The sequence below is a fragment of the Euleptes europaea genome, chromosome 4, assembly GCF_029931775.1.
Source record: "Euleptes europaea isolate rEulEur1 chromosome 4, rEulEur1.hap1, whole genome shotgun sequence".
Taxonomy (NCBI): domain Eukaryota; kingdom Metazoa; phylum Chordata; class Lepidosauria; order Squamata; family Sphaerodactylidae; genus Euleptes; species Euleptes europaea.
In genome coordinates this window covers 39,192,983-39,453,807 of record NC_079315.1, presented here as the reverse complement: position 1 = coordinate 39,453,807, position 260,825 = coordinate 39,192,983, and the positions used below count along the sequence as shown (strand labels likewise).

The following is a 260,825-nucleotide window of genomic DNA, read 5'->3' as shown; positions in this document are numbered from 1 at the left end:
CAGCCACAATAGGAGAGAGCTGGTTTTGTTTCATCGGAAGCCCTGTTGGCTGCCATCTCTGGTTAAAAGTGATCTGGCCGAGGACTGGTAAAATACTCGCGTGGGGTCATGAAGGGTTGACAGCATAAAGGCATATATTGGCCAGGCTTTAGAATAAGGTAGGCTCTTCTAACGTTGGTTGAGGCCTTATCAGAACCTCTCCCTTCCCCCCACCTTATACTATGAACTGGAAAAGCAATCCTAAACGGGTATACTGAGAATCCAGCTCAGGTTTATTGTTGGGCGTACTCCCAGGAAAATATTAGCATTCACTGTAAAGCATCTAGAAATGCAGCCCTAGCTAGAGCATAGGGCTCACATGCTGAGAAACCGAGGCCAGGGTGAATAGATACACATGAGGCCGAGACTCCTGTACCTTTAAAAAGGAAGAGGGTCTATTGGTAGATGCAGTTTATCATACTGAGTGAGAATAGTCAAAAAGGGCAAGAGTCCAGTAGCACCTTAAAGACTAACAAAAATATTTTCTGGTAGGGTATGAGCTTTCGTGAGCCACAGCTCACTTCAGATACTGAGTGAGAATAGTTACACTTCCTGTAATGCCTTTGTAAGTAGAAAGGATACAGCAATGCTGGCTCCTGTTTTCTGGTAATTCTGTGTGAAAACGTTTATCTACTTTTGTTTTTGTTTAGATTTTATTATTTTTATTTATTTTATTAGGTTTCTATGATTTCCTCATTATGCCAAATTAAAATTTGGGGAATAATTCTTTAATAGGGTGAAATTGGTCCTACATACAACATCACACCACACCCTTTTTCTCTGGCTCATCAGGCCAAATGAGTCAGGAAGATCAACTCAAGGGATCATCTACAACCACAAACTCCCATTTCCCCCTCTTCCTTACCAAACATCACAGCAAAGTCCCCGGCCCTTCCAGAGGAGCACAGCACAGTGAAGGCCTCAGCCAGGCCGAGACCTGCCAGAGAAGCAAAGCCACAGCACCACCCATTGACTTAGCCTTCCCTTTGTTTCAACTGCTGCTGCTGGAAACTCAGTTGGTGTAGAATGCTGCCACTTGGATGTTGATTGGAGTGGGTCCTAGGGACAGCCCACTTTTGTCCCATCTACACTGGCTCCTAATTTGTGTCCATGCACAATTCAAGGGGCCCTTTAAAGCCCTATATGCAGCTGTGGGTCCAAAACCTACCTTTCTCCATGTCAAAGGGCAACTGGTATATGTACCTTTTTCTTATATCTTATAGGTAAGTCATGGAGCATAAATGAGCAGGGGCGTAGATTTTCCAATTTCCCAGGTGGGGGGGCTGGGCAAGAGGCATTGCTATGACATCATAGGGAGGAGCCAGTGACATCACAGGGGGAGGCCATGGGAGATTTAGAGAAGGGCTCCCCAGAAATTTAGGAATGCTTCAACAAATGACCTTCAGACAGCTAAAAGACAACTTTAACTTTTAATTAACAATGCAAACGGTTTATTTACATTTTAAAAACTACAGTAAAATTAAATATTTTCCCTTGCAGTATCCAAAAACATATCTCAATGAAGCTGTAGTCGGGCAGCATCCAAGTCAGCTTTGTAAAAGTTTAGAATGTATGAACTATCATCCTCTCCTATGGCAAACTTTTCAATTTTGTGACACATCTTAAGAAAAGTGATTGTGTAAACTGCTGTAAATATTATCAATGACTTCATAAACGATTCTCCTGTAGAAATCCTTAGGAGATTGAAACTGGTGAGGATCACACCTGGTATCAACACATTGTGCAGGCTTTCTGCACCTAGGAACAGTAGGACTCTCTAAATCTAAGTATTTTGCTGTCATGACTGTCTGTGACCAGAACTGTTCAAAGTTGTTCTGCAGTTGCTTAGTACTGTCCTTTGCAGAAGCAAAACGAAGCTCTGCTTGATGGAACTGTAGATTACTTTTTGAAGAGCTGTGTTTAACGTGTTCAAATGACCAAACACAAGCAGCAGTAACTGTAGCATGAAGTAAGTAGCAAATCTTAACAAGCTTTGTGCATATGCATCTGCTTTTGCCCCAGGATCTCCTCTCTCCTCAGAAGATTCCGTTCTGGCCATAATTAGACAAGGAACAGAGAATAAAACTGCTGCTATCATACTGCCCTTGTACAAATCTGTGGTGAGACCACACCTAGAATACAGTGTACGGTTCTGGTCACCACACCTAAAAAAAGATATTGCAGAGCTTGCAGAAAAGAGCAACCAAAATTATCAAGGGACTAGAGCAACTGCCCTGTGAGAAGTGGTTAAAACGCTCAGGGCTGTTTAGCTTGAAAAGAAGGTGGTTAAGGGGAGACATGATAGAGGTATATAAAATTATTCATAGTATGGAGAGAGAATACTAGAACGTGAGGTCATCTGCTGAAGGGTGAGAGATTCAAAACATAAAAGGAAGTATTTCTTCACACAACACATAGTTAAATTATGGAACACCCTGTCCCAGGATGAGGTGATGGCTGCCAGCTTGGAAGGCTTTAAGAGGGGAGTGGACGTATTCATGGAGGATATGGCTATCCATGACTACTAGTAAAAATGGATACTAGTCATGATGCATACCTATTCTCTCCAGTATCAGAGGAGCATGCCTATTATATTAGGTGCTGCTGTGGAACACTGGCAGGATAATGCTACTGCAGTTGTCTTGTTTGTGGGCTTCCTAGAGGCACCTGGTTGGCCACTGTGTGAACAGATTGCTGCACTTGATGGGCCTTGGTCTGATCCAGCATGGCCTTATGTTCTTTTCTTATGATACATTCTCAAAGAACTGAATCAACTCCCTATAATTTGAAACCACTGACTGTAAGGAAGCTGCTTTTACAGTCCACCTAGTGGGGCAAAAGTGTCTCAATTTATGTTCTCTGCCTGCTGAAGGTGTTTAAACAAAGCAAGACATTTTGGTGAAGTTCTCACAAAGGTGATCATGTCAGGTAACTCACTCAGGAAATTTCTACACCATAGTAACATTTTCTGACACATCATGTATCACTAAGTTCACAACGTGCAAAACCATGAACATTCAGTGCTCTTGGCTCCTCAGCCTTTACAAGAGCCTGTACTCCACTAAGATGTCCAGCAACATTCGATGCTCCATCATAGTATTGGCCATGACATCTGTCAAGAGAAAGATCAAAGCGACAGAGTACATCTTTCAAAATAGAAAAGAGAGTTTTAACAGTGGTGGATTCACTTTCATAAAATCCAAAAAAGTATTCCTCCACAAACATATTGTCTGTAGCAATGCAGAAGCAAAATGAAACCTGTTCTTGTGTGGTGATATCTGTGGTCTCATCAACAATTACACCGTAATAAACAGCTGCTTTAATCTCTCTCACTAGTGTACGTAGAATATTGTGAGCCATGATCTCAAGCATTTAATTCACAATGGTAGGTGAAATCCATTTGTAGTTTGTATGATTCAACCATGATTTCAGCTGTGGAACGTCTGCAGCCCATAGCAGCAACAGCTGTTTCAAGTTTGACTCTTCCTCGTCATGGCTGCATATTGCAATGCCCTGACAGGCAAGGTACCTTACGGATGCTAAAATTATCAGCAATGCCTTTCGAGCATCTCACATTTGCTTTTTCTGGCCTTCTGAAAACTTGCTCTGTATATTTACTCCTGCTTTAATAGAGGCTATAGCATGGACAGCTGCACAGTGCAAGTAATGGGTCTGAAATCTAAACAGTGACTTCTTCCAGTTTGAGAAGCCATTTTGAATAAATGTTTCATGTACATCCTTGTCTCTTGATGCGTTTGGAAGAGGAACATTCATGTCATTTGCTGCTAAGCAACAGATATCACAATATGCTTTTTCCACATCTTGAGAGAGCCATTCATAGGGTATTTTCAAAGTATCTTGGTACTGTCATCCTGGCATTAGGAGCTCTCTTTGAAGAGGGAAGTGTCACAATCCAGAACTGACTGTAGGTCGTTAATAATAATACGTTGGACTGGTTTGAGTTGTGAGCTGTATGTGACCACCAGAGGTGTTCTGTTGTAATTTTCATTGGGTTTGTGTAGTAGAAAGCTGTGCCTGGGTATAATTCTGGCCTTTACAATCATCCTTTTAACCATATCAGCAGGATATTGTAGTTGCAAAAATGCTCGCTGTTGCTCCTTCCAGTGAGTATCTCTGTCTGAGGGGTTGGAACAGATGCAACTATAATGTAGGGTCTGGCTATAGACAAAGGACTGTTTGATATGGTTAGGGTGGTACCTGGAGGCATGTAGATGTGTTTGCTGATCTGTTGGTTTCCAGTATAATGTGGTGCTTGTGTGTCCCTCCTGTATCCGTACTGTGGTGTCCAGGAAGTTTATTTCTTGTTCAGAGAAATGTATAGTTAGATTGATGGTGGGGTTGAAGTTGTTGAAAGCCTGGTGAAATCTTTTGAGGGCTTCTTTGCCATGAGTCCAGACAAAGAAAATGTCATCAGTGGATTGCCAGTGGGTAGGAGTTCAGAAAATGCTGTTCTAGATCCGCCATGAAAATGTTGGCATACTGTGGAGCCATGCGGGTGCCCATGGCTGTGCCACTGATTTGAAGGTATAACTCCTCACCAAACCTGAAGTAGTTGTGGGTGAGAACAAACCAGCAGAGTTCAATGGCAAGATCCTTTGTTTGGGCCATAGGAACAGGTCTTTTAAGGCAATGTATAAATTCTTAATAAACATACAAATACATACTAGCAAACAGGAACAAAGCCCTAAAGAATCATGGAAATTGTAATATGATACAACAGGAAGGTAGGACAGGACTGCGCTTCAGCTGCCATTGTAACTGAGCCCCTCATGTGGGCACTGGTTGCCTGGGGGGGGGCTCAGCCCCCCTGGGCAAGTTCAGGGGGGCTCGAGCCCATCAGGGCCCCCCCAATAGTTTACGCCTATGTAAGTAAGTGGCTATGAACCAATGATAACAAAATCAAACATTTATGCACAGAGGAACTGTATCTCATCAATATCAGCTGATGGGGACAAACAATGGGGAAAGGCCATGACTCTCATGCCCTGCTTGTATCCAGAGATAACTGTCTGATTCCTGCTGGAAACATAATGCTGAACTGTGGCCTTACCCAGCAAGGCAATTCTGATTTGTCTATAAATGTGGTCAGCCGAGATTCAAATCCCTGCTTAGCCAGGAGCCTCAATATCGTTATTCTCTCCCAGTTTAAGTAACCTCTCAGATTTGTTGTAAGGCTGCAGTACTGTTCCTGAGATTGAATGCAGGTGTGATGAAAATATACATTTAATAAATAAGTCTACCTGTTTTCCTACCTGATTATAAAAATAATGATATCAGTCATTCCTGAATGCATATGGTAACTGCTTAAAATTTCTGAGTGACCCCAGGACCATTGGACATACAGACACTGGGTCCCAGCTGCACCCCAGAACAATCTTTGGACCACCTCTCATTACACATCCCCACACTCCAGAGACTGTCTCCTACAAGAAGACACACAGTGGTGCCCAGTCCAAAACTGTTTCTGGCATCACCAGCTTCTTTTTGCCCCTCCCCCTGAAACCTGTACTGCAAACTAGATTTCAATAAGGAAATGGAACAGTTGTATGCCCTGTGCACCGCAAAAGAATGTTTGGACCATGACATATCATATACCCCCACATTCAGGGGACTATGCCCTCCAAGATGCTGCATGCTGGCTCCTGGTCCAAAGTCCGGTTCTTGTGCCAGCTGCTCCCAGGTTTGGTGCCCCCAGGACAAATGCACAAACAGATACTGAGGCTCAGCTGCACCCCAAAACAATCTTTGGACCACCCCAAATTACACATCCCCACATTCCAGAGAATTCATTCTGCAAGAAGACATACAGTGGTGCCCTGTACAAACACCAGTTCTGGCACCACTGGCTTCTTTTTGGGTCCGTTCCCCCTGAAATCTGTATTGCAAAGAAGATTTGAATAAGGAACTGGAACAGTTGTGTACCTTTTGCACCCCAAAAGAAAGTTTGGACCACCACATATCATACACCCCTGCACATAACTGATCACTGGCAAGGAGCTGGCATGCACAGCTATTTTGAATGGCTATTATGTGCCCTCAGTGGGTGTGTGCCTTTGCCCCAAACCTATGCTTCATGCAGGATGGTGCAGTCAGTGTTAATTTCTAGGGGAAAAGCTGGTACAATCAGAGATCAAGCCAGATGTTACTGTGTTACTCAGATAATTCTGCATTCTGATATTCCAGTTCAGGACATTGAAAACAGGTTTTAGAGCTAAGCTATGGCTCAAATTACTTGCTAGGGGCAGCCCTTTGTACTTTTCTGACCTTTGAATTGTTGTTTTTAAAAGAACATCATCACTATTGCTGGTGTCTGTGGGATGACAATCTGAAAAAGAAAACCATTGCTTAGCCTGGGACAATACAGTAAATTGTCTTTCTATTCTACAGATTCAAATGCAAATTAAGTACTGTATAAGTATAATAGAGCTCACTTTACAATTTCCCTGGATGCTTTTCCTGAAGCAATACCCTGCTAATTTGAACTAAATAGTTTTAGAAAAGTCAAAGCTGTTAATCTTGTCATTGTTTTTTTTAATACTTCTGATGCAGCCAGGTTTCCCACACTGATAAATATAGTTGAAGCTAGAAGGCGAACAATTCCCAAGATTGGAATGTAGTTTAAATACTGTGAAGGCCAGGGCTAAATAGAAACTGCAGCTATGAAAGGAGGCTTGGAGGCTGAATTTGGTTCCCAGTTCGTTCCCTATTCCCAGTTCCTTATTCACATTTCCTAGTTCCTGAATGATATTGAGGACAATTTAACAGCTCTGCACCACAAAATAAGGATTAGACCACCACATATCATACTCCCTCACCTTCAAGGGACTGTGCCCTCCAAGAGGGCAAATGCTTGGTCCTGGTCCAAATTCCGGTTCTTGTGCCAGCTGCTCCCAAGTGGGGTGCCCCCAGGACAAAGGCACATACAGACGCTGGGGCCCAGCCGTACCCACAAAACAATCTTTAGACCACCCCATATTACAAATCCCCACATTCCAGAGACTGCCACCTACAAGTAGACATACAGTGGTGCCCGGTCCAAACACTGGTTCTGGCATCACCAACTTCTCTCCCCCCCCCCCGAAATCTGTACTGCAAACTAGATTTGAATAAGGAACTGGAACAGTTGTGTGTCCTCTGCACCCCAAACAGACACTGAGGCTCAGGAGTGCATGCTGGCTCCTGGTCTAAAGTCCGGTTCTTGTGCCAGCTGCTCCCAGGTTTGGTGCCCCCAAGACAAAATTCACATACAGATACTGGGGTGCAGCTCCACCCCAAAACAATCTTTGGACTACCCCAAATTACACATCCCCACACTCCAGAGACTGTCCCCTGCAAGAAGACATGCAGTGGTGCTTAGTCCAAACACCGGTTCTGGCACCACTGGCTTCTTTTTGGTCACCCCCAGAAACCTGTACTGCAAACTAGATTTGAATAAGGAACTAGAACAGTTGCGTGTTTCTGTACCCCAAAATAAAGTTTGGACCACCGCATATTATACACCCCCGTATTCCGGAGTCGGTGCCCTACAAGACAACATGTGCTGCGTCCTGGTCCAAAGCCCGCTTCTTGTGCCAGCTGCTCAAGCCTTTTCAGTTGATCATCCATTCAAGCCAGCTCTTTATGCTTCTGCCTGCAGAGCTGAGATGGGTGGCAATCAGAGATAAAGCCTTTTCAGTTGTGGAGCCTCATCTTTGAAGTGCCCTCCTCCTTGGGGCTTGCTTTGTGCCTGTTTTATTATCTTTCATGTGCCAAAGTCAAAATATTTATCTATACCCAGACCTTTAAATTGAAGGATTGTGCATCTTTTAAAAATGTTGTTTTTATGGCTTTGTTTTAGATTTGTGGGCTGTTTTATTAATACTATTTTATGTCTTTCTGTGCTGCTGAATATTCTTCTTATGTTGTCTTATTTCTCTTGCAATCATGTTGCTTGTTTTATTGCTGGTTCTAATGTTGACGGTTTTTATGCTTTTTTTTTTTAATATTGTTGTAACCATGAGCTGGTCTTTAGAGGAGTAGCACATACATTTTCTAATTACATTTTTAAAATGAATACTTGTAGACGTGAGCCATACAGTCTATAGCAGATGAAGATTTTGTATAGTGATAAAGGGCATCACATTCTGTACTGTAGTTACATTTGTGTGTATATGTGCCATCAAATTACAGCTGATTTATGGTGACCCTGCATGGTTTTCAAGGCAAGAGACTTCATAGGTGGTTTGCCATCACCTGCCTCTAAATGGGCTGAGAGAGTTCTGAAAGAACTATGACTAGCCCAAGGTCACCCAGTAGGCTTTATGTGGAGGAGTGGGGAATCAAACCCAGTTCTCCAGATTAGAGTCCACTGCTCTTAACCACTACACCATGCTGGCTCTTGCTGTAGTTAAATGTCCTAGTGAAATTCAAGTTTGAAATCAGCAAGTACTAGCTTGCTCTGTTGGGTAATTTATATTTAGGGTTCTCTGAATAAGATTTTGGGAGTAACTGCTGTAAATAAGAGACTTCATAAACTTTCTGTCTCCATCCTCCAATTCCATACATGCATTCGTAGGATCATTGACCCAGGAAACAAGATTATACTTAATTATGGAAGCTATCAAAATATGTGATGCTTTGATACTTTCCCAGTTAGAATGGAGGATGTATCATCTTGCAAATCATAGTATTAACTGTTGCTGAATTCAAGACATATATTAATAGCAATGTCATTAGCATGATTGAATGAATGAGAGCTAGTGTGGCATAAAGGACCTGGAATGGGCAGAACCAAAGAACGCTGGGTATCCCTCATCCCAATTTATGTCATTAGAGTTGTTAGGATAAAAGTATACCATATGTACCATCTTGAGCTCTTTGGAGGAGGAGTGAAGTAAAAATGTAATAACTAAACTGTTACATGTGTTCACATGGCAGAAGGGCAAATCTAAACAAACAAGTTGTCATTTTATTATTCAAATACACCCAATTTAGTGAAAGAAAGACACATGGGTTGAAGGCAATTTTAGGAGTCTGGGAATTTTGCAGAATATTAATCCCTGTTGCAGTTTGTCTAATAAATCCTATTGCTTTCATGTTTGTCATTCTCTTTCCTTAATCCTTGTAATTTGAATCCTTTTATATATGCATGGATTTGCAGGGGATGACACCTGAATATACATAGATTAACCTACTTGAATCAGATTTCATAGCTCTGGCAAACCACCCCATAAACAAAGTCTGCCTAGTAAACGTAGGGATGTGACGTCACCCCATGGGTCAGGAATGACCTGGTGCTTGCACCTTTACCTTTTTAACTCTGTTTAGGATAGCACTGTTAATATCAACAAGGATTGCAAAATAACATTTCAGTGTGGGCACTCAGATGTTGAATGTTAATATTTTGCCTGCAATCTAAAATACACTAATCTGGGAATAAGATCCATTTCAGTCGACTGGGATTTACTTCTTAAGTAAATACGCTGAGGATAGGGCTGTTTAGAAAGGTATTAATGAAATTTATACTAGCTAGAAGAAACTGCAAATGTAATCTTATCTCATGCAAATTTGTTTCACTATTATTGCCAGCTCTTTACATTTTGTCTCGGATACTTGGATAGAGCGGCAAAGAAAGCGGGAACGAACAGTTTACGCCCAGTTGATTGCACATGCTCTATTCATGAACTTGAAGTCGAAGAAGGGAGGGCAATTCCTCGATTCTCTGCCCATTTAGAATCTGGCGCGTCACAATCGCCAGTTCTTCCAATGAGAAGCGGTTTTCTAGCGCCGGAAGGAGGGACGAAGCTACGGGGTTGGTTGGGGCGTCTAAGACAGATTCCGAGATGTTACCGGAAGTAGCCGTTGCAAAACCACTCTTTGGAAGTACTGGGAGAGGCTTGGCTTTCCTGTTAATTTCTGGGTCCTAGCGCCTGACTTGTACTGGCTGAGCTGTTTGGATTACTCCTGATGGTGATTTTATATGACCTGATTGCTGTTGCTCTCAATTGTAGGCACGGCGGGAAGGTATGAAGAAGGAATCAACTGGGGGAAGTGACAGGTTTGCTTGAAGAGTGATACTGGTAGATGGAGGTGGCTGGGGCAGTGTAGGTTCTAGAAAGGAAGTTGAAGTCAACTTTGGGGTATGGTGCTCAGGATCTCAGGTCGAAGAAACTCGGTTAATAAAAATAAAAGGGTACGGAATATTAAATCCAGCAAGTGAGATTGTCAGGTAGTGTGTTCGCCCATTTGGAGTTAAAACGTGTGATGTTCTCAACGTCGTCCTGTAACGCTTCTGCTATGTAAGTAGGAACAGCGTTTTAGAACGAGGAAGAAGCATGATAATTTAATACTATTACCTTTTTCTGACAGTTCCCATTTGTATGATGGGCAGAAGTTCTTTAAAGTGTAGTCATTCCTAGCTCAGAGATTCAGAGTGGGAAACTTGGTCTGTTTAATAGCTGCCTACTCTTAACAGTTTACAGGTAAAGGGGGCGTGTCATAAGAAAGCTTGCAATGCTAGCTAAGTGTGACGAAAGCTCGTCTATTGTCATCCCTCCCTAGCGGTTTGAAATGTTTTGTTTCACCGAGCGTGTTTCTTTATCGTTTAGAAAATACATATCTCTCCGACAAATTTGCATGATTGTTGTTGAGTGGATCTTAGATTCCTACTTCCAAACACCATTCAGACTGTAGATTCCTAGTGTATGCCAGCAAGGATTTCAGGTACACACATTCGTATAATTTGATCTCCAGACGGTTTAGTTTCTTTAAAACAGTTGAGTAGGCCACCTAGCAACCAGTCTGAGCATAAAAGGAAAGCTAGCTCTGGTTTACTGTGATTGCAAGCAGTAAGTGATATGGTCCTTTAATCAAGGTGCCTATTGGATGCATGCTAACCACCCCCTTAAACACAATAGTGGGTGAGTGGCATTTATTCTTCAGTAAGTTTATATGCTAATGTTGGTGCTGCTGCTGAATTATGATGATGTTTTATTGTTTGGAGCTCTACAGTTCATAGACTAGAGCTTGAAAACTACATAGCCTGTATTCCTTCCTGGCTTTGAAAGTTTTATTGACTTAAAAATAAAATAAAAATCTAAATTAGCCTACAGAGGTGAATTGTGCAGTAGTTTAATAGCTGAGTGAAAGTTTAGGGTTATAGTTGCTCTATTACTGCTTCATGTGAGTCTCATAGGTGGTGTTACCATGTCAAATAGCAAAACATTTCTATCTTTAAAAGAATCACAAAACACAACATGGTGTTTCAACTCCCTGGAGCATAAAAACATTATTGGAATGCATGTGGTTATAAACAAACTATTGTGATGTTACAGGTAAAGCAATGTCTGCAATACCACCATCACCCTACATTGTGTTCTGACTTCGAATGGGGTATGCTCATTACTTGCGTCAGTATAGTATCACAAAGAATACTGTTTCGGTATTACAATCAGATACAAAGGCATAAATGGTCAGGATCCAAATGCTGCACAGTTTATACCAAATAGAAGAAATATTTTTCTTGAAGATAAATGTCTGATCAAATAGCAAGGGGGGAAAGTTGGCACCAGTGGAATGATGATGAAGAGTCATGGTTTTTTTGTGTAAAAGGTGTTCAATATTACAGTGCTAAAAAAAAGCAAGCCATAACATCCCCCCTCCCCCGGTGATGTGGCTTTGTGGATAGCAAAGATTTTATGATTTGTACCAGGGTTGCAAGCTCATGATGGAAACATTTAGATTACCTTCAGGCTAAGTTGTAGTTTTACAGCTACTAATGAGCCTATTTAATGTTTTAAAATACTCCTTTTGATCTCGGACTTCATTTATTGTAACTTGGAAAAAACCAAAAAATATTTTTATTATGGTAATAGTCTTGGATATTGTGCAGATCCATATTTGGTTCCCATTGTTACCTCATCCTCTTTTCTTTTCCTTTTGCTGTCAAGTCACAGCTGACTTATGACAACCCTGTAGGGTTTTCAAGGCAAGAGATGTTCAGAGGTGGTTTGCCATTGCCTACCACTGTATCCTCTTTTACAAGACACCAAATACTTTTCATCTGTTTCTTTGGTGCTCATTATCTACACATGGGCTTCACTGGTATAGCTTTATTTCAGCGCAGTTCTCTCATTCATGCTCCCAGATTTCAAAGTCCCCTGCCCCCACTTTATTGAAGTTTTAAAAATTTAATTCATTGGTACCCCACCTTTCTCCCCAATGGGGACCCAAAGTGTCTTACAACATTCTTCCCGTTCTCCATTTTGTCCTCACAACAATCCTGTGAGGTAGGTTAGTCTGAGAGGATGTAACTGGCCCAAGGTCAGCCAGCGAACTTCCACGACACGAGTGGGGATCCAAAATCTATTTTATTTAGAATGAACCTGCCTTATTCAAAAGGCTTGGTGTAGTTATATAAAGCAGCTGTCTTCATTAAAGACTTCATGCAGAGTTCTCCTAGTCTAAGCCCATTGATAATAGATTTAGTCTGGAATAATTCTGCATAGAATTGCACCATAAATCTCAAACAAAGAAAAATGGCAGTTAAAGACAATCTGACCAAGTATATACATACCTTACAGTAAATACAGAGACTATGAAGAATCCCTTCTCTCCATTTTTTCCTTGCCCTTTTCACCTACGGTATTCTTCTACCCTTGCTTGCTTCCTGACATTCCAGCCTACTTCCTTGTACCAAACATCCTCAATTTCTCATGGAGAAATTCCACACAGGCCTCAGGTTGCCAAGCTCCAGGTAATGCCTGAAGTCCTCCTGGAATTACACTTGATAGCTAGGTGACAGAGATTAGTTCAAATAGAGGAAATGACAGTTTTGAAAGGTGGACTCTATGGCATCACATCTGTGCACATCCTCCCCTCTCTAGGCACCACTCCCAAATCTTAAGGAATGTCCCAACCTGGAGTTGGCAACCTTGCAACAGGCCACAACCAGAGAGCACTTCTAGGGGTACCAAGGGGAGTTCTTCCCTTGTTGAAACATTCTGAGCTGGATTTGAAAATTTCCATGTTATGGGGATGGACCGACTAGAAAAGATTCAAAATACCCCAGCAAAGTGTGTGGAGCTGGTTCACTTGATTGTGGTCATATACTTCAGTAAGACTTTCTCTGTGTTAAGCGCCGTCAAGTCGCTTCCAACTCATGACAACCCTATGAATCAGTGTCCTCCAAAACATCCTATCGTTAATGGTGTTGCTCAGGTTAGAGCGGTTCCTCAGTGGAACAGGCTTACTGGGGAGGTGGTAAGCTGTCCTTCCCTGGAGGTTTTTAAGCAGAGGCTAGATGGCCATCTGTCAGCAGTGCTGATTCTATGATCTTAAGCAGATCATGAGAGGGAGGGCATCTTGGGCATCTTCTGAGCATGGCGTATGGGTCACTGGGGGTGTGTGGGGGGAGGTAGTTGTGAATTTCATGCATTGTGCAGGGGGTTGGACTAGATGACCCTGGTGGTCCCTTCCAACTCTATGATTCTAGATATTGCAAACTGAGGGCCGCTGCTTCCTTCATAGAGTCAATCCATCTCATATTGGGTCTTCCCCTTTTCCTGCTCTCTTCAACTTTTCCTAGCATTATTGTCTTTTCCAGTGAGTCTGGTCTTCTCATAATGTGACCAAAGTACGATAGTCTCAGTTTAGTCATTTTAGCTTCTGGAAACATTTCAGGCTTGATTTCATCTAGAAACCAATGATTTGTCTTTTTGTGGCAGTCCACAGTATCCATAAAACTCTTCCCCAACACTGAATTGCAAAGGAATCTACTTTCTTCCTGTCAGCTTTCTTCATTGTCCAACTTTCACACCCATACATAGGGAATACTATGGCATGAATTAACTTGATCTTGGTTGCCAGTGACACATACTTACAATTAAGAATCTTTCCTAGCTCCTTCATGGCTGTCCTTCCCCTTCTCAATCGGCTTCTGATTTCTTGGTTGCAGTCTCCACTTTTGGTTGATGATAGAGCCAAGGAATAGAAAGTCTTGAACAATTTCAGTTTCCTCATTGTTTACCTTTAAGCTGAGTAGTTTCCCAGTAATCATTACTTTTGTCGTCTTGATGTTCAGCTGTAGTCCTGCTTTGCACTTTAACTTTCGCCAGTAGTCATTTCAAGTCTAGGCTGTTTTCTGCCAGTAATGTGGTATCGTCAGCATATCTCAAATTATTAATGTTCCTTCCACCGATTTTCACTCCATCTTCATCTAAATCTAATCCAATTTTCCTTATGATATATTCTGCATACAGATTGAAGAGATAGGGAGACAAAATACATCCTTGTCTATTACCTTTGCCAATTGAAAATCATTCTGTTTCTCCATATTCTATCCTAACAGTAGCCTCTTGTCTAGAGTACAGCTTGCGCATCCAATCAGATGCTATGGCACACCCATTTCTTTTAAAACCAGCCATAGCTTTTCATGATCCACACAGTCAAAAGCTTTGTTGTAATCTATCAAGCAGATTTTCTTCTGAAATTTTCTCATATGCTCCAGTAACCAATGTAAAATTGCAACATGACCTCTAGTACCTCTTCCTTTTCTGAATCCAGCTTGAACACCCGACATTTCTCATTCCATACATCATAGTCTTAGATTTTGAGCATCACTTTACTCATGTGAGAAGTTAATACGATAGCCGATAGTTGCTGCAGTATTTGACATCTCCTTTTTTGGGACTTGGAATATAAAATGACTGTTTTCAGCCTATAGGCCGTTGTTTTGTTTTCCATATTTTTTGGCATATTAAGATTTTGATGGACTTCGTTTCTGTGGCTTGGAATAGCTCAACTGATACCCCATCTGCTCCTGGAGATTTGTTTCTCCCAGTTGCTCTCAGTGCAGCTTTCACTTCTTTTTGTAAAACTGTAGGTTCTTCTTCAAAAGATTCGTCTTGGAAGGAATCTGTCATCCTTTCATCTTTTCTGTATAATTCTTCAGTGTATTGTTCCCACCTTTTCTTTATTTTGTCCTGTTTAGTTAATGTATTTCCATGATGATCTTTCAGCATGCCTAACCGTGCTTTAAATTTCCCTTTTATTTCTTGGATCTTTCAGCATGCCTAACCGTGCTTTAAATTTCCCTTTTATTTCTTGGATCTTGTAGAACACATCTCTTGTTTTTCCCTTTTTGTTGTTCTGTTCTATTTTTTAATGCTGGTTATTATAATAGTTCTCTTCGTCTCTACGTGCAATTTGCTGGAATGCTGCATTTAGACTTTTGGTTCTGTTTGTCACCTTTTACCTTTGCTTCTTGTCTATCTTCAGCAATTTTAAGAGCTTCCTCAACTATCCATCAAAGCTTTTCATTTCTTTTGGCTACAGGAATAGTCTTTGTGTGTTTCTTCAGATTTATTTTAATTTTCAATAGTAACAATTTGTGGTCTGTGCCACAATTGGTTCCTGGTCTTGTTCTAGCAGAGAATAGAGCATCTCCATCTTATGCCTCCAATTATGTAATCTATTTGATTTCTATATTGGCTGTCTGGTGATATCCTCGTGTACAATTATCTATTTGGTTACCTGAAATGTGTTTGCAATGAACCAGTTGTCGTCTTCACAGAATTCTATGAGTTGCCCTCCTGCTTCATTTCATGCCCCTAGTCCAGGGGTTCTCAACAAGGGGGGAATTCCCCCCCGGGGGGGTTTTAGGGTTTTGGGGCGAGGAATTGGGAACACTATTCAGCAAAGTGTGATGTCCTGTATATTATGTACAATCTGTAAAATTGTAGTTTGTTTTTAATTTTGAGTTAGCGTGGGAGGGGGGGGATTATATTCTGAACAATGGTGAAAGGGGGGAATGGAGCAAAAAAGGTTGAGAACCACTGCCCTAGCACAAATCTTCAGACAGTATTTGATTCTGCTTTGTTTCCTACCTTTGTGTTCCAGTCACCTATGATTATCAGCACATCTTGTTTAGGTGTGTGATCAATTTCTTCCTGGAGACTTGCATAAAAGCTTTCACTTTCTTCCTCATTAGCATCTGTAGTTGGGGCATAAACTTGAATGATGATTATGTCGATAGGTTTTCCCTGAAGTCTGATATTATTTGGTCAGACTTTGCATTATAGCCTCTGACTGCCTGTGCTCCATCTCGCCTTACTACATAGAGCAACTCTTTTTCTTCTGTTTTTGTCATTCCCCAAGTAAAACACTTTGTAATTTTCTGACTGAAAATGTCCTAATCCAGTCCACTTTAGCGGACTCCCAGGAGTGAGACTTTGCCCGATAGTATTTGGTTCTGGGAAGGCAGACATGAACTGTTTTAATGACTCATTGTAGATGAGTAAATGTGGATGATTTTGTTAATAAGAGAATGTAATTAAAATGGCCACTTAAATGTATGTATTTTAGGTTGTAGTGTGTCCTCAAGATGTGTGGGAACAAGCAATGTTTGTCTTCCTTTTGCTGTAAATGAATATAAATTGTGGAGATCGTTGTTCAGAGAATGTAGACAAAAAAGAAAGAAAATAATTGTCATGACTTCTCCAATCAATTATATGGCTCCTGAAGTTAAAAGGTGAGTTTATCTTTTGTTATTATTTCTTTATTTTATTTGTACACCACCCTCCCCCGGCATGGCTGGCCTTAGGGCGACTTCCAACAACAATACAAATAACATCAACATTAAAGCATTAAATCTTTTTTTTCTGGAATGTGAGCTTATATATTTTGATGCTGATGTATTTAGTAATTTGTGTTCTAGACCATTGTGTTTTATTGGGTTTATTTTAATAAAGTATTAATTAAAAACATTAAAGCATTAAAACATAAACTTTAAAACCATAATTTCTATTCTAAAATTACAAGAAGGTGCCCTAGACTTTGTAACCAGCTCATAAAGTACGCTGTCTTCATCAGAGAAGGGCAGTCCAAAAATATAAAGTTGACAACTAGGGGTGAGCATTTGGTGGGATAAAAGTCGAATAAAATAATAGTATGAAATGAATAAAAGAGACCAGATCTATTTTATTGGACCTATTTATTTCTTACAAAAACTGAGTGGAGCTATATAGACTGGATCTTTTCGTGCCTCCTAATTCTTGCTATGCCCCCCTTAATCTTGTGGCTTTTGGGGGGCACTCTGGAAGGGTATGGGTTGTGATCCAAGAGGCTGCTGCTGAAGGGTAGAATTGATGGACATAATTCACTTCCTCCCCCCATACAAGTAGGACAAGTTTGGTTGGATCCAGAACTATTTTCCCTTTATTGCAATGTGTAGTGGATACTATGATCTTGAAGATAACTTTTCATATTTAATTTACTTTCTATTGTACATTTATCTTTAAAATATATTTTAAAATATTAAAAACAGCACATCTATTAGTTTGAGTCTCTTCCTTATTTACCTGATAAGTTGTACCTGATCCAGATGCAGTTCTGTTCTATTTTTTATCTCCTACTTTGAGATGCCAGCTGAACAGGTAACTAAGAGGTAAGAATTTATAACTGGCCTCTAATAAGTTTTCACTACCAAAAAAACTAGGGTAATTGTGTGTGTTCATTTTACAATAACACTAAATATTACAGTAATTAAACTGTGGTGAGATGTGTGTTCGTCTGTTATCAGGGTGGATAAAAATCAGTGATTTTTAAAAAAATCAGATTTTTTTATTTAAATTGGATTTTTTAAATTTAAATTGGATTTTTAAAAATAAAATGCTTTTGGAGGAAAAATCTATCTAAAGATAGTTTTCCATTTAAGATGCATTATAGTCAAAAGGCTATTCATCAGGAAATAAGGATAAGTTTTTAATTATGTAGCGTGAGGCTTTATATTTATGCAATGTTTAAATTTTTTGGTAAATGAATCCATTAATCCATTCACAATGTCATGCTCTTCCAGAGGTTTCTGTAAGATTATTTGGGGCAGTTTTTCTAACAAGAAGATATTATCACAGATGCTTGACTGGCAAGATCAAAGTAGAGGCTAGGGCATGTCTTGCATCGATCTATCTCTGGCTTAAGTTAAACCTAAAACCTCAAGGCCTAACCCCCTCGATTCTTTTAGATAATTACCACTCTACATGGCTGAAGGCAGTCAGAGGCAAGTTGGCCGAAATGGGCTTTTCCCCTCAATTGGCCCTGTAAATGGGACATGATCAGGCGAGGCAAGCTATAAAACAAAGGATACTGGATATGGAGCGCCAAAAAGATCTAGAGAAGGCACCAACTTTCCTGTCAGCAGAATAGTCCAGATATGTAGCCTCTCCTGCCGTCTACCTCTCCCAATTAGAGATCTTTAGATATAGGAAAGCATTCACCCTTGCCAGATGCCAAGCTTTTTGCTCGGCAGTTGTGGATGGGAGATACTCTATCCTCCAAGGGAACCTTTCTGTATGTCCCTGTGCTTTAAAGGAAATTGAAACAACAGAGCACATTCTACTATGCTGTCCATTATACCAAGAGGTTCGTTCTAAGTTTGTCCATTATATCAAGAGGTTCGTTCTAAGTTTATCTCCCCCTGGCTTAGTCAGCATTCCAGCCACTCAGGTCAGGAGCATACTAAAATGTTCCTTATAGATGAAAATCCACAGGTTATATTAGGAACGGATGAGTTTTGTGCAGCGGCCTGTAGAATTCATCAGATGCTGCTGAGAACACCGGCATGTCAATAATTTTAATGGGTAATTTATAGTTTGCACAGAGTACAAACAACTTTTTTACTATTTGTATTAACCTGTGGGTAGAGCGTAACACTAAGGGTTTTAATGGTAAATTGTGAAGAGCTGTGCTGGTCTATGGTTCCCCTTTTCCAGCTTTCCACCAGCCTGTTTTTCCTCCTCTGCCTGTCCTTCCTGCCAGCCTGCTCCAGCCTAGGCCTACCAACTGTGTCTCTCCTCCTCCCTCCTCCCCTCTGGAAAAAGAAAGGCCAGCCTCGCCAGAGCCAGGGCTGCTGGGAGATATAGCCCCTTTGAAATTCCATTACATTTGTGTGTATAGCCTGAGGTTTATCACAGTATTCTCTCTCTGGAGGAGAAAACCTATAATGGCAGCAGGTCTTAAAGAGACCCAGTTTGGGAATCTTTCAATGAAGTTCCTCTTCCTCGCAATAATTGCAAAATTATCTATGTATTTCCAAATCAGTAATTTTTTTATATAACTGTAAAATTATATAACTGGAAAATTTATCATTCCAAAAATGAAATCTTCATCTGGTTGTGAATATTATTTTACCAGCAAGAATTAGTCTTTCTTTAAAAAAACATGATTTAAATCAAGTCTTACTGACTAGTGATTTAAATCGTGATTTAAATCATTTTGATTCAAATAAAATCCACCCTGTCTGATATACAGTTGTTTTCCCCTTGGCTCTGTTCAGATCAATCAACCTCTTTGTGATTCTCATTAGCTGAAAATATGGCCTGATTCATACTTTAGTGGAAGAAAAAAAGGAGGGGAATAAAACCCAACCTAAAAACAAAAGCTGGGTACCCAAGTTTGGGTGAAAAGAAAATATAAATAAGTCTTTGTATAAATACTGAAAGTATAATTTATTAGAAGCGCTATGTAAAATTTAAAAGCATTACAATAGCACAATTTTAAATTTTACATAGCGCTTCTAATAAATTATACTTTCAGTATTTATACATAGACTTATATATATATATATATATATATATATATATATATATATATATATATATATATATATATATATATATATATATATATATATATATATATATATATATTCTTTTTACCCAACCTTGGGTACCCAGCCGATTCATACATTACCAGCTGTGGCTGTTCCTATGTAGCTCCTAGTAATGTTGATAAAAACTAATCACGTAGGTGGGACCAACTGCATGATTTCTTACTGCAGCAGCAGCCATACCATTGCTGCTAATATAGAAACTGTCCCTATGGAAACAGACAACCCCTTGCTGAAGGTGACTTTAAAGTCTTTTTGAACTGATTCTTACTGCATGGAATGTCAACTCTGACTATTAGGTGACCATGTCTTCCCTCACGATTTCTAAATAGTTAATGGAAAGTGGTGACACTCAACTCACTGCATAGCAGAAGCATCCAGATGACAAGCTGCCTGTGCAGTTAAGATGTCTTTGTATAACTAAGGATGCATTAAAGCAAGGATAGCTGATTGGGATTGTGTGAGCCATATGCGCTTACTAGAGTTTTAATCAAATTGTAGCAAGCCTGGCAATGGGGCTGGGAGGCACACTGGGCCTGGCTGCATTGTCAGCAATGGTGTGTGTGTTGGGTGGGTGGGGGTGGCTGTGTCTGGGAGCTGCAGTGACCCCAGTGATAGCAGCAGCAGTGGGAAGACAGAAGCTTCAGTGCACCTGGCAACAAGATCACGAGGCATGTTGGGCATGGCTGCATTGTTGGTGATGGGAAGGGGTGGCTGGTAGGCGTGGTGGCCCTGGTGATGGCAGCAACAATGGGGGGAGAAGCTGCCCTGCTATTATCCATTTGTAGCCTATGGGATGCCCTGACCTGGATAGCCCAGGCTAGCCTGATCTCGTCAGATCTCAGAAGCTAAGCAGGGTCAGCCCTGGTTAGTATTTGGATGGGAGATCACCAAGAAATACCAGGGTTGCAGTGCAGAGGAAGGCACTGGCATTCCACCTCTGTTAGTCTCTTGCCATGAAAACCCCAAAAAGGGTCGCCATAAGTCGGCTGTGACTTGAAGGCACTTTACACACACACACAGCCTCAGGGATGCATTCTACACCCCCTTGGGGCATCTGTAAGCCCATTGTGGGAGTCCTTAGCAGACCGGGCTGGGATTGACTATCCATTTTCCTGTTCAAGCCAAAATACTCATAGGGAGGTAATGCTGGTGTGCTTATCAGGCTTTATTAAGGTGCTTTATTAAGGTATTTATTAAGGTACTTCCTGCTAAAGTCATCAGGATAGTTACACCACTCACTTTGCTGGTCACTTATTCTGCCCTGCCTTCCAGGCGCCAGCCGACCCTCCTTCATGCCTTGCGCACCTCTGTCCGTATGTGCCGCCCAACTCCTATTTGCGTCTGCTTCTAAATTTTGTTTAAAAATAAAAGCTAAATCAATTTTATAATGGAGCAGTTAGACTGGTAGTGCTAAATTCTATTAGCTCTGCATGTGTTTCAAGGTGATAGTGATGTAAATTACTTCTGGTTATTAAAATATGTATACTTCGGAAATGAATGCTGACATTCAAATCTGGTCATTCAAAGTGAGTGAGTGTGATGTAGTGGATGCTGAATTTAGAGTGGAGAGAACCTGGTTTAAATGCTTACACATTCATGAAGCTCCCTGGGTAACTTTGGGGCAGTGTCTCCCCCCCACCCACCATCCTCATTTATAGGGTTATTGTCAGGATACAAGAGTGGGTGAGGATTTAGTGTGCATTGGCCTGAGTTCTTTAAAAAGGGAATAAACATTAATAAATCTCACAATAATGTTGTGAATATCCAACTACTCAGGTATGATGGTAAATGTTGACATTGGCCTAAGTAGATTGTCAGCATTCAGTTTTGCATGTCAGAAATTTTTCCATTTTCCATTCTGTTTATGGCTATTTCACAAAATTGGTCTGTGAATGATGATGTTCATTCAGTTTTTGGATATTAACTGCAACCCAAACCCAAGCCTTGAGGTTTGATTTCATAAGTAGTAAAATATTTATATTCTCACAGTAGAGAAGTTGAGAGAGTTTTGTTTTTTCCTTGTAAGGCTGCAAAAACTTACTTTTTTAGCAGTGATGAAAATAAAATTTAAGAGGTGGATAAGTGTGGCAGAAGCCTTTTACAATAATATAGTGCACTGGAGATTTCATGGATAATTGTTGCAATTTAAAATAAATGTGACAGACTGTTAAATAGTATTGCTGCATCTTAACCATATTACTTTGGAAAGCTGTGTGGGACTTACCTATACATATTAAGACTGAACTCCTGAAGTTCAAAGCTGATATAATTCTGTTAAAATTATTCTATTTTGAAGCAGGCATGGTAGAAAGGCATCTTTGCCCAACAGCAGAGAACAAAACATGGATACTAAAGAAGATTTGAGAAGGAAACTCCATCAGGCCACGAAAGAAAAACTGGATTTAACTGCTGAACATAACGAAGAGGTAAGTGCTTCATCTTACAGAGCAATCCTGGCAACCGCGGTGGCTGGGGACAGCGCCACCACAGAGGTTTCCTAGCCACCATGGTTGGAAAAGGGGGGTTTAAAAACAAAAAAAGACCTTAAAATGGGTGGAAAGGCCCCATTGCAAACAGTGATGCTGCACCACCAAATGGTGGCATAGCAATGCCATTGCGTTGGGGTGTTCCCAGCACAAATAGGGTTAGGAAGCTGTCTAATGGCAGCTGTGTCCCCCGGAATGCCCCAGGAATGCCTCCTGGGATGCCGGCGCAGGGACTTGTGCTGGGAGAACGTCGATTGGAGGCCATGCCGGCATCCGAGAGCCATGCTGCCGTTGTGATCCAGGGGGGCCAGCATAAGTGGCCCTACGCAGGCATCCATGCCTGTTTGCACAGAGCAAGTAGCACGGACGCCAGCGCAGAGGTCACACTGGCTCCTAAGAGCACTCCCCCCCTTCAGGATTTGCAACCCTGGTATTTCTTGGAAGTCTCCCATTCAAATACTTGCCGGGGTTGACGCTGAGATCTTCTGAGATGTGACCTGGGCTGTCCGGGTCAGGGCTCCATAATTATGTGACTGCATATAAATAGAAAAGGAGAGAAGGAAAGCATATTGTACAACTTAAACCTGATCTATCAAAAATGTTCTGATGAGGCATTTACCCTATATTTTAATAGCATGTTTAAATTTGAATTAATTTGCTTATGCATCACAATTCAATTTTTAATTTTAAAAGTGCTGACAATTTACCTTTTCAATAGTGTGTTCCTTCAAACACTGCCTTCTATCTAAAGTAGCACAAATGGATCTCAGTGAGCAGAATAAGAACTTCATGCCTCCCTTTCCCACTGCAGTCCATTGTACACCAGGGTTCGGCAAACCCCCAGATACAGCACTCTTTGTAGTGTGAGGGGATGGGATTGGTGAAAATCCCTCCCCTTCCTCCAGTGGAAAACAAGGTTATCATCCAAGCCATTGTTGTTAATACCTACAAGAAAAAGCTATCTCACCTATCTGTACGTACAAATTCCTTTCACAGCTATCAAAATACCTAAGTCAGATTGCCAAGTTGCGAGCTGAAGTTGAGAAAGGTGAGGCTGTTAGACAAAGTCTGGAGTATGAGCTTGCTATTGCAAGGAAAGAAGCTGGTCTGAAACGGTGTTCAACAGAAGACAAGTTATGTGAAGCAAACAAACAAACTGAACAGCTTCGAGGTAAGAGTTAAAGCCCAGACTGTGGGAGAACAGAGCCTTTGTGTCATGAGTTTACACAGTACTTTGAACTCACCTTGCTTTTGTTCTTTTTATTTGCTCTTCCTCTCCTTCTAATGAGTTCACACACAACATAATGCACTACCCCAAGTGGACAAAATGACATAGAATTACCAAGTTTTAACTGTGGGCAGTAGATTATAGAGACGATATAGCTGTTGCATTTCAGGCCCTTCCCTGGTCCCTTCACCCATCTTCACCATTTCCCACCTGCTGTTCTGCAAAACTGGCATTTTATTTGATAAAACTATTGAGCAAAGCCATGTTTTCATTCTCCAGAATGTTTTTTCATAGCTTGCTTGTATTCTTTCATGTTTTTCTCAATTTTGTTACCTTCAAAAAAAGGAAGAAAGAAACCCAATGTGATTTCAAGGAGAGAAAAAATCCAAGCTTAAAAACAAGAATGGTGGTGAGATTTCAGTTACCCTATATCTCCAAGATCTGTGTTCCTATTTTTGGAAACAAGGTATCACTTGCAAACTCTTTCAAATCACATTCAACCTTTGATCTACCTTTCTGACACACAACAGCAAAACATCACAAATATAAAGGATAGAGTATTTCTTTCAAACTACCTTTGAATATTGCATACAAAAAGCTTTGCTTGAATTTTACACAAAGGAAAGTTTTAGGCTTCCTAAATCTTATTTTACTATTGTCCAGAGTGATTATAGACCTGAAATATAGCTGTAAAACATTCTTTTGTTGCTTAGGAGCTGTAGATGTTGGAAGTGCTCTCAGTACTGAATCCTGAATTTGTTGCTTCTCTGGTTTCTTCTAGGTTGTGGCTTAATTTGATTGCCTGGTATTGGTGCTTTAATGTCTGCTTCGTGGTATAGTGAGACACTGTCTGAAGGGATCCCTTGTGGGTTTTTGTTGCCTTCATCTGGGTTTATCCTCTTTAGGAATATGTTTGGATTACCTCCCACCCCTGTTTATACTTTATTTTAATCTCTCTTTTTGTTACACATTTTAAAACACTTCAAAATGAAAAGCAAAAAACGGTTGATTTGACTCAGTAACACCTGATAGGAATAGCAAAATGTGGTGAAATGAAATTGAATGCTGAAATGAATTTAATGCCCATTCTTCCAGTACGCAGAGATCCTTCTGGAGCTCTTCACAGTCTGATTTTGTTTTAACCACCCTAAATAATTTGGTGTCATCTGCAAACTTGGCTACTTCACTGTTTAACCCCAACTCCAGGTCATTGATGAACAGGTTGTAAAGCACCAGTCCCAACACAAATCCCTGAGGCACCCCACTGCTCACATCCCGCCATTGTGAGAACTGACCATTGATTCCTACTCTCTGCTTCCTATTTTTCAGCCAGCTCTCAATCCATAAGAGGACTTGTCCTCTTATCCCATGACTATGAAGTTTGCTTAGCAGTCTTTGGTGGGGGACTTTGTCAGAAGCTTTTTGGAAATCCAAATACACAGTATCCACAGGCTCATTCCTGTCCACATGCTTATTGACGCTATCAAAAAACTCTAATAGGCTAGTGAGACAGGACCTACCCTTACAGAAGCCATGTTGGGTTTTGCCCAGCAGACCTTGCCCTTCTATATGCTTGACAATTCTATCTTTAATAATGCTTTCCACTAATTTACCCGGAACAGACGTTAACTGGCCTGTAATTTCCTGGGACCCCCCTTGAACCTTTTTTATAAATGGGTGTTACGTTGGCCATTCTCCAGTCCTCTGGTACAGAGGCTGATCGAAGGGACATATTACATATATTCGTTAGAAGTTCAGCAATTTCCCATCTGAGTTCTTGAAGAACTCTAGGATGAATCTTAGTCCCTGTGACTTGTTAGTTTGCAGTTTGTCTAGACGTTCTAGGACTTCCTGCCTTGTTACCACTATTTGCCTCAGTTCCTCATTTTCCCCTCTCCAAAATCTCTGTTCAGGAGAAGGAATCTGCCCTGTATCTTCAACAGTGAAGACAGATGAGAAGAATTTATTTAGTTTTTCAGCAATCGCTTTATCCTCCCTTAGAGTTCCTTTACTCCCATTTTCATCCAATGGTCCAACCACTTCCCTAGCTCTTTTCCTACTCCTAATATACTTAAATAATTTCTTATTGTTTGTTTTGATGTGTTTAGCAATAAGCTCCTCAAAATATTTTTTTGCATCTCTAATTATCTGCTTGCATTTCCTTTGTCAAGTTTGTGTTTGCTTCTGTTCGCCTCATTTGGGCAAACCTTCCAGTCTCTGAAGGAAGACTTTTTTTCTCTATTTGCTTCCTTCACCTTACCTGTTAGCCATGGTGGTGACCTCTTGGACTTATTACTACCTTTCTTGACCTGCGGTATACAAGCTAGCTGAGCCTCTAGTAATGTGGACTTGAGTAACCCCCAAGCCTTTTCAAGAGATTTAACCCTCTTAACTGTTCTTTTCAACTTCCTCTTTACCAGTTTTCTCATTTTAGAGAAGTTCCCTCTTTTAAAGTCAAAGGTAATTGTATGAGATTTCCCAGTCACTTTCCCACTTACATCTAAATTAAATTTGATGCCATTTGCTCCTCACATATCTGAAGAAGCTTTTCTTGCTGTAGCGAGCCTCCCTGGCCAGCAACAGGTCATTGTGAGCTTTGGCCTCTCTAATGGTTGACCTAAAGTGCCTAGCAACCTGCAGATACTCTTCTTTAGATGTATGTCCTTGCCTCTGTAAGCTCTCTAGAAAGTTCTTTGAGCACTCTCGGGTGCATACCGTCTGACAAGGGACAGTGGTGGACCTACATTTTTGGGGCCCTGAAGCTTGAACTGTTATGGGGCCTCCTTCGCAACCAGCAACAATAGGGCAACATCCAACAAGGTCCAAAGGGCCTTGCTGCCCTTGCAAGGACCTTGAGGCTGAAATGGTGGAGAACAGGGTGTTGGGGTAGAGTCCTTGAAAATGGGCCATACAGTGACAAAATAAAACTACAGAGCTGTTAAGCCGTACACCAATGAAGGATTTGAGGATCCAGCTGCCCAAATGAAGGCTGTGAATAAATTCAGGCGAGCTCAGTGGGCCCTTACAGCTGGGGATTTGAGTGTTGCAAGCGCCGAGAAAATTTTGACCAATTACAGGGACGTTTTCAGGCCATATGAAATGGGTGTTAGAGCATATTCTAAAGTCAATATTAAGTACTTCAACCCATTAGCTTATGATTCTATCACTTAAAATATCCATCAATTAAGTTGAGAAATTCACTCATTAAAAAAAAAGTTGCTTCAGGGGGCCCCTCCGGGATTAGGGGCCCTGAAGCTTAAGCTTCATTAGTTTCACAGTAGATCCGCCTCTGCCGGGGGATTTGTAGTCATCCAGTGCAGCCAGGTGCTTCTCAACTACTTCTCTGCCTTCTTTAGAGGTATGTCCTTGCCATTCTTCACTTGCTGCTTTCCCTTCCATGCTCCTACACCAGCTTGGTGTAGTGGTTAAGAGCGGCGGCCTCTAATCTGGAGAACCGGGTTTGATTTCCAGCTTCTCCGCATGAAGTCTGCTGAGTGACCTCTCAGCACAGTTCTCTCAGAACTCTCTCAGCCCCACCTACCTTTTTTTTTGGGGGGGGGAGGTGATTGTAGACTTCTTTGAGACTCCTTATGGTAGAGAAAAGCGGGATATAAAAACCAACTCTCCTCCTCAGGGATTTGTTTGTTTGTTTTGCTTATGGAGTTGTGTAAAGCACCATGTTCGTGGTGATCTTTATAAATAATGTGTGCATAATCCCGGCTCTCCATTTCTCATATTGTTGTCTGGGACAAAATGTTAGTTGTGTCTCACTTTTTCCTTATTTTACATTGAGGATTTTCTTTTTTTCCAACTGAGTCCTCAAAGTTTGAGCCAACCAGAATCTGCCTGAGCTTTGTCTGGTGGAGACTAACTAATCCCTGTTCTTGGTTTAGATAAAACCAACAACGTGAGTGAAAAGGGGCTCTGCAGGAGGAATATTTTTTGCCTTTTTTTCTCCTCATCACATGAAGATATGCTCACTGCCCACAAAGGACTCCACAACGTTTTAAAATAGGCAGATTAAAACAACAAACAACAAACTCACTGTGGGCTGCAAAATCTTGACACTTGGCAATGGCGGTAGTGTTACTGGGTTGCTGTAGTGAAGACTCAAGGGGGGTTAAGGAGACTTTTCTGGAGATCAATCAGGGGACTCTTGACAAACCTGGTTCTTTCAGGGCACAAACGACTATTTGTGAGCTTATAATTAGTTCAGGATTTGTTTACAAGACTGACATCAGTTTTGGTGTGATAAGTCTTGCACTGCTGTGTCAAAACAAAAACAAATTTAAAAAACCCTCATCTTGCATATTTACTCTATTCTATTTAAAAGATTTCCACCCTCTGCTTCAGCTCATTGAGCTTCTCTCCTGTGAACTTTGTGTGGATTCTTAGTGGTAATAAATCTATAGTACAAGTACAAATAGAAAGAAATCTCCAGTTCCAGAATATAATTCTTCCTTTGTTACTTTTCTGTTATATTGTTATGTAGAAGGGAACAAAAATAACTTCTGCTGGTTTTAATAATGTGTTCATAGTACTTTAAGTTTGATGAGCACATCGCTTTGTTTCTCTTCTCAATAGCGACAATTTCAGCTTTTCAGCAGAAGTTGAATGAGACCGAGAGAGCCTTTCATATTTCTCAGCAGCACTGGGATGACAAACAGCAAAGACTTGTAAATGACATAGCTGAGAAAGACCTTATTATCAAGTCCTGCAATAGTGAATATGAATTACTGTTGAAGGAGAGGACTAAACTGGAAGATATATTGAAGGTATGCCTTTATTCAAGTTGTGCAAGCATTGGGTGAGGAAGCTATGGAAAAATAGCTTGTTATATTAAATTAGTGTCTGTCTTGCTGTAAAACCAATTTGGAACAGGTATAGAATGGTTAAATACTAAAAACAATTTAGTATAAACTCACCAATACTGAGAATATTTATTTCTTATTCTGGGCAGTGTTGTTTGTTGCTACAGTTCTGCAGTCTCCTATCTTTGTAACATATCTTAAACATATCAGAATGGTTCAGATGAAATATTAAACCGTGGTTTGGCATTGCAGAAACTAGCCCCAGAATCACAGACTGCCTCTTCCCATTGCATTACTTCCTCCTTCCCTGTTGTGAGGCAAGCCATCGCTTGTGATTGTATCTGAACACTGTTAGTCTGCAGTTCCAGTTGGAATAGCGAAGCACAAGTAATAATTTACTGGTTAGGGTGTAACAGCCAACTGTGTGGTCTGTCTCAAATCAGGGGAAAAGAGAAGGGATCATAGCATGCAAGGGGAGAAAGGGAAGAGGGAGCGTGTGAGCCCAAGGCACATTTGTTTAATGTGCGGCCCATAGTTTGATGTTGCATGTAAACTGAGTGACTAGTTCTTAAAACCCCTATAATAGTAGAAATACTGTTGAAATCAGGGTGCTGCTGCTGTAAGGACTGATTCCATAACTTGCAAGTTGTTTGAGGAACGTTTCCACAAGTTATGGTGGGAATCTAATGCTATTGATATGCACAGTTCTTTACCAGAACAGCTCAGTGCTTCTTACAAAACACTCCTCCATTAAAATATTGACAAAGTAGACTTGGAACAATGTGGTTGATTCCATCACAAGAATCTTGTTTGGATTTACCCAGGATTGACACGCTTTCTCTACTGCTTCTGCTTTAACACCAGATTATTGGGGCAAACCATCAGATTTGGACACCACATAGTGTTTTGATGCACAAGGTCTTTGAAAGGCTTTGACCATGAGGTAAGGAAGCTCTGTGGAGTCAAGTAGGTCTACCCATAGCTCACTGTATAAGGGACAGAGCTCTTTCTGCAAGTAAGAGGTACCATGTTGTTTCTTGGCTCTTTTATATGCAACATAGGGCATTGGCTTACTTGTGAATAGTTCAGAATGTCTGGATTTAATGCTTATTCATCCATATGGTGAACTGTGCAAACTGGCTGATAACTGTGAAGGAAACTAGACCTTGTGAAACGGCACTTGCTGGCCATAAGAAAAACAGGGTTTTACTGTCCTGTGAATTTCTGCTTAGTAAGTTTAATTTCATGATTTAAACCTGTAGCACTTAACTGTTTTATTAATAAAAGTTAAACTGTATCCATGTCAAGGACACCTTGGAGTACCAGGAAGAACAGAAGAGCATGATAGAATCAGAGATAAGGGAAGTGACAGGAGAGGAGTTTAGGTATCAGTCAGAGAAGTGGAAAGCAGAAAGAAGTGAACTCCACTTTCTGTTGCAGGTATTCTTTTCTCGTGTGTGTTAAGCAGTGAAAAAAGTAGCTGTTGTGTCTATACTATATATGCCTCTGAATAAATGCAATAATTCTTGGATTAGATCCAGTGGTTTATCAGCAGAAGGTACTGGAGATTGTGATCTTTCCCATGTTCCCCTTACCCCAGCAGTTCTTTCTGACTTCAGGAAAGTTTGTTCTAGGGTCACAGAACTCACATGGGCGAATTTCCATTTAGTGATGGGGGAGGCAGGAGTATAGCCAACCTGTGTGGCTATTTGCAAACCTTTGATCAGAAGGGACTTCTAGGAAAAGGGAGGATAACATGAGAAAGATCTATGACCTTATGCCAACAGACTGCAGGATCCAATCCATTATGTTCTTAACTAATTCCAACAAATCTCTCAAGGGCTAAAGAGCATGTTAACTGAAATCTGACACCTTTTGATTTCAAATGGGATTGTAGGTAATGGCTACTATTGTTTTCTTGCATGATCAGCCATCTTTTTCTGCAGAATATTTTCTACACATTTGCCAGCTCCTTGTTGTGTATCTATCAGTGTGGATTTGATATAAATCAAATCGATTTAAATCAATTTGAGGCAAGGGCCTGGGCATCTGCTTTTAGATTTTGTCTGAAGCTAACTTTATCATCCCAGAAACAGGGGGGCTCTTTTTACTGAGGATGGATGCTTTTAGAACAACCTGGCAGAAACTAGTAATCTCTCACCTAGACTGTCTGGGGATCTTCCCTAATGATATTGATTGCCTCAGTCTGACCTCTATTAGAAATTTAATTTTGAAATGCCTCTATGCCTTAAATCAGCTCAGTACCAGAATCCAGGCCCGTAGAGTTTGTTCTTCTATTGGGATTGGCAAATCCAGACTCCAGCCCAGTCTATCTTGACTTCTTGACAGTTCCTAAATACCGATGAGCCGTCATCTTAATTCAGTCCCAACAGCAGAACCTTTTGGCTGCTTTGGGAAGATTCCATTTGCAGATAGCCTTTGTAGCTGTGACACAGGGAGCCTTGACACCTTGCTCCATTGTGTATCAGATTGTCCAAAATTTCATAGGTATAGAACTATATTACATGTCTCTCCCTTTCTAAAGGATCTGGTTAGCATTCCAGCCCATTATAAGCTACTGACCCTTTTGGCTGGAAGCGATCACAGTATCACCCTGGCAGTTGCCAAGTTTTTTCCCCACGTAATCAAATCTAACAGTTACATAGATCTGCGCAACTTGATGCCCTAGTTGTCATAGGAGTATTTATTGTTGTTATTGTTACTCTCTTTTATGTTGTTGTTCTGTTGTTGGAACTGTTTGTGCTTAAGACTGTTGTCACAACAGCAGAGAATAAAAGAAAAATTTAAATCACGATTTAAATCAATAGTCAATAAGACTAGATTTTCACAATTTGAATCACTAGTCACACTTTCTCAGCGTGGTGGGAGCTAGTGTGGTGTAGTGGTTAAGGTTGGTGGAGTCTGATCTGGACAACCGGGTTTGATTCCCCACTCCTCCACATGAGCGGCGGAGGCTAATCTGGTGAACTGGATTTGTTTCCCCACTCCTACACATGAAGCCAGCTGGGTGACCTTGGGCTAGTCACACACTCTCTGATCCACCTACCTCACAGGGTGTCTGTTATGGGGAGGAGAAGGGAAGGTGATTGTAAGCCAGTTTGATTCTTCCTTAAGTGGTAGAAAAAAACCAACTCTTCTTCTTTGTCTAGTCAGTAAGACTATATTTAAAGTATGGTTTTGTACATAAATGGCCCTTCTCATCATGTTGTTTCATATGGGCCACCAGGCCTTGCTTTTCTTTGTTGCAGTGTTTGCATTTTGTACACATGCCTGCCTTACCCATAGGTAGAGGAACTTCATTAAAATATTCCCAAACTGAGTCTCTTTTACAGCTTGCTGCCATTATTGGTTTTCTCCTTCAGGGAGAGAATAATATGATAATCCTCAGACTATACACACAAAGAACCCAAGACTTGTGGAGAATTCTGCACAAAAGGTTTCACTATCTTTTTCACTGCTTCCTCTTCCCTCCTCACACCTAGCTCCTTGTGCAGATCTATTCCACTCCAATCAATCTTCTATTCATTGAACTTCTTGAAACTTAGCACTTAAGAGGTAAGGGGTGGATTCTGTGTACATAGATTTGCTAAAGAGCAATGAGATTAAGGTTTTTTTCTCAACTTTGTAAATTTATTTTATAACATTTTTGCCATGAAGAAGAGGCATGTTATCTCTGCAGACACAAATTAACTGTTTTGAGAACTGCAGAACCAGGCATCTGTCATATCTTATAGATAGAAAAATTTCCCAAAATCTTACAGAAACCTCTTGAAGAACATGACATTGTGAGTGGATTAATGGAATTCATTTACCAAAAAATGTAAACATTGCATCAATATACAGCCTTATGCTACATAAATAAAAACTAATCCTTATTTCGTGATGAATAACCTTGGGACTATAATATATCTTAAATAGAAAACTTATCTTTAGATAGATTTTACCTCAAAAAGCATTTTATTTAAAAATCTGATTTAAATAAAAAAAAATCAGATTTAAATGTTAAAAATCCATTTTTTAATTTAAAAAGATAATTGATCCACCCTGGTATCCATATATATAATTCCCTCCTGCCCGGCTTGGATACCTTCCAGATTCAGGGACTACTGTGTCCAAACATTTATTACATTGAAATGTTTTTGTTTTTTCAGTTGTGTCTTGGTAACTTCCTATGGTGTGAGTGTGAATGCTGATTTTTTTTTTGATAGGCAGTCTTAACTATATATTAAAACAGAACATATGTTCATTGGCAAGTGCCATAGTCTCTTGAATTACACACTGAAAATACTTGCCTTCTGTTGTGCTCTAGCAAATAAAATCACAAGCTTCAGACTGAAGGCTTGGTTTGGGGTCCTTCAATCACTTTCGTAAAAGAATGCTGGCAGCCTTAGTATGAAAACCTGAGTTATGAGATCTTTGGAGTTCAGGCTTGGAATGTTTGTCTGTAACGGGCCACAGAAAACAAATGCAACCATAAACCATTCAAATGGAACAATCCACCTTGATTTTCCTAGCAGATACTGCAGTGTGGTCCTCCCCTGGGGTGCCTGTCTGTCTGATGCACTCTGACTAAAGGACGAGCAGAGGTTTTATAACAATACAACAGCATCATCTTGTGGTTGGCAGAACAGTGTTGCACTGTCATTTTTAAATTTATCTGTGAACAGTCTGGTCTGCAGTCCAGTTAAGCCTACATGCACGGTTTGGCAAACAAAAGTTAGCGTGCTGTAAGTAGGTTAGCAAACATAAGGCAGCAATTAAACTAACGGTGTATACGTATTGTACAAATATGCGGACAGTGTCTTTGTAGATAAAACATTAAGTTGGGTATGAAAATTGAATACCACTTTGTTTACATGCACGGTTTGGCTTTCATTAAAATAGAGGAAATAAAGAATTTCAAACGGTGTTTTATCCCCTTATACCTTTTACTTTTTGATTTCCAATAGATGGTTCTGCTATTGATTTTCCTCATTGTCACACCATTTGTATTCTTTTTAATTTAGGCTATTTAAAAATAAATAAATTTTATTCAAAAAAAATTAAATGAACCAATTTCAAGTACAACAACTTCATATACAGAACTGTACAAAAATCACTAGAATAGGTTCTTACAATCAACAAACTAATGACAAAATCTAGGATTTGAAAATCCCCATTTATACTACCATAAAGAAATGTGTTGTTTTCCTATCAGATTGGTTCCATTCTAAAACTTCAGTGCACAGAAAGAATCCTGTGCATGGCTTCCTAGCCTCCCCACTCCTGGAGAAGCACAAAATGTCCCCCCAAGTGCTGTTCCTGGGGGTTGCAGGGACTTCCAAGAGCAGCATCAAAGGAGGTAGAAGGCTGCTGTAAGAAGGGCGAAATCGGTGAAAATTGCCCCGTCTTGTACGTGGGAAGTCGTTTGATGGGATCCAGCACATGATTAGGTACACAACAAGTACCTAATAATATGATTATCCAACAGGTGGAGTTGGAGAGGGAATCAATCCCTCAGCTCATTCCAGGTTCCTTGGGCTTATTTAGGAGTATGCTATCATCACCAACCCAACAGGTTTGGCAAAAAGCTTGTTTTACATATAAATAAAATCTCTTTGCTTTCACACGTGATTTTTGTTTTGGTAGATGTACATATTTGATATCCTTTCAATTAAACGTCTTTCCATTCAGCACAGCAGCTTCATACAAGAACGATGTGGCACTTTGAATAGTTATTTAACTATCCAACAAGTCTAGAATCAGGAACTGGATTGAAAGGTATTATTAAGTCTAAATTAAAAAGACCTGTCCAGTGTTTTGTTACACAACACATTATACACATGGGCTTTTTGTTCCCGGCCAAAATATCAACCGGATTTCCATTTTTTTCAATTCACCAGTGAGCCCAGCTTTATCTGCTCCCAAAATTCCCAGTATGTTCCAACAAATATGCCTGGCATGTAAACATGTGTGATAAACGTATATTTGGATACCTTTTATTTATGCATTTGTTTACTTACTTATTTTAGCTGTTTCCCCGTAGAACTAATTGTAATATTTAAAACTTTTGCTTTGGCCTCTACATGTAGTTTTGTTTTAAGCACTTTATGTGGTTTGAGCCTCTGAGCCTTTTAGAAGAGATGAAGAGGTTCTTTTACTGTTAGGAATGAGAGTGTGTGCCAACATAGAAACTTCATCTCCTCAGGCTAAAAGTTGAGCCTTTAAGAACTCATCACAACCATCTGCGTATTTTTAAATAGAAGGAAATATTACATCCACTCTAGAAGATGTTTTTATCAAAGATAAAATGAAATGAAGATTTGCCATGAAAGTAAGCTTAAAATTATGTACAAAATTCACGTGTGAAATCAAAGAGATTTTATTTATATGTAAAACAAGCTTTTTGCCAAACCTGTTGGGTTGGTGCTGATAGCATGCTCCTAAATAAGCCCAAGGAACTTGGAATGAGCTGAGGGATTGATTCCCTCTCCAACTCCACCTGTTGGATAATCATATTATTAGGTATTTGTTGTGTACCTAATCATGTGCTGGATCCCATCAAACGACTTCCCATGTGCAAGACGGGGCAATTTTCACCGATTTCGCCCTTCTTACAGCAGCCTTCTACCTCCTTTGATGCTGCTCTTGGAAGTCCCTGCAGCCCCCAGGAACAGCACTTGGGGGGACATTTTGTGCTTCTCCAGGAGTGGGGAGGCTAGGAAGCCACGCACAGGATTCCTTCTGTGCACTGAAGTTTTAGAATGGAACCAATCTGATAGAAAAACAACACATTTTTATTCAATTGTAAGCAATAACATCTTACATACCAAGTACCAATTTTGATTTTATGTTCTAAAAAAACTAAGAGCCCAATGCAGAGAATAGCACCACTTGCTCCATGTGCCCCAACCAATATCAGCAGCTTGGCTGCAGAAATTCTAAGATTCCCATTTGAGCCAAAGTACTTTCAAAATAGGTTTTCACCAAAGTGATTAGGCAGATGGCCTTCCCAAGGGATGCTGAAGACTGGGCACCATGACAGAGAAGGTTCTGACAGCATTTGGACCATCTTAAATAAGAGCAATACGCGGAGGAGTCTCTTCAGGAGAACACAAAGCAGACAATGATGGCAAACATTGAATAACAGCTTGCCAGCAATTTAATGTAAAATTTCAAAAGACACAGTATGCAGCAGATTGCGATATGACTACCCTGCTCAAACCTGCAAAAATATTTATTTGTACAGTTAAAAGTTGACTGGAGGTTTAAAAAACTTTCTTTATGACTTTTCTTTGTTCGCAGCAGAATTGGACAACAAGCTTGGCCAATATACCAAGGCTTTATTTTGGAAAGCCATTTTCTACATCTAACCATTGGGCAATTCCCGTGCTTTTCCACCTGCTGTTTTGGCTGGTATGAGATATCAGCCCAGCCTTACCCAGTGGCTATTTTTAGGAGCACAGTTTTGAAGACCAAATGCCTAACACTTTGATGGTATTTTTGCTAAGTGCCCCTTGTGATGGTCTTGTAAGGAGTAAGCTGTTTGAAGACTTAGTGTAATCTTTCTATTTCTCTGAGCAGAAAGCTGTTTTAGCAAATTGAGTCTCCAGTGAATCTCCATCTAAATCTCTGGATTCGTGTCCTGTTTCTGATGCTCACTGGCCAAGAGTGGATGGTTAAGCTACTGCTTAACCCATAGGATTTACTCATGCAGTTGCATTTTTAATTGTTTTACAGTGAGACCTACAGAGATACAGGATGTGAAAAATGTAGAACAAACCTTGAATATTTAGGGTTGCCAACTTCATGTATCTCAGCAATGCATGTTGGATTATGCATCTGCTGGTGCATCTCATCATAAAGTTATCAAAATAAAGTTATTCCATATGAAAGAACAGTTATATAAATCTTTCCTTAGCTAATGGTGTTATGCAATTTGAGCTTCTGTGGATTCTATACCATAAGATTTTCAAAAATGTATTTCAGCTTAATATAGGACATCCTCCACCATGTACAGTCTGTGCTTGCTGTTGCAAGCTTTGGCTTTGATCCTAAGCAGCACAAGTAGAATTGCGCTTGTAGAAAGCAGCTTTCCGCCCTTCCACTGCAGCCTTCTTAGTCCATCAAAATTGCATTCCTATAGGTCAGTATGCCCTCAGGAACAGTGTAAGGGTCTGTGCTATACTGTACTTCATCTCTCCATCAGGGTTTGACTTCCTCAAAATCTGAAACCCACATTCAGTTTTAAGAACTTTAAATTAAAATTTGGAATACACAGATTCCAGAAATTGGACAGATTCAATTAATTTAAGCAAGTAATCCCTCGCACAAAGAAAATGTATTTTCTCCAAAAAGACAAGGCCAAGCATGTGTTTGTTTGCCTTGCATGTAAGACTTGGGCCAGATTTCTACCTCCCGAGACAATAAGCGTCTAGAGAAAGTTCATACTCAAGTTTGCTTTGAAGATGGAAGTGGGCATGGCTTGGAATTCAAGGGCCCCCACAACCTTTTTCTTGCCTTCTCATGCCCTTGCAGCCCTTCTTATATGTACTCCATCCCAACCTCTTTCCCAGCTTCAACGTTGCCATGTCCTGTGCATGATTAAGCCCACAGCTGTATCCATCAAATTGTACAGGGAGCAAGGAGAACCATGCACTGTCCTCAAGGGCTGTAGGTTGCACCAAGGACAGATAGTGCCTTGCAATCTAGCCTACCAAAATGGCCCCCTGCACGCACCATCCATTAGTAGTAGTGTCAGCATCCACGTGCAAAACATCCATGGTTCTAACTGCTTCAACTGTCCAAAGCTTACACATATCATCTGACCTCCCCACACACACACTTCCTGGCCTGAGCCTGAAGTTCTGTGATTCAGAGTAGAAAACACTACTGCTGATCTAAATCCAAAGTTTTGTAGTCACCATAACAACTGCAGCATCTTGGCTGGCTCCAATGAGAGCCCTAGATGGAGGAGGCTTTTCCCATGAGATATTTGGGCCTCCAGAGAGCTGGCTGATTTGCTATAGCAACCAAAGCCTTAGCCTCATTTGGGAGGCAGCAATTTCCATCAGGCTGAAGTACACCTCCCTGGCCTCAGAGGGCAGATATGAAATTCCTAAGTGCCCTTGTCACCTGGAGCCTGGGATTTGTCTTCCCCTCCCCCTTGTATGGTGATCTTGTTGTTTATTCCTTATGCTGATCCTCTTAGATATAAACTGGTACCCCAAGCAGTTGTAATTTATTTTCCTAGCTGTCTTCAGTTAGTGTGTGTGCACATGAAGGACTTTATACAAAACTCCAGTTTCTAGAAAACTGTGGATCTGATGTGTTACTTTGTTTCAACCTTATTTTAGAATATGGAACAGATAAGAAGCTAGATAGCATTAAGGGACCGGTTACTGCTTTGTGATTATTAGCATAGATAACCCTTGTAATGTAAATGACAGTTACCCAAGCATACTTAATAAGTCTGATTTAAGGGAATTGGCTGTAGTTCTGTAGAGGTACCCTTTTTAGGCACAGATGGAATGTGGGTGGTACTGATTTATGCTTTGGCTGGTATTGCAAATGGAGGCTTTGATTATGTTTTGTAACTTACCTTAGACACAGGATATAAATAAAGTGATATGGGTGATAGATTGATGTGCTGTATATCTGCTGCTCAAGACTTTGTCAAAGCTTGAGATTGCTCTCATGTTGCAATGCCCCTTGATATCCCCCTGACACTAGTAATAGAGATTATTCTGCCCTTTCACCAAGGGGCTCAGGGCAGTGCACATAATTCTTTCCTTCTCCATCTTATCCTCTCAACCCTGTGAGGTAGGTTAGGCAGAGAAAAATACCCAGGTCATGCAATAAGCTTCATGTCAGAGTGGAGATTTGAGCCTGGGTCTTCCAAATCCTAGTCTGATATTCTAACCTCTGCAATACGCTGACTATCTACATGGGGGTCTGAAACAAGTTATTTGAAGTTATTAACTGTTAACTGTGGTTAAACACCCATGATATCATGTGACATACGAACACAGACATTCTGTCTTCTCTGGCACCACCCTCACTGCATTGCAGGCTGGCATACCAAGCTGGGTCTCTTCAGGGAAGGTTAAGGAAAGAAGAAAGGAGATAAAATTAATATTTTGTTTTGTCAAATGGTCACCGGTGATCTGAAACCTGGTTTCATAAACTAATCATGGTTTTGCATTGTGTTTGAACCCAGTATGTGGGTAGTACAGGTAGTACATCTTCATTTTTGCAAGGTCCTGTTGGTTATATCATCTCTGTGGAATGGTTTCTCCCCAACCATACATCTGATGCTTAGTCTTGAGTTTTTGTTGTGACCTCAAGACATCCCTGTTTCCCCCAGATATTTAATTATTTCTCTCTCCTCCCCCCAGATGGTTTTGTGTTATGGGAATTATTGCACCTGCTTTGTTATCTCACCCTCTGATACCTTGTTATCTGATGCTGCTAATACAGAATACTACATGTTTTTTATATTGCCTCTGGCTGTTTTAAAAGATATTCCTACAGCAGTTGTGGGTTTCTAATCAAGTTCCCAAGTTTTTAGGTCGGTGTGGTGCACTTGCTATACTATAAATGCTCTTGAACTTGTGTCCTTTGTGGGGGGTTGCAGTGGGTGTGATATATGATTGTAATCCAAAGTCTCACGTTGTACTATGAAGCGTTTGGGCTTTGCTAAAATGCCTCTATCCTAGTAGTCATGTAACAGCTATAATCTGTGTCTGGTTTGGTATCAACAAATTTGACTTCTTGGTTGAAAAGTTCAACCTTGTAAACAATGTAAGAATTTGCTCCTCATCAGAGCCTAGCTATTTCCTTCATTTATTGTCATTCGGGTCGAGCAATTACTGTAGTTATTGTTTCTTCCCAACCACTGGTGAGCTGCACTAAACTTAGCATAATGTAGGACCCACTCTGGTATTAATTTAATGTTGTTCTTTTGCCATCTTTGGGGTAGGGGGAAGAATCCACTTGCCATTTTAGGTGAAAGTCTGTGCTTGCCTGGCAACTGTAGATTGTTCAGTTCACCACCTCTATGAGTTCTTCCCTCTATGAGGGAAGACATGATAGAGGTCTATAAAATTATGCATGGTTTGGAGAGAGAGGACAGAGAGGTTTTTCTTCCTCTCCCATAATACTAGAACACGGGATCATCTGCTGGAGGGTGAGAGATTCAAAACAGATAAAAGGAAGAATTTTTTCACACAACGCATAGTGAAATTGTGGAACTCCCTGCCCCAGGATGTGGTGATGGCTGCCAGCCTGGAGAGCTTTAAGAGGGGAGTGGACATATTCATGGAGGAGAGGGGTATTCATGGCTATTAGTTAGAATGGTTACTAGTCATGCTGCATACCTATTCTCTCTAGTATCAGAGGAGCATGCCTATTGTTTTGGATGCTGTGGAACACAGGCAGGATGGTGCTGCTGCAGTCGTCTTGTTTGTGGCTTCCTAAAGGCACCTGGTTGGCCACTGTGTGAACAGACTGCTGGACTTGATGGGCCTTGTCTGATCCAGCAGGGCCTTTCTTATGTTCTTACCTTAAATCCCAGAGTGGTGAGAGACATAAATAATCTAAATTTGGGGCATTGTAATTTTGACCTGGTGGAATGTCAGTAAGTCCTTCTGGCATCTGACCAGAGTACTCTCTCAACCAGTTCACCATATTGAATAGATGGTCATTTCACCTGCTGGTGTGTGTGTTTTCATTATGTATTTCTACGCTTGAAGAATATGGTATTTTTAATGTGGGTCAGCCAGAATTCCTGTTGGTTTTGATCTGTTGTAGGGACTAATCACTGTGAGATCAGAAAAGGCTACTTTGGCATCGACAGAGAGATCTTATTTGTTAGCAAGAGGTCAGGATGCCCACACTGGTGAATCAGAAGGATAGTGATGGAATCAGGCCTGTTGTCGTAACAATATGGGCAGTCTACATGAATTCTTTTTAATGGATTGTGGGGGGTTGGCTGTGACCCCACAGTAACCTTTCCTTTAGCTGCCTTGAGTCTAAGAAAGACAGTGAAGGGGTGCTGTGGGAAAAATTTACATTAATAGCTGTAAGTGCCTTTTTAAATACCCTGATTCTGCAGCTGAATTCTTATCAGGCAAATGAGCCAATTATATATATTTTCTCGCCTCACAGAGGAGCTATATACATCTGTGCTAAAACAAGAGCAACATGTTTGAAAATTAATGAGTGAGAAAGCATTGTATTGGATAGTTAAGTTGCGGCAGTAAATACAAGCCCCAAAGAGGTTTTTCTGTACTAGAGTACTACAGGCGCATACTGAGCACGCAGTTGGACTAATAACTAGTGCATTCCATTCCATTTTCCAAATTGATTATAGTAGTTAGCGGTTAGAAACTGCAACAACTTTAGCCTTGTAACAACTTTAGAACACAATCTACTTTTCCAAAGCCAATGTATGTAAAAAGTGTAACAGTACAGTGGTGTTTTTGGTGACTCCTTTCTAAGCCCATTGACTTGAGTAGACTTAGAAGGGTGTAACTACTTTGGGTAGAGAGAATGATTGCGCACGCACAAAAGACTGAACTCTAGTACAGTAATTTACAGTAATTTACAATTGCAGTTGCTTTTGTTGATGCAGCTTCCCTGTGTTCCACAAGGGAGAAAGGCGGCTCATAAATGGCTTAAATAAAATGAACGAATTGTACAGACTTATACATGCCTGGTTCTTCCATCCTTCCTCCCCACCCTTTCTTGCACAGAGCGCAGCAAAAGACCACCAAACTAGCTCTGGTAACCCGTAATGTATGAATGTAGGTGTACTGTTTGGTCTGTAGAAGGAAAACGTTGGTTATTATATATCATGAATAACTGGAGGTAGCTTTCAACTATCATTCCTTCACTGTCTTGATGGCAAAAAGATGTGGCAGGGAGAGACGCAATAATCAGTTTGATGCACATCACAAGCTGGATTTGTGCCGTTTTTATTTAACCATGATTAAGTTGGATGTCTTAATGCAGCATTATGGTGATGTGTACTGATGTTTTCTGCAGTGCCATATTGATATTGGTCCAGCAATACCTTAAAGATGATCAAGCTTTCAAGAGTCAAAGCTCCCTTAGTTTCTGATGAAGGTAGCTTTGACATTCGGAAGCTTATATCCTGGAAATTTTGTTAGTCTTTAAGGTGCTACTGGACTTGAATCTTGCTCTTCTACTGCAGACCAATATAGCTACCCTCCTATGTATTGATATTGTAGGGTATGAATTGCTTAAAAACACCAGAAAGCATGTCCCAAAGAATCACTTTGTTTTGGTGTTCATGCTAATAAACAATAATTATTATTCATTAGGAAAAAACCAATGCAATTCAGAGTGTTCACCAGAAACTGCAGGATCTGGAACTAGAACACAGCAACTGCTCTGAAGTGATAAGGCGGCAGAACAGCGAACTTGAATGGAGTGCTGAACGAGAAACTCAACTTAAAAAAGAACTCAACGTAAGTGCCATCTTGGCCTGCCCTCCTCCATCGATGCTTTGGTGTTGGTGTGTGATAGCTGCCTGCTTTACTGCCACCAAGAGAAGTTGTTGGTGGGAAGGGTGGGTAAAAGCCATAGAAATCTTAAATTAACAACTAAATAGTCAAGATGGTAGTCCAAAAACTAGTCTTTCTAAGGACATCAGCTGCACCTGCTTCCCCAAAACTTCAAGTATATACCTTTATTCAGGGATCTGTGGTTAGTAAGGAGCTGATGTCTCCACATCAGTATGGTTGATTTTTAGGCATGTGTTTCTCTGAAATGAACTATGAAACAAAGAAGGTACTGTGTAAGCAGCTGTCAAGGCAGAAAAATAATGTTGCATTTTACAGACAATTTAAACTTCTACCGCTTTATAGTTTTGCGATGTTAATGAAAAAAACATATAGAATGCACTTTAAGTAAGGGTAACTGTGTTAAAAAAAACAGCTCTACAGGCTGGTTTTAGCCCAGCAATCTGGTAGATACTTAAGCAGCGCCTAAGCAAGCTGTTTTTCTAAGGAAGATTTGTACTGTTCCTGTAGTGCCCTCTGGTGGGTAATACTATGAAATTTTGCTAACTTATTTCAGAAGCTTTGTGCATTACTTCTTATTTTTAAGAATTTTCATCCTGCTTTTCTTACAAGAAAAAACAGCTTGTGAACAATAAAAGCATGGTTGTGTACAATAATAAAGAAAAGTTTCCAATAAAATGCAGCAGAAGCTGGAACAAAATATTGACTTGATTAAATCAGTAAAAGAGAACCTGCTGTAACAAAAAAAGAAAATCTGTGGTGTTTTAAAAAGTAATACCAAATTAGCTTTCGCCTGTACTGAAGGCTACTTCCCCTACAGCTGCTTTCCTCCGTGGTATTTTCATGGATATTTCATGATATTGTTTCTCCACAGGGAAATGCCTGGGGTTCCTCAATGCACAAAGCAGAAGAAGCCTGCTCTTCGTAGCTAGGATTAATGCACAAAGTCCTCAGAAAAAGACACTCCCTTCTCCTGTTCTCACATGTGCAATCTGTGGGTCTAATATTGTTGTTTAAAGGAAGGTTCAAGACGTTAGGTGGGATTTTTGTTTTACAATTTGGATGCTTAAATACAAGCACGCCCTTGCTTATAAACAATGGTTCCAGCCCAGAGGACGTTGGCTATGTTTTAAGTCCCGTGGAAATATGTGAGACTAATTGATTCCAACATGTCTGACTTTCTCTGCACTGGGGCTAGAGAATTTCGAGGGACTGTTCCTCTAATGCTGGGATTACCTTAATATTAATATATGTACAGTAATGTGTAATTAATATAGTATTATTTTAAACAATGTCCTTTTATTATAACTAAACAATCACCTTGTGAATGTTATATGGGATGGATGGAAGTTTACATATTCTTGGGTCCTTTATCTGACCCTTTCCCAGCCTGAACATTTGACACACTTAGAATCATTTATTTATTTATACTGTTTATATGCTGCCACTCTATAGACTTGCTTGAGGCAGCTTACAACTAATAACCACAGAACCATACCATTGGGCTGTGGTACATGTCCAGGGATACATGTGGCCCCATAAATGTGTTTGGCACTCTCTTGTTTTTGGTGAAAGTGCAAAAAGTTAACGAAAAGTTGTCTAGAAACTGGATGGAAACCGTATCTTAATTTATAGAGGAGGAAAAGGAGGAGGAGAGATAGATTTAATATTCTGTTTAAACAAGAATTATTAGTTTCCAAAACTAACTTTTTGTTGCTTTGCAAAAAGTTAAGTAACCCTTATTGAACTGAGTGAGTATTGCTTTACAGTTGTAATAGATTAAGGAGCATAATTCTGTGTGGATGGAAACACCGGGCTTTCTTTAAGACCAGTTCCAAATTGAGTGCATTGCAGTAATCTATGTAAGTGATAGCATTAGATACAGGCCATCATGGTGAGTTGATTTTTAAGTTAATTCTTCTTCTTAGGCAGCTACAGCAAGAGTAAAGAAACTGGAAGAAAATGTTGAAGCAGAAAGAGCAGCACATCTGGAATCAAAATTTAATTCTGAAATAATTCAGGTGAACTAGTGAATTGAACTGACAAATGTATGCCAGGTTAGCATATAACTGGATAATTGTGCGTGTGTTAAGTGCCGTCAAGTCGCAGCCGACTTATGGCCACCCCTTCTGGGGTTTTCATGGCAAGAGACCAACAGAGGTGGTTTGCCAGTGCCTTCCTCTGCACAGCAACCCTGGTATTCCTTGGTGGTCTCCCATCCAAATACTAACCAGTACTGACCCTGCTTAGCTTCTGAGATCTGACGAGATCAGGCTAACCTGGGCCATTAGCACATGCTTAATAGTTTAAGGCCTAATGCTATATTTGAATACATAACAGAGAATAGACTGTAGATTATGCAATAGAAACTTGTGGAATGACAGATATTTGACTGCTGGCCTGTAACAGCTTAGTAAAACCACTTTGTTTGCAAAATGAGTACGCAAAGAGTACCCAAAAGAATACATTAACTTGGTACTTTTGCTGGCATCCCAGTACTAACCTAAGCTGCTGCAGGCACTTAGCATTGTGAACTGACCCAGAATGTCAGCATATACATGCTGCGAGTTGCATTGTTGTAACTGTCTTAACAGTAGTTTCTTACCTTAACCTTAATTCCGAGTCATTTAAATATGATTTAGGCGCAGAGAATAGACGGCAGGGTGGTACCTTTCCCCTTATAGTCTTCAATTTACAGGACAAATTTAGATATTCATACTCCGCTTTTCACACCAATGGGGATCCAAAGCTTACAACATCTTTCTCCCCTTTTCTGTTATCCCCACAAAACCTCTGTGAGATAGGTTAGGCAGAGAAAGAGAGATTGGCCCAAAGTCATCCAATTGGTTTTCACTCAGAGTGATTAATAATCATGGTTAAAGGAAGGCAGAATTTGCACTGAAGAGGTGGTTATTTAGTAGAAGGGAATATGTGATCTCATAGCTGAATTCATACCTACATTGGCAGCCCATTTCTAAAGGAAAGGGTAGATCTGCGGTGGCCAGGAGTGGCGAAGCCACGCTGCTTCCCAGCCCCAGGGGAAAAAACAAGGTTTTTTAAAAAGGGAAAAATAGGGGGACATGTCCCAATGAAAGAAGTGAGGCTGCAGCACCAAAAAAAGGTGGGGCAGCTCCGCTGCTGCTCATGGGAGCATTCCTGCCCCAGGGAATGTCTCCCCCACACTGGCGCAGCCGTTCTCTTCTGGGATTTAGTTCCCAGAGTGGCTATGCTGGTGGCAGGGGAAGCGGAGCTCCGTGGCGTGTTTGCCCCCACACCAGCGTGATAAAGTGGCACCTATGCCAACGTGGGGTCATGCCGGCTCCTAAGGAGATCCCCCTCCTCAGGATTGCTGCCTTAACCGTGGTTTAGTTTACTGTCTGAGCTTACATTAATGATTATCAGTAACCCATGCTGGCTACTGTCCTAATCATGGTAAAGTATTGGCAAAATTAAGTCTATATGGAAATACCGTATGTCCCTGTGTGCCCCTCACAGTTACTGCTAATCTAATATATTAACAGTATTCTTGAAGTTTTGATTATTGGTTTGTTATCACTTCTTGCAGTTAAGAATTCGAGACCTGGAAGGAGCTTTGCAAGTAGAGAAGGCCAGCCAAGCAGAAGCACTTTCTGATTTGGACATTGTCAAAAGCAAGTTCAAAGAAGTAGAAAATGCCTATGAGAAGGAAAAACAAAACGCGCAAGAGAGCTATGAAAAACTTAATTTGTACGTTCTTAATCAGAATCCATATGTCTTTGCTCATTTGGGTATTAGAAAACAAAATAATAGCTCAACCTAGATATTATGTATCATAGAGCGCTATACTGATGTTTATATTCTTTGAGCTGGTAGATGTAGTATACGATATATGAATCAACAGTTAACAGATTTTTTTCCAGTCCATAAATCAATCTTAGAAGTAATCATCATGGTTTAAATACTTAAAATGTGAATGTGCAATACTTGGAGTTGCTTCTTTTTTATTCTCTTGTCCATTAAATCTTTTTTAGCTTGGTAATAGTTTGCTCATTGCAGTATAGTGGGCTAGAATATAGTACACACATACCTTTATTGGCATAATTACAATACTTTAGCCAATGGTTGAAGCAGGATATAAGTACAGGACCCTCTAGGGATTAGTAATAATCCCTATAAATTATGATTTACAAAATATACTAGTTAAAAACAGTTTTAATCTTCAGCACCTCAGCAAGAAATTGAGCTACCATCACCGTTATTTCTGGGATCGAGTCTTTCAAGAGAAATTGACATTTTAGTTAGTTGTTCAAAGATCTTTTGGTAGCTAATAAAGCAGACAATAGTTTTTCTCGCGTACATAGAATGTAGTACTTAAACCGGAGGGGCCAAGGTTAAACTTCCCTGCTGGGTGACCTTGGGGGTCTCTCTTTTTGTCAGCCAAACCTACGTCATAGGGCTGACTTGAGGTGACAATGAATGTTAACTTGAGCTCTTTGGCGATGGGGCAAGGAAAAAGTGTAATGCATAAAACTGAGTACTTATTAATGGTAAGGCATGGAGGGTTTATGAAAGCAATTTAAAAAAATTAGACTTTTAGAGAATTACCATACCAATTTTCTTACCAGCAAAACATTTGAGAATTTGATCTCATTACAAAATAGGCAGGACCAGTAATGTATATGAAAATATTTGATCACCAAATCAAGCATCCTGTATATCCTGGTGTGATAATAGAGAAGGCTTTGGTCAGAGATCCCCTAATTCAAAACTTTAGAGATCGCAGAAGTAGTTGAGATGCTTTTCTTTCAGTGGCCCATTATACTGGTAGAGTTCGGGGACGGCACTTTGCCATTCAAGTTTGCCACAATTTGAGTGTATTTTAATAAAATTTATAGTTCAATGATTATTTTCTTGCAAGATATTCTGATATGGATGAAACTTCTGTGGGCATTAACCCACTGTCTTTTTCAAGCAGTTCTTATGTAATTTAATATAACATTTTATTACCATATTTTGCTTCTGTCCTTTGATGTAATGGCCTTTGTGGTTAGCAATGATCTTAATTTTCTACCCATTTTCACTGTTTTTGTGTCTCCTGATCTGAATTCTTATTGGGAAGCTTCATGTTTTTCTTTGTGTTGAATCTTGCCATTCCCGCTCTGAAGGAAAGGCACCTTGAAGTTTGGGTGATTCACGTCCATTGCTTGGGGAGGCAGGAACTAAATTCTACTTCCTGTCTCCTGGGCGGGAATCGCCCTTAGCTCCCAGTTCTGTTTCTGCCTTGCTGGGGAGAGCATTGTCGTAGACGACCTGCTCGAATTTAGGCTTTTAGCTGCAATAGGCTTTTACCCTGTCCATCTGCCCTCTGTCTATTCTCAACCTCAGCCCATCTCTCCTGTAGTGCTACATTCTGAACCCTTCTTGGTTCCCTTTCTTGGTCCTTCTTTCCCCTCTGACCCTCTGGAGCCTTACCTGGTAGCTAACATGGCTGCTGCAGCAGATAGAGCAACGGACCCCAAAATGGCAGCCATACTATCCTGCACAGGGGAAGAAGAAGAGGATCCCCCCAGGCATTACAGAAAAAATCTCTGTCATTGCGCAGATGCTAGTGAAAAATAAAATGGCAATGTTCAGTTTTGAAAAATAATAGTTTGTATGCTTTTGAGGGCATATGTAAACACCAGAGATAAAGGTGGTAGATCCCCTAAATCCCTGGAAATTATGGTTCTGTTAGGGGCCTAGTGATCCTGAAACAAAATTCTCCAGGTACAAGCTATTTTTAAACAAGATGTGAGTCACTGACACAGTTCATCAGAGCTAACGGTCTTGATTTTCATGGTTACATCTTCACTGGGACTAACTATGGTTAGCTAATCAAACCTTTATCAAGGTGAACAATTTGAAACAATGGCCTGAGGTGAGTTTCAGCCATGGTTTGGGGCAAACTTTATTAGCTATTAACAGTAGCTAGTTGTGATATGGATGTATTGCTAAATTCAGGAAAAAGACAGTGTGATGGCCCCCTGGTCAGAGGCCCCATCTCCCTAGGAATGTACCATGGTGTATTCACATGGTCAAAGATGAGTCATTACTCAAGAGATTCTACAGTTGCCCATTTTATTGATTAGTTCTCCATGCAGCCTGGCTAATAAGTCCTTGATTACCTCCACCTGTTTTCACCCAGGTTCTCAGACTGGCTTCTACTGCTGAGGTCCTTCACCTGGTCTTGGTAGCTCCTAATTCAGGCTACTTCATCTATAGATAGAGTTAATGTTGGCAGTAGCTAGGCCACCCAGGCCTGGCCATTGATAGTTGTGGCCTCTTGGCCAGGAATGCCATTTTGTCCATCCAGGTGAGTCCTGTGTAGAGAATTCTACCCACTGTAGAGAACTCAAGTCTGGCTGGCTACTCTCCTTCCCAGTTCTTAGCAAGTCCCAGCCACGTACTCCCCACCTCCTTCAGCTGGGCCATTTTTATCCTCCTTCTCCTGGACCTGTCCAGTTCCTGCCACCCTGTGCCTACTCCTGATTAAGTCGTTTATCCCAAGGACACCTTTGCCCTTGAGTAGGTCTTTTCTCCTTCGTGAACTGGTCCTGAATGTCCTTGCTCCTGCTATGCCCTCACCAACCCCCAGACCTTCACCTTCTGCTCCTTTACAGTGCTGCTGGCATGCTTAAGGGAGTGTCCATGTTTCACCCCTTCTCCTTTAAGGCTAAGGTACCCTGGGATGTAACAGAGGTAAATTTATTCACAATGGGAAGAGTGAGTGATATGAGGAAGCCCACAAGCTACCACCACATTCCTAATTGCTAAACAATGTTTTAGAGCTTGAGGAGGTTCGATCTGTACCAGACCAAGTACTTCAGGGTTTTTTACTTTCTTCACTTAGGTTTAAGTACAGTATATGCATATATGATTAAAATTAAATTACTATTTGTAGATAATGTATTCTGGCAAGTTATGTATTTTTCGTGTTGTAATCATGTTCAATAACTTCAGTTTGGTTAATCCAAGAAACTTCTGTAGAAACTTCTGGATTAAGTGAATAGTGGTACTCTGTGCAATTTATATAATCTGATTTTTATGCCAAACCCATAAGAAGTTGTACTCTTAAAAGACTGTTAGAGTTGACAGGTTACTATTTCCTCGGGAGTTGTGTGAGGAAATGACACCTCGGTGTCCTGGAGGGACCCTTCCACTGTCCCCTGGCGTTCCGGGCGGTGCTTCGTTGGCCTCAGACAGGTCAGCAGGCTGGGCGTGTGACCAGTCTGCTCCCTTGGGCTGAGAGGTGTCTCAGGAAGCTCCCACCTCTGCAGCCTTCCTCCTCCCTTGCCTCAGTATCTATGCCCTCTTATATAGAGCTGTCAGTCCCGGTAGCCCTGCCCCAGCCCTTCCATTCCCCACCCCCAAACTCCATAAAAGGCCTAACCTGGCCCAGCTGGGTCCTGCCCCCATACGCATGCCTCTGTGGTTAGAGCTTCTGCCCCTTTCTCTCCCCGCCCCTCAGCTGGTGGGTGGGGATGGCGAGCTTCCCCTCAAACTGGGGAACTTTGGCGGCAGGGCCTTCTTTGTCTGGGCCCTGAGTCTGTGGCCCCTCTGACCCCTCCCAGCTCACCCCTTGGGCAGGAAGGGTCTCCTACGCTATGCCACAAGGCCACAGCTCTTTCCCCCTCTCCCCACCTCTCAGCTGTTAGGCGGGGAAAAGGCACAGGGCCGCGGCGTTGGTTTTGCTTTTCTCTGTCGGGCCACGGGAAAGCATTTCCTCCTCCTCGCCTCCACATCTTAGCAGTTGGGCGGGGAACCGGCGCGGCTCAGCATCTTCAGCGTCCTCTCCCTGGGGAGCAACTGGTCAGGATGCTGCCTGAGCCAGATGCCGTTGGCTGCTGTTTCGGGGCTCCCGGAACCCTCTTTGAGCTGGCTTGGGGTAAGTACCGAGGGGGCGGGAGAGGTCCCGAGGCAGGGTGAACGATTGCCACCCCAGGAAAAGTTGTTCATATTTTGTTAAAATTAGAAATTGGTAATGTCTTGCCTTGAAACCACATGTTACAGAATCATATTATTTACAGCAGTTGTCAGAAACTAAATTGTTAGTTGCCAAAATAATGCTTGCAAATTCTGTTCTCTGTTTTCAGACTGGAAAGGGATTACCTCTCGATAAACAAGCAGCTAAAGGAAAAGGTAGAGGAAAAGAATAAAGCAATTACAGAGCTCTCACAGAGACTACAGGATAATGAAAAAAGTTGCAAAGAATTACAGGATGAGCTTCTACTGGTAAGAGAATAGCCCTGAGGCATTTTCTTTATTGGTCCAAAAGATGCTATGTGTGCTGCCAAGAAAATTTTTTTGGGAAGCAGGCAATTATTGGTACTACCCACTTCTACTGCTCTTTTTGCTTGGAGTGAGCTTATACGGGTGGTGTGTAATGGGTGGAGCAGGCAACGGAGTCTCTCATTATTAGTGTTTTGTTGTAGGCATATTCTGGCTGTGGTGACCTTTGCTTCTGTTCACTGTTGTATTGGGCTTTGTATATATAATGATATCATCATAAATGCTAGGGGTGGAGTCTAGATAATGAAAGGGTTGAGAGCTTAATAAACATGATGGGCAATGGTAATATGATACAGGATTTATCTTGAGGGGAGAGAGGGGCATAGATATGTTTCCAGTGGAATGGATGGTTATAGCAAATTATATAGTGTTCTCCCCCTGCCACATTGCCCAACTAAAAATGGATTTAATTCTAATGACTTTTTCTGTACAAGAAAGGTTTAAAACTCCGGTTTGAACTTCTTTGAAATCTTGGACTAATCAACCAGTTAATTTATCTCTGAAATCACTTGCATTACCATGGTTTGTGTTTGTGTATCTTCAACATAGAGTTGCTTTCTTACCATCAAGTCGCTTCCGAATTAACGAATTAATGTCCTCCAAAACATCCTATCGTTAACAGGCTTGCTCCGGTCTTGCAAACTGAGAGCCATGGCTACCTTGATTGAGTAAATCCATCTCATGTTGGGTCTTCTTCTTTTCCTGCTGAATTCAACTTCTCATAATGTGACCAAAGTATGATAGCCTCAGTTTACTCATTTTAGCTTCTAGGGAGAGTTCAGGCTTGATTTGATCTAGAACTTACTTATTTGTCTTTTTGGTGGCCCACGGTATCCATAAAGCTCTCCTCTAACAGAGCATTTCAAATGAGTCAACTTCCTGTCAGCTTTCTTCATTGTCCAACTTACACACCCATATAGTAATGGAGAATATAGTAATATGAATTATCTTGATCACCAGCAACACATCAGTACACTTAAGGATCTTTCTTGCTCTGAGGGAAGGGCATCTTGGAACTGTGGGTGATTCCCATTGCACTCTCAGGGAGGCAGGATCAACTCTTCATTTCCTGTCTCCTGGGCAGGAATTGCCCTGCCTCTACAGGGAGTTTCGGTCTTGCCCCTACAGCAGGGGTGGGGAAACTTTTTCCTGCCAAGGGCCATTTGCACATTTATAACATCATTTGGGGGCAATACCAGGTGTAGATCTCCGAGTGGGGGGGGAGAGGCTAGGGTTGCCAGGTCTCCGGCCACCACCTGGAGGTTGGCAACCCAAGGGGAGGCCATGCAGAGAAAGCCTGGAGGGCTCCCCGGTCCCCCCTCCCAGGCAGGAGGGCAGCCAGTGGTGGGCTTGAGAAAACGAGGCGCCAGGGGGGCGCAGCCTGCAGTCGATCGGCAAGGGAGGAAGGGAGGAAAGGAAGGAAGGAAAACAGAGAAAGAGGAAAAGGGAGAGAGGGAGAAAAAAATGAAAAGAGGGGGAGAAAGAAAAGGACAGAAGGAGACAGACAAAGAAAGAGAGGGAGAGAGAAAAGCCTTTCCCCCTACTCATACACACACCTGCCGGCCCCATGCAACCGGGCCCCAGGCTCCATGCCCTCCCCCAGAGTCCACAAAAGGCCCCCCGAAGCCCAATCAGCTCCTGCGCGCATGCTCTGCCGCCGGGAGCCGCGGGCCTCTTTCCCACCTCTCCCTCTCGCTGCTCAACAGCCGACAGGCAGTGAGAGGGGCTTACAGTGTGCCCCGGCATTCCTGCATGCTGCGGCAATAGGGGGCAGCCTTGGGGAAGGGTCCCTCCCCCTCCTCTCCGACCAACAGCAGTCGGCGAGAGGAGGTCCAAAGGGCGCCACAGCGCCCCTGCAAGCCGCGGCCCCAGGAACACCCTCGGGGAGGGCCCTCCTGCGCCGTGCCTCCGCGGCAAGGCCCCGGAGCTCCCAAGGGCCACAAAAAATGTCCTCAAGGGCTGCATACGGCCCCCGGGCCTGAGGTTCCCCATCCCTGCTCTACAGGAAGAGCAGCTTCACAGCGCGTCTCTGCACTATGTTCTAGGGACTTAGGAAATTTCTTTTCCAGTTCTCTCTTTACCTATTCTAAACTATTCTTACTTTTATCCCCTATTTTTCTCCTGGACTTTACCTTTGCTGCCTTATCTATTTCTCTTGGCATTCTGCCTCTTTCTATTCCTCTTACTACAAGGCAAAAATGGCGACTGGAGAGAAGAGAAATGAGGATGGCTTCCTCTCTGACGAGGACTCAGATCTGGGCCTCGTGCGGTTATCTGACCAGCAGAATACTGAGCCCTCTAACAGCCGCTCCCATGGTCTCTTAGAGGAGCTAGAGAAGGAGGAGGAACTGGAGGCCAGTGCGCCCAAGCGGCTGCAAATTGAGGGGGTGCCCAAAAAAGGGGTGAAAAGAGCCCTCAGTGGCAAGACAGCCCCCGCATCCTCCCCATCGGCTCCTCAAGCAGTTGGAAGTCTGCAGAGCGCAGCAGAGCAAGTCCCAGCAGCTCAATCCTCTTCCTTGGTGGCTGGTAATGTACCTTTCCTCCTTCTGTTGATGCTGTGGATGGATGGCCAGTGATTCAGGCCGACATTATGGCCATAGTGGACTCATGTTCAGTGTTTGGCCTACTAAGACCCCAAGATCCTTTTCACACACACTACTGCTCAGACAGATCTCCTCATCCTATAATTATCCATTTGGTTTTTCCTACCTAAATGCAGAACTTTACATTTATTTTTGTTGAAGTGCATTTTATTAGTTTTAGCCCAATTCTCCAGCCTGTCAAGAATCCTGGCTCTGTCTTCTACCGTATTTGCTACCCCCCCCCCCAATTTAGTATCATTTGCAAATTTAATAAGCATCCCCTCTATTCCTTCATCCAAATAATTTATAAAGATGTTGAACAACACAGGGCCCAGGACAGATCCCTGAGCCATTCCACTAGTCACTTCTCTGCAAGTGGATGAGGAACCATTAACAAGCACTCTTTGGGTGCAATCTGTCACCACCTAACAGTAATAGGATCTAAAAAAAGTGATTCTCAACCTGGGGCCATATGGCCCCCTCGGGGGCCCCCAGGATATTCCAAGGGGGCCAGAGGTGAAAATTGCGTAAATGGGGGGCCACGGTACGAGACTAGGGGGCCATAGAGGGAAGTGAGAAGAAAACAGAGAAGTGACTGAGAAAAGAAAACAAAAGAAATACAATTTGTACCTTCAGTGGTAGGAGCCCCGTGGCGCAGTGTTAAGCTGCAGTACTGCAGTCAAAAGCTCTTCTCACGACCTGAGTTTGATTCTACCCAGCATAAGTTTAAATTTGTTAAAATTTGCTCTCCTAAAGTCCAACCTATATATCTGACTACGTACAGTTTTTCCTTTCCCCAAGATTGTAAATTCCAAGATTACATGGTCACTACTACCCAGGGTGCCTACTACTTTAACCTCATCAACCAGTTCTTTCTTGTGGGTGAGAATCAAGTCTAAGATAGCAGATCCCCTTGTTTCCCTGTCCACTTTTTGGAATAGGAAGTTGTCAGCAAGACAAGTCAGGAATTTATTGGACCTTGCATTTTTAGCAGAGTTGGACTTCCACCAGATATCTGGGTAATTAAAATCTCCCATAACCACTATGTCCCATTTCTTTGAAAACTTTGTAATCTGGTCTAGGAGTGTCTCATCCAAGTCCTCTGCCTGGTTTGGTGGTCGATAGCAGACCCCCACCATAATATCACGATTATTTCTTACACCTTTTATTTTTACCCATAGACTCTCGACTGGACTTCCATGCTCAGATTCATGTATTTCTTCATGCTCAGATTCATGTATACACATCGTTGACATATAATGCTACTCCTCCCCCTTCCTTATCTGTCTATCTCTTTTAAACAAGTTGTACTGTCACGGTCTCTGACATAATTATGGTATTTTGTGTACATGTGCAGAATTAATACCCTGTAGAGCGTGAACACATCATGCAAACTGAACACAAACTGCAGAGGTTTGTGTAATGAAAAGCCTGTGTAATGCAAATGTCCTTAGAACAGGCTGACAGAATTCTCTCAAGGTCAGCTCTTTCAAAGAGCTAACTAACTAACTAACCCTTGTCCTTGAAGGGAGAAGAGCAGACCACCTTTCATTATCTGTCAGAAAGATGTAACTAAAATCACCTTTTCTGACTCAGCTGTCAGCTGAATCTCAAAGGCAGAACAGTTTTGCCCTCCTCAAGGTCTACTGAAGATATCTTAATGTACTGAGAGTGCATTAATAGCTTAAACTTTGCTTTTTATAACTTAAAGGCCTTAAAGATTCCTGCAGTCCTATCAAGGATATGAGTAATATGCTTTCTTGCTTTTTGTAACCTTGCTCAAGGCTATGTGCTACTGACCAGTTGGTCACAAAGTGACAATGTAAACAATAATTGTGTTTTATGAGTTATATAGTTAAATATTGTGCTACAGATTTTTAAGTAGTCTCATTTAATGCGTATTGTCCTAATGAAGAGAATGGTATAAAAATTATGTATATAATGTGATCATGAAACTCAGAAATGAGTTTTATACTTTAAGCAAAATAGACTGAAAGGAAAGGAAGCCCATATATGGTCATGGAGAGCTGAGCAGTTGTAACTATGGCATTACTGCACTGCTTTTGATATCTGATAGAGGGAATAAAAGGTATTCCTCTTGATGGATGAAAATGTTGTCTGAAAGTGGGGATAAAAGATTTCCCTTCACTCTTAATGAGTCTGAAACAGTATAAATACAGCCACAGTACAGCTAGAGAATCAGAACCTTCCAAAAGGCTCTCAGAAAAGGCTGAATGGTATGTATGGCTTAAATACTTTACTCTAGACTTTGTGAATTAGATACTTTGAACTGAATCAGAATAATTTGACTGTTAGATTTTAGAAGTTGGATTTTGAAACTGAATAGTATATAAGACTTGCTTTTACTGCATACATTGTAATACATACATTGTATTTTGACAAGAGTTTTTATAGAAGTGTTAAAGACTTGATAATCTGCATTTATACATATTTTACTTGAAGTATGTCAATAAAAAGACTTGCTTTTTAAAAGTAAGTAAAGTTGTTGAGTCCTGCTTACTCGATGATTGGCTGAATAAGATACCTTCACTTCTCAGTAAGTGATACATTCTAAGAGCCTATCATCTGAACAGCACGACCCGCTTCAGTACCCCTCAATCTTAATATTCCAATCAAGAGTGACATCCCACCAAGTTTCAGTAACGCCTATTAGGTCAAAATCCCCTTCCTGTATTAGGGCTTCGAGTTCTTCCTGCTTGTTTCCCATACTCTGTGCATTAGTATACAGAGATCGGAATCCATGGTTTATGTGCTCTGAGGTTTTCATTTCTGTACTTACCCATGAGTTTGTTTCCTCACATACGTGCTACTCCTTGCAAATCTTTATTGTTCTCATCTCCAGTTATTTTCATCATACTAGGCTTTAAGTTTTTGTCTCGCTCCCCCATAGGATTTAGTTTAAAGCCCTCCTGATCAGGTTTGCAAGGCTGTCACCAAACATTTTTTCCTACCCTTGTGAGGTTCAAACCATCTCCTGATAGAAGAGCTTCTTCTCGAAAGTGTAAGCCATGGTCCAGAAATCCAAACCTTTCTCTATGACACCATCTACACATCCAGTCATTAATTTGTAGTATTCTTCTTTCCCTTCCTAAGCCACTACCTTCAACAGGCAGAACTGATGAAAACACAACCTGCTCCTTACTCTCCTCCTCCTGTTGCCCCCTAAAGAGTGCTTCATGTGTTCTGTCCATGAACTCTTTACCCTCCTTTATAAATGGAGTGTGGACAAGAGTGCCTCAGGTCCTTGTATCTTCTCCTCCAACAGGGCTACCAACTTATACTTGCTGCAAGTGTAATTATTGTTACCTTCTGGTAAGAGTACAAACATACCACAGACCTTGCATGTTACTCCCTAGCCCAGTGGTCGGCAAACCATGCATGTGGCTCTTTGGCCCCTTGAGTACGGCTCTGCCACAAATGACCTTGCCCAGGTCGGTCCCCTCGGTCTGTGCCGGGGCCAGGCGAGTGCGCGGCGCCTCTCCGCCCCACCGTCCCGCCTGCCTCGCCCGGCCCCGACGCCACGAATGCTCCGTCTGACCCTGCCAGCTGCGCCGTCGCCATTGGGGCGGGGGAGAGAACGAGGCAGAGAGCCAGCAGGGCCCCGGCGGTGAGAGGGCCGCCGGCAAGGCGCCGCTCAACCTGTTGGACACTTGCGGGGTGTGCAGGCAGCACATCCAGAGCCGGCAGCCCCGCCTGTTGGCTAATGAGTTTGCCGACCACTGCCCTAGTCGCACTGCTATGATCCATTGCTGAAGTTGTTCAGTGACTTTCCTGCACTTCCCTGATAGCTCCCCTGACAAACTGCCTCTCAAGACTCCCTGCTTGAGAAACAAAAAACACTCAACAGATATAAAATGTAGAAACTTGTCAGCTGCTTACAGGGGCCCCAGGGCAGATGCCCAGGCTAAGAGCCCCAGTGCAAGATCCCATGTGCTCTTGCCCTTCGGCTCATGCCTCTGGCAAGAGGAGCTTTCTTAAATACTCTCAGCCCCACACCTCAACAGGCAACATCAGAGCAATTAACTTCAGCCTCACCTGCCCTTCCTGACTCAGCAACAGCTTTCTCTAAGCTCCTGCTGTGTTGTCCACCAAGGAAGGGGTCCCTTCTAAGGTACCACATCCCATTACCTCAGAGAGATTACCTCCTTCCCCAAGGTCTCCATCATCCGTGACTGGCAGGGAGCTGTCACCTTGGGATTGGGATGCAACTATTTCATCCCTGGAGTCCTTACCCACCCCTCTCTTTGGCTGTCTCAGTTCCTCCAGTTGAGCTACCTTGGTCTCAAGGAAGTGAACTTGCTCCTTGAGAGCCAGGAGCTCCCTGCACCGAGCATACACCTGTGACTTCTATCCAGCAGGCAGATAGTCATACATGTGACACATGCAGTACACTGGATAGCCCCCCAAGCCCTGCTGGCTTTCTAAATAACTGGTATTTTAATTATTTATTTTTGGTGTTTTAGCCCTGGAAATGAAAAGTGTCCTGGCCTTTATACTCTTCACCTTTTCTGTACTGAAGAAGGACCTAGCACCCTGGCTTCCTTGCCTGGCTGCTAACGCATACTGATGCTTACTTGCTTGGATTTCCTGCAGGGCACAGAGATGTACTCTGCCCCAATAACAGGATTCTTTCCCCAGGCACAGGCCCCAGTCTAAGAGCCACAGGGCAAAGAACCCTTGATCTCGCACCTCTGGTGAGGAGGAGCTTTTCCAATGTAAATGCTCCCAGCCCCCAACTCTCTCACACAGCTCCACCCAGCACCAATCAAAACCCCCTTTTTAAAAGGCTACACAAGTAGGTTTCAAGTATCCACTCACCCGCAAACACAGTAACCTCACAGCAACCTCAGGTAATGCTCCCCAGCAGTTATAGGAAAGACAAAACCAATACTCACCTCACCTTGCCAGCACCTCTGCCTCATATCTCAAACTGTTAATACTCCTTACTCCAGTTTTCATTTTACCTTCATCTAAATCAAATCCAGTTTTCCTTATGATATGTTCTGCATAGAGATCAGAGATAAAACACATCCTTGTCTGACACCTTTGCCAACTGGAAACCATGCTGTTTCTCCATATAATGTCCTAACAGTAGCCTCTTGTCTAGAGTATAAACTGTGCATCAGAACAATCAGATATTGTAAATCATTGATTTATTTTTAAACCAACCATAACTTTTCATGATCCACACAGTCAAAAGCTTTGCTATAAACTATGAAACACAAGTTGATTTTCTTCTGAAATTCTCTTGTGTGCTCCTGTAACCAACATTAATTTTCAATATGATCTCTAGTGCCTTGTTTCTTGTTGTCTTTTACCTGGTGAATAGTCTAGAAGACTAGCAGGGGTCCCCACCTTGTTGAGCCTATAGTACTTGTGGAATTTTGAGAGAGGCTAGTGGGCACTAGCACAAAATGGTTGATGCAGTGGCAGGCCTAGTTGCTACATGTTGGGAGGGGGTTGGACTAGATAGCCTGTATGGTCCCTTCCAACTCTATGATTCTATGATCTACCAGCTAAACCCAAGCTTACAGTTCTGGTTACTGATGGTTGAGTATTAGCAAGGACTTGTTGAAGAAGAGGTAGCTAAAGCATAAGGGAAATGTACACATGGCATTCAGGTAGTCATTAGGCTATTAATAGTAGATGGTCTTCCCTTTCACAAAAATTATATTTTTACCCTTGCTATCCTAATGTGAAAATATCCAGTGTCTAAAGTTTGTTAGTGTTTTAACATTTTTGTTTTTACCTGGCCAAATGACTTCCTGGAAAAGGGCTCTGAAAAAAAACTTTAACAATAAGCCAGAAGAAGATTCATTAAGAGTTAAATGCACTTCTCTGTTCTGTGAACCGTCTATGTATCAGAAGTTATGTATTCTTTCCTTATTTTATCTGCTCTAGCTGGTATCAAACCTATCAGTGGTCTCACTCACTGACCATAATTTGGATAATCTCAAAGGAATAGTTACTGTTTAGCTTCTTCTGGACTATTAAGTGTGGAAGCAATTTAAATTCACACATTTTTAAGACCAGAGGGGGACCATTACAATTATCTAGTCTGACCTCCTGTGCACACAGGCCATAGAATTCATCCTAGTTGGATTAAAGCATATCTTTCAGAGAGATTTCTCATTTCAATTTAAAACTCCATGTAGCACTGCATCAAACTACCTTGCTTCTTAAGTGGTTCTGTGTAATTATCCTCAGTACGAGAAAGTTAGATCTCTCTCTTCTTTATTTTTAACTTTTGCCTTCAGATATTAAAACACATTTTATGCTTTGTTTGTGTCATTAAGGACTGGTGTAGAAATAACGTGACCTGTCCATTAACCATGGTTAAGGAATCAAAGCGGGCTGTGGAATTGGGCACTTTCTCCCCTTTTGTGTGGAGTTCCCATATAGGTCTTTTCCACAGTTTAGTATTGTGTTTGCACTGTCATTAGCCATGTGAAGTCTGAGCTTGGGAATTGAAGACTTCCTCATTTGTAACAAATCATAGTTTGTCATTGCATCAAAACCCTTTCACATTCCCATTGTCTTGCACAATCCCCATTACCTAACTATGGTTAAGGAAGAGACTGCATTAAATCTGCACCAGCTCTAAAAATCCATTGAGCCCACAGTCATCCAAATTACTATGTTCAATAGACTGAGGCTCAGGGTATTAAAGATCCTGCTTCATGTGTCGACTTGGAAGTAAGACTCAGGGACTAAAACTGTGTGTGTGTGTTAAGTGCCGTCAAGTCGCTTTCGACTCATGGCGACCCTATGAATTAAAGTCCTCCAAAATGTCCTATCTTTGACAGCCTTGTTCAGATCTTGCAAATTGAAGGCTGTGGCTTCCTTTATTGAGTCAATCCATCTCTTGTTGGGTCTTCCTCTTTTCCTGCTGCCCTCAACGGTTCCTAGCATGACTCTTTTCCAGTGACTCTTGTTGTCTCATGACATGACCAAAATACGACAGCCTCAGTTTAGTCATTTTGGCTTCTAGGGTCAGTTCAGGCTTGATTTAATCTATAACCCACTGATTTGTTTTTTTGGCAGTCCACGGAATCCGTAACACTCTCCTCCAACACCACATTTCAAAGGAATCTATTTTCTTCCTATCAGCTTTCTTCACTGTCCAGCTTTCACACCCATACATAGTAATAGGGAATTTGATGGCATGAAATAATCTAGTCTTGGTGGCCAGTGACACATCCTTACACTTCAAAATATTTTTTAGCTCCTTCATGGCTGCCCTTCCCAGTCTCAATCTCCTTCTAATTTCTTGGCTGCAGTCTCCCTTTTGGTTGATGGTGGAGCCAAGGAATAGGAAGACTTGAACAATTTCAATTTCCTCATTGTCAACCTTAAAGTTGTGTAATTCTCCTGTAGTCATTACTTTTGTTTTCTTGATGTTCAGCTGTAGTCCTGCTTTGGCACTTTCTCTTTTAACTTTCAGCAGTAGTCGTTTCCTTTTATTCTAGTTTGCCTAGAATTAAAATCTCACTGCCATGTCCTATACTACTTCAAGAATGGCACCAAACACGTGAGCATCCTATAGCATGTTTTAAGCCAACTTCCTTGTTTTCTTCTTATAACTGCTCCATTATTTCAATATCCTCTCACATGACTGGCTTAGCATTATCTTAGAATTGATGGAGGTGGAAGACTCTCAAGAAAGAATTCAAGTAGCATAGAAGTTTGGCATAATAATTGCTGTTCTCACTCTGAGGGGGAGGGTGTCTGGAGAGATGGTGATTCCCCTTCCTGTAGTCAGGGTAGGCAGGATCAATTTTTCAACTTCCTGTCCTGATCGGAATCGGCCACTCTCTCCAGTTCTTCTCCTGCCTGGCACAGGGAGGCGGCAGCTGCGGTTGCTCTGAGAAGCAACATGAGGAAGCGCAGTACCCTGACCACACTGCCCACCCACCGCACACTCCTATACCAGGGAGGGAAAGAAGCTGGAGGATAACATACTCCCCAGCACCAACCTCGCTCCTCGGCACCAACAGAAGAGCCATGGCGAACGTGGATACTGGACCCGCTGGATTCCTGAGTCCCGGGGACCATGTAGACAGAATTGTTCCGGTGGTGCAGCAGTAGGCCGCCCAGGGATCCCGTTCCAAACAGCACAACAAGAAGGAGGAGCACAAGAGCTCAGAGGAGCAGCGAAAGACCTCCCAGACCTCCAGTAGCCACAAGAGTGGCTTGATGGAGGGAACAAAGTGGCAGGCGGCCGCACAGCCCTCCCGTGGCCACGAGGACTGAGCAACAGATGAGATCAGGCGGCAGGCGACCGCACTACCCTCCAGTGCCCGTGGTGGCAGCAGCATGGAGGAGAACACTTCCGGGGCCAGCAAGAGGAAGAAAAAGCCGGAGGACGAGTAGAAAGCCACGGAAAAGGCACGGAAAGAGCAGGAAGCCATTGGAGTGGTCCGCTCAGTTCAAGGAGCCACGGAGGGACCGCAGGAGGCACCACCCGAGTCAGCGGCCAGCTTGGACCACACCAGACCCAGTGAGCAAAGCACCTCCAGGCGCAAGGGCCCAGCGGGGAGGCAAGACCAGGACTTACTGGCCCTAATGAGGAGGGCTCTTAGGAAAGAGTTCCCATTCCTGCATGCCTCAGTGCCCTCCCCCCCACATGGGTGGTCCCCCTCAGCGGAACCCAAGCCTCCAGGACAAGCTCATTAGAGGGGGGAGAAGGGCCCAGCACAAGCCACAACTTCCCCCAAAACTAGCCTTCTTCAATGGGTGCAGCCTTGGCACCCAGGGACCTGTCCCAAAGCCCAGACCCCTCACTCTTCTACGAGAGCTCAGATGAAGGAGAGAGAAAGGAGGGCAAGTTCAGTTCGGATGAGGAGCAACTCCCCTCTGAAGACCAACATATGAGGCTATTCCAGGGGGAGGATTACCTCTAACTCCTCACTAAGGCCATTATGGCCCTGGACTTGTCGGAGCCAACAGAGCACGGGGAAGAGGATAAAGGCAGCAATAGGCCCAAGGGCCCCAAGGAGTTTCCCCCTCACAGGCACAGCCCCTCCAAGACTGTGCCATTTCCCAAATTATTTGAAACGGTCCTCAGTAAGGAGTGGTAAAGACCCTTGGCCAAATAACATTTTCCAAAGGGCCTTCAAAAGATGTACCGCCTAGCTCCCCACGCCATGGAGTTGCTACGACTCCCCCTTGTGGACGCCCCCTTAGCTGCTCTCCAGTCCTCAGTACTACTGGCCGAGGATAACATGGGCACACTCAAAGACCCGCTGGACAGGAAATCTACCTAGTGGCAAAGAAGACGCACGAGGCCTTGGCTACATCCCTACAGGTCTCAGCCACAGCAACACTATTTGACAGGGCAGCCATAGTCTGGACCAGGAAGCTGGCTACCCTCATCCCACTAGAGCACCACGGAGCCGCTGAGGGCCTCAATAAAATCTCCAAGGCAGTTACGTTCCTGGCAGATGCCACATTGGACTCTATGTCTCTAAGTGCAAGAGCAATGGCGTCCGACGCAGTTTCCAGGCGGGTGCTGTGGCTACGGGCATGGCAGGTGGATTACAGCTCCAAATCAATCCTGCTGGCATACCCCTTCCAGGGTGGACGATTATTTTGAGACAAGCTGGAGTCTATCCTGGTGGAAACCAGGGACTAGAAGAAAGCCATGCCATGCAGCCTCAGAAAGGACAGCATGAGCTCTTCCTCTGCTTCATCATTCCCGTCCTTTCATTCCTTTCACGCACTACCATGCTCACGCTGCGAGCCTCGACAGCAAGCCTGGCCCAGCGGGAGGGGTGCCCCTAGAGGTGGAACTCATTTCCACAAATCCTGTCAGTACCAGAACCAGAGGCCTGAGAAGACCGGCCGCTTTTCCAAACCCAGCGACAGTGACGCCAACCTGGCCCAGGTGGGGGGACCTCTCCAACTCTTCCATGACCAGTGGGAACAGGCCGGACCAGATCAGTGGGTGCGTCATCTCATCTAAATGGGCTACCTGATAGAGTTTCACCAGACCCCTCCCCAGATCGTTTTGTCCCATTGCCCACCTCAAACAAATGACAAAAGCACAAAAGAACACTGAACGCTATTCAGCACCTTCAAAACATAGCAGCCATCGAGCCAGTCCCTCCGGAGGAGAGGTTCCTCGGAGTCTACTCCATCTTTTTCACCATCCTGAAAAAGAACAGAAACTGGTGCGCCATCTTGGACCTCAAGCTGGTCAACAGGTTTATACAGACAAAGTGCTTTTGCATGGAGACCCTAATATCCAACGTGGAAGCCCTCCAACCAGGGACCTTCATGTCATCCATCAACTTGACAGAGGCATACCTGCACATCCCAGTACAGAAGATTCCTTCGCTTCGCCTACTGAACACAACACTACCAGTTCAAGGCACTCCCGTTCGGATTATCCTCAGCATCTCGAGTCTTCGTCAAGGTCCTCATCACCCTGGTTGCACTCCTCAGGAAGGAATCCAGTTTCACCCCTACTTGGATGACATTCTAGTGAGCGCTCCCACCGCGCAAACAGCTGTCCAACACACCACCAGAGTGACCCAGGTACTGAAACAGCATGGGTACCTCATCAACTATACCAAGAGCTCTCTCAAACCCTTGCAACGAATCCTTCATCTGGGCATGGTCATTGACACCAGAAGAAACACCCTCACCTTGCTCGAGGAAAAAGCTGCCAAAATCTCACAACTGGTCAAACAGATGATCAGGTCCAGGTACACAGACCTGTCCACCTTGGTGCAGCTTCAAGGCATGATGATTGCATGCATAGGGGCAGTGCCTTGGGCTCGGCTACATGCACGACCGCTGCAGTGGTTCCTCAAACCCTTTCAGAACCACATCCAACAGAAGAAGAATCCATGGTTAACCATACCAGGCGCAACCAAAGAAAGTCTGCAGTGGTGGTCCAAGCCCTCCATCCTCAGTGGAGGGCAACCATACGTACACTGTCACATAGTCCAGGTGTTTACAGATGCCAACCTGGACAGGTGGGACGCCACTGTCAACCACCAATTGACCCAGGGGGAATGGACCACTACAGAATGGTGGATACACATCAACCGTCTGGAGCTGCAGGCCATTTACAGAGTGCCTACAACCCTTAGCCACACCATCCAGGGTCACCACATCCTGATCCAGACGGACGTCTAGGCCAAAGCGCACATCAACAAACAGGGTGGTTCCAGGTCCTTGACTCTCCAAAAGGAGGCAGAGCAGATACTCCTCTGGGTAGAGAGGCACCTACGCTCAATCAGGGCAGAACACATATGGGGGCCCCTGAACACCCAGGCCAACTGGCTCAGCCGCCAGAGAGTTGATGAAGGGGAATGGGCCCTGAGCCGAGAAGCATTCACGCTGATGACAGACTACTTCGGGACACTGGTAGTGGAGCTCTTCGCCTCTCTGGCCAACCATCAAACACCATGCTTCTTCACAAGGTCACCGTGGCCAAGGGGCCTGCTGTATGCCTTTCAACCTCTTCCAGTGATCCCCAAGGCCCTCAGGAAGATCCGCCAAGAGAAGGCCATGGTCATTTTCATGGCACTGGACTGGCCTCACAGACCATGGTACCTGACCCTCAGGGAGCTGTCGATCCAGGAGAATCCCCCAGCAGGGGCCGCTCTTTCATCCAGACTCAGGCTGGTGGAGCTTGACCGCCTGGCTCTTGAGAGGCACAGGCTCCTAGACCTAGGGTATGATCCATCCGTCATCACAACTATCCTGTGAAGCTCGCAGGCCATCCACCCATTGCATCTACAATGCCACATGGAAGCTTTCGTGCGCTGGTGTAGGCTGAAGCAGCTGGACCCTCTACACCCCATAGTTGCTGGAGTCCTGCTGTTCCTACAAGATGGGTTACACCAAAATCTCCAACCCGCGATGCTATGCACACATTGTGACCATCGCCTCGATCCACCCAATTCTGGGGGGCCATCAACTCACGAGACATCCCCATGTTGTCTCCTTCCTTAGGGGAGCCACACGGACCCCCCCAGTGGCGCACATATTTCCCACATGGCGCCTCCACGTCGTGTTGTCAGCCCTGACTAGGCCTCCCTATGAACCACTCTGGGAGGCACCACTGAATGTCATGGGCCCTGCCTTGGGAGCTGAGGACTCGGAGGACTCTGAAGCTGAAGTGGAGGAACAGGTTGCCTCTGGGCCCTTAGTACCTCCATTGCAGTCAGTAGCACAGGAGCCTGAAACAACTCAGCAGGAATCACAGGCAGAGAGATGGAACAAGGGCAGACAGAAGCTACTCTTCCCCCAACCCCTGCAGTGGAAGCTGAGAATGGCAGCCCTCCAAGCTCACCTGAACCTGATAGGCGTATCAGGACTTGGCAGCGTGTGGTTCTGCAAGGTAGAAGGAGAAGTGCTCGCTTGGAGAGGCTAAGCAGAAAGAGAACTGGTGCTGAGTCGTTTCAGGATGAAGCCTAGTCTGGAAGTGCACTGACTGATAAAGGCAGTGCAGGCGTGCTTTCACTTTGCGGAAGCAACCGTGCAGTTTCTCTGTGTTCCTGCTACCGCTCATGATTGATCTTTCCGGCCGTTGACTCCTGCCTGCTTTGACGACGCCTCTGACTTTTGACCTTGGTAGATAGCATAATCTTTGTCGCCTGCTCCGAAAGGGGCTAGACACCTCCCGCACGTCTGAGGACTGCGGGCACCGCCCAGCCCTTGGCCTACTCCAGCACACTGCGCATGAAAACAATCTTCCTCACATCCATCACCTCAGCGCGCAGGATGTCAGAGCTTGCAGCACTGTCAGTAAGAGAAGGGCTCTGCGTGTTCCATCTGGACAAGGTGGTCCTATGACCAGATCCCACCTTCGTCCCCAAGGTTAACTCCGCATTCCACAGACAGCAGGAAATCCATCTCCCATCTTTCTGCCCCAAGCCTCAACATTCTAGGGAGGTTGGGTGATGCACCCTTCACATATACCTCGATCGCACACAGCATGTGAGGAGGACAGACTCATTGTTCATTTCCATCTCTGGTCCCAACAAGAGCAAGAGACTGTCCAGCTCAGCCATTAGCCGCATGTTATGCACCTGCATTGAGGAGGTGTACAGGGCCTGCAACGTCCCAGTGCCGAAGGGCATCACTGCACACTCAGTAAGGAGCATGGTGACGTCATCAGCATTCGACAAGCAGGCATTGGTGGAGGAGATCTGCAAGGTGGCCACATGGTCCTTGGTGTCTACATTCGTCAGACACTACCTTCTGAACATCTACTCCTCCGCAGATGCAACCTTCGGCCACAGAGTGCTCCAGCATGTCACAGATGACAGTCAGTCCCACCCTTTGGACATTGGAGCTCTTGGACATCCCATCTCTCCAGAAGCCCTCCCCCTCAGAGTGAGAACAGACCCCTGATTACTTACCGTGAGGGTTCCTTCTACTCTGAGGTAAGGAGGGTGTCTGGGCTCCACCTGGGATGAAGACTGGAGCACGGATGTTTCCATGGTTTGAGCCAGTCACGTTGCAAGGCTGGTCCTTGGCAGCATTCCAATAACTGTCTTCAGGCATAGTTACACTTAACTGAGGTTCACAGGTGGTGTTACTGTCTTTATCTATTACCATTTGGAGTTTGAATGTTTGATGTTATAATTGTTATATTACGTTACATAAAGATGGCATTGGTTCAGTCCTACTCTTCGCATGAGACTTATTTATGGGACCCATGGGGACTCACATTTCCACAGGGTTCTAACTATTACCTTACAGCCATCATCTTGCCGGGGGCCTAGCTTGGAAAGTCTTAGAACTGAAGAGAGCGGGCGATTCCGGTCAGGACAGGAAGTTGAAAAACTGATCCTGCCTACCCTGACTACAGGAAGGGGAAAAACCATCTCTCCAGATGCCCTCCTTACCTCAGAGTAGAAGGAACCCTCACGGTAAGTAATCAGGGGTCCATTTTGGATGTACCATTTGCAGTTTATCTGGATGGTTCCCAGATTGTTGTTTGAACTAGTAGGGATCAGCGCTGGATATTGGCATAATCTCCATCTTTCCCCTAGGCATTACATGTACTGATTCATGCTCACTGTCACTTGAAAAATCTTCCATTTGGAAGCGTGCTAAGCCTTTTCCTGATTAGCTTCTTTCCAAAACAGTCCCCCAGTATGTGAATGCATCCTGGATTCTTTCTTTTTGGGTGCATAATGTGGCTATTAAAAATTGGTTTGGTTTTGTCGGTTCTAAAAGACAGATTCACTCCAGAAACCTTTTTGAGATAGGCCTGTTATCGCACTACTAGCCATTGCATTGTCAGCAAAGGTTTTATACTATCTCTCCAGCTTGTTATATATTTCTTCTTGAAGAACAGAGGCCAGAACACAACACTATCACATAATTATCTAACCAGTATCTAACCAATGAGACAGCATAGATGTTTCAGCAGATGGTTTTTTACCCCCTAGTTTGGCTGAGGTTAGTGTAATGAATGTACCCATTCCAAAGAGAAGTCATGGAAGGGGAACACACATTGATAATTGTCCTTACTCAGCTAACATTTACTCACTGCAAAGAATATATGCCTCAAATTGCTTGATATGGAACAAAAGATCAGGTGTTCCAACCCTTAATTGTGTGTATGTTGTCTTCCTTTTTAATTAGCAACAGGGTGAATACTTTTAAGGATATAAGAATTCTATGACCCTTTACTACGTGGACACCCTGCTGGAACCATTTAGCCCCAATGCTTCAAGAAAATTCCTCAGCAATTTCATTTCAGGAGGGTGACTAATAAAACAATATTTTAGATGAAACCAACTGATAGAATGTTAGAGTTTGATTAGCATGAAAATACTTTGAAAAATACTTCTCAGTCCCCCCTCCAGAATGTAGTGCATATTATACAACTAAAGTTTGCAAATGCACTTTATTCCTTTTGACTTGGACGTTCTTTAAGTGATGAGCCCTCAAAATGCAAGCTATACTTGGTAGAATTTTTTTTTGCTCTTTGCTGTGATCATGATGTTCTCTGGTTGACTAATTTGTATGTATGTGTAGAAAGTGGAAGCTGTAAAAATAATTCTTTGTTCCAATACGAAAAATTAAAAAACCCCAGTGGAACTTCAGTACACTATTATTTTAAAACTCATTTGTTCATGCTGAAGTCATTATTTTATAGTTTTCAAGAAGTGACATAGGGAGGAAAGAGCAGAAATAATGTGATTTTGACACTGGTAACTTGTCTATTTTTGAAAGATTTTTTTTCTTGATTTTTTTATTTGCCTGCCATGTGCAAGTAATAATTTCTTACTTCATTCTAAAGTGATACATTTCCATTGCACATGAAACTGATTAAAGCTACCAGCTTTAATCAACACACAGGCAAGGAAACTGTGATTACAGACTGCAGATTGGGAGCTCTCTTGGGGCCCCTCAAGCACTTGTTAGCTTCTGTAAGAAAAACACCCTTACAGCATGCACCAGGCCTTCTTCCTATTGCCTGTACAGCTAGAAGAAAAAGTGTTAGATAGTGTTGGTCGCTGGGGATTGGTTGGAGTCTGGTGCATTGGGAAAGGGTTACCCTGTGTGAGAGATTTTTGTGTGTTGAGGATTGTAGTATGTGGAAGTGCTTTTAGATTTGGACTTCAGGGTATATACGGGTTCTGTTTTTGAGGAAGTCCAGCTCAGGGAAGAACACTGTGTGACATCTGTGAGGAAGCTAGGGCTGGACTTGGAGATCATGGTATCATATAGGGCAGGGGTGGGGAACGTCAGGCCCGGGGGCCGTTTAAGGCCCGTGAAATCATTTGGTCTGGCCCTTCATGGGTCCTGGCAGATCTCTAGCTCAGAAGGATCAAAGACTGGCGATCCGCCCCCTCCCGTGGACAGGAATAGCCTCTATTCAAGGCAGATGTGAGTTTGTTTTGTCGAGAAAAGGAACCTTTTTTTCCCCTTGCAGAAGAGTCGTTAGCTATGGGGCTGCTAGGACCGCCCAAGAAACGTGTTAACCCTTTCCCACCCGGGCCATGGAGAAACGTATTGGTCGGCTAATTTTAAAGTTGATAATTTTGTATGGCCCGTGAATGATGTTATAAATATCCAAATGGCTCTTGGTGGAAAAAAGGTTCCCCACCCCTGATATAGGGCATGTCATCACTGCGTCATGGGGCAGCCAAGTTCATGAAGAACAAGAAGTTCAGCTGCAAGCTGGATTCAGACCCAAGAAGCAGACCTCCATAGAAGCAGCAGAGGGAAAGTCCTAAGAAAAGATGGTGGGTAGCAGGCAAGATTGTAGCAAGGCAACAGGCAGGAGGGCAGGCAAGTGGATAACAAGAATGGTAGACTATGGAGGGCAGTAGGTTGACAGGGACACAGGCAAGATTACAGTCTGACTTTTGACCCGGCAAGGACCTCAGGACTGACCCAGAAGTGTTTATAGGCAGGCCCAATCAGAATGAACCCACAGGTTGCCTGTGGACTGGAACTATGATGGAGCCTGGGAGGGTCCTTCCTCCAGTACGTCATCTTGAATGGCTCACTGCCTGTGGCATAAGTATACAGATCAGTAAGGTTCCAGTTTAAGTCCTGGTTGGAACAGATTACAGATTGTTTGTACAAAACTGTAGAATGAAATGTACTGAAGCCCATCTTCTGAGGGCTGATTCTTGTTAGTCTATGTGGCAGTCATCTCCGTTAGTGGAACGGAGAGGGGGAAATGCAGCCATGATCACATTTTCCAACAGCCAGAACCATGGACAAGGTTGCTTCATCTTCGGTTTCGTGCAGCCCCACATTTGGGACTGCTCCTGCACGCAGGTCTACCATTGGACAGACTTTTAGCTTCTAGCCACCAGGAGGTGCTCTCCTCCAGAGCCGGAGACGTCTTTCCTGGCCAAACGTCCCGTGCCCTGGGGAGGCACCTCCCCTTTCCCTCAGTTCCTTTTTTGCTGCTGCCATGATCAGACGTGTTTCAGGAGCTTCATTTGTTTTACGTGTGTGGGTAGTTCATCTCGCCAAACCTCATCTATTCTTTGGTTCTTATAGGTTATCCGGGCTGTGTAACCATGGTCTTGGTATTTTACACAGCCCGGATAACCTACAAGAACCAATGAACTCTGACCGTGAAAGCCTTCGACAATATTCTCATCTATTCTATTTGTTGGCCATGCCAAAGCCCCTCTTGAAGAAGTGTGCTGGCTGCAACACTAAGATCCCCCAGTCGGACGAGCACGATAGCTGCGTCCTATGTTTGGGGGAGGCCCACAACATCACGGCCTGCAAGGTATGCCAGAAGTTCACCAAGAAGGCCAGAGATGATAGAGAGGCCCGTCTAAAGGCTGATCTTTGGAAGAGGGCTCTGTCTGTTTCTATGCCCCAGAAACCAACCTCGGTGATCTTGTCTTCGGGTGCTGCTCTGACCCCGGTTTCCTCTGTGGCACCAGCGGCGTCATCAGCTCAGGGCCTGAGCTCTTCGGACCATGGCACCCCCAATCTGTACCCCTATGTAAGGGAACACCACAGGTCTCAACAGCCTCTAAGAGCCATAAGCCCCAAGAGGAGCTGAGGACTCACTTCGAGAGCGCGTCCTCCAAGAAGCTCAAGCAAAATCTAAAGCACCTCAACCCTCCCATTCCGACATCGGTTCCACCGGTTGGTTCTATGAAGCCTCAGAGCCCGACCAGAACTCCCTCCGTGGGGTCGGCCTCCCCCCCCCCCTTCTCTGAGGAAGAGCTGGAGTCTCACCTTGCCAATTTCAGCCCGGGTCCGTTCGAGACGCAGGAACTCCCTCCTTGGCATCAATCATCACCTGATGACAAGGTGACAGACCCAGGTTCCATTTCTCCTACAGAGGACTCCAAGCTGCACATGGAGCAAATGCTTTGTATCTCCCAGGCTTTAGAGCTGGAAGTGGCCACTTCGCATGATAAGCCCCAGTACAAAATACTGACTTGGCTTTTCCCGGACTCACCAGCATTTGTGTCGTTTCCCTTGTTGGAGGGTTTGGCTGACTTGGCTCTTCCAATCTGAAAGAAACCAGCCTCTACACCTGCTTCATCCAAGAAATTTGTGAGCCTATATCGTAACAAGCATGAGACTGCTGATTTTTTGGCTCTGCACCCTCCTCCTCCTTCTATTGTGACCTCAGAGATTCAGGCCAAGCAGAGGTTCGGCCACCACCCCACTCCATCTGACAGAGAGAGTCGTAGAATCGATACCTTGGGCAGAAAGATTTACTCCTCTGCTTCTTTAAATTATAGGATCACTAACTATCAAATCATTATAGCTGGCTACCAGCTTCACTTGTGGGAGAAAATTGCCCCATTGCTGGGCCCATTTACGGAGTAGTCCGCAAGACAGATTCAGATGGAGGCCCTGAAAGTTTCTAAACAAGAGATTGTGGCTGGAAAGCATGCAGCTGAGACCTCTGCTAGAGGGACTGCTATGGCTGTTACCCTCAGGCATCATTCCTGGTTTCACAACATGGGGCTCTCCATCAACATTAGATCCCAAGTTGAGGACCTTCCCTTCGAGGGTTATACACTCTTCTCCACCAATACCACTGAGTTCCTTACGAACATCAAAAAGGACAAGCAAACGGCCAAGTCCTTGGGAGTGTTCCCGCAACAGCAGCAACAGCCTCAGCCTAGAGAGTGTTTTGGGCAGTGCCAGCATGGCTTTGCCACACCTTTCTATCGACAGCACCACCAATACCGGCTGCAGTATCCTCCCAGACACTCGGGATACCAGCCCTCGTTCCAACAACCCTTTAAGAAAACCAAATCCCCCAATAGGCCCAGGTCTCAACAACCCTCTCCAATACCTCCAAGGAAAGTCAGGGGCAGTTTTCATGTTTCTGACAATCCTCTCTATCTGAGGAATCTGTTCAATTTGGGGACCGTTTGGCTAAGTTTGCCCCTGCTTGGGCATCTATCTGTTCAGATGCATGGGTTCTCAGCGTCATTAGTTTTGGTTATGCTTTAAAGTTTAAACGTTTACACATGTGCCCTCCGAGCAAAGGGCCAAAGACAACCCTTTCTCTGAACTCTCCATTCAGTTGGAGGAGCTTCTACAAAAGGGGGCAGTGGAGAGGGTACCTCAGGCAGACCAACACCGGGGTTTTTTTCTCCAGAGTATTTGTAGTGGACAAAAAGGATGGAGGCCATAGGCCCATCTTGGACTTAAGGCAGTTGAATAAATGTTTGGTCGTTAATTGGTTCAGAATGGTTTCTTTACCATTTGTAATGGAACTTCTTCCACCTGGTTCCTGGATGGCCGTCCTGGACTTAAAGGACACATAGTTTCATATTTCAATTAGCAGGGACCATAGAAAATTCCTGCGTTTCAAGCAGGGTACGTTTGTGTTCCAGTATACGATCCTCCCTTTTGGGTTGGCTACTTCCCCTCGAGTTTTTACTAAGTGCATGGCAGTGGTGGTATCCCACCTCCGTACCAAGGGATGTACTATTTTTCCAAACCTGGATGACTGGCTGTTAGTGTAAGCACTTGTCCCGTGGTAATCCCACAGACAGCATCCAGAGACAAAGAGTCCAAAAGAGAGCTGATTTAATGGAAAACATACAGGTATGCAGAGCTTACAGGTACATTGGCACGAATGGCAAATGGGAGCACAGGGTAGGCCTATAAGGGAAAGCATTAGTCACAACAGGTCAAGGCGACCCCCTCTCTACTGAGGAGCCATTCCCACGGGAGATAGCACTGGAACAGGAATTCAGCAGTTAGCAAGTTCGGCCTTGAGAGGCACCTGGTGGAATCGAAACTAAAACAGTCAGAGTCTGACAGGCTGCTTTGAGCTGTGGAAAGCAGGCCTGACAGTTAGCCTCTCAGTCACCAGAGTCTTTGTTGAGTCAGATTGATCTAGTAGTCACCACATGCCTTAAACTGGGACTAGTTATCAATTGGAAAAAATCTAAGCTTATACCCTCCCAGCGAATTCAGTTTGTAGGAGCCATACTGGACTCTGTCAGGACCAAAGCGTTCCTTCCCCCTAACAGGTGCAAACCCCTCCGGGCTGCTGTTAAGACCTTACAATGTAAACGTTTTCAAAGAGCTAAATTTGTCCAAAGAGTTTTGGATCTTATGGCTTCCACCACAGCGGTGGTCCCGTTTGCCCATTTGCATATGAGACCCTTACAGTTCTGGTTCTTAGGCAGATTCAATCCAGATTTGCTCCCAGCCCACCTTCACTTCTCGGTTCCCAGGAGGGTGGTTGGGTCTCTGGACTGGTGGTTGCGTGAGGACTTTCTAGGCAGGGGAGTGCCTTTTGGATGCTGGTCCCCCCAGCACACACTATTGATGCATCATTATTGGGTTTGGGGGCTCATTGTGGGACCCATACCATTCAGGGCCAATGACAAGAAGAAGCCTCGCACCTTCATATTAATGTACTTGAGCTACGTACAATCAGGTTTGCCCTTATCTTGTTTGCAGATATTTTGAGGGGATCTCGGGTCTTAGTCCAGACGGACAATACTACAGCCATGTTCTACCTCACAAGCAGGTTCAAGGGCTCTTTGCTAGGAAGCCATGGTTCTATGGCGGGTAGCTATGAAGCAAGAAATGTCCCTCACGGCCATTCACCTTGCCAGGATAAGGAACATCTTGGCGGATCGCCTAAGTTGGTCCCTCCAGACCAACCACGAATGGTCTCTCAACACAAAAGTTCTCGCACCCATTTTCTGAGTATGGGGGTTTCCCCAGGTGGACCTGTTCACCACGTTCCAAAACAAAAAGGCAGAACAGTTCTGTTCGCTAGCGGGAGGGAATCCCCATTCCCTAGGTGACGCCTTTCAACTATTATGGAAGGGGTGCCTGTTTTACATTTCCCCCCCTTGCTCCTGCTCCAGAGAGTAGTGGGCAAGATAGTTGCCAACAATATGGATTGTATAGTCATTTCCCCTTTTTGGCCCAGGCAGATCTGGTTCATGGAGTTGCTTCACAGATCGCAGGGTGTGTTTCTCCGTTTGCAACAGAGGACAGATTTACTGGCTTGGGAGGGTGTCCTCCATCAGGACATAGAGTGCCTGCACCTGACAGCATGGCGCCTCAGACCGCAAATTTAGGTCTGTCAGATCAGGTCAAGGAGGTCATCCTAAGGGCTAGGAAGCCCTCGACTAGATATTCCTACAGAAACAAGTAGGATAGGTTTCTGAAATGGCTGGAACCCAGGAGGTTGTCCCCCTTCTCCTGCTCTCTCTTGGTGGTCTTGGACTACCTCCATCATTTGGCCCAAGAGGGCCTAGCAGTGACATCGGTCAAGATCCATTTGATCACTATTTCAGCATTTCATGACCCCTTAGAGGGTTCGACCTTGTTTTCTAATCCTGTAGTTACGGTAAGTGTTTTCTGAAGGGGCTAAATAATGTGTACCCCCCGAAACCCAAGTTAGTCCCACAGTGGTCCCTGCCACTGGTTTTGTCCCAACTATTGGGTAACCTTTTTGAACCGTTGTCTAGTTGTGGTATGCAGTCACTTTCCCAAAAAGCCGCATTCTTAGTGGCTGTCACTTCCACTAGGAGAGTGAACGAGTTGGCAGCCCTCAGGATTGATTCCCCATATCTGAGGTTTTTCAAAGAGAAGGTGCTTTTGCAGCCTTGTTTAAGGTTTCTACCTAAGGTAGTGTCTAGTTTTCACTTAGGACAAGATGTCACACTGTGTTCTTCCCAGAGCCTACTTCAGAAGCAGAGAGGGCACTACACTCACTAGATGTTAAGAGGGCTCTACTTTATTACGTTGACAGGACAAAACACTTTAGAAGGGATAAGAGGTTGTTTATTTGTTACAGGAGCCCCAAGAAGGGTAAAGCCGCATCTCCTCAGACAATCGCTAGATGGGTGGTGTCGGCAATTAGGTCTGCTTATAAGTCAGCAGGTAGACCTTGTTCTTTGGAGGTGAAGACCCACTCGGTGGTTGCCAGAGGAGCCTCAGCTGCATTCCACAGGAGGGTCCCATTGTCAGAGATATGTCGAGCAGCGACATGGTCTAGCAGAGAGACCTTCATCCGTCATTATGCATTGGACCTGCAATCATGAAGGAAGTCAGAGATTGGCCGTGCAGTTCTGCAGTCATTGTTCCAGTACAGTCGCCACCCACCTCCTACAAGGTAACTACTCGCTATAATCCCAAATGTGGGGCTGCACGAAACCAAAGATGAAGAATCAGTTGCACTTACCTGTAACTGTTGTTCATCGAAGTCTTTGTGCAGACACACATTCCCTCCCTCCTACCCCGCTTGTCTCCTCGCCTGGAATCAGGTTGGGATGACGGCGGTCAGGAACTGAGGGAAAGGGGAGGCGCCTCCCCAGAGCATGGGACTTTTGGGCGGGAAAGACGTCTCCGGCTCTGGAGGAGAGCGCCTCCTGGTGGCTGGAAGCTAAAAGTCTATCCGGTGGTAGGCCTGCGGGCAGGTGCAGTCCCAAATGTGTGTCTGCACAAAGACCTCGATGAACAACAGTTACAGGTAAGTGCAACTGATTCTTTCTCTCCCAAGGGTTGGGCCTGATTCACACTGACCCTTTTCTAGACAAATGTAGTGGTGTGAAAAGGTGGTATCGCTAATCAGTAGTGTACAGACTTTGGGGAAGCTATGAAATGAAGCTTCTAGAGGACCACACAGAACTATTAACCAACTGTTAACTGCGGCAGAAATTCCAGCTGTCTCTCTGTGGTGCTACCATGTGGTTTAGGAATAACATAGTTCTTACTGCCAATCACTATTCCAACTGGAGAGGCAGTGACTTTTTATTTTCAGTGTAGTGTTTCCCTAAATAGATTGCACTGTGTCTCTGACTGCATTGGAAGGAGATACAAATAGGTGCCTCTCAGTAAATAAATAAATAAATAAAAAAGCAAACACCCCATCTCTGTAATTACATATTCTTGTGTCTGAGAGCATTAAATACTTTTTATTGCTTGGTTGGCACTCCAGGAATTTCTTATATTGCTCAGTGAATTTAAACTGCTTCATACAGTTCTGGCAATGAGCCGCTAACAAGTCAATCTTCCAGAAGCTGTTGCAGGTAGCAAATTTTAGTTGTGGTAACCTACAAAAAATCTGTTTTTGCAAGATTCCTTACTGCCTCTTTTCTGTACTTAATGACATCCATTTGGAGGTGCAACTGGTTTTCCAACTATTCTGTCAGCAGATGAGGCAGGAGTTGGTAACATACACAAAATGTAGGGGCAGCCTGTGCATTTAGTAGATGGGAATGTGCTCTAGGCTTCAGGCCTACAGAGGGCGCCAAATGGCCAAATTCTATAGTTGAAAGATGCTGATGCAGCCTCCTTGTCAAAGCACTTGACCCTTGCAGCTGTGTTAATGATAATCATTTTTCTATAGCATCAGCTGTGTGCATAGTGTTTTAAAGAACAAAAAAATATGTCCTTGTCTTTCAAGTCTTATGTAAAAAGCACAACAACAAAGGAAAGGATGTGAAGGAATGGGGGAAGAATATGCATTCATTATTTCAGGTTACACATACTTTGGCAAAAAGGAGATGGCAGGCTGGGAGGAAGAATATGAAGGAGATGGGGAAAGTTGGAGCTCTGCTGACAGCTGCAGTTGTGAGAGGCATAAATATGGGAGCTGGGAATCTGGCATACTTAAATTATCCATCTAGAAGGATGAGGTGGGTCTCTTTCTGTAGGTGTTAATCTAGGTATTTGAGCTTTTGTTGCCTGTGTGTGTAAAGTGCCTTCAAGTCGCAGCCGACTTATGGAAACCCCTTTTTTGGGGTTTTCATGGCAAGAGACTAACAGAGGTGGTTTGCCAGTGCCTTCCTCTGCACAGCAACGCGTGGACACTTTGAATTCAGATATAAGGTGATGGGCACAATCACAAAATGGCTGTTACTGACCACAGTTTGTCTAATAGTAGCTCTTCAACATTTCAGGCAGAAGCTCAATTTAATGGGGGATGCCTTTTAAAATTAATATACTGTTTAAAAATCTTGTGTGCACACACAATAAATATACACGTTGCGGTGACTAAGAAATCCTCATCTAGCAGTATCTGTCTTCATTTTGCGGGCATCTAACACACTTAGGCAAAAGAGGGAAAATGCTTATTTTCCTGGTTGTTCCCTCTAAACGAACCCTTCTCTCATGATCACAGCCATTTTGAACCTGCACTATTACTTGGAACAATTACTGTTGGTGCTGAAGGGCTGGTGAGAGAGAGCTCCTTGCATATGTGGACAGTGAGAGAGAGAGATTCTGGCCTTCTCCTCCAGGCAGCAGGCAGGCAGGAATCCAATGCAATCCAAAGCAATCCAATGCAATCCATGCAGCAGGTAACTAATCCAGCAGGTCTGGATAAGGCACCCAAGACCCAGGAACGCAGAGGAAGAATCAGAAAGCCACCAAACTCTCTCAAACATCTCAGGAATGGCCTGGTCTTTATTTGACCAAGTACAGAAAAAATTAAAAATAATTTCAGGCTTTTTCAGCTTCTGTGATTGGCCAAAGAACCCAGGTCTTCCTGACCTGGCCAATGAGAATTCATGGCCCTCCCCCCATATTAGATTGTCCTCCCTAGCAAAAAATCAAGGTAGGTTGCAGGCTTGCAGCAGGAAGCAAGGAGATAGCTCTCCTTGCAACAAGAGCCAGAGGAAAAGCCAATTCCCAAAAAGCCGATTCTCTAATAGGCTTTACCAGGAATCGTCTTATTCGGCTTGGCTTATTCCCCCTGCCTTTTGCTACCGGTAAACCTGAGCCAAAAATAAGCCGGAATGGCAATTTTCAGCTTATTTTCAGCTCGGGTTTATCGATATGCCCTAGCTTTAAATGTATTGACACTACAGGAAGGCTGATTATCTATCACATTTCCATCTTTCTGCACTTCACATTACAAGTGTGATTTTTATCTGAGTTAGGTTAGGCCATTTTAGGAGTAAAACAAATGGAACTGTGACAGAGAAGCAAGCAATGACTGTTCTCCCTGGGAAAGATAAAAGCCAGCAATAATTTGGAATAGATCCATTCTCTACTGGACATGTTGGTCCCTCTTACAGCAGAAGTAAGAGAAAGTGTGGTAGTCCTTATATTAGCAAAGCTGGGGATAAAAGTAGAAACTAATATTGCTTAGTGATTCCAGGGCATTGTCACTCTTCCTCTCCCAAGCAGTCTACTCATCAGGTAGTCATAGGTTATCATCCTACAATTCTAGAATCTCATCCCTAGAATGGCTGAATTTGGTAGGAAAGTAGCCAGAATATAAAAGCAATGCTCCGAAGTCTGGCTTGAAGTAGGAAAATAAATTGGCCAAATTAGATACAGAGATTGCAACTGAAGCAAGCATATGTAAATGGAAGGAAATAGCACTGTCAAAACAAAACAAACAAACAAAAAGAACATGTGGCAATTTTTTTAAAAATTACTGGGAGAGGAAAATATTCTGGACTGCAGAGCAGCTTGTGTAGGTCTGTAGTGTGGCAAGATGTTTGAGAATCTGGTACTCTAAATGCTTATACTATATGAAAATATTTATCTTAGTGATGTGGTTTTGCTATGTGTGCTTCCCCCCTGGCATTGTACAAGCAATGTAAAGTAATATGGATGCAATGATGTAGATTAACATTCTAGTCTGTTTCTATCCAGTAAGAATAACAAGCATCTTAATAATGTTTGGAATATTGATGTTTTAGAAACGAAAACACTGACTGAGAATTCCGTTGGCACTGGAAATTCTTTGTGAAGTATAGTACTAACCATCACACAGGGAAACCCATGTAAATGCTACCAGGGATCAAACACTGAAATGTATATGAATAATATATTAGTAGATATACAGAACATATAATTAAAATTGAAATAGTAGAGCAAATTTATAAAATATTTAAACAGAATGGTGGAGAACACAGCAGTTGGCTCATAATAGAGCTCAATTTTATAGGGAAAAGATGTTTCTTACTCAGTAAAAACAGTGTCCTTAAATCTTGGAGGCAGACTTCTTAGCCTTAGAAAGTGGTGGGTAATCAAAAGTTAAGATGGCCCTCAGACCCTCTACCTAAAAAAGAGAAATAGGAACAATTAACACTACTCATCTTCCTGACCGACTAAAACTTTCCTCTCACATAGAAATTTGGAGAGAGTGGTATAAATTGAGTGTACTCTTCTTAATGTTTTCTTAGGTTAGAACAGTAGTTGACAACTGGTTCTAATTCTTTGGGACTGGGAATAAGTGTACATTTGAGTATGGATTGCACTGGACCCATGCATGTTCTGAGAAACAAAGTAGGCTCTGCAGTAGAGGAGGGCTTTCATTACATGGACAAAGTGCCCCAAGGGAGGGGACTATGTAGGAGCAGAGGAAAATGAGTACTCAGCCCTTCATCCACTTCCTCCGTCTTGCTTTTTACTGTTGTGGTTTTCCAGTCCTATGTGCACAAGATAGAACTGCCAAGCCCCAGTGGAGGTGGGAGAGCCCTTGCCCCCAGGTCCTGTTGCCTGCCGCTGGTGGAAGCAGTAACAGGAGAAAAGTTAAGAAGAAAAATAAGGCCTTGTCTACTTACAGGAAGTTCTTACCATAGAGTTCCTGGTGGATCCTAGAGCTACCTGGAAGTAACAAAGGGTAGCTTTAGGAATTTCTGGAAACTATGGTAAGAGCTTCATGTAAGTCCCTAGGATGCTGTCCCCCACAACCCTCCCACTGGTTGCCAGGTACTACCTGACAATGCGATGACAAAAATCAGTTCCCCTGGAGAAAAATGGGTGCTTTGGAGGATGGACTCTATAGCATATTTCCCTGCTGAGGTCCCTCCCTTTCCCAAACACTGCCCTCCCCAAGCTCCATTTCCAAATCTTCAGGAAACATGGATCTGGAACACTGGTGGAAGCAAAAACATAATTCCCTGCCTCGTTCTTTTTTATTGTAAAGTGTTTTTTCCTGTGGGCAGTCTGTAACATAGAAGGACTTTGCCACAAGAGGCTGCATATACTTTGTTCCAAAATGAGGTTTTGGGTGCTGCCATGACAGGTGAGTAAACAACAGGTGGGTAAACATTATGGTAAACATGCAGTAGATGCAGACTGCTGTATAGAATAGAATCTGTGTCTTCTTGAAGTTGACTGTAAATGCTGTGGTTAATGAAGCAGCCTTGGGGGGAGGGGTGCCGGTTGGTTACTTTTTATTTTTACCCATGATGCCATACAACAGAATGAATTGTACAGTGCCCTCTTAATTTTGTGCTTTAATATGTCTACTTTTTGCCTTCTTCCCCAACCCTGTCAAATAGTCCAAGAAACACCAGGCCTTCCTAACAGAGACGTGCGAAAACAACACGAAAGCACTGGAGTTACTCTTGGACAGCTTTACTGTGTCAAGCCAGCGGACAGCAGGTTAGTTGAAGGTATAAAATGACAGATGCATCTGTCAGTGTTCCAAAGTCACTACATTGTGGGAATTCTACAGATGCCCCCTTGTATTCTCTCTTCTCAACATGCTTTGATTTGATGACATGATAAGAGCAGTTCTCACAGCAGTCGAATGGCCTTGCTAGCTGGGAGAGGGTGACTGAAGGCAGATCTGCCCAGAACTTGATTTACAAGTGTTGGGTTCTGTGTCATCGGTCAGGAAAGGGCTCACTTACTGTGCTCAAAATCCAACAGAGAAAAGAAGTTCTTACAGTAACCCTACAAGGGGAACAGATGTTTTAATTTGAACTGAGCCAAATTCAGAGGCAACCTTCAGCTACTTAAAGGTCATCTATTTAAAAAAAAAGGTTATGTAGGACACAGAATGCAACACACTACTCTTTATTGTGTTGCTTTGAAGTCAACTGAGGGGTAATGATTACATTCATGCCAACACAAAGCCGACTGGTGTGTAAAATTGACCTCCCAGATACTGTTTTCTTTTCATTGTGCACATAATGATAATATGAAAAGGAAGGAATATTGTTTAAGAATGGGGGTGCTTTGATACTACACTTCCCTTTTTAATTATTTGGAGGCATTTTAAGCCCATAGTATTACATTTTCTTGCAAAACAGGTTTTTCCCCTCATAGCTCTCTACTGTGTAAAACAGAGGAGATTGGACTATAAGAAGAAAATGGTCAGAAGTGCTATCAGAGGTTCAAGACAAAAGTGTACAGAAGATCTTTAAAATTTGTAGTAATTTCCTATTTTTCAAATGCGTGCAACATCTTCAGTATTTAGAAAGGTTACCTCTGTTCTCTTAAGTGTTGCTTTAGGTTTTAACTATGGACAGCTGGTGTGATCTCACTCCATCTACGTGTTTTTGGCCCTGTGTAGCTTCTAACTGTGCAGAAGCAGCTTGGCTTTATTTTTTAATAAAAAATAAATATACTTTGTTATCACCCATTCTCAGGTTCCTTACCATTATTTCCCTTCTAGGAATCCTTTAGGTTTGGTCCCTTCTCCCTTTGTGGGAACTTTAACCTGAACTAAAGTGTGTCTTCTCTCCTTCAATTTGATACTCAGTAAGGCTATCCTATCAAGGAGAACAGATGTTTTTGGTTCAATGTAGGAAATGAACACATAAAGAACAACCTTATTCTGAGTCAGACCATTGTCTTATCAAAGTCAGTATTGTCTAGTCTGATTGGCAGTGGCTCTCCAGGATCTCAGGCAGAAATCTTTCATATTATTGACTACCTGACCCTCCTTTTAAAAAAACCTGGAGTTACCAGGGATTGAATTTGAGGCCTTTTGTATACCGGGAATATGCTCTGCCACTGAGCCACAGCCCAATCCCTGATCCATGATAACCTCTTCAAAGGAGCCAGATTCACAGATAGTCTTCAGTTATAAGATCATATGTTTTAAAAATATTATAACCTAGAGCATGTTAGGGTACAAGTGGAAGGCACATGAAGCAGCAGCCTTGCTAGCTAAGCTGTTCTGGAACTGGTCAGAGCTTTGGAACTGGTCAGCTATCCATGTTGCCTTGTCTTTCATTAGGAGGAAAGATGGGATAGCTATGTTATGCATAAATAAATAGAGTAGACATGGGAAATATGCAGAGAGATTCAGTATGTCATTCCAGCATTCATCCTGGCCACTGAAGGCTCACTTTTCTTTATATAGTAAACTTTGGGTCTTCCTCTCCATAACACAATTAAGATAAAATTGCAATTTTTTCAAATTAATGTTAACAGAATTAAGAAGTCTCAGAAATCACCATAAGTACATTTGTGTGTAACTGTTTTGGGTGCTGCCATTGAATGAGTTTTGCAAAGCATTTTCCTGTACACCAGGGTAAATGATTTATATAATCAGAGTCTAGGGCCAACAGGAACTCCTGTTGTAAGTGGTGAAAATTTGTAATGAAAAAAAAGTTACGGATTATGAATCAATGCTTTGCAGGAACAATGACCAGAACAATTACCAGACATATCAGGACAATTAGTTAATGACTCTTATTTTGGAGTAACACATGGAAGAGCCCATTTATGGTTCTGCCTTGGGTTCTGTGGTGCATAGGCACAGTCATAGAATTATGGAGTTGGAAGGGATAAACAGTCAAAACAGTTTGGAAGCTGTGATTTTTCCACTGCATATTTGATGCTTGTTTTCTGCCTTAAACACATTGAGGACCTGCATGCAGTTTCCTCTTACATTCTCGCTTTCCCTATAAATATATGTTAATGAAATTACCATGAATGTTTAGTGATCATAGAGCAGCATAGTAGAGCACTTGGGATTTGGAAACATAATTTATTTTGCATCTGAGGAGGTGTGGAGACTGAGGGACAAAATGTTTGTGGCCTGGGAAACTGCAGAACAATTTGCTGAAGCTGGCTAGAATCTCCTCCTCCTCATTGCCTTGCTAGGTAAGGTTTTGAACTGAGCATTCTGGAATGACTGTAAACAAAACTGAACTGAACTGAATTGGTTAGGATAGAGGTTTTGGCATAGGAGACTGGCTGGCTAGAGAAAAAAAGCTAGAACAATACAAATAAAACTTGGGCATAATTGAGAGGGAACAGATGTCTTTTTGTATCTTTGTTATCAGTTTTGGAATTGCTTGAATGTTTGTAGTCCTGAGGGAAGAGATGACAATGGGAAATGTGCCATATCTTAATGTCTTATGATTATTATTCTCTCTCAAGCCCCCACCAAGGGATTCAAGTCAAGTCAAGTTTATTAATACGGTCGACTGGCCAATCACGTGCCAGCACATCATATTTTCCAGACACAATAGTTTTGCACCTCAGAATCACAGACATATAAAGGTGTAAGGTCAATAAAAACAACCCCTGGTTAAAATTATCATATTAAAGTTGATAAAATTGTAAAATATTCTAACAATCATTCTCTAATAAAGTTCTCCGTATTTTAATAGCAACAGCTCAGAACTTGGCAGTTTGGAGCGTAAGCTGAGGGTTTTCTAATAGGAGCTTCTTTGCCAAATGCTCAACTGACTTATCAGGGAATTTACGAAGTAGGGGGGAAATAAGCTTTGATCTAACTTCGTTGTAGAATGGGCAACATATCAGTGCATGTTCGATGGTTTCAATGTCCCCTGTTCTACACGGACCTATCCTCTCTGATCTGGGAATCTTATATTTCCCTTCTAAAACAGCCTGGCATCTGGCAAGGGTAAAGGCCTTCCTATAATTAATAGACTCAAGATGATAAAAATAAGCTGCTGGTGAGACCAAGTATCTAGATTTATCAGGTACTAGAAAAAATGGTGATTTTCCAAGGTCTGTCTGGCGTTCAATGTCTTCCACCCTTTGCTTCAAGAAACTTGAAGCTTGGTCTACGCCCATGGCTAACAGGATAGGACGGTGGAGAAAGGTCCAGGCAGGCCATTTTATTAATATTGTTGATATTTTTCATTGTTCCAGCAACCCAGGCTAAGTTAAGGATGCCGTGCATCTGTTTTGAGACTAGCTAGACTTAGATTTGGTGAACTAGATAGACAGCCTCCCAGATTGACAGCCCTCACTCCATTTTAGAAACAAGAAATCATTTTAGAAACAAGAAATCTAATGAGCAACATGGCAAAACATTACAATTGTGGAGGCCAACCTTTTTGGCAACTGTGTCACAAGTCAGCTCAACAGTATGAAAATCAATGCACGACTCACAGAGAGCTACGTTCACAATTACCATCAATCAAATGAGCATATTTACTTCCACCTCTGGCATGAAAGCTCAGGGAGGCTTGTAGTTTACCCATTACTCTGATAGCAGCTGTTTGAAGTTGAGAATAAACCACCAACCAGAAGCCATACAAGGTAGTAGCCTTGCCCACTTTCCTGAAACATGTCTCACTAGAGAATAGTGCTCAGAAGAACCACAATGAGGATCTCAAAGAACCACATGTGGCTTCTGCACCATTGAGTATTACTGTTTTACAGTATATGCTGTTCCTGGTGTTTTTATTTATTTAAAATGTTTATAGCCTACCTTTCCTCCTGGAGGGTGGGAACACAACCCAGCAGCCCAAAGCAGCTTATAAAATAATGCAAACATATATTTCAATTATTTAAAAAACTAATCACATGAGTCATCTTGTTAATTGAACTGGGAGAGCTGGAGGAGCAGGCCCATGAAACTCCTGCCCCTATCCAATGAGACGACAAATGGCCTTTTCCTATGCCCATGGTGGCAACCATACCACAGGTTAACCATCCATGTAAACTAATACAAATGAGGGAGGTAGAGATAGCAGTTTTTAATAGTCTTCTTAAGAAAACTTAAATAAGACCAGATGGAATTGGTGTACATAGAACATGAGCATCATAGTGCTAGAATAAAACTCTTGGTTTGTTTAGCCAAACCTGGCCTTGTAGGAAGATACCCTGCACTTAAAATATCATGCAATCCAGAAGAATGTCCAAGGAAAGAATGGACATTGCTTATATATATTAGCTCAGGGGTGTCTCACTCATTTGTTAGGAGGGCTGGATAATACATTATTGTCACTTGGTCGGACCGGGTCATGTACACATAAATAAATACCATAAAATGTAATGCCAGATACTGAAGATACAAACTTTACAAAAGACACAAGCAAAGTCAATTAATGATATTGTTTTTTACTTAAAACACAAATAAGTTTACAATGATAACGTTCTTACAGTATTTTCTTTTATTTAATAGTCTTATTGTTATTTTGTAAAGTATGTTTGTATTTTAAGTAAAAAATAAAGTAAAAAAATAATATTAATTGACTTTGCAGGTGTCTTCTATGAAGTTGGTATCTCTAGTCCCTGCCATTAATTTTGCTAAAAATTTTAAACCAGGGGAGTGGCTATCTTGGCTGGCGAACCTGCAGCGGGCTCACCAGCCCAGATCTGGAAAGGGGGCTCGCCAGCCCAGATCTGGACTGGGGGGCTCGCCAGCCCATATTGTACAGGCAGGGGGTGGCTGCCTTGGCTTGCGAGCTCACAGCAGGCTCACCAGCCCAGATCTGGACTGGGGTGTGTGTGGCGTGGCTGCCTTGGCTGGCAAGGCCGCAGCAAACTCACCAGCCCAGATCTGAACTAAGGGAGGGCTGGCTGCCTTGACTGGTGAGCCTGCAGCCCTCTCCCAGTCCAGAAAGCCTGGGAGAAAGAGAGAGAGAAGAGAAAGAGAAATAAAAAGGGAGAAAGGAAGAGACAGAAAGAGTGAAACAGATAAGAGAGAGGGAGGGGAGGAAGGGAGAGAAAGAAGGAAGGAAGGGGAGGGAAAGAAGGAAGGAAAGGGAGAGAGGAATGGAGGGAAGGAAGGAAGGAAGAAAGAGAGGGAGGGAGAGAAAGAAAGAAAGAGAAAGAAAAGAGAAAGGGAGAAAGAAAGAGGGAGGGAGAGAAAGAAAGAAGAGGGAGGGAAAGAAAGAAAGAAAAGGGGAGAGAGACAGAAAAGGGAGAAAGAGGGGGAAAGAAAAGGAGTGTGACAGAAAAAGAGGAAGAAAAGAGAGAAAAGCCTTTCCCCACACTCACACCTGATCACACACGTGGCCCGGCGCGACTGAACTGAAGCCTTCCCACCTTCTCACACACTCACCTGGCTGTGCACGTGGCCCGGCGCGACTGGGCTTAAGCCTTCCCCCCCCACACACACACACGGTCACGCATGCGGTCCTGCGGGACTGGGCTGAAGCTTTCCCGCCTTCCCACACACACACCCAGCTGCGCACGCGGCCCTGCAGGACCAGGCTTAAGCCTTCCCATTCACACACCCGCCCGTGCACGCGGCCCTGCGGGACCGGGCTGAAGCCTTCCCACACACACACACCCGGTCACGCACATGGTCCTGCGGGACTGGGCTGAAGCCTTCCCACACATACCTGGCTGCGCATGTCACCCTGCGGGACCGGGCTGAAGCCTTCCCACACGCACATACACCAGGCCGCGCACGCAGCCCTGTGGGACCGGGCTTAAGCCTTCCCCCCCCACACACACACATACATAGTCGCGCATGTGGTCCGGTGCGACCGGGCTGAAGCCTTCCCCACTCCCGCCCCTGCCATACAGGGGCCTTGGGAAGCCCAGAAGAGGTGGGGGGAAGGGGGACTAGGTGCCTCGGCTCTACGGGCTGGATAAAAGCTGTCCAGGGGTCGGATCCGGCCCATGGGCCTCATGTTTGACACCCCTGCTTTAGCTGATCTTTATAATGACACTGATATCCTGCTTTTCCTTCAGGGAGCTTAGAGTGAATTGCAAGGGGTTCTGAAGTAGTCTTTTTATCCTGGCTGAGGACTGATTAAGCTGAGACTTATTGTTTAATAAATTCGGGGTCTTTCACACATTATTCTTTTCCTGACAGAAACTGCTTGCGGCACATCCCTGAGCCTTTCTGATCAGTCAAGGATGCACCAACTGTTACACATACCTCGATTGGCTTGGTAGCCGCTGCCTCTAAAGTATAAAACTGTCTATATAGTTGAGCTTTCTTGTAGGTTGACATACATTGCCTTATACTCCTTGTACATGATATTCAGACAAGGCCTCAGTAGTACGTATTTTGTTCACACAAACTGGAAGTACAGCCTTGCTGCTGTTCAGCTTGTCCCCTTTGAAGTAGTTGTATAGTTGAAAGCTTAAGATCATAAGCTTAAGCAAAGCTTCCGACAAATTTACAAACTTGATGTCAGAAACCAGGGAAAAGAGTTAAATAGTCCCTCCTACACCATGCATCTGCTTTGGATTGCAGCCCCAACTGGTTGTATTTGGTTAAAAAAAATCATGGAAGTTCATATCAGGTAATTCCATTCTTGGTCCTATTCAGTGTGATTTATTTTTAAGCTGTTTTGCTGCCATTCATTAGGACAAATATTTGGGCTTAGTAGCTTGTTTGATTTTTGTACATATTCTGATGAGGTGACTGCTCTGACACACAGCTTCAGAAAGTGGGTTGGCTGATGGCATGCCAAACCATCATTGGAGCCAGTGGCAGACTTTCTGGAAGATAGCTTTATTTATGAGCACAATGGGAAAACTGGAATTTGAACTGGGAAGGGAAGAAGGGAATGGGTCATTGTGACAATATAGTTTAAAATGACTTCAATCATCAGCCAGGTTTCTTTTTTCAATTTTGTATGCAAGATAAGAGAAATATTGGGGATTGGTATTCAACTGCTTTAAGATGCATCCAGACAAAATAGGAAGTCATGTGTTGCTTCGCACAATGAAGTGAAAATGTTTTGGTGTAAAATGCATGGTTGATCATGAAGCAACAAAAGCATGAATGCAACATACTTTAAAAAGTGCTTGTTTTGTTTGGAGGGTGAGCTTTTAAAAATGCATATAGACTTGTAATCATTAGGTATCTTTTAAATAAAGTCAGAGAGGGACCTCATGACGTGTATGAAAATAAACTGGAGTTATCATTTTTCATGTGGTGATCTATAGTGGCCCACAGTGTAAGAATTTTCTTCAGCTTTATTTGGTATTAAAGAACAGACACCAGTGTGCCTTGGAGAAAACACAGTGGTTGTTCAACATTCTGTATTGTCACTGGAGCCTAACTAATTTAAATATCTCTGTTGCTGTTGGAGAAGTTTTCTGTGTCTGTCCAACTCTAAGGGCTTTGTTTTGATTCTGTATTTTTCTTCAGGCACTCGCAAGGACAAAGATAAACCTCTGAGTTTCACTCTTGTCCTTGAGACTTTGAGGCATACCTTGACAGATTACCAGAACAAGCTGGAAGATGCATCTAATGAGGTAACACTTGCACTGTTTGGCTCCACACACATAGCCTTCGGCCCCCAATACAAGATATTCCTTGCTTGTTACAGAGGTCAAAACGCTGGGAATGTTGAGTTGACAGCTTCACAAATAAGAAAAAGAAATAATCTTTTGTCACTGTTCTCCCTCTAAGCTTGCCCTGTGGCCATGGTTCACTTAAGTTTGAGTAACTGTTTAGCAATTTGTGATTTTAGAAAAATACATATATTGAATTCTTATTGTTCTCAGTTACTTTCTAGAGATATACATATGTATTTGTTATTTATCATCTATAGCTGACGTCTTTGGCATGATTATGTAATAAAAATATTTTACAAAAATACCTTAAACTCTGTGTGTGTGTGTGTGTGTGCACGCACACTCGTGCAAAATCCAGCATGGATTGATGTCAGATTAATAAATGTGCATGTTCTGGGGGGAGGGGGAATTACAAAGTAAGATCCTATTGGATTGCTTCAAATGGTCAGTGCTGAAGGCATTTGTATTCCTTACTGAAGGAAGATACCTGCTATTGTTCCTTTCTGAAAGTTATCAAAGTTGTAAAACATTTGGTTGGGTTTTAAAATAAACGATACATTAATTTGATGGTTGGCACCCAATTCACCATATAATTATTAAGTAGATATACTTGAATTTACGTCCGTTTAGCTTTGACTAGCTTTAATGGAAGAAAATAGTTTAAATCGAAGAATGTCAGTTTAACTGGGCTGGATTTGGGCTATGAAGTATCCTGCCCATTTACACCTTAGTTGAACTGCTAGGTTGTCTTTGTTTCTAGCCTTCTGAGGTTTAAGATGTTTCATGTGCATAAAGTAAGCAATTAATTATATATTAGAAATTAAGAGAGACCATTACTACTGGGCAAAAGGCAACATCAAAATAAAATACTTTGGTTCCAATATTTGTTCATTTTTGTAAATGCTAAATTACCCAAAATTTTGAATTTAAGAAATATTTTGTCCATCATAATATTGTAAAATAGCTTTTTAAATGTCTGAAAAATACAAAAAAATTTTTTTTAAGTATTTTGTGCCCTTTGATATATGGTTGGAGGGGCACAAAGTCAATTATATGGAAACAATTATATATTTCTGTACCCAGCTGCCACTGTGAGGTTTGTCCCAATGACAACCCATGTGTTTAGTAGCCTTCTGAGGCCCTAAGTCTGCGAACAGCAGAGTGACTAGGCACGCAATATCCACTGTGAATTGTTGTTTGGGAGCTTGAATGTCACCTGATCTTCAGCACAACTGAAAAGTCAACTCAGCAGGCTTTGGCTGAGGAATGTGTTTTGTTGTGAAAGGATGCCAGAGACAGCAGTGGGGAGACCAAGGGGGTGGCTGTTAAGAAAGCAAAAAGTGTGTTCTGTCAGCAAGAAGAATGAACTGTCAAGGAAAATAAATCGCAAGCAGTGCAGGACCAACTGATGACCTGCCACAAGACTTCCCAGTAGGACTGCACGTGCCCGACCCTGAAGTTGTCATATGGAGCTAGAGACAACTGTGTGCCCTCGTGATATGCAGATGGGATAGTTCTATGCCCTTCTTGCTTTTCCTTGTTGATAGCCCTGCTGTCTCCTGGTCCTCTCTTCCTTCAATGTAATTAATAACTAAACTTTTTAATACAATGAAAAATTAGAGAATCGGCGGCATATTCATTTTAAAAAGTACTTTGTTATATCACATAGTTTGTTCTCCTTATAGAGCTGTGTTTAGTTTAAAAGTTATACAGATGATTAAAGTAGCTTCTTTCCTTTAACATACTTTGGATGTGTACAATAATGACCTTTTAACTTGTACATTTCAAAAATATGTTAAAAAATACTTGGAATGTGGCAGTTTTCTTGAAGCCAGTTTCTGTTCCCAGATAGAAAATATATGTTATGTAGCTAACATTGAGGCTGGCTAGAGGAAACACAGAATGGAAAGAAATTGTGATGAAATAAGTCAGAAAGCACGTTAAAAGCTTTGTGTTTGCAGATATTAATGTGTTGTATTCCACAGTATGGCCATGCTGTGAACTGAAGAATTTGACTTCCACTGTAGTTATTCATTTTACCATTGTGTGTGTGTGGGTGCCATTACTGGCCTTCATGATTGCAATACCAGGACTTACTCATAGCTAAACGTGCCTAAGTTTGCGACATTATAGTCCCCAAATCATCCTGTTGGTAAGCCTTGTATTTAATCTCATGTTTACTGTATTTTTGCATAGCAAAGGAAAATGATGATTTTGTCTGAGAAGATAGCGAAAGAGTTTGATTCTTCCAAACAGCAGCTGAGATGTCAAATGCAAGAACTTCAGGTATGACCTAAAAGTTTTATTGCATTATACACAGTTAAGATCAGGGCTGTGGCTCAGTGTCCAGAAAGCATCTGCTTTGTGTCCAGAAAGTTCCAGTTTCAGTCCCAGCATCTCCAGTTAAGGCACTAGGTGATGTGAAATATCTCTACCTTAGACCCTGGGCAGCCACTGGCAGTCAAAGTAGGCAATACTGACCTTGGTAGACAAGTGCTCTGACTCAGTATAAGGTAATTTCTTGTGTTCAGTTTTGATGAAATTTTGCTTATAATCATGAAACCTCAATTAGGGATGTCATTGAATTCAATAAGCTTATACCTCAGAAAATGCTTTGAGGATGACAACCTATAGCTATGACATTTTACTGGGGCATTGTACTGATGTCCTTAAGAATTAGCTTAGCATTAGTCCATAATTTATATAGATGCTCACGTGTATCCTGTTGATTCCTAATAAGGCTACATATTCCTTGCTTTTAATATGATTCTATTCTACAGAGCCGGATAGAAATGGTGCTAGCAATGACTGCGAACTGAGCAAAGTTTAATAATTATCTATTAAAATATATGGTTCAGAACTTGGCTTCAGGGTGTGATTAAAAAAATGGAGCCCTGTATAAATAGGGGAGATAGTTTAGCAAATCTAGGGGAATCCTTTGTCTTTTTTTAAAAAATTTGAGAAGTTTGGAAAAGTAAAAGGGGTGGTAACCCCCCCATATGCAGATATGCCAGCAAGAAACACAAGATCTAGGGTGCCATTTTGGGTTGCTTATCCAACCAAAAACACACAAGGAGCTGAAGAGAAGGTGGGGAACAGGGGAGTTACTGGTGAAGAGTAGACTGCCATGGGGGACAGTATGGGGAATAGAGGTGGAGGCAGGATGCATGGGTGGATAGAGATGCTGGGGGTGAGCGGAGCAGTAGGGAGATGGAAGGGGACATTTTCCAACATTGGAAAAGCAGGGCCACATCCTTGACTTGGTAGGGTGCCTTCCTATAAGCCATCCCTAAAGACCTCACTGGTCAGCTAATGGATGTGATTACCCAGTCAGCAGCTTCTGGAGCATAGTGGCTGGCAGGGAACTGGGACTCACTCTCCTGTGAACCTTTGTGGTTTCCTCTGCCACTTTTATTTTGATTCTATTTTTGATTTTAATTCTTAATTTCATTTATTTATAGAAGCTAATGCCTTGGAGCTAGAATCTACAACTAAAGGCCTTTTTTGAAAATTTAGTTGATAGGAAGGTTCTTGAGGAGCACCCTTAAGTTAGGTTGGTGTCAGGCACGAAAGGGTTTTTAAAGTTTCCTGCACATAATTGTGCTGAGGGGGGATGATCATGACATACAGTAGCTAAGGTTCAGTTGATTGCTGGCCAGCACCAAGGGAGCACCCTACTGATGCCTCGCTGGCTGAAGCAAACTCCTTTCATGAATAGGTACCTCAAGCTGCTCACCAAGTTTTTCTATAAATCTCATTTTTAAAAGTTTTATTTATTTGTTTTAAAACTTTTTAAAAAAGTTATCAGACATAGACTGACGTGCATTCCTGAGCCTTAAGGATGAAAGCCCTTTGGAGGCCAGGAAGGTACTGTGCTGGTATTCGCACCCCCCATGCTGGCATCCGGGCTACTTATGATGGTGTTAGTGGCCCAAATGCCGGCGGGGAGACCCGGACGTTGGTCTCTGGGGGCTGCCACTGCAGCACCACCCTGGGACGCCAACGGGGCCTTCTGCCAGCATTCCACTGGCATAAAGGCTGGCATCCCGGAAGGCGTTCCTGAGGCAGGTTGGGAGGAGGAGCTGCCGTTAGGCAGCTTCCTGTCACTTTTTGCCCAGGGAATGCTGGCGCCGAGAAGAGCGAGGCTGCGTCTGCTTTTTAGCAGGCGCAGCCTCACTTTTCTATATGGGGCAAAAAGGCCCCATTTCACACCAAAAAAAGCCTCTAAAAGCCTTTTTTGTTTTGTTTTTCGGTGTGCGGGGAACGCCTAGGAAGCGGTGAAGCAGTGCCTACTCCCCGCGTCCACGCACACTGCAGCTTAGGAACGCGCTGTCAAGTTCTTATTTATTCATTTATTTTCGAATGAACAACCCTACCTCTGGTGGTGAGTTGCTTCCAGCAAGTGGACTACCAAAGCTTGTGGGGAGTCCATCCTGGCTCCAAAACTGGTCAGCACTACTACCTGCTTCATACCTGCCACCTCAGTTAAAGCCTTACCAATCTACTCTAACCTGGACTGTTTAAATAAGCTTAAGCTCCCTGTTACAGTATGAGATGGGGGAAGGACTCTCTAAAGTCAATTAGACAGTACTCCCAAATTTCTTGCTTGGCCCTGAAGCAACCAATACAGTAATGGTTTATTTTCTGCAAGACGCCTTATATGTAACCTCTGTAAAGTCACCTCTCTGTTGTGTTCTGTGGTGACATGTGTTATGCTGCCTCCTTGCCTTCCTTAGTGTTCCCTACTTATTTTTGCTGTCACCAAAGGCTCTTGCCTTAGAATTCTTAGTTGGACATAAAGAACACGTTGTGTTGTTATAATTAGTAGAATGACAGAACAGTCAGCATGTGGGGGTGGCTGTGAGGTAAAAAGGAGATCCTTACTCAAAATAAAACAGTTTTCTCTTAAACATAGAGTTTATTGAGAAGTATAATAGAATAATGGTTTCAGTACAGTGTTATAAGCGTAGTGGTTTCAGATAGGGCGCCTAAACATGATGGTTCCAGATAGGTGTACAGTTCTTCTTGTTTCTCTAAAGTTCTTTAAATAGACCTAGCCACAAAGGTTTATTTTTCTCACCTATCACTTAGGCTAATAACTTGCTCAAAGCTTAATTTCCTAACTTGCCACTTAGGCTCATAACCTCCACACAGGCATATGGCCCTTTGAGCTCACAGCTTCCACACAGAATACAGATTTCTCTCACACTTCACACTCTTCTCCCACTCAACTCTCTACTGACTGTCCCACAAAGCCTCTCAGAACAAGCTAGTCAACTCTGCCCCCTAGGATACAGCTACCATCAAATCACAAAACACTTCAATCACTATCCAGACCCCCTCTTTCTTACTGTGAAGGCCAGCATTTTAAATTACAGCAACATACATATAAAATTCTACATTAAAACACAGAAATAAAACATGCACAAAATATTTACATAGTAAAAACATCACACATACGCTAAACAACCTAACACGCAACAGTAATGTTTAATTTGTAAGTCTCTAAAGGGTTTAATAACCTCACCATTGTTTAACAGCTGTGTTAGTTAAATTATACCAGATTCAATCTTTGTCAGTTGTATGAAAGATTTGCCTGCAGTTTTAATATTAGGGGTGCCCCATGGTGTCAATAGTACACATTTAACCCAATTTCTTTCCAGATTCTCCTAGTTGCCTGAATTGTGGGATGGTATAAATTTGGGTTGGAATGTGGAATGGGATATTATAGCCTGATCTTGTCAGATCTCGGAAGCTAAGCTGGGTCGGAACTTGGATGGAAGACCACCAGGGAAGACTTTGCAGAGGAAGGCAATGGCAAAATACCTCTTCTTAATCACTTGCCTTGAAAACCCTATGGGGTCGCCATAAGTCAGCTGTGACTTGAAGGCATTTTACACACACACACACACACACACACACACACACACACACACACACACACACATTTGGATAGCATAGATGATGTGAGCTCATTGCCTCCCAGCCAGAGACAGGAGAACAGAAAGGTTTTCTATTTGTGCCATATAAACAGAGCCCAAAGCTACAATTTTGCTTGTGCTATTAAAAAGACCCTATTAATAGGCCCTTAAATTAAGGAACTGAAACCCTCATTTTTCAGTTGGTCACTGTAATTTTTTGGTAGGCAACTCTGGGTGTTTCATTTCCCCCCTCAAATGAAGTTTTGAAAAAGTGGAGTCAGTTTTGGGGATATACATAGGTAGACTTCTAATTATATAGGGTAGATTGGCGACCCCCCCACCCTTTTATTTGTTAAAATAATGTTTGAGCAGTAAGCATTCTAGCTTTTTGGAAAATAGAACATTTTTGCAAATTTTAAAGATGAACTAGTTATAGACATGATTTCTTCAATAAAAATGCTAACAGTTGGAAGCCCTTGGTTTATAGGAAACCTCTCCTTTCTCGTGAGCACACCCTATGGGTAAATACTATAATTTTTGCTGTTGAAATAGTTTGTCATTTTAATAAATGGTATTGTTTATAGATTATTAAGCATTTACAATTGACTGATACTTTATTCTGAAGGCCATCTGCTGATCACCAAAAGTTATTCTTTATGTTATTAATTATGTGTTGCTTTTGTATGTAATTTTCAGGAGGCTGAAGATAAACTTGCTGAAGTCAATAAGGAGTTAAATTATCTGCATGCTAAGTGTGCAGATAGAGATTCTCTAATAGGTACTTTAAAAGTGGAATTGCAGAATGTATTACACTGCTGGGAGAAGGAGAAAGTGCATGCTACAGAATCTGAAAATGAAATCCAGAGGCTTACACAAGCTTACCAGAAGGATATGGAGGTATTACCAGAGACACGATGGCTGTCAAAAAGAATCTTTAATCTTAGTTTTTTGCATTTACATTGATGGTTAGTCTGTGGACTTAATTTTTTTTTTTTAATTTTCATTCTTCTTCTTTAATAAAAATAAAAACAACTTCAGCTGCTTGAACCCATCTGGCTTTTTAAATTATGATGCTCTTGAGAGGACCGTAGAGACATAAATGTATTTAAAGAAACATGTTTAGGGATTTTTTAGCTGCTGTTTAGCTGGATGTAAACATACACATTTGGAATATATCTGCATTTGGAATAGGTTAGCTTTCTAATCCTTTGGCAGTAATTGATATTAACTGTTTCAAATGACAACTAAAAGTGTAACAGACAAGTAGAATCCAAACCATTTTACCACACCTACCAATGAAGTACAATTTGTTTCTTCTTGGGATAGGAGCTGATTATGGTATGTTTGACAATAATTATTTCATGAAGTGTTATTTTGAAAGATGCTTTCCACCGAACTATCTTATTTTAAAAATACATATTTTGATTGCATGTAGGAGTTTATTTTTTGCACACACAATTTTTCTGCTCTAGGTATATCCACTGTATTATTCTTTATCTAAATTATGCTGCATATTGAGCTCATTACTCTAACAAATATGAGCAGGAATGCCAAGTGAGTAAAAAGGAAACATTCTTTCCACCCTTCTTGCAGTCTGGGATTTAAATTGTGTCCATATGAATCAGTTGGAGTTGTTCTGCTCATCAGATAGTGATTAAAATAGAGGAAACTAGAAGCCTGCCTATATTGTAAAGTCAGCATGTCTACCATATTGTGGTTGGGTTCTACATGTGTGAATTGATTCTGGGTCCTTGGATTCTTTTTTCCAGGCCAAATGGATGATTACCATGCTTGGTTTATCACAGCCCAAGCAAAAAGGACACAATAGCGACAGGCTACATTAACAAGGGGGGAAGCAAAGATTTGGTGGAAACCCTTTTGTTAATACTTCATTGGAGTTTCTCATGAGATATTTAAACACAAGAGTATAGTTGGAAAAATCACAATAGTAATTCCACTCTTAATGCCTTCATAAGATCTGTTTGGAAATGCTTTGCACTGGAGTGTATAAAATGCATATTAAACACAGTAGAAATATTTTTCATTGAGTTTTAGATCCTCTCTAGTGAGTTTTGAATCAGGGCTCCAGTTTTAGGTCTTGGATCTGTAAAAAAAAACTGTATTGAGAGAAACAATGCTGGATGGGCTTCTTCCCTCCTTTATGAATATAAAAAAGAATTATTGGGGTCTCCAACATGGCCTCCATGAGCACCATGGCACCTGCTGACATTTTTCCTGGCACCCACCAAGTACTTTTAGAAAGTGGGCAGGGTCAGGCGAGGCTTTTGCCATTGGAGATCTGATTAGTTGTGCAGCTTTTTAAAAAGTTGTTTCAGCAGCAGCTGTCACCACAATATGAGGATGTTCATTGTGTGATTGAAAATAAGCTGTGTGTATGCAAGAAAATGTTTTTATGCAACATGTTTATTTTAAAAGGCATCCTGATAAACAGTGCTTTTGCCTGAAATGTTGTAAGAGTTATTAATAGAGTTATGCATAACCTCATTCTGTGACATTTTATGGTTGGTGCCCACTACCCAGGGCCGTAGCTGGGGGGGGGGGGCAGGAGGGCAGCTGCCGCCCCCACATGGGTCCTGGTTTAGTCTACCTAACGAATGCTAAAGCTAATGATGGACCATTTCATTTTCAAGTAGATACTGATACTGTATATTATGACCTGAATGAAGGTAATGTAAAAAGAATTCATGTTTTACATTAGATAAGAATATACATGAGAGGGGGCTGTCCCCCGACTGGTCATCCAACTGCCTAAGCGCAGTAGGAAGGAAGCCCAGTGGCCTTGGAGTTGAAGGGAATGGGGCTGGTAAGCCACCTTCATCCTTGTCCTCTTATAGCCCTTGCTCTGTAAACTTAAGAGTAAGGAGCCTACACTTCTTCATTGGTGGGCTTTTACACTTGTATGAAAATGGCTTCTGGCGTCCCGGGCAAGGAATTCTCTCTCTCTCTCTCCCCCCCCCCCCGGCGTAGAATTGGCTTCTTTGGCAGCTGGAGTTGCTTCCTGGCCAGATCCCTCCCACCCCCTTATTGCTGCCTCTCAGCTGTATGGCAGATGACGAGCTCTTAAAGGGCCACACCATTGTTGCATCCTTCTGAGAATGCAGCTGTCTTTTCCCCTTCCCGCAACTTCTCCCAGTCAAGGCCATGGGTGACTTTGCCCCGTGCCACAATGGATTTATCTTATACAAATGTATAGTTGGCTATCTTATGTTATGTGTCTGTATGTGCTTGTGCATGGCACAACATATTTTAAGGATGTGCATCTCAGAGCCAAACTAGTCATTACCTTAAACACTCTGCTGCACCCGGAAAAATGGCTACCTTCTCCTCTTCCGTAATGTCTAGTAGAACTTAATGTAATGTTTAGTTTGGCCCTTATACAAAACTTTAATATGGCTCTTTTTCTTTTTCATTAGACAACTGCAGATACTTTCCCATTCTTAGTTACAATATATTTGGCTATGATCCATATAAGAATTGAAGGGTTGATCCTGCATTCCTTTTAAACAGTCAGCACTCTGACCCTGAACCAAAGATTAAAAAGCAAGCTGCCTGGCTAATAGGCTGTCTACAGGATCAATCCTTGTGTATATGTATAATGGGCAATTATCTGTTTTCTGAATTTTTGACTAATGATTTGAGCATAGGTCATATATTCCTTTGAAACACATACATTATTGTTTACATGACACATTTCGTTGGACTCGAGCAATATTTGCTGTTAACTCTCTGTCTCTCTCTACCCCCTCTTTTAAAATCCCATCTCACAGGAGAAGCTAACCTTCCTCCATACTTTATATCAGCACTTGGTAGCAGGTTGTGTGCTTCTGAAACAACCAGAAGGCATGCTGGATAAATTCTCGTGGCCAGAGCTTTGCACAGTCTTGCAGGAGAATGTTGATGCCGTGATCTTAGACCTCAACAAGGCTAATGAGAAGGTACTGTCCTCAGGCACCAGCTGCCTCTATTAAATCCAGTGACATTTGTCCACATCATAATATCGTTAAAAAGGACTGACATTCATCTTATTTCAAAAAGAATTTGGGTGTTAATAATTCAATACCGTTAATTACGACTTGTCTACAGCTCAGTTTGATGCCATTGCTGTGGGCATGTAAATGTGACTGAAGTCTGTATGAAGTCTCCAAGCTCCAGCTTCTGTGCAGGACTTGCTAATACTACTAGCCAGTGTTAGCCACAGGGACCTAATTAAAAGCAAATAAATTAATCTTACTGATGAAGCTATTCAAAGAACTTAGTCATTTACACTAATAAACCAACTCTTTATCTCAGAATAAAACAGAAACAAAATGCACTGACTCAAGGACAGTCATCTTTAAAACATTTGCTTATGAACAGGACGAATTATTTGTAGGAGGAAAAAAAATGTTCCCAAGAAATATCAGTTGCTTTTCAATATTTACATTTGTAAATATAATACAGAGCGTAGTTTATAAACACACCATGAATTTTTAAAAGATAAATATTTTCTTCAAGGGAGGCCCAACAGTAACAATCCTTACTTGAGTCATAGGATTCAGTCTTGTCAACATTTAAAAAATAACCATGTTTATTGTGAGAGAGTAGCTCCACAGCCCAACTTGTTATGCTACTGTAGAAATATACCTCGGTTTGTTGATAGGTTTCACATTGTGTTTTGTGGTCAAGCAGCAGGATGCCAGATTTTTGGCTCCACTACCATTTGCTCTTCAAGGACAAGAAGGGGAAAACATTTATAAACAGTTGGAGCAATTCTTCATGTCAAGTTCAGCAACACAATTCCTTACCAGTATTAGCTTGAGGTTGCCCAGTGGCCAGCACAATTCACTAATATCTGAAACACGTTTTAAAAAGATGTAGATATTACAAATTGGTAGAAAGTACTACAAGTACCTCTACTCAGGATGAATCACCATGGAAATTGCTGGACAGATGCCTGATGGTCTAACAACTGATTAACACTGCAATCCTAAGCAGAGGTACACCCATGTAAAACCATTGACCCAAGTAAGTCCAGTGGGAACAATGTAAGTGCAACCATGTCTTGAGCTTGATTGAAGTTGGAGTTACTGCCAAATGTAAACTAACTGCAGCTGATGCATAGACTGCAGCTATATTGGATACAGCTTCCTAAATGAGACTTTACTGCACATTAAAGGTAGGCAGGATGGGAAGGCACTACCACCTTTTTTATGGTAATGGATGGAGAGCTCTTCCGGGCTGAGCAAGTAATCTTATTTGCCCCTAAACACTGATGAAAACCCCTGTTGCTACTATGTCCATTTGTCAATCAGACCCAAGTATGGAATCAGAGAAGGAACAATTTGATATTCATTTAAGTAGGTACTGGCTTGGATCCCACCTAGGATGTCTACAAGCACATTGGAGTGCAGTGAAACTGCTCCCCTTCTTCCATGGGAGAGTTCTGATTCCCCTCCAGCTATTCCTGGGTGGGCGGGGCCTTGTTCCTCAACAGCTTTCTGGGGGCTATTTTAAACTGGCACAGGGAGGGGGGGATGGTGGAAATCATCCCTCTGCACCTGCTGAAATTTTAGACAGAATTCAAGCCAGTGTATCCAAATGCCTCTTGATATAAACATTTTTGTCAAGAGTTGTATAAAGTGCAGCTCTTGTCGTAGATTCTACATTTTAACAAGTCCAGCATATGCCTATTTAGGTATGTTTTCTTCACCGGGTGCACATCTCCTTTTAACTTCCATTGAACTTGATTAGCTGAAGCTTCAACTTGTGACTACAGTCCTCAATCCGTTTGAAATATGCTATAAAATAAACCAAGCTTTCCAGACCAAAACAGTTTAAAACTTTCATCATATCCTCAACAAATGAGAATATAGCACATGTAATATTACTTTTCTGAAAACAATAACATAACTTTTTAATGTGAACATTTTAACCGGATAATTAACCCAGCAGGACAATCATTTCACTTTGTGAGGTGCTTGATACTGAACATTTTCTGAAATTAGAAGGGATGGTAAATCCCAGATTCCATTGAGCTTCTCCAAGCACTCACGTGTCAACTGTTTCAGAAATCTCTGATTACTCCTATGTCTGCTTCACAAACTATTAGTGCTTAATTTCCCTCTACATTGTTTAAATCAGCCACAAGATCTTAAAACATGTTCCACGTGTCTTGGTTTACATTAGGACTAAAAATGCCTTTTAAAAAAGAGTTAACTAAAGGACTTCTTTGATGTTAATTATACAGGTATCTCACCTTGAATATGTTTGTAAGAACAAGTCAGATACCATGAAGGAGCTTCAGCAGACTCAAGAAGACACATTTAACAAAGTAGCTGAACAGATGAAAGCACAAGAAAGCTGTTGGCTGAAGCAGAAGAAAGAATTGGAACAGCAATATTCTGGACTCCTTGGGGAAGTTCACGCAAGGGCACAGGTACAATATTTCTGCCAGGAAACCATACGCTTCTAAATGTATTCTTTAAATATTTAGTATATTATTTCAGTGGTTTTGTTTCCAAACCAATTTAAAATTCCTTGGGAATTTCAGTATGCTTAAAGGAATGATTTTTACCATTAACTTCTACTTTCTTGAGGAAGTGCATGAATTTGTTTGAAAGCATTCCAGAACTTCCATGACTTAATTGGATCCTGCAGTTGTGTTTCCCATTTTAGTTGCCCTGTGAAAGTTACCTAGAGAGTGCAAACATTGGTTTCTTTGTATTATTACATTCAGAACCAGATGCTTTTCCCTCATGATGACTACTCTTCTATAGCTTTGTAGAATTAAAGTTATTGAAATTCAGTTTATGCTGAACCTTGGTATCTGGCATAGGTTTCTTGGCAAGTCAGCAGCAGTAATAAAGAGTATGTGAACTGTAGAAATCTCTGCTCTTCTGACTGAAGCAGCAAGATGAATTAGTCTGATACATACTATTTATTCTAGCTAAAGGTGGTGGCAGCTATCTCCCACTACATTTCTCCTGAGATAGTGAGCATTGAAAAGCCACTTGGCAGTCCTTGTCCTGAAGTGCAAAGGACCAGCCAGCTTGATCTCTCTGTATTGATATCAGTGAGAAAAATTCATTTGTAATCATCTGTTTAGTTTGTAGAGTTTATAGCTCTTCCGGTATTTGACACTTTACAAAGTGGATAACTACAGACATTATAGTTGTGACAGTGTAATACCCATATTTTCTTGTAGATAAAAAGTATCGGTACACCCTGCGTAACATCAGCATGATCAATCTTCCCCTTTCCAGTTGGCTGTAACTTGTCTCTGTTCTTCTCTGTATATAGGGGTGTACAAAAAAAAATTGGTATTTTTCAGATTTGGTAGGTTGGACCTGAAAATTATTGGTATTCCCAATATTCCCAAATTCTAATGCTGATATGATATTCAGATTTGTTTTTTTTTGGGGGGGGGAATCTGAATTTTTGGGTGTCCATTGTTCCCTATGTTTCCTATGGGAAACTTTCTGGGTGGCTGGGGGGTTGTTTTTGAAGATACAGACATCAAAATTGCAGCAGAGCTGCTGGTGCTTGTCCTTTAAATAATACCCAAATTTCAAGTTGATTGGACCAAAGGGTTCAATACTATGGGCCCCTGAACAGGGTGCCCCCAGCCATCTTCCATTATTTCCTATGGAAGAAAAAAGCTCCAAGCTGCTTCCAGGCAAAAGCCATGCCTGAAAGCAGCGAAAGAAAAAAACAGGCCCCAAGAACCTGCAAACACTGGCTCCCAATTTTCCTGGTAAATCCTGAATATTTCCAGGATATTTTGGGACCAGTTTTTCAGTTTCTTGAAAAATCCTGGATACGTTTGGGAGACTCTGAATATATCTGAAAAATACCGATAAGGGTGGGGGGATAAGGTATTTTTTGGGTATATTTTCGACTCGGACGTATCCAAATGCACACCCTTATCTGTATGTCATAACTGGATAGACCATGGTTCTTTGTGGGAGGGAACAAACCTATTGGGAGGTCGACCTGTCAGTTTTCTCCAAGCCTAGATTGTTTACCCTAAGCATAAATACAGCCCAGTCTTATAGCTTCCACATCCACTCCCTGGGCCTTCTTTATTTCATCCTTTTGAGCTGTAATTGAGATACTGCTGATGCTGTTTCTTCATCTTCCTCCTAGTTTTAAGGGGGAAAGAACAAATTTCTGTGTGGCCTCACCTGTGGGCTTGATAAGGTTCATGAGAAAGGGATCTGTCTGATATACGTAGAATGGATTCTGAGGAAAGGTTTTGGCTCTGATAGGTTTTGTCTCATTAGAAGTGAGAAATTGCTGTGAGATTCATTTAAGCAATGCACTTCTGCATTAATACCTTAATTCACATGTTTAGAAAAAGTTTGTAGCGGGGCCTCCCTTATCAACAGCAGCATGGAGGTGGGAGAGCTGCGTGTTTGAATGCTTTATGTCAAAAAGATTGCTACAGTGTTTGGAAGGCATGTGTTCTGTTCAAGCCTTCTCCTGATATGTAAGTTTTTAATATATGTTGGGTTTTTGATATTGAGAAGCATTCAGACCTTAAATTTCCTTACCTTGGTTCTGAAGTGGTACAGTTTCTAACGAAGGCTTTTTAAAGAAAATGGTGCAGGGTCATAAAAATCAAGTAAATAGTACTCATCATGGGAACATCAAATGTATGTATGTATTCTTGAATTTCTTCGAAAGTTATATGCTATTTGTTCAGCTTTGCTTCCTCCTAACAATCCTTTCCTTGTTGCCTTACCAACCATTGATTCCATCTGTGTCTACAGCACTCACTCTACTCTTTCTGAATCCTCCTTGTCTTTTGGCTTATACTTACTGTGGCAGCATGACATCCTAGTTTACACTTCCTGGCAGTGAGGTAGCATGTTTGTTATACCACAATTCCTGCTAACAAAGCGCTAATAAAGATGCTTGCTATGTGGCATGATATATAAGAGTTTAGACATAAGAGCTGTGGTTTGTATTTTGTGTTTGAAGAGTTATGTCCTTGTCTGATGTCAGAGTTCTTTGAACTCTGGTGTTTCTTCAGATTCTAAATGCATATTGAGAAGGTATGTGAAATACAAACTGTCCTCTAGGGGTTCAGTAGTGCTTCTCATACTTCTTGAAGCAGGACCCAATTCTAAACTTATTCTGTGGTTCGGGACCCCTTTCAAGTAACTCTCACTATGACAGTGCAATCCTATCCAGACTTACACCCTTATAAGCCCACTGACTTCAGTGGACTTAGAAGGATATAACTCTGCTTAGGGTGGCACTTTCAGTGGCCTTAGCCCTGTCAGTCAGGGCATGGTCTACCTTACACAGCATATGAATTTAGGAAAAATGATTTTTAAATACTAACTGTTGCTGTATTACAGTGCTTGCACCTATATAATCCAGTTAGTGCTGATAGAATCAAAGTTCCGTCACAGAAGCAAAAACCTACCCGTGTTCAAGCTAATATGTGGTAATGATTAACTCCATTAAGAAGAATGACAAGGCTTACTAAATACAAAGGCAAGGGGGTTCTCTAGGTCTAGGGAGTATTTCCTCTCTCTTTGAAGAGTTGACTTGTTTTACTAAGGAGCAGCACTGTTATCATAAGAAAAGGTGAATTAGAGACTATGGTTTGTTCAGTGGAATAAAAGTGACCATTGTAAGTGAGAAAAAATAGCTGAAATAAAGTGGAGTCTTTTGAAGTCCAAATGTCATTAAGTCTCCAGTTTGCAGTCTTGTCTTTTTGCCAACATAAAGGATAAAGACCCAGCATGAAACAGGATAAAATAGAGTTGTACTCTCCAGGGGAGTGACTAATTTTTTTACAGGTTTCTTGAAGTCCATAGAGTGCTGTAACCTGGTAAGCCACCACTCAAAGCTTCTCCACTCCAGGAAGTCAGGTTGCCAGTCTTTTTAAGGAGGGAACCTTGCTGTTCCTTTCAAGAAATTGTACTTTTAATGTTCTAAAGAAATATTAGAAACAATATAGGTTTGGGCAGAAAACAATTACAAACCTGTTAAAGAGAAGAAACGCAGTCTACCCCTCTAAACCTATCTCACAATAGAAGTAGAATGACCATACTTCTAAAAACAGATACTGGTGATTTTTCCATTTTAAGGGCTTTAAAAAAAATTGTAAGCATCCATTTAGATTTTAGATGAAGTTAGTTGTGCTTTCCTAAAATTATTATCATTTAATTAATGATAATTTATATGCTTCCTTCTTGTGAAAACTCACTCAAGGTGGCTTACAAGTAAAGCCGATAAAACTACAATAAAATCCAGTCGAACTACAGAAACATAAAAACCATCAACACACCAAAGCAGCAACAGCTGCAATTAGTACAAGTAAAAGGCAGAGATGAAACACCAAATCTTGACCTCTAAGGGCCAAGAACCATTTATTGTTTTTGTATAAATCCTGCTTGTATTTTAGCACATTCTACCCATGGCATTTAAACAAGCATTATCCAGACTGCTGTAAATAACTCTAGAGACCTATCAGTGGCGGACCTACATTTTTGGGAACCTGAAACTCGAACTGTTATGGGGGCCCCTTCGCAACGAGCAACAATAGGGCAGCATCCATCAAGGTCCAAAGGGCCTTGCTGCCCTTGCAAGGACCTCGAGGTCCAAATGGCGGAGAACTGGGTGGTGGGTTGGAGTCCTTGAAAATGGGCCATACAGTGAGCCCCTTCCTACCAGCAATGAGGTCTGGGCAACCGCTGTTATGTTCTTCATTGGGGTTATGTTCTTCATTGGGGCAGATGTATTGGTTCATTCTCTAATAGAGAGGTAGAAGGTCATCAGAGGGGGCTCGTTAGGATAAAGAGGTGAAAATCTGATTTTTGGTGTTAAAATGCACAAGCGAAATGAGTGCAGCCTAAGGGCTGAGCTATAGAACTGGTAAGCCATGCACCAACGAAGGATTTGAGGATTCAGCTGCCCAAATGTAGGCTATTAATAGACTCTGGTGAGCTCAGCAAGCCCATACAGCTGGAGGTTCGAGCACTGCAAGCCCCCAAGAAAATTTTGAAATTTGACCAATTACAGGGACATTTTGAGGCCATATGAAATGGGTATTAGAGCATATTCTAAGGTCAATATTAAGTACTTCAACCCACTGGCTTATGATTCTATAGCTAAAATACCCTTTTTAAATAACGAATACTTTTGAAAACTCCATCAATTTTGTTGAAAACTTCACTCATTAAAAAAAAAGTTGCTTCAGGGCCCCTTCATGTTTAGGGGCCCTGAAGCTTAAGCTTCATTAGTTTCATTGTAGATCCGCCACTGAGTCCTGTGTAGATATTGAGACTTTATTTTGAAATGGAATTGCAGCTCGAGGAATATTGTAAAATATATCTCCAAAGACAAATTAAAATATTGAGCCATTGCATTTCCATCTAGTGGAAAATGCTAATATTCAGACTACATATTATTATTATATTTTATGCATTGTACGTAAGGGCATGTAGACACTGGGTTTAGTGTTTGCATACCCTTTCCCCATGATTTATGCACCGTTTCACTCTATTTTTATTATTTTGCTTATGCATTCCTGATCATGTTTATCAGAATTTTTTTGCAAAAATTTGCTTTTTAGTTATTTTCTTTGTTACAAATAACACTCCCTTCCTTATAAAATGCATCTTTGAACAGGGCCTGTGTTGGCACAGTTAATGAGAATTGCTGCCAAATTATATAGTACTCTGAAGATGGCGTCCATTGTCACTTCATTTTGTGTGATTGATTTTTTTCCTGGTCTTTTTTAATAGTAGTTGTCAATGGCCAAGAACTAAAATCAGATTTTATAAAAAGAAGCTTAAATTTTAAAGATCTGATGGAGGTAAACCACATGAACTGTAGAAGGTATCATAAATTCATTTTCTTTTCCACGGGCAGCTTGGGATGTTTCTCACATGACATTGCTGCAGAAATCACAAACATATTGGAGTTGTTCATCATGGGCATGAACTTAGTTAACTTGACAGGCGTGTGCACAGTCTTTCCATCTCCCTTCACTCTCACATGATGCACCAAGATTAGTTAATTGTGACATCCAAATGCAGGCACCTTAACAAACTTAACTTTGCTCTCCCATCAACCAAGGTTCCTAACCATTCCTGGTTATTGGAGTAAGAAACTAACACCAGTTTGTTAAAGTGCTTATTTTCAGATACCATGACTGGTTGGAGTTAGTTGAAGAGTTCCAACTTCAGTCTTGATCCAGCACACAAAAGAGGCAGGGAGAAGGAACGTGCAAACCCAATAATTAGCCAAGTAGGTGCCTATCATAAACAATTTCTGGTTTGTTTGGCACATCTGAATTGCAGGCAAGAAGTGTCAACGCAGAATGTGCAATCGATTTCATAAAAATCTTGAGTTGAACATTTATTTAAAATCCTGATTTTTTGTTGTAGATTCTGCTTTCTTTTCTCCTGATCCTCAACTTGAGCCTGTCATAAAATCCTAATCTTCTGTCTTGTTTGTGCTACAGATTTAATTTTTTATAACAAACAAGTATTTTCAGTAGCACAAGAGTTTTGATTACAGTCACATTATTCCTAAGAACATTTGGTTTAGCATGTTGTGACGTACACAGATTCTCAGGACTACTGCATAGTTTGATACTTTATTCTTGCAGGCCTTCCTCATTACCCCATTCTGCAAGATGTGTGGCGCACCCTCACAATAAGCAACATAGTATATGGTTATCTTCCCCTTGTGTATTGTTAGTGTCAATAAAAACTCCCTGTGGGAAAGACCCATTGTTCTAAGGTACTACCCAGAAAGATCTATCCCTGCCACACTGTGGAAAAATATTGTCAACATTTTAACACATCTTCCAGCAGGATGAAGTGGTTAGAGTGTCAGACAGGGTTCTGGGAGACCCAAGTTCAAATCCCCACATTGCCACGGAAGCTTGCTGAGTGACTTTGAGCCAATCACATACCCTCAGCCTAATAGAGAAGAATATTGTAAGCCACTTTGAGTCTCGGTAAAAGAGTAAAACACTTTTCTGTTAGTCTCACTTTTTAAAACAGTTGTAGTGTGTGGTGTCCTGGCCTAGGATGTTGGGTTTAGATTTGATAAACCAGGCTTGAAATCCCGACTCAGCAATGAGTCTGTCATCTCTGCCTCTTAGTCCAACTTAAAGGTATTGAGTATAAAATGGTAAACACTGTCCTGATCTTCTTGGAACACAACTGATAGTAGTAGTAACTAGTGAATGTATCATTACCAGTTATCATTTGCTCAGGCTGTTGGGAGCTGGGACTTTTGTAACTCAGAATGATTTGTAACTGCCTCAGGACCTAGGAATCCAGTGGATAAGGATCTCACTCACACAAGCCTAAACACTCATCTAGTGATTACATAGTTGGATCAATCCAGAACCAGGCAGATTTAAACCAGACTTAAAGCAACACTTGGATGGTTCGTGATAATGTACCACAGTAGTCAGGAATGGGCGGCATACACATTAAACTGATGTAGAATTTTAAATATATCCAAGATATAGTTACATATAAAAGGTAAAGGTCCCCTGTACAAGCACCGGGTCATTCCTGACCCATGGGGTGATGTCACATCCCAACGTTTACTAGGCAGACTATGTTTACGGGATGGTTTGCCAGTGCCTTCCCCAATCATCTTCCCTTTACCCCCAGCAAGCTGGGTACTAATTTGACTGACCTCGGAAGGATGGAAGGCTGAGTCAACCTTGAGCTGGCTACCTGAAACCAACTTCTGTTGGGATCGAACTCAGGTCGTGAGCAGAGCTTGGACTGCAGTACTACAGCTTACCACTCTGCACCACGGGGCTCCTGAGTTACATATAGGGGGAAGGAATTTATGTGTGCATTCAGGCCAGGGTCTTTTAACCAACCTCCACCTCCTAGACCTTAGCTACATCACCATGACTTCCTAAATGAGGGGTGTGGTTCATTTTTCCCTCTGCATAACTTGTTTGTATTCCTAGCCTGTCATGGTCAGATTATGGCTGCTGAGTGGGAGGGGAAAGTACCTTGTTATAACAGCTGCAATTCAATATTTCCCTTTATATAGAAAAGCTGATAAGTATTTAATCTCAAATGCTTCCCTTCATCCTACAGCAAGCTTTTTCATGATTATGATGGGGATGACGATGTTGGATATGTGGCATTGAGTGGTATGGAAAGACTAGAACCAAACTGTTCTGAGCTTGGTGAATATTTTTCAGAACTGTGAAGGGTATGTGATAGAACTTTATGTGAGCTTTGCAATAGCCAAGGAGAGGCACCAACCATGTTGCAGTTTGAAAAGAAATTATCTATTTTGCTTTTTAAAAAAGATCATACTCTTAAGAATTTGTTTATAGGCTATGAATCATGAGGCATCTTTGATAATTAAATTAGTTGGCATACTTCACTGCTTTTTAACTTCTTATGTATTCATTTTAGAGCTTCTTGGAGTTGCAGGTTTGCAGATCTGATCTGAGGTTTTATGACTGTGAAAATTAAAACAATAAGTGATTGATCAAAAAAAAACAAAGACTGTACTCTTGAAAATACAGTTCTGCCTGAGACATAATTAATCTATGAATATATAAGTAGGAGGTTGATTTACAAAGTAATTAAAAGATCACCTTTAGCCTCCTCTTCCCAGCTGCTGCCTATTTATTTCAGTCTCTCCAGATTTTCCCTGGTTTACTATTCTCTTTTGCTAAACTAACTTATCCCAGTCGTGTGTCTTCTGCACTGTAAACCAGCATGATTGTTCTTTCTGAATCATGGTCCTCATTTCCTGTGGCTTGCAGATGAGATGATTAAGAATTACTGCACTATTGACCTGTATTAGCCACTGTGCTAGTGATTCTGCAAAGCAAAGCCCCCCCCCCCCCAATATTAGGTGCTTAAGTAGCAGGTGGTTAATAGAGCTTTCCAGCGTGTAGCTTGGGTCCACGATATCTGTCATTTCAACAAAGGTGAGAAGTGTCTTGGACAGACTTCCTTGGGGAATCAGTTTGAGCTTCTTCCCATTCCACAGCTCAGGGAATGCTGAACCAAGCAGCAAGGAGTGTCCCAGTCTTCTCTAAAATGGCTGCATCAGAAGGGTTCACTGACTTACTCTGAAGGCCCAAGTTGCTTTTGCAGACTTTGCACCATCATCGCTAGCGGTTTCCCTGGTTCCCAGCCCCTAGTCAGGCCCACACAGTCTCCACATTTCCACTTTGCTACTTGCTAGCCCATATTTGTTTTTCTTAGTTACATATTTTTGCATAAATAATATTTACCTGTAGTGCCAGCTTATACCCTCCACTTGTTTCATCTCATACCTTCCCTGCTTTTCCATGTACTGCTTTCTTAGATTCATCTGTAGACTGTGGTACAACCCATGATGCTGCTGTGATTTTTAAAAGCCTGCTGTCATGTGGGTGAGGCCAGTGGCACTGGTCCTTTATCGTGAAGCCATCTCTCAAATTGTGGATGAGTGATGACTAGATGATAGGCCTGTTGAACGTCGCAGCTGAACTATGGGGTGAACCCTTAGAAAAACAACTCTTATGTAACTGTGCTAAGGACCCCATAATCTCTTCAGCGATGGTTATCTTGATCACTGTGGAATTGGGGAAGAAAATTAAGGGTTTTTTTTGGGGGGGTTAGGGTTATTTTGCTTTAACTGTCTTTTGAATCAACATCTGTAGAGAGGTTGGATTTAGAGGTCTGGTTACAGAGGGATGCAGTGCTTTTAGTCATATCAGGGCTTGAATGGGACGATTCATCCCCAGGTAAAATTGTTTAACTTCAATAGTTGGAAACTAGGGTTGGTAGTTCCTAATGTATTTATTTTTTTTCATTGCAGAAATATCAAGAAATGGCAGGAAAAGCCAATGAAAAATTTGCTGCTGCAGAAAAAGTACAGGAGCAATTGCTCCTTGAAAATTCGCACCTGAAAAATGTATTGACAGAGACTCAAAAGAAGCATACTGCTTTGCTTGCAGCTTGTGCCTTGTTGTCTGGTGCCTTGTATCCTCTCTATAGCCGGTCCTGTGCCTTATCCACACAAAGGGACTTTCTTCAGGATCAGTTGAACACCTGTGAAGTTTTCAAGCATGAGATTAGGACCTTGGCCAACGCATTGGCTGATATAGAAGAAAAGAAGCACTGCGAGGACAAGGTGCAGAAGAAAAGACATTACAGAGGTCTATTACGTCTCTTCCGTAAAGGAGTCATTGCAGTGCTGGCAGCCAATAGGCTTCAGATGTTGGGCCAGTCATGCAGTGCCCTTTTCTCCTGGGTGGATGGCTTTAGAGAAGGCATAGGAATTCTGGTCAGCATAGGAGACTCAAAGAATGTACAGAATCTGTCAAGTAAGATAATCTGCAAATGTTTGATTTGTTTTGTGTCAAACTGCATTTTCAGTACTTAAATAACAATTATATTATGCGAAGGCAATAGGAGGCATCGGCTTCACAATTTGAGGGGGGAAATGTTTAAGCTGTTAAACCAAATCTAGTGCATTAATTAAAACTACTAAACCCCAATGGTGGTATTAAATGCACACGAGCACCCATTATTTGAATCTTTGGTAAACTGAATCTGAATTACTCCAGGATAGGACAGATATAACCATGGTTAGGAACTTGGAACTGTGCAGGCATTTCACCCACCCTTCCCCAGTTTACCCTCCCTTCCACAGTTTAACTGATGTAGCATTACATCTGTATTGACATGAACCATGGATAATATATTTCCTTGTATCCTCAATAATGCTTGTTCACTTCTATAATCTGTACAAGTAATCCTGAGAATTTTTGTTCAATGGTTTAAATACATGAAATGCAATATGTAACTACCAAGTATTTTTGTATTTTGGGTAGATAAATTGCATGGTGCATTATGATTTTTGTGTGTGTAGAATCCATGGAAAAGGTAAAAGATTTCTGAGAAATTCCAGCTGTAACTTAAAAAAAAAAAGTGGATTCTTAGGACTTGCAGGGATAAATTTGAAGATCAGTTCAAACCTTGGGTATGAGATGGTCAAGTTTCTAACATAGATTCCACTGCTGAAATAAATATCTTGTGCTTATGAGCTTGCTGCTCACAGAAGACAAGAAAAATGCATTAACTCATTTTGGAATTCTTCCACATAGAGGAGGGTGGCAAACAGAAAATGATTTGCCTTTTATTACCAGCTAAAGCATTTTAAAGTGTTTGTTAATACAGTTGAAAATGTCTTGGAATAATTGTAGGTGGTCGTCTGTTCTATCTGTTGACTTAAGTTTCCAAATATGCTTCATAATACTTTAAAAATACAATTTTTGTATTATAGGGCAAGAAAAAGAATATATCTATTCTCTTCAAGCTTTGAACTGGTTTACTAGTCCTGACCTTCTCACGTCAGTCCTGAGTTCTATGGTAGAGCTGCAAGAAGTTCTTAACAAGACAGGTAATGTTTGTGGTTTGGATGTCACAACACAACACAAGCCTTTGTCAGCATATAAAAAGGAAGAATGGTTTGGATGTCGTTACAAACCATAGTTTTGCTTCAGGAGAGGGAATGCGTGAACTGTGCAGGAGGAAAAAGGGAAAGGAGTGTCTGAGATCACAGGTTTTCAAGACACATTTGTGTAATTGAATTCTGTTGTCTGTTGCTATGTAGGAATCATGCCAGTATTTTCAAACAATTCCTTTTGAACACATGGCGAGTAGCACAAATTATTGCTGACTGTTAATCTATAAATTAATCCAAAATTAACCTAGTCAGTGTGTGGGGTTTTTTTTCAACCTGGGGCCATGCAAGGTCTCTTCTACATTACTTTAACTGCAGCTGAGAAAGGTCAAACACCCATGCACCTTCTTATGCAGCACCCTGTGGACCTTTCTGGCTTCCAGTGGTCATGGAAGGCAGTAGAAAGCTCCAGAGACTAAAATGAATATGAGAGAGATTTTCCTTTCTGCTCCACACTTGCCAGGAACAATGAGATTAAGGGCACAAAACTAGGTGGTCATTTCTGCAAAGTCACCAGACTGTCTTGGCTGAAAAGTTGAATTGCTTTTGGTGTTCCTATTTTTAATTCACTGAAGGTGGGATGGTAGATTAGAAAAGGGAGGGTTACTACTAGAGAAGATACAGTTGGTTTCAGAAGTATATAAGATTTTAGGGAAATGCACCAGGCTTTCTATGCAGCGGTCATTAATCCAGCTCTTAGTAATGTGCTATTGCTTGCAGTTAAAATTTAGGAAGAAGGAAACAGCTCATGAGGTATAAATCAATGAAGTTCCAGGCAAGCATATTTCCCTGTCCAGCAAAAACAGAATTTGAGAATTTGCTAGGTTGTGCCAAGATCATATGCCCACAATTGAGTGGCATATCTTGGAGACCACTAAGGACATATAATTTATGATAATTTCCCACAGAGAACACTCTGACCAGCTGGTCAGTTCTCTCAGCTAGCTCCCCAATGGTATATTCAACATGCAACAGATGGGTGAACAAGGTCTTGGTCATGCATTCCTAGGAATAAGACACTTCCCAGTCCTGGTATTCCAGTGAAAGGCAGCAAGTCCCAAAAGCACATCCACAGTTGCCCTGGCATATTGGCTATGCTTTGACCAGGATGTACTTCTAGTTTGGTTTGTGGATATGTGTGCAGTTGATTCCATTAATAGTTATTGCTTCTAATATGCCAAGGACATTAACCAGGAGTTGGTATGGCACAGCTCCAAAACCATATGCTGGTCTCTAGTAGTCCTGGTATTCCAGTGAAAGGCAGCAAGTCCCAAAAGCACATCCACAGTTGCCCTGGCATATTGGCTATGCTTTGACCAGGATGTACTTCTAGTTTGGTTTGTGGATATGTGTGCAGTTGATTCCATTAATAGTTATTGCTTCTAATATGCCAAGGACATTAACCAGGAGTTGGTATGGCACAGCTCCAAAACCATATGCTGGTCTCTAGTATTTTTTTTTTGTATGATTAACAGCACTAAACATTTTCAACTAACTTTTGTTTGGTAGGCCAGGATCTTAAGAACAACACGACTATTTCCATGCATATCAAGCATATTTCTGACATGTTTCTTGAACAGATTATCTCTGTGCCTGATCCCTGTTATTCTGAAGCACTATGAGATGGTATTAGACCTGCTCTGCAAAACAAAATAGGGTATATGTAAGGTAATACTTTGGTTCCACACCATAGTATTTACGTTCACATGCAGGTCAGATTTTTTTAAAGTCCAACCTCTAGCAGTATTGCTTAAAGGAAGTTAGTTATTTAAACAGACTGATTGTGATCAGTTGCAGTTTTAGCTGGGTTTCTAAAGCTCAGCATGAACTTTTTGACACTTATGCATTAGTTAGGAGATTAGCTCCCCCTTGTGCTGTTTCGCTAAAAAAAAATTTTTTTTAAAGTAAAACAAAGACCATCTTCCCCATGTCACTAGAGTAATGTTTGTCACTTTTCATTGGCTTTTGCTTCATTTGTTTAATAAGGACTTTTTTGCTCTTTGTACTATAACTGTATTTGTGTAAGACATTTCTCACATACTCATCACAACATAAATTATTTAATGCTTTTACTGTAATTCCTTGATAGTCTGTGGCCAGGTACTTAAAGTGTATATATTCTTTTCCCTCTGGTTATAGATACAGTCCAACACAGTACCTTGTGGAATTGCATTGTATTCTCATTTCACCTTTCAAAGCAGTGAATGATTCTAAGCCACACATTTCTCTGTTTTAGTCAAAACCATTATTCATTAAAAATTAACTAGAGGTGATGCTTTGCTTTTAGAAACTGTGTGCTTTCCCCATCGTTGGGATTTTTTTAAATAAGATCTCCGTGGTAGTTCTTTAAAAACAAGACTTGTACAGTGTAGGACTGAAATTATATGCATGTATATTTTTATATACATATAAATATAAACTTCAGGCATCTTATATTAAATTGGAATGACAGTACCTTGGACTACAACATATCCTGTCAAACCTTCTAATAGCAGTCATACCTGATATGTTGATAAAATTATCTTGGCAAAAAATTAGGTTAAAACAGAACTAAAACATGGTTATGTTTCATCTGTGAACTTAAAAAAAGAGAACCTTTGTCCACATAATGACAAGGATCTAAAGAACTCTTCTGCATCGCCAATGGGACTTTTCACTTGTTTCCCCTCAAAAAGCCACCTTTCCCTGTGCCATGTTGCAAACCATATTTGAAACTAAGGAGACTATCAAAATCCAGTTGTAATATGGCACTTTTCTGGGTTGGCTGCACCCGATCTGACCTCTCCCTCCCTCTCTGTGGCTTCCACATCATGTCCAACAGCCTTACAGCAGAGTAGAATGCCGCCAGGTCCAACACTGCACGAGGCCTCTCTCCTCCCCACTCACCTGGCAAACATCCTGGCCAGAAAGGAAGATGCAGCAGATTCAGGGCAGCAGGAGGAAGATAATCGTTCACAGAGCCAGCTGTCAGTGCAGCTGCCCTTGCTACATGCAGCCAAGGCCAAGAGCACCCCCAGCCCAGCAGAGCACCAAGGGGGCCAGGAGACAATGGCCCAGCATACGTTCCTACAGGGAAGGGGCCAAGAAGGCAAGGAAGAGAGCCAGCCAGGTTGGAGAAGGCAATTTAAAGGGGTGGTACTCTGGCCCCTAGCCCAGGAGGTGAGGATGAAACCAGGGAGGTGGGGCTAAGACTAATTGAAGGCTTAGGAGAATGCATTCAGGGAGGCTTCAATACCAGGCCAGGGAGGAAAGAGGAGACGTTCGCCTTAGCTAAAGGAGCAAGCTCCTGGTGAAGAAGAGGACAGACCTGGGTGCTATAACCCTTGCTTCTATCCCCTTCACCCTTATTCTGAGGCTTGGGGAGCCCCAAAGAGTAGGCTTGCCAACTTCTAGGTAGTAGATGGAGATCTCCTGCTGTTACAACTGATCTCCAGCCGATAGAGATCAGTTCCCCTGGAGAAAATGGCCGCATTGGCAATTGGACTCTATGGCATTTAAGTCCCTCCCCTCCTCAAACCCCACCCTCCTCAGGCTTCACTCCAAAAACCTCACACCAGTGGTGAAGAGGGACCTGGCAACCCTACCAAAGAGGTGGGTTGTGACAACAGAGAAAGGGCCTAGCGCTAGCGAAGGAGGACTCTCACAGGCATTTTGCTTCTGCTATTCAAAGAAAAAAAGTTAAAAAAAACACTTGGAATGCCCAAGCACCTGGGTACACCTGAAGTAGCTCTTTGGATCTCTGTCAATGTAAAGTGAAATCCAGACAGATTTCTTTTCACATGCAAGGTCTATATATACGTAAAATAAAAACTAGCAGAGAGTGTTGGTCTTGTTATGCAGAAAATATTTTGATTAGTTGCATCCTGAGATAGACATTTACCTTATTTAGTTTAGGTCATTTCTAAACGTTTAGATAATCCTTCAGTTCCAGATGGTAAGAATTTTCTAGGAGTTGTATTCCTGTTTGCCTGAAACCTTTTAGCTTTTCTTACCAAAGGGGGGAAGAAAGATGGCATTCTTTAAAATAAAAACTTCCTTGATAGCCTTTCTTCTTTAAACTTTCTGAACAAATATTTTAATTCACTCCTGCAACAGGAGATCTTGTGTTCTCCTGAATGTAAATAAGCTCCGCCATGGTTGTCATCTTACCCTGATAGTATCGTAAAACAAGTAATGACAGATTAAAACCTGACTTGCAGAGGGGAAACTAAATTACAAGACTTTTATTAAGGCATAAATAAACCTATTAACCATTATCTGGAATACCAATTAGTAGAAGGAGCACTGACAATTTTATTTATCAACATTAAACACAATTATTAATTACAGACTTGACGAATCTAGCAGTAAGCAGAACATGTTGGGTGTGCTGGGGCCTTAAGTCCATTATATGAGAAGGATGATTACCATAATCCTATGGGGAAATAAGTAATTGTAGTTGTAAAATTTTAATTGCCTTGGAATAAGGTAAATATATTCTCTTGTCTCAGAATATAAATAGTGTGGCATTAAGGTACCAAGCCTCAGTAGTTTTAAGCAGCAAATGATTTAGACATCTAAGCTGTCAGGAAAGAAAGGGAAAAGGTGATACATTTGTTAACAGTGACATGCCTTCTGCTTTTGAATGTGTAGCACATTCTCAAATATTTCTAAGCAGAATAAATATTTTTAGTTTGCTTACACAACAGGTCTTTGGTGTAATGTATTGCAACCTGTGGATTAAAGAATGGAAAAAAAAGATGCCGCATTAGAAGACAAGGAAAAGAAACATTTTCTTTAGTGAAACCGTTATTTCTTCTGAGCCAACCAATGTCTGTACTTGCATATGCAGATGTAATTTCAGGGGCATCGAAGTGGAATTAAGCATGTCTGTATGTGAATGTGGATTCCCTTCCAACCAACAGAATTGTCTTCTTGAAAGTGCATGTTTAACAAACTCCACATTCTGGCTTGGACTCATGGAGTATAATTGCAAGCCTAATGCCTTAGGCTTTGATCCTGTATTTTCTTTCCCGTTTGCACATCTTATCCTATTCTCTGGCACTAGCTGCTTCTCTGCTCATTGAAAGACATTGACCTTCCATTAACAGAAATGGCTGTTGCTGGAGGAAAGTGCTTCACAGTGGAGTACTGCCTCTGGAATGAAGGACAGCACTGTACCAAGCCTTAGGTACTTTTGTAGTATCCATAACAGTTCCTGAAGAAAGTTACAGTTGGTCTTTCCTAACACCCAAAACAGTTCCATGAAAAATATTTTGTGCTAAGCATCTAGAATACATTACTGTACTTGAAGTTTTGTAGGGTTAGTTGGTTTCCACTGTAGAACAGTTCAGGGGAAATTTCTTCTAGAAACTTTTCATGTAAGACATCTTAGGCTTATTTAATCTGAAGTAAGGGATGCTTAAAACATAGCTATTTCCTAGTAAGGTTACCTTAGGTTATTTCCATATTGCTCCTTAGCCTACTATATATGACAAAATGTCTGGAGCAACCTTTTCCATGTTCTCAGTGTCGGATATTATTTTTATGTACTCAAAGAATATAAAACCCAACAATCCCAAGCATACTTGATTTATGGATTTTCTACTGTTTTTTTTCTTCTTCTGAAGATCTGAATTCCTGGCTTTCCAGACATTTACTTGTAAACGCAGCAAGGAATTCTTTTTCAAAACTCATGGACAAACTTTGCATAATGATGGAAGTGACCACTCCAAACAGCAGCAGGAGCATCACCTACATAGAGAAAGACTCATTAGTTCAGAGACTGGCTCGCGGGCTACATAAAATAAACGCACAAGCTCTCAAAGCAGGCATAAATGACAGAGCCCCTGTTACGGTTTGTATGAATGCGATTAGCATACAATAGGTATTGTACATGCTGAATTTGCTTTCAAATTGTTAGGTTTTTTAAAAATGTACTTTATGTAGCATTCATCAAATTTTTAGGCTCTTGAGTAAAGCTAGAAAATGGAAAGAGAAAGAAACAATGTTTAAAATATAGCTAACTTTTGTGTTACTTCTAGTAATTCTTTATTTGATTTCTTAGTTTTCCCAGCAATTTGGCACTCAAGCAAAAGTACAATCTTCCTTCAAAATACTTCTATAATGATTTTAATTCTAAAAGTACTATAATTATCTCCCAAAGTGCTGTTGAAAAATACGTTATATCTACTAAAAATACAGTAAATGGTGCCACCATTTGCCTTTCCTCCTATCTCCCTGCCCCAATACCCTCTGTATATATTTTTCTACTAACATGCAGGTGTAGATTTAGAATGCTTCACTTCACTGTGTGTGAATCCAGCAAGGAAGTTTCATTTTAATTTGCCCAAGCATTAAATTCCATTGATTTATTGCCTAATCAGCATATTTTATAGCTAACAACATTGTTTCCATTTTATTACCAGAAAAGTATAGCATCCTTGCAGAAGCAAATATTTGAATTTACACAAAGGCTGCATACAGCAGAAGTAGAACGGCGGTCACTGCGCATAGAGCTCACAGAATTCAAGCGGAATTTGAATGAGATGAAGAAAGAGGCTGACAAAGCCCAGGGTCTTCAAGAGCAGTTAAATGCATTTAAAGAATCTGTAAGTACATTTGATGTAGAAAAAAATATATACAGAACCTGATCTAAAGGAGAGATTTCCTTTCACCCCATTTTGATTCAATATTCCTTAGAAAATTAAGTAACAAAGTCAATCTATTATGACATCTCCACCAATAACTGTGCCTTGTAAATGTAACCCAGCTATGAGTCAGATACATTAAAAAACGAGGATGTGGCTCCTTCAATATGTTTAGTTTTTATAATGTGGCATAAGATATATTGAGTAAATAAAGGCTTTTGATCTTCATCAGTGATATCCCCACAGTATCTTTAATTATAATGTTTTTGCTGTTGGAAAAACCCTGAGCTGAAACGTATTGTGTGTTGTTAACATCATTTGTGTGTGTGTGTTAAGTGCTGTCAAATCTCTTCCAACCTACGGCAACCCTATGAATTAATGTCCTCCAAAACATCCTATTATTAACAGCCTTGCTCAGGTCTTGCAGTATGATCTCTGTACACCCACTTGCTTTCCAGCTGTACCGCTGTTGATATGTTCTTGAACAAAGTAAGGGCTGCTTCACCCATCACAAAATTCCTACATGGAAAACACTTCCATGTTTGACTTAATGTGGAATTCTAATGTAGATCATCATTTGTGACAACTTTTACAGGTGGGTTTGCTTTGCTGTGCAAACTTGTATAAGCAGTGGGAAACTGGGGCCATCCATGGATTCCTGGCATGTATATATGCAGCAGCAAGAAGCCCACTTGGGCAAGGAACACTTGTGACAGGTTGCAACTTCATGTGTACGTGGAAGTACCTTCTGTATTGGAACTCTATAGTGTGTGAAGGAGCCCTTTGGCACCTAATGGTCTACCACTTCCTCAGTGGTCTGAAGACTTACAATTTAATGCCTTTAGTACCTTAACCATCTGATAAAATGACTGCTTCTCTCTCCTTGCAGCAAATAGTCTCATTTCTCAATAAAGAGAGATGGGGAATTTTGGAGGGGGGTAAGGAAGAAGGATAAAAATACATGTAGCATATCGATTGCCTTTTCCCAGTCTGTGTTATATTTCCCCCTATATATTCATTTCTTATGAGGCTGACTTTTAAAATAATTTTTTATTTACGGTCTGTACAAGCACATGTGTATGAAGCCTCCTGCCAGCAGATGGAGATGGAAAATCAGTGTTTTTGTAACTTTACCTCGGAGATTGGCTCTTGTTCCAACTAAACTGTTGTACTGAAATTGGCTGGTTTTAATTAACCAAACTAGTAATTATCTCTACCATCTTCAATTGGCTTGGCTGTCTTTAGGCAATAAGAGTGGGATAGATAAGTTCAACAGGTTTGCTTCTCATTTTTCCCTCTAAAACATTTTGCACATTGCATGCAATACTTCTTGGATACATGGGTCTGGGCTTAAACATTTAAACACTGTGGTGGGACCTCTGCTCAAATTAATGCCTGTTGTAAAAACTGATTTTCTCATTCAGAGGTACAAGCTCTTTGATCACTAGTAATTTGAAAGAAAAGCTTTTTTTAGTCATCATATGCTTTAGGTTTTTGAGGAAATTGGTGAATAAAAATCAACTGGCATTAGCATTGTTTAATGGTCTCGCCTTAGAAAGGAAAGCCCCTTGGGCAGATATATTGAGTGTTTTTTAAAACTTTTGCATTAGAATATTGCATATTGGCAAGTGGGATCCTGAAAGTCAAGTGTATATAAACAATGCTGCAATTTCATGACAGAACACAATTTATTTCCTTTATCAGAAATTGATCACCCATGAGAGGTTTGAAAGTGCATGTGAAGAGCTGAATAATGCATTACTTCGGGAGCAGCAGGCACAAATGCTTTTGAACGAGCAGGCTCAACAGCTCCAGGAGTTGCAGTATAAACTGGAATTGCATTCCAGCGAAGAAGCAGACAAAAACCAAACCCTAAGTGAAGCTGTGAAGGTAGGCCAGTATTTCCTCAAAAATAGAGATTTAAGCCTTGCATCAGTGTAAGTCTTCAGTTTTATACTGTTCAGAAAAACGATTCACAAGGAAAACATTAAGGCCATTCACATGAATAGCCATTAGCAGGGCAAGAAAGTACCCTGATAATAGTTTGTTATTTTAAAAAAGATTTTGGTGTAACTCCCCTTTGGAGACTAAGGCTGTTACCGCACTAGGTATTCCCAGCGATGTATTAAGAATTTGAAAATGTTATAAAAAATACTGTTCGCACTTTCTATGTATTCCCACTGATGTATTAGGAGTTTGAAACTGTTATAAAAAATACTGTTTTCACTTTGTTTGGCCCCTTTAGCTGTGAAGACGTCATCCAACCATTTTTTAGCCGTGGCATCCAAAAACCCTTTTAAAGCTATGTTTTTTATAACATTTCCAAACTCTTGATACATCACTGGGATTACCTAGTGTGGTAACAGCCCAAGTGATCAGTGCTAGAAGATGATAGTTCTGTTGGGTGATGCTGACCCAGAAATTCCCATAATTGGCAATCCAAAGGATCAGAACCATGCTTACTCACCCCCCAGAAAAATACCGTGGGTTTAGTGGGTAGAAGACACACTGAGTTTTCTCATATCACTTTCCATCACTACAGCTCCTGACCCCTGAAAAAAGCTGTTGGCATGCTGGTGAAAGGAGAGACAGGGGGATGAAATTGCCTCTCCCTTCAGTGCAGCTGCATGTGCAAAACAGCACGTAAGATTGGCTCCCTAGGCTGCCTCTGAGCTCTTGTGAGCTCAGGACTGATATCGCCCAGGATCAGAAAGAGCTAGAGCAGTTGAGAGGGAGGTATAAAACTACATCTTCCACACATGAAGTAGTACGATACTCCCCATTTAGGAATGTTCCAAGCTTCACTTTAATCTGGATTGGAAATTATTGAACATAACTTGACTGTAACTCTGCCTTGAGTCTCAGTGGAAAAGGTGGACTGTAAATAACATAAAGAAGCAAAAGAGAGAGAGGCAGAGAAAGGGGGCATAGAACTCCACAGCCCTAAACCACCTACACAGGGTGAGAAAGTAAGCTTCATTAATTCTCTGGATTTAGACCAGTTTCTTCAAGTGGTTGAACAACTATTTCTTCTTATTCTTCTGGCTCCCATGTACATAGCAGAGGTATTCACTGTCTTTTTTGCACTGTATCCTATTCACGTTTGGCAGGCATATTTAAAAATTAGAGACTGGCCAGCGGGGACCCACGAGACTCACATAGGGGGCATCCCATCCTTTTATCTCCTTTCACCTGTACCCCTCCTGAGCCAGCCCTTTTCCTTCCTTCCCCCCTCTAAGTTTTCTTCCTTTTCTTTTCTCCTGCTGCCTCCTCCTCCTTGTTGGCTCACCTGGCAGTGGCACCTCTCTTGCCCTTGCCACATCTTCCTCTTTCATTTCCCTCTTGCTGCTGCATCTGCTGTCCCTCTCCCTCACAGCATTGCTTCCCTGCTGCCTTTCCCTGTCCTCCATTACCTCTATTGAGGACCTCGCTGGAGGGAGAAAGGGAGCTGCCACAGCCTTCTCCTCCTCCTGGTCACTGCCCCTGCCACTTCCCCACTTTCTTTCTCAGACAGGAGAGCAGGAGGAAGAAGAAAACAGCAACAAAGGTACTGCCATATCCTCATTCTCCTGGTTGCCTCAGTGCCATCTGTCCTGGGCTGTTGTGGGAGGCACAGCTTGGGAAGAAATAGAAGGTTCTGCTGCCTTGTTGCTTGCCCATCCAGCTTCTAACTTTCAGTTTCCCCCAAGGTAGTGGTGCCATCATCCACTTACACCCACAACCACCACTCACTGCTTGCCTGCCTTCTCTCTGCCCATCCACCGCCTCCTTCCTGGGCATCCTCATCAGTGGCCACCATCTCTGACAATGGTGGCAAGATCTCAAGATGCTGTTTCATGAGGTCTCAGTTCCTTTCCTTTTATTTCAGGCTCATCTGACCAAAGGTCTTGAGCACAACGTGCATAGGATAAAATAATTTTAACATTATAGATTATTAAAATGTACAACAGAAGTGACTTTAAATTCTTAAAATACTTGAAACACTTTAAAATTAAAATCACAATAACCAAGAGTTGAGTTACTTTACAGGCATTGTAGGTATTGTAGGTAACTACAATAATAATAATATCACTAGTTAACAATAGTTTAACCTTGTCATGCCTTTAAGGAAACTATTATTACCAGATATTTTGTGACACATTTGGTTATTTCTGGGTCAGCATCACCCAACAGAAATGGGACCACCCAAGAGTCAACAGGAAGATGTATCTTGATAAAATGGGTGCAATCCAGGTGGCCCTGGGTGTAGCCCATAGATCACAAAATAACAGAAGGTGTTCTATTGTCTCAATTGCTCCTGATGCACAGACACATAGCCTATCTGAAAATGGGATTTTATCAAACCGACCACAGTTCAGCTTTTGGAAGGATATTCAGTCTGGTGAGCATATAAACTTGCCTATGGCTGGGAGTTGTGAGGAATTTTAAGTATGAAGGGAGGGTGGTAGCTGGAGACATTCCTAGAGCAGCAGTGGAGCACACTCGCCTTACTCAATGCATTCACTTGGTCAAGGTCTGCCACCCTTGTGCTAAGTAATTGCTTCCTGAATACCCATGTTACTAAGGTTTGCGAGGGAGAGACCTAGAGTTTCAGTGCTACTATCCACACATCTCATCCATTCACTTCTAAAGTTGTCTTCTTTTAGAAGACGTAGAAACCCACCCTGGATATTTGGCACTGCAAAATAAGCCTTCATTCTCAGTTTAAAAGCGGCAGCCCAAGCCCTGGACTCAAATGAGTGCTGCATGAGCTCCACCCTGAGAGCAGTTCCTGCCACACAATTGGGCACCCCAGCCAGCTTCCGTAAGAACTGAAGAAGTGTGTTATCCAAGTTCTCAGAAACCATTTATTCATGGAAGGTTTTGCACTGGGTTTGCCACTCTTTAGATGCACTTTTCCCCCATCCATATTCTCAAAACTCAACAATAAGCCGCCATGCAGAGTTTTGAGAATTCAGATGGAGAAAATGTGTATCTATAGAGTGACAAATCCAATGCAAAACCTTCCATGAATAAATGGCCAGAGACTCCACTTATCCACACACCTGCCCCAAACAAAACCTGGGGGATTATTTTAGCATTGAACGCCTCCAAGGCTGCAGGTATGTATTGACCACCTTTTGAGTGGAAAAACCTTAGAAGTGCTTTTACGTTTATCTTGGCCACTTCAGTTACCGAACAGTCTAATTAAGATTATAGCTGAACATAAGCCCCAGATATTTAAAACTTTGCACCTGCCCAATTTTCCCTCTCTTAAGATTCCAAACTTAACCTTTAATTCAGTGCCACTCACCAAGTACCCAACATTATCATTGAATGCCCACCAAGACAGATGCACACACTCTAACATGCACACACAATATTAAGACATGGCAACTTTATTATACATAGCTATATTTATGATAGCTGAGTACAATACACAAACCATCATACAATCCATCAATATGAGGAAACTTCGGATTCAACACTGCATGCAACAGACAATTTCCCCCCAAAATAATTTTAAAGGTGTTGCAATGGTTTTAAAGCAGGCTTTACATTTTTATGCACAATTAAAAAGAACCTCTAATTAAGACATCAAAGAAAATAACTGACACTTGTACATTGGAGACTTTGACTTGGAAGTCATGCAACATACATTAGAAATTAGGCATTATTATAACCTTCTGTAATTTTAAACCTCTTGTATGAAAACAATGTTGATTAATTTTGCAGCTTTATCGGTTTTGATTATAATCCCATATATTTTTATCTGCCCAGTGGCGTATACCACAGAGACTTGCATGCTAGCCAATTATGTTTCAAGGTCAGTCAGAGCTAAGCACTATTCTTATACTATTGCTTTTATTAGGTGAGACAAGATAGTAGCCCAACCATTTCCCTTTGCAAAGAAAATAGTTTGTGCTTATGGAAGTGTACTGTATTAGTCAAAAACTACATGGCAGTTTCAAACAATAGAAATGAATTTTCCCTGTGCACAAATACTAAAGATATACTTTTTTGTGGGATGTGTGTTCATGTTGTATAAGAAATCACATTTTAAAAGGGAGAAATTTAAAATTTAAATAAATTTAAAAGGGAGAAATTACTGGCAGATCTATGAGGAAAATCCATCAGTTATTGACCTCAATTCCTTGGAAATAGGTGGAATAAGGAGGTACTTCTTTATTCAACAAATTATTAAATTGTGGAATTTACTTCCAGTTTTAAAAGGGGGTTAGAAAAATTAATGGAGGGATAAATCTATTGATAGCTACTAGATAGGTTGACTAAAGGGAACCTCCATATTCAGAAGCAGCACACTTCTGAATACCAGTGCCAGGAAGCAATATCAGGGGAAGGCCTCTGTGCCTTAGTTGGTCCTCCAGGGTAACTGGTTGGATATTGTGTGAAACAGGTTGCTGGGCTAGATGGACCACTGGTCAGACCCAGCAGGGTTCTTTTTAGTTTATTATGAATATGTACTGTGGTCCTTGAGAGATTATGCCCAGTAAATATGATCGTTTGACTTTTTATTGTCCTTTACTATTTTTGAAGTTGCTTTTAGACTGTTTCTTCTAAGACAGTTAACAAGATTTAAAACAACATAAAAGTGTCCTTACAATACACAACAGTAAGCAAATAATCTGAAACAGCACATGAAATAATCAAAAATGGAGCAATCCAGCATGTTAATAGGGATTAGGATCAAAATAAATAAAACTGCCAACTCATCCTACAAACCAAAGTGGAAACCATTCCTTTCACTCAGTATAGGTGTCATTTCTAAAGATCTGAACATGATTAAGTAATTGTAATAATGTAATTGGAGCACAACCTTCAACATTTGAGGCTCATACAAGTGAATCTCTTCTCTCTACTTGTTGCCATCTGAGGCATTGCAGGCAGTATCACTTCAGTTTGGTTAACAACACTCATGTGTGACTTAATGACAAACACTGAGCATAAGGGATGAAAGGCAGTAATGTGAGAAGGAAGCAGCAGAGGGAAAGACTTAAGTTCCACAGTCCCCAAACCAGTGCTTGATAGTTCACAATTGCTCTCCCTATCCCCACTACTTGACAAACTTGCTGGTGTTAAGGATACTGGAATTATACACCATAAACCCTTGGAGTAATATAGCCTGGAATTTATTATGGAGATTTATTTTCTAGGAAAGTTATATAACAAGATGGTTCAATCTATCGCCAAATATATTTGCTGTTTATCAGGTTGAGTTCTGCAGACTACTGTGTCATTTTTAAAATAACTATGTTTTATGTATCCCTTTTTAAAAGGTTTAATGAAAACCAAATACCCAAGTAGAATAATTGTGAATGTATTCACTGTAAATTCATAAAATAAATTTGGGATGTTCACTCAATGCTTCTCATAAACTTTTCCTTTCTCTTTCCTCTAGAGAAATAGACAAGATTTAGAATGTTCACAGGGTTGTTGATTGCCAGTAACTCTGTTGTCACTTTGGCAAGAAGGAGCCATTCTAAACACTGTGTCTATTAAATTAAAAGCTGTTCATTAAAGAACATAATGTAGCTGATTATTCATTAGTGTACAAGTTAATAGTAAAGTCTGTTAATCAAATTTATCATGTTAGAGCAAGCAAGAGAGAAGGAGAGAGCAAGATCCCCTCTGAATTGTTTAGAGACTAAATTTCATAATTCATTAATTAGTTAAAGGCTTTAGTTGTTTAAAAGTTTTGTATAATGCATATTCTCAGCATCTAAATAATTTATAGGGACTGAATTTTAAACTGGAATTTCTACCTGCCTTGCTCTCAGTAGAAGCCATTCATGCATCACTACTGATTCGTCATTCACAAAATAACCCCTTAAAGTACAACAGGAAAACCCCATCAAAGAGATGGCTTCTCTCATAACCAATCTAGAAAGATAATGGATAGGTAACTTATTGGTGATTTCAGCATCCCTGCTAACTCTAGTAAACTTTACTCTGAATACTTGGTGAGCGTCATAATCTTTCCTGTTTACTGCAGAGTGCTGCTAGAAAAGTAGTGTACCTTCTATCCTGATCATGTTCCACGAAGGCAGATATTAGCACCATTTTGACACGTTTTGCATCTCTGTAACTGTTATCAAAACTGCCATTAGGTTGAGACAAAAGTCAAGATTGCCACTGATCACCAACTGAAGGTCTTTTAGGACCTATTCTGTGGCAGTGATTGTGGAAATTACCATTATTGCACTTGTGCGGAAGAGTCCCTTAAACTCAGATGGTTGTGCAAACTGTTGGCTGGCTGCAAATCTCTCAAACGGGTACCTACCACATTTATTTATTTTATTCAAAACATTTTTATGCTGCCTTCCACCTGATTAGGGTCTACGAGGTGGTGAACTTAAAAAAAAATCAAAACATTTGAGCAATAAATCCATTTACCGTATATACTCGCGTATAAGCCGAATTTTTCAGCCCAAAAAAAGGGCTGAAAAAGCCGGCCTCGGCTTATACGCGGGTCAATACGGTAGAGGGGGGAGGGAGGAGGGAGGAGGGAGGGGGGAACTTACCACCGCCATCTTTTCTCTGCCGGGAGAGGCTTCCAGAGCCTCCCTGCGGCCGCGGGGAGGGCGCTCGGCCTCCCCTGCCGCCTTCTCCCGGCCGGGAGGGGCCTTCAAAGCCTCCCTGCGGTAGCGGGGAGGGCGCTCGGCCGTCCCCGCCGCCTTCTCCCGGCCGGGAGAGGCCTCTAGAGGCCCTCTGCGGCCACGGGGAGGACGCTCGGCCGCCCCCGCCGCCTTTTCCCGGCCGGGAGAGGCCTCTAGAGGCCCTCTGCAGCCGCGGGGAGGGCGCTCGGCCGCCCCCGCCGCCTTCTCCCGGCCGGGAGGGGCCTTCAAAGCCTCCCTGCGGCCGCGGAGAGGGCGCTCGGCCGCCCCCGCCGCCTTCTCCCGGCCGGGAGAGGCCTCTAGAGGCCCTCTGCGGCCGCGGGGAGGGCGCTCGGCCGCCCCCGCCGACTTCTCCCGGCCGGGAGAGGCCTCTAGAGGCCCTCTGCGGCCGCGGGGAGGGCGCTCGGCCGCCCCCGCCGCCTTCTCCCGGCCGGGAGAGGCCTCTAGAGGCCCTCTGCGGCCGCGGGGAGGGCGCTCGGCCGCCCCCGCCGCCTTCTCCCGGCCGGGAGGGGCCTTCAAAGCCTCCCTGCGGCCGCGGGGAGGGCGCTCGGCCGCCCCCGCCGCCTTCTCCCGGCCGGGAGAGGCCTCTAGAGGCCCTCTGCGGCCGCGGGGAGGGCGCTTGGCCGCCCCCGCCGCCTTCTCCCGGCCGGGAGAGGCCTCTAGAGGCCCTCTGCGGCCGCGGGGAGGGCGCTCCGCCGCCCCCGCCAGGCCGCACCACTTCCCGCCGCCAGGAGCGGCCTGGGGGGGGGCCTCCTGCAGCTGCAGGAAGGCCACCCCCGCCGGATCCGCCGCTTCCCACCGCCAGGAGCCCAGAAGGTAAGTCTGCGGGGGGGGGAGGGGTTATAAGCCGACCCTCGGCTTATACGCGGGTGCCTAATTTTTCCCCATTTTTGGGGAGAAATTAGGCACCTCGGTTTATACGCGGGTTGGCTTATACATGGGTATATACGGTAAAATTAAAAATACATTAATGAGTGTGGATGATGTCTGCTGCTCTTGTTGCTTCTAAATGCCCAGAACTCTGAGTAAGAAACCCTCTCCCAGAGACACTAGGATCAGACACAATAGTTCTGGTCCATGCATAGGGTTGCCCTATTCAAAAAAAAAAGATGTAATAGTAATGGGATATTTCAATTATCCTGACATCTGTTGGAAGGCTAACTCTGCCAAAACAACTAGGTCCGACAAATTCCTCACTTCCCTTGCAGACAACTTCATAGTCCAAAAAGTGGAAGAAGCGACAAGGGGAACCGCTATTTTGGATCTGATCTTAACCAATAGTGATGACTTGGTTTATGGGGTAGAAGGAATGGGATCTTTAGGTGGGAGTGACCATGTTCTCCTGGAGTTTGTTAAACAGCAGAAAGGAGAAGCAAGAAATAGTCAAACATGTACTCTAGACTTTAAGAAAGCTGATTTCAATAAATTTAGGGAACTACTGGGTGTGATCCCTTGGGTGAGAATATTGAATGAGAAGGGAGTACATGAAGGATGGGAAATTCTTAAAAGGGAGATATTGAAGGCGCAATTTCAATCAATTCCCACGAGGAGAAAAAAAGGTAGAGATTTGAAGAAACCAGGGTGGACTTTTGGTTGAGATAGGATTTAAGAAGGGCATGTTCAAGAAATGGAAAAAGGGAGAAATCAACGAAGAGGAATTCTAACAAGTAGCCAGCACATGTAGGGAGAAAGTCAGGAATGCTAAAGTGCAGAATGAGCTCCGGCTAGCCAGGGAAGTTAAAACAACAAAAAAGGGTTTTTTGGTTATGTCCATAACAAAAGGAAGATCAAGGTAACGATCGGGTCAATGCGTGGAGAAAATGGTGAGTTATTAACAGGGGAGGCAGAAAAGGCAGAATTACTTAACTCCTTTTTTGTATCAGTCTTCTCCCAAAAGGGGAATAGTGCTCAACCTGGGAATAATGGAGCAGAGGATGCAATAGGGGAATTACAGCATAGTATAGACACTGAGATAGTACAGGGATACCTGGCTACTCTTAATGAATTCAAGTCTCCGGGGCCGGACGAACTGCATCCAAGTGTGTTAAAAGAACTGGCTGAAGTGATTTCAGAACCACTGGCAATAATCTTTGAGAATTCGTGGAGAACAGGAGAAGTTCCAGCAGACTGGAGGAGTGCAAATGTGGTCCCCACCTTTAAAAAGGGGAAAAAAGAAATCCCAAACAATTATCGCTCAGTCATCCTGACATCAATACCAGGTAAAATACTAGAGCAGATAATTAAACAGACGGTCTGTAAGCACTTAGAAAGAAATGCTGTGATCACTGACAGTCAACATGGGTTTCTCAAAAACAGGTCATGCCAAACTAATCTCATATCTTTTTTTGAAAGAGTGACAAGTATGGTAGATGAAGGGAATGCTGTAGATGTAGTGTACCTTGATTTCAGTAAAGCCTTTGATAAAGTCCCCCATGATCTTCTTGAAACAAAGCTAGTAAAATGTGGGCTGATCACTGCTACTGTTAGGTGGATTGGTAATTGGTTGACCAACTGAATCCAAAGGGTGCTCATTAATGGCACAACTTCATCCTGGAGAGACCAGTGGGGTATCACAGGGGTCTGTCCTGGGACTGGTACTATTTAATATTTTTTATAAATGACTTGGATGATGGAATAGAGAGCATGCTAATCAAATTTGCAGATGACACCAAGTTAGGAGGGGTAATTAATACCCCGGGGGATAAGGTCAGAGTTCAGAATGACCTCGATAGACTGGAGAGCTGGGCCATAAGCAATAAAATGGATTTCAATAGGGAGAAGTGTAAAGTACTTCACCTAGGCAGAAACAACATAAGGCACAGGTACAGGATGGGAGAGAGTTGGCTTGACAACAGTACATGTGAAAGAGATCTGGGAGTCTTTGTGGACCACAAACTGAACATGAGTCAACAATGTGATATGGCGGCTAAGAAGGTCAATGCAATTCTGGGCTGCATCAATAGGAGTATTGTGTCTAGATCAGTGGTCGGCAAACTCATTAGTCAAGAGAGCCAAATATCAACAGTACAACCATTGAGATTTCTTTTGAGAGCCAAATTTCTTAAACTTAAACTACATAGGTAGGTACACTGCTTATTACTTTAATAAACTTTAATTAAAGTTTTAAGTCTTAATTAAACTATAGGTACACTGAATAAAACTTGATATCATACTTAATAATCTTATTTATTGATAAAAATTAAATGGTAAGTAAGGTATCCATAAAATGAAATCATGACAATGACTGACAAACACTTAATGTGAACAATGGCCTTGCATCTCCTTGGAAAGTTTGGGTAAATCAGGTTTGTATGTTGTTGTTTTTAATTTTACGCATGATTCCAGGTTCTCATCAATAAGACGACTTCTCAATTTACTCTTGATAAGGTTCATGCTTGAAAAAGATTGTTTGCATGAATATGTAGAACCGAAAAGGGAAAGAACAGCAAACGCTAGTAGAGGAAGGGAGAGGGGAGGAATGGAGAGAGGAAGGAAGGAACTGGGAAAGGAAAGAGAAGGAAGGAACTGGGGAAGAAAGGATGAAAGGGAGGAAGGATGGAAGGAAGGAAGAGGGGGAGGGACAGAAAGAAAGGAAGGAACTGGGGAAAAAAGAGAAGGAAGGAACTGGGGAAGAAAGGATGGAAGGGAGGGAGGAAGAGTGGGGGGAGGGACAGAGAGAAAGAAAGAGGAAGGAAGGGGGAAAGGAAAGAGAAGGAAGGAACTGGGGAAGAAAGGATGAAAGGGAGGAAGGATGGAAGGAAGGAAGAGTGGGGGAGGGACAGAAAGAAAGGAAGGAACTGGGAAAGGAAAGAGAAGGAAGGAACTGGGGAAGAAAGGATGAAAGGGAGGAAGGAAGGAAGAGTGGGGGGAGGGACAGAGAGAAAGAAAGAGGAAGGAAGGGGGAAAGGAAAGAGAAGGAAGGAACTGGGGAAGAAAGGCAGCCTGGAGCTGGACTTTTGGGAGCCGCCTGAGGGGGATGAGGAGGAAGGTGGCGAGGAGGAGAGTTTACCCCTTCCAAGTGGACCGGTGATTAAGGTGCGAAATCCGCCCCCCGCCCTGGAAGTTCCCCCGCAAGATCCCGGCAGGGCAAGACGCGGCCTGAGCGGGGGGCAGGAAGGCGATGCGCCGGACCGGCTCCAAGCTCTCAGTCTGAGGCGCGGGGAGGGCGAAGCGAGCTCGGTCCTGACCCTGGAAGCATTGTCGCCTTCCCCGCCCGGGGCCAGGCGGAGCCAACAGGAGGAGGAGGAGGTGGGGGGGGTGAGAGGTCGCCCAGTTCCGGTCGCCCATAGAGACAGAGGAGGGAAGGCGGCAGCCGAAACGAGGACCAGACAGCCACGCCTCACTCCTCACGGTGGAGAGAAGGAAGGGAGGAGGGAGGGAGGAGCCCCCTCTCTGCCAAACCAAGGCGCGCAGCCGGGTGGCAAGAAAAGACTGGGGGTGGCAGCTGAGGGGCTCTTGTTCTCCGGCCGCCGCCGCCATGGTGGGAGGCAGGGACGGCGCTGGGGCGAGAAGGAGGAAGGGCCACTCCTTCCTCTCTCGGAGACCCTCTTGCTGCTTCGGCCAGCCTAGGGCGCTGCTTCCGCACGTGGGAAGAGCCGCACTCAGGGGCCCAAAGAGCCACTTGCGGCTCGGGAGCCGCGCTTTTGCAACCCCTGGTCTAGATCAAGGGAAGTAATACTACCACTGTATTCTGCATTGGTCAGACCTCACTTTGAATACTGTGTCCAGTTTTGGGCTCCACAATTTAAGAAGGATGTTGACGTTGGAGCGTGTCCAGAGGAGGGCGACCAGAATGGTCAAAGGTCTGGAATCCATGCCCTATGAGGAGAGACTTAGGGAGTTGGGTTTGTTTAGTTTGGAGAAGAGAAGGTTAAGGGGAGACATGATAGCCATGTTTAAATATTTGAAGGGATGTCATGTTGATGAGGGAACTAGCTTGTTCTCTGTTGCTCCAGAGACTAGGACACGGAGTAATGGATTTAAACTAATAGAAAAGTGATTCCACCTAAACATTAGGAAGAACTTTCTGATGGTGAGGGCTGTTCAACGGTGGAATGTGCTACCTCGGAGGGTGGTGGAGTCCCCATCTTTGGAGGTCTTTAAGCAGAGGCTAAATGGCCATCTGTCGGGAGTACTTTGATTGTGGGATCCTGCATGGCGGGGGGGAGGGTTGGGGTCACTGGGGATGTGTGGGGAGGTAGTTGTTAATTTCCTGCATTGTGCAAGGGGTTGTACTAGATGACCCTGGTGGTCCCTTCCAATGCTATGATTCTATGATTCTAAGTCCCTCTCTGCCACCGGTGGGAGGTTTTGGGGGCGGAGGCTGTAGAGGGTGGGGCTTGGAGAGGGGAGGGACTTCAGTGCCATAGAGTCCAATTGCCAAAGCGGCCATTTTCTCCAGGTGAACTGATCTCTATCGGCTGGAGATCAGTTGTAATAGCAGGAGATCTCCAGCTATTATCTGGAGGTTGGCAACCCTATCCATGCATCCCCCCCAGTAGAATAAATATACTATCATATGAATTTCAGTAAAAAGGAATTATGCTTCTGTATTATGATTCACTAATGTTTGTTTTGGATTTTAATATTTTTCCAGTGATTTTGCTTAAGCAATACCTAAAACAGAGAACATAGCAGTAAATGTAGCTGATCAAATTGTCAGCTCAAAAAGATCTTGGTGCACAAATGAAGTCATTGAGGGCCTAGAAGGGTGCAGCCCTGTTTAGGATTGCACAGAAATTCCATCTTGTAGGAGAAAGCCACACTGCACATGCAAGAGTCATGAAAGTATACTTTGTCCATTTTCACTGTTAGGGCCAACAGGACATCAACTTATGCTTTGTTTTATAGACAGAACATATGCAGTGTTGCATATTATAGGGGGTGCCAAACCTTTTTAAGCCTGTGGGCAGCTTTGGAATTCTGACACAGGTGGTGGATGCAGTCGCAAATTAGCTGCTGCAGGAGGTGGAACAAGCCACAAAATGGCTGCCATGGCTCACCTTCAGTCACAGTGAAGGTCTTTGTGCAGTGGTGGCAGCTGCTACCAAAGCAATGTTGTTGTTTTTAAATCTGCAGAGCCAATCTGGGCAAAAGTTCCACCAACTTTCTAAAAACACTTGGTGGGCACAGTGTTGTGGACCTCTGGCCTGTTAGATCAATTGGAAACAGCATTTGGGCTTAAGTGCACTGTGTACATACACTAAGCCTTTCTGCAGGGAGGAAAGTCTCAAATTTCATGCACAAAATATTCATTTTTCCTGGAAGGCATCTCTCCTCTTCCATCCTCCATTTCTTCAGTGAGTTAATTTTTGAAGGAGCTCACTTTCTCACTATTCTGTGTGCAAGTTTAATTTCTTAGTTCCTTCTCTACCCAAAGATACTTGAGGCAGCATACAACTTAAGCTTATATACCTTACAATAGATTTTATTTCACACAGAACCTCTTTCTTAAATATTAAATAATATGCAAAGTGTTTGGTGCTGGATTTCAGTTGCAAGCTTTTAAAAATCCTGCATTTTCATTTATCCATAAAAGGTTTTAAGATGCCTGTTTTTCAACATTTGCAGAGATTTTATCAGTTTATTTTACCAGTTGCTTTCCAATGAACACAGGTTTTCTGTTCTTATTAATGCAATGGGTTTTTGCTTTTTACAGATCCTTCTAAGATTTATTTTCAATCTTCACATTATAAGGGCAGGATTAAACTATGATATTAGAATTTGAGTAGGTCAGTGTTGTTGCTGTCCCATCATTAGCCATGGGACATATCTACTTTGTGGAAGTTCTGGTTATCTAGGGAGGAGCCATAGCTCAGAGGTAGTGCATATGCTTTGTCTGTTGAAGATCCCAGGTTCAGTCTCTTCCATCTTTGCTTAAAAGGATCCCTTCTCTGATAGCAGCGCTAGCAGGAAGAAGGACTACTCAGTAGAGAACAGTTGGCAGTCAGTATATTGGGCTAGAAGATCTGACTCAATATAAGGCAGCTTTAAGTGTTCATATTACACTGGGTTTCACTTCCTTTAAAAAGTCTTCTCAAATACTAGATTTATAAGATTTCTTTTTTTTAATCTCTGTGTTTATGTATATTACTTAAGTCTATTGCAGACGGATTCCTTTTCCCCTTTCCCATTTTTTCCTTTTTGTATCCCATAATTAAAAAAAATTATATATATCTCTATCTATCTATCTATCTATCTATCTATCTATCTATCTATCTATCTATCTATCATATTACATAAAAAGTCATATTTAAGATGTTATTCATTGGAGAAAAACTGGTTCTTCTGATAGCCTTGTACAGTTTTGTTGAAGGGGAAAAATCACATCTACTTCTAATGGGTTTAAAAATGTGCCACTGAAGGCTTTAATGGTATTATTGCTTTTTGTTATTATACTAATAAACACTTCTGTCCGTGACCTTGGAATTTAGAGTGCAGTGGGAAAGATTTATTGACATGTACGTTGGAAGAAAAAATGGGATTATTTCACAGATATAATGCAAAGGTGTTAAGCACATGCACTTGCATACCATTTATACTGGTTAGTTTAAAGCTTTAATGTATCTTTAAGTTTTCATTCAAAAATACAGGAAGGCTTCTTGTTAAATCCACTTTCCTGAGAGATCTTTTGTTATAGCATTGAATCAACTACAAAGTAACTATGTTACCTTGAGATGAGCAGTGGGAATCAATAGACCTATAAAGTTGAATGCATTTTTTTAATGTTCTAAACCCTGTTTTTCCTGGTAGCTTGAATATCAATGCATAAGATTTTTCTCCGACTTCTGATATCCAAGTTCCTTATAGTTAGGGTTTTTGTTGTTGTTGTGTTAGACCAGGGAGTTTATTCTTATAAAACCTATCCTGTGAGTGTCTTTATTAACCTTAACCGACTTTTCCCATGATCTGTTTTTCTTTTTGTGTGAAGGTTGACTCTGAAGTTTTTAAAAAACCTACTGTAATGAAACTCATACTTAAGCTAAAACTGAAACGGCTGTTAAAATAGAAGTAATGTTGGATGTTGTACTGATAAGAAGCTAGGATTAAAATCTGTCCTAATTCTGTTTGACCTTGCTCAAAGAAACACACTGCCATAGTTAAAGGACTAGGTTGTGGGATCATGCATTCTTTTCCCTCAGCTAGTCTACACACTAAAGACTACCTTTCTCCTATGTGTCTTACTGGTGGTAGAAAGTGCTGTTAAGTCGCAGCCAACTTTATGGCATCTCTGTCGGGATGAACAGCCATGAAAAGAGATGGTCTCACTCTGAGGGGGAGGGCATCTGGAGAGACGGGTGATTCCCCTTCTAGTAGTCAGGGTAGGCAGGATCAACTTTCACTTCTTGTTCTTGCCCGGAATCGCCTGCTGTCTCCAGCATTCCTCCTGTCTCACACAGGGAAGGCAGCAGCTCTGGTTGCTCCAGAGAAGCAACCCCATGAGGAGACAGACTTCCATTCTCTGATCTACCTCTCTTCTCACCCCCCTCCTCTTTTGGAGAAAGAGATTTGCCAGAGGAACATCAGAGGCTTACAATCCCCTTGCTTCCCAGTGTGAGCTGAGAATCTCGAAGCCATGGCGGGAGCAGAGACCAGAGCAGACGGCTTCCTGAATCCAGGGGACCATGTGGACGGGATCGTCCCTGTGCCGTGGCAAGTGGCCATGAAGGGCTCTCACAGCTGTGAGAGCAGCAAGGACAAGGAATGCCAGAAGATCTCCCAACCCTCCTGTGTCCGCGAGTGCGGCACCACGGAGGGAACAAAGTGGCAAGCGGCCGCACGGCCTTCCCACGGCCGCCACGGCAGCGCTGCAGAGGGGAGCAGCCAGCAGGCGGCCGTTCATTCCTCTGGTGTCCACGGTGGCGGCAGCACAGTGGAGAAGGCTTCCAGGGCCAATAAAAGGAAAAAGAAGAAGCTGGATACACACAAAAAGGCTGCTAAGAAGACTCAGCATGAGGAGGAAGCCCCGGAAGTGGCTGGAGCGGCCCACTCAGCGTGTGGAACCAAAGAGGGGTTTGCAGGAGACGCCACATGATTCGGCGGCAATGGCAGACCACAAGGGACCAAGTGCCCCCAGTGAACCAAACGCCCCTGGGCGTGAGGGCCCAAGGGAGTGGCAGGTCCAGGACTTATTAGCCTTAATGAGAAGGGCACTCAGGGAGGAGTTTCCTTTTCTGCAGGCCCCTTTCCATACAGGAGGCTCCCAAGCCTCCATGGCAAGCTCACTGGATGGGGGGGAAGGGCCCAGCACAAGTGGGGAGTACCTACAATGCTGGCCTATTTCAATGGGCACTCCCAGGGCCCCTAGGGACCCCCACACACAGTCCTGAACCCCCCCTCTCCTACAATGGGCCCGACGAGGGGGAGAGGGAGGAGGGGAGAGTTCAGATCGGATGAGGAGGAACTCCCCCCTGAAGAACAACAAACAAGGCTTTTTCTGGGAGATGACTTCAAAAATCTCCTCACTAAGGCTATTATGACTCTAGACCTGTCGGAGCCATCAGAGCAGGGGAAAGAAGCCATGGGGAAAGCTAGACCTAAGGGACCCAAGGAATTTTTCCCACGAAAGCACAGCTCATCCAAAATTGTGCCCTTCCCTGAATTCTTTGAAACGGTCCAAATCATGGAATAGGAGAAGCCCCTGGCCAACAAACATTTCCCCAAGGGCCCCCAAAGGATGTACACCTTAGCCCCTCATGCCATGGGGCTGCTTCAAACTCCACATGTGGATGCTCCCATAGCAGCGCTCCAGTCATCTGGTCTACTCTCAGGATGGCATGGGCATGCTTAAGGACCTCCCTAGACAGGAAGTCTGATTTGGTGGCAAATAAAATGCACGAGGCCTTGGCCATAGTCCTCCAGGCCTCAGCCACTGCAACCTTATTCACCAGGGCAGCCATAGTCGGAATGAGGAAACTGGCCACCCTCATCCCACCAGAGCACCACAGAGCAGCAGAGGGCCTCAGCAGAGTCTCAAAGGCAGTAACGTTCCTGGTGGATGCCACATTGGACTCCATGTCCCTGAGTGCGAGGGCAATGGCTTCCAACACAGTTTCCAGATGGGCACTGTGGCTCTGAGCATGGCAGACAGGCTATGGATCCATATCCACCCTGCTGGCATACCCGTTCCGGGCGGACGCTTATTCGGAGACAATCTAGAGTCAGTCCTGGTGGAAACCAGGGACAAAAAGAAAGCCATGCCACACAGCCTCAGGAAGGACAACAGAAGCTCATCTTCTTCATTGTTTCCATCCTTTCAATCCTTTCATGCACTGCCGCACTCATGTCATGAACCTAGATCCAGGCCTGACCCCGTGGACGTGGCGTTTTCAGAGGAGGGAACCGCTTCCACAAGCTTGGTCAGTACCAGAACCAGAGGCCCGACAAACCCGAGCAACAGTGACACCAACCTGGCCCAGGTGGGGGGATGACTTCAACTCTTCTGCGACCAGTGGGACTAGGCCGAGCCGGACCGGTGGGTACGATGGCTCATCCAAGCGGGTTACCAAATAGAGTTCCACCAGACCTCCCCAGACCATTTTGTCCTGTCGCCTACTATTATCTTACAGCCACCTTCTTGTCGGAATCCTAGCAGCTGATTCTGCTAAACATGATGTTCTTGTAGATGTTCACACATTTTTCATTTAACAAATAGTATATTCTTTAGTAGTAATGTATACATTTATAAATTCTTAATGTTACCCGTGTTCCCAAAAGGCTTATTTTACTTGTATTTGTTCATGATCAGCGTACACATGAACACATGAAGCTACCTTCTACTGAATCAGACCTTTGGTCTATCAAAGTCAGTATTGTCTACTCAGACTGGCAGCGGCTCTCCAGGGTCTCAGGCAGAGGTCTTTCGCATCACCTATTTGCCTAGTCCCTTTAACTGGAGATGCCAGGGATTGAACCTGAGACCTAATGCATGCCAAGCAGATGCTCTACCACTGAGCTACATTTTTTCTTTTGCATTTATTTTTCCTCAACAGAAATAGTTTATGATCAAATTATTTATTTGTTTTTAATTTCATTTCTACCCTGTCCTTTTCTGGCCAAGTCCTGGCTCAGGGCGGCTAACAACAGTACAATAAAACATCAGCATAAAAACATATAGTATAATTGACTAATATTTAGAATAATAACCTTAAAAATTAATACATTTAAAAATGTTGGCACCCTATTAGTGATTTTCTCACTTTAATCTAGATTAGCAGGTTAGAGAGTACAAATTAGATATTTATAACCGATTGACTCATTAGTTTCCGTGGAAACAATCTGTGGAAGATGCCCCTCTCTTCCAATTATTGGGTTTAACTCTTCCTCAGTAATGATTTTGCAATCTCAGACTCCTCATCTTCAGGACTGCTACTTGTCCCATTGCATGAACACATACATATATGTGCTCATATGGTGGCAACAGCTAACTGAGATTGTGAAATAGAATGTGTGTGTGTGGAGGAAAGAATTACACCTGTGTGCCTCATACCATAATTTCAGTTGTGGGGGAGGGACACAGCTGTGATTTCCTTTTTTAAAAATGTTGAAGATCCATTTATAGATCTGCTGTCATCATATTTAATTTGTCCCTTTGTGAAGGTGTTAAGACTAGACACCAATATAGTGTTCCTTACCTACTGCTTGTTGACCCCCATCCATGACAAGCAAATATAAATTTATGTTATTATCTTCCGTAGAATTACTGAATGCCACATTTCTACCTACTTAAAGAACAAGTTGTTGTGCTACACTTAGGGTGCCCTCACAAACCCTTCTGAAAATGATGCACATGGTAGCTTCCTCAGGGTTTTGCTATGTGACAGAACACTCATTACCTTTCAAATGTTGGAGATGTCACACATTTTCAGATGTATCTCCATCACATGGAGTGACCGTTGGATATTCAAAAAGGAGTAAATATAGAAGAAGAGTTGGTTTTTATATGCCAACTTTCTCTACCACTTAAGAAAGAATCAAACTGACTTACAATCACCTTCCTCTCCACACCACAGACACCCTGTGAAGTAGGTGGGGCTGAAAGAGCTCTAAGAGAACTATGACTAGCCCAAGGTCACGCAGCTGGCTTCATGTGGAGGAATGGGGAAAACAACCCAGTTCACCAGATTAGCCTCCGCCACTCATAGAAGAGTGGGGAATCAAACCCAGTTCTCCAGATTAAAGTCCACCCCTCCAAACCACCGCTCTTAACCACTTAATATGCTGATTCTCATATAATGTTGTGAAGAGAATGTTATGAAATGTGGCAGAAAGTGAGCTTTTGCAAAACTTTCAAAGGCGATATGTGTGGAGATCTTCTTTTTGAAAATTAATGTGCTGCTCTTCTGGAAAAACTTTTGCCTCTTGTTTAAAAGATGCTGAGGACAGGTGATAGTATTGTACCATTGTTAGTTTTACACATTCGTAGTAGTATTGCACATTAGTTAATAGTTTGATTTGGAAATTTTTTGACAGACAGTATATGCAGTGAAAATCTATTGCCAATGGAACTTAAGCTGATGTGCACTGAAGTGGTGAACCATTTCCTGGCATTGAGATATACCTGAGGGAAAAACCTTCTGGGATAAATAAAGAATAACCTGTTGTACTTTTTTCAGCAGAATTCGTACAAAAGTCTCACTTTTGTCGTATTAGGATATTAGTGTTGGCGTATGTTAGAAAGCGTTGCAGCTCTACAGGCGAGTAAGCACAGAAGACTCAGCACGTAGTACAAAAGTGCTCTTTTATTCACAGTGACAGAATGCTCCGCTTGGTCATCAACTCTCCACAACCCACAACCCAATACATATATAACACACCTATATACATATCTGGCATAGTCTCTCAGCCAATCACCTGTTGGCTGCCTTGTCTCCAGGACTATCTAGCTCAGTCCAGTACAAGCCAGTTTTTCTGCTCAGTCATTGAGCTGTCATGTGACACCACCAATCACCTGGCTGTCACATAGATCTTTTACATCTGCTTGCCATCTGCTTGCCATGTGCAGTCTCATATTCCAACACTCCTCCTAGACTGACATTGCAAGCCCCAATTTGCTTCTAAACAGTTCAAACTTTTCAGTAGGCAAACACTTGGTGAAAACGTCAGCAATATTTACATTTGAAGCACAATGTTTCAGAACCATTAAACCATTGTTTACCGCTTCCCTGACATTTTGGTATCTTATTGTGATGTGTTTACTTCTTGTTCTAATACCTTGATATCCAGCCAATTGCTGTGCTGCAGTATTATCACAGTAAACACTTACAGGCATTTCACATTCAAGATTTAGGTCTTTAGCCAGTTGACACAGCCATTCCAGCTGAATCTCACTGTCGCTTAATGCAGAATATTCTGCCTCACATGTGCTGGTAGCTACATGAGTCTGTTTTAAAGACTTCCACATAACCAGTGCCCCATGTAAAAATAACACATACCCAGTGGTAGACTTTCCTTCTTCTCTCTCTCCCCAACTGGAGTCACTATACACTGTGATTGTTTCCTCTGCATCAGCCTTTAAACACAACCTGGCTGAAGCTGAGCCTTTTAAGTATCGCAGCACCCTTTTTGCTGCATTCCAGTCTTTCATGTATGGACATGCACATTTCTGGCAAAGCAAATGTACTGCCATACAAATGTCTGGTCTTGTCCAACATGACAGATATAACAATGAACCCACCAACGATTGGTATTGATTTTTGTCATGGAATACCTTATCATCCACCTCTTTCACATACCCTGTTGTCATGGGAGTCTCAGTGCTTTTTGCCTCTGTCATTTTAAATTTTTCTAGGAGCTGTTCAATCTTTTTCTCCTGGCACAATTCAAAATATCCTTCTGGGTTCCTGGTAATTTCTACCCCCAGATAATTTTGAATGTCACCAAGATGCTTCATTTTAAACAGTTTTCCAGTTGCCTCCTTAAACCAGTTTAGTTGTTCCTTTGTATGACACAACAAACAAAGATCATCAACATATAAAAATACAACACAGTCAGAGCCCTTTACACATTTGGTAAACATACAAGGATCAGCAACACCTTGCTTAAACCCAAGATTTGCCAATGCTTCACTAATGCATTGGGACCATGCACGTGCACTCTGCTTTAATCCATACAGAGCCTTATGCAATTTTAATACTCCTTGTTTACCCTTGCATTCAAACCCAGGGATCTGCTCCATATATATCTCTTCACTTATTGTTGCATTCAGATATGCAGTGGTGAAATCAAAATGGTGCACTAACATGTTATCTCTGACAGCTTTACACAATGCAGCTCTTATAGTATCAGCCTTCACAGTGGGAGCAAATAATTCATCAAAGTCTTGCCCTTCAACTTGGGAATAACCCTTAGCCACAAGCCTGGCCTTACGGAGTATCTTCCCTTCTGGACACTGTTTGACTTTGTAAAGCCATCTGCACCCTATGGCTTTTCTCTGAGCTGGCAGTTTTGTTACAGAGAATACCTTATTCTCTTTCAGGGAATCAAACTCAGTTTGCATGGCTTCTAGCCAGGCCTCCTTTTCCCTGCTTTCCAAAGCCATTACCTCCTGAAAACTCTTTGGTTCTTTGACTTGTACATGATTGACATCAGTGGTCTCAAAACCATACTTCTCTGGGGGAATTCCTTTAGTGCTCCTGCTTGACACCCTAGGAATCTGCCTCCCCTCTTCAGCCCTTGGTGATGAAGCCCTCTGAGGAGATCCCTCCTGCTTCACCCCATCTGCATCCTGTGAGAGATCTGTCAATGGTAGCCCAATTTCTTTTGGCTCCTCCTGTCCATGAATTCTGGCCCAGTTATTTCCCTCACAAAAATTCGCAGCTCTGCTGTAGCTGAGAGAATTATGCTCATCAGCAAACCTGTATGATTTCATGCCAGACTGATACCCAAGGAAGGTTAGTTTCTTAGCTCTCGCTCCTCCTTTCCTTCTCTTGGATATTGGCACATCAACCCAGGCTTTTGTACCAAACACTCTGAGGTAACCTAAGCTAGGATCCCTCTGGTACAAAACCCTATAAGGTATGTCTTGTATGGACCTGGTCCAGATCCTGTTGGAAACATAAGCGGCGGCCTTGATTGCCTCTGCCCAGTATGTCATTGGCAACCCTGCATCCTGCAACATGGAATACATTTTTGTTTGTAGCATTCCCCCATGTCGCTCAGCAACACCATTTTCTGCTGGCACCGCCACGTTGGCAACTCTGTGCCTCACACCTTGCACCTGTAACCATTTCTTAAACTCATTTGACATGAATTCTCCCCCAAAATCTGTTTGGAGAGAATCCAAGGTACATTTAAGTTGTTTCTGCACTCTTTTGGCCCAATACTTAAATGTTTCAAACACCTGTGACTTCTTTTTCAAAGGATACACCCATGAGAATCTGGTGCAATCATCCACCAGAATCAACGCGTAATGGTTACCTGAGTGACTCTCCCTGTAGGGGCCTATTACATCTGCATGCACTACCTTTAGTGCAGTGTCTGAGAGTCTCTCACTATGCTTAGCCACTGGGTAAGCCTTAGATTTGGAACTTTTGCATACCTCACAATCCAGGTAGTTCCCACACTCTTTAACTTTTTCCTTCCCCAGTAAGGCTAGCGTTTTCTTTATGGTCTCATAATTTGCATGAGCCAACCTTCTATGTAGCAGATGTATGCAATTGTCATGGGGGCTCTTATTAGTTATCATTTTTGCCTCCACATGCCTATTTTCTACCACATACACATTATTACACATTTTCCCTGTAAGAAGCACTTTCCCACCTTTGGATATCTTACAAGCCTTGTCTGTAAATGTTACAGTATATCCAGCCCTGTCAAGGGCACTTACACTTAACAGATTGTTCTCTAGTTCAGGGACACATAGCACCTTTTTAAATGTATAGTTCAAAGCTGGGAACCACACACTCCCCTCACGTGTCACCTCAGAATTCCTTCCATCAGCGAGGCTTACATGCGGCAAACTTGAGTCCCGTGTGTCTTTTAAAAGTTCCTGATGCCGGCAAATGGTCTGTGACGCACCAGAGTCTAAAATCCAGACACCGGCTGTGTCACTGTGCTCAGTCAGCACCAATGATGCCTTCTGACCGCTCACAAACTCACGTGACGACTGGTCCCTTCGGCTTTTCTTCCTTGCTTCTGGGCAGTCGCGCTTTAAGTGATTTGTTGCCTTGCAGATGTAGCAACGTCTGACCCTCAGAGCCACGTGCTGCTGTAAATCATCCGGCTTTCTCTGCTCCGCATTCCTCTCTCCGCCGGCAAACCTCCGCGTCTCCCGGCTTGGCAGGTTTCCCTCCGGCTTGGCAGGCTTCTCAGGATTTGTTGCAAGCAATCTCTTCTCATGGTCCAAAATTCTTCCAACAACATATTGTAGAGTCAGTTTATCAATTTCAACCGACTCCAGAGCAGTAACTAACATATTATACTGCTCAGACAGAGAGCTCAGGAGTATATAAACTTTATCATCCTCCTGTAGAGTCTTCCCCCTCTGCTCCAGCATTTGGAAACATTCAGTCAGTTCATTTATATGGTTTCTCACAGGAACTGACGGCAAAAGAAAAGTTCTGTACAAACGTCTCGATATGGCTATCAAAGAGCCAGCTGTTTTTTGTACGTAGACCTGAGATAATGAGTTCCAGGCTGCTTTCGCTTTTAAAGCTCCCGTCACATGGACAAGCTGGTCGTCAGCCACGCTCAGCACTATGCTTGCCAGTGCCTTCTCATCTTTCACCACGTCCTGCGGCGTCTCAGGATCCGGGGGGTTGGAGACATAAATCCACAGTGCCTCTCTTTTAAGGTAGTGTTGCATTCGTAACGCCCACACATTGTAGTTGGTAGAAGTGAGCTTCTCCACAAGCAAGGACATTGCAGCTTGAGCCATAATTTCTCCCGCTCCCTGCTGCTCCTGCTCCGTGTCGCTCTCCTCCTCCGCCTCAGACGCACTGCTGCTGACAGACCTGCTGGGCACCTCCTCTGCTGCTCCGTCTGACTCAACCTCAGACATCCACTCGCCTTCTGCTCACTACAGCCCTTGTTCCACAGATAGTACCTCTGCTCAGAACCTCCAGGATGTAGCGCAGTTGAGCTGTTCTGGGCCCATAACCCTGTTGGCGTATGTTAGAAAGCGTTGCAGCTCTACAGGCGAGTAAGCACAGAAGACTCAGCACGTAGTACAAAAGTGCTCTTTTATTCACAGTGACAGAATGCTCTGCTTGGTCATCAACTCTCCACAACCCACAACCCAATACATATATAACACACCTATATACATATCTGGCATAGTCTCTCAGCCAATCACCTGTTGGCTGCCTTGTCTCCAGGACTATCTAGCTCAGTCCAGTACAAGCCAGTTTTTCTGCTCAGTCATTGAGCTGTCATGTGACACCACCAATCACCTGGCTGTCACATAGATCTTTTACATCTGCTTGCCATCTGCTTGCCATGTGCAGTCTCATATTCCAACAATTAGTTGACTACACATTAGTTATAAGATGCCATATTTGGGGACATTGTACACTTTAATCAACTGTAGGTAACCAATAACCTAAAATGGCAAAGTTGATGTTCCCAAATATAGCAACTTACAGTTTTCTTTCAGTACATAGAAAAACATGGGGCATGAATCATCCTCTACAAAAACTGAGTTAGAATATTAAGTTTTTTTTTTTACCCTAGCTAGTGTAACGTATTGGGGTTTAAAAGGCCAATTATTTTTTTTGGGGGGGGGGAACTGGTCCAGGGATTCACTGAAGATTTGTTATTTTTGTTTGTTGGTGCAACTGGTCTGCTTGACTGAAAACCATTTATTTCACGAGAGAGAGAATAGATAGATGGATAGATAGACAGATAGATTTTCTCTCTCTCTCTCTCTCTCTCTCTCTCTCTCTCTCTCTCTCTCTCTCTCTCTCTCTCTCCACACTCTATCTCATGGTATATTTATATATATAAATATACATATATTTCTGTCACCACAAACACAGTTTGGTGACACTTTACTACCGCAATGTACATGGGAATTATGGTAGTAAATATACCCCAATTACAATTTTTGCCAGGTTTTTTTCACACTTTTGTGTGTTAAACTAACCAATTATGGTGCAAGTATGGCCTTCATATGTATGTTATATTTTTGCCAGATAGATATTTCTCCTTTGTAGGAAGAAGTATGCATGCGTTTTAGTGCTGCTTTGAAGAGCTTACATACATTTATATTTCTAGGATGGATGAGTGGAATTCTACATCAGGCTTCTTCCTGCTTTTCTCAGATTTATCCTAATGAAGTGTGGTCTGTTTGAAATTCCTTAGGATGCAATACCTTTTGTTTAACCTAGCATGCCCTCTCTTTGAACTTTGTTTTCATTTCCTGTAAGATTATCATTCTCTCTGGCTTACTTCAGTGATCCTCAGTGTAGTAAGTGTAGGCACCACAGTGCCTATCTATGGGTTTCCAGGTATTCATTTTCTTCTTCCCCAAGCTGTCTCCTCCCAAAAGCAAATAGCCAGTCTTGGATTTCCTCCACCTCATTAAAGCAGGAGGTACTTCAAAAGAACTCAGAAGGCATCATCTTGTGTCTGCCAGAAGCACCCATTCCTAAACAGCTGCATTCATCATAGCAGGATGCTAGGCTTGAACCCTTTCAATATTTTGTAATTGGCCTCAGTACCCCATGGCAGCCATTTTGTGGAGGTTCCCACTACCCATTCTCAAAGTTCCAGAAGTACCCAAGGTTAACTAGGTTAGGAATCCCTGGCTTACTTTATAATATCCCAAAGGCCATCATTATGGCCTTTTGTCCCTAGTGCTGTGGAAATGTTGTAGCCAAAAACAAAAAAACCCTTTCACAATAAAGCAGCATGTCTGGCATCATCAGACAATTGGAGTGTCTGTACCCTGAAACACACTCTCTAAATGGCATCTTTCCCTTCTGACTGATTAACAAATATCATGATTGATTGTTTCCACCCTTTAATGGTGCCCAGTTTGCTCACCTCATTCTGCCTCTTGGAAAGGGCATGCGTGAGTGTAACACACATGCATGGATCGGCCTTGTTTACTTGGCGTAAGATGTCAAATTATGTTATTCTGCACAAGCCTCCTTTTGCATCTTCTGCAAAGGAAACAGGATTGTGGAATTGCATTGGGCGTTGCATAGCTGAGTTCAAGGATATGTGTTTTTTGCTCTTAACAGACCAAAACTCAGAAGACAAAGACAATTGTGTTTTGTGTAGCAAATGCAGGAACTTTAATCAAGTTGTCCTTTGTACTCTGTGTTGGAGTAGTTTCTATGGTTCCATAGTGGAAATATGGCTTACTTATGAGAGTGAAATTTGACTTTAGATGCATAGATATAATAGTGTTTGCAAATGACCATATGACAGTTTAAATGTCTGAAGGATCAAATATCCAAAGGTAAAAAATAATTGGGGTCAGGTTATTAAAATGCATCTTAAAGCTCTTTGCTGTTCAAAATGATGTTTACTGGCAATGTTTGGGTTTGTGTGGTTTCTTTTTGTTGTTATCCTCCTTTCTTTCTTCAGCTTTAACTTTCTAACCATTCAAACTTGCCCACTGCAACATTTTGAGATAAATGCACTATATCAGGCTCTGAATTTTTCTTATTTTTGTAAATATTAAGCTCAGGGAGTAAAATGTGTGTGTAAAGTGCCGTCTTAAAAGGGGCTATATTGTGGATTAAGTGAAATATCTCAAGGCTGCGCTTTTCTGATAACTGAACCTGAAGTGACCTTTCTCAGACACAATTACAGAGCAGTATGTTTTTCCTTTAATTTCATCAGGGGTTTAATTAGTATACAAATAAAACTTCTCTTATCTTCCTTTCTACCTAATTGGCTTGTCTTCGCTTATATATGAAGCATGTGAAAGTGGGCTGTAATTAGGGTGACCGTGTTAACCTCTTTTTCTCAAATGTACTCCTGCCTAAAGGCCTCAAGGCCTAAAAAGAGTGCTTTTGGATTATTGCTTTGCAATCACTATGGTTCTCCCATAGGCTTTCTCATGAGCAGAAAGGCTTTGGGTGCTGCCGGTTCCCACTGCTTAACGGGGATCTTCATTCTTCTCCCTTCTAAATGTTTATTGATTATCTCACTGTTCCACACTCAGCCTCCAACAACTTAATATCAGGTGACAGTCTGGAGAGTTCTTCAAGTAATTAGAGTTGAGCATTGGGGGAACAATTAGGACCAGAGTTATTAAACTTGATTTATCCTATTCTCTCCTGAACAGTTTCTTGGATATCAGATCACACTTTTACAATCTACCCGGGTTGAGAAATTAGTGGCTAACCTGCTGCTTATCATTGTTGCCTTGCTGCCTTGAGGCACACCCTCTTGGTTTCAGTCATTCAGCTGGAAATATTAGAGTCCATAAAGTTTATAAGGGGTTTTAATTAGATCAATCTGAAAAAATGGTAAGGGTGGGGGGAGAGAAGAGCTTTAGCAGCTGAAAGTATATTACTTTAAAGCATCCCAGACTGTGGTTCAAATAATTGTAAAGGCTTATCTAACCCACAAAGACCAAGTTTTTTTTTTAAAGAAGTGTAGAGACAACTTTCTCTTGAAAGTGTTCATTGAACTTTGATAGTAGATACGGAAGGCCAAAGGAATGGTCAGTGTTTTGTTGCTACAAGTTATTCCCCACCTCTTTGACTTGCAGAGAACTCTCGTCATTGTTTTGTTATTTCCTTTTAACGAGTTGTGGTGGGTATGCTGCACATTCCAGCCAGGTTAATACCTCTTTAAAAAAATATATATCTGAAAACAAATATCCAAAAATTCCTTATTTCATCTGAGGTAAAGGGATTAGGTAATGGTGAAGTGGAGTGCACAGATATAAAATAGGTGTTCTGTTGGCTCCTGAAGTGAACATCACAGCCATTTGGTGATACAGCCCTTTAAGCAGGGCCCAATTTTAGTGATTCACACTAATCCAGTGAAATGAATTGTGTTAAGTAGAGGAGAACCAAACTCTCAACATTTTTTAAGAGCAAGAAATTGGAAAGATGGAAGATTTAATAATATAGTCAGACTTAATTTGTCAGTCACACAATGCCTAATATTTATTATAAGTGATATCAAGAAAAGTTCCAAACGCTGGCTGCTTTATTGGTGTTTTGTCTTCGCCAAGTACTGAAATGGTGATTAATTTCTTGTGATTGCTTGTGAGCTACCATTGCATACATACCACATTGTGATGCTAACTGGAATTAAGTCCTGTTGATATCAGTGGGACTTGCTTCCATAGTCAGAGCATGTTTAAGATGTATTTAAGTGAAAAGGTTAAACATGCTCAACCTTCAGTGGATTGCAGTTGCTGAGCACTGTCCAAATAAATATGTGACTTCCTGCACGCACAAATTGATGGCAACAATTGGGGGTGGGAGGCTGTCAGTAGGCCAGTTCCTCATCTTTACTCCAAGGGGTGGGAGAGATTATGGCAGTCCTGTCCCACCCACAATTAATGTTGTAAGTGTACTTAGGCTTCAGAGTCTAAAGCCATCCCCCACAACCCACTTTAAAGGTACATTGATGCTGATGCTGATCATGAGACCCCATCTCTTCCCTGCCCATCTAACATAAGCAGCTATGGCCACCATTAGAATTTGACCTTTCATACTTGCCCACTTCACCTGCATGTGTCAACCACAATAGGCAGTCAGGGTAGAAGCAGGGTGTGGGAAAGACAGTCACAGAGCCTCCTCCGTGTTCTTCCCTGCCAAGAGGTCGACATGATGAGAGTGAATAATCAGTCAGCTGTTAGGTAGTAACGTTAAAACTGCACAATGGCATTTCTTAAGGTTGATATCTATAACCACATGCCAGACGCGTTTCAGCCTATTTGGCCTTCCTCAGTGGTCAATTGAAACCCATGTAAAACATACACACATTTACAGATATATATACATATACAGACAATATATATCAAACCAGGCAAGTATATAGGTTGTATAATATATTACCAAATATACAAACATCTGGTAAGATTGTCTAAAGTTGTTATAAAATTGTAAAGGTCCCCTATGCAAGCACCGGGTCATTCCTGACCCATGGGGTGACGTCACATCCCGACGTTTACTAGGCAGGCTTTCTTTACAGGGTGGTTTGCCAGTGCCTTCCCCAGTCATCTTCCCTTTACCCCCAGCAAGCTGGGTACTTATTTTACTGGCCTCAGAAGGATGGAAGTCTGAGTCAACCTTGAGCCGGCTACCTGAAACCAACTTCCGTTGGGATTGAACGCAGGTCGTGAGCAGAGCTTGGACTGCAGTACTGCAGCTTACCACTGTGCTACAGGGCTCTTAGTAAAGTTGTTATACTGGCTGTATATGTCTCCCATATAAAACCAGGGCTGTGTCCGCACTTACCATTTGCGGCGCCGGCTTCCGCGGGCTTTCCTTGCATGTTCCCACTGCAACTCACCCGAAGGATTCCCAGGACGTCTCCAGAGCGCAGTTTCTCCACAGTAAGAGGATCCGCTAATAAGGCGAGTTAAAAAAATAAAGCGTCCTCCACACTCGGTGCCTTGAAGTGGGAACATGCAATGCGACCTCAATCCTGCTGCCAGCCAACCCCTGCACTCGCCCCGCCTCCCTTACTAAAGCTGAACCAATCACAACCCTTGCTTGGAGCTCCGACTGGGCATGCCTGGAAGCTTGCCAGTCTGGGGATTTTCAAGTGCAGCGGGGAAAGGAGGCGAGTGGGAACAGGAATTTAAAAGCGGTCTGGATTCTTGTGTACTGGATGTGAGTAATTTGCGAGGTAAGTTGCTAGTGCGTCAACGGGCCAGGTTGATAATTGCACACATTTTATATGGGAGAGATATACAGCCCAGTATAACAATTTGAGACAATCTTAGCAGATGTTTGTATAATTGGTAATATATTATACAACTTATATACATGCCTGGTCATATATATATTGTCTGTATATGTATATATATATCTGTAAATGTGTGTATGTTTTACATGGGTTTCAACTGACCACTGAGGAAGGCCAAATAAGCCAAAAAGGTAGGAAAAATCAAATGCATAATTATAGGATGGGGGAGACTTGTCTGAGCAGTAGTGTGTGCGAAAAGGATCTTGGGGTCTTAGCAGACCAAACACTGAACGTGAGTCAGCAGTGTGATGCGGTAGCTAAAAAGGCAATTGCGATCTTGGGCTGCATTAACAGAAGTATAGTGTCCAGATCACATGAAGTGATGGTATCGCTTTACTCTGCTCTGGTTAGACCTCACCTAGAGTATTGTGTTCAGTTTTGGGCACCGCAATTTAAGAAAGATGTAGATAAGCTGGAAGGTGTCCAGAGGAAGGCATCAAAGATGGTGAGGGGTCTGGAGACCGAGTCCTGTGAGGAAAGGTTGAAGGAGCTGGGTATGTTTAGCCTGAAAAGGAGAAGACTGAGAGGGGATATGATAACCATGTTCAAGTACTTGAAGGGCTGTCATATAGAGGATGGTGTTGAGTTGTTTTCTGTTACCCCAGAAGTTCGGACCAGAACCAATGGGTTGAAATTAAATCAGAAGAGTTTCCATCTAGACATTAGGAAGAATTTTCTAACAGTTAGATAAGTTCCTCAGTAGAACAGGCTTCCTTGGGAGGTGGTAAGCTCTCCTTCCCTGGAGGTTTTTAAGCAGAGGCTAGATGGCCATCTGTCAGCAATGCTGATTCTATGAACTTAGGCAGTTCATGCAAGGGAGGGCATCTTGGCCATCTTCTGGGCACTGGGGGTGTGAGAGTGAGGTAGTTGTGAATTTCCTGCATTGTGCAGGGGGTTGGACTAGATGACCTTATGGTGCCTTACGATTCTATGAAACGTGTCTGGCATGTGGTTATAGATATCAACCTTTGGAAATGCCATTGTGCTGTTTTAACATTTTTAAAATATTTTTTATCTTGACATAGCGTTTTAAATAAATTAGATTTTCATTATCTATATATTTTATTTATCCCACCGAACCTTGGGTACCCAGCATCCCCTTCCCCTCACCAGAGGAGTACTGTTTATACTTCTCACCCCACACTGAAAACAAAATCCCAGATCCTACATTTCTTCAAGTCCTTAAAGATATGGCACATAGTGAAAAGTAATCACACCTGACTTTAAGGAGTTGACTGGCCATCAGGAACAAGGGTTTCTGTGAATGCATTCCTGAGATTTGTCTGATCTTTTTAATATACTATATAAATAAAGATGCCTTGTCTGGAGTGCTGTTTTTATTTGCTTAGTTTTTCCTTGATTACTTGTTGTGAGCTTGTGTGTGTGTTGTGTGTGTGTGTGTAAAGTGCCGTCAAGTCGCAGCCGACTTATGGCGACCCCTTTTGGGGTTTTCATGGCAAGAGACTAACAGAGGTGGTTTGCCAGTGCCTTCCTCTGCACAGCAACCCTGGTATTCCTTGGTGGTCCCCCATCCAAATGCTAACCAGGGATGACCCTGCTTAGCTTCTGAGATCTGACGAGATCAGGCTAGCCTGGGCTATCCAAGTCAGGGCAGGTTAAGTGTGTGTGTGTGTTAAGTGCCATCAAGTCGCTTCCAACTCATGGCAACCCTATGAATCAACGTCCTCCAAAATGTCCTATCTTTGACAGCCTTGCCCAGGTCTTGCAAATTGAGGGCTGTGACTTCCTTTATTGAGTCAATCGATCTCTTTTTGAGTCTTCCGCTTTTCCTGCTGCCCTCCACGTTTCCTAGCAGGACTGTCTTCCAGTGACTCTTGTCTTCTCATAATGTGACCAAAATGCAATAGCCTCAGTTTAGTCATTTTAGCTTCTAGGGTTAGTTCAGGCTTGATTTGATCTATAACCCACTGATTTGTTTTTTTGGCAGTCCATGGTATCCGTAACACTCTCCTCCAACGCCACATTTCAAAGGAGTCTACTTTCTTCCTGTCAGCTTTCTTCATCGTCCAGCTTTCACACCCATACATAGTAATAGGGAATACAATAGTATGAATTAATCTAATCTTGGTGGCCAGTTACACATCCTTACACTTCAGAATCTTTTCTAGCTCCTTCATGGCTGCCCTTCCCAATCTCCTTCTGAATTCTTGGCTGCAGTCTCCCTTTTGGTTGATGATGGAGCCAAGGAATAGAAAGTCTTCAACAATTTCAATTTTCTTATTGTCACTCTTAAAGTTGTGTAATTCTCCTGTAGTCATTACTTTTGTCTTCTTGATGTTCAGCTGTAGTCCTGTTTTGGCACTTTCTCTTTTAACTTTCAGCAGTAGTCATTTCAAGTCTTCGCTATTTTCTACCAGTAATGTGGTATCATCGGCATATCTCAAATTGTTAATGTTCCTCCAATTTTCACTCCACCTTCATCTAAATCTAATCCAACTTTCCTAATTATATGTTCTGCACATAGATTGAAAAAGTAGGGAGATAAAATACATCCTTGTCTAATACCTTTGCCAATTGGAAACCATTCTGTTTCTCCATATTCTGTTCTAACTGTGGCCTCTTGTCCAGAGTACAGGTTGCACATCAAAACGATCAGATGTAGTGGCACATCCATTTCCTTTAAAACCAGCCATAGCTTTTCATGATCTACATAGTCAAAAGCTTTGCTGTAATCTATGAAACACAAGCTGATTTTCTTCTGAAATTCTCTCGTATGCTCCAATATCCATTCATTCATTCATTCATTAACCTTTAATAGGCATAGTTCAAAAGACATCTCATACAGATTCTCACAATCAAAATCAAATCACACCAACCCAAGATAAACAGCCAGGGCCCCTGTCAGGCTCAGAAATATACAAAATATATAAAATACAAATAAATATAGAATATATAAAAATACCACATTATAGAAATTAAACAAAAGTTAAAATGATCTGCCTATCCAGTTGGACAGTAATACAATAAAAAATAATAATCATAATCATTGACCATTCACTAGATAAAGCCGCAATCACAACCACAACTTAAAATATTAGACAGGCTTCATGGATCGACGTCTCAATAAAGTTACCAAAATTTTTGCAACCGAAGCAGTTGTTTCAGGCTTAGCATCAGACAATAGAACAAATAACATTTGGCTTTTATTATTGACTATTTCGGTACAAGCAGATCTAACAGACAGTCATTACGAGGGCCCTCACCCAGGCCGCATTCCAATATAATATGCATAAGCAAATCTGGAGATCATGAACCGCAGGGGCGGAGTCTCTCCTGATACGGAATGTGACTGAATCTACCAAGTAAGACCTTCGATAGAAAAGCATTCATACGAGCTAAGAAAAAAAGCTCTTCTTTGGTCTGGATCAACTAAATTACAAAAATAATGAGCCATAAGCTAGCTAGAAATGCCAAAAAAAGCAGGTGAACATAGTAGGAAAAAGGATTTACCGCTCATGATCCAGGCGCCTTTGCTTGATTACTCGAAAGGAGGATCTTTCATCAGAAAGTAATAAAGAGTCAAAATCAATTCCAATGCAGGCCAACCTCTGAAGAATAGCTTGGGACCATTGCGAGCTATAAGGATCACTTTTCAAATAAGTTAGAAGACTGTCAGGTACTGATCTAAAGTGGATTTTAATCCAATATTTAAAAGTGGCAATCCAAGCCTTAGTATTAATACAGATTTGACCTAACTCTGCACAAGTAGCTAGGTAGGAAATACATTTAGGGGCTCCTAGAATTCATCTTAGAAAAGAGGCTTGAATGCTCTCAGTAGTCTAATTGAGAGTTTTAATCCAAATAGGACAACTGTAGTTACGGCAGCACTTTGGCATTAAAAATTTTGATTGCCACCGGAACATATTGATTACCTTTAATAAAGAAGAACTGTGATATCTGAGCAGCTGAATGTTTGGCCAAATTTATTGCACAAGATCAATGAGAGTTCCAACTTAGATTATGCTGAAACGTAACACCTAGATACTTGAAAGTTTTAACCTGTTCAATTTCTATACCTCCAACAGATTATTTCTGTGTGCACCAACTTTTAGAAAAAAACATTACTTTAGTTTTGGCATAATTAATTGCTAGCTTATTTTCTTGACAGTATTGATAAAATGATGTAAGATATCTTTGCAGGCCGACCCTGGTAATCAAAAGCGATGCAGTATCATCCACGTACAATAATAAAGGAGATGGACAACAAGCAAGCTTTGGGGGGGTGGCCATCAGTGGAACCTAATCTGTCCGCCAAATAATTCAGGAACAAATTAAAAAGTTGGGGAGCAAGGATACACCTTGTTTAACACCAATTGTTATAGGAATCCTATCGGTTAAATAACCTTTAGACGAATATCGAATTTGGCATGATGTAGCAACAGGAAGTTTCCTCAGAAGAAACAAAAGTCTTGGCTCCATACCGAGTCTAAATAGTTTACTTCATAGCATATCTCGATCAATCTTACCAAAGGCACTTTTTAGATCTATAAAAGCCACATACAGCTTTTTCCTACCAGTATTAATATATTTATCTTCCAAGAAGGTAAAAGTCAGACAATGACCTACAATTGATTTGCCCTGTGAAAACACAATTTGCTCCGGCCCAATAATATTATGACTTTGAATCCGTTCAGTCAACCGGAGCTCAAGATGTTTAGCATAGAGCTTACCAACTATAGAAAGTAAACTAATTGGCCTAAAATTATTTGGATTAATAAGGTTGCCGTTTTTATAGATTGGAATAATGATAGAATTTAACCAAAAATTTGGAAGAATCCCATATAGATCTAATAACAAAAACAGGTTGGCTAAGGGAAGAGCCCACCATTTTATACTGTTTTTAATAATTCCGCCGGGATGGCATCAGGGCCAGGAGCAGTATCCAACGTATATTTGTAATATGATCTCTAGTGCCTCTTCCTTTTCTGAATCCAGCTTGAACATCAGGCATTTCTCATTCCATATATGGCAACAGCCTTTGCTGTAAGATTTTGAGCATCACTTTACTTGCGTGAGAAATTAATGCAATGGTTCGATAGTTGCAGCAATCTTTGACATCTCCTTTCTTGGGAATTGAAATGTAAATGGATCGTGAGCTTGTACATCACATAAAGTGGATCTTGAGCTTGTACATCATGTAAAATCCTCACAAAGTTTCCTGCTGAGACCTCCCTTCCAGCTGCCTATTCAGCCACAGCACTAGAGGTGCCAGGTCCTCACTGGCCATCAGTGGGGGATGGGGGGGTAGGGTTGCCAGATCCAGGTTGGAAAACTCATGGAGATTTGGGAATGAAGCCTAGGGAGGACAGGGACCTCAGTGGGGTACAATGCCATAGAAAAAATATTTATTAGTTGCCTTTTTAACTAACAGTAACTCGAGATTTACAATGTAAACAATAACAAAACACAATATTTTTGTAGCTATTTTTCTTAACTGAGGGGCAGGGGGGTAGGTGTTACCTACAGGTTAGGTTCTGGGAAGTTACCTTCATCTATTATAGTAGATGGGAAAGGCAACATATAAATATTTAAATAAACGGAGGCATTGAGTGATAATATTGTGATGTGTTCTTTGGTGGCAGTAATGGATTAAAGGTTAAGGGCCACTATACTGCATGGAGCAGTACTGTCTAATCTGTAGATTAGAAGAAGAGTTGGTTGCCAACTTTCTCTACCACTTAAGGAAGAATCAAACCGGCTTACAATCACCTTCCCTTCCCCTCCTCACAACAGACACCCTGTGAAGTAGGTGGGGCTGAGAAAGTTTGGCCTCATGTGAAGGAGCGGGGAAACAAATCCAGTTCACTAGATTAGCCTCCGGCACTCATGTGGAGGAGTAGGGAATCAAACCTGGTTCTCCAGATCAGATTAGAAACATGTGTGTGCTTTTTCTGTTTTGAAAGACCTCCCTCAGCAAAGAAGTAATTATGTTTCTCCTAGCTTTATTTTTAAAATTGTAATGGAAAAAAGAATTGTTGAGACTATAGGGTTCCCCTCCTCCGATAAATCTGCTAAATTCATTGAACTAAATCTTGCAAATACAGAGATGTCCTCTTGATAAAGAGAATTTTAAAAATAAGTAGCATAAGATATACAATAATGTCCTTGCTGTGGAGAGCAGTATTTCCATTAGTTGTATGCTTAGCTGGCTCCGAACATGGCATCCTATGCATTTTAATAGTAAATAAAATGTAGCAACAGGAAGTTTTGTTTTCACCTTGCCAAATCTTTTCAGCTTTCATTTTTCTGGGGTACACCCCAAACTCCCTCACTAATCCCAGAAGTCTAAAAATCAGTAAGAGCGTCCTGTCAATCATCGTATAGACAGCTATTTAAAAGAAATGACATAGGCAAGAATTTCAAAGCTAATTCTAGTGTGCAATGTATGTTTTATAGTTCTTGTTTTCATGAATTTGCAAATATGGCACCCTCCCAAATGCATGTCTGTTTCTTTCAAAACCAAAGTGACAAATGACCTTCTGTTCTACAGGTGTTAATGTAATCTGAGGTTGTGTGGTATGAATCCCTTGGGCTTCCATTGCACTATTGAGTTTCCATTGACATTGGCTAAGTGTGGCCTCTCAACCCTTCCCAAATTCCTCTGGTGCTTGATGTTTTCAGTCATCAGATGGATGCTGTTAGAAATGTGTTCAGAGTGTTATGTATATAGTTAAAATTCCTGGCTGCATTGTGAAGGCTATAGCTTCTTAATTTGTCAAAGTAGCATATAGGAATTTTGTTCTGAAACAGCCCAGTTTAAATCCTTTTGCAATAAACATAGCAACCAAATGTAAACTCTTTTTAAAAGGCATGCTTTTAAAATTCGTTTTTTATGTAACAAAGTCTAAATACATGCAAGTGTAAACAAAAATGCAGAAACAGTATATTACCAAAAATCTAATATAGTGCTGGCACTCTGCTAGTCCATAACATTTGTAAGATCTTTCCTCAATGGGGAAGGACAGCGGAAGAGGAACACTCAAATTGTGAATTAAAAATTGCTCTCAGCAAGTTGACATCCTTTGAAAATATTACCTTACAAGAAAAAAAGAAGGCAGTATGTAGGCCTTGATTGTAGTTTCCATATGAATGAGTGCTCTGTACTAGAGTGTCAGATTAGGACTTGGAAGACGCTGATTTGAATCCCCACTGCCATGGAAGCTTGCTGGGTGACTTTGGACCAGTCCCATATACTCAGCCTAACCTACCTCACAGATTGTTGAGAGGGTAAAACGGAGGAGAGGAGAACAATGTAAGCCTCTTTGGGTCTCCATGGGAAGAAAGGAGAGGTATAAATGAAGTAAGTAAATAATTGTTGATCTTTTGAGAATTGTATATATTCTATCAATCTGAACTCATTTTTTATTGGAAACATTTATGTGGAAGAGAACCCAGGGAAACCTTCAAGGGTCAGAAACCAGGCAATATATTTTGGAAATCACAAAATCCATATGATGCTCTGAAGTACATTATGTTAGCATGGTAGCAGTAATTGGCAGCACATTGAACACCAATTATACAGCATATTAGAAGAACTGTAGGGATGTTTCTCTTCTGTTTATATTAGTTTTAGCTCTGTCCCTTCTTAGCCGTATTGCTCAGTGCCAGTAATTTCATATACTTTTCTTTCAAAATATACTTTATTGAGATCATTTTCACTTTTAAAATGGATATTGTCATGAAATCGTAGAATAATTTTGATATTCACCACTTGTAACATCTTTGATTATTCTGGACTGAGGATGGGATTGTTTGCTATATAATTCACTGGATGTTTGAACAGGTAAATAGGAACTATTTTTTTTAGAAAATAGCCTCAATCTATTTCACAGTCCGTCTGCACTCCTCTTTGTTTAATAGCCTATGGCATAAATTGAAGTTAATTATCAGGGCTGACAAGTAACTCTGTTTTCTGTCTGCTCTCAGAGTCTCTCCGAGGCAAAGATGGAGCTGAGAAGAAAAGATCAATCTCTGCGTCAGCTCAATAGACATCTTACCCAGCTGGAGCAGGACAAGCGTCGACTGGAAGAGAGCATCCGCGATGCAGAGAGTGCCCTCCGCATGGCAGCAAAGTGAGCACTGGGGCCTTGGGGAGATCACTTGAAACAGACAAAAGATCAATTCTTACTTTCATGCAAAGGGTTTTAGGCCTGGATAATGCAGCCCTGGAAAACAAAAGTACAGCTGCCTTTCTTTGAAATTTACTGCAAGATCCTCTTGAAGAACAAAACTTAGTTCAACATACTAATGGACCATTTCAGTCATTTAGGAAAGGGGCTGTTGTAACACAAATTTATGTTCCTACTGTACTGTGATTGAGCCATCCCCCCCCCCACCTTAACTAGTAGTATGCAGCTGTTCTAGCGAAAGAGCAAAGGGTATGATAGAAAGCAGATGCTGGACCAGAGAGCATATGACAATCGGTGTACCAAATCTTCAAGAGCTGGGAAGCAAAGTGCACACAGCATTTGCACCTATCAATCACAACAACGATGCACAAGCATGGTCATCTGTGGAACCAGTACTCAAGATGTCATAAGGAGCAACAACAAAAAAGAGTCAACATTGCATATTCTTGCAGCAGCAAGAGGTTTCTGATGTTCGTTTACTTAGATTATGCACTAACACACACTCAAAACATCCTTCCCACACCAATCTTGGTGGCAAAACCCCCCAACTCTTCCACCCTGTTGCAGAATAACATATATACACAAGAGATGTGTTCACAAAACCTTTTACACAGAACAAAGCAAACACCGACACTTGCTTTTGTTCAGATAAAACAGCCTATTCACCCCTCCTCAAGGAATAGATCTCTTGATCAGACACCCTAATGCCTTTATGACTCAATGTACATGGGGCAGGAAGGCAGAAGAGGATTTTTAAGATGTAGTGCCTGGTGGGGTGAAGTCATCACTGCCTTATACTCATAAGCAGAAGCATAACATAGGAGGATATATAAGCAAATAACAGCAGTCAGCACCAGTTGACAGAGAACCAGAGGATGCTGATGCTGGCAAGGGATAAGTGCAGTCTGTTTATTGCATTTTCTCCTGCTTCTTCCTCCAAGTATCTCATGGAACCATACATGCAGTCATACACCCTCTAAAAAGGTAAAGGTCTCCTGTGCAAGCACCGGGTCATTCCTGACCCATGGGGTGACATCACATCCCGACGTTTTCTAGGCAGACTTTGTTTATGGGGTGGTTTGCCAGGGCCTTCCCCAGTCATCTTCCCTTTACCCCCAGCAAGCTGGGTACTCATTTGACCGACCTCAGAAGGATAGAAGGCTGAGTCAACCTTGAGCCGGCTACCTGAAACCAACGTCCGTCAGGATCGAACTCAGGTCATGAGCAGAGCTTGGACTGCAGTACTGCAGCTTACCTCTCTTCACCACACCCTCTTACCCCCAGTTTATCTCCAAAGAAGCCCTGTAATGTGGGCTGGGGGCCGTAGTGACTGGCCTAAGGGTACCAAGTAAGAGTTCTTAGAGACTGTTCTTTGAGTATCATTCTAAGGCTGGGGAGAAACAGGTTTTAATCTCACACTGTTCAGTTACACTCACTGGATGGCCTTGGACTGATTGCTTTCTCTCAGCCTATCTTACATCTTAGGTCTGTGATGAGGATAATGTGGACGACTAGGAGAATGACATAGAGTGACATAGAGTGCTCTTGGTGAATGGGTAGGATGAAAATTGTAATGTAGTGATAGTGGAGTACAGGACATTGTACAGATTATATCTGCCATTTTAGAGAGTTTGCCAGTGTAGCAGTATACCCTGTATCCATATTAAGTTCCTTCGAACCACAGGTGTAAACTATGGGGGGGCTGAGGGCTCGAGCTCCCCCCCAAGCAACCAGTGCCCACATGAAGGGCTCAGTTACAATGGCAGCTGAAGCACAGTCGTATCTTCCTGATGTATCATATTACAATTTCCATGATTCTTTGGGGCTTTGTTCCTGTTTGCTAGTATGTATTTGTGTGTTTATTAAAAATTTATACATTGCCTTAAAAGACCTGTTCTTATGGATCAAACAAAGGATCTTACCACTGCAGGTTTGTTCTCACCCACAGTAATGCAGGTTTGGTGAGGAGTTATATCTTCAAATCAGTGGCACAGCCGTGGGCACCCACATGGCTTCACAGTATGCCAATATTTTCCTGGTGGGTCTAGAACAGCATTTTCTGAACTTCTACCCATTGGCACCTCTTCTTTACTTGAGATTAATTGATGACATTTTCTTTGTCTGGATTCATGGCAAAGAAGCTTTCAAAAGATTTCACTAGGCTTTCGACAACTTCCACCCCACAATCAATCTAACTATGACTTTCTCTGAACAAAAAATGAGCTTCCTGGACACCACAGTACAGATACACAAAGGACACACAGGCACCACATTATACTGGAAACCAACTGATCAGCAAACATATCTACATGCCTCCAGGTACCACCTCAACCATATCAAACAGTCCATTGTAGCCAAGCCCTATGCTATAGTCGCATCTTCTCCAATCCCTGAGACAGAGATACTTGAAGGAGCTACAGTGAGCATTTTTGCAACTACAATATCCTGCTGATATGGTAAAAAACATTATTGGAAAGGCCAGAAAGATACCCAGGCACAGCTTGCTACAAGACAAACCAAAGAAAATGACAATAGAAAACCTCTGGTGGTCACGTACAGCTCACAACTCAAGCCAGTCCAACGTATTATTAGTGACCTACAAACAATTCTGGATTGTGACACTGCCCTCTTCAGAGAAGAGAGCTTCTAATGTGAAGCAAAAGCCAGGGCAACAATACCAAGATACTTCTAAAAGAACCTATGAATGGCTTTCTCATGATGTGGCAATGGAAAAAGCTTATTGTGACATCTGTTGCTTAGCAGCAAATGACATGAATGTTCCTCTTCCTAACACATCAAGAGACAAACTGGAAGAAGGCACGGTTTAGATTTCAGACCCATCAGAATTCTAACTTGCACCATGCAGCTGCCCAAGCTATAGCCTCTGTTAAAGCAGAGCAAGTTTTCAGAAGGCCAGCAAAAGCAAATGTGAAATGCTAGAAAGGCACTGCTGATAGTTTTAGCATCAGTAAGGTACCTTGCCTGTCAGGGCATTGCAGCCATGACGAGGAACAGCTCTTGCTGCTACGTGCCACAGCTGAAATCATGGTTGAATCGTACAAACTACAAATGGAATTCACCTATCATTGAGAATGAAATGCTTGAGATCATGGCTCTCAATGTTCTACGTAAACCACTGAGATTAAAGCAGCTGTTTATTATGATGTAATTGTTGATGAGTCCACAGATATCACCACACAAGAACAGGTTTCATTTTGCTTCTGCATTCCTACAGAGGATATGTTTGTGGAGGAATTCTTTTTTGGATTTTATGAAACTGAATCCACCACTGTTAAAACTGTCTTTTCTATTTTGAAAGATGTACTCAGTCACTTTGATCTTTCTCTTGACAGATGTGATGGCCAATGCTATGATGGAGCATCGAATGTTGCTGGACATCTTAGTGGAGTACAGGCTCACCAAAACGTCTTGCTTTGTTTAAACACTTTCAGCAGGCAGAGAACATAAATCTGAGACACTTGCCCCACTAGGTGGACTGTGAAAGCAGCTTCTTTACTGTCAGTGACTTCAAATTATAGGGTTCAGTTCTTTGAGCATGTATTATAAGAAAAGAACATAAGAAAAGCCATGCTGGATGAGACCAAGGCCCATCAAGTCCAGCAGTCTGTTCACACAGTGGCCAGCCAGATGCCTCTAGGAAGCCTACAGATAAGGCGACTGCAGTCGCATCCTTCCTGTGTTCCACAGCACCTAATTTAATACGTATGCTCCTCTGGTACCAAAATGACTGGTATTCATTTTGACTAGTAGCCATGGATAGCCCTGTTCTCCATGAACATGTCCACTCCCCTCTTAAAGCCTTCCAAGCTGGCAGCCATCACCACATCCTGGGGCAGGGAGTTCCACAATTTAACTATGTGTTGTGTGAAGAAATACTTCCTTTTATCTGTTTTGAATCTCTGACCCTTCAGCTTCAGCAGGTGACCTTGCATTCTGTCATTATCTCTCCATACCATGCATAATTTTATATACCTCTATCATGTCTCCCCTTAACCATCTTCTTTTCAAGCTAAACAGCCCTCAGCATTTTAACCACTCCTCATAGGGCAGTTGCTCTAGTCCCCTGATCATTTTGGTTGCTTTTTTTGCACCTTCTCCAGCTCTTCAATATCCTTTTTTAGGTGTGGTGACCAGAAGTATACACTGTATTCTAGGTGTGGTCTCACCATAGATTTGTAGAAAGGCAGTATGATAGCCGCAGTTTTATTCTCTTATTCCTTGTCTAATTATGGCCAGCATGGAATCTTCTGAGGAGAGAGGAGATCCTTGGGCAAAAGCAGATGCATATGCACAAAGCTTGTTAAGATTTGCTACTTCATGCTACAGTTACTGCTGCTTATGTTTGGTTGTTTGGACACATTAAACACAGCTCTTCAAAAAGGTAATCTACAGTTCCATCAAGCAGAGCTTCTTCTTGCTTCTGCAAAGGACAGTGCAAAGCAACTGCAGAACAACTTTGAACAGTTCTGGTCACAGACAGTCATGACAGCAAAATACTTAGATTGAGAGAGTCCTACTGTTCCTACGTGCAGAAAGCCTGCATGATGTGTTGATGCCGGGTGTGATCCTCACCAGTTTCAATTTCCTAGGGATTTCTACAGGAAAATCTTTTATGAAGTCATTGATAATATCTACAGCAGTTTACACAATCACTTTTCTTCAGATGTGTCACAAAATTGAAAAGTTTGCCATAGGAGAGGATGATAGTACATACATCTTAAACTTTTACAAAGCTGACTTGGATGCTGCCCCGACTACAGCTTCTTTGGGATATGTATTTGGATATTAAAAGGGAGAATATTTAATTGTACTGTAATTTTAAAAATGTAAATAAAGAAAAAGTTTGCATTGTTAATTAAAAGTTTTTATGCCAATAAAGGTCTGATTTGATTTGATTTGAATTAAAAGTTAAAGTTGTCTTTTAGCTGTCTGATAACATCATGGGAGGAGGTGATAGGTGAACTGTGCTTGGAGTGACACAATGTTCAGAGGAGCTGGAGAGAATGAACATACCTCCATGACTGCCACATGGCTGTCTTACTCACTCTGAGCTTTGTTGAGATAATTAAGGGTTCCTCACTGACTTTTTTCTTTTGCCAGTTTGGCATTTTTGCATGCATAAGGTGTTTGTTCATGGAGTAATGTCACATTTACATTTTCTGCTTCCAGCATTTCTGGTTCCTGTAGGTGCCTGATCAAAACTATCCTCTGCCGCATCCAAAGTATTCTGAAAAAAAGGCACAGCATTTCGTTAACAAGTACCGTAATGGCTCGACACCTATGTCACATTGTCCAGCATGGCATCCTAGATGGAGCTAATATCCACCAGTATTAATCAGCTATTTACAACAAAAATACCATATGCTTGACCTTCAGTCAAGAGGGTGGAATGCTGCCTGTGGCAGTCTCTTTATAGTTTATCTAAGCTATCTATTTTATGTTTGCACTGAGGTGATTCAAAGATGACAAATCTCAGGGCATTTAGTAATGCTCATTCTAATAATTTGTGTGATGATTTTAAACACACCTTCTACCTTCCTTTTAACAGAGAAAAAGAATTAATTGCTACTCATATGAAATCAGTGGAAAGCACTCTTCAGAATGTAAGTAACATACTCAGTTCTCCCTCATCATATTTGCTATCTTAGGAATTGTGTTTTAGAATATTCTTTTCTTTCGAGAATGAAGTTAAAAGAGAACCAGTGTGGCTTATATTTAGAATGAGAGACCCAGGTTCAAATCCCCTTCTTGCTATGGAAGCTGGCTCCATGACCTTGGGCTAGTCACACACTCTCTGACGAACCTACCTCACAGGGTACTTGTAACAATAAAATAGAGGAGAGGAGAATGATTTAAGCTGCTTTGGGTCCCCATTGGGGAGAAAGCTGGGGTATAAACAAAGTACATAAAACAATAAAAATGACTATTGTCTTATCCATAATGAGTTGGACCTAAAGGTATTGTTCTGCTGGTGTGATGGCACTTCCACCAATACAATAGCACTTCTGTTGATGTGGGAGGGGTGACAGTTTTTTCAATTCTACTATATCTCTACAGATCCCCACTGTACTCTCTTAAATCCCAAGGAGTAGAATTTGAGGGGGCTTAGTGGGCGGCAGCCAGGGGAGGAGAGTGGAAATGGGGAAGTTACTTTTTTGGCTTTACTCTGCTGGCTGTGTTTTATGCCTAGTCTGATATTAATATTAAATATGCTATCAAAATATTGTAATTTTTGATTTCTGAAATTCTATAATTGGAATCGCTCAAATATTTGAATATGAACAGATGGCAATGTTCATCTATAAGGAACATCCTTTTAATGCTACCTTGAATTAAGCCTTTGCTAAGGTTTTTAAAAAAGAAATGACTTTTTTTTTCATTTGATAACAAGGTCATACATATCAAGATATAAGAATAGGTGTGTTCACTAATCTCAGAGGACTAATTCACAGACGTGAAGCAGTTGCACATTTTCTCACATGATTTTTGTTACCAGACAGCAATCACATCTTTTTAATTGCCCTCCTCCAAACCATGTGAGGAAACATCAGTAACATCGAAGTTCCCAAACCAGAGCTGCTTGCTTCTGTTCCCTTTGTCACTGTGACATTCTCAAAACTGAGCATAGGATAAAAATTTGGACCATGGGACAATCCATTAGAGCAGGGGTGTCAAACATCAGGCCTGCGGGCCGGATCTGGCCCTTGAGCTAGCCAAGGCAGAGATAAACAAATATCTTCTTTCTGAAGAATATTACTCAGGAATCTATGAGTTTCTTAGCCCCTTTCACCTTCATGGGCAGCTGCTGCTGCTTTGCTCCATCTGGCCATTAGATGTTGCTCGCTGGGTCTTTGGGGGCAGGGGCGGCTGTTGCTGTACTGCCTTCTGGCCAGCACTCAAGCGCCTGGCTTGCCTTGCTGGGGTGGGTTTGATTTTCGCACCATGCTAGACATGGAAGGCAAGAGCACCTGCTGCCGGGCTTTGTCTTTGGCACCGTGGTTTTCCACCACCTCAACGCCGATTTGGACGCTGTATGTAAGCCACCCTTTCTACTGTTGGGGTTGGGGCCCAATTGTATGAGGAGTGAGTTTGCCTTCCCTGGAAAGTGGAGGTTTGGACTGTGCTGTGTTTATGTCTCTCTCTTCCCCCAGATATGCAGAAAGTGGAGAACTTGTACTTACCACGCAGAGTCCTTCCTGTTTTAATTGTTTTTGGGCTTAGTTACCATACATCAACAAATAACACACACAAATAACAACAAATAACACATACCCCCCAAGCAAATGCAAAACAAGATTTTTTGGAAGGAAGTCCCCACTTGCTCTACAGGCAGAGCTAAACTAATTAGACAATTAGTATTTTTGTGGGGGAGGGGGAGAAGCAGAAACCCAGTTCTCTGAAGGCAAAAGAATCCAGGAGAAGGACTCATTAAGATGGGAGGGAACCTGCTCTAGCAAAAGACCCCAAGCTGCAAAGGGGTCAGAACCAGTATGAGTTACTATTAAAAGTGTCTGACTAGGACAGACTCATCATCATTTTACTTGCAGTCATAGACCATTAGAGAATTGAATTTACATAACTGAATAATATAGAGTAAAACAAGTACAAAATACAATTAAAATTTAAATGCTTAAACATGGGGGGAAATGCAGAGGTACATAGCTAATTAATATCAAGTAGAACGAAAGCAGTATATAAATAAAATTGAAATGCTTAATAATAGCAAAAACTTGGTAAAATAAGTCTATCAGAAAGAACATATGTTAAGTATATAGATAAATACAGTACACAGACTATACATTCTCAATTTGCTCTGCTACTTAAGCCATCTTTGCCTTATTTTCATTGCTAACTAAGCAAATCTGGCCATGCTAGCAGATAAGTTAACTATTGTGTCCGATAGGAAGAGCGCTAGACATTGTTTTCTCAGAGATCTGGGGCAGTCCACTAATAATAGAATCAATGGACCTGTGTGGATATGATCATATAATTTACACTCAAATAGCAAATGTTCAGTGGTTTCAAGAGCATCCTGTTTGCATATGCATCTATGCACTTCCAATGGGCGTTTATTATATATCCCATCTATGAACTTTGAATGTAGGGCGTTATGCCGAAGAAGCATAAAGGCTCTGCAATATTCAGGATTTGTAATATTGGACAGATATAACATGGTCCTACTCCTGATAAGCAGATCCTTTCTAAAGAGAGGATTCAGAATCTTATTTAGGTCATGTTGCCTCTCTGCCTCAGCTACTCTGTTCCTAAGAAGCTCTAGGACAAACTCCAATTTCATTCTCTATGAAACTTACTGGATGACCCTGAGCCCTCTCAGCCTCACCAATCTCACAGGGTTGTTGTGAGGATAAAATGGGGAAAAAGAAGACTCATGTAGGCCAACCTGAGCATCCTGGAGAAAGGAAAGGAGAAAACTGTGGAAGACCCTAACAGCATCTGAAATTAGGGTGGTGACACAGAAATACATGTTTAATGTGTATTTCCCTCCCTACATTGCACTCGTAGGCCGAGCCTGCTAACTGTTGAATTCCTGTTCCAGCGCTATCTCCCGTGGGAACGGCTCCTCGTTAGGAGGGGGGTTGCCATGACTCGTTGTGACTAATGCTTTCCCATATAGGCCCTGTACTATGCTACCAGTTCCCATTCGTGCCAATTTACTTGTTATCTCTGTATACCTGCAGGTTTTCTAATAAATCAACTCTCTTTTGGACTCCTCGTCTGTGGATGTTGTTTGTGGGATTACCACGGGAACAAGTGCTTATAGCACTGCTCAAATTATGGAGCAAGATAAGCAGCTTCCTGCTCACCAACTGTAAAACCTCAGCAGCTGGAGCTCTAGGGCAATTGCTGAGGGTCAGGACTAAGTGAGCAAGACACTGATCTCCTATCCTCAAGCCTCAGCAATCTTGCACTGCTGCTCCATAGGCAGGAAGAACTTCCCAAATGTTAATTCTCCACACAATTCCTAAAACAAACAAGGGGATGTACTAAAAGGAATCACAGGATTGCCCACTGGAAACAATGGGAGAGTCTTGAAGGCCCATTGGAGATAATGGGATCCAGAAATGCCAATTGACTTGCATGGACTCCATTGAAATACATTACAGCACAAAAAGAGTTGCAAAGATTAAGGTGGAATAGATTTTCCATTAAGTCTCTGGGCCCAAATAGACTACTCTGGGACTGGAATGAGAGCCCCCAGAGTGGAATGATGGTCCCTAGCAATAGAATCTGTGCTCTAGGACTGGAATGGCAGGTCGCAGAGTGGAATGACAGCCCCTGGGAATAGGCTCAGTGCTCTGGGACTGGAATGACAAGATGCAGAGTGGAATGACAGCCTCTGGGAGTAGAAGTGTTTGGGAATGGAATGACAGCCTCAGAATGCTTCTGCTACTCCTAGGGGCTGTCATTCCATTCTGCGACATGTCATTCCAGTCCCAGAGTACAAATTCTGTTCCCTGGGGAAAATCTGTTTCCAGGCAGCCACCCCCCCTCCCCGTCCAGACTTGCATGCTCCCTAGCCCCCCCAGTGTAGATCAAATTTAATGCCAGGGACCAGAGATACAAACTATATAGAAGACACTGGCAAAGCCTATTTATGATATTATTTTTACTTTTTTTCTTACTTAAAATGCAAACATGCTTAAAACAATAACAAAAACAATATCATTAATTGACTGTGTTTTCTATGAACTTTGTATCTCTGGTACCCGGCATTATATTTTATGGTATTTGTTTATTTTGTACACGTTGTCCGGCCCGACCATGTGACATTTATGTCATATCCGGCCCTCGGAACAAATGAGTGACACCACCCCTGCATTAGAGGGAAAGCTATGTTTTTGGGTATGGTTGATGTGTATATCTGCATGTCCTGAAAACAATACAACCAGATCAGACGCTCACTGTTACCTTTTCTGCAGATCAGATTAATCATTTTCTTTGTTGTTGCTTTGTGTGTGCACGTATACAAAGTATTGTTATTCAAACCTTTTCTTTTGTTTGGTGGATTGTATTTTAAGTAACATATCAGAGTTCACGGAAACTAGGATGTGGATTCTTTTATGAAATAGATAAAAATAAATATTATATTTGGTAGTTGTTTTCTTGTGAGCAGTCTGGAAAATCAGGCCAGAAAGGTAACTGCTAGTCTAAAATATTAATGCATACGATGCTTTTGGCTTTTTTTATATATATAACAGTGAGAGAGCAATGCCACAATAATGGAGAAAGACAAGAGAGTTTACTCTTAAGATCTTCCATTGTAGGAACAGGCTTATATTGGCAGTAAAAGAGTGTATACATAAGGCTAATTTAACAGCAGCAGCAACATACGGACAGGGAAGAATACTGTTAAAATCGAGATTATAAGTAGAGTCCTTAATTCCTATGTACATTGCTAAGTGCTAAAGTAAACTGGCATATAACCCAGAGATATTGCTGCTATCCCCCAAAGTAAGTACTAATTATTTTTCTGAAACTTGGGCTGGGATCTACAAACTGCTGCTACTGGTGAACAGTAGCCATCTATTAACATCTACTGATAAGTTACCCTACTTGGCCTCTCTTACTCTTTGTAGCGGGTCATCGTTATCTTTGTACCACTCAGCAGTGAGAATGGGGGATGTGTAGTAAGGAGCTTGCAATGGGTTCTTTGGTTTTTTGTGATGTACTTTGAACAGGAAAATGTTTTGAACTCTGTTCCCTCTCCTTTTTCCCAGCTTTGAATCCAGTTATTTTAAATGTTTTCCTCCAATGTCTTTAATCTCATTTTATTGCAGATCAATAACTGTCCAGCCCACCAGTTAAGATCATCTCCTCAAACCCTGTGCTCTGTGTCCCTCACCTACAGACATCAGGCACAGGGTTTTTTCATTGGTGATACCTTTCCTTTGGACTATTCGCTCCACTAAAGCTCACCTGGCATTCTACCTTACTCTCCTTTAGCTGCCAGGCCAATCTATTTCTCTTTACCCAGGATTTTAACTAAGGAGAGAGAGCTGTTTTATGATCTGCTTCTGGTATGAGGCCTGATTTGTGAATATATCTTAAAGTGCTCAGTGGTTGTTTGATGTCTCGGGTTTTTTTAATGGCTGGTTTTTATGGTGGCAGTTACTTATTATTCTCTTTTAATGATTTTATTGTATTAGTTTGCTTTATTATGAGCTGTCTCAAGCTAGTCTCTTGAGATGTGGCCTATATATTTTCTAAATAAATAAGTTTTTGGTTTTGACCTGGAAAGGTATAACACTTTGGGTAGAGGTTCTCAGAACTATAATTATTATCTGTTTAGGCTTACCACTATCTGACTAATAGGGTTGGCTGCCTGGGGACCTTTAGGCCTGTGTTGTCCAATTCACTGAGTTATGAACGCTTTGCCTGCAGGTTACTCATCACATGAAAAGCAGGCTCCGACTGCTAAGGAATCTGTTGGGAGGGACCCTTCAGTTGATAGCCTAGGAAAGCTGGAGATGTTTGCCTTAAACCACCCCCGTTGAGAGGGCAAGAGGCATTGTTGTCCAGTGAGCTTTCATCTCTAATCTCACACAGCTAATCTCCCTTGTTTCTCAGCTGCTTTGGGAGATGAGCTGTCAGTTACCTTCTGAGTTCTCAACAGTTGGAGTCTGGTTCCTTTTCATACAGCAAGGGTAATATGTAGCCATACTTTCGGCAAACTTGACAGTAGGGTAACATGTCATCCCATCCCTGACGTTTTCTGAGGCTTGACTTCTTTTTAAGGATTTTTTTTCTTTTAGCTTAATACTGGTCTGTGGCTTTCACAAATAAATTCATATTTAATATTTATATAAGAAAGAAGATGCTTTTGCCAACTTGCAATTATATCAAGTGCTGCTGAAACCAGAAGAATCTAGGGCACACAATTGCATGTGCAGGTCCCTTAAAAGACGTGCAGAAAGAACCGGGCATTCTGAACGCCATTTTGATTCAGACATGACACTTACAGGAAGCCTCATTGACTCCCTAAGAAGCAATACAAAATGTACCTGTTTACAGCATAAAAAACCTTCAAGTCCAAATGTTGTTTGTGTATTTACTTTAGTTATAGTCCACTTTTCTCAATGAGTCTCGAGATGGACTACACAGTGTAAGTCAATGCAATCAAGGGGTTGTGACATAATCAAACTCAGATTCCATAAACTTGAATCAAAGTAAAAAATATTATACATGATACGTTAACAATGTAGAAAATTTTATTATGTGAGTAGAAGCCCATGTGCGGGAACAGGAGAATACCTACAGTCTTTGTTTCTCCCACACACACACACACACACACATTTACTAGCTGAGCTTTGGGACTTGTGGAATTCCTGGAAAATGTGAGGGACTTTGAAGTCTGTTCCCTACACTGTCAGGGTTCTCAGGCCATTCACTGAGGCAAATTTAAGAAGATCCCTTTTATAGAAAGAAAGTGCCCATGCCTGCTCCATGAGGTGGAAACGATCTATCATATGCTCCTATGGTGTATCTTCTACAGGGAGGCTAGAATTAAAATGATTAACCCTTTGCTAGAAAAAAAAACCTCTGGAGAAACGGACAAAACTAAAGTGGATCACTTGTTAGCAGGCAATAATCCCCAGGTCTCGATCAAGGTCGCTAGATACTGCATGTTGATATGTAGGGTTCGGAAATTACAGCTGTAACTTTTTAATTCTAATTTATTTATTTCAATAATGGTCATACTCCTTTTTGATAATGTTCTTAAGGTTTGTTTTTCAAATTTGTCTTGACCTTCTTAGTAAGGCTGACGATATTCATTCTTGTATTTTTATAATGCTGGTCAAATGACCGTAATAAATCGAATTGAAATTGAAAAAGGCCATTCACTGTTGTTTTCCACTTTAGCTGATATATTTTGAGAGATTTACATCATGCTATTTCTTGCTTGCCTCCTTTGTCCATATGTACCACAGTTCCTCCTACCTCAACACCTTAAAATGGTCTCTGGCATAAAGTTTTAAAAAATCCACAAGAAAATCAATTTTTCTGGTTTTGCTTATTCGGATATTTCTAAGAACATTTTTTCTCTCACAACCCCCATCCCCTTTAGTCCCAAGCTGTTTCCTTTAACCTAACCTGGTCAGTAGGCAACTTTTAATGTGCAACTTCCTAAAGAAGCATTTTCCAGATTACCCTTTGGCAGTTGCCATGTTTTCTGCCTTTTCCTTAACATCATGACAGAATTGTGCACTGATATTCTTCATTGTTCTTTTTTGCATGAGGGGGAAATCAAACAGCCCAATCTTACTTAAGAACAGTGTTCCATTGTAATATATGAGACTTTGCTCCAACAAAATTGTGCATAGGATAGGGGATGGAGTGAAATTGTTTGCTAGTGATCAATATGGGCCTTGTTTTTATTACCATATCTTAGTGGTTCTATTTTCTGTAGCAAACGAGGTTTCCCTTCAATTCTAGGTAAATACATCATTTGAAATATCTTTTACAAATACATCTCATCTTGCATTTTGGTTGAGGATTGCATCTCACACTGCATCTTTTGGGGATGGGAAGGAGTGAGGAAAAGCATGAAAAATATACCATGGGGATGTCTGTGTTTCTCGTCTAATACTTGTATGTTGGGAACCTGATGCACATGTTGGGAGGCACACACACAAGCAGCCATTCTGAAATTTTATTTGACATTTTTTCTCAATTAAGGCATTACAGCCTGTATTTGGAAAAATAATTTGTGTATTTCTCTAGTGGGTTGAGGATACTTGGAAAAAAAATGCTACAGGGACTGCCATATAATCTGAGTCTGGATGGGGCTAACTTAATAAAGCAGAATTCTTCATCAGCCAATCATGATGGGCTGACTTAACAAAGCAGAATTGTCCTTTCTGTCTTCAGGTACCATCAGCCAACCTTTCAATAATTAGAAAACCACACACATTCCTCCTCCCTTCACTTCATAGCTCAATAATTATTTATTTAGATACTTATATTCTACATTTCTGCTCAGTGGTGATGCAAAGTAGTTTGCATCATTCTCCTGTTAGTTTTATCCTCAACACCTGTAAGGTCAATAAAAGCAACCCCTGGTTAAAATTATCACATTAAAATTGATAAAATTGTAAAATATTCTAACAATCATTCTCTAATAAAGCTCTCCGTATTTTAATAGCAACAGCGCAGAACTTGGCAGTTTGGAGAGTAAGCTAAGCGTCTTCTCCTAATAGGAGCTTCTTTGCCAAAAACTCAACTGACTCATCAGGGAATTTACCAAGTAGGGGGAAAATAAGCTTTGATCTAACTTCGTGGTAGAATGGGCAACATATCAGTGCATGTTTGATGGTTTCAGTGTCCCCTGTTCCACACGGACTTAACCTCTCTGATCTAGGGATCTTCTTATATTTCCCTTTTAAAACAGCCAATGGTAGGGCCTGGCATCTGGCAAGGGTAAAGGCCTTCCTATAATTAATAGACTCAAGATGATAAAAATAAGCTGCAGGTGAGACCATGTATCCTGATTTATCAGGTACTAGGAAAAATGGTGATTTTCCAAGGTCTGTCTGGCGTTCAATGTCTTCCACCCTTTGCTTCAAGAAACTTGATGCTTGATCTACGCCCATGGCTAACAGGGTAGGTGGAGAAAGGCCCAGGCAGGCCATTTTATTAAGGACCATCTTTAGCCATGTTGACTGGAACTTATCCTGTAGAAGCAGGGGTAGCAGTCCTTGAGGGATAAGATTTAATTTGAGCCAAAGAATAATGGAAGCAGTACAAACCCTTGTCTCCACCCTCACCAGTCCTGCCTCCAGTCTAGCAGTAGCATTTGATAAGCAATGAGGTAAATGGAGGGCTGCTCTCAAGAATTTAGATTGAACCTGCTCCAGTGGGACAAAAGTATATGAAGGTGGCCCAAGTAAGGTCCCATATGTCAGTTGTGCCAGTGTTTTAACTGCATGCTACTTAACTCCCAAACATAAAATGTTGGTCTCTCATAGTACTGCTAAATAAAAATATATATTTAATGTTAATGTTTTCATCTTAAATATATATATATATACACACACACACACCATAATTGAGCAACAAGCTGTATTTCATGGCCTTTTTGTAATTTATAGAAAGGCTAATCCAAATTTGCTATCAGGTCTCCCTTAGCTGCCTCCTCCCACCTCACCCTGTTCCATTTCCTCCCTCCTGGCATCATGATCTTTTAAATAGCTTGTCTAGGCAACCTGGCCACACACACCCCATAACACTTTGTATGGATTCTGATGATAGGCGGTATTATTAACTCTGTGCTGATTCTCTGAGTCAATGTGTAATTAAAATCCCTCCATTTATAAATTCATGTGCTAGAAAGTTGCAGCTCTTTCCCTCTGAGTTGGAAATATAGCACGTAGGGTTCATATGCACTGGCAGGACAGTGACAGGAATCTGAGGCTGCTGTTGTGTGTGCAGTGCCTATTCTTGGCTTTTGTCTATCAATCTGGCACCTGCCACAAGTGAAACGGGCCAGTAGGCGCATATAAAAGAAGACAACAGGAAAAGAACAAAGATTTAAAAAAAATGTCTTTAAAGAACCTATTTTTGTTTGTAAAGTCACGTAAATCATGACTTATGCCATTTTTATATTGATGGGCTTGTGGCATGTTAAGATTTTGGAGAAGTACCTCTTTCTTTCTGAAAGAGACCTGGTCCATGTAAAAAAGAAATAAAATTTACACTTAGCTTCATTATTCCATTCAGGGATCTTTCCCGCTTTTCACGCTGCTGTTTTGCAAATCTGTTAAATATTGTTTTTGTTTTGTCCCCCTATTAACCTGACTTTCTTGATCCATATTCCTGAAGATCAGTAGTTTAGGACATACAGGTTTTAGCACAGCTGGCTTGCTGATGACATCTCTGTCCATATAGCGGTCTAGTGTGTCATCATCTGTGGGGCCTTCTCTCCTGGTACGTCCCCTAGAGGGAATTACGCTCAGCTAATAACAATTTGCTAGTGGTCCCTGGCCCAAACAGTGCCTGGCTGTCCTCAACTAGGGCCAGGGCCTGGTGGAACTCCCTTTCTAATTAGACCAGGGCCCTGGTTTTTTTTAAAGAATTCTGCATGGCCTCGCTAAACCCCCCGCCCCACTTTATGTTGCTACCAACCCTGACTGTTCTTTTAAGCCAACAGTGGCCTCTGTGCTCCAGTGTTGAGTGCCATCTGTTTTAATTTACAATTGATGGAATTATGGGGTTGTTTAAAATTATTTTATTTTATTGATCTATGTATATTGTGGTTTTATTATTTTATTGTATTAAATAGTGATGATGTTAGCCACCCTGAGCCCAGCCTTTGGCCAGGGATTGAGGGCGGGATAAAAAAACACACACACACATTAAATAAATAATAGTGTTCTGTGTCATTCTGATCTAGCCAAGCTAAAAATGGTACTCCAGTTCAAGAGGGATTTAAAAAACCTTGACAAACTAAAGATAAGACATTGCAGAATGTCATATCCATGTGTTTAACTGGTTTCAGTGTAGACGTATTGAAGTTTCTATTGCTAGAGCCCAACTGTCTTAATTCTTTGTGAAGTTTGAAGGGTGTTTTTTGGTATGTCCATGTGTACTTTGCCTTAAGTAAAGAAACATCCTCGTATGGAGTACTGAGAAATTACCGTGTTAGCTGTTATTTTCTCCAGACATGGGCTCACTTCCAGCCCAAGGTCAATAAAATTGGTTCGTAAGGGATGTATTAATGTGCACAAGTACAGAATAGCTTTGTCATAGTGGTTAGTGTTTGCTTTAAAGGCTTAAATAAAATAAAATAAAATCTTTCATTCATCTTAAGCTTTGCTTTGAGGGATGCTAAGCGTGTGTGTGTGTGTGTGTGTGCATATGTGCTTTTTAAGCTCTGTGGCATTTTTCAGAAAAATATGCTGTACTGATTTTAAAAAAAAATAAGAAGCCATGTTTCTTTCTTCCTAGTTGAACATTCTTTAAAAAAACCTATAGAATTTAAGAGATCTGTTTCTGAATATGTTAAGCTTGTTTTATTATTTTTTTATTTACCATATTTCTATACCGCTTTTTAATTGGAGTGAATGGGTGAACAGATACATTGATATTCTTTGTTTAATTGGTGAATATACTTCAGAGGTATACTGTAGATTCAGAGGTTTGGAAGAGACCTAAGATCATTCTGTTAAATTTCACCCCATTGGCAGTGATCTCCAGGGTTCAACATCCTATCTGTATGCATTAAATCACTTGCACATTAATTTGCTTCATCCTGATAGTGCACCTCAGTCTGGGAGTGCATATGGCAAAAGTTCATGTTGACAGAAACAATATGGTTGTCTTGTGCAAGTGAGCTCACACAAGCTGCAGGGTACATGGATAGGGGAACAGGTCAAAGATCTAACAACCAGTTTGACTCAGAGCTGGGGGCCAGTGAGAAATCAAGGGGGAGGGAACAAATTGAAAATCCTCCCCCCACCCAAGATCTCCCCCTCTGGGATTACATAAACTTTGAGATTTATGCAGGCCATACCCTACCCCATTTCTTTTACTGACTTTTAGCTTTCTCAACATTCTGCAGGTGAAAAAACTACAGTCCATCAGATTGGGTTTATAGTCAATCATCTGCTGTCACGTATGCAGTTTATCCTGTAGTATGCTAACCTATATTAGATGGATCTATTTAGAAACAGCAGAGCTGTGATTATCAGAGTTTTCTGACTGAGAAGGTTGATACTGCTGCAAAAAAAGACTAGAGTGGATCCAGCTATGCTCCAGGGAAACTTCCTCCAACCTAAGGAGCCTTCCACTTGAAAAGTTGGTGAAAGATTCCTTAGGTTGGAGAAAAGCTCCTTGGTGGATGTTTGGATCCAAGGGAATCCTCCAAAAGAAGAGCAACTTAAGTTGAAGGAAGGGTCCTTTGGGTGGCGGAAGGCTTCAAACTTTGCTCAGTGGAGTGATAGTATAAGGGTAGGATCAATCCCAATGATTATTATGCCAGATATTGATTATGACAATATATGCCAGGTAAGAAATAGAATCATAGAATTGGAAGATACCACCAGGGTCATCCAGTCCAACCCCCTGTACAATGCAGGAAATTCACAACTACCTCCTTCCCACACCCCCAGTGACCCCTACTTCATGCCCAGAAGATGGCATCAAAAACCCTCCAGAAAGTGGACAGGGAAACAAGGGGATCTGCTATCTTAGATTTGATTCTCGCCAACAGGGAAGAACTGGTTGATGAGGTTAAAGTAGTAGGCACTCTGGGTAGTAGTGACCATGTAATCTTGGAATTTACAATCTTGGGGAAAGGAAAAACTGTATATAGTCAGACATACAGGTTGGACTTTAGGAGAGCTAATTTTAACAAACTTAAACTTATTCTGGGTAGAATCCCATGGTCAGAAATACTTAAGGAAAAGGGAGTTCAAGAAGGGTGCGAGTTTCTTAAAAATGAAATACTGAAGGCACAATCACAAACCATTCCTATGAGAAGGAAAAATAGGAGGAGCCTAAAGAGGCAAGGTGCCCTGACCTGGATGGGCACAGGCTTCCCTGATCTCTTCAGATCTCAGAAGCTAAGCAAGGTGAGCACTAATTAGTGTTTGGATGGGAGACCACCAAGGAAGTCCAGGGTTGCTATACAGAGGAAGGCACTGGCAAACCACCTCTGTTAGTCTCTTGCCATGAAAACCCCAAAAAAGGGGTCGCCATAAGTTGGCTGCGACTTGAAGGCACTTTACACACACAAAGAGGCAAGGGTGGCTCCATAAACAGCTTTTTAAAGATTTGAGAAATGAAAAAGACTCATTTAGGAAGTGGAAGGAGGGCCTTATAACTAAAGAGGAACATAAACAAATAACTAGTGCTTGTAGGGAGAGTGTTAGGAAAGCTAAAGCTCACTATGCGCTTAGGGTAGTGAGAGATGCTAAACATAACAAAAAAGGGGTTCTTTTCCTATATACAGACAAGATAAGCCCATTGCGGGGACCGGAAAGTGAAATTGTAACTGGAGATGAAGAGAGGGCAAAACTTCTCAATTCCTACTTTTCCTCAGTCTTCTCTTGTAAGGGAAGCAGTGCTCAACATGACATAAACAGAATACATGTTGAGGGAAGGGATTTGCAGCCTAGAATTGGCATTGGGGTAGAGCACAAATACCTAGATTCTTTAAATGAAACAAAGTCCTCAGAGCCATATGAATTGTATCCAAGGGTACTCAAAGAGCTTGCAGATGTAATTTCTGAGCCTCTGTCCATTATTTTTGAGAAGTCTTGGAGAACAGGTGAGGTGCCAGAAGATTGGAGGCGGGCAAATGTTGTCCCCATCTTCAAGAAGGGGAGAAAGGAGGATCTGGGTAACTACCGAGCCATCAGCTTGACTTCTATACCAGGAAATGTTTTTGAACAAATCATCAAACAGTCAATCCTTGAGCATTTAGAAAGGATGGATCTAATCACTAAGAGCCAGCACGGGTTTCTCAAGAACAAGTCATGTCAGTCTAATCTTATCTCCTTTTTTTGAGAAAGTTACTACTGTGCTGGGTCAGGGGAATGCTGTAGACATAGTTTGTCTAGATTTCTGTAAGGCTTTTGATAAGGTTCCACATAGTATTCTTGTTGACAAATTGAAAAAATGTGGTTTAGATCCTATTACTATTAGGTGGATCTGTAACTGGTTGACAGATCGCACCCAAAGAGTGCTTGTTAAATGGTTCCTCATCCACTTGCAGACAAGTGACTAGTGGAGTGGCTCAGGGATCTGTCCTGGGCCCTGTGTTATTCAACATCTTTATAAATGATTTGGATGAAGGAATAAAGGGGATGCTTATTAAATTTGCAGATGATACTAAATTGGGAGGGGTAGCAAATACGGTAGAAGACAGATCTAGGATACAGGATGATCTTGACAGGCTGGAGAACTGGGCTAAAACTAATAAAATGCACTTCAACAAAGACAGATGTAAAGTTCTGCATTTAGGTAGGAAAAACCAAATGGATAATTATAGGATGGGGAGACTTGCCTGAGCAGTAGTGTGTGTGAAAAGGATCTTGGGGTCTTGGTAGACCAAACACTGAACATGAGTCAGCAGTGTGATGCGGTAGCTAAAAAGGCAAATTCAATCTTGGGCTGTATCAACAGAAATATAGTGTCCAGATGATGCGAAGTGATGGTATCGCATTACTCTGCTCTGGTTAGACCTCACCTAGAGTACTGTGCTCAGTTTTGGGCACCGCAATTTAAGAAACATGCAGACAAGCTGGAATGTGTCCAGAGGAGGGCAACAAAGATGGTGAGGGGTCTGGAGACCAAGTCTTATGAGGAAAGGTTGAAGGAGCTGGGTATGTTTAGCCTGAAGAGAAGACTGAGAGGTGATATGATAACCATCTTCAACTACTTGAAGGGCTGTCATATGGAGGAGGGTGCCGAGTTGTTTTCTGTTGCCCCAGAACCAACAGGTTGAAATTAATTCAAAAGAGTTTCAGTCTAGACATTAGGAAGAATTTTCTAACCGAGCGGTTCCTCAGTGGAACAGCCTTCCTCAGGAGGTGGTAAGCTCTCCTTCCCCGGAGGTTTTTAAGCAGAGGCTAGATGGCCATCTGTCAGCAATGCTGATTTTATGACCTTAAGCAGATGATGAAAGGGAGGCCATCTTGGCCATCTTCTGGGCATGGATTAGCGGTCCCTGGGGGTGTGGGGGGGAGGTAGTTGTAAATTTCCTGCATTGTGCAGGGGGTTGGACTAGATGACCCTGGTGGTCTCTTCCAACTCTATGATTCTAAGATTCAAGATAGTGTCATCACTATCTGTCTAGATATCTACCACATTTTTATTCCACCTCTTCTCCAAGAAGCTTATGGTGACCCATATGACTCTTCCTTCCCCAAAGTATCTTCACAACAGCCCCCTGATGTAGGCTGAGCTGAAAGCTTGTGACTGGCCCAGTGCAATCTAGAATCTGGGTCTCCCAAATCCTAGGTACGATACTCTACAATACACTGGTTCTTTTCCTAGAGATTATCTGCCCTGTGGTTTTGAAAGTGCATTTTGTGCATTTGTGAACTTTGCCATATTCACTGATTTCTTCCATATATTTGAAAACCTTCTGGGAGTAGACCAGTATCTGCTCAGACTGTGCAATTTGCACAACCAGTATGGTGTTATGAAAGGTTTCCCTCCTCATTTAAGTCTGCATGTAAACAAAGAAGGTTTTAAAAAAAAATTATTTTAGACTTACATTTAGACTTTCAGAGTCTTAAGGTATGTATGACTATTGCCTGCAGGAACCATATTAATTTTCTGCCCTTGCCATTGCATTTCATCAAACAGGCTTTATGAGTTTTTGATGTACACACACAACTACATTTCTTGTAGTACAGACAAAATGCATAGCTGGTAAGGTAGTCAACAACAAATCTTATTGAGCCTTAAAGTTAATGAAAAGTTATAATCCAGAGAGAGGCAACCTCTGCCACACATGCAAAACAGGGCCAGTTCTCTGCCCAAAAGACTGAGGTAAACCCCTGAGGCATCAGCAGCACTTCTGTGGCTTGTCTTGCTGCGAGTCAAGTATTAACATGCCCCCTCCTCTTTTGTTGGCCAGTCTACCAACATGTCACATGTAGACGCTGCAGGATTTCCACCCCCCCCCCCTTGGGCCAAGAAGTTTGCCTAACCTGCTATAGTTTGTACATGGTTTCAGGGACTGGTATAAACTAACATTTCCCTTGCTTTCAATGTTGTTTCACAATGAGAAATCAACACTGTAAAAAAACAGTGTTGCGTAGACAAAAATGTCTAAGGGTGATGCTGCTCCATACAGAAAAATACTCCCAGCACATGGAAATCAAGTATCAGGGAGAAGGAAAGGCTAGACCTCTTCTCCCTCACCTACTAGTCTTCCATGTGCAGGGGAAATTTTGTATAGAGGAGTCATATTGAGCCCCACATGGTGGTATGAGTCAGTGGTATGAGTCAGAGGCAACGTTACCACCTTATTGAAAACTATGTCATAATGAAATTTCAGGGTGTGCCTTGTGGGGGTGGAATGATCTATTAAATGTTTTTCTTTTCTTTACTCATTATGACCTTCAGCATATACCACAGATGGCTGTCAGAAAGAAACCCCCCTTTTTAGGTAGCTAAAACAAAGTGTTGTTCATATGAATGAAAGTCATATAGATCTTTGCCTCTAACATAAGTAAGAAGCATTTTCTTGAGTCTCTTGGTTTCCAGGGCTTATATTGCAGGGAACAATTGTATTCCTTTCTGATAATATCTACTACTATATATTTATTACATTTTAAAGATTTGCATGTTAACTGGCTTTCTTGCTGAAACTGAACTTTAGACCATCTTGGCAGATAACAGAACCAAGTGGAGACAGGGTTAAAGTACCTTTTGCTGTCTCTTCTGTGTTCAGTGTTATACTTAGGATATACATTGTTTTCCTTCCACTCTCTTGCCTTCCCCATCTCTCCCTCTGCTCCCTCCCTCCCCTCCCTCTTCAGTATTAGCAATCTGCTTTGGTACTTTGACATCAGGGATTTCCCTGGTGAATTTTGTCACAGAAAAAAGAGAATCATCAATATCGCAGTTAAACTTGACTTTCAAAGCTAATAGTATCTCATTTGGGGGCTCAAATTTAATAAATTTTCTTTGATTCTGGGTGCGTTTTTAAACATCAAACAATGAATTGGCCAGGGTGCAGTAAAATATTTAGATCTATTGACTATGGTTCAGAAGGGTAGAAGGCAAAACACTGCAGGTTTGATGTTGATAAATTCTTAGTACCTTAATCCACATTAATGTTTTCTTTTATCTGTGTGCATATTGGCTGAAAACGTTAGCATATATAAACTTTCACAAATCAAGTGAAATATGTATTATTGTAGATATAGTTAAAATAACATATTTGTATTACATTGGGCAAGGTTAACATCTGAACAAAATTACGCTTGCTGATGGAAGGCCCTGGAGACGGTGTTTGTTCCACTGGACTCTCTAACCTGAACCTAGAACAGTCTGTGTAGAAATGTGTGGAGGACCTACGCTTGTTATAAAAATTGCATTATAGTGCATAAGTTTGGCAGCCACAGGTATTGACAGGAATTCTTTAGGTCACCTTGGGAAATAGAAGTTTTCCTATTCCCATACACTATAGCATTGAATTTATACATATCTGTATCCATAGTTTTGTAATTCTGTAAAATAACACAGACATTAGAGATGAAAAATGCATTTGTGTGTGTGCTTGAATGGAAAGAATGTGGAAGCAGATTTTAAAAAAATGTTTACAGATTTTGCAAGCAAAATGCTCAGGACCTTAATCCACACAAATTAAAGCTGTTAATAAAGTGAGCTGGAATATAGAAGGAAGACAGAAATATCAGGATTTAAGCTGAGCCAAAACTGAATTTCAAAATGAAATTTTATAATTCATGTTTATAATTCATGGATCCAGAATATCCAGTCTTGTGTGTGTGTTGATAGATGTGCAAAAACTTCCAGGATTATTTGTGGTGTTATCTTTTGTTTGTTTTTATTCTCCCATTCTAAAGCTAATGATTTATTGCGAACAATTACTTGTTGATGCAAGGAAATAATTTTAATTTGGCAAATGCACATCAACACTATTATTTGTTGAATACACAATAATATGCACGGGGGCAAGAAGAGCATTAGTAAAACACATGGTACTTAATCCATATAGAGCAAAAATTGGGAACATTTGGACAGAATGTGAAGCAATATGCTGTAAATATGTGAGGGGCTGTTGCTTTTAATTAATAAAAATTAGTTTGATCTGATGCGAAACTCACATGGGTATGAAAACTGACTTAAAAATTAAATGCATGATTGTACTTTTGTAACATGTAAATAAAGGGATTTCTCACCTTGACAGAAGATGGCAGTACAATACCAACTGCATAAGGTTATATTTGTCTACAAAAACGGTGGGTATCTCTCATGTACAGTGCCAAGTGTTTTGTTATTGTTTCTTTAAACTCTGCCTCTTTGAATATTTTAAATCCAAACTATTTGGGTTTGGGGGGAAAATACCAATTTTCTCTCCAGAGCTCCCTTCTTCAGGAGACTTAACTGCCAAATTAGATGACAGTTTAGAGTGCTCAAGAAAGGGCTACGAAGCTGTTTAACCAACTTAAGTTTTTAAAAATACCCTCATAGTCAAAGATACTTTAGCAGTTTTTTAACCTTACTATTTAAAGATTGTGTAAGACTTTTTAAAAAGAATATCCAAAATAATATCCTAGTATGAACAGCAGTGGTGTTTTAAAATATTTTCGGTAGTGTATGTAGCCATACATACTAGAGTAGATACACAATTCTTTGTTAATAAAATAGGCAATTGTTGTATGCACTGTTGTGAACAAGCTTTAAGTTTTCATTTCTTAGGCCTCTTTTTACTGTGTATTTGCAAATTTTTTGTTGCACTGCTTGGACAAGAAAGAAGCCTTTTGTGACTTTCCTTCCCATCTTCTTTCAGTGTAGGGGAGAGGATGCTTTTTCTTCTTAACATTCTCTCACAGCACTCTGAATTAGAGATTTATTTGCAACGAAAAATCAATTAGTCCTAAATTTATTCATGGATTTCAAGTCCAGCGATCAATGCAAGTCCACTCAGTGGACTCAAGGGGACCCACTTCATCCCAGTTAATGTGTCTGAAGGGGAATTACCATTGATACTGTTTTTTTCCCTTTTAGGTCAGAGATCAGATTTCGCTGTCACGGACTGCGACAACCAAGAATGACTTCACCCTGCAGCTACCTAAGCTGCACCTGGAGACCTTTGCAATGGAAGGCCTGAAGGGCGGGCCTGAGGTTGTAGCATTCCAGGTTTGAGTGCTAAATAACCTTTCTTTACCTCCCCCCAAATGTTTAAAAATACAAAAGGTGCTGTTAATGAGAGGACAAAAAGCTTCAATAATGTAGTGGTCAGCATTTACAAATGTTGGCTTTCTAATGAAAGCATTTGGCTAAAATAAGCACATCCTAAATAGAATATAATGAAGAGTTAACTGAAGAAAGATGCACGCACTATGCATAAAAACAACATTTGTCCACATAACTTTCTTTTTCCAATGAGGCTCAGAAAACTATTTTTTCTTAAAATTTATTCTCAAAATGCTGTTTGGGGGAGGTACAGTCCTAAAAATCAATATGTAAGAATTAGGATGAAGATTGGGTCACTGAGGAGAAGTGGACACAGAATGGGGTGCGTGAGGGATCCTTGGTTTCATACTGTGGGATAAATTAAATGCTGGGGAAAGGTTTTAGGGTCACTGATCTCTTTAGGGTTTTGATGACTGACACCTTCTGGCACTGATTGATGACAGAGCACTCTGACAAGTGAAACAGAGAATGAATATAGTTGTCAAGGTATCCGTTTTGGAGAAGAGCCCATTCTGAGTTTGATTGAAACCCGTGATTTATCTTGCTGTTTAAATTGAATGGTACAAAAAATGTGTTCGAAACTTTTTGTGGAAGGATCAAATTTTGCACAATGAAGTATTGCCCCTTGCTTTTAAAAGTTAACAGGCCCGTGCCCTCTTACTTTACTAAGATTTTGGTTGTAGTTGGGAAACAGGAGTGCAAAAATATTCTTTCGGGAGCAACTTAATGAGGATGGCTGGAGCACTACTATAGGGAAAGGTTTCATTGGCATGTTTAGAAATTGCAAAGGAGTTCATTTTGGTTTTGATTATTTCTTTAATTTATTGCCTAGGCTGTAGATTAATCCTGAAGGGCTCAGCAAGAGCAAACAAAATGTCCATTTAAAAGTAAAAATAAGAAGGACCCATGCTTCTTAAATGATTACAATCCAGTTAGAACAGAAAAAAAGCATTTTATTGTTCCTTCTTCCCTATTCTGTCCCCCAAGACCCCTATGCACACACCTGCATATGTATTTTAAAAATAAATCAGAGGTAGAAGGTAGGACGTTAATGTCCTGATAAAGTTCTCTATGGCAAGGTTGTACTGGTGCCTGAATTGTGGGATATTGCAACGTTCCTAAATGTTGGCTGATGGAATTGTTTCATTCACATTTATGTACACATTATTCTCAATTACAGATCAGCATCTGAAGTACCCATGTGTTTCAAACTGGGATTCTTGTCTGCCAAACTTGGAAGCACTTCACCTAGTGTAAATACGATGTACTATCACTGAATGGGTGTTAGTCCCATTCTTCACTGTATTATTTATAATTGCACCATGATTTTAAATTTCATTTTACAGATGAGTGATTGAATCCAGACTAAATTTTCCATCAATGGAATGGAATTTTCCTGCCTCTCCCCTCCTACTGTAGCCTACTAATCCCCAGGAGATGCTGTTTCCTGGAGTGAGGGACCTTGAGGAATGACATGAGAAGAGTCTGTGGCAGGAAGAGAGAATTGATAGAAATTGCAAATTTAGTCTGGATCCATCCCTGTTTGCTTTATTTGATCATGTCAAAAGCATCTAAGGGCTACAACGTTTAGTCATAATGCAGTAGCTACCAATTGTTGCAACTCCAGATGTTTTCAAAGAGAACCATGTGTGGGTTTCAAAGTTGTACAGTCAGACCAAGTAGCTATCTCAATCCTCCAGCATGTTGCTATAAGGCCCATATAAGGCCTATAGCCATAACAACAGCAAAATGTTTTATATGAAAAAGGACCTGCAATGAGAGTCCCTCAGAAAGCTTCTTGAACATCGCCACATACACATGTGACAAAGAGGATGCTCATAAATGTCATAGTGACCAATTGTTTTGACATTATTGGGTGTCAAAATGTGGTTGCTGAAAGAAATGTAAGGAGTATTTTAGCCGCTTATCTCTGAGACTGGTAGAAACAGTTCCCATCTGTTCCATATTCTGTATCAGTCTGCATAAAATAATGGCCATGGATCTATTGTGGTGCCCTCCCTGATTAGTTGCAGCACTCTAAGAGGAGACAAGCCAAACAACTTGTTATTGGTACCACTTTCGTGCCTCTTTTGGACAAGATTGGTTGCTCTTAGAGGCCCATCAATAATATTGGTGCAATTGGTGCCAAGTTTTTCAGCCTGTTGTAGTCAGCCAGCTAATCTGCCAGTTTGGCCCTTCTATGCTTGCATAACCTTGCATCTTGTTTTTCCCTAATTCCGCTTGGGGGAGTAGAAGGAGACAGAGGAAGATGAGTGGCTGGAGGGAGAAAAGGAGGGTTGGGTAAGTGAAAGGTTGATGCTCTAAAAAGACCTGTAGTAAAATTGGGGAAAACAGGGTCGGGGGGGGGGAAAAAGTTAGAAACAGAGAGGGAGAGAACACACAAATTCAGAAAATAAAAACACTGACAAAACTGGAACAAAAAGGCTTTTTTGCAGTTAACGTAGTGATGCTGTTCTCTTGAATGAATACAAATGTAGAAGAAGCCCACAGAATGATGAGAAGAATTATGCATCCCTGATAATTATTAAGACAGTGGCCTGGCTCTCTAGAGTGATATAGGATAATGATTGCTTTTATATTGGGGAAAGGGGTGTTTATAGAAATTATGATAACCTCTGTTTAGAATATTTTATGACAGAAGTGGTCACCAGCTGTGCATCTAAAAATCCAAATGACTGCTTAAATGACTGTATATCTTTACAGATATATTAGGACTGAAAGGTTGGGTCAGATAGAAATGTGAAGGAATGTTGTGGGAAATGTATTATTCCTATAATTAATTCCAAGCAACCACCAAAGAAAATTGTTGTAATTTTTGTTGTTCAGAATATCACAAGTGCTGTTTACATAAAACCACTTCTGTTGCAATGCACTAGATACTAAAGCCTAAGAACAATTTCTGATGTGTTTTGGTCTCCCTGAGTGTTACCCACCAACTTTTCCACTGACAAAAGAGGGAGGAGGAGACCACTGACCATCAAAAAAGCTGCACAGCTAAGTTCCATTCCATGAGTAGTTCTCTGCTCCAAAACACTGCATTAAACATAGGCTTAACATTTAACTGTATTAACATTTCCAACATACTTTAATTCTTGACAAATATTTAGCATATGTTGTCAAATCATCAGTACCTATCTGATGTTGAGGCTGTCTGATATAATTTCCGTTTCAGTTTCAGTCACTTTTAATAGCATGATAATGTTATAATTTTCCATCTCTATAACAGCATCAAGAATCTTCATCAGTTTGCCCTTTTCTCCTGGTACTATTTGATTGCCAATATCTAACATACACCATTTTTTCCTGCTACTTAATACATGTATAATAAATTATTCCTTCTTTGTTTATCAGGCAATACTCCCAATATAAATTGTTTCTGATCGTTGCTAAGTATGCTATCCAAATTAATAAGAAGTACTATCTCTTCCCATACTGTCCAGCCTACCAGCTAAGATCTTCCTCTCAACTCCTTCTTTTTAGTAGTGGCACCTTGCCTGTGGTATGCCCTGACCCTCCAGCTTGTCCTGACACCTACTTTGCTCTCCTTTACACACCAGATCAAACATTGCGTCTTCTTCAGTTTTTTAATTAAAGGGTTGATATTTTAACAACATTTTCATAGTCTGCTTTTTAACCTGAGAACTGTTTTGAGGTTCTTTTTAAGCTGCTCATTATTTTATGCTATTTGTATGCCTGGCTGAATTTTTAATTGTTAAATTTAATGTGCTGTGTTTTTATTACGTTTTGTTTTGTAAGCCACCTAAAGCAGGTACTCTGCAAAGGCAGCATATGAATTTTCTAAATAGATAATATAATATATCCATATTTTGTAATCTTGAAACTCTAGAACAAAGGCGTCACACATGTTAAAAGTCTGTGTCTCACTTTAATTTCATGCTCTCATCTGCCCTGGTCCTATGCATTATATGTTCAGTTCTTGGAACTGATCCAGTGTTTGAAAATTCATAGGCCTTGGCACATGCAGCTATGGCAGAACAACGTCTCCATCTGTATGGGGCATCTCCAGTTAAAGGGACTAGGCAAGTAGGTGATGTGAAAGACCTCTGCCTGAGACCCTGGAGAGCCGCTGCTGGTCTGAGTGGACAATACTGACTTTAATGGACCAAGGGTTTGGTTCAGTATAAGGCAGCTTCATGCCATTTATGCAGGGGAATTTTGAGTTGGGATTGTCGCTCTGCAGATGCACAGTTTTCTGATCTGATTTTTCAAAACCCTATACATGGGGGCTCATTGGCCCAAAGAAATTCCAGGAGTACCAAAAATAAATTTCTGCAATGAAGAAATCACAGCAAAAATGCAGACCATCAGTGTCCCTCCCCCCTGAAAATGCCACTCTGTAATTGGCTATAGTTTTTTTAAATATACAACACCAGCCTCATCAGCCCTGCCACAGGATTTTTATCCGTTCCCAGATCTTAACACCAGAGAGGATGCCTGTGAGGTGCAGGGGGGAGGGGGGACACAGCCAGCTCCCAGTGTGAGCCAGCCAGGAAAGGCGCAAATAAAAAACATGCACACATGCTATGAAAGTAAAGCCATCAATTGCCAAAAGAAAACCAGCTCACTGAGAAGCTACTCCAAAGGGACTTGAATGACCCAAAAAGGCAGACTCAGAATTGCCACATTAAGGACACCTCTTCAAGATGGTGGGGGTGGGAAAGCAAGACTGTGAGGCCAAATAGGTGTCAACTCCGAGCTGAAGCTGAGGGTTAATGTTTTGGGGGCTCCTTCCAAAGGGCGCCCTCGGGACTGTGGGACAAATGCCTGGAGATCCCCCCCCCAGTGTTGCAGCTGTATGGGAAAAAAAACTGATTCAGCGTACTGCTTTTCCCCCAGGCTGCCTAACCAAGATCACCTTCTCCTCACCTTCTCGCTGATGTCGACACATGGAAACGTAGACATGTTTTATTTCAGGAGGGGATAACCTCCCCCCACACACACACACATTCTCCGTTCACAGATCGTAACAGTTCTTTACTGGTACAGCTCCTAGCCAATAGGCTGTGAGCTAACCACACTGAACTGGCCATCTTTGAATCCATGAAGGCAACATAGTTTAATCCATTAGAGGGTGATGTATATTTTTTAATAAGATAGGATAGTATAAAACAATGGTGCAATGTAGAATAACCCTACTGAAAGCCCACTTGCTTGGGTACCAGTATGGAATTTTCTGTCATCCAACTAGATAATCTATTGAACAAATAGGATGCATACAACTTACCCACTACAGAAAGACTAATTGGGTGATAATTCTCCAGTTGAGACTTGTTGCCTTTCTTATAGATAGGAACTATAATTGCCTGTTTCCAATTCTCAGGAATTGAGCCTCACTCATTTATTCTTGTAAAGGCCTCTGCTAGTGTAGGGGCCTACCATTTTATCTTATTGCGGAAAAGATATGGAGGTAAAAAATCAGGATCAGAGGGCTTTTGTAATTTTAATTTATTGATCAGACTTTTTATCTCTTGTTCAGTAACTTTGGGCCAAGCTAGTAAATTTTGGACTCAAAATTGACATAGAATAGTTATTGGGTGTGATTGCATAAAAAGCTCAGAAAAGTATTGAACCCACTTTTGAGAAGAAATAGAGTTCCCCATTGAGGGTTGATAACTCACTTTAGAGATCAGGGACCCAAATCTTTTTGTGTCTTTTTTCCTAGAGGCATCAATAATTAGGTCCCACTCTTTTTGGGTATACTACTGCTTTTTTTTTATTATTAAGTTTCTATATTTTGTTTTAAGCTGGAGTAACGATCTCAAGTGCTCATAAATTCTAGAGGACCTAAAATTCCTGCCAGATTTGGATAGCCTTCCTTAACTGATGGCATTCCCAGTCATACCAGGTGTCCTTCCCCTTAAATTGGGAGGGGTGCAAGGTGCAAGTGGTTTAAAGGCCTCCAAGAGATCTTTAAATTATTTTAAAGCAATAAGTGGGTCAAGAGCATTATTTCTGGAATTAGCCTCTTAAATAAGTTTGAAGATAGTAGGATTTCAATCTCCATTCCACACTGAAGAGTCCACTTTCTTGGTAGTCTAGAAAACGTTTCCTGATCTGGAGTCAGTTTGGACAGACTTGTGCTCTGAAACTGACCAGAGACGCTAGAGAGGATGCCTATGTGGGGGGGGGGGGGGAGGAACGGCCAGCTCTATTTGTCCTATTCTCTTTTAGTGATAAAACACTTAATTTATTAATATTTTACCGTTTTATTACTGAAATAGCACCGGATGGGGGCGAGGTTCGGCTCCCCATGCTGCCTCACCAGCCCAGCAGCCAGTCCATACATCACCAGTCCCTTGCCAGCCCAACAGTGGGATTCTTTCATTTGATTTTATCAGTTCCCCAAGATGTTAACCTGCTGCTGAAACTGACCAGAGAGGATGGCGGGGGGGGGGGAGTTGGCTGCACCCCCCCCCCCAGATCCTAGCAATCCCTGCTGAAACTGACTAGAGAGTATGCCTATGAGGCGGAGGGGAAGCCAGCTCCCTTCCCAAGATCTTAACATTCCCTGCTGAAACTGATCAAAATGGCTTCTCTACGAGGGCTTGGATGAGGGAGGGACAAGTGAGGATGGGTGAGGGAAGAGAAACCCGAAGTTAAGACTATTCACGATTTTTGCCTCATTTAGCTTCGCTCTGGGATAGGGGCAAAATTTAAATTCATGATAAAACAAGTTCCTGGAAATGCAGGACAAGTGCATGGCAGCTGCAAAATGACTTCTGAAGGATGAAAAAATCATGAATAACTGAAAAGCTGTGGAACAGTCCCACAGGGATCACACAGCTAATAACCAAGCATAAATGGCCTCAGTTTGCTCCCCACACGGTATCTTCAGGTCTGTTCAGAGCACAGTTTTGAGGGGCACAGAAGCTGCAGTGAGATCATGAAGGTGGGGAAATTGTCTTCCTCCAGCAGAACTTCATGTGCGCTATTTAGGATCCAAGCTATGTTCTCTGATTCATTCTCTCTGATTACTTCCAGTGCTATGGATCCTTCCCATTGTTGTTTAAATTGGTCACATCCTGGTTTAGCAAATTGTATGAAAACACCATAAACCAAGAAATAAGTAATCCTTTTTGAATTTCTTACCACGTTTAAAGTTCAGGTGGTTCTTGCAAAATTCTGTTATGTAGAAAGAGGTGTATCTAATCTGAGTATCGGAAATAGAAATCACTGATACTTTTTGGTAACTTCTTCATATGAAATGATTTTTCTATTAACTATCAAATCCTTAAATCTATAATTTAATAGGGCAGCCATTTTTTTTGAAGAGCCAGAGTGGTGTAGTGGCTAAGAACAGTGGTCTCTAATCTGGAGAACCAGGTTTGATTCCCCACTCTTCCACACGAGCAGCAAATTCTAATCTGGTGAACTGAGTTTGTGTCAGGCCTCAGCAAGTCGATGCGTTCCAGGCAATAACTTTCCTCCAGACGATACAGCAAGTAAAAAGTTTATTTCAGAAGAACAGTGATTTCAGCAGGTCAAAATACTTAAGGCTAGCATACAGGTATGGGGGAATATTGAAACATATATAGGGTGGATACAATGGGGTTGATTGGATTATTGGAAACAAAGACACAATACCGAAGCAAACTACCGGTAACGACTTAAGCAAATCAACCCAATTATCCTGGTGGTAGTTAGAAAACCAACGCAAGTAGCATTCGATCACGGCATTAACCCTTTCCGGCTGCCCATCCATCTGCGGGTGATAGGCAGAGGATAGACCCTGTTCCACTCCAACCAGCCCCAGGAATGCCTTTCAAAATTTTGAAATGAATACCGAGCCCCTGTCGCTCACGATCTTCCGCGGAAATCCGTGCAGGCGGAAGACCTGCTGCACAAACAGACAGGCTAATTTGTGGGCTGAGGGCATGCCTTCGCACGGTATAAGGTGAACCTGTTTAGAAAAAAGGTCGGTAATAACCCAGAGAACCGACTTGCCCTGGCTAGGGGGGAGGCTGGTGATAAAATCTATTCCAATCATTCGCCAGGGCGCCTCCAGTGTCTCTAGAGGTTTCAATAATCCGGGAGACTTCCCCATCAGGCGTTTATTCGTGGCACATGCTGGGCAGGACTTTATAAACCCGTCGATGTCCTGGCGCATCCCTGGCCACCAGAAGCGGCGTCGCACTAGGTCTAGGGTTTTAAAACCAAAATGCCCCCCTGCCTTGGAGCTGTGGCTCCACTCCAGTACCTCTCGGCGCAGTTTCTGGGGATCATAAATTTTTCCCTCCGGGGTGCCGTTCTCTCCCTCCCCTGGGAGCTTTTCCCCTCGCTCCTCCTGAAGAGCGTCCTCCCACCTAGTGTGAGTGGCCTTGGGAAGATCCCCATGGATCACTAGGGGACTGGGGGTAGAGGCTGCCTCCCCGAGTGGGAGGTCCGGGGCAGCTGGTGGGGCCGCCGCACGGGCTTGGGCTCGGGTCAGAACCCCTGCGCTTGCCCCTTCCAGGTCCAAGCCAAGGTGTTCCGGGGTGAAAAGGGAACCTACCATCGGCCAGGCTATTTTCTTTTCTGGGGACATGCTTAATAGTGAAGCGGAACTTCGAAAAGAAGTCCGCCCACCTAAGCTGCTTGGCAGAAAGCTTCCTTTGCCCCAAAATGGCTTCCAGGTTGCGGTGGTCCGTCCAGACCTCGAATGGTTCCGCTGCCCCCTCCAGAAATTGACGTCAGACCATGAGGGCATGCTTAATCGCCATGGCCTCCTTCTCTCCAATCGGCCAGTTAAGCCAGGGCCCGGAGAATGTTTTTGAAAAGTACGTGCAGGGTTTGAGCTCCCCTTGCTTGTTTCTCTGGAGGAGTGCCCCCCATGGCCTTGTCAGAAGTGTCTACCTGGAGGGTAAACGGGCGAGAACAGTCCGGGTGGGCCAGAACGGGCTCCGAAGTAAAGCCGCTTTTCAGAAAATCAAACGCCGCCTGGCAGCGGTCATCCCATGCCACCTGATAGTTGGCAGCAGTAGCCGCCTGTCCCTTCCCCTTTGTTTTAAGGAGGTCTGTGATGGGGAGGGCTATCTCGGCAAAGTCGAGGATGAAGGCGTGATAAAAGTTTGTGAAGCCCAAGAACTGTTGGACTTGTTTGCGAGTCCTGGGGGGTTCCCAATCTCGGACCGCCTGAACCTTTTCGGGGTCCATGATCAACCGTTGGGGGAGACGACATACCCGAGGAAGGTCAGTTGGTCCTGATTAAAAGCACACTTAAATAATTTGGCATACAGGTGGTGTTTTTGTAAATGGCGCAGTACCTCCCTCACCAACTCCCGGTGTTTGTCCGGGTTTCTAGAATAAATTAGGATGTCGTCTAAGCAGACGATTATCCCCTTATCCAATAAATCATGCAATATTTCATTGATTAGTTGCATGAAGCACGACGGAGCTCCAGACAACCCGAATGGCATGACTAAAAACTCAAATAGTCCATAACAACACGAGAAGGCTGTTTTTGCTTCATCCCCCTCCCTTATCTGGACCCAGTAATAGGCTTCAGCCAGGTCCAGCTTCGAGAACACCCGGCCTTCCTGGAGTTGACTGAGGAGGTCAGGAATGTGGGGAATGGGGTAGGCATTGGACTCAGTAACAGTGTTAAGCCCCCTATAGTCCACACAGAGCTGGAGGTCCAAAGTTCCTTTCTTCTTTACGAAGAAGCAGGGTGTTGAGAACGCGGCCTTGGAAGACCATATGAACCCCCGGGCCAAGTTCTTATCGAGGAATTCTCGCAACACAGTCTTTTCTTGGGGGCTCATGGGATATACCCGGGCTTTGGAGGGTTTAATGTCAATTCGATGGTACAGTCCGTGGTGCGGTGAGGGGGTAACAAATCACAGTCCTCCCCCTCGAAAATGTCTGCAAAATCACTATATTCTGGGGGTAGTATTGAGGGTTCTGCCGTGGCGGCGCTCCCCCCCTCCCTCGGGCATGTCCTCCTTGCAGTGTTGCTCGCACTGGGGGGAGTCGAACATCACCTGGCGCTGCACCCAGCCGATGCTTGGATTGTGTCCCGCCAGCCAATTACTCCCTAGAACCACCGGGTAAGCGATCCCAGGAGCTATAGTAAGGCTGATTAGTTCCCAGTGATCTCCCACCCCTAACAACACCGGGTGGGAATGCAAATGGACGAGGGGCCCTTGCAGATCACTCCCATCCATTTGACGGAACCGTAGGGATTGATCCAATTCCAGAGCCCCTACTTGTAAACGGTCAAATACCCCCTGATCTATCAAGGTCCGGGAGCAACCAGAGTCCAGTATAGCAACTACCGCCACTGGATCCCTCCCCCTTGGGATTCCGTAACACAATGGGTATCAGGAAGGTGTTACCCTGATCGCTCACCCAGGTCGGAACCGGATTGGTATTCCTAAAGATAGCCTTCTGTGCCGGTCCGCTCACAGAAAGCCCTCCTCGTTTTTTGCTGGCGACGAGTCCCTGGAGCAGCAGCGATGAGTGCAGGGAGCGGGTGGCGGGTTGGCGCGCATAGCAGTCATCCCACAGTGGGTGGGCCGGCCCTCTGTTCTCCTCAGATCCGGGATACGGGTTGTTCTGCCAGCAGCTGATTCTGTAGATCCGCTGGGACATTTCGCCGCAAAATGCCCCACTCTCCCGCAGCGTAGGCAGGCTCCCTCTCTGAAGCGGCGTGCTCTCTCTTCCGTGAATCTGCCCCGGGACCCCTCGTCGCGGCGGGACTCCGTCGTGGCGCCCCCCTTGGGAGGGCCTTGGGGAGGTTCTTTTGCCGGGTGATCCCTCGCAAATTGGAGCATTGACTTATGGGTCTCGACTTGCGCCGCCAATCAGATCCATTCCTCAACCGTTTGTGGGTCACCCAGGGTCAAACAGCCGTCCAACACTTCCCACCGCAGTCCTTTGTGGAAGTGTTGGACCTTGGTGGCTTCACTCCACTCTCTTATTTTGCAAAGAGAGGGACTGAAACTCCTGGGCATACTCCATTACAGAGCGAGCCCCCTGTTTTAACTTGTGCATGGCAATCTTGGCCCTCCCTCCCTGGTGAGGGTCTTCAAAACGGCGTTGCAGGGCCCCCAAGAATGCATTCAGTGAGTGTAGGATCCAGTGTTCGGATTCTGTCGCCGTGACCGCCCACTCTACCGCCTCTCTCTCCAGCAGGCTGATGGTGTATCGGACCCGGGCTTCCTCTGAAGGAAAAATACCTCTTTGGTCTTCCATGAACCCGGTCAGCTGGAGCAAGAAGTGGGGCAGCTGGGCGCAGGACCCGTCGAAAGACACCTTCAGATCCCGGGTTACAGGCCGCCTAGGTGGGATGGGTGGGGGGTGTCCTTGTGCTGACAGGCATTTGAAGGTCTCTCACCACTCCCAATACCGCTTCCATGTCCCTCTGGAGGGTTTGCAGCTGTGCATGAAGATCCCGGTTCTGGGAAGTCAGCGCCTGGTTCCACTCCTGCAGTAGGGCTTCCTCCTCTCTGGTACAGAGGGTTGGGATACCAGGGGCATGGATGGCCGAGGTGTCGTCCCATCGATTGGTCATCACCCATCCCCCTCCGTACATGGGGGTCAGTGGCCCTCGGTAAAAGCGGTTGGTGTCCGTCGCCGTCCGTCGGTTGGTCCCGATCCACCCCTGCGACTCGGTGTGCGTAGGTCCGGAGGTCCGGGCCAGCCTCTCGGGGGAAAAATCGGCGTGCTCAGTCGGGTGCCGCCTCGGAGCTGCTTCTCCCCGACCCTCCTCAGCGAGGGGGGTTGCCCCTGGCCAGTATTTCTGGCGAAGATCTTCATCCGCAAGGAACGGGTTAGTGGACCGTGCGGACACCCTGTTCAAAATTATTTTGATAGTACAAAAATAATAAAGAAGAGATGCTAGCCTACTGTCAGGCCTCAGTAAGTTGATGCGTTCCAGGCAATAACTTTCCTCCAGACGATACAGCGAGTAAAAAGTTTATTTCAGAAGAACAGTGATTTCAGCAGGTCAAAATACTTAAGGCTAGCATACAGGTATGGGGGAATATTGAAACATATATAGGGTGGATACAATGGGGTTGATTGGATTATTGGAAACAAAGACACAATACCGAAGCAAACTACCGGTAACGACTTAAGCAAAAGTATTCAGAGTAAAATGTGTGCATTAAGTGGCTGATCTTCCCGGGCTCCCAGTATTGTTCTGCGGGACCCGGTATCAGATTAGCCATTACCGGGGCGGGTCTCCATTGAGCTGCAGATCTTGGGCAGGAGACCAGGTGCAAACGGGGGGGGGGGAGACGGAGTGCAAAAGGACTCCATCTTGTCCATGGGGGAAACCATCTTGTTTCTATCTGGGGCCGGTGGACAGCCTATCTGACAATTTTTTTCCCCACTCCTCCACATGAAGCCTGCTGGGTGACCTTGGGCTACTGACAACTCTCTCAGCCCCACCTACCTCCTAAGGTACTTTTTTTAAGGAGGGGAAGGGAAGGGAATTGTAAGCCTCTTTGAGACTTCTTAAAGGTAGAGAAAAGTGGGATTTAAAAACAATTCTTCTTCTTATAAATAATCCCAGTATGTTATCTGGGTTAAAACTAGAATGCAGAATTGAAGCTTGATGGATAGTGAATCACATAATGAACCATTGTGGGTTTTTTAAAGGTCCCCACTGCTATGAGGTGATTTAGCCAATAACATAAATGGTGGTGTGAATCCTTGGGTTGATGCATTTTGAAAAGTGTTCTGTTCCTATACTGGAATGTTTACTATTGTCTGTCTTAATCTTCTGAATGGCCAAATAAACACCAAGAGCTTTAAATGCTACACAGTTTTATCTGGATACAGCAGTATTTGCATAGTTCCCTGAATTTGGTTGTGACTGTGTGTGTGTGTGTGTGTGGTGGTCTCTGTGATGCTGGCTTTCTGAATATCTGCTTTAAAGGAATTGTGGTCTGAGGGAACGTGAATGAAAGTGGGGATAATGGATCGTTCTTGTGCTCCATTCTCTTTACTTCAGGAGTTGGAGTTGTGTGCATACAGATGTACATAGGCTACATACAAATTATCTGCAATTTACAGCTGCTGAAATATTCTGACATTCTTTTGTTTGCAAACTACTATACAAACGTAAGAGGGGTGTTATTAGTTATATAGTACTATAGTAGTGTTGACATCGTTTCTGAGTGATAGAGTATAATCATTATAAATTTATAAAGTGCCTATGTCCTCCATTTATTTTATGTAAATTATGCATCTATGTATGATGTAGCCATGGCTTATCGTATTGTATTGTATTCAGCAGCAAAAGCCTGCTCTTCTAATCAATTGGGCAAAGATAAATGTAGCTTAATGTTTAGGATCCTGCTACATTTTCTGCTTCTTTCAACAGCACTAGTAGTTCTGTGAAAATAAGCATTCAGGGCCCAGGGGAAAATATCTCTCTACAAATACTGAGATAATTATGTTGTTTCTTGTCTGTTCAGAATGTTAAAGCAAATACTGCATCTTAGAAAAAGTATTGTTTAGAATGCTTTTTGAAGGCAAAAAGTCTGCAGAACTCCTAATTATTTTCCATTCAAACTGTGGTTCTGCATATGCGTGTAAAATATTCAGGTTTTCATCATCAGCATTTTGGAACAATGTTGGAAGACAGTTGACTGGTTCATCTGGATCCTTTTAAATGTGATTTTTCTTGATAAATTATATTGTGAGTAGTCTGCAGAAACCAGAGTATTCATGATTTGTATATTACTTTTGCATCACGAACCATACTAAATGAATGTAGCAGCCAAGTTGTTAAACAAAGCTTGGTTCTAAGGTTGTCAGCACTGTGATGGGAAATTCTTGGAGATTGGGGTGGAACTTGGGGAGCACAGATTTTGTGGAGCACGCTCGGCAGGGATGTGATGCCATAGAGTTCGGACTCCAAAGGTGCCATATTCTTCGTAGTCTGGAGATGGGTTGTAATTCCTAAAGAACTCCAGGCCACATGTGGAGGCTGGCAACCCTATGAGAGGCATGGAAGTTTTCCCCCTGCTGTGTTGGTTTTCTGTTAGCATGGAGTTTTCATGGGAAGGAACATCCAAAGCTGGAATCCACCTGCAGTCCAAAGTGATGCATTCCATTCTACCACCTTATTCTCTCTCGTGTGTAAACCCAGTCTGAGTGTCTCTTCTATTGCAAGTTAAATGAATGGTGATGGACAGAGCCTTCCCACTGTTGACACCCCGATATGCTGCTCCCTACCTGGTGATACATGGCTGTGCCAGTGCTTCTCTTCTCCAGGTGACTAGTGCAGACAGAATTGTTTGGCTGAGGAAGGGAGAAATAGAGGTATTTTAAGTTGCTGCTTTCCTTATGGTTTTTTCTAAATGTTTAATTTGTCATTTTAGTAGTTGAGCATTGTATTCTTATTTAAGATGGATTTTGTAATCCTCTGTAGATGTTTTTAGCAAGAAAGATGATTTAAATATTTTAAACAGTTTTTTCCTCCAAAAAATCACGTTTGGTGAACAACTGTTCATTTGGGAAACAGGGCATGCACAATCTTTGGTCATGGCACAGAAAGGAACCAACCTAAAATAACGTACATCTTCATGGCAGTCCCACATGGAATCTGCGCATGTGGAGGCCAGCTGCGGAGAAACTTCTGTGTAGAAAGCTTCTAGAAGGGATGACTCCCCTTCCCCCTGGCCCGTTTTCCACCCAGCAACAGCTCGTCCCGCCGAAACATTCATGTGACTAGGGGGAGGGGAGTTGGCCATCCCTCAGTTCTTTCTTTGCCACCGTAGAGAGTGAACGCGTGGTGAGCTTCTGCTTGCATTTTTTCTTCTTCAGCATTGTGGTCAGCTTCTACTCTTGCGGAGTTGTGAGTTGATCATAGCATTGTTTAAAAATCATGGCATTGTTTAAAAATTGTGTCTCCTGTAGTACGACGACCATAAGGAGTGCCTTTACTGTTTGGGTGAAGGTCACGTTACGGGGTCCTGTAGAGCCTGCAGTCATTTCATACCTCGGGCTAAGCAAGGCTGTGAGGCTAGACTCAAGGTGTTCTTATATGAAAAGGCCTTGAGACCTTCAAAACCTTCCCCAGAATTAAAGGAGGACAAATCTAAGGGGAAGTGGGCAGCTTCTATGTCTTCTTCCAGAACCTCAGCGAAGAAGTCTGCATCTGTGGCTACGGCACCAACAAAAGCACTCAGTACTGATCATGGTTCCAGGGGGAGGTCCCCTCGGTGCCAAACTCCTTTAGTACCTAAGGAATCGGAACCAAAGGTACATCGTCGTGGCCTCTGTGCAGTCCCACATGGGATCTGCGCAGGCCAGCCGCGGAGAATTTCTGTGCAGAAAGCTTCTAGAAGGGACGACTCCCCCTCCCTCTCACCCCGTTTTCCGCCCAGCGGAGATCGTGCTGGCTCCATGTCTCGTGACTGAGGTCTACGGCGAGGCTCTCCCTCTGCCAGGGATCCTTGCAGCACACCTGATTCCAGGCAGGTATCAGACTCGGACTGGGACTATGATTCCAAATACAAGTATGCATCTGACAGAGACTCAGACACTTCTCAGCTTCCTTCTCTGGATAATGTGGTTGGTGACCCTTCCCTGGTGTTTCCCACTGAGGATATCTGGACCTACAATGAACAGCTACTTAGAATGGCTAGGGCCATTGGCATGGCCATTTCTCCATCTCAGCCAGATGATGACGATCTGGTGATGGCGGTGCTTCATTCCAAAGAGGTCGCTCCCATACATATTCCTATGGTCAAAGGGATTCACAAGATTGCCGTCACCAATTGGGCAAAACCAGCCTCCCAACCCCCCCCCCCCCGTGGCTTGTAATGTCAATGACCTGTATAAGGTTCAGGAGGGGGATTGTGATTTTCTCTATCAACACCCGCCTAACAATTCTGTCATAGCGGAAACTTTGCCTTCTAGGGGGAAGTCAGGCACACACTCCACACCTCTCAACAAGGAGGGGCGAAAGTTGGATCTCCTTGGGCAGAAGATCTATTCCGCTGGCTCCTTGGGAGTCCGGGTGGCCAACCATGGGGCCCTTATGGCCAGATACAACATGCTGTTATGGGAGCAGGTTTACGACCTCATCCAGTTCCTCCCTGAGGAAAAGACAGTCATAGTCCATGCTATGCAGTCTGAAGGGTACCATTTGGGATCCCACCAGCTTTACTCAACGAGGCATACAGCTGAAATTGGCTCCAAGGTTATGGCCTCTAGTATATTGTTACGCAGACACTCATGACTGCGTTCTTCAAACTTACCTCCTGAAGCTAAGACTAGATTGGAGGATATGCCGTTTGACGGCTAGGCCCTTTTTCATGATTCCACTGACGAATTCCTTCATAAATTTAAGAAAGACAGGGTGATGGCCAAATCGCTGGGAGTTACAGCTCAGCCTACTACTCCTACTGCTAAGCAGCATTTCCGACCCAGACCTGGGCCTTCCTACTTTCAATGGGGCTACCACTATAGGTCAGGCTCCTATTCCTACCACCAGCAAAAACCTTATTACCCTCCCCAGGAGCAAAATAGGTTTCCTCCAAGGGGTAGATCCAAGAAATCGAATTGTACTCCCCCCCAGGTGCTGGGAAGAAAACTCAGGCATGACTAGTCAATGTTTTTGTTGTTAACCCACTGTTTACTAACAGGCTGTCTAATTTTGTTTGTTTCTGGCAGCAGATTACACATGATGGTTGGGTTTTGTACATAATAAAAATGGTTACTTTCCAGAATTCTCTTCCTTGCCTCCTTGTGGTCCTCCCCCATTGGTGGCCTCTCAAACCCCCCCAGAACTGGCCTTGGAAGTTTCCAATCTCCTAATGAATGGTGCAATATCCAAGGTTGACCATCACATGGAAAGCAATGGCTTCTTTTTGCGGTACTTCCTGGTGGACAAAAAAGATGGTGGAAAGCGCCCCATCCTAGATTTATGCAAACTGAATTAAGTTTATGCATGTCAGCCATTTCCGTATGGTCTCTATCCTAGAAATGGCTGCACTCCTTAAACCAGGCATGTATTTTGCGGTCCTCAATCTCAAGGACGCCTACTTCCATATTTCCATTCACCCAGCTTGCAGGAAATACCTTAGGTTTGCTTCTGAGGGGGTCTATTACCAATATACCATTCTCCCCTTTGGTCTCTCTACAGCTCCTCGGGTCTTTTCGAAGTGTGTTGGCGTGGCCGTGGGTCACCTGGCCTCTCAGGGAATTCAGATATTCCCTTCCCTGGACAACTGGCTCCTTGTAGAATTTTCTGAACAGGCTCTCTCCAGGAAAGTGCAGACCACCTTACTGGAAAGGTTGGGTTTTGTGATCAACTTTGAAAAGTCAAAACTCCCTCCCTTACAAAGGATTGAGTTTATCGGCACTGTCATCAATTCCACAGTGGGCATGCTCTTCCCCCCACTGCACAGAGTTAGGGTGATACAAGGTCTCATAGAGGCCTTCCTAAGGATGAGGTTTCAGAGAGCAGATAGAATCCAGAAGTTGCTGGGCCTCATGGCATCAACAACAGCTATCGTCGCTTACGCCAGGCTCAGGATGCGCCCCTTACAGTTATGGTTTTTATCTGTTTTCAAAATCAATGTGGATCACCAAGGCAAACACCTTTCCATCCCACGCTCTATTCTCCAGTCTTTATCGTGGTGGCTGCATGATAGTAATCTATTGAAGGGTGTCCCCTTTGGTGTCCCTACCCATGACTGCCAAATTTTCACTGATGCTTCATCAGGGGGTTGGGGAGCCCAATGCGAAGGTTTTTCAGCTAAGGGTAGATGGTCCCCGACTGAATCCGGCTATCACATTAATTTCCTTGAACAGAGGGCTATAAGGTACGCTCTTGTATCTTTTTCAGGCTTCCTTCAAAACAGACATGTGCTGGTTGCCACGGACAATACCATGGCGAAGTACTACATGGCCAAGCAAGGAGGCACGGGCTCCAGGGAGTTGTGCGACGAAGCTCTCCTCCTTTGGCAGTGGGCCATTGATCACGACATATCCCTGTCCACCATCCACATAGCGGGAGTGACCAACACCGCAGCAGACTCCCTCAGCAGAGACCTCCTCACACAACATGAGTGGTTGATTGGCTGGTGATACCTGCAGCCCATATTCAACCAGTGGGGAGTTCCAGCTATAGACATATTCACCACTCAGGTCCACACGTTTTTGTTCAAGGTCGGCAGCTGACACCCTCTCTATAGGTGATGCCTTCTAGATTGATTGAGGGGGGCACTTCATGTACACATTCCCTCCCATTCCCCTGTTGTTGAGGACAATAGGGAAAATCCTCACTGACAGGGCTACTATAATACTCGTAGCTCCCGTGTGGTCCAAGAGGCCATGGTTCTCAACCCTTTGGAACCTATCACAGGGGAGGCACATTCAGTTTATATTGGTCTACGATCTACTAATGGTGGGGCAGGTCAGACACCACGATATAGAGTCACTGCATCTTGCAGCGTGGTTTATCCACCATTAACAGCTTTTTCTGAAAGGGTGGCTGATGTGTTGGTCTCAGCACGGAAGGTTTCTACCAGGAAAGCCTACGTACTGAAGTGGAACAAATTTGTGCTCTGGTGCCAGGGGAAGGTTGCAGACCCTTACACTTGCCCTTTGGGGGAGTTGTTGGAATACTTGTTATCCCTTAAGGAATCTGGCCTAGCCAACTCTTCTGTCAAGACTCACCTTGCGGCCCTTGTAGCCTTCCATCATGGTTTTGATTCTACTTTCCTTTTTTCGCACCCTCTGGCTAAGAGGTTTTTAAAGGGCATAAATAACCTGTTTCCCCCAGTGAAACCTCCTTCTCCCCAATGGAGTTTGTCCTTAGTTCTTAACGCCTTGTTGGGTAAGCCGTTTGAACGGTTAGCCACTTGCGATTTCTCCATATAGTCCTATAAGGTGGCCATCACCTCAGCAAGGAGGGTCAGCAACTTGCATGTGTTGAGGCATGATCCACCTTTTCTCAGGATACATCCTGACAAGTTGGTTCTCAGGACCAGTCTGTGTCACCTGCCTAAGGTGGTCTCTAGATTTCATACCTCCCAGGAGGTTAATTTACCCACCTTCTTCCCTAACCCAGGGTCAGATACAGATAGGAGACTTCACTCACTGGATGTTAGACGTGCTTTATTATTCTACTTGGATAGGACCCTTCCTTTTAGGAAGGATGACATCCTCTTTGTTTTAAGGGTCCTAATAAAGGTAGGACTGCTTTTTCGCAGACCATCTCACGCTGGATTGTAAAGGCCATTAGGTTGGCTTATGAAACTTCCAAACACTGTTCGGGCACACTCTACCAGAGCATTTGCGTCATTGGTCGCTTTTGTTTCTGCTGTAAATATCCAGGTTTGCAAGGCTGCTACTTGGTCTTCTCTGTTGGTCTTTATTAGGCATTATGCCATTGATGTGGATGCTCGTGCAGACGCATCTGTGGGAAATGCAGTTTTACAATATGTTTTTAAATAAATATAAGTTAAACTACTACTTGTCTGTAGTATACTTGGTACCGAGGAGTAAGAGCTGAGTCGCCTCGGTACCAAGAGTCTTTGGCTGTGGCTCAACACCGATATAGGTCGCCGTCTTCGACCAGGTACCAGTCTTCCACTGCATTCCCTTGGTACTGGGACTCACATCAGTACCAGGATATGGTGCATCGGTCTGATGCCACTCTTCTTTGGAACAGAGGTACTGGTCAAAGTTCCATGAGAACCGGCACAGGTCTTCTCCTACCAGGCACCACTGCAAGCACTCTAGCCGGATTCCGACATCGCAGCCTCAGAGGGAAGACTACCCTTCCTGGTCCTGAACATCCACCTCAACTACCTCAACTACCAAGGATCAGCACCAAGACAGCAGGTCTTCCTCAGGGCAGGTCTTGCGCCATAAATCTCCTCATGACAGGCAGGTGTTAAGTCCAGACTGGGACTATGATTCTGATTCCAGAGGCAGGTCAGAGAGGGGCTCAGAGACATCGTCCCTCCCTTCTCCTGACAACATAGTGGGGGATCCATCACCAGTATCCCCACAGAAGGCATACGAGCCTATAATGAACAGCTCATTAGGATGGTGACTGCCATTGGTATGGTAGTTGTACCACTTGAACTGGAGGAAGATGACCCAGTTATGGATGTTCTCCATTCCAAGGAAGTAGCACCCATCCATATACCTATGTTTAAGGGCATACGTAAACTCTCCCTGGCCCACTGGGCAAAGCTGGCATCACACCCACCGGTAGTCCGTAAGGTCAGCAACCTGTATACAGTCCAGGAGGCTGACTCTGATTTCCTGTACCAACACCCTCCTAATAATTCTGTGGTGGCAGAGACTTTGCCCTCCAAGGGCAAGCCGGGCCCATTCCGCACCACTTAATAAGGAAGAAAGGAAATTGGACCGACTGGGTTGCAAGATCTATTCGGTGGGGTCCCTGGGAGTACGGGTAGCTAACCTTGGTGCTCTCATGGTCCGCTACCAAATGTTAATGTGGGAGCAATTCTGTGATCTCATAGAGCACCTCCCTGAGGACAAGAGGGTCCTGGGCCAAGCCATGCAATCTGAAGGTTATCGTTTAGGCTCGCACCAGTTATACTCTGCTAGGCATACTGCTGAGATTGGCAGTAAAGTAATGGCCTCAAGCATCTTGCTGCATAGGTATTTATGGTTACGTTCTTCTAATCTCCCTCCAGAAGCTAAAGCACGACTGGAGGATATGCCGTTCAACAGCAAAGCCCTGTTCCACAAAAGTATGGATGACTTTCTCCATAAATTTAAAAAAGACAGGGTGATGGCTAAGTCCCTAGGGGTTACCACCCAACCTGTGACCACTGTCGCCAAACAAAAATTCAGGCCTAGGTCGGGTACCCCCATTTTCAGAGGGGGTATAGATACAGATCTGGCTCCTAACAGTATCAGACACAGAAACCATTCTTTCCATCTCAGGAGGAAAAGCGTTTCACCCCTAGGGTTAGAAATAAAAAATCCAACTGCCCTTCTCCTACTAGGGGTACGAGGAAGAAGACAACAGCATGACTAGCTGGTGATTCTGACAGAGAGTTACACTCAATATTCCTTGATAGGTTGGCCAAGTTTTTACTTGTTTGGCAACAAATTTCTGATGATGCTTGGGTGCTTTGTGTAATAAAGAATGGATACTTTCTGGAATGGTCTCATGTGACTTCCTCTGGGCCCCCTCCATCGGCTATTGCTCCCAGCCCGCCTGACCTAGTACAGGATGTATCTAAACTACTACTGAAAGGAGCTATATCCGAGGTGGATTAGCATATGGATCAGGAGGGTTTTTATTCAAGGAATTTCCTAGTCAATAAGAAAGGTGGCAGTAAGCGACCCATTCTGGATCTCTGTAACTTGAACAAGTTAATTCATGTAAGTCCGTTCTGGATGGTTTCTATACCGGAAATAGCGGCTCTTCTTTTGCTAGGAATTTTCTTTGCAGTCCTGGAATCCACCTGGATAAGGTTGTACTTAGGGCCAGTTTTTGCCACTTACCTAAAGTTGTCTCCAAGTTTCACACCTCTCAAGAGGTAAACCTGCCCACCTTCTTTCCCAACCTGTGTTTGGACAAGGAGAGGAGATTTCATTCCTTCGATGTCAAATGAGCTTTACTGTTTTATCTGGACAGAACCCTCACGTTTAGGAGGGATCCTAATTTGTATGTTTCAGAGGACCCAATAAGGGCAAGGCGGCATCTACACAAACCATTTCACGCTGGATTAAGGCCATTAGGCTAGCCTATGAGACTTCTCGGTGTGAGTGCCCCCTGAGAATTCAAGCTCACTCCACTAGGGCTCTGGCTTCTTCTGCAGCTTTCTCAGCTGCCATGGTCTTCTCCATTGGCTTTTATCAAACATTATGCCATTGATGTGGATGCTCGTGCAGATACATTTGTTGGGAATGCAATTTTATAGTTTGTATTAAATAAAAGACTTGTTGCAGACTCACTCCCGCCTCCTGAGTGTTAGCTTGCTACATTCCCATGTGGGACTGCACAGAGGCCACAAAGATATAAAACAACGTTACACTTACCTGTAACTGTTGTTCATAGAGTGGTCCTCTGTGCAGGCACACATCCCTCCCTCCTATCCCCTCTGTGGAGTGCTTCAGGCATACTCTGGAGTTTCTCCATGGCGGCAATGGGAGGATGGCTGACTCCCCCCCCCCTCGTCACATGACCATTTCAGAGCCACAGTAGATATGGCACTTAATGTCCATGCTCTTTCTTAAAACAGTCTCCACTCCATTAGCAGCCCGGAGCTTGGAGAGTTGGGGAATGGTTCTTGGGAGGGGATTGTTTAATAATTTCCCTCAAATTAAATAACTGTGCTCCCTGGAAATTGCAGTTACCTCCAATGGTGGGGGAAGAGAGACAGGGACAGCCTCTCATAGGTATCGCCTATTTACACCTTAGAATTGCACACAGGATATTTCACTAATTTTAAATGTCACTGCTGACATGTAATTAAGAGAAATCCCTCAGATAGCTATGTGTTTAATTGGTCTTACAAATGTATCTCTACTTATTAAAATACAGAGCTCACTGCAGAAAAAGGTTCTGAAAAGTTCTTTGGCTGCATAGCCCAGATTGCAAAAGGTATGTTTTGACCCCGGACCCTCAATGGCTTTAAGCCATCAAAAGAGAAGCCCCCCAGAGTCAGCGTGGTATAGTGGTTAAGAGTGGTGGTTTGGAGCAGTGGACTCTGATCTGGAGAACCGGGTTTGATTCCCCACTCCTCCACTAGACGGGCAGAGGCTAATCGGATGAACTGGATTTATTTCGCTACTCCTACACATGAAGCCAGCTGGGTGACCTTGGGCTAGTTACTCCTCTCAGCCCCACCTACCTCACAGGGTGTCTGTTGTGGGGAGGGGAAGGGAAGGGGATTGTAAGCCAGTTTGATTCTTCCTTTAGTGGTAGAGAAAGTTGGCAGATAACAACCAACTCTTCTTCTTCTACTTTCAAACCCTTCTATTTATACTCTTTATATCTGTTTTACCTCATGGGATTGTTATAACAATGAAATGAGGAACCATGTAGAGCAAGGATCCCCAACCTTTTTGAGCCTTTGGGCATCTTTTGAATTCTGACACATGGTGGTGGATGCAAGACTGAAATGGCTACCACAGGAGGTGAAGCCAGCCACAAGCTGTCTGGGGGTGATGTCATTCATAACTGTTATGAGCTGAATTGGTTGTATGAGCAGTATCATTAAATTAAGATATCATACATGGCTCTAAAAGTAAATCTTCACCATTTCAGGCTGAAATTCTGTTTAGTGGGATGCCTTTTAAAATAAACATATTATTTAAAAATACTTTCTTACATACATACTGCCTATATTCAGTCACACTATGAATATTCTTGTGCTGTGGTGCCAGCTGCTCTGTTAGGCAAAATCCAACTGGCCCCACCCACTATCTAAAAACACTCAGCAGGTGCCAGGAAAAGTGTTGGCAGGTGCCATGGCACCCATGGGCACCACGTTTGGGGACCCCTAATGTAGAGAACCTCTAGGCTCAAGAGCACCATATAATGAACTCCATAGGATAACTTTTCAGTACTAGTCTCTTCCATTTGCTTGGATAAATCCTTACCCTTGAAAAGGGTATTGTGTATTTATTCGTGACTTTCATAGTAATATATATTTTAGCTATATCAACAAAAATGTAGAAAGGTTTTTTTTCTTTTCCCCAAAATCAAAGGAACAGACATTTCCCAGTGTGGTGTTTTATGTTGCTATGCATACTGTCATGATATTGTGGCCATGACTATTCAAACACACAATAAATATGCTGATAGACCCTGCTCAGGCATTTTAATTGATGAGCAATGATGAAGAGCTCATGTACAGGCCTTTGTTACTTAATGGGAAAAGTTGATGACTATGAACATTTGATTTGGGCTTGTGTTATGTGTGCCTTCAAATGTTGTAAGTGACCAAAAACACCAGTGAATTTGAACCATAATATGACTACTGTGCATTTGCCATTAATCTTCAAATGTTTGTTTCTAAAATTTGCAGGGGTGGGAAAGATCATATGTGGTGATTTTACTACATTTTCACATGGGCAACACTTTGTGTAAAATAGTACCTCTGGGAGAGCAAACAACACCCCCCTCTTCAGAAATTACCACATCAGTGAGAACATTTACTTTCAGGTTTTGTTTTTTTTTTTAACTTTTTAGTTTGGGGAAGGTGATTTAAGACTGAAGACTTAAACCACCTTAAAAGTAAATGAGTGATTTTTTCTTTCTTTAAGAGTTTAATCCCCAAAGTATCTTTTGAGCAAATCTTATTTCAGGGCTGTGCTGCCTCAAGCTTTGCCACTGAATTTAGGAGTCACTTGGATTTGTTTATGAACTGCACTTTTTGAAACCTGGTTTTTAAAATGCCTCACCGTACAGTTGTTATAACTAAAAACAGCTTCTTCTTCCAATGACTACCCTTCACAATGGCTTTCTTGGGTTTTTTATCCTTGTAGGTAGTTTTGAAGGTCAAAAAACTATGTGAAACATCACACTCTATTAATACTAGATTTTTGTAATGTAATTGTCAGCTTTTAGGGGGGTGAAGGATATCATTTGATGGGTTGCCCAGGTGAAGGCCTGGAAAAGGAAGGGTTATCTACAACTTGAGTGAGTTTATTATGGCTTAGTGATTTGCTGATTGATTTCATTTCCTGTCAGTTAAGGCTCTCTTAATGTCAAGTTTTTTGCATAATGCATTGAAATAAAGAGTGATGAAGTTCTTCAGAGTGATCTCGCTTACATAAACTGACCCTGATTTGCCCTGTTCTGCATGACAATTTAAGTGACAGCAGTTAAAGGAAAATACAGCAATGAATATGCATCTGTAGTATTAAGGAAAATACCGTGTAAACGCTTCAGAATATAACAGGCTAGTCTGCTAATGCCACAAATCTTCTGTATTGAGGAAATAGGCCATTGTTGTGTCCCAAGTGATATACTAAATAAAAATTCAAAGGGAAAAAAAAGTTTAGAGAATTAAAAGCTAACCTAAATTCCTGAGTTCTACTAAATGTTTGCCCTGTAAGAGAGGTGTGGATTTTTGGAAGTGCATGAATTTCAAATTTTATGAGGTCCCTGGAGAGTTTCCTTTTGCTTTCATGCTCTCCTAGTGCTTAAATAGGTGGCACGTGTTGTTTCTGGTCTACAGAACTGATTGCTGGGCTAATGGAAATAAATTGCTGATGAGATGGAAGATTGAAGTCCCAGCACTATTTATTAGCAGCTTGCAGCATCAGTCTTTAAGTTGTGTAATTTGTAACTTTTGGGGTTCAAGGAAGAAAAAAACCTCATTTTAAGCATGGCACTGCTTATGGCGTCTGGCACTGTTGCCAAAGGGAACGTGAAGTGAAGCTAACTTCTTTAATGATACTGTTAATATGACCAATTCAGCCCTGAACAATGTCATACTGAGATAAAAATAAAGACAAAGAAAACTAAATAACCCATAAGAAAATAAGTATTTTTAGTGAAGCTAACAAAGTAGTACAAAGATGGGAGAGTTGAACTGAGCATGATTGAAGGAACATCAAGGATTGAGCTTGAGAATGGGTCCTGAGGGTTATTGCTTCCTGCCTTGCCCCTCACTTGATGTTAGAAGGTCCTGGATGAACTGGAAAATGGTGATTTTAACACAGAATCTCCCTGACCTTGTGAAATATGGTTTAGAATCCTGATTCATTCAACATCCTTGACCTGTGGTAAGGGGATAAGGAAAGGAAAACCTGAGCTTAGATACCACTTGGACTCTTCAAAGGCAGGTCTCTAAATGTAGGTTAATTATAGTCTATCAAATGAGGAACTGAAACCATGTTTTGAAGTTGGTTTATTGACCACAGCCTTAACTATTGGTTTTGCATGATGCGCTTATGAAGATATCCTGACAATCCTGACCTGTTCCCCAGTTTTGACTTTTCATGCTTCCTGGCTACAGGGATACCTGGCTGAGAGGAAAAATTATGAAAACCAGCATTTGAACAGGATCTGAATGATTGCCTGCAATCTGAAACCAGATTTCACAAACTAGCTACAGTTTTGAAATAATCCTTGATTTTATTGTATGTGTGAATCTAGCTATCAACAGTGAACAAATAAAAACATGAGGGCTCAGTTCAGGCACCATAGCAAACCATAGTTTAGAACCCAAGCCATGCTTTGAGTTTCCAAATGTATATGGAGAACATGGCTTGGATTCCACAGATCATTTCTATTGACTTAAAATGGGAGTCAAAGCTCTGTAGCAGGAGGGGAAAATGGCAGAAATCACTTCTGGTCCCATCTGTGGAAATCTTTGATGAGATCCAGCCCCATGGTTTACAGCTACATTCTGTCAGCTCAGTACTCCAGGCTCTAGTTGCAGTAAACACTGGAGATAGATCAGCGGTTTATACTGGGATTGGTCAGTTCAGGCAACATGCAAATCTATAGTTAGCGCAAACCACAGCTTGCAATTCTAGTTCATCTTCATGGCCTCTTTGCAGTCTGCAAAGTCTGTGCAGAACTGCACAGGCCAGCCGCGGAACGCTTAGAAAGCTTCTTTTTACCCCAGCAACAATAATTGCTCCCCCTCCCCTCCGGCAATGCCTCCCCGCCCTTTTGGACATGTGACAGAGGGGCAGGGAGCATCCTTTCCTCAGTTCTCTTTCTGCCACCACGGTTAGAGGACATTTGGATAGCTTCGCGTGTCTTTGGAGAGTTTTCTCTGCTCTTTCGTCATATTTCTTCTTCAATCTGCGATTTGTCATCTTGGAGCCTGGTTGGCGCTCTTCAAAAAATGTAAGAGCTGCAGGACCAAGATGGCAAAATCGGGTGAACACGAGGTGTGCCTCATATGTCTGGGTGAGGGCCGTATTCCATCCACTTGTCATGCTTGTGCCCTTTTCACCCACAACGCCCCACAATCGGGATTTGAGGCTTAAGGCTGCCCTGTGGGAGTGGGCTATGAAGGTTCCTGGGGCTCAGGACTCAGGAGGAAAAAAATTGAAGTCCCTATCCTCCGTGTCGATGCCACCGCATCAATCTACTAAAAGTCTCTTCTTGAGCTCGAAGAGAGCGGGTTCTGAATTCCCTGCGGAATCTTCTAAGAAAAAAAAACATTCCTCCTTGTCAAAACACTCAAAAAAATTGAGCTCTAAACCTGCAAATGATGGGTTGTCAACTCCATCAACTGCAAAAGGTCCTCATCCCCTAGAGGTTCATCAACCCCAAACCCTCGAGGTTGGTGCTCTTTGCCCTCAAAAGGGCAAATTCCAGCCAGTCAATGAGATGCGCACCTTGCATCAGCACTGACTCCAGTCATTTGCCTGAGTCCTTTTCATCTGGTGCATGCCAAGACCGAGGTGCTCACTCCCATGGTGGAGCTCGCCCATCATCCTTGACTTCAAAATCTCCCTCCCTTTCTCTGTGGAGCGTGAATCCAGGCCTCGGCGTCATTCCCCTTGAACCCAAGTTCAGGAGCATCGTGACTCCCCTCCATTGACTCAATGTCGTGATTGGGCCTGAGAAGCTCCTGTTGGTCCCAAACCTAGGACCCCATCGCCTTCATGGAGTGGCTCAAAGATGTTTTCCTCATCTGACAAAAACATCGTGGAAGTCTCTCATGGGCATTTTGACCCCAAAGAACTTTATGGTGTACATCCTGGAACTTTCCCTGCCAAACCATTGATGGACTATCACGGATGCAAAGCCAATCGAACTTGTCCTCACTGGGGTCCCCTTCCCCTATGGGTCTACAGTCAATATGAACTCCGGGCTCAAGGTGACATGGGCGGCCCTCTACCACACCGGCAAAAGGCCACGACCTCCGCAATCAGCATACCAGCAATGTGTTCGGACCCGATTCTCGACTCAGTTGAAGTCGGAAGAGAGGTATTCGGAATCCAGGCACTCTTCCTTCCTATGTCCTGACAACGCGGTCCGAGATTCCTGTTCTGTTTCCCCCATGGAGGATACTAAAGCCTATTCTGAAATGTTAAATAGTCTGGCAAAGGCTCTCGGGCTCTCGGTAGCTCCCTTGGACCCTATATCCAATGATCCCATTATGGGGGTTCTTTTTCATCTGATACTGTCGAATTTCCGTGGGTAAAGGGCATTAATCAGGTAGCTGATATGCTGTGTGCCAAACCTGCTTCTAACATTCCTTTGGTCAAGAAGATCAAGAATTTATACAAAATAAAGCAAGATGAGACACCGTTCCTGTACCAGCATCCCACCCCTAATTCCATTGTCACCAGGATCCTCACCTCTAAGGGCCAGGAGACCAGCCATTCTGCCCCTCTTGAGGGGAGGAAATTGGATGTGATGGGCAGAAAAATTTACTCCGCTGGGGCCTTAGGCCTTAGGGTTTCTAACTTCTCGGCTCTCATGGGCCAATATCAAATGTTCTTATGGGACAGTGTAGGAAGCCTTCTCTGCTCCCTACCTCAGGACAAGGTGCAGGAGGGCAAGATCCTCCTGACAGAGGGCTCAAAATTGGGCAAGTACCAAATCTCGTCTGCCCGTCATGTGGCGGATGCCTAAAGCAGAACAGTGGTGGCCAGTGTTGTGTTACACAGACACTCTTGGCTGCATTCCTCTAACCTCTCCGGGGATGCCAAAGCATCTGTAGAGGACATGCCTTTCGATGACAAAGCCCTATTTAATGAGAACACAGATGAATGGCTTGATAACATTAGTAAAGATAGAATCACTGCTAAGGCCATTGGTATAACCCAACCTACACCACCCACCTCTTTTAAGTAGAGGTTTCCATACAGGCAACAGAACGTCAGGCAGATCTCGGGAGATCACAGTTTTTCCTATCACCTGAAAAATCGAGGTACAAAGTCTCCCCCGCAGCATATCTTTCCCAATTAGAACTTATCAATCATAGGAAAGCTTTCACCCTCACTAGGTGCCAGGTCTTACCTTCGGCAGTATTGGAGGGAAGATATAAGAAGATCCCTATAGCTATAGCAGAAAGGCTTTGCCCTTGTGGGTCAGGGGATATAGAAACTTCAGAACATGTCTTGATACACTGCTCATTCTACCAAGAAGTCCGCACAAGGCTTCTTTCCCCTTTGCTTAACAGTTGCCCTGACCAACCAGATGAGTTTCTGGCTAAGAAGTTCTTAACTGGTGAAAAATCACAGTTTACACTCTTGAATGCTAAATTGTGTGCTGCAGCTATTAAAATACGTCGTACCCTGACAGGACAAGAGTTACAGAAATAACAGAAATACTTTATTACTCAAAATATTAAGGGGGTTACACCAAGTTATGTTTATATAAACTATTCATACACGTAATATGTAATTTTTAGGCTTAGATTATTTGTCGTAGCAGTAGTAGCCGTTGTTGTAGTTTTCATATTATCTATTGCAGCTGTTGTTAGCTTGTTTGGTTGTTTGTTTTTGCTGGTCAGTGACCGTATTAATAAATTATTATTATTACAGGTAACAGAACTACCAGGTTAGACCTTATTGTTTCCAATCATACGGTTACCCCCAACAGGGTCAATCTAAGCCCTACTACCCTCAGCAGCAAGCTAAGCGGTTCCAACCGAAGCAAAGGGGAGGCAAGAAGGGAGGCAGATCCCCTGACCATTCCTCCTATAACAAAAAAAGTCTGCATGACTGACCAACCTGTCTGTAGCTGTTAATGTTACCTTTTTTGAGAGATTGAAATTGTTTGCTGTTAACTGGTGTTCCATTTCTAATGACAGTTGGGTTCTTTCCATGATTAAAAATGGTTAATTTTTGGTTTTTACACTGTTCCTCTGTGCGGTTCTCCTCTCCCCTCTTGCGGACCTGGCCCCCCACAACTGTGGGAGGAGGTGTCCTCCCTTCTTGAGAAGGGTGCCATCATAAGAGTATCCTCTGCAGAGGTCCACCATGGTTTTTTACTTCCGTTACTTCCTTGTGGACAAGAAAGATGGAGGGAAGAGTCCCATCATGGGTCTGAGGGCCTTGAATAAATACATAAGGGCTCGCTCTTTTTGTATGCTATCCATTCCGGAGATTCTCCCCCTCCTCCAGCCTAACTCATGGTTTGCAGTACTTGACCTCAAGAATGCTTACTTCCATATTTCTATACATCCTCACTGCAGAAAATACCTCAGGCTCATCCTGCAGTAGAGCAATGGTCAGATAGGGTTGTGGATGTCCAGTTGGCCTCCAGGAAACCCACCACCAGATGGTCCTATAATTCCAAGCGGACTCCCAACTTTTGGAAGCTTGCTGCCAAGTATCACACACCTATTCTCACTGGTGCTAGCTGCTGTGAGTAAACAGGGAAAATACACTTTTTAAAAACATTAACATGTAAGTGGTTGTACAAATAGTATCGATTTCCTAAGATGTATGGTAGGGAATCCTATGATGGCAACTTTTTAACTAGACCAGGTGCTGTTGGTGAAATAAAATTTGTGCAGTGAGCCTCACAAAAAAAATTCCAGCAAAGATTTTAAAAAATAGAATATCTTAGTAGCAGATAATAACCTTGTTCATTCCTGAGGAAACCATTTCTGTCCCTTGTAGTAGCACAAGGCCTGTATGGTTCTTGAAAAAATGTGTGCTTGCATTTCCTCATTTAAATTCTCTGAATTGCTGTTTGTGTCACAAAAATAAGTGTTCATTATATTGGGCATAGATAGTGATTTAAGGACCTGGCAAATTACTTAAGGTGGCCAAGTTTTGGTTCAGTGGCATGAAAATGTTATCATTAGGAAAGGGGGATGTCAACAGCTGGAAGATCCTTTGCCCTCAGTGCAACAGTACAAGACAGCTAAACTCCTTGGATAGATTATTTATTTGTTTGTCTTACCCTGAACTTCAGCAATCCAACACTATAATACAATTTTCCTATTGTGCTGATTGAGGAGATTTGGGACTAACTAAGCTGGAAGATATGCTCTTATCAACCCATCACATGTACCAGTTGAGGCCTTCGTACCACATGCTGCTTGTGCTTCCATCACATTTCCAGGTTTGGTCCTTCTCCGGTGAAGTCATTCTTTTTTTTCTGTGACTATGCCCATTCTTTCCTTTTCAGTCCAGCTTGTCCCAGTCAAAAGGGAAGAGGATGAATGTGTCAAAATTGGCCAAGTAATTATTCTGGACTGACCCTAATCATTTTTCTATTTTAGTTTGTTTGTGGTCTCAGTGGCTGTTTCGGTTCACCCACATAATTACTACAAGAACATTTCATGCATTATTTTATGAACCTCACATGATGTGATTGGCCTTTTTAATTGCTTTTGTGTGTTTTCCGATAGAGGTTGATCCAGTACAATATATTCTGCTTTGTCTTCTCGGGAAACAATATTCTGTGTCATGCTATAAGGAAATCAGCCTATTGGCTAGCTCGCTTCTTTTCCTGCTTTTGTGTTCAGACCGTTTCCACATTATATTACTGGTTTTTCCCTTCCCCCATTATTACCACAGTGTCCTGCAATGGTGTGGTGTAGTGGTTAAGAGCAGTGGACTCTAATAGGGAGAACCAGGTTTGATTCCCCACTCCTCCACATGAGTGGTGGACTCTAATCTGGTGAACCAGGCTGGTTTCCCCACTTCTACACATTAAGCCTTGGGCTAGTCACAGTTCTCTCCAAACTCTCTCAGCCCCACCTACCACACAAGTTGCCTTATGTGGGGAGAGAAAGGGAAGGAGATTGTAAGCCGGTTTGATTCTCCTTAAAAGGTAGAGCAAGTCGGCATATAAAAACCAACTCTTCTTCTTCAGTAATAAAATAATTCTTGTTCACATCACCTCGTTTGTGTCAGTGCAGACAACATCAAGAGGCCTTGTTCTATTGTCTTTGGAAGTGGCAGCACTAAAATAAGAGATCGTCCCACTAGCCTAATGCTGCACACATCAACGGTAGTGTAAATATAAGAATTTCTTTTCTGTATTTGGATGGGAGACCACCAAGGAAGTCCAGGGTTGCTGTGCAGAGGAAGGCACTGGCAAACCACCTCTGTTAGTCTCTTGCCATGAAAACCCCAAAAAGGGGTCGCCATAAGTCGGCTTGGACTTGGTGGCACTTTACACACACACATTGGCCAAGCATCCTGTTTGCAGCAGTATGCATCCAGCTACCTAATAATTAGATGATAATACACTTTACAGGTTAAAACAATAAAATCTTTTTTTAAAGATAGTTTAAATGTTTATATTACTTACTGAGGAATCCATTCCTGAGCACTTATAAGGAATTCAGTAACAACTTGTGGTGGAATGATGTTAGTGAAAACTGAAGCATCATTAATTGAAATGGGGAGGGAGGGGATATATGTTGAAGGAAAGTTCCCAAAAGGGGAAAGTTCAAAATATCCTCTGCAGTGGCCATTGAGGAGGTTTCTAGGCAAACACAGCCTTCAAACCTTGGTTTCTGTCAGTAAAAGGAAGGGTAAGGGAGCAGAGAATTCATTGGGGCCAGGCACATCAACAGCCACTTGCAGGCCTGGTTGCTCGCTACTATTTAAAAGCATCCACTGCACAAAACTAATGCAATGAAGTGGTAAGAGTTTCAGCCTGACAACCCTAGTTATTGGAGACTCAGATTCTCTTATCCCCTTTGTGCTGTGAAGGCTCACGGGGTGACCTTGAGCTAGTCACACATTCCCAGCCGTAACCTACCTCACAGGGTTGTTAAGATAAAATGAAAGACAGGAGAATGATGTAATCTGTTTTTGGTCCCCATAGGGGAGCAAGGTAAGTTAATAAATATAGCTGAAGATGGAGGGGGCAGATAAAAGGTAGACTGGCTGATGATTGGGGAGTTGTGAAGGAAGCAGGGAAAGGGGTGATGACATGGTTGTTGCCTGGAGGAGGTAAATAGAGAGGGAGGGGATACAGGGGGAAGTGAGATGCCTCCTACAAGCTCTTGCAAGTCCCCCACTTCTTAATTTAAAATGTTGTTCTTGGGACAGTTAATACTTTGCAATAAATGCCATCCCAAAGTGACTTCCAGTAAAAATCCTTTCATCTGTTGTCAATTTCAACACTCTTCAGTTATCTTTTTTCCATAGGAAATCATGCCATTTCTATTTGCTGCAAGTTGAGCATTTTATTGAGAGATTTGGTACCTTGGGAGGAAGAGGAAGAAAACATAACTGATACTGAAACTAAGAGGGAAGGGTTGGGCCCAAAGGTCCCACAGCTGTGAAAATTTGGAGAGGAGGGATAAATAGAACAGAGTTGCCTTACTTTTCAGTGTCTTGAAATTCTGTGTGCAATGCTTAAATGAAGCCCAAAGCAAGATCCATAGAGAGGAGATCATTAATACAAGTACCAAACAACCGTAAAAGAAATGTTCCGCTGAATGTGTTCTCCCGTGTGGCCTGTTGTGATGCCTGAGAACACCTTACTGTTTACAGCCTCTTCTGTAGCTGCCGTAAGGTAACTTGGGCAGAGGAAACCTTAGTGGGATTTTGTAAGTACCCTGAAGTAGCTCAGTCAGCACAACTTTCTCTGTCCCCCTACTCCTAGATAAAATGATTTGTAGAGGCTTTTTGTGTCTGTGGCTTCCTTAATCTATTCTAATCTACATCAGCAGTGTACATCTTTCCCCCACTTTAAGGTCTATGTGCAAACTACATTCATGATTTTTTTTAAAAAAAGTTACAGTACTCCACTGGAATTATACATTGAAATGAGACATAAAAAATTGGTGTGCTAACTGCACTTTGCTTGTTCACTTCTACACTTGGTGGGGAGCACCACACACAATCCCCCTCCAATCCAAATTAACAAGGCAATTGTAATGCTGGCCTATGACTAGAATGTACCTGTCATTCTACAGAACTCCTAGTATCGATTCAAAGCAAGACTCTTCATTTACTTTATATATCCACATAAGACAGTCTTTGCCTATGTCACTTTTGGGGCCAAACTTCATACTGAGAATAAAATTTGTAGTCTCTTCAGATTTTCATCCTAATAGTTTGCTACACTAAAGTTAGGCTCTTATTCTCTTGAAGTACATTTATTATTCCCTCTCTTGTTTCTTTCGTCTTTTTGTGTGCATTGCCCTTAGGTGTGCATTGCCCTTATTACCTACTAACATTCTTTTTAGTTCAGGAATTTCCTGAAGGCTGAAAGCCTAAAAGGCAAATAATATTTTAGATTTCCCCCCTTCTTTTTCATACATAAAAAAAGAAGTAGAACATATGCTTTGTGAAGTAGTTTTCTATTTTTTACATGTGGTCTTTGATTCTTTTTTTCTGTTAGCTACATACATATTGGTCTACTTACAATATAAGATTGTGTGTGTCAACTTGCTCTGAGGTTTTAAACTTACAATTTTTTCCAGTCTCTGTTCAGTAGATAAAACTGTCTCTAGATGGAAGCTTATCCTAGTTGCAGTACAGTGCCAAGTAGAGATTAGAATTTTGAACTTTGTTGAGACTGATATTTCTTAATGTACATTTGAAGGCCAATGTTACAGCATACGGACTTTAGTAAAAGCATTCTTAAGCCATCTCCACATAGGTTATTTGCCCTGGGTTCTATGCTGTTGGGAAGTGGGGTTTTTCATGCTTCCTCACAGCACTGTGGTACATCCATGTACCTCCCAGAGTTTTCTTGGCTTTTCTCTGGTATTCCCCAAATCTGATTTGCTGCAAAGTTTTGGGAAAGATTGCAACAAAGTGTGGCTGTTGCATGGGTGGGAAAGTTTGGATTTTCCCAGGCCCACCTGCACAGCAGCCGTTTCCATCACCACTTTGTGTCTTTTTCAATTGGAAAATGAATATTGTGCTGTTGATATAACATTATTACATACAGTGTATCATTTTCTGTAAATTTCCAGCTTTCATTTTTAAAAAGTGTCTCGCTCCTTTTATGCAGCAAAATGTATTTCCTCTTGTATCTCCACAACAAAAGGAGCTAGAGACTTTCTGTTTTTTGATGAAAACTGGAAATTCACAGAAAATAATACCAATAGTTGTGATGTTATATTGCCATGACAGTATTCATTTTGCTGATTAAACTGACAAAGGCTTGATGCCATGATGGGCTAGTTGGCTGCTGCTGGGGGAATGTGCAGGGAAACTACAGGGAATCAACAGCAGCAGTAACGGCATTAGGGAGTCTACACAAGCCTGTCCTCATATGGAAAGCACCTTAGTTATTTTAAAGTGAAAACCTGGCAAAAACATCGCTTTTAATTATAGAAACAAGTATGCATCCAGAAGCACACCCACAAACTTTAATATCAAAGAAACTGTAGTTGGGTAGTTTATTCTTCTGGGGTAATGGTCTCTTTTCACCTATTCTGGTTGAGACTTCTTATTGGTAAGTACCTGCTAATGTTCCTGAAATACATAAATGTGTCTACTTATTTTTGTAAGGTTGGATTATTCTCTGTTTCCAAGAGGTTACTTGTAAGCAGTTGTTGAGAAAATCTCTTGTGGATTCAGCAAAGAATATTGGCTGTAATTCTACAGGGATGAATGAAAGAATAATCAACACATTAACGCCTTAACAAGAAGTCAGTTAGTAACTTGTACACTCAGATCTATAGATTTCTTAAAATGCTCCATTGAAGCTCTTTTCATCTTGATAATTATTGGAGAGATCTTTTGATTTAATTTATTTATTATGAAGGATGTTTTGTCCTCATTTCATACTTTTAATTGTTACATCTCTCAAACTCTACAGCAAAAACTTCACAGTCTCCACTACTGGGTGCAAAATGCAAAGTCTTTCACTTGTAAAGATGACATAAATGCCTGGAAAGCAGGTCTGTCAATGGCTGTTAGCCAAGAGAACTGAGAACAGAACCAGATATATTTGTCAGCATTACCAGATCCTGAAGACAGATGGGATAGTTTTTCTCTGCTTGTGAGCTTCCTTGAAGATGCTTCCATGCTGATTGCTTCAGTTCCTATTGTACTTTATAATTTGCAACCACTTAACTATATTGTTCTGGAAATCAGCTTTAGTACATAAGGCGATTTTGAAACTGGCAAATTCTCTGGAAGACCAGTGTGCCGTGCCATGTTACCATCACTATAAGATATTTAGATATGTAGCCCATCGTGGAAAGGCAAGAAGGTTAAAAGGAAGGGGAAGAGGTCACTGGGAAAACAGATTTGTTCTCGTATTACTTCCTTCCATTTGGTTACTCCTGAGTAATTCGTTACTGTTTCTGTTCTAAAATTGGCAGCCTTCTGCTTGTTTTAGGTTTTATTAACTTACATCCTGTATTTCAATTTAAAATGGCTTTTTAATGCTTAAAATTAAAATTCTTCAGCCTTCAGAATTGCTGTGGCTAGGTTTCCTGCCCCAATGACATTCTTACAATACTCTTCGGTCTGGAAGGGGATTTCAGTTTTAAAATAAATGTGCCATATGAGTCTGTCTAGGTTGTAAAATCTGCTTCCCATACAATGGTCAGGAATCCTTAGACAATACTGTTTTGTAATAAAGAATGGTATAACCTGTATGTCGATTTCCCCCCTTATTTGTAATGATGGGTGATTAGTTTCTAGTGATTGGTTGTTCATCCTGCCAGTTCAGTAAGAAAGTACATAGTAAAGGTATCCTATAATTCCTTGGTCTTAAAAAAATCAGCCTAATTTCCATTGTGAAATTGGTGGTAGCATCTAGAGAACTGCAAGCCATATGTAGTGAGGCTATCCTATCTCCTCTCTTCCACAGCATATTCTTGTGACCCCCCCCCCCATCAATCCTAAAAGCCTGGAGCCTATCAAATGGCTTGGGATAGAGGTCAGTGGTGTGCATCTAACAGGACACAAATGTAATGTGTGTGGAAGTGCCTTTCTCTCATGCAAGGACCTTGCTGGATCCCACAGAATATATATTTTTAAGAGAATCCTTGCTCAAATTTTATTAAATCAGCCCTGTGTTCAGAAGATGTTGTTCTTTATTAAAGGAACTTTAGTATTCTGAATTAATCTGACAGTATAGGAGGGGGCGGTCCTTCAAGTACTCTGGTCCCAATGTATTGAGGGCTTTAAAGGCAAGAACTAGCACTTTGAAATGTGCCCAGATGGGCAGCCAGTGCAGATCTCTATATCCCTCCCCTGACAATAGCCTGGCTGCTGCATTTCGGTTGAGTGGAAGTTTTCTGACCATTTTCAAAGGCAGTCCATATAAAGCAGGTTACAGTAACCTAAGGTGGCCATAATTAGAGCATGGATCACGCGGCTAGATCATGCTTTTTGAGGAATGGTCATAGCTGGCATATCAACTGAAGCTGATTTTGTTGCACTGCTGTTGTATGCCTGTGGGCTGTGTTTGGAACCTATTCCAGTACTGGTACTCCCTTATCTTCTGAGCAGACAGGGAAGGTCGGGGGTGGGTAGTGAATGGTATGGTTTGTAAATATCAATTGTGCCTACAAGAGCATATCCAAGATCCTTGAATCAATATTGAAGTACCCAAATATTCATGCAATACTTTTCACATCTCCACATTTTTAAGGTAAATGAAACATTTTTCAACATAATACTGCTTACTGAACTCCTAGGCGTAGAAACCTCTTGTGGAAAGATAGGACTTTGTCAGTTACCCATACGTTAGAAACATCCAGGTGAAGCTACAGCACTGAGTTACAGCCTAGGAAAAGTGTTCAAAAACTGCAATTGGTAGAATATACAGTTCACAGATTATTCTCACTCTGAGACGGAGGACATCTTCAGCAGTGTGTGGTTCCATTCCTATGCTCATGGAGCCAGGATTTAAAATTTTCTTCCTGTCCCCTGAGCCAGGACTGCCCCCTAAGCTCCAGTTTTCCTCCTGCGTCAGAGGGAGAAGCAGTTTTGAGCTAGTGCTCCAGACTTAATCCGAGGAAATCTATCTTCTATCTGACTTTTACTTCTACTTATTACTATTAGCTTATCTAATCCTACAAACCTTTTCAGTCTAAGACTATCTGTTTCCTTCTTGCTGATTTCTACTTAACCTGCCTCTTCTAATCCGTCTCCCCCTTCTCCCGATGGAGAAAATGATGGCCAGCCATGGACGGCCTGAAGTAGAGCTCCTCTCTGGAGATGAAGAGCAGGTGGCCTGGCTTCTCTCCCAGGTGAAGGGCCAATACACCCTCCAACAGCTGCAGATGTGGTCTATCAGAGGAGGAGAGTGAGCGGGAGACTGTCATCTCCAAGAAGAGACATCCCTCACCAGAGCAAGAAAAAGGCACGAAAAAGACACTTGCAGAGCAAGCTGTTGCTGCCTCAGCCCAATCAGCCCCTAGCGGCAACAAGGGCTTTGAAATTAACCAGAGGATCAAGTTATAGGTTGGAGAAGATGGCAGTGGTAATGTAAACATCCTACCCAGCGTCCTCGCCTTGGGTGGATGCAGCAACCATGAAATGGTTCATTTAATGAGATTAGCCCTTAGGGAGGAGTTTGCATACCTTACATGACCAATCCTCCAAGGCCTCAGTGGGATCGCAGGCCAGTTCACCTGCCCCACATAATGCCCCCTCCACCTCTTCTGCAACCAGAGGCATAATTCAAAGCTGGACCACTAAGGCTGCCAGAAAATCCGCCCCTTTGTTAACAGCCCCCAGAGACAGCTACCTTCCCACACAAGTTCAATCAGATGAGGAGGAGCGAGAGGAGGGAGAGTTCTCTTCAAATGAGGAGGGGTAGGGTCACAACCTCAAGAGCAGAAATCCTATCTCTTTGAAGGAGAGGATTGTCAGGCCCTCCTATCAAAAGCCCTTGCCGCCTTCAATTTACATGAAGATGAGGACTCCGAAGTAGTCAAAAGCAAGGCAAAATTCAGGGGCACAAAAGAGTATTTTCTCCAGACTGAAACGTTAGTCAAATACTGTACCCTTTCCAGAATACTTTGAGGACCTTCTGAGGGCTGAATGGGAAAAACCTATGTCCAATAGACAATTCTCCATTAGTGCTAAGAAATTATATACTCTGGAACCACACGCTATGGTCCTCTTACAGGTTCCCCTAGTGGATGCTTCAAGAGCTGCACTCCAGTTGCCTGCTCTGAGAAGACGACGTGGCATCCATTAGAGACCCACTGGATGAAAAGCTGAGTTCACAGCCAGGAAAGCCCACAAGGCTTCTGCCCTAGCTATACAAGCCTCCGCCATAGTGGCCTTGTTTTCAAGACCCTGTATAATGTGGACCAGGAAGCTACTGCAGTTGGTCCCATAGGAAAACAAGAGTTTTTGACGACATTAACAGACTTCATAGAGCAGTCTCCTTTCTGTCTGATGCTACTCTAGATTCTATGACCTTTACAGCGAGATCAATGGCTGCCTTTTCAGTCTCTAGAAGAGTCCTGTGGCTTAGACCATGGCCAGCAGACCATGGCTCCAACTCCATGCTGTTATCCTGCCCATTTGAAGGTGGACGTCTCTTTGGGGAAAACTAGATAGCATCCTAATTGAGACAAAATACAAAAAGAAGGCAATGCCAAAGCATCTCAGAAAGGAGGGCAGGGGATCTACCTACTCCTTTCGGCCCTTTAGTTCCTTCCACTCCTTGGCCAGACCCAGGTCGGACAACAGATGTGGGTCATGGTCTAGCAGAAGGAGATCCTTCTGTTGGGGGGGGGGGAGATTTAATAGACCTTCCCAATACCAACAGGCTTCAGAAAGGTCAGAAAAATTCTCAGAGAAGCAAGGGAAGCAATGACTCAAAGTCGTTGCAAGTGAGGGGGAAATTACAGTACTTTGCCAATCAGTGGGACTTCTCTCACCTGGATGCCTGGGTGAGACAAATTGTGAACATAGGTTACCTTATAGAGTTTTTGAGTCTTCCCCCAGATTGTTTCGTGAAATCTCCCACCTCTCCACACCTGGTCAAATGCCTACGGACCTCAACGGCAATCCACCACCTACTGAACAGCAGAGCAATCGAACCGATACCTCCAGCAGAGCGACATTCTGGGGTTTCCTCAATATTCTTCACCATGCCCAAAAGAAACAGGGACTGGAGGGCCATCCTAGACCTAAAGTACATCAACAAGTTCATGAAGATGAAGCATTTCAGGATGGAAACCCTCCGCTCTATAATAGAGGCACTACGTCCACAGGTATTCCTAACATCCACAGACCTCAAGGAAGCCTATCTCCATGTACCATTCAACCCGGCCCACCTAAGGTTTCTCTGGTTTGCTTATGGCACCAGCCATTATCAATTCAGGGCCCTGCCATTCGGCCTCTCTTCAGTACCGAGGGTGTTCTCAAATGTCCTAGTGACATTGGTGGCCCTGCTGAGGGAACAAGAAATCCACATCTTTCCTTACCTGGACAATATCCTGGTGAGTGCTCCATCCAGGGACCTGGTGAACCAGAATACAACCACAGTCCTACTTGCACTGGAACAGCATGGATACATTGTGAACAGAGGAAAGAGCTCCCTATCCCAATCTCAAAGAATACAACACCTAGGGGTGATAATAGACACATCTTGCAACACCATTTTCCTGCCACAGGAAAAGATCCAAAATGTCTGCAGGTTGGTCAAGCAGGTCCTGCAAGCCAAGACAGTTGGTTTAACCACCCTAGCACATCTTCAAGGTCTGATGGTGTCCTATATCGGCTCCGTCCTTTGGGCACGTCTGCATGCCAGATCTCTTCAGTGGTTCCAAATCCAGATACTACACAAAAGAAACCCTCATCTGACCTCTATCAACCAAGTCAAGAAAAGTCTTTTCTGGTGGACAAAGAACAGCAGCCTCAACAAGGGTCAACCTTATATTCAACACCCCAAGGTGTAGATTCACACTGACACCAGCCTGATGTGTTGGGGAGCAACGATCCCACATCATATTGCCCAAGGGTCATGGTCATAGAGGGAGAAATCCTTACACATCAATTGAGTGATCAAGCAAGCCATTGCAGCCTTCCAATCTCTCAACAAGGATCAACATATTCTAATAAGAACCAACAACACATCGGCGAAGGCATATCTAAACAAACAAGATTGATGAAGGAGAGTGGGCCATAAAGTGTTGGTGGTCCCCGGCCCGAGGAGTGTGTGGCTGTCCTCAACGAGAGCCAGGGCTTTTTTGGCCCTGGCTCCGGCCTGGTGGAATGCTCTGCCAAATAACATCAGGGCCCTGTGGGACCTGAAGGAGTTCTGCAGGGCCTGTAAGACAGAGCTATTCTGCCAGGCCTATGGTTGAGGATGGCTGCAGGTGAGATTGTGAGATCAGTGCTAGCCTCCCTACCCCCCACCCCCCAGCTTATGATCTATTTGAGGGTGGATACAGTAAGAACTTATATACTGTGACCATCTTTTATATTAATTGGGGTTGTTTTATGGTTTTATATATTTTATTGTTTTATTGCAAAATTTTAATGTTGTAACCCGCCCTGAGCCCGGCCTGGCCGGGGGAGGGTGGGCTAGAAGCACAAAACATAAATAAATAAATAAATAAATAAATAAAAGACGGACGTGTTCCAAAGAACAACGGAAAAGTTCAGCTGTCCAATATTTGGACGGCTATTTGAGTCAGCACACAATTGTCAAACCAGACATTTCTTCTTGAGGTTCAATCACCTGGAGGAAGAGAAGGTGGACGCCCTTCTATCCCATTGGCTGAAAGGTCTTCTATATGCCTTTCCTCTGTTACCAGTCATCCCGAAGGCATTGAGAAAGGTACATCAAGCAAAGCCCAAGGTTCTATTCATAGCTCCTAATTGGCTACACAGGCCATGGTTTCCCAGCCTCTGGGAGATGTCAGTTCAGGACCCCTGGCATCTACCAGTCTCAGCAGATCTGCTGCATCAGGCACCCGTTCTCCATCTGGACCTGGGCTGGGTGCAACTTAACATCTAAGTCTTGAAAGGAGATGTCCACTAGCCCTGGGCTGCTCTGCAGATGTAGTGAATACCATCTTGGAATGTAGAAGACCATCCACCAGGAAGACATACAACTTTACCTGGAAGACCTTTGCCTGGTGGTGCAAGAGGAAATGCATATTACCATGATGGGTCTCCTGGGAGTGAAGTCTATTTCCCCTCTGGTGGTACATAGATTTCCCATGAGGCACTTTCAAGGCCTGAACACCCTTACTGATCACCCCTTCGAACCTTTAAGGGAAGTTTCTTTCAAGTTCCTTTGGATGAAGGTTCTTTTTCTTATGGCAGAAACATCAGCACGTAGGGTTTCAGAACTGGGGGCCCTGTCTATGTGAAAGGGCCTCTGTATTTTCCAAAATGACAAGGTTGTTGTTCAACCAGACCCTATGTTTCTGCCCAAGGTCAGTAGCAGATTTCATTTACAGCAGGAACACCATCTGCCGTCCTTCTTTTCCTACACTTATAAAAGAGAAGCAATGGCATACCTTGACATCAGGAGAGCTCTAAGGATCTACCATAGGTGCACAGAATCCATCAGACATACGGACTCCTTATTTATAACATTTCAGCCCCTAACGAAGGGGGCAAGATGTCTAAAGTAGCTATAAGCAACTGCATCCAGCAGTGCATAAAATTGGCTTATGAGTCCAGTAATGTATCTGTCCATGCAGAAATCATGGCACACTCCGTCTGCAGTGCTGCGATGTCCACAGCCTTTGATGGTCAGGCTACAGTGGAGGAGATATGCAATGGACCTGGTCCATTATCTCCACATTTGTAAAGCCCTACAAGTTAAACACCTTCCGCTTTATTCTGATGTAAAGTTCTGCAGCAAGTCGTAACTGACAACTAGTCCTACCCAGAGAGATGGACAACTTTTAGATGTCCCACTGCTGAAGATGTCCTCCGCCTCAAAGTGAGACTGGACCCTTGGCTTTCCTGTGAGGGGTCCTTCTACTCTGAGGATAGGAGGACATCTTGCCCACCCAGGGCAAAGAATGCATGAAGACTTGCTAAAGAACTCTTAAGAGGATCGGAATCCATAACATGCCAAGAGTCATCCTCAAGTGGCCAGTGGAAGATGTCTCAGTCTAACTTACAGTTGTTTCCACTGCTATTCACTGTTTGCTTGTTCTGTTGTTACTAACATTGCTTGCATCTTGTTCTGTTTATTGTTCTCATTCCTTCCTGTCCATATTAGCCTGGGAAATCCTCAAACTGGAGCATAGGGAACAGTCCCGACTCAGGGGACAGGAAGAAGATTTTACCGTATATACCCATGTATAAGCCGACCCGCGTATAAGCCGAGGTGCCTAATTTCTCCCCAAAAATGGGGAAAAATTAGGCACCCGTGTATAAGCCGAGGGTCGGCTTATAACCCCTCCCCCCCGCAGGCTTACCTTCAGGCCCGGCGAAGGCGGTGGCGGCGGCGGGGCCCCCCCCCCAGGAGGCTTCCCCAGGCCCTTCCAGGGCAGGGGGAGCCGGGCGCGCCTGGCGTCCGCGGCCGTGCGGCCTTCAAGCGGCCGCAGGAGGCTTCCCCCGGCCCTTCCAGGGCGGGGGGAGCCGGGCGCGCAGCCTTCTAGCGGCCGCAGGCTTCCCCAGGCCCTTCCAGGGCGGGGGGAGCTGGGCGCGCCCAGCGGCAGCCACGCGGCCTTCCAGCGGCCGCAGGAGGCTTCCCCCGGGTCTTCCAGGGCGGGGGGAGCCGGGCGCCACCAGCGGCGGCCGCGCGGCCTTCTAGCAGCCGCAGGAGGCTTCCCCAGGCCCTTCCAGGGCGGGGGGAGCCGGGCGCGCGGCCTTCCAGTGGCTGCAGGAGGCCCTCACAGGGCACTCCTGGCCGGGGGAAGCCGCATGGGCCCGGCGGCGATGGCGGCGGTAAGTTGCCCCCTCCCTCCTCCCTCCTCTACCGTATTGACCCACGTATAAGCCGAGGCCGGCTTTTTCAGCCCTTTTTTTGGGCTGAAAAACTCGGCTTATACGGTAAGTACTGCCTCCCTGAGCGTAGGAACTGAACTACCCACTGCTGAAGATGTTCTCCTATCCTCAGAAAGAATGACCCCTCACAGGTAAGCCAAGGGTCTGTTTGCTGGTACTTGCTATGGTGATCTATGTAAGTGTTAAATGATCTTCACTGCCTTTCAGATTGTTTCCAGTTAGATTTTAAGAAAAAAGTGTGGATTGTACAAACATTCTTTTGTGTTTAAAAAGGAGAGCAAATTATAATTGACATTGTACAGCAAAGATAGTGAACCTCCAAAGAGGACAGACTCCTCACACACACACACACCTTAAATATAAGATGGGGAACAGTCTTCAGGCTCATACTCATTAAATTCTTAGGGGAGACAGAATAATTTTGCACAGGTATGGTCAATGTAAGACCACTGCATTGTATCTTTACAGGCAAGAGGGTTAGAAAATTTGGTTAACCTGTGCAGTATCATCCAGACATGGCTTCTTATCCCTGGCATCTCTGTTTGTGCCTTTCTTCCGATGAGCAAGAGTTGTCAATCAGTAAAAAGGATACCCCTGTCATGTTGTCAGGGAAGCAACTGCACAGAGGATTGCTGATTTTCAGTATTAAATGTTAATGTACTATTTATTTTTAAAAAAATGAATTTCCAAAAGCTTGTTGTCAGACACTCATCTTTCTTTTTCAAACAGGGCAGCTACATAGTGTGAAAGCCTTATAGACGCCATCCTATATAAGTAAAGTGTTCTTTCCCCCCCTCTAATCAGAGATCTTGATTTGTATTAATCATTCCATGGGATACATTATGCTGAGTCAGCAATAAATCGGTTCTTGGCAGCACACTAATAAATACAGGAGACTACTGGAAATACCATCTTTCCACTGAGATTTAAATATGAGGCTCAGAACACTTGATACATGAAAATTCCATGGTTCCTTTAGGGGAAAGAAGGAAATGTTACCCCAAAGAACCTGTCCAAAATAAAATATATGTAGCCTTGTCTAAAAGTCACTTGGGAGGTGAAACTGGATTGTAGCAGCATTCATAATGACTACAGTTTTTTATTATTACATAAGATGCTGTTCTATCTAGTCATTTGTTCTTGTCTAACTTTCTGAAATTTGCAGATAGTGAAATGGAATGATGTTTTACTTCCCCTCCCCCCTATTTTTTAAAAAAGAGCAAAGACTACCTTGCTGTAACTTGAGAGCAAAAAGAAATTATTGTGGAGTAGGTGATGGAGTGTTTTTTTAAATTTTCCCTGTGATTGTGTAGATAACTTTTTGCAGGGTATTTGAGTGACACCCCACATGAAATGTCAAGATGCTTTTATTTTTATAGGCTTGGGCTTTTTTCACAAGTGACAAATCTCTTCACATTTCTCTAAATTGAAAAGCACCCTTGTTACATAAAAATCTGAAGATGCTAAAGAGGGCATCATACATTGTTTGAGTCTTAGTTTATTAAATAAAGAAGTAGAATTTTTATCAAGCTTAATTCTGTTCTTCCATTCGAAAAAACCAGGACAGGTCACTTCAATGGGAAACTATAACCTATAAAATGTGATTAACCAGTTGTAAAGAAGTCCAATAATCCCAACTGTGTTATACTATTTAAGTCAGATATCAAGTTACCAGCGCTGCCAAATCATTTATACTCTCTTGTGCAGTTAACTTTATTATCGTTCTGATCAATATAACACGGCTGGGACATTCCTCCACTATATATCTGAACAGAATTATTTTCCCAGCTATATTGTAATTGGATTATTTACTTTCAGAGGTCTGTAACTTTTTTTAGTTTCATGCCAAATTAAATCTAATTCTTTTTAAAGGTGAGTTGGGAGAATTAGCAACTCCATTCATTTTCAAAATGTTTGTACTTACCTTTGGCTTTCTCAGCTGACTTAGAGTGAAATTAACTGAGGGATGTGTTTAAATAGAGTCCAGAAATGGTGTTTACAAACCAAAACACATCTTCAAATAATCTGTATGTGGGGGGAAGCCTTTAATATCCATCACTTACAGTATTGGTGAAAATGCACTTAATGTTGTTTATTTTTAAGAGGTCAATATTGAGGGACTGTTTAGAAATCTTTTCTATATTTGGATAATATTCTAAAGCAGGGGTGTTAAACATGTGGCCTGTAATTTCTGCCTGTATGGAAGCCACAGGCTTGTGCTGGTTTTCAAAAATTTAGCATGGAAGAGAAATCTGAGGGTTTTTTGTTTTTGTTTTTTAATGAAAAAGCATTACTTTAATGCCCATCAATATCATGTGTACTAAAGAGCCAGAAGAATAGCTCTTCTCCAGTGCTGAGATTTATTTACATATTTAACCCCACCCCTTTCAATGTTGCTGTTGGAGCAATTAATCATAAAACACTGAAAATGCTAATGTGGCTGCTGGCTGACAGATTGGAGTCCAGTAGCACCTTAGAGACCAAAAATACTTTCCAAGAGTCAAACCTCCCTTCAAAGGGGATGTACTAAAAGGAATGATAGGACTGCCTATTGGAAACAATGGGAGAGGCTTGAAGGTCCACTGGAGATAAGGGGAGCCAGAAATGCCAATTGCCTTGCATGGGCTCCATTGAAATACATTACAGCAGAAAAAAAGTTGCAAAGAAAATGCAGAATGGGTTTTCCATTATGGTCTCTGGTCCCAGATAGACTACTCTGGGACTGGAATGACAGCCCCCAGAGTGGAATGACAGTCCCTAGGAATAGAATCAGTGCTCTGTCACTGGAATTACAGGTCACAAAGTGGAATGACAGCCCCTGGGAACAGATTCTGGGCTCTGGGACTGAAATGATAGGTCACAAAATGGAATAACAGCTCCTAGGAGTAGCAGAAGCATTCTGGGAATGGCATGACAGCCCTCAAAGAGGAAGGATGGTCTCTAGCAATAGAAGGAACCAAAGGCTGTCATTCCACTCTTCAGCCTGTCATTCCAGTCCCAGAGTACTGATTCTCTTCCGGGGATTGTCATTCCACTCTGGTAGCTGTCATTCCAGTCCAGAACACTTCTGCTACTCCCAAAGGCTGTCATTCCACTCTACAACCTGTCATTCCAGACCCAGAGCACTGATTCTCTTCCTAGGGATTGTCATTCCACTCTGGTGGCTCTCATTCAGGTCCCATTAATTGGCTTTTCCTGTGTCTTCTATAAAGTTTGCATCTCCAGTACTTGGCATTAGATTTTATAGTACACGTGGCCCGGCCCGACCAAATGAAATTTATGTCATATCAGGCCCTCCAACCAAATGAGTTCGACACCCCTGTTCTAGAGAATAGTATAGATTGGAAACATGATTTGGCATTGGCATAGATGGTACAAACTTAAAGAGAATAATTATTGGTAACAATATTCCCTTCGCTTTTTCATTAAGGCTATGATGGTAAGTTTTATGGACATTTATCAACTAGCCAGCTCCAGAGTTGCCACACTAGAAAGAGAAATAGCGTCCCATCGGCATCACATTGCGGCTTTGAAATCAGAACTCCAAACTGCTTGTCTTCGTGAAAATGAAAGCTTGCATTCAGTAAGTGTCTGCTTTAATTTTTTTTTCTTGAAATTTTTACCCTGCCACATGGCTGTCTGCAGACCCCTTAGTTTGCTTATGGTAACTGGGATGTTAATGGCACCAGAGAATTTGTATTTATTATGTAGGTATTATCAGTAATTTAGTTTTATGTTTCAGAGCAGCAATGTAAAATGATTGTTACCTCAAAGTTTTGATATAGAGCAGGAGAGAGAATTAAGGTTTGTCATTTTGTCTTGTACTAAAAAAGTGTGCAGGACTGTCAGTACCAAAAACATAGCTTCAGAATTCTTTTGTTTTCAACAATGAAGCCCCCAGTTGGAAACAAAGGGGTTTAAAAAAAACACTCTCGCGTCAACATACAACATTTTAAATTAAAGATTTTCTCTTTCACAAGCACAAAGATGTGTTTCATCTCATGAAAGAGAAGGAAGTGATTTCTGATGATTCCTTCTCACTGCAGACTCCCCGATGCATCCTTTTAATGCTACCTTCATGGGTGCAGGGGACAACAGAAAGAGAGAGGCAGGGAAGAGCTGTTGTGCATGAGAAGCTCTGCTCACAGTTCTTAGGATCCAGCTTCATATGCTTAGTCAAACTGGTAATTTTGATCATATTGATAGACATGTAAGTCATCCTTACTTAGACCCACTAAATTATCTCCTAAAAAAGCATGGTATGATTGTTCCCTTATAAGCATAAGGCAGATAGATCACTTGGCATTTCCATGCAATTAAATTAAATAGATTTGGAGTGCAATAATATACTTAACTGTATTTCTGTATTATTGAAGATCTTCTGATGAAGATTTTAACACAATTGTCACTTTGAAATCCTCTACAGGTTTTCCAAGAGTTCAGCCCACTAAGCAATTCAGCATTCTGAATTAATCTGATTTCTTCCAATTGACTTCAATATTACCTTAAAATCCTTTTCTGTTTTACGATTTAAGAGTGACAGTAACATAAACTAGATCCTTCAATAACATCTCACTGCTGTATTTGTCTTAAACCGCAGTACTTGGAATAACACAATTCAGTCCTATTGAATTCAGACAGCATGATTAGTCCTATAATAGACTTGTTTAGGATTGTAAAACATGGCACAAATGTTTAGGATCAGAGTCTTAATCTGTTTAAATCCAAGGATATTGCTTTAGCTAGACTCTACGGCTTTTAAAAAGAAACAAAACTATTTGGTTATCTTGCCTGGTTTATGTGTGAGCTGTTCCTTTGACAGTTTTTTGTTGCTGCTATTTTCAAGATTAGGTTAATTCATGCCATCGTATTCCCTCTTACTATGTATGGGTGTGAAATATGAGCATTGAAGAAAACTGATAGGAAGAAAGTAGATTCCTTTGAAATATGATGTTGGAGGAGAGTGTTACGGATACCGTGGACTGCCAAAAAAACAAATCAGTGGGTTATAGATCAAATCAAGCCTGAACTGACCCTAGAAGCTAAAATGACTAAACTGAGCCTATCGTATTTTGGTCACATTATGAGAAGACAAGAGTCACTGGAAAAGACAGTCATGCTAGGAAAAGTTGAGGGCAGCAGGAAAAGAGGAAGACTCAACAAGAGATGGATAGACTCAGTAAAGGAAGCCACAGCCCTCAATTTGCAAGATCTGATCAAGGCTGTCAAAGATAGGACATTTTGGAGGACATTGATTCATAGGGTCACCATGAGTTGGAAGCGACTTGACGCCACTTAACACACACATGGTTCAAGTGAAGATGACCACTTATTTCTACCCCACTTTGCTCCCCTGACAGTGCATTCCTGAGCTCTAAAGGGAAAAGCCCTTAGGAGGCCAGGAAGGTGCTGCTCCAGCATCAGGGCCCCCTGCACCGGAGTCCAGGCAACTTACAGCAGCATTAGTGGCCCGAACGCTGGTGGGAAGGCCCCGTTGCTGGCCACTGTCATGGCAGCACCGCCCAGGAACGCCAGCGGGGCCTTCTGCCAGCGTCCAAACGCTGACAAAGGCCGTGCCGGCATCCCGGGAGGCCTTCCTGAGGTGTCCCAGTGTCCCAAGAGGCATTCCCAGGGCATTCCGGCACCGGCTAAAGGAAGGAGCCGCCGTTAGACGGCCTCCTAAGCCCTTTCAGGCCAGGAATGCCCCCTTTTTTTGACAAGATATGCCACCTTTTTAGGTGGGGTATCTCCTGTGCAACCCTATGAAGGGTTGCACAGATTTTTAACAGCTCAAGGAGGTTTCGGCAGGGCCGAAACCTCCTTTGGAGGCAGTGCAGCTGCATTGCCTCCAATGACTTGTGCAGGCATTCCTCTCAGGAATGCACTGAAAGGGACCCAAGGTGACTTAGTTTAAAAAAAAAAAAAAACCCTATATATATCAATAAACTGTAAAACAACCAACTTCTGGACTCATTTGTTACCTTGCCTTTCAGCTCATGTCCAAAGGCTCACCCCTCTGGTCACATGCAGGTTGTACAGATATCTGAACAGAAAGGGAAGAACAAATCCTCAGCAAGATGGTGCAGCTAGGAAAGGTGTTTGTCCCATACTTTCCCTCCCCCTACTTTTGAACAATGGGTTGTGTATCCAAACACACACACTAAACAGAGAACTGTTACTCTTTGACCACAGAGTGGCAGTTTAAAGTACTGGTTTGTGGTTTACTTTGCTAAGGAAGAAGCTGTAATGATACATCTAATGAAATATAACCATTTCCTGTAAACCAGTCATTTCCTGTAAACTAGTTATGTAAGCATAAAGTGAAAAGTTGATCGCATAGTCAAAAGACACAGTTATCTAAGTTTGAATTGAATTGAACTCCGTAGTTACACATCAACAGTGTCCATATTATGATTGCTTTATCTTGACTTTGGCTCCATGTGCATTTGCACACAGTTCACGTATCCTCCCTCAAGGTTTCATGCCATGGTAGATATATTTCACTTTCTGAAAATCTAACCTGCACTCAGATCAGCCAACATGTAGTGTGGCTGTTCCTCCTTCTCAAAGCAGGAAAGTCCTACTTTTGGTGCTGGAGAATAGGACTGCTGTAAATAATAATGAGTTTTAGTTGTAAACATCTGGAAATGCTGAAGGCCAAAGGAAAAGGCAGAACAGTGAAGTCAGTGTACATGCAGTATAAAGAATGTCCACTTGGCTGCAACAGAATTATTTAAGTTTATTGCATATCAGGAGGAATTCCCAGCAATTACTCAGTCCTTTGGAATCTTGATTGTATGAGGAAATAAAGGAAAAAGGAAACGGACAAAAAAGAATTAGGAGAAAGAATGTGTAAGAGAAGCTGAGGAGCAGGGGATTGCATGGTTGAAGAGAAGATGGAAATTTGCTGGGGTCAGGACTACAGCTTCAGATGAAAGGGAAAAAAGAGTAATGAACCTCAGGAGAGGACAGCTACAAGTGAGATAACAGCTGGAGAAAGAGCCAGGCTGTCATTCTACCACTAGAAGTGCCAAGAGTTGTTGCTTTTGGATGAATGTCTTAATTGATGTTGTAATCCAACCAACATTTCTGTTAGTACTTTTATGTAGTATTATGTGTGATATTTCATTTGTTTCAATGATGCGTCATTGTGGTGAAATACCGCATGCTGAGACAATATGGACAAATGAAGATGACATCATTCAGTAGACTTTTCAACAGGCGTTATAGAGATGTGAAAAATAGTAGGAGTCTATTTAAAATAAGCAAGCTATTAAAAAGCAGCAAGAGCATTCTAAGCATAATAGATACAATTGTTACTCCTTGCTGCAAGGAGCTGGTCACATTTTCTCCCTGTAGTAGTTCTGTAGTTGGGGTATCTTATTGACTCAGTATTCAAACTGCAATATTATGTTGCTAGATAATGGCTTTGAATGCACTTCGTGTTTTGAACATTAACTGAAGCATTGTTTCCCATTTTGTTCCCACCTCATTTCTCCCGATCGATTGTGAAAACATTTTCTGACCACTTATTCTCCGTGTTAAGAGCAAACACATATATGGCAAATTACTGCAATAAAACGTTTCCCCGGATCACACACACCTCTGCCCCTTGGCCCATGCTTAACTCCTCCCCTGTAGTCCCTGCCCCTTTTAAAAAAATGTAACCTCCCTAATCTTTGGGCAGACTTTCCTGCCTAATGCCTACACCCGCCCGCCATTTTTGGTGTCCATTCCCACGTGCCTAGTTCACTGCGTGCCTTCATGATGTCTGCAAGCAGCAATCCTCATGGAGCTGCCTCCAAACTTAATGGAGGCCGTGATGTCTCCTGGCGTGAGAAGGAGACTTTGGATTTTCTTGTGATCTGGGATGAAGAAAAGGTGCAGGAGGCCCTTAGCATCACCCACCGCAACATTGATATATTCGAGTGCATAGCTCAGCAGAGGGTGGCGTTTGGACACAAGCGGACTGCCATTGAGTGCAGTACAAAGACCAAAGCAATGCGCCACAAATATAAGCGTGTTGTGGCCCACAACAACCACTCTGGCAATGATCTGGCGACATGTGCATTTCTCCCCCTCAATTGTGCCGCATCCTGAGCGGGGATGCACGTGTACAGCCGAAAAGAGTAGCCAGAAGCCTCAAGGTGCATTGGATCGTTGGTGAGCCTGCCAATATTGGGTGAGAAATAGCCCCAGGGTCCAAGGAGCTGTTCACGCACAAACTGGTGACCGTCAACACAGACAATATCACTGTTACTTTGACGCCCATGGAACAAGGTAGGCAGCTCCTTTGGAGATTCCCCCCCGCGGGCAAGCGATGACCCCCCCAAACCTCGCTCTTACACCATTTCTGTGAAAGTAACCCTCATATGTGATTGAATCTATGCACTTTCTCCTTCCCTTGCCCCAACAAGCAGTGAGGGAAAATAGCCAGGAGAATGGAAGTGATGACTTCCTGGGCCAATCCCCAGATGGCGACACCATGATCACCACAGACAACGGTAAGGCATGCTCTTTTAAACAGAATTCATACCTGAGGTTCTGGTCTCATGGGGTTTTATTCATGCAAATGCCATGGTGGTGGCTTTGAAGTGGTGCCTGGAGGTTGCTTGGGGGGGAGATTTTTAGCCAATGGAAAGGAAATGGAGGGGGGAACTCATGGTAGCTCTTCTGTTTGAAAACGGGGTTTAGTATAGATTAGGTGGTCTACTATGGGTGATGGTCCCTTTCTCTCATGGGAGATATGTTGCCTGACTGCGGGGGGGGGGGGGCTTTTTAAGCTTCGGCCCATCTCATGGCCTCTCTGTTCTTCTGCAGCATTTTTTTGCTCGATCCCAAATGAAAAATTTAATGGTTGTCATGGTCATGGGGCTTGTCCCATGTTCCTCACAGCATTTTATTTTTCTAAATGCACAACAAGTATTTTTCATTGAGAACCCCTGGTCCAAGAAAGTCTTGGGATGGGTCAGCAGAAAAAGGAATACAAAAGTCTGGGTTATATGTCCTCTCACCTCAGTGTTTGTGGCTGCCACAATACTCTTTACACTACCCAGACAGGTAGGAGTGTTGTTGGGGATGAAAATTAGCTACATAGCCCTGTTCATCTGCATGGCTTCTATGCAGGCACACATTGGGACTGCACAGGCGCAGGCCAGCCACGGATAGGATTTGTCAGCTTCTAGCAAAATCAAAAGTGAGAGTGCTCCCCCTCCCCTCAGGGCATGCAGCCTTCCCGCCCAATGGTCACATGACCCAGGGGGAGGGAGCACTCTCCCATCCAGTTCTCTTTCTGCCGCCACGGAGAGAGAACGTGTCTTTAGCTTCTCTTCTTTAAAATGGAGTCTAAAAAGGTTTCTCTTTTCAAGCAATGCCGCTCTTGTGACACTAAAATGGCTAAATCTGATTGCCACAAAGATTGCCTTCTTTATCTGGGGGAAGGGCATATTCCTTCTACCAGTAAGAGCTGTGCCAAGCTCACTCTGAGGGTATTGAAGGCTCGTACTGATCGTCTGAAGTCTCATCTTTACATGGAGTCCTTTTGTCCGGACCCTGGGGAAGGTACTTCCAAACGGCTGGCTGGCCCTCAAGGACGGGCATCGACTTCCACTAGCCCAAGAAAAAGCTTCCTCATCGGGAAACTCGGCAAGACGCCGGAGGTATGTCCAAGCAAGGCAACTCCTCCCTTCGGTCATCTAAGATGGCGAAATCCATTATTAAAATGGCCAAGTTCCTTGCCCCGGCCATTTCGGGACGCCCTCAACGGTCTCCGTCGAGATTGCCTCGACGCCGATCTCCGTCGAAATCCTCTCGGCGCCGAACACCTTTGAAATCACCTCGACGACGATCCTCATCAAAGTCGCCTCGGTATCAATCGACATCGGAATCACCTCGGTGTCTTTTGTCAGTTGTCGTCGACGTCTCCCTGCGGCAACCAACCCCGCCGATTGTTCTTGAGGACACACCTCCTCACGATTCCCTGGTTAACCTTTCTGCTCCTGTTCAGAGCGGGTCCCAGGATGATCAGCAGTTCTGTACTCAGTTCCTTACACAGCTGTACTCAGTTCCTTACACAGCTTGCGTTGCAGAGGCAAGAATCCCCTCGAGAGATTCCCCGTCCAAGCTCTCCTATATTAGGGGACACTGTCCACTCCGAGTCTGGCACCGTGGTTACACAGGACTCTGACTCTGAATCTTATATTTCACAATCCTCACCTGGGAACGTTGTGGGGGATACCAAATCAATCTTCCCTCCGGGGGATGTAAGGCTGTATGCGGAGCAGTTGATACGCATGGCTAAGGTTCTGAATATTGATTACCGTCCTGATGACTCAGGACCTATCGACTCAATCATGGACATACTACATTCCCCAGAAACAGGTCCTGTTGCCCTTCCAATGATTAAAAGTATATTGGAGGTGGTCAATTCTAACTGGACCAAGCCAGCGTCGGTTCCTTTGTCCTCTAAGAGAGTCGAGAACCCTTACAAAATCTGCCGTGAGGACGGTGAATTCCTATACCAACATCCTCCCCCTAATTCTATGGTGGACGAAGCCCTGCCAGGCAAATATAGATCTGGCTCACACTCCTCGCCCCAAGATAGGGAGGGATGGAAACTGGATGCCCTAGCCAGGCAAGTTTACCCTTCCAGTGCAGTGGGCCTTCGCATTTCTAATTTTATGGCAGTCATGGCCAGATACCAGTATGCCCTATGGGATAGAATTTCCCCACAAATTAGCATCCTACCTGAGGACCAATGCCCATCAGCCAAAGTAGTCCAGGGGGAAGGCATGACACTAGCTAGGCAGCAACTAACTGCTGCACGTTATATCGTGGACGCTTCGAGCAAAGCCATGGCCTCGTCCATAGTTCTTAGGAGGCATGCATGGCTTAGGCAGTCCACTCTCCCATACGACACTCGGTCGCGAATCGAGGACTTGCCCTTTGAGGGCACATCGCTCTTCAGCGATCAAACGGATGCTTTTCTTGATTGACTCAAGAAAAATAAAACCAATGCTAAGTCCTTGGGCATTGCTCCGACTGTCCCGGCTTATAAGCCCAGATATTTTGGTAGGCAGTCCCAACCTTCCCGGCCTTACAGGTACCAAGGTGCCTTCCAACAACAATCTCACTTCCGTCCTTACTTCCAAAACAACCAACAAGATAGGAAGTTTACGGGCAGACACAGACCACGAAAGGGTCCCAGGCTGTCTCCCAATCATCCTCCTAAGCCTAAGCAGGCGTGACTAGATACACATGTTTGTTTCACAGACTGGTCGTCTGGGTATTATAATGTTTGGTGTTCCATCACGGATGATATGGATAAAGCATGGATACTTTATTGAGTTTGAAACCCTGCCTCCCTACCTCCTTCCGGCTTGCACTACTCCGTAGGCTCCCACCCATCTCCTACAGGAGGTCCGAGAACTCTTGGGAAAAGGGGCTATTCGAGAGGTCCCCTCTACATATTGGGGCAACGGGTATTACTCCTGTTTCTTCCTGGTTGACAAAGGGGGGGGAACACCCAATTCTGGATCTGAGGGGAGTTAATGACTTCGTCAAAGTCCAGAAATTCCACATGCTATCGCTACCCGAGGTCCTGCCACTCCTAGAGGAGCAGATGTGGTTTGTTGTTTTGGATTTGCGTGATGCTTATTTTCATATCTCAATCCACAGCGACTGCAGATGTTACCTCTGGTTTGTCTGTGAAGGAAAGCACTATGAGTACACAGTTCTGCCCTTTGGTCTGGCCATGGCACCTCATACCTTTACAAAGTGCTTGTCTGTGGTGGTCGCGTACCTAGCTCTCTGGGGATGTGTCATCTTTCCATACTTAGATGACTGGCTGATAGTCGGTACCTCTGACCACACCCTTGCTGGCCAGGTGCAGGTTGTTCTCTCCGTCCTTGCAGACCTGGGTCTTATGGTCAACTTTAAGAAGTCGCACTTGATTCCCTCCAGAACCATAGATTTCATCAGTGCGCACCTAGATTCGGTCACAGCTAGAGCATATCTCCCAATCCAGAGAATTCGCTCCATCCAGAAGCTGGTTAACCAGTTTTCCAAAAAACGATTCCAAATGGCCCACAAAATTCAAATGCTTTTGGGCCACAGGGGGAAAAAAAGTTCTCTCAGCTGGGACACAGATACCAACATGCTGGAATACAACACCCAGTAATATGGAGAATTGGAGTACAGGCAAGAACGTACCACCACCTATGCTTTGCAATTGATGACCAAGGAGGATCTCCATTTTGAAAGGGGAGCTAGGCTCCTAGCCTTAGTGTGTTTCTTGAACCAAATGTTGCCACGCGCAAAGCCCTATGTCTCACCATCATTCTTCGGTGCTACATCCTCAGAATGGAATGATGGTGTGCAAGGATGTGAACCATCACATGCATCGCAGAAAGCACAGTCAAGGGATGTTAATCCATGGCCTCTTTCCACCAATACACCATAGATTTGAAATGGTCCTTCAAAACTTTGCACCAATGCAACCATGCATGCATGGAAACTAAACAGCTAGCCACGACGTCACATCTGCTGGCACCGCGCCCGCTCTCCTCCTCCTGAACAATCACTATCCAAACGCCATTAATTGACTAGTGCAAAGAGAAATGAGACGACTTTGTGTCTTAATGCGCCGGCGGAAGGGAAACGGAAAAGCTGCATTCATCTTGGAAACTTGAAGACTGAACACGAAGAACAAGTGCTGAAAGTGGTTAGTGCATTCAAGGCCAATGTCTCATAGTACATGTACAGAACTCATGACTGCTTGTATGAAGTGTGCATGTATGAGCATCATGCTGGTTGGTGAGCACCACCCTTCTCATGCCAGTGTTTTTTCATGGACATCACTTTCCAAACTATTTAGGTCCTTATCACTTAAATTGTTATGTGCCATTGAAGCGTGGTAACACTAATCTAGTCCAGTTACTTTTTCCTTCTAGTGTGATACCCCACTATCTAAAAGTTTGGTCTGTGATCTTTGAAGCCTGTGTATACTCCCTCTAGAGCATCTATTCCCCTACTTTCTAAAAACAGAAGAAATAGCATTGAAGATCAGGCTACCCCTCACAGAAACCCCCTCCCTCCCATTGCATGATAGTCGAATGGGATATAACATTACTGGCATTGTGTTGGGGCTTTTTCAAATACAGTGCTAAGCATTTTCAGCATAGAGTCTGGCAACTGACTGAAATGCCTTTTCCAGGTAATGCGATCACCTGTTGGCAGTAAGCTCATTCATCTGTGCATCCTTCTGCAGACTAATCAGGGAAGTTGCTTATTCCAGAAGAAGGGTCCCTGTCTGTATTGCTGCCAAGGTCTCATTCCTGCATGTCAAGATTTAAATCTTCTTCAGGAGATTGTCTTCCTTGTCTGTGTAGTCTTCTCTTCCACTGGAAGAAAGGCGAAATTTAAGCAAACAATTAAATTAAAGCAAGTTCTATTTGAGATTGCATTGAATCCTTTTCCTGTGGGCTGTGGAGGTATGTTTTATGCTTATGAAGCAAAGCAGCTATGTTTAGAAAGTTCCAGGTACAAAACAATGACATATATGCAGTTGTGAAGACTTAAGGGCATTTAAAAATCTTTTTTGGGGGGCGGGGGGCGATTTCTGCCCATTTCCTCCTCCCACTGCAGGACAGCCACTTTGCCTCCATGCTGTTCCTGAGGGTGCAGTGGGGGAAGGGAGCAGGGAAATATTGCCTTGCCACATTTCTGGATAGTTAGATCCATGCCAGTATGTCTATTCAGGTTGCCTTTTTAGTCAGAAAGCCATGAGTTTAGATGGTGATAAGAAATTGGCTATTTAAAACAGCAGTCAAGGCATATATTTTACTTGACCCTGATGTATAAGTTGCATAATTCTAGTGATCAGTGCTAAAATTGTCTGATCGCTCTATTGGTAGAGCAACTGATGTGTCCAGAGAACTCCCAAGCAGAGTTCCTGTCTTCTCTTTTTAACTAATCCTCTCCCCCCAACTTTTTGCAGAGGTCTGTGAGCCACATTTTAGAATGGCGTATAAGGTAGTGTGGGCAGGCTGACTCTCAAGGGGGAAAAGTTGTGGCCCTTTGGATCCAAGCCAATGGCAATAAAATATGAGAACCATTTAAGTCAGGAAGTGCTAGTTGGAGCAAGGTGTGAAAAAAACTCAGAGTAATCTGACAATATATTTTCTCTCCCTTTTTGGGCAATGAATATATTCTCTTTCTGTATAAAAGTTTTTTATATATTCAATATATGATAGGTATGTGAACTTTTACCTTGTCAAGCTTTGATAACATATTTGAAAATTACAGTAATTTGATTAAAATGTTGCCTATAAGGCAAAGGGGTGAGTTAATAGAATCCATATGCAATTAAAATGCAGAACTAAATGTAATCAGACCCCAGTGACTAGGGGCTTCATATTGGTAGTCTTACAAAGATCCACTGAGGTTGAAAGTTTATGTTCTTGTTACCATATGCAGCAGAGTCACAGCACATGTCCAAGGCAACATTTCATCCATTTAAAAAAATGCAAAACAGTGACGTGAGAACAAGCAATAATAGACCTCCAGATTATTAGGGACTAAGGACAGTCTTCCCTTCACAGGCAGTGAGGTTGTACAACACTTGTGTATGCTGCTTGAAGAACAGCATACAACAACATCAGCACTCTTGTATTAAAAAAAAAAAAAGAAGGGTCCTGCTTTAAAAGTCAGGGTGTTTGTGTGTGTGCAAATATATAAATTTAGTCAATTCATGCATTTATTTTATATTGTCTGAAAGTCATAGACACAGCACTGTGTACCAATAGGTTTAAAAAAAAAATCCTGAAATTAAAGAAGCCCTTATTTTCTCTGGATAGTTTTAATAGTCAACATCCTGTGTTGGAGTTCTCTAATCATCACCAGCACAATTTACAATCGGAACACATAGAGAGCCAGTTCAGACCAGCTCATCTGTTGATCTTGGCAAGGTTCCTTATTCTCACTGCGTGCAGCTGCCACTGGAGAGATGGGGACTCTGCAGACAGCTGAAGGAGGGTGGGATGCAAAGATGGTCAAGGCATGAAGACATAGGCCTGCTTCATTTCAACAGTTGTACAGTACTTTTTTTTTAAAAACTTCCCTTTTTACTGCCTCTTAAAAACAACAACTCTGAAATTAAATGAGGACCTCTCATGAGCCACTGCGCTCCAGGCATAAGAAATAGTAATGTCTGGCTTCCAGAAACTGTCCCGTCAAAATGTGCTTCTGATTAGGTGGCTTAATTACAGCTGTGAAAACAATGTTGATTTAGGCCTCAAGATTCCAGTGCATGTCAGCCGTTATTAGCTAGCCTTGGACTGAAGCCACCATTTTAAAACTCTGCACTGTGAAAGTCACACACTGCCTGACAACTTTTTATAAAGGTGGAAAGGTTGCCAGAAGCAAGACACTTATGCAAAATATTTTTCATTGTGCAAATTTCAAATGTGACACAATTGATAGAGGTGAAGTGGATGGGTCCTGTTGACTTGACCAAATCCAAACTCCGAAGTTTTCCCAGTGAAATTTTTTCCCCCATTTTAATATAGTTTTTATAAAGTTTGACTGACATAATGCTTAATTTTAATTCCTTTAATTCAGTTTTAGTCCAAATCCGGCATGTTGGTTTAACCACACAGTTTTATTGCATCTAAATTTTCCTGACAGTTTCATTTGCTGTCGGGAAATAAAATTGCCATTTTTGCAACATGGGAAATAATGGCTAGTTTCAAATCCAATATGTTTGAAACTTCCTTTGCCTCAAGCAGGTTAAGGCACACACTTAACTTACTTTTGGGGGGGCTAAGGCAGAATGCTCATTAAATAGCTTTAATATTTTAATATAAATAACCCTTTTCTTAGTAGGAACTTATTACCAGACTCACGTATTTACATCTGCAGAGAAGTACAGTTTGGGTAGTAATACTGTTTTCAATATGTAAACTTTTTAAAAGTGCAGTTTCAGTAAAACTTCTCTCTTTGTGACTGTAATGTAGTATTTGAAGAAGAACAAACTCCTCTGTTACTGAGATTATCTAGAATATTTTTGGAAGGAGGATGATAAAAGGGAAGAGGAAAATATTTTCCAAAGTGTTGAAAGGAGGAGCTGAATGCTGATTTGGTCTCAAATATGGTCATAAGTGAATAGGGATTGTAGGGGACAGTTGAAATCCATATTTATTATTTAAGGATCTTTGAAGACCCATAATTTCTGAAAGAACTGAAACTTCCTTTAAAATAACCATGGTTGTGAGAACCAGTGCAGTGTAGTGGTTAAGGTGTCAGACTAGGACCTGGGAAACCCAGGTTTAAATCCCCACTTGTACCATGGAAGCTTGCTGGGTGACTTTGAGCCAGTCACACACTCTCAGCCCTGACCCTGACTAGTATTTGGATGGGAGACCTCCAAGAAATACCAGGGTCATGATGTGGAAGCAGGAAATAATAGACCACCTCCAAATGTCTCTTGCCTTGAAAACCCTATGGGGTCACCATGAATCAGCTGTGACTTGACTGCAAGGGGGGGGAAACATGGTTGTGTATCAGAGGAGCTAAACTCTTCCCAATTTCTATCCTGGGGATGCATCATGCATACTGGTGAACCTTCTAGGGCCTCCTAATTGTATTTTGAGTGCTGCTTATTAAGAGTCTTGCAGTAATTTTTATTTAGTATTCCGATCTAGAGCAACCCAGATTATCCTCGCAATGCCAGGATGTACCTCCGGCTATTATTTCCTAACAGCCATTAATAATACTGTTAATGCGTTACACTTGTTCGATTTAAATCCCGTCTTTGTAATTACAGGAGTTGGCTTTGTGGTGCACGTAATTTTATTTTCTTTCACTGTTCTTGATTTAAAAGCTTTCACCCTGAGTGTGTATGTATAGGTCTGTCCATCAAATAATCCTGTGTGGTTGTTTACTTTTTTGTTTGCATGGCTCACTGAACACCATGTGCTTAAAAAGTGGGCCAGGTCCATGTGCGATGCTGTCTGCCCGATGCAATCTAATTATCAAAGGTTGTTGGCAAATGGTAGGCATGTAGGAGACGGTTATAAAGTATCACATGGATGGGTTAATATGGGATTCCTCTTCTGAGTAATACTATGTTATCTATATGAGGACTGCTGCTGCTGATAGTGGCTGTTGCTAGAATTAGGACAAGATACCGTATTTTTCGCTCTGTAAGACGCACCTGACCATAAGACGCACCTAGTTTTTAGAGGAGCAAAACAAGTTTTTAGAGGAAGCTTTAAAGCAGAGCGGGCGGGGGGTCTTGAAAGTTCTCCACGCTGCCATCCCAGGAAGCGCAGAGCACTTTCAAGACCCCCCCGCCCGGCTTCTAGGGACTCCCTGGAAGCCCGGCGGGGGGTGTCTTTAAACTCCTCCGCGCTGCCATCCCAGGCAGCACAGAGCACTTTCAAGACCCCCCCCCCCGGCCCGGCTTCCAGGGAGTCCCAGGCAGCGCAGAGCAGTTTAACCTCTGCACCCCCCCGCGCTTCCATGTCCCGAGGCTCAGCTGTTGGGCAGATCCCCGCCCAACAGCTGAGCCTTGGGACGGGGAAGCGCGGGGGGAAGTTAAACTGCTCTGCGCTGACTGGGAAGGCAGCGGAGAAGTTTAAAGACCGGGACTCCCGGGAAGGGGGGCGGTGGGGGTTTAAACTGCTCTGCGCTGCCTGCCCAGGCAGCGCAGAGCAGTTTAACCTCCGCACCCCCCCCCCGCACTTCCCGGTCCCGAGGCTCAGCGGTTGGGTGGGGACCCACCTAACAGCTGAGCCTCCGGACCGGGAAGCGTGGGGGGAGGTGGGAGGTTAAACTGCTCTGCACTGCCTAGGCAGCTTTGCCCTTCTCCCCAGGGCCGGATTCACACACAATCGCTCCATAAGACGCACAGACATTTCCCCTCACTTTTGAGGAGGAAAAAAGTGTGTCTTATGGAGCGAAAAATACGGTACCCTGCTGGATTTATGCATTTTCCTGCAGTCACCAAGCTGTGCAAATATGGTATATTTGTGTATTTACTATGTTTATATTCCAACACATTTTCTTGAACTCAAGGCAGATTTACAGTGTAACAGCAAGCTGCAAGAATACAAAACATTAAAAGTCCATTAATATATAAAATGCACAGAGATTTAAAAACATGCAGCTGAATCTGCTGAAAAAAATACTTTCCTCTAAATGCCCTCTGAAACAGAAATGTCTTCTATGGTTTCCTAAATGTAGCCACTGAAGGCATTCTTTGGTAGGCCATTGCAGAGGACTGGACCTATCACACAGAAGAAGAAGAAGAAGAAGAAGAAGAAGAAGAGTTGGTTTTTATATGCCGACTTTCTCTACCACTTAAGGGAGACTCAAACCGGCTTACAATCACCTTCCCTTCCCCTCCCCACAACAGACACCCTGTGAGGTAGGTGAGGCTGAGAGAGCTCTAACAGAGCTGTAACTTGCCCAAGGTCACCCAGCTGGCTTCGTGTGTAGGAGTGGGGAAACAAATCCAGTTCACCAGATTAGCCTCCGCCTCTCCTGTGGAAGAGTGGGGAATCGAACCTGGTTCTCCAGATCAGACTCCACTGCTCCAAACCACCGCTCTTATCCACTACACCAGAAGGCCTGCGACCTAGCTGTTGGTGTATGGACAGTCATGAGAGTGGATCCCACAAGTAAAAAGCACATAACTGGCATGCAGGAGTATGCTGTGAGATATGGTATGATAAGTATGGGAGCCCTAGAAAGAGTTGCCAACCTTCAGGTGGTGTCTGGAGCTCTCCTGGGATTACAATTGATATCCAGGCAACAGAGATTAGTTCCCCTGGAGAATATGGCTGCTTTGGAAGGTGGACTCTATGGCATTTTACCTGACCTAGGCCACCAAGAGCTTTGAAGATAATGACTGGCAGTTTGAATTGGTCCTAGAAGCAAATAGGTAATATGTGCAATTAAATGCAATGCTAGAATGATATATTCCATGTGGCTGCTGACCTTTGATATTAATTTTCTTGCTGCATTGTGTACAAACTGAAGCTTCTGTGTTACCCTAAGAAGGCAGTCTCCATTTTAGTTTGGGGGAATTAGCTGGAGACAGAGAGTCAGAGGAGGTAACTGGGATTGATAACTTATGTATACCAGGATAGTCCTGGGTGAAACTCTCAAATGTGCAGGCACTTATATAATTAAAATATGGTTTTAATAAAGAATAAAAATAGTAAACAAGAAATACATTTTGAGCAGTGAACATATGCACACAGCATACAAGAGCTGACTAAGAGAAAAGGGAGGAAGTTGGATAGGGGTTCAGGGATGGGTGATAGTTACCAGTCTTGAAGGGATGTCCAGGGAAAGCACTGCTGAAGAGGTATACGACCAGCATTTCCAGGCGCAAAAGGAAAGAGCCCACATAGATCCAGAACACACACACTACGAATGGCCAAAGGACCAATATTTATACCCCCAAATGGTCCCTGAGGTGGTTTGAGGTAAGCTGGCAGGAAAGCCAGAGACAAAGAATTGATTGCTTTTCCACGGTTCCAACAATAAGATAGGAGAGCCTTGATGAGTTGTCAGAGAATGCCTGGGCTATTTTCTTGAATACTGATTGCTAGGATGGGTCCAGATAAGGGAAGTAATGGTCTGTTCGAGGCACTGATTAAATCATCTTAGGGTGACACAGTGGGGATTAGCTAGCCCCATTGTCCAGTCAGGCATACCTTAGGGCCAGGGAAAAGTTCAGCGGCCAGCCGCCTTCCTGCCCAGGCTTGACACACAAGATGGATCCCAAAACCCTCTGGGAGGCATCCATTTTGTGTGGAGCAGCGTCTTGCTCTTATGCCAGTCTTTGGCTCCCATGCCTTCGTGGTATCCCTTAGTGGGAGGAGGGGTCCGAATGCTTACATCTGAGCGGTTTTGAAATGTAGCCCCACATATAGTAATCCAATCTGGATGTTACAGTAGCATATATCAGTGTGGCTAGGTCTGCAGAGTCTAAATAAGGGGCCAGTTTCCAAGCAAGATATAACCGAAACAAAGCTGTTTTAGCAACAGCACCAATCTGTTTATCCATCAGCAAGGCCAGGTCCAAGAGTACTCCCAAGCTTTTGATTTGATCTATTAAAGAAAAATTAACCCCATCTAGGTCTGGTAGATCAACACCAGCCAATCACTCTGTCTACCTTGCTTCAGCCAGAATGTATCAGAATTATTACCTTGGTTACATAAAAAGAGCCCTGTGGGATTAGACCAGTGATCCATCTAGTTCAGTATCCTGTCTCACACAGTGGCCAACCAGTTCCTCTGGAGGTCCAACAACAGGGCATAGAGGCTGAGGCCTTCCCCTGATGTTGTCTTCTGGGATTGGTTTTCAGAGGCTGACCACTTCCAAACATGGAGGCTCCCTTTAGTCACCATGACTATCAGCCACTGATAAACCTATCCTCCACCTGGTTAGCCACTGTGTGAACAGACTGCTGGACTTGATGGGCCTTGGTCTGATCCAGCATGGCTTTTCTTATGTTCTTATGTTTTATCAATCTAATTCCCTTTTAAAGCTGTCTAGTCTGTGGCCATCATTACATCCTCTGGCAGAAAATTCCATATTTTAATCACTTGCTATGTACAGAAGTATTTCCTTTTGTCCATCCTGAATGTACTGCCCATCAGCTTCATTGGATGTCTTTGAGTTTTAGTACTTTGGGAGAGGGAATAAAAGTTTTCTGTCAGTCTAGTCCATCCCATGCATAACTCTACCATGTCCCCCTTAGTCATCTGTTTTCTAAACTGAAAAGTCCCAGACTCTCCAAGCTTTCCTCATACAGAAGGTACTCCTAATAATCTTGGTTGCCATTTTCTGTACTTTTTTCATCTCTGTGATGTCCTTTTTGAGATAGGGAGACCAGAACTGTACACAGTATTCCAATTGAGGCCTCAGCATAGATCTATACAGGGGCATTATAATATCGGCTATTTTATTTTCAATCCCTGACCTAGTAATCCCTAACATAGGGTTTGCCTTTTTCAGTTTTGGGAACCAAGATTCCACTTGCAGAATCCTAAACTCAAATTCTGATTTGCCTTGACAAATGCTAGTTTCCTTCCCTTTACTTTGGCCAAGGGTCTTTGTTGGCAGGGAATTCAGGAGAACACTGACAGGAACAGCCAGAATAAAGCCAATATTTCTGTATTTCTTCATCATATGAAACCACAGTTAAGACAGTAATGAACAAACCAATTTCAAACTATTTTTTCCACATTTTGATTTAGCAAACCCTAATGTGGTGGTCTTAGATATGGTAGTAGCTGTAACAATAGAGTTGGAATCACTGCCTTGCTGGGAAATGTGCTATGGTATGATAGGAAATAGGAAGCAGAAGGGTGAGTTTTTGTGGGGGATTACAGAGTGCTGCAGCAGTTGTTACGGCAGTTTAAAATCTACAGTAAACCTTGTTTGCAACATAAATTGTGCTCAGTTGCTTGGGGTGATGAAGATGTTTCTTCTGCCTCTGAACTCAGCCCCAGTGAGCCTGCAATTGCCTTCACTGCTTAGATTTGGGTGTTTGATAATTACTTGCTGGTTATCAGTGATACAGAGGCCTCTGAAGTGGAAAAGTGTGCACTGCTTATATTTAGTGTACACATTTGAACAATTCCCTTAGTTTAACTAAACCCTGGTTCCATATAGAGTCTGAGCAGAGCACGTATGCTAAATGTAGAGAGTCTGTTCCATCCCATAGTCTGATAGGGGATGGAAATCATAGTAGGTGGCAACGAACATCCAGCCCCCAAAAGGAGGCAGTAAGCACCCAAGAAGCGAGGGCTGCCCCTCAGGAGGACTGTGAAAATGGTCATGATCCCAAGAGCAACACAGTGCTCTTTTAATTATTTGACCTGCAAGAAGTGTGCGAATTAGATTCACGCCCACTACACGAGGCTTACTCAAATTAGAGCTTGCAAGATACCGGAAATCTTAAATCTCTGGCGCAAGAACCTATTGAGATGGAAGGCAGTGGGGTGATCGATCTAGGAACGGTACCCAAGCAAAGAGGAACTCCTGCTGCAAGTAGGGCTTTACTCAGGCATGAAGGAACTTGGCCAACTAGGAACCCCAGTGAACCTGTAGAGGAGGCACAAAGTTCGCACTGACTGCAGAAGTGACACGAGACCCCACAGCTAAAATGTCTTTCATGGAACATCGCTGGCTGGAAGCGGCATTTAGAGGACTCCAATTTACAAGTTTTCATATCAAGCTTTGATATCGTTACTCTGCAGGAAATTTGGGAGCCCGATGCGATTTCTATGCATGGATTTGTGCCCCATACCCTTCCAGCCTCAAAGAGCGGTCTGATGGGCAGATATAAGGTAGGACTCTGCACTCTCGTTACTGAAAGATTGTCTACTGCTTTGGTAAAGATAGATCCATGCCCTCCCCTGGCTCAAGCCATACTTCTATTACTACCTGAATACCAGATTGTGATAGTCAATGTATACTTGACACCATATGCTGATTACAGCAATCTAACAAATCAGTGGTCCCAAATCAACTCTTATGTCATGGAACTGGAGCTGCGCTTCCCATTGGTACTCTTCCTTGTAGCCCAATACCTGAATTCAAGAATAGGAGAGAATGATCACTTGCTATGCCAAAAAATCGGACTGGCTGCAGAGGAGCTGCACCCGGACTGTTTGACCTTTTCAAGATCTTCTAAAGATTCGTTCATTAACAAAGCTGCCCCTTTTTTTGTCCAGTTCTTCCTAGAGACCCATACAACTATTCTAAATGGATCCCACCCTAAGGATTACCCAGGAGAGTTCAAGTTCAGTTCGGGTAGAGGCAGAAGTGTAGTCGATTATATGGTTGTATTCCCTGCCCTGAGAGAACTTGCCACTTCTTTCCAAGTGATAACACGAACCGAAAGTGATCACTGCCTGCTAGCGGTCAAACTGTACATTAGACGTCTGGAAAACCCACCACTTACCTGCCAAATAACCAACCGCTCTGCACCCACCAAATGGTCTCAAGCTATAGAAAGAGCGATCACTGATCTTCTGACTGATGGGCGCTTACAACACCATTTCCAGAATCTTCAAATGGCACAATCTCCAGATGAAGCACTGCGGCTATACACAGATATATTAACAAATATCTCGCAAACATATCAAGCACATACTGATGCTAAAACACGCCAACAATTCCCCTCATCCTTTACCTGGTTTGACTTGGAATGTAAAATGCAAAAACGACAGCTTTGGAGACTATACAGTCATTGTAAGGGAGCTGGCGCCCCTGACCTGTTCGGGAAGTATTTATCATCCAGAAAACAGTTCCAGCAGATGATTGGGACCAAAAAGCTCAAACACAATAAAAACATTTGGGACCAATTGCTTGAAGCGATGCAACGCAGGAACAGTAAGAAATTCTGGAGAATTGCTACCGGAGGAATGCATGACCATTCGATTACATTACATTCTCAAATCACAGTAAATGCATGGCTGGGCCATTTCCAAAACATTTTTCATGACTGTAACATTCCGATCGAGAGTCCTATGAACCAAGCATTTCAGAGACTATCTCCTTGGCCCCCAGTGGAAGCAGAGGAAGTTAAGCTGCTGATAAACAAGCTGAAGCCGGGCAAGGCCCCGGGCCCCGACGGACTGCTTGCGGAAACCCTGCTTCTCTTTTTACTTGGATTGACCAAAGCGGTCTAATGCCCGAGTCATGGACTACTGCTATAGTGGTTCCAATTTTCAAAAAAGGAGACCCATCTATGCCAGCGAATTATTGCCCCATCAGCCTTCTTTCAATAATGGGCAAGCTATTTGCGAACCATCTACTCACCAAACTCCTGGCTTGGGGAACCCCTTTGATAGGACAGGAACAGGCAGGCTTACGGAAGGGCAAATCTACACTTGACCACTGTGCCATCTTACACCATCTAGCCAAAAAGTACAGCAGAACTAAGGGAGGGAAACTTTATGCGGCCTTTTTGGATTTGAAGTCGGCATTTGACTCAGTTCTGAGGGAGTGCCTCTGGTCCAAACTGACGTATATGAAGATCAACCCCCATTGCTCTCTCTCATTTGACAGCTCTATACATCTATCAGATGCAGAATAAGATGCAATAGAGAGGGACAACTTACTCCAGAGATAAATTCAAACAAAGGAGTTAAACAAGGCTGTGTGCTGGTCCCCCGCCTATTCAATCTTTTCTTGGCTGACCTTCATACTTTTGGGGGGCAGGTAAAAGGGCACCCCCTCCCAAACTGAGCACTCAGCCTGTTCCTCTTCTGCTGCATGCCGCTGCCGTGTTGCTGTCATTCTCCAAAGTTGGCCTTAATCATCTCCTACATATGTTCGCCACTTTTTGCAAGGAAAACCATCTACTCCTAAATTATGAGAAAACTAAGGTCCTAGTCTTTGCGAAGTCATGGCATCCCACATCCTGGAGTTTAAGCAGGAACAAAATAGAGCAGGTCAAGGTCTTTAGATACTTGGGAATAAACTTCCAATATAATTTAAACTGGACTGTTCAGAGGAAGCAAACTACTAACACGATCAAATGCAAGATGGGGGCGGTGTCAAAATTCTTTTATTCCTGTGGAGGACAGTATGTCCCAGCAGCCATCCGCATCCTGAAGGCCAAACTGCTCCTGCAGGTTCTGTACGGGATACCCATATGGGGGGTAGAGAACGCCCAAAGTATTGAAAAAAGCCAGGCAATCTACATAAGATGTATACTGGGCATTCCCAATTGTGGGGCGTATCCTGCTCTTTGCTTAGAGCTGGGCTTAAACTTATTAGAAACTAGAGCCTGGTTATGTATATTTAAGTTCTGGTTGCGAATACATTTCCGGGCCCCAGACTTAGGGCTGATATGGTGGCTCCTCGCCGACAGCTTTCACTTGTCTTGGAGAGAAGGGATTCTAACCAAAATTAAAGCCATCGGAGTACTTTTTGAGTCCCTTCTCTCCCTAAATAAGCAGCAAGCCTATAGAACGGTTGAACAAAGAATTCTAGATATCGAGGGACAGATGATACAGTCCATGGCTCAAAGAACATGGTCACTGCATTTTGGGATTCTCCCAGAAAGAAACAGACTGCCAAATTACTTTTCCTCACTCACTTTACCGACACATAGATGCCAGTTTATGGTGGCGTGCTTAAATCTCCTACCATCAGCAGTAACACTCGGTAGATACACGAAGACCCCTTATGAGAAGAGACATTTTTTCTGCTCCCAAAAACAACCAGAATCGGTAGCTCACATCCTCCTGCACTGTGAATGACACACCTCGGCAAGAGAAAAATATATAGAACCGCTACTAGACAGCCGACCTCAAACGGACATGGGGCTTGTACACTACCTATTAAATTACTGTAATTCCCATGTAACCTGGACAGTAGCTAGATTCCTTGTGGCTTCGTTTAGAATGCCGCACCGAATGGATCCCAGAAACCAGTGTGTCTTTTAACTGTTGTAACTGATGATATGATTCAACAACTATACAGGTACCCCAGACACTGTGACCCCTTGTCTGGCAATTTTATCAGAACTGTTTTATATATGCCAATACAGGTGTTGAAATTTGATTTGAGTCTGTTCCTCTTGCATAGGATACTATTCTGTATGAAAGAAGCTTAACAGACCCAGGCCAACATTGAGCAACTAACACATACCTAGGCTCTGCAGGAATGGATCCCTAGCATTTGGTGTGTTGTGTTCATTATGGCAGAAGAACTAAACAGGATTGCAATAAGGCACTTCTGAGAGAGTTACATTGGCAGCAGATTCTCCACAATTAACATACAAGCCAATTTTAGTCTAAAAATTCTTGCATATAAATATGATGAGATATGCTACTTCGTCAGTGTGTTTTTAATATTATAAAAATAAGACTATAAAAATATTGAAGAATGTCCCATGGTTGGGTGTGTCAGCCACAGTATTGACAAAACGCATGGCCATGCACAAGTTCTTTTAGTTTTCTGTTATCTCTTGCAGTGTCCATTGTGACTTCTTTCCAGTTCACCATAATCCCATTTGTCTCCAAGTGACAGTGTCTGACACATCACTATAGAAAGATCCAACAATACTGCCTACACTGCAGTAAGAATAAAAGATCTGTGAGAAGTGAAGAAACTATTGTGTTGAAAACTGGATCAGGCTGTTTAACCCCATGTAGAAAGTTTTCTTTTAAAGAAAGAATAGAGCTATGGATGTAATTATACCGGCTTTGCAGAGCAGAAGAAAAGAACTATTCTGTGCAAAGGGAGATACATTTACGTCTTTCCAGAGTCATGGACTTTTACTTAGGTGTTTCCTCCTCCTCTTTTGAAGAAACTATTTCAAGACAGAAAGCTAGAAGCATCCATTAAACTGTGGGTTAACCACAGAAGTTTCTTGGGTTATGCACCAGTTGGGAAAATTTTGGAGGGGAATAAAGCCTAGATATGTTCAGAAAGACTGGTTCATAAACTCAAGTGACATTTGAATTCAGCGAATACATATGGCCTTTCATGCTACTGCTACTTTGATTCTTTCTCTTTTTTCCTACATCTCAATAAGGAAAGAACATATAAAATATGTAATAGAGCACCCCTCATTTTGTTCATCCTCCTGTTTCTGCATAACTACGGTATGATGTACAAATGTGCATGCACCACTTCAAGGGCTATAGCAAATACATGTCAATTACATGTTTTCAATCATGTTTGAAGTGTACAAGCATCATGTTTGAAGTGTACATGCATGCAGTGAACATGTTGGCAGGCGCAATACTTGGCTAAGGCTCCTATGCATGTTCTTGGGTGCACCAATGCCCATTAAATCAATTTAAAAATCTTAATTAATCTACTGGTGGAAATTTGGGGACTTGTCCATGTAATGTTAGAGTCTGAATAAATACTGAACTAGTTCATTGTCACATTTGTGAGGAATACTTGTTATTGCTGCTGGGTTTTATGTGCATATCCTCAGACATTATACTGCTCATAAGAGCAGGTTATTTGCATGAATAGGTTTACACACACACACACACACACACACACAAATGAACTAGTAGGGTACATACTTGAACGACGTACAAGTTCTGATAAAATGTAGCATTCATCAGAGATGGTAAAGACACCCAGTTTTGCCCAGTGGTGGCGGGCAAAACTCTGCCAGTCCCTATTGTAGTATTTCACTAGTTGAATGTCCCCAACACATTGGTTGGGATCCTCAGCAGGGTTTTGGAGCCCTTCCTTGTTAGCACCTATAGAACTGCTTCTGCTTCTTTTCATTTTTTGGCTGTCTTTTGAGAGGATGTGTTTTGTAGAGAGCAAAGATGGAAATGAGGTCACTCATTGTTGGAGAGGATTCCTCCATGGCTCTAGCCTTTGTGTTGTTCTCCACAGTGTTACACCTCACGGTGCTTGGCTTGTGTCTCTTGTCCCCAGCTCTTTTTGATCTGCTGCCCAGACTTGATACCAGTGAGGTTATAATTTTGGTTCCACTTCTTCCTGCCGCATGACTGACATGTTATTTGCATTCTTGTGCTTACACCTCATTGGATTTCAGGTCTGGCACATTTGAAGATCATTAATCTAGTCCAGCCCTCATGCCCTAGAGCGAGATAGCCTATAGTTAAAATATCCCAAATAGATAACCTCCCCAGCCATTCCTTTAAGCTCCCATAAGAAGTCTTATTCTGTTGCTTGAAGTATTTCTGCAGTTGGAAAGCAACTTATGGCTTTACTACAATAAAATTTATGTACAAACATTCACACAACTTTGCTATGCAAGTTAATAAGGTTGCCAGATCCCTCTTCGCCACCGGTGGGAGGTTTTTGGGGCGGAGCCTGAGGAGGGCGAGGTTTGGGGAGGGGAGGGACTTCAATGCCATAGTCAATTGCCAAAGCGGCCATTTTCTCCAGGTGAACTGACCTCTATTGGCTGGAAAGCTAAGTAGAATGATATAATAAACCTTGACAGTATGTGTGAGGGTGGGACATACAAGACAGGAAGTTCAAAGGGCATGAAGTTGAATGCACTGTTAGCCAGTGCTTTTGTTTCTGTGGTTGCTAATAGGATTTAGAAGTATTGAACTGGCAGATAACATCTTAATTTTTTTAAAGTTTTATACTTGTGTGGCATCATTCTTAAAGTCACGATATAGGTATTTAACTCATTTCTTTTATCTCCTAATTTTAATATAAAATGCTTTTTGAGAAAAGATTTTGAAATCATGCTCTCAAGGGGCCGGATTCGGCCTGCGGGCCTTATGTTTGACACCCCTGACTTAGGGTATAACTAGTATGCAGAAAACATTGATTTCCACTTGTTTAGTGGCATTCAGTTTGTACTGCCAGCTTCAGGAGAAAAGATATTCCAACGTTGGTACCAATGTATAGAGCTGAATGTGTGTGGTTCTTGTTAAACTAATTATGGCTTTTTATTTAAATCAGCCAGACATATATATATGTATAAATGAGACCAGAAACAATAGAAGCTGTAACCCAATCTCACCCACACTGAAGTTGCCTGTAATTGATAAACTTGATTTATTTTCCAGTTAGTGACATTTGAAACTTGCTTGCATGTTAGCTATCACCTGAAATTGAGTCTAAAGTATGACCTTTCACCCTCTTGGTTGTTCTTGGTATCCTCAAAATAAATTCTCTTTTCTGGCTTACTTCTGATTTTAAACAACTCACAACCAATTGGTATTAATCTTATACTATTTGCACTAGGAAGGGGAGGCTGTCTCTACAAAAGTATTTCTGTGTGTATAAAATCTGAATCAAACTGAAAGGTGCTTTTTTTTTTTTGCAGAAAGCTTTTATGTTTGACAGCATTCTCAAGTGTACTGTAGTGTGTTAAAAATTCTGAACCCCCCTCCCCTCATTCTACAGCCTTGAATGAAATCTCTTGCCACTAAAGCAGTTCTTGCTGTTAACCTTCATGGTATTTCATATAGGACAAAATAATATTGGGGTTCTTATTTTGCTTTATTTCTCATTTCTTGATCTACTTATGTAAAGCTGTAATTGCCTGAATATAGCACTGGTATCCAGTGAACTACATTACTTGCTAGATTAAAGACAGGTAAACTTAAGCATTTGGAGCTTTCATAAAACATCCAATCTGTGAACAGCTTCTTGGAGGGCATCTGAAATCACACCAGGTGGCTTCTTTGCAAACACCAGGTTGCCATTGCTGCAAGAAGTGTTACCTACATACAACAGCTTTTTATCTAGGGTGCAGTTTAACAACTATGGTTCTCTTTCTCTAAAGAGATAGCATTGTTCTGATGCGAAATAAGTACTAAATGTTTTCTATTTGAGTAATGACATAACCTTGATCTCTTGTGCCTTGTGAGTGTTTAGGATTGTGGCACATGTAGTATCATTTTGCAGCATGAGCAGGAAGACAGTATCTGCAACCTACAGCCCCACTTATTGTAGAACAGCTTCATTGACTAGCAAGGCAGTGTTCAGAAATGAGCTGTGGTTTGCAGTTTGTACCTGCAGTCCCAAAGCCTCCTTACCAGTCTCTTAGTGTTTGTATTCCCCTTTATAAAAGGGGAGCATTAGCTGTTGCTTCTGCCCTGCCTTTGCAAAAGCTCTAGCAAGGACCTGTGGCTTAGGCAGCTTTCCCTCTTCAAAACAGACAAAGAACCATTTCTCTCCCCATAGGAGACAACTGGTATACATACATTCTGATTGGTTGGCTCAAAGCCAATGCTGATCATTCTGCCCAGGGTTTTGGTTTTCACTTTCTCAGAACTGTTTTGCTAAAATGCCTAGAATAAAGAGGCACTTTCCCCCTCCAGTATCTTGATTTGCGTACTTTTCAGTTCAAGCTGCCACAGGTGTATAGTTTGCCTTTGTAATTGCTTCCGTAGGATGTGGAACTATATGCTTTCATCTATTGGCTGCTATGCTTCCATGATGTATAGAAATATATGTCTGCACCCAGTTAACCCTGTTATAAAGGGGGAAATGCCTAGATGTTCCAAAATAGCAAGTAAATTGCTGTAGTGATATCTAGGTCAAAAAACTTATTATAACAGAAACTTAAATCTTATTCCTGATACACTTAAAATATATGCAATTAATTCACTTTTTGCAATGTGCTTTTATGTATACTCACTATTTTTATTTAAAATACTGCCTGCTTTTTGACATAGTATGTAATAGAGTTAATCATCTAAATGTCTAATGATTTTTCTAATGTAGGAAAGCTGAATCATAAAGATACCTTAATTGAGCCTATTCTTTTATTCTATATATTGTAAAATATTACTGTTAGAAATGATAACTTTTAAACTTTTGGCTGCCTAATATATATATATATATATATATATATATATATATATATATATATATATATATATATATATATATATATATATATATATATATATATATATATATATATATATATATATATATTTACAAATAACCAAAGATCTCACTATCTTGGATATTTTAATTCACCTGCTTCTGCCAATCAAATTTTGCCCCCCCCTTTATTTAATATAAAATGAACATGAGAATAATGTGGGTTTTGCTGAATCCCAGATTTCCCTGCACAGTTTAGTAAAAATGGGATGACTAAATCATAGTCGCACCTCTTCCGAGCACACTGGCAAGAAGATAGTTAAGCATCTTGCTGTGCGTGAGCAGTTAGAGGGTAGGCAGGCACTGTGCACCTTGACCACCTATTATGAAGCTTTTTGCTGCATTGTCAAGTGAAAGCAAGTTAATTGGGTGAAGCTGTAGAGCATGTTAGGGGCATGGTAAAGGGATGCTGTCTGACAGCTGAATGTCAGTAAGAGCTACTCGAGTGTGGCTGAGAGACAGAGACCTGTCACAAAGTTCATGCGGGCTGCAGCGCAGTTAGGGAGCCGAAAGGCGGCTCGGTCTCACTTTCTCCCTCATTGCATTCAAGCACCTTTAAGATTTCACACTGTATGTGTCAACCCTTGTTCTCTAAGCTGTTTTCTCCTAACCCTTCTGAATTCAAATGATTGGACAAAAAGATGCTAATGTTTGGCAAAGTGAATGTAAATATAGTCTCTCTCTCTCTCTCTCTCTCTCTCTCTCTCTCTCGCTCTCGCTCTCTTGCTCACTGTGCCCCTCCTTTCTGCCAGAGCACAGATCTGCATCAGGCTCCAGGATTCTGACAAAAATTAGGCTGACTGTTGGGACCAGCTTTACTTTTATCATAAATGGGTATGAGAGAAACAGAATAGTTAGTCCATGGAGCTCAAATAACCTTGAAAGAGAGGAAGCTATATAGACAGTCTCATTGTCTTAACAGCTGACATTTTATTACAAACATTAAACATAAAATGTATTACCCTAGGAGAGGAAAATATGCCGAGTATGTGTAACAATTGACATTTATGCTACATAAGAAAGCATGGAATTTTCAAGATTGGGTTCTTCTCATACAGCAAGATATCTCCATGCTTCCTTTACAAGATAGCTGTTGGCTTCAGAAGAAGAGGAGCGAGCCCAAGGTGCTCATGAACACATGAAGCTGCCTTATACTAAATCAGACCCTTGGTCCATCAAAGTCAGTATTGTCTACTCAGACCGGCAGCGGCTCTCCAGGGTGTCAGGCAGAGGTCTTCCACATCACCTACTTGCCTAGTCCCTTTAACTGGAAATGTCGGGGATTGAACCTAGGACCTTCTGCATGCCAAGCAGATGCTCTACCACTGAGCCACAGCCCCTCCCTTGCTCTCCTCACCAACCAAAAACACCCCACGCAAGCATGCATGGTTAAAGCATGTGCGAAGTCCCATCTGTTGTGAGAACCTGACGTACGTATAGTGGTCTGGATTGCAGTGGGGTTTCCTTCTCTGGAGAACTACAGAAATCTCTGATGATCCCAGTCAACTATGAAGAGGGTGGGAAGAAAAGGGACAGTTGATCTCAGAGGATTAACTTCCTCATCCCACTTACCTCCAGTAAGATATTGGTGCCATGAAGGGCTTCTGTGCAGGAGAATAAGCCCTGGGGTGATGGAATAGATTGTGCCGTGTCAGACTGCAGGTGGTGGATTCCATCTCTGAATATACTTTTACATATAAACCTCCATGCTTAGAGAGCGTTAGCTCAGCTACAGCACAGTTCTACCCCTCTCTCTTTGCTTGATGTGGTGGGTTTTGCTATTTGCTTTGAGTTATCAACATAAGTGTTCCAAAATCCAGTATCAACTTTTCCTGCCCCGCCCAGCTCACTTAATAGCTATCTGGTGTTGTGTTAAAAGTCTATACAGACTTTTGCCAGCAGTTCCAGAGTGGTCCAGAACTGTTTTCAGGAGCCTTCATGAGCATTGTCGGAGGAACCACTTGCCAGCTGTTAGTTGACCTTATCCCATCCTCTTCCCTGCCTTAGAACTGCCACCCACAGAAAGGTAAAACCTTTCATTACTAAGCCTGTTTGCCCTTTCTCTTGTATCCTCCCAGTCTTTTCATTTCCTTTCATTGACACTGCTGTCCTGTTAAAGTCTTCCTTCCCTGCTGCGCTCACTCCTGCATGTGGAATGGTGGACAATCTGGGTTGAATTGGGTTGGTTAGTTGCTTGGAGTTGCAGCTTTAGGAATAGGTAAGCATGATACATGGGGTTGATTGCAGAGCAGACTGGGTGCCATAACTGATGGAAGAGATGGTACCTGCTATACCCACTATAGCCCCCACTAGGTTATTGGGGGTGAGTCTGTTCACTGAGCAGTGGAGCTTTGTACACTGACTAATTGCCGATCGTGGTTGCGTGTGTGCGCATGTGTGCAATTTCAACACATGCTTCTCTGAGGATATGGTTCACAGACTACATACATTAAACTGATATGGTTCTTCATATGTGTAGAGTTTTCTTAAGCCTTTATTTCTGAAAACATACTTCATTCAGGAGGGGTTCCCTCCTAACCCACAATATGGTCACATATATATTGTTCATTAAAATACAAAATAACTCCTCTTTCTCTCAAGCTGGTAATTCCAAACAGAAATAGAATTCTATCACTGAATGATAGAATAGGAGAAAATGTGGGTAATAATTATTGCTTCCAGATTATTACAGAATTTCTTGTTTTCATAAAACTCAGAAGGGACAGGAGAAAATTAAAAAGTAATGAAAAAACCACATAGAACATTGTTGGGTTGCTTAGTATTTTTCTTGGCCTAAATTATGTGGGTTTGCACTGATTTGCACTGTTGTGTCTTACAGTAAGAATTTTTGTGTGGAGTCCAGATAAAGCAGTCATAAGTAGTTGTACTGATGGTAAATCTACCATCAGTACCGTGCCACTAACAGGAACTCGTTACCAGCTGAATATTTTAATGCTAAGAAACAGTTAAATAGTTTAATCAAATAAAAAAAGAAATCCTTTATTGACAAGCAATGGGACCAGCTAACTGTCATGAGTAAGCCTGCAGAGACCTCCTCTGACGAAGGGGAAATAGAAGCCAGAACAGAGGGACATCCTCAGGCAGAAGTCCCTCAGGAACAAATACAGGGCCTACAGCCTGCCAGAATAGGGGATCAGCCAAAGTCAGGAGATGACTCACCATGCCTGCAGCCTGCCAGTTCAAGGACTCCAGTTGGACCTGACACCTTGCAACTGGCAGTGTCTCCAGAGGCCTCGCCAAGGCCACTGGAGCAGAGAAGAAAACAGGTCCGTCTAGCAATGCAGCAGAGACGGCAGAGTGCTAGACTGAAGGCTTTACAGAGGAACCTCCTCAGTAGCAGTGATGAGGAAGAGCAGGGCTGAAGCACCACCTGTGAACTCAGCCTAATCAGCATCAGCTGGCTCTGCTACAGCAGCAGGAGAAAGGATTTAAGCTATCAGTTAGGCTTGGCTGTTGTGCAAGCAACTTGTCACCAACCTCCTTGTGTTGGATAGCCTTGTTTTCCTGCTATCCTTTGGATTCCTGGTATCCTGACTCCTTGGACTGACTTTGACTAACGCCTCGGATTTCCCTTGCCGGTATTGAGATCTTGGACTTTGCCTGAACAATGAATGACCTTGGACTGTTCCCCGGACTACGCTTCCAGCTTCCAGCCCTCGCTCCTTGCCTGCACCACGACACTAACCAAGTCCATCCTTACTAATAATACTGGACAATTCTGATGCTTTTTGAAACAAACCCTCCCCAAGTTCAACAGTTTTCTCCCTTACATGGTATGATTATTTTTTAGACCTTTTTTATGATCAGGGAGAATTTTCTAGGGGAACGACAGAATTAAACCCAATAGAGGCTCCTGATTGGCCGCCCGTATCCCCAGAAGAAATAAAAAAATTAACTAATTAAAAGCGGGCAAGGCCCATGGTCCTGATGTGGTTCCACCTGATCTACTCAAGCTCCACCCAGATTGGTGGGCTTTGCCATTAGCCTCTCTGTTTACTTTAGTCGACCTAACAGGTCAGATGCCAGATGCATGGTTAAATGCGCTTATAGTTCCAATATATAAGAAGGGAGATCCCACTTCGCCGGTAAATTATAGGCCCATAAGCTTGCTATCCATAATAGGGTAACTTTATGCAAGACATCTCTTAAACAAACTTTCTGCTTGGATGGCAGATCAAAATATTCTTGGCCCTGAACAAGTTGGGTTCCGATAGGGTAAGTCTACCTTAGACCATTGAATTGTTCT

At 42.6% G+C, this 260,825-nt stretch overlaps 1 protein-coding gene across 1 annotated transcript; it reads left to right on the top strand.

Moving 5' to 3' along the window:
* Nucleotides 1-22,030: 22,030 nt before the first annotated feature.
* CCDC171 (coiled-coil domain containing 171) lies at nt 22,031-182,382 on the top strand. The gene is made up of 21 exons (XM_056847984.1): nt 22,031-22,131; nt 23,188-23,362; nt 28,004-28,194; nt 41,577-41,723; nt 43,706-43,798; nt 45,343-45,503; nt 49,889-50,027; nt 79,891-79,993; nt 87,666-87,772; nt 90,011-90,100; nt 94,432-94,632; nt 97,524-97,691; nt 99,983-100,171; nt 109,564-110,071; nt 111,034-111,150; nt 116,823-117,049; nt 117,621-117,803; nt 119,547-119,732; nt 157,292-157,437; nt 163,064-163,118; nt 182,245-182,382. Exons 1-21 carry the CDS (start codon nt 22,048-22,050, stop codon nt 182,380-182,382), a joined length of 3,408 nt encoding a protein of 1,135 aa, XP_056703962.1. The 5' UTR covers nt 22,031-22,047.
* The last annotated feature ends 78,443 nt before the right edge of the window (nt 182,383-260,825 follow it).

Coding starts and splice junctions, on each gene's coding strand:
- CCDC171 (XM_056847984.1), top strand. CDS start 22,048: ATGGATACTAAAGAAGATTTGAGAAGGAAACTCCATCAGGCCACGAAA. Junction 28,195..41,576: donor AACTGGAAGATATATTGAAG/GTATGCCTTTAT, acceptor ATTATTCATTAG/GAAAAAACCAATGCAATTCA. Junction 163,119..182,244: donor TGGAAAGCACTCTTCAGAAT/GTAAGTAACATA, acceptor TTTCCCTTTTAG/GTCAGAGATCAGATTTCGCT.